At 43.0% G+C, this 288,358-nt stretch overlaps 1 protein-coding gene across 4 annotated transcripts; it reads left to right on the forward strand.

Annotated features, from left to right (window-relative positions):
- The first annotated feature begins 57,289 nt into the window (after positions 1-57,289).
- RB1CC1 (RB1 inducible coiled-coil 1) lies at positions 57,290-198,104 on the forward strand. Of its 4 annotated transcripts, none has more exons than XM_044292714.1 (24): positions 57,309-57,408; positions 60,294-60,511; positions 69,780-69,906; positions 85,971-86,097; positions 88,242-88,412; positions 89,797-89,999; positions 97,075-97,474; positions 113,035-113,205; positions 129,327-129,511; positions 130,023-130,209; positions 135,489-135,570; positions 136,149-136,210; positions 137,895-137,998; positions 151,973-152,099; positions 152,258-154,161; positions 159,742-159,892; positions 162,642-162,750; positions 163,923-164,130; positions 165,573-165,621; positions 167,717-167,764; positions 174,457-174,515; positions 182,064-182,200; positions 195,591-195,661; positions 196,910-198,104. In XM_044292714.1, exons 3-24 carry the CDS (start codon positions 69,836-69,838, stop codon positions 196,985-196,987), a joined length of 4,704 nt encoding a protein of 1,567 aa, XP_044148649.1. In that variant the 5' UTR covers positions 57,309-57,408; positions 60,294-60,511; positions 69,780-69,835; the 3' UTR covers positions 196,988-198,104. The 4 variants fall into 4 exon arrangements, with proteins under 4 accessions (XP_044148646.1, XP_044148650.1, XP_044148649.1 ...); XM_044292713.1 differs by having other exon boundaries at positions 57,324-57,408; positions 60,289-60,511; XM_044292711.1 differs by lacking the exon at positions 60,294-60,511 and having other exon boundaries at positions 57,290-57,408.
- The last annotated feature ends 90,254 nt before the right edge of the window (positions 198,105-288,358 follow it).

The raw sequence follows: 288,358 nt of genomic DNA on the forward strand, positions 1-288,358 counted from the left end.
ATGTCCCCCAAAAATTATTGTGCTAAGCTGATACTGTGGCAGGGTGCCCCCCAAAGTAACAGGGCTCCCCAAAATAGAAATAATTCTCTGCCAGAGCACACTTAGTAGTAATAATGCCCCTATAGTGCCCATACTAGTAATCATGTTCCTCATAGCCCCCCAGTATTAGCAAAGCTCCGCATAATACCTCCTAGTACTAATAATTCTCCCTACAATATGACAGTACATGAAATACCCCCGCTTAGTGCCCGCTGTTGAGCTAATGTCCCCATAATGTATGCCAGTATAAAATACCCCTATATAGTGCCCCAGTAAATGCCCTCATAGTGCTCCTCTCCCCCTTCCCCATAGTGTCCCCCATAATATTCCAGTAAAAAATGCCCCTTCTAAGTGCCACCATATGCCCCAATAGTGCTCCTCTCCCCCATAGTGCCGCTCCCCCCTATAGTGCCTCCCATAATGTGCCAGTAAAAAATGCCCCTTTAGAGCCCCCACTTCCCCTTAGTGCCCCCAAATAATGCCCCTATAGTGCCACCAGATGCCCCATAGTGCCATTCTCCCCTATAGTGCCCCCATAATGTGTCAATAAAAAAAAAGCCCCTTTAGACCCCCAAGATGCCCCCATAGTGCTCCTCTCTCCCATGGTGCCCCCCATAATGTCAAAGATAGAATATTTACAATTGTGCCTGCGCTGTCGCTTTTGGGTTTTCTCTAAGTGCACTAAGGCAGATAGAGCCGCTGCTAAGTACCTAGTTGGATGACGGCTGCTCCGGTCCAAGGTGGTAGAAACAGTAATGGGAGTGAACAAGTTAATGTTCGGTACCAGCGCTGAAATTTAATTTTACTTTAGTGATTTACCTTGTGCCTAAGTGGGGTTTTGATCCGTAGTTGTCTAGCGACTGTCGGGTATGGAAAACAGGGTACAGTGATTTGCGCAGCGCTTCTTCTTCAAAGAAATTCTTCTTGCTCAACCTCAGAGCGTGTACGCCGCCCCGGCCGGTAGCTGGCGCGCACGCGAGGGAGCTGTGATGGTGCAGGGTTCCGGGACGAGCGGCGTGACGTCACGACTGTCCTACGGAGTGAGCCAGAGACCAAAAGATCCTACGCGTTTCGAAACCAACGGGTTTCTTCGTCAGGGATGGTTGTTCTTACTATGCTCTGGGTTTATGTAGGTGCCCGGTCCCTGTGGCAGCTGCTCAAAGTTAATTGATTAATCAAATCACCATGATTAGGTATTATATCAGATCCCCTATGGATAGAATATTGCTTCTATATATTTAAAAATAAAATAAACTAAACATCAATTGGATAGATTTTAAAATGTAGATGTCTAGAATGCAAATAATTCCATCTCTTGGTTGAGACCGTTAGGTGCCAAAGAGTTTAATCTAAACATCCATTTACTTTCACATCTAGACAGTTGTTTGATAACGTCTCCACCTCTCAGATTTAATTTTATTTTTTCAATACCCCCAAAAAAAGAACCGAAAAAGCTGCCTGCATGGTATTGGGTGTAATGACGGGACAGGGGGTGACCGTCATATTTTTTCTTTATATTATTAAGATGTTCCCCCATCCTGGTTTTCAGTTCACGTTTAGTTCGACCCACATATATTTTTAAACATGGGCATTTAATGAAATAGATCACGCACCGAGTATTACATGTAATATATTGATTAATTTTGTATTTGTGATGATTATCCCCTATTTCTGTTATGGAAAATTTGGTTATGCCTTGTTTCATTTTTTTACAGTTATTACATATTTTACATGGGAAGAAACCTTTATGTGTCAGGTGATTTATTTTCTTGGTTTGGGGCAATTTCACGCTGGGCGCTACCATGGTACACAAGTTTGGTGCTTTTCTGAAAATAAATGTGGGATTTTTTGGGATCCTATCACCTATTAGTTTGTCTTGCCGCAACATTTCCCAATGTTTCTTAACGATTCTTTTAAGGATTGTAGCCCCTTCATTATAACCAGTAATTATGGGGATCTTTATGGGGGCATCAGTACATTGGTTTGTGATACGTTGTTTTGGGTCCTGTACTTTGTTCTTCAATAGTATGTTGCGATCTATCCCTCTGATCTGTTTAATGGTAGGTTCCAAGTCATCCATTTTGTATCCTTTTTCCATAAATTTGATATTAAGATCACTAGTTTCCTTGTCAAAATGGCCAATATTTGTGCAGTTCCTGCGTAGTCTGATATATTGGCTACGAGGAATATTCGTAAGCCACATGGGTAGGTGGCAACTTTTAAGGGGAATGTAGCTGTTACAGTCCGTGGGCTTACAATAGGTTTTTGTATGAATCTGCCCTTCCTCAATGAATATAGTAAGGTCTAAGAAGTTCACCTGTTCTTTACTATACATAGGTAAAAATTCCAAATAAAATTCATTTTTATTTAAATTAATTAAAAAGTGGTTCAGATCCGATTCCTCGCCCTTCCAAATAAAAACAATATCATCGATAAAACGTCTCCATAGGACCAGATTCGCACCGAGTCTGCCTTCTGGGAAGATGGCGGTATCCTCCCAGTGGCCCATATATAGATTAGCAAAACTCGGCGCGAATCTGGTCCCCATCGCGGTACCCCACGTCTGCAAATAAAAATCCTGGTTGAATTTAAAATAGTTATGAGTGAGAATAAAACTGATACAATCGCCAGTGAATTCTATTTGTTGCTTCGGCATATTCTTATCTTTCTCTAAAAAATATTCAGTCGCTGTCCTTCCTTTTGTGTTTTCGATCACAGTATATAGGGAGGTGACATCCAGGGTCCCCAAGATATAATCATCCTCCCATTTAATGTCTTCCAGTAGTTGTAGAATATGTTTAGTGTCTTTTAAATATGCCGGAAGTTTCTGAACATGGTCCTGTAATAGGGTATCCACATATTTGGAAAGATTGGCCGTCAAACTATCTATCCCTGAGATGATCGGTCGACCAGGAGGGTTAATTGGATTTTTATGTATTTTCGGCAGGTAATAAAATATGGGAATTTTAGGAAATTGGTTGTTAATAAATTGTGCCTCCTCATCTGTTAAAATACCTTTTAATTTGCCTTTTTTGATAAGGGATTCAAGTTTGTGTTTGTATGTATTGGTAGGATCAAAGCTCAATTTTTTATAGGTTTTTATATCACTAAGGAGTCGTTTAGATTCATTGAGATAGGAATCCTCATCTAAAATAACAATACCTCCCCCTTTGTCTGCGGGCCTAATCACAATTTGATTGTTAGTTTGTAGTGTCCTAATGGCCTTTTTCTCCCATGGGGACAAATTTTGAGGGCCCGTCCGTTTACTATTGGGGTTAATTTTACGTAAATCTCTCAGTACCAAGGCTTGAAATGCCTTAAATGCATCAGAATATTCACCTAGGGGGTTAAAATGAGATTTCGGTCTCAGCGTAGTATGTAAGGGAGTCCTCCTTAAAATGCCTATATTGGCAACAGTTTGTTGTCCCATATCTGTATCAAGATTATTGCTAGGTCCTATAAATGGTATTGCATCGGCTTTTGGTATCCTTTTATTGATATTGGAATATGTGTTGGTACTCATTTTTAGAAAATATTTCTTTAAGGCTAAATTTCTCAAGAATTTTTTAATACCTACAAATGCATAAAAGGGGCAAAATCTTGAGGTAGGAGCGAATTTGAGACCTTTATCCAACAGCGCCAGCTCATTATCCTTCAGGGTATAACGACTAAGGTTATATATGCCCTGTCCTCTCTTACGTTTAATTTCAAGTTTCTTGGTTAGTCCTTTCCCTCTCGTACCTCTTTTTGTTTTTTTCTTTGTGAGGGTATTTTTCTTTTATATCTTGGGGACCCTGGATGTCACCTCCCTATATACTGTGATCGAAAACACAAAAGGAAGGACAGCGACTGAATATTTTTTAGAGAAAGATAAGAATATGCCGAAGCAACAAATAGAATTCACTGGCGATTGTATCAGTTTTATTCTCACTCATAACTATTTTAAATTCAACCAGGATTTTTATTTGCAGACGTGGGGTACCGCGATGGGGACCAGATTCGCGCCGAGTTTTGCTAATCTATATATGGGCCACTGGGAGGATACCGCCATCTTCCCAGAAGGCAGACTCGGTGCGAATCTGGTCCTATGGAGACGTTTTATCGATGATATTGTTTTTATTTGGAAGGGCGAGGAATCGGATCTGAACCACTTTTTAATTAATTTAAATAAAAATGAATTTTATTTGGAATTTTTACCTATGTATAGTAAAGAACAGGTGAACTTCTTAGACCTTACTATATTCATTGAGGAAGGGCAGATTCATACAAAAACCTATTGTAAGCCCACGGACTGTAACAGCTACATTCCCCTTAAAAGTTGCCACCTACCCATGTGGCTTACGAATATTCCTCGTAGCCAATATATCAGACTACGCAGGAACTGCACAAATATTGGCCATTTTGACAAGGAAACTAGTGATCTTAATATCAAATTTATGGAAAAAGGATACAAAATGGATGACTTGGAACCTACCATTAAACAGATCAGAGGGATAGATCGCAACATACTATTGAAGAACAAAGTACAGGACCCAAAACAACGTATCACAAACCAATGTACTGATGCCCCCATAAAGATCCCCATAATTACTGGTTATAATGAAGGGGCTACAATCCTTAAAAGAATCGTTAAGAAACATTGGGAAATGTTGCGGCAAGACAAACTAATAGGTGATAGGATCCCAAAAAATCCCACATTTATTTTCAGAAAAGCACCAAACTTGTGTACCATGGTAGCGCCCAGCGTGAAATTGCCCCAAACCAAGAAAATAAATCACCTGACACATAAAGGTTTCTTCCCATGTAAAATATGTAATAACTGTAAAAAAATGAAACAAGGCATAACCAAATTTTCCATAACAGAAATAGGGGATAATCATCACAAATACAAAATTAATCAATATATTACATGTAATACTCGGTGCGTGATCTATTTCATTAAATGCCCATGTTTAAAAATATATGTGGGTCGAACTAAGCGTGAACTGAAAACCAGGATGGGGGAACATCTTAATAATATAAAGAAAAAATATGACGGTCACCCCCTGTCCCGTCATTACACCCAATACCATGCAGGCAGCTTTTTCGGTTCTTTTTTTGGGGGTATTGAAAAAATAAAATTAAATCTGAGAGGTGGAGACGTTATCAAACAACTGTCTAGATGTGAAAGTAAATGGATGTTTAGATTAAACTCTTTGGCACCTAATGGTCTCAACCAAGAGATGGAATTATTTGCATTCTAGACATCTACATTTTAAAATCTATCCAATTGATGTTTAGTTTATTTTATTTTTAAATATATAGAAGCAATATTCTATCCATAGGGGATCTGATATAATACCTAATCATGGTGATTTGATTAATCAATTAACTTTGAGCAGCTGCCACAGGGACCGGGCACCTACATAAACCCAGAGCATAGTAAGAACAACCATCCCTGACGAAGAAACCCGTTGGTTTCGAAACGCGTAGGATCTTTTGGTCTCTGGCTCACTCCGTAGGACAGTCGTGACGTCACGCCGCTCGTCCCGGAACCCTGCACCATCACAGCTCCCTCGCGTGCGCGCCAGCTACCGGCCGGGGCGGCGTACACGCTCTGAGGTTGAGCAAGAAGAATTTCTTTGAAGAAGAAGCGCTGCGCAAATCACTGTATCCTGTTTTCCATACCCGACAGTCGCTAGACAACTACGGATCAAAACCCCACTTAGGCACAAGGTAAATCACTAAAGTAAAATTAAATTTCAGCGCTGGTACCGAACATTAACTTGTTCACTCCCATTACTGCCCCCCATAATGTGCCAGTAAAAAAATGCCCCTTCAAAGTGCCACCATACGCCCCAATAGTGCTCCACTCCTCCATAGTGCCGCCCTCCCCTATAGTGCCTCCCATAATGTGCCAGTAAAAAATGCCCCCTTAGTGCCACCAGATGCCATAATGCCCCATGTGCCAATAAGAAAAAAAGGCCCCTTTAGAACCCCCACTTCCCCATAGTGCCCCCAAATAATGCCCCTATAGTGCCACCAGATGCCCCATAGTGCCGTTCTCCCCTATAGTGCCCCCCATAATTTGTAAAAAAAAAGCCCCTTTAAAGCCCCCATAGTGCTCCTCTCCCCCATGGTGCCCCCCAAATAATGCCCCTATAGTGCCACCAGATGCCCCCTAGTGCCGCTCTCCCCTATAGTGCCCCCATAGTGTGTAAAAAAGAAAAGAAAGCCCCTTTAGAGCCCCCATAGTGCTCCTCTCCCCCATGGTGCCCCCCCATAATGTGCCAGTAAGAAGTGCCACCCAAAAAAAAAGTACCACCAGATGCCCCATAGTGCCGTTCTCCCCTTTAGTGCCCCCATAGTGCCAGCTCCCCCCCTCCAAAAAAAAATACACTGATACACTCCATCAGCAGCGATGCGATGCAGGCCTCTTCCGGCCTGTGTCCTGCCCGGCTCTGGCGGCGCGATGATGACGTCATCGCGCCGCCTGAGCCGGCCTCTGATAGGCTGCAGGCATTAGTGCCTGCAGCCTATCAGAAGAACAGGGGAGGGACTCACCTCTCCCTCCCCTGCTCTGCCGCAGCACAGGTATCTGTATCGCTGTCCTAAGGACGGCGATACAGATGGATTAGATATGGAGATGAGCGCTTCCACAATGGAAGCGCTCATCTCCTACTGCCCCCCCCCCCCGGCCCCCCACCACCGCCGCAATTACATCCAGGGCTGTTCCGCCTGGGGTGATCGGCGGTGCGGCCATGAAGGATAAAAAAATTTTTTTTGTCTGGTTGTTCTAGGTGGGGCCCAGACCCGCTGGACCCCCCCTGTAGGTACGCCATTGTTAATAGTAAACCTTAAAAAATACATATATGTAAACCTTTTTCTTATAATTAATTGCACTTCTAAATAAATAATAATATTTATTTTCTGATCTACGCAGGACCAGTCAGGGATCTACCAGTATACTGTATCTCATTCTTCAGGTTGCCTATTTTGGATCTGAAGTGTACATTATGATCAGCTTTGCATTAACAAAAGAACCCTCACTTATTTAATGGCCATATTCCTTTTTAAATTTTAAATTAAATGGGTTTTCCAAGTTAAATTAACCCCTTCAGGACCCTGCCATTTTTCACTTTAAAGGGGTTATCCGAGTTATTTTTTTTGTTCTTTCTATGTTCCTAGCTAAGCAAATGTAACAGCTTTCCAATTAACTCACTTTATCTCCAGTGGCTGGTTTCTCAGATTTCACTGGACCAGGCCATTTTTAGCAAATCTGACATGTGTCACTTTATGTTGTAATAAATTAATTGCTTTTACATATCCACGCCATTCTGAGATTGTTTTCTCATCACATATTGTACTTCAAGACAGTGGTAAAATGTCAAAAAAATAATTTTTTCTTTATAAAAAAATACCAAATTTACAGAAAAAATTCAATGAGAATGAAATTTGAAAAAAAAAATGTGCGCACAGCAGGCTTCAGACTGGAAGGAGCACCATATGGCTTTTGGATAGCGGATTTAGCTGGAATGGTAATTGGGAGCTATGTCGCATATGAAGACACCCAGAGGAGGCCCTAGAGTGGAAACACCCAAAAAGTGACCCCATTCCGGAAACTACACCCCTCAAGGAATATTTCAAGGTGTGTAGTGAGCACTTTGACCCATCAGGCGTTTCACAGAATTAGGAAATGCTTGGCTGTGAAAATGAAAAATAAAAATGTTTTGCAGAAAAAGTTGCTTTACACCCACATTTTACACTTTCACAAGGGAAAACAGAACAAAATGCACCCCACATTTTGTTCCCCATTTCCCCCCGAATACGCCAACACATATGTGCTAAAAAAAAATGATGTATGGCTGCATGGCACGCTTCAGAGTGGAAGGAACACCATATGGCGGTTAGGAGAGAGGATTTAGATGAAATGGTAATTGGGAGCTATGTCGCATATGAAGACACCCTGAGGTGGCCCTAGATTCCTAGAATGGAAACCCTCAAAAAATGACCCCGTTCCGGAAAGTACACCCCTCAAGGAATATTTCAAGGAGTGTAGTGAGCACTTAGACCAATCAGACATTTCACAGAATTAGGAAACGCTTGGCTGTGAAAATAAAATATGACATTTTTTTCCAGAAAAAGTTGCTTTACACCCACATTTTTCACTTTCACAAAGGGTAACATGATAAAATGCACCCCACATTTTGTTCCCCATTTCCCCCTGAATACACCAACACCCGATATGTGCTAAAGAAATGATGGATAGGCGCATAGCAGGGCTCTAGAGTCAAACAGCTAAATATGGATTTTGCTGACCTGAATTGGCAGACATGGATTTTAGGTGCCATTTCGCATTAAATAAGTTCCTGAGGTCCCCAGAAATGAAAAACCCCAATAAGTGACCCTATTTCTTTTTAGCAAACAGATGACAGGCAGAAGGCAGAATTACTTGAGAGAAGCATTTTTCAAAGCACATATTTGTAAAAAATTACTAGCAGACCCCAATTTTTAACTTTCACAAGGGGTTAAAGGAGAAAATTCACCCCAGTTCCCTTTTTCTCCCCATTTTGCGAACACCCCCTATATGTGCTCGTAGCCTGCTGTATTGGTGCACATCAGGCCTCTAGAGGCAAAGTGCAAAATATGTTTTTTGAAGGCCTGAATTGCCAGACATGGATTTTAGGGTGCCATGTCGCATTTTAAAAATTTCCTGAGGTCCCCAGAAATTAAAAACCCCAAGAAGTGACCCCATTTCGGCAAATAAACCCCTGGACGAACATTTTAAGTGGTGGAAAGAGTACTTTTCAGCAAACAGGTGTCTCACAAAAGACAGAATTACTTTAGAGAAGCATTTCAAAGCACACATTTGTAAAAATAAAAAATTACTAGCAGACCCCAATTTTCCACTTTCACAAGGGGTTAAAGGAGAAAATGCACCCCAGTATATGTTCCCCATTTTCTCCCCACTTTTTAGCAAACAGGCGTCTCACAAATGGCAGAATTACTGTACTTGAGAGAAGCATTTCAAAGAATACATTTGTAAAAATTACTAGCAGTAAAAAGTAGGGATTCTAACCCTATAAATGTCTTTGTTAATGATTTTTCTTTCAAAATCTCTCCATGAACCTCTGCATTTGCAGCAGAACCGCATCAATACCACATTAATAACGCTTCCGGTATCCCTTTAAATGATCATATATAAGGAATATATTCAGTATGATTAACATACTGCTACTTATTAAGCAATTAAAACAAAGATGGGAGATTTGGTCCCTCACACCATATATAGAGTATGGGAAAGTACCGAAGGGACTACTTTTAACCAAAACCCCGGCGCAAGACCTCTGCAATGATGAATTTAGTAAGGAGTGGGAGGATCTGCTACATGCACAGTCCCTAACACTAGTACATCTAATTGTAAAAAGAAGGTCGCAGTTATTAGATCAGGTCACTACTCAAATAAATCTAATAAAAGAGAAATTAAATAAACTGACAAAAAATAAAGGAATATGATACTAGGCAACAGAGGATCTGTAGAAGCTTGGATAAGGTAGAACGGGAGATTATAAATAAATAAAAAATGTAAAATTCAGAACTTATAGTAGTGTAAAGGGGAATCAAGAAATTGAGGAGGACCCCAACCAACAATTGAATGAATATAGAGATGAAGAACAGGTAACTAACACAAGGATACAAAACAAATATTCAATACCAATCTCCAATAGATTTGAAACTCTAACTAATCAACATTTTTTTTACAAAACCCCACCACGTCACAGAGCACATACCCGTCAAAAAAACACACCAATCACCTATAAGGACACGTCAAACAAAATCACCAGTAACTCACCATTACAACCTGAGACATAGACACACTATCCAGAAGACATATCCCAGAACATATCAAAAACATGAGTAACCACATGTACGGAAAATGTCACATCAAATAATGAATGATTATCCACAGAGACATCAGTATGCAGCTCAGGGAAAGAAGAAAATACGAAGAGGAGGGAGAAATAAGAAGACACAACAGATAATATAAACCAGGATCACAACCAGATAGTAAATCTGAGTACAATAACACTCACAGCAGCACAAACAAGTTTATTAAATAAGGGATTGAAGTTTGCACCTACCCATAAAGTAAATACATTTGACACATATATAGGTGTGGAAAAATTCTTGAGAAAAATTTGCCTGAAAAAATATTATTTAAAAAATCCAATAATGACAGGTGAACAAATGGAAAAGATAGATAATTTCAAACACATTGATCTGAAATGTAAATCGAAAAAATACCCATGGCAATAATTAAGCCAAGAACTAGTGACGTTCCGACATTGTGTGGAACATGATATTATAAAAATGAAAGACCCACCCAGCTATAATATGAACAATCTTACTAAAGCTGAAATAGAAGCAATTAGAGAGTTACAAACACAGGAAGGAATAACCATTCGCCCTGCAGACAAAGGGGCCATTGTGATCCTTGAAACAGACAAATATAATACAGAATGTAGAAGACAACTAATGGACATAACTACTTATGTAGAATTATCTAATGATGTCACGGAAATATATTATTCAGAATTAATCCAATATTGTGATAGAGGATTAGAGAAAGAGATCCAAAGAGGAACATGCGTTTATACTAAACACACAGCAGAGACTTCTGGTCTTCTATTGCCTACCAAAACTACATAAAGACCCACTTAATCCACCTGGCCACCTAATAATCTCTGGAATTGGCTCCCTGACTTCAAATTTATTGCAATATATTGATAAACTAGTATAGCCAATAGTTTAAAAAAAATGAAGTCATATGTTAAAGATACAACACAGATAATCAAAATGGTTGAAAATTTGACAGTTGAACCACACTGGGTAATAGGTACACTTATTGACCACAAATAGGGAGTGGAAGCTATAAGAAAACAACTATTAGAAAATAAAGGGATACCTCTGGAGCAAGTTGAATATTTAGTGGAAGGGGTTCAATTGATCCTAACACATAATTATTTTTATTTTGATACTGATTTACTTTCTCCAAATACAAGGGGAATGCCATAGGCACCAGATTTGCCCCCAGTTACGCTAATTTATTCATGGCGGACTGGGAACAGGAGACCATCATTCCTAGACTGGGGGCAGATCTGGTGCTCTGGCAACGCTACATTGATGATATATTTTTTATATGGCAGAAAAGCAAAAATGAACCCCAAACCTTTTTAAAAGAGATTAATAAAAAAAACTTACATTTTGTGTCTAGGGCGAACAAATCAGCCATAGAATTTTTGGATCTTCAAATTTTGGTAGAAAACAGACATTTAATCTGTAAAACATATAAAAAAAACAGTTAGTAAAAATAGCTATATACTACACACCAGTTGTCACTTACCAAATGAAATATTCCCCTAGGACAATTTAGATGGATTAAGAGAAATTGCACAACGGAAGAAGATTTTGAAAGAAAGGCGGCAAAATTGAAACAACAATTTTTAGTGAAACAATATCCAACTAAAGCAGTAGAAAATGCACTAATTAAAGTAAGGGATATGAATAGAGAGGATTTTTTTTGAGATAAAATCAGTGCAGTAATGCCGGCAAGGGACCAATCAGAGTGGCCCCTTGCTGGCAATCGATTCGATTGGTTAGTCTGTGCAGACTAACCAATCGGATCGAGGCAGTGAAAAAATGCCAGTTTCAGGCTCTGATCTGCACTCTGCAGATCAGAGCCTGAAATCACATAGTGTCCTCGTGCCCCCCCGATCTGTCCCCCCCCCCGATCTGTGCCCCTCCTTGTGTCCGCCTGCTGCCTGCACCTGTCTCAACAGTCAATCAGCCTGCTGCCCAGTGCCCTGATGCAGTCCGCCCCCCTCCCTGCCCCATACATTCCTCCTGCCCCACCTCCCTCAATGCTGGCCATGACACCCCCCCCTTCCAGCGCTGCCCCCAATACGGCTCGGTCCCCCTGCTGTGTGTGATGGCGGCAACTCCATTCCTGAGCCGCCGCCATCAGCAGAGAGTGTCAGCTGTATGCTGACACTTTGCTGTAACCCCATAGATGCCGCGGCAGCGGCATCCATGGGGTTAATAGAGGGAGGGGGCTCCCTCTCTCCACCATCGGGGCCATGGCAACCGGACGCTTTGCAAAAGCATCCCCTGTTGCCACCTACAGGGCATCTAATTGTATTATACTTTGCAATGCAAGAGCATTGCAAAGTATAGTACAGCCATCAGCCCCACTGGATCTTCAAGATCCAAGAGGGACTCGATAAAAAAAAGTGAAAAAAATAAAAGTAAAAATAAATAAATAAAAATGTAAAATAAAAAAAATTAATTGCCTTTTCCTATAAAAAATGAAAAAAAAACCTACACATATTAGGTATCACCGCGTCCGTAACAACCGTCTCTATAAAGATATCACATGATAGACCCCGTCCGATAAACACCATAAAAAATAAAATAAAAAGTGTGTAAAAAAAGCCATTTTTGTCAACTTACATCACAAAAAGTGCAACAGCAAGCGATCAAAAAGGCGTATGACCCCCAAAATAGTACCAATCAAACCGTCACCTCATCCCGCCAAAAATGATACCCTATTTAAGACAATCGCCCAAAAAATAAAAAAGCTATGGCTCTCAGACTATGGAGCCACTAAAACATCATTTTTTTTGTTTCAGAAATGCTATTATTGTGTAAAACTTAAATAAATAAGAAAACGTATATATATTAGGTATTGCTACGTCCGTAACGATCTCCTCTATAAAACTGTCACATGACCTAACCCCTCAGATAAACGCTGTAAAAATAAATAAATAAAAACTGTTTCAAAACAGCCAATTTTTTGGTCACCTTGCCCCATAAAGTGTAATAATAAATGATCCAAAAATCCTATGTACCCAAAAATGGTACCAATAAAAACCTCAACTCTTTCTGCAAAAAACAAGCCCCTGCACAAGATGATCGGCAGAAAAATAAAAAACATATGGTGTTCAGAAAATGGACACAAAATCATTTATTTTTCAAAATTGCTTTATTATGTAAAAACTGAAACAAACAAACAAAGAAAGTAGACATATTTGATATCATTGCGTTCGTAACAACCTGCTCTATAAAAATAGCACATGATCTACCCTGTCAGATGAATCTTGTAAAAAAAAAAAATAATAATGTGCCAAAACAGCCATTTTTCAGTTACCTTGCATCATAAAAAACTTTATATAGAGCAATTAAAAATCATATGTACCCCAAAATAGTACCAATACAACTGGCACCTTATCCCCTAGTTTCCAAAATAGGGTCACTTTTTGGGAGTTTCTACTGTAAGGGTGCATCAGGGGGGCTTTAAATGGGAGATGACATCTAAAACCAGTTTAGCAAAATCTGCCTTCCAAAAACCATACGGCATTCCTTTCCTTCTGCGCCCTGCTGTGCGCCCTTACATCAGTTTACAACCACATGTGTGTTCTGTAAACCGCAGAATCTGGGTAATAAATGTTGAGTTTTGTTTGGCTGTTAACCCTCAATGTGTTAAATGGAGAATCTGCCAAAAAAGTGAAATTAAGAAATTTCATCTCCATTTTCCTTTAATTCTTGTGGAACACTTAAAGGGTTAACAAAGTTTGTAAAATCAGTTTTGAGTAACTTGATGTCATGGCTGAGGATGGGGAAAATCCTCAGCCGTGCGATGCCAGAAGATGATGGTCGCTGCTCAACCAGGACGACAGAATTAGGGAGCAGGTCACCTCCTAATCGCATCCCTAATCTGACCCTGACTCCTATCTGTATGAGCCAACCCTGATGGTAGGATGGCTCATACTCCGGAACCTTGAAGTCCCTGCTAGCCCTCAGGGTTGCCCTAAACTAGGAGCAGGGTAAGACGACCTGTTCCTCCTGGATACGGAGGAACCGGAGTCTCACTGGCCAGGCTGCAAGGAAGGGGGAACATATACAACTTATGGCAATGGCAGGTAAATGCCACAAACACAACACTCACCTGCCACAGACACTAAGCCTGGAACCCATGTGCAAGTGCTGCTGTCCAAAAACACAAACGGACACAGCACATGACACACATCACACAGGAACCCAGGACCATAAGGTGCAATAAACAAGCATACCACAGACACATCTTCATAACATCAAACAAGAGTTATGACCACAAGGGTGGCCCTCACTGGAGAGATGGTGAATAACCAGGAGGATGTCTCCAACAAACCATGGCTGAAGAACCCCTCAGCTTCAGGTCTCCACAGAGGCTTTATAGCCCAAAGTGGCCACACCCACACAGACACACTGTGGGAAGGGAGTTAACCCTTACATCACCAAACAGGGTAGTGAAGCCACTAAAAGGGGAAGTGCACAAACAACTATCACACTGCAGCTGTTACCGGCGACAACGACATGCGTGGAACCGTGTCCTGGGAGCCTTCCAGAAGGCCGAGACACTGCCAACACATGTAAACAACACGTTGCCACGGGCAGCCACAGGCGAAGGGAAGTGTCACAGTGCACACATACATAAACCCTGTGCACACCAGACATAGAAAGTGCATACAAACACACACACATAACCAAAGGCAACCGCACGCATACCTGTTGTCTGTGGCAACTGCACTAAAGGCAAACAACTAAGTGCCCCCAGCTGCGGTTGACACAACACCCAGACCGCGGGCAACTGCATGCGGCTCCCAAGGAGTCACGACTTTGAACATGGGCGTGACACTTGAGTGGTGTAGTTTCTACAATGGGGTCATTTATGGGCGGTTTCCACTATGTAAGCCTCACAAAGTGACTTCAGACCTGAACTGGTCCTTAAAAAGTGGGATTTGGAAATTTTGCTTCTAAACTTCTAAACCTTCTAACGTCTTAAAAAAAAAAAATGACATTTCCAAAATGATGCCAACATAAAGTAGACACATGGGTAATGTTAAGTAATAAATATTTGATTAGGTATGACTTTCTGTTTTAGAAGCAGAGAAATTGAAATTTTGAAAATTGTGACTTTTTCTTTTTTATAAATTTGGGATTTTTTCATAAATAAAGGTGAAATATATTGTCTAAAATTGATGAAGTACAATATGTCACGAGAAAACAATCTCAGAATGGCTTGGATAAATAAAAGTGTTCCAAAGCTATTACCACATAAAGTAACGCATGTCAGATTTGTACATTTTGACCTGGATACTGGGGCATCAATGACCCTTGGTCCTGAAAGGGTTAAATGAATCATAAAAAGCAATATGAATGATTCTACCATATAACACAAGACATAGGGAGATCTGTAAGATTATTAAAAGACACTGGCATTACAGTATGAAAGATAAAATTATAGACCCACTAATGTCTGACACCAAATTAATAACCTTTACAAAAGCCCCGAATTTGGGCCTGAAAATAGTCCCTTCTATTAAGCAAATTAAGAAAAAAGACAACCCTGTACACAAATGGGTGAAATTAACGGGCTTTTTCACATGTGGGAAATGTACAAATTGTGCGATTACAACTTTTCCTAAAAAAACATGATAGTAAAATCTACTTCAAGCACATACAGTATGTATATACAATAAAAGAATGTCTAACATGCGATTCTACTAATGTGATCAATATCGTACAATGTCCGTTTAATAAACAGTACATTAGAAGAACTAAGAGAACTCTGAAAAAGAGAATCTCAGAACATGTCACGAACATAAGAAGTGGATATGACAAACACGCATTATCTACCATTTCAAACTAATACACAATAAAGACCCAGCTGTGATAAGATACGCAGTTTTAGAGAAGGTAGAAAGGAATTGGAGGGGGGTGACCACATATATAGAATGTCAAGGCTAGAATCAAGACAAATTTTCTAATTCAATTCTCTCCTACCTGAAGGCTTAAACGCAGAATTAGAAGTGTTTGGATTTTTGTAAACTTTGGGTGGGTGCCTCTCGCCGTCGGATGACTGAGGTAGTACCTATGTATCACCCTGGTCCCCCCTTGGCGGGAGGCTCCTACCCATCCTCTCCGTAGAATTGCATTAGTTGGTTATTTCATTTATTGGTTATTTCACTTTTTAGTTATTTAATCTGGTATTCCTATTTCATCTGTAGGTATATAATTTGGTACTCCTTAATAACAAACATATAAGGGAAATTAGTATAAGAAAAATCAAACATAACTATCTTGATTGACAAACATTTACAGCAGAACCACATCAATACCGCATTAATAACGCATCCGGTATCCCTTGAAAATGACCATATATGAGGAATATATTCAGTATGATTAACATCACCATCTCGACTAATGAACATTTATACTAGTATTGCATTTATTTCATCTACATGTATATATCCAAATAGAATGTTATTCACAATTATGTGATGCTGTCACCGCCAGACATCTGAGAAGCTCTGACAGACGTTCTTTTGTTTTGCTTTCGTTTTGTCATCTCGTTTCCCTCTCTCAGCTGTCATCTAGTTGCACTGATTGCATCCCTTTAAATCCCTTCCCATAATGCATCACTTTGCGGTTTATACAACTTCCTGGAGTGTGTGCATGCTGGATGCTACAACTGATGCTTCTACAGATAAGTCTGTTCATTTATTTGTGTTTTCCTGTTTGCTTGATCCTAGGTGACCCTGACTCCCTCCGTATTAAGAGTAGGGAGCCGGTGGTCATGTCCCCTCACTATTATAGGGTGTTCAGGTGTCATACAGTCGAGGAACGAGGGTATGCAAATTTCTACCATAGAGATTTTTGCATAGGCTGAGCAGTAAGGGAGAGAGCTAGGGCTGTTACAGGGCTTACCCTTATGTTCCTTAGTTTTGGATCAAGTCAGTCGGATCTTCATTTGTGTCTTCTAGTTTTCTGTAACACCTTCTGTGACAAACTCCCCTCTTTTGAGGTTGCCACGAGTGCTTGGAGAGGACTACTTGCCAGCCTCTTACCATGTGATTATGGTCCCATGTTGTATGCACTGGTTTAATGCAATAGCGGCATAGTTATATAAGTTCATGTATTTTTCTGTCTTTGGAATTGTATTGTATGTTATGTGAGGGTACCCAGATGGCTAATTTTTGTGTATTCGTATAGTCTGAGTGCCATTCACCTAATAATATGCACTCAGACTTGAGCTATCTGGTGATATGTTAAATGTCTGTGTTTACTGTAAGGGTTGTTACATTGTATGTTTAAATGGTGATTTCTGTCCTGTTGTCTCCACATGTGTATTGGCGATTTCCCTTTGTCCTGAGAGATAATTGAATTGCTCCTCGGGTGTCTCCAGGGCAGAGAGGAGGAAACCATGATGCATTGTGGGGATGTATTGTGTCTGTGTATCCTGAATTGTTACATATCTGTCCTGTGTCACAGTCTTCATTCTGGTCCCCTAGGGGCGTGTCCACCAGATGGGGACCTGCATAAATACGGGCGGGTAGCCCTCAATAAAGGGTGGCTGCCTTATACCTTCATGACGTTTTGGCTCATGTTTGGGGAATGCGATAACTACACTCTTGGGGATTGCTATATCACAATACTCCCCTGAGTATAAGGTCTTGTAAGAGCTTGTTCATGATTCCTGCTCTCTGGATGTAGGAGAGGTTCACCCACTGGAAGCTGAAGCCCGGTCTTGGGTCCAGCGTGGGTGGAGGACGGTGAGACCCCAACCAAGCTGCGGTGGTTTGTGGGGTCTGCAATGCGTATGGTGTCTAGTGGAGTGCTTGGAGTCCTCGGAAAGCAGTAGGAGCATCTATCTATCGACGGAGGTAGCCGATCGGGGTGCCAGGAGATCCGTTACACCTTTCGTGACAGATGCCCAATGAATAGACCTCATATGGGTTAATATGCATCTATATAAGTCATAATGGAATCTATGTGAGACTGATACTATATGACTATTCACATCATCATTGGAATATATAATGAGCTAAAGTGAATTCCGGTCCATATTTTCCGGATAACCTAAAGAAACATGTGACCTAAGGTATTTAAGTCATGGACTAATACTATGGGGCTTTGACCACTGAGGAAGGGACCAGTTAAGGGTCCCGAAATGCGTTTGGAGCTGGAAGACCCCCTAATATTGCTGTAACAGTGAAGGACCTTTGAGACCACAAGTAGGGTTGAGTCAACCCGAACTGGAAAGGGACCAGTTAAGGGTCCCGAAATGCGTTTTGGATCCCAGACCCGAACCCGAACTTTTCAGTAAAAGTTTGAGTTCGGTGTTTGGCGATTTATTAATGCTTTTTGAAAGGCTGCAGAGCAGCCAATCAACAAGCGCTTGACTCTTGTGCCCTTAAAAGCCATCACAGCCATGCCTACTAATGGCATGGCTGTGATTGGCCAGTGCAGCATGTGACCCAGCCTCTATATAAGCTGGAGTCACGTAGCGCTGCACGTCACTCTGCTCTGATTAGCGTAGGGATAGGATGCTGCTGCTGTGAGGGAGAGAATAGGAATAAATCTTTAATCTGAAGTGCTTGTTAACTCAGCGATCTACATAGATTTAGTTTTGTGGGTGCAGTGCACAATCTTTTTACCCTGCCCTGTGCCCAGTGACACAGAAAAATAACTTTTATCCGTCTGTTAGTTAGGCGGGCGGCGGCGGCCATTTTATGCAAGCTCAGTGCAACAGCACAGCATATGTGCATTCGTGACATTAAAATCCAAGCTTGAAATAAATCACCCATTTTTTGCAAGACCCTACATCTGGGGCCTTTGCAGCATTTGTCAGTGTGAAATCCAAGCTTGAAATACTGCAATAATTTTCTGGGTTTAAAAAACACCCATTTTTGGCAATACCCTACAGTGTATATCTGGGGCCTATGCTGCATTTTTTTGTGAAAAACAAGTTTGAAAAACTGCAATAATAATCTGGGTTTAAAAAAACACAAATTTTTGGCAATATCCTACATCTGGGGCCTTTGCAGTATCTGTCAGTGTGAAATACACACGTTAGATACTGGTGTTCTATTCTGTTATTATAAAAACACCCATTTTGGGCAATATACTAAATTTGCAGCCTTGGCTGCATCTGTCCGTGTGAGATACAAGCTTGAAATACTGCAATAATATTCTGGGTTTAAAAAAACACCCATTTTTGGCAATACCCTACATCTGGTGCCTATGCTTCATCTGTCAGTGTGAAATACACACCTTAGATTCTGGTGTTCTATTCTGTTATTAAAAAAAACACCCATTTTGGGCAAAAAATTTATTTGACAGCCTTTGCTGCATCTGTCAGTGTGAGATACACACGTTAGATACTGGTGTTATATTCTGTTATTTTTTAAAAACACCCATTTTGGACAAAAAACTAAATTTGCAGCCTTTGCTGCATCTGTCAGTGTGAGATACACACGTTAGATACTGGTGTTATATTCTGTTATTAAATAAACCCCCATTTTGGACAATACCCTACATCTGGGCCTATGCTGCAGTTGTTAGTGTGACATACAAGGTAGAAATACTGCAATAATAATCTGGGTTTAATAAAACACCCATTTTTGGCAATATCCTACATCAGGGGCCTATGCTTCATCTGTTAGTGTGAAATACACACGTTAGATACTGGTGTTCTATTCTGTTATTTCAGATCAATCAGAACCTGAAGCGAGGCATAAACGTTCTACAACCTGCATGACCAGGCATCTAAGTGCAAAGCACGAGCTGCAGTGGAGTAGACAGTTAAAAGCCACAGTACGTCGTGCCTGGCCACCACTACTTTTCCAGGCGAGCCATCCCTTCCCTGCACAAACAAGTGGGGGCCAAAATCAAGTTTGCACTGCGCAACGCCATCTGTGCGCGCTTTCGGCGTTCTCACCCTGCTGCTGCTCGCCTGTCAGTGCTGCAGCGTAATTTCGGCCTTCCCTCTCACCACCTCATATGCGACGTGCCCACAAGGTGGAACGCCATCTTGGACATGCTTGCCAGACTGTGTGAGCAGCAGGAGGCGATAGTGGAGTTTCAGCTGCAGCACGCACGGGTGAGTCGCTCTGCGGAACAGCACCACTTCACCACCAATGACTGGGCCTCCATGCGAGACCTGTGTTCCTTGTTCCGCTGTTTCGAGTACTCCACCAACATGGCCAGTGCCGATAATGCCGTTCTCAGCATTACTATCCCACTTCTATGCCTCTTTGAAAAAACGCTTCTGGTGATGATGGGAGAGGATGTGGCACAGGAGGAAGAGGGATCATTTCATAGGGTTTCCAGCCAGTCATTCACAAGTGGCTCCGATAGTGGGTTTCTGCACCCACAAACGCCAGGTACACAATTGTCCAGCCAGGGCACAGTTCTGGAGGATGACGAGGTGAAGGATGAGGAGGAGATGATGGAGGAGGAGGAACCGTGTTCACAGCAGGGTGGCACCCAAACCAGCTCATGGCCATCACTGGTGTGTGGCTGAGGGGATACAGAGGACACAGACGATACACCTCCCACAGAGGACAGCTTGTCGTTGCCTCTAGGAAGCCTTGCACACATGAGCGATTACATGCTGCAGTGTCTCCGCAACGACCGCCGAGTTGCCCACATTCTAACTTGTGCTGATTACTGCGTGGCCACGCTGCTGGATCCCCATTACAAGGACAACGTACCATCCTTAATTCCATCACTGGAGCGTGATCGTAAGATATGCAAAGTACAAGCGCACTCTGGTAGACGCGCTGCTGGTGGCATTCCCACCTGACAGCGGGGGCACAGTGGAAGCACAAGGCAAAGGCAGAGGAGGAGGAAGAGATCGCCAACGCAGCTGGGGCACCACCAGCACCTGAGAAGGCAGGGTTAGCATGGCCAAAATGTGGAAAAGCTTTGTCAGCACGCCACAACAGCCAGCATCACCAGCTGATATGGAACGTCTTAGCAAGACGCAACATTTCAGCAACATGGTGGAGCAGTATGTGTGCACACGCCTACACATACTGAATGACGGGTCTGCCCCCTTCAACTTCTGGGTCTCCAAATTGGGCACATGGCCTGAGCTTGCCCTTTATGCCTTGAAGGTACTGGCCTGCCCTGTAGCTAGTGTATTGTCTGAACGTGTGTTTAGCACGGCAAGGGGCGTTATCACAGACAAGCGCAGCCGCCTGTCCACAGCCAATGTGGACAAGCTCACGTTCATTAAAATGAACCAGGCATGGATCCCACAGGACTATTCCGTACCTTATGCAGAATAGACATGTATACCATCTCTACTCTTTTGCAGTGTACCCTAATTTAAATAAATAAAAAATTAAAAAAAAACCAGTGTTGGCAACCTCGTCCTCCTCCACTGCCGCTTCCACCTACACCGCTATGTCCACCGCCTCCTCAAACTCCTACTCCATATGAACCTCCACCTCATAAATCAAGATTCTTTTTTTAAATTTGTACATATTTTATTTTATGTAATTTCACTAATTTGTCTGTTACATTTTCGGGTGAAATTCACCAATTTAAGTCTGTGATATACCACTGCTATACCTAGTAGACAGGTAAAAAAAAATCACTAATTTGTCTGTTAATATTCGGATGAAATTCACAAATTTTTACGTGTGATATACCCCTGCTCTACCTAGTAGACAGGCGAAAAGATTTCACTAATGTGTCTGCTACATTTTCAGGTAATATTTACCAATTTTTGGCTGTGATATACCCCTGCTATACCTAGTAGACAGGTAAACAAATTTCACTAATTTGTCTGTTACATTTTTGGTTGAAATTCACAAATTTTTGGCTGTGATATACCCCTGCTATACTAGGTAGACAGGTAAAAACATTTCACTAATTTGTCTGTTACATTTTCAGGTGAAATTCACACATTTTTGGCTGTGATATACCCCTGCTATACCTAGTAGACAGGTAAACAAATTTCACAAATTTATCTGTTACATTTTCGGTTGAAATTCACAAATTTTTGGCTGTGATATACCCCTGATATACTTAGTAGACAGGTAAAAACATTTCACTAATTTGTCTGTTACATTCTTGGGTGACATTTGACCATTTTTGCCGTGATTGAACCCCTGCTCTGCATAGGTGACAGGGACATAAATTAAAAAAATTGGCTGTTACATTGTCAGGTGACATTTTACCAATTTTGCTGTATACAAACCCCTGCTCTGCATAGGTGACAGGGAATTTAATTTAAAAAATTCTTCTTTAATTGATGCGCGCCACCTCCTTTACTTGTTAGCTTTGGCTTCAATAATTTGTCACACTTTTCAGCTCAATCAACATTTAATTTCATCCATTGACCTCCCTTGGATGTGGTATCTCTTTCTCTCCGGCGTGGAACCCTGATTCGCCGATAACCATGATCAACATGGTAGGCTCAGAAAAGAACATCGAAAGTTGATAGAGAAGATATCCAAATGGATCCTGGATGTCACAGGGACGTGCAATCATGCAGAAGTTATCTAGAGTCAACAAAGCGGCAGCAGGGCCTCTCCTGTCTAATATTTCCAAATCCAAAATACTCCAGTGACATTCCCTATAATTTTTTATTAATCATTCCAATAACAGGGCATCTTAAGAGTCCTGCATTGTTATTTATCATCACTACCTCCCCGAGTCAGGAGTGGGTAATTATTGCACGCCCCTCGTTTCCTTCGATTCTTCCATTTTAATAACTTCTCCCACATTTCCGCTCGATCACATTTAATTTCATCCATTGACCTCCCTTGGATGTGGTATCCCTTTCTCACGCTCCCTCTCCGGCGTGGAACCCTGATTCAGTGCTAACCGTGATCAACATGGTAGGCGCAGAAAAGAACATCAAAAGTTGATAGAGAAGATATTCAATTGGATCATGCACATCACGGGGATGTTCGACATGGTGGGGCAGTATGTGTGCACATGCCTACACGTACTGACTGATGGGTCTGCCCGCTTCAAATTCTGGGTTGTCGAAATTGGGCACATGGCCTGAGCTTGCCCATTACGCCTTGGAGGTGCTGGCCTGCCCTGCAGCCAGTGTATTGTCTGAAAGTGTGTTTAGCACGACTGGAGGGGGTTATCACAGGTTATATTTCCCAATGTTTTGGGGTGTACCCTAATTCAAAAAAAAATTAAAAATATTAAAACCAAAAAATAGTGTAGGCTACCTCCTTCTCCACCGCCGCTTCCATCTACACCGCCACATCCACTGCCTCCTCAACCTCCTACTCCACATGGACATCGTCCTCCTAGATCAAGATTATTTTTAATTTTTATGTATTTTATGCTATTTAAAGTAATTTCCCTATCCACATGTGTTTGCAGAGCACTTGCCATGCTCTTAACCACATTTTGTTGCTATTTGCAGCCCTCTAGCCCTTTCCATGACATTTTTAGAGCCATTTTAGTGCTCAAAAGTTCGGGTCCCCTTTGACTTCAATGATGTTTGGGTTCGGGTCCCGAACTCGAACTTTTTTGTGAAGTTCGGCCGAACCTGTCGAACCCGAAAATCCAGGTGTCCGCTCAACTCTAACCACAAGCAGTATGGAGTGCTCCGCAACTTCCGCAACTTCTCCAGCTGGAGGCAAGAGATGATTTAACCTGCCAGCACCCTGCGTTGTGCGAGCTGCAACTACTACAGCATTCAGCTGATCTCATTCCCCCCAGTGTACGCAATTGAATAGACATCACACTTGAGGTAAGATCGCTCTATGCCGAGCTACACGTGGGATGCCACGGCCAGCATGAGATCCTGATCCCTCAGCAACTAACTGTAAGTCAGCGGGTTTATACCCAAGTGCATGAGAAAGGGGAAAATTGTCGTTATACACATATGAATGATTGGAGTCACAGCACCAGCATGGATATTTTATAGGTCTCAAACAAGTGAATATTGATGAAGGAAGTTTCAGATAAGTAAGCCTTACTGTCAATGTAACCAATATATATTATATACTCTACAATATATACTTACCTTAATATATGAACAAATGAAAGGTCATAAGGACGGACATTGCCGTGTCAATTGATTGCTGTTTGTCATCAAGGGACCATTCGAAGGATACAAATTCTATCATTTGGGCACTATTACTACTATATACTGGATTATTCTCATCTATACTATATAGTGTACGATCAGATACACTATAAGTTCTATACTACTTTTATGAATTTTTTAAATAATGCTTTGTTATATATTACGTTTATATTTTATTAATGATATTTCAGCGTGTGTTACTGTTTTATTATTATCTTGGGTGGACAATTTAGAATAAAGCATATATTCTTTATCCCTATGCTCCAATGTGATTCTGGAGATAGAGTGCCAATCATCTAGTCACATTAATAAACAATTAAGTACATGAAAAGAAAAGGGAGGAAGAATGTAATTAAAAGCCGGAATACATAGTCTTCCAGCAAGTTTCCCATAAAGGAAAACATATCTCCCATATTTATCAATAGTAGATGAAGTGAAGAGATGGACCTTTTTGGAGACGGCGCTGCTGCAGAAGAAGTCAGGACTCAGTTGATAAATAAAAGAGGATCTTTATTACTCGTTTGGTCTACGCGTTTCAGGACAATAGCGGTCTATCTGTACATTGTGGGTGTGTTTCTGTTTTATTCTCTCTGTTTGGGGGCGCTATCCCCGGACTCTGGGGGGCGGGGAGAGGGAGGGGCGGGAGTGCACGAGGTCTCCGTGACCAGGGCGACGCCCACAGGAGGTGTTTTGGATAGCGCGCCCAAACAGAGAGAATAAAACAGAAACACACCCACAATGTACAGATAGACCGCTATTGTCCTGATGAAGGGGGCCGTTCGCCCCTGAAACGTGTAGACCAAACTAGTAATAAAGATCCTCTTTTATTTATCAACGGATGGTGTTGCAGAAAGCTGGAACTTATAAATGAACATCCGACTGGCTTGATCCCAAACTAAGGAGCATATGGGTGAGCCCTATAAAACCCCTAGAGCTCTCCTTGACTGCTATGCCCATGCAAAGGTCTTTATGGTAGACAATTGCATGTCCACGTACCTCATACTATGTGACACCTGAAAACCCTATAATAGTTAGGGGACACAACCACCGGCTCCCTGCACTTAATACGGATGGAGTCAGGGTCACCTAGAATCAAGCCAGCAAGGAAACACAAATAAAGGAAACAGACTTATCTGAGGAATCAGCAGAAGCAGCATCCAGCAGTGAACACAATCCAAGAAGAAGTATAAAACGCAAAGTGAGTCAGTATGGGAGGGAATATAAAGGGAGACAATTCGTGTAAATAGGTGACAGCTGGGAGAAGGAAAGGAGATGACAAAGTGAAACCAAAACAAAGAACTTCATGCAGGTAGAGAAGAACATCTAACAGACCTTCTCACAGAAGTGGCGGTGACAGTCCTGACTTCTTCTGCAGCAGCGTGGTCTCCAAAAAGGTCCATCTCTTCACTTCATCTATTATTCTCCATATCCCTGAAACTGTATCCCACGGCAACGGGTAAGGACCTAGGCAGCAACAGCAGAGACCCCCGCAAGCTGGACGGGTTTATACCAGCAAATCAGTGTATTTTTGCTTTTAACTGTTCTACACACGAGGCACTGCCTCCTGTCTCTTTTTTCTTTTACCTATATTTATCAATAGAGGATGTCTCACAGACAAAATTAATCTTTTTGTCACTAGAGTAGCTTGTAAAAGTGGAATGATATGCCTGCCATACCCATCTCCTACTGAGCCGCACCGTTGTCTCTTCAGTAAAATGGGTTTCTAATAGACAGACAACCGCCGGTAGATGTCTTGAACTAGGTCAAACACTGCCTGTCTTTTTAACTTGTCCCCAAGTCCCTGTACATTCCAGGTCAAACATCTTATAGTCATATAATCATTTAGGTAGATTCTAAAATAAACCCCCTTAAAACCCAATCCCTCCCATTATCCATCCTAAGAGACGCATCGCTACCCACCCACAAAACCTCATCCGGCCCCCTAAACCCCATGATCCGCCACTATCAAGAAGCAGACCTCTCTACTCAGACTAAACCCTGCCTCCACCAAAGAGAAAAAAAAACTATCACAAAAAGACAAAAAAGCAAGAAAAATACAACACTACTTAAACATTGCTCCGATCTAGGCCAAAGTATAAAAAAAATTAGTTGCTCCATTAAATATTATCGAAAGTTTAGCTGTATACAAAAAGGAATGCTTAATGTCTTTGGCCTGTAAACGTTTTTTTTTAACAGCCAAAAAACCACGTCTCTTTTCTCGAATCTCTTTCGAGAAGTCCAGAAAGAAGGACAGTTTACTGCCATTGTATATAATGGGAGGACACTCCCTGACCCTCTTTAAGATCATGTCTCTGTCCTGGGAAACAAGAATCTTTGCTAGGAGTACCCGAGGCTGCATTCCAGGAGTTGGTTTGCCCCCAGGGATCCGATGGGCCCTCTCTACTAAAAATAAAGACGAGAAGTGTTCCTTTTCAAAATTTTCAAGGATCAGAGACTGTATCATTCCAACAGGATTATTTTTCTCTGCACCCTCAGGAAGCCCCAGGATTCTCACGTTAGATCGTCTTGCCCTGTCTTCCAGATCCACAGCTTTTTTGTAGATTACTATATTTCGTTCTTAACATGGAGATTTCAGATTTTAATATTTTCCCTTCATGCTCCAAAGAGCCAACGGTCTTTTCTTTGGCGGTGACTCTGTCCCCTATCTTTGTTACATCGTCCCTAATTAAAGACACATCTTCAAAGTCTGTTGACCGCCGGTTTTGCTTAGGACCCATGTTTTTTTTTCTTTTTTTCCTTTTCCCTTTCTTTTCTCATTCTTCTTTCTTTTTCTTTCCTTTTTTTCTTCTTCTTTTTCTCACCTCTTGTTTTTCTTCCCCTTTTCCTTCCCCTTTTTCTCTCCCTTTTTTCTTTCTCTCTTTTTCTCCCTCCCCTTTTCTCCCTTTATTTTTTTTCTCCTTTTTCTTTCTCCTTCCTTCCTTTCTTTCTTTTTTTCTTTTTTCTTTCTCCTTTTTTCCCCTCCTTCTCTTCTCTTTTTTCCCCTTCTTTTCTTTTCCTTTCTATGTAAAACTTAAACATAAAAATGATAGACATATTAGGTATTTATGCGTCTGTAACAACCTGCTCTATAAAAATATCACATTATATGCTCCCCCAGGTGAATGCTGTAAAAAAAACTATGCCAAAACAGCAATTTTTTTCACCTTGCCTGACAAAAAGTCTTATGTACCCCAAAATTGTACCAATGGAAACATCACCTCATCCCGCAAAAAATGAGCCCCCACATAAGACAATCACTTAAAAAATAAAAACCAATGACACCCGTAAACCAATCCATCAAAATCTGCGTGCAAAAGCCATATAGCGCTCTTTCCGATCTGAGTCTTGCCATAAGCCCCCACAGCAGGTTACCACCACATATGGGGTGTTGCCGTATTCAGGAGAAAATTGGTAACCAATTATGGGGTGCTTTGTCTCCTGTTATTCCTTGTGAAAATGAAAAATTTGGGGCTAAATCAACATTTTCTTGGAAGAAATGAAACTTTTAATTTTCAATGCCAAGTGTTTCCAAATTCTGTAAAACGCTTAGGGGGTCAAAGTGCTCAGTTCCCCCCTTAATATATTCTTTAAGGGGTGTAGTTTCCAAAATGGGGTCACATTTTGAGGGTTTCCACTATAAGGGTACGTCAAGGTCTCTTCAAATACAAAATGGTGCCTAAAAACCATTCTAGCAAAATCTGCTTTAAAAATCCATATGGCACTCCATTCCTTCTGATGTCAAAACAAAAATTTTGTGGTCATGAAAAAAAAAATTATACTAAAATAAAAATTGTCTAAAAAAAAAATGCATCACTGAAAAAGCTGCAAATATACAATATACACAGTTTTAGGCGTTCCCTAAAAACACATCTTTTTAGGGTGGCCTATCACATCCCCTTATCTAACTCCTCTCCATACTGTATATAGCCCATTTATCATCATTTTTCTGAACCTGATTCTCCACTAAACTCTCCATCGCACCCAGAAGCACTTCATATATATCGGCTGGTGACTGGCTCATGCAGCTTTATATTTACTACTTTATTTTCCCAAGATGGCTGGACCATTGTACAAAACAAGCACTTTTACATTTTGTGTCACCCCTATTCACCCCTATCTCCACATAGTTTGCAAGCTCTTGCGAGCAGGGCCTTCCTCTTGTTTTAATTATTCATTTGTCTGTTGCTGTGTTATTTATGACTGTTTGTACACGAACCCCTGAATTGTAAAGCACTCTGACACATGTTGGCGCTATATAAATAAAGATTATTATTATTATTATATTATGGAATGGAAAAAAATAATTACCCAAAGGAAATAAAAGTTATTGCTTTCAAAGTCGCATGTACTAATAAAACAAACAAACAAAAAAATGTGCCTGGTTAGGGGGTTAAATGGCTTGGACTTGTTCTGGTTAAGTACAGTGACATGACTATTACTTTGATTTGCTTTGCATGTGTTTTTATATTATGTAATTAAAGAATAATGATGACTGTTTCATTCAATAGATTTATATTGTTCCCTTTCATTATTAGTACAGAGTGGAATCATTTTCATTTTATTATGTGATGGGTGTTTATTAAAATTGTGAGATGTAACTGATCAATTTTATTAAGTACTTTTTTGTCTGTAAGAAGTTGCTTACTTTCCAGTTATCCTCAAATTTAAAGGGGTTTTCTGGTGCTATTTTTTTTTTTTTATCAAGTGCCTGCAGCATGTCCCTGAAACACAAGATTCATACCTACCTGCTCCACTCCGCTATGGTTCTCGGCACTCACTATCTTTAGGTCCCTGCGCTGTTTACATCCGGATGGCTATGCGCATGGTCACATGAACTGCTCCAGCCAACGACTGGATTCAACTGTGACGTGCTGCCTGTGACCATAACACTGCTGAATTGAGTAATTGACTGGAGCTGTGCTTGTGTCCATGCCCATAGCCAGCTGGATGTAAACAGCATGGGGACTGGAAGATGGAGAGAGATCAGAGGACCGGAGCGGTCTGTAGCAGGTAAGTATCAATCTTATGTTTCAGAGCCATTCTGCAGGCACTTGATAAAAAAAAATATTTTTTTACCAGAAACCCCTTTAAGAATGCTCATGCTCATGATTTAAATGGGTTGTCCCATTAAAAAGACCAGACCCCCTCCAATCCCCCAGTTAAAATGAGATAGCAAAACATCTCCTCTTTTATAATCTGATTTTATTTTCTTATTGCAAATTTATTTATTCTGTTTCCTGAACATGATTATGGGGGCGGCCATCCTGCCTGAGCTGTTCTTAACAGCATTTACAAAGCATTAAGAAAATTGCTTTACGGCAGCCCCGTGGGCCATAGACACAATAGACAGGAGCTGACCACCTTAACTTCTATGGGAGAGTTTTCTAAGCGTGTTCTGTGACTTATGCAGAGGTCATTGTACAAGGAAAGATGAGATAAGCTTTGATAACTACCTATTGTGAATCGAGGATCCTGTGTTATCTGTACACATAGGTGATATCTGTTAGTCTAAACCTGCTTGTAATGATACTGAGATAACTGCAGTAAAGTGATCTGTACAGACCAAGAAGTGGCACCTACTAGGCTTACAATATCAATACCTCGCACTGTAGGGCATGTTTACTACATGTCATATTGCAAATTTTTTTAATGATACGCTGCTTCGTTGAGGCACTGTGACCCCTGTTCTGTTTTACCGCCCTGTATGCTAATCAATAGCATTGGTACAGGGAGGAATAGATAGCCGTGTTTCTCAGGGGGGACGTCTCCTTCTCCCTGACTGCGAGCTGTCCGATGACAATGGACTGCGTTACAGCCAGTGGGAAGGTGAGCACTTTTTTCTCAATGGCTGTGACGTGATCCGCTGTAACTGGCCAGCTCACAGCCTGTGAGAAGGAGATGCCCACTGAGAAATGTGGCCATCTCTTCCTCCCTGTACTGATGCTATTGATTAGCATAAAGAGCGGCAAAACAGAATTGGGCGCACAGTGCCCCAGTGGAGCAGCATATCAGGAAAAAAAATGTGCGATGTGACATCTAGTAAACATGCCCTACAATGCCAGGTATTGATATTGTAATGTCAGAACCCGTGAAAGGTCCTCTGTCTATGAATATTGGCATGGAAAATGAAAAATAACCAATAAAAATGCTTTCAAATGTGTTTAACTCCTTGACGACACAGGGCAAGAATACTCGTCCTAAACAGCGGGTCCTTCCAACATTAGGATGAGCAATCTCATCCTGAAGTTAGCCCTCTTTCCCACATGCGCCTTCACAATCACCTGCAGGGGCCCGGCTGCTACTGACAGGTGTAGAAAATGATGAATGAGACAGCCTTCCAGCATGTTCCCGCCCATGCCGCACCCACTTTTTTTAGAACTGGCACCTCAATCCCCGCAAGAAATACGCCTAATTTAGGCATATTTCTGTTTAATAAATGACCCCCATTGTGCTTTCCCTTCTAAATCCTGCAGTGTTCCCATACAGCAGTTTATGACCACATACGGTGTGTTGCCGTATTCATTTGAAATTGCGTAACAAATTGTGAGGTCCTTTTTTTCATCTTACCCCTTTGTGAAAATGAAAATCTGGGGCTAAGTGCTCATTCAAGTCAATGGGTCCGCATCCGCAAACAGAGTGCACATGGTCAGTGTCCATGCATTGCAGACCGCTATTTGCAGGCATGGGACACACACGCTCATGTGCATGAGGCAACATTTTATTGAAAAAAATTAAGTTTTTTTTTTTTTTTTCATAGCCAAGTGTTTCTAAATTCTATTAAACGACTGTGGGGTCAAAAAAGTCAGTACATTAAATTCTTTGAGGAGTGTAATTTCCAAAATTGGGTCTCTTCAAATGTGACATGACGCCTTAAAACCATTCCAGCAAAATCTGCCCTCCAAAAACCATATGGTATGTCTTCCCTTCTGAAACTTGCTGTGTGCCTATGCAGCAGCCTATGATCACAAATGGGGTATTTCTGTAAACTGCAGAATCAGGGTAATTAATATTGATGTTTGTTTTTATGTTAGACCCTTGCTGCCTTACAGGAAAAAATAGATTAAAATGGAAAATCTGCCCAAAAATTGAAATTTTGAAATTTCACCTCCATTTTCCAGTAATTCTTGTGAAATATGTAAAGGGTGAACAAAGTTTGTAAAACAGTTTTGACTGATTTGAGGGGTATAGCTTCTAAAATGGGGTAATTTATGGGTGGTTTCTACTATATAAGCCTCACTAAGTGACTTCAGAACTGAATTAGTCCTTAATCCTTATCTTCCTTGAGCCATAACTGTTTTATTTTTCCGTTCACATAGCTGTATGAGGGATTCATTTTTGCAGGACAAGTTGTACTTTCTAATGCCACCATTTATACGGTCCGCAAAAAAACGTAACGGACACGGAAAGAAAATACGTTTGTGTGCATGAGCCCTTACTTGGCTACCTCACCTACTTTTTGAACAAAAAAAAAGAAATTATGGAAAACAGAATATGGCAACACAAAATCACATTAAAAACATCAACAGAATTGCTATTATTTGGAATCTTCTCTCCCCAAAAAATTGGTATAAAAAGTGATCAAAATGGCTACACAAAACAAACACATTTTATGAAAAAAGTTTTATTAAGGTCCATACACACATGAATTTGTAGCTGGCATTTTATTAACCTGTAAAAAAAAGCCAGACTAGCAGATTTTTTTGCCACCTGCAGTTTTACCATGGTTTTTCTAACAATTTTTTGCAAACATTGTGTCTTACCACTAGCATTTTCTTTATGGTGTTTTTCACTATAGAAAAGTTGATTTGAAAACGCTTGAAAAAAATACCAGGCGCTACAGCATGCTGCGGTTTTGAAAAGCCAGAAAGACAAAAATGCCACCAAATTAACATAAATGCCAGTACCAACACAGCTCTTTTAAATCCTGCACTTCATATTTCCAATAGGCCTTCAGCTAACATTTGCTGGCATTTTGTTTACTGCAAAAATGCATAAAAAACCTATGGTACAAAAATAATGCAAAAAATTGAATATGCACAAAATGCCACTTAAAACGTACATTTGAATGCACTTGTGGTGCAAATGTAGTAAAACATAGTAAACTATATAAATTTGTGTATTATTGTAAGATCGGAAGTTCAGGAAAAAATTAACTTAAGACAAATTAGGTGCGTAAAGAGTTTACTGAACTATGATAAAAGATACAGTATATATACACAAAGATATACAAAGATAAAGTAAAGTAGAAATTACCACAAGTCATGAGACAGATGAGTGAGCCCCTATCAACCAGCGCCCAACATGGCACTCAGCCGATGCCCATATGGTACAAAGAAAGGTTGTGGTAGCAATCTTACCCTGATGATGTCTTCAGTGGAGCTGAGCACTCTGTTCCAAAACAAAGTGTTTTCTACTCTCCTGGCCCCTACTAAAGGTTAGTACGAATGTACAGTTACCCCATACTGTAGAAGTGTGGCCAGGTATAGACATCACTAATTAACTTCATAAAGTTAAAGGGGAAGAACCAATTAAAAACCTTGCTTTACAATTTGGTATACCCCATAAATAATTCAAATACCCTGACAGAATTGCTATTTTTTGTCCACCCTATCTCCTATGAAATGGAATAAAAAGCAATCACAAGTTATATGTATCTCCAAATGATACCAATAACAACTACTATATAAATTTGGTATAACTGTAATTGTACCGAGCTGCAAAATCAAGGTAGAATGTCATGTTTTACTGGTGAACTCTGGTTTACTGGTGAAAAAAAAAATACAATTGCTATTTTTTGTCCACCTCATATGCCAACAAATGGATTAAAAACTGATCAAAATCCATATGTATGGCAAGGTAAAAACTACAGCTTATCCTGCAAAAAATTCCTTACACAGCTCAGTCAACAAAAAACATATGGTTCTAAAAAAATCATTTAAGCTAAACTCATGCTCCAAAAGCTAAATAGTGCTCTTTCCCTTCTGAGCACTGCCGTGTGCCCACATATGGGGGTAGGGGGGGCAGTATTCAAAAGGGTACTGACCCCATGTGTGGTCACTGACAGGCATAGATGCCTATGGCAGATCTGCCTTGGCTGTCATTGTAACTTATCCCCTCCCTCTATCAAGTGCCATAGAAGATGTGGTCAATTGGGATTAACCGCTGGTATCTGTGGTTTCTCTAATTCTGGCCATTACAATAGGAGCCCTACCCAGTCATGCTTCTGCTGTTGATCACGTGGACGCAACATTAAGGCAAGGCAATCCATGTACAGTTACAAGGGGCTAATGTTTTCAGTAACATTAATCAAAGAAGAAAACATAACTTTTATAATGTAAGAATAGTAATCCTAAATACTATGTGAAAACAGATTTTCATTCTTGATCAGTTTCCCCACGAGTATAAAAATACAGATAATGTTTTAACATATGATAAGCAGTTTATCTGACAATATAATACTGTTTCTTCTCTTTTATCCCTTAATACTCTGACTCACTGAAGGATTTCTTACATTCACACGTAATCCTGAGTAAAATTCACTGTGACAAGATTGAATATCCATGCGTAATACGTCAACACACAAAAATAGGCACAAAACAAAAGCATTTGTTTATCCCTGAAATAATTTATAAGATGGGCACATTCTTAGGAGATAATTGAAACCGAAAAGGTTGTCATCTGTATATCAAAAGAAAACTGCTAGACAAAATAAGATTTCATGTGATAAATGAGCAAAGCCTGATTGTTTCTACAGTCACTCTGCTAAACATAAAGTACCTGATATTTCAACTCTCTTAAAGGGAGTCTGTCACCACTATTTCACTCAGCGAACTTACTGGTGTGAGACTTCTCCCTGGGGTGATAGAAAGCGCTCTTACATACAGTACTTGTGAGGAATATGGATTATCATTTACTGGCAGCCCTGATTTTCATTTGATTCACCTTTTGCAGGTACACAGTCAATGTACATGTAAAATATGTTCTCACCCCTCAGCCATCTGCTGTCGGATAGCAAGGGAGAAAACCCCCCAGGGGTCCAGGTTTCAAGGAGGCCCCAGGTGGATAGTCACACCTCTTCCAGCTGACAGGCACCAGGAAGATGTAGCAGGAAAACACCCGGCAGGAGGTCTCAGCCCTGGACCAGATCTATCACTTTCCCACAGACATGTTGGCACCGACATTTCATAAGAAATTATGAATCGTCCATCCATCCTAGGCATAATTTGGTTATATTTTTGCGATCCTGGGGAAAGCCAAACATCCGCATGGTCCTGGCTTGATGCTAAGATGCCCGGCAGGGGAGATATACATACAAACCGGATTCCCAAAAAGTTGGGACACTAAACAAATTGTGAATAAAATCTGAATGCAATGATGTGGAGATGGCAAATGTCAATATTTTATTTGTAATAGAACGTACATGACAGATCAAACGTTTACTCCGAGTAAATGTATCATTTTAAAGGAAAAATACGTTGATTCAAATTTTCACGGTGTCAACAAATCCCCCAAAAGTTGGGACAAGTAGCAATAAGAGGCTGGAAAAAGTAAATTTGAGCATAATGAAGAGCTGGAAGACCAATTAACACTAATTAGGTCAATTGGCAACATGATTGGGTATAAAAAGAGCTTCTCAGAGTGGCAGTGTCTCTCAGAAGCGAAGATGGGTAGAGGATCACCAATTCCCACAATGTTGCGCAGAAAGATAGTGGAGCAATATCAGAAAGGTGTTACCTAGCGAAAAATTGCAAAGACTTTGCATCTATCATCATCAACTGTGCATAACATCATCCGAAGATTTAGAGAATCTGGAACAATCTCTGTGCGTAAGGTTCAAGGCCGTAAAACCATACTGGATGCCCGTGATCTCCGGGCCCTTAAACGACACTGCACCACAAACAGGAATGCTACTGTAAAGGAAATCACAGAATGGGCTCAGGAATACTTCCAGAAACCATTGTCAGTGAACACAATCCACCGTGCCATCCGCCGTTGCCAGCTGAAACTCTACAGTGCAAAGAAGAAGCAATTTCTAAGCAAGATCCACAAGCTCAGGCGTTTTCACTGGGCCAGAGATCATTTAAATGGAGTGTGGCAAAATGGAAGACTGTTCTGTGGTCAGACGAGTCACGATTCGAAGTTCTTTTTGGAAATCTGGGACGCCATGTCATCCGGACCAAAGAGGACAAGGACAACCCAAGTTGTTATCAACACTCAATTCAGAAGCCTGCATCTCTGATGGTATGGGGTTTTCGTGAGTGCGTGTGGCATGGGCAGCTTGCATGTCTGGAAAGGCTCCATCAATTCAGAAAAATATATTCAGGTTCTAGAACAACATATGCTCCCATCCAGACGTCATCTCTTTCAGGAAAGACCCTGTATGTTTCAACAAGATAATGCCAGACCACATTCTGCATCAATCACAACATCATGGCTGCGTAGGAGAAGGATCCGGGTACTGAAATGGCCAGTCTGCAGTCCAGATCTTTCACCTATAGAGAACATTTGGCGCATCATAAAGAGGAAGGTGCAACAAAGAAGGCCCAAGACGATTGAACAGTTAGAGGCCTGTATTAGACAAGAATGGGAGAGCATTCCTATTTCTAAACTTGAGAAACTGGTCTCCTCGGTCCCCAGACGTCTGTTGAGTGTTGTAAGAAGAAGTGGAGATACCACACAGTGGTGAAAATGGCCTTGTACCCAACTTTTTGGGATTTGTTGACACCATGAAATTCTGATTCAACATATTTTTCCCTTAAAATTGTACATTTTCTCAGTTTAAACTTTTGTTCCATGATTTATGTTCTATTCTGAATAAAATATTAGAAGTTGGCACCTCCACATCATTGCATTCAGTTTTTATTCACGATTTGTATAGTGTCCCAACTTTTTGGGAATCCGGTTTGTACAAATGTACCATTTGACTCATGTACATTTATGCTACAGCGCTATGTAAGCAGTGTATAAGGTGAAATTGTGGGCTTGTATAACAGTGTAAGTTTGGTGTGTCCTCAAAATAACTGAAAACACAGTTATTAATGTCTAAACAGTTGGCAACAAAAGTTAGTACACCTCTTAGTGAAAATGGACAATTTTTGCCTAATTAGCCATTTGCCTTCCCATTGTCATGTGACTCATTAGTGTTACAATTTGGTGGTATTGCTCTCACACTCTCTCATACTGATCACTGGAAGTTCAATATGGAACATCATGCAAAGAACTCTAAGTATCTGAAAAAAATAATTGCTACTCTACATAAAGATGGCCTAGGCTATAAGAAGATTGCCAACACCCTAAAACTAAGCTACAGCACGGTGGCCAAGACCATACAGCGGTTTAACAAATAAGTTGAGTGCATGCGCTCAGCTTCATATCCAGAGGTTGTCTTTTCAAAATTGACATATGAGTGCCTCCAGCATTGCTGCAGAGGTTAAAGGGGTGGGGGGGGGGGGGTCAGCCTGTCAGTGCTCAGACCATATGCTGCACACTGCATCAAATTGGTCTCCATGGCTGTCGTTCCAGAAGGAAGCCTCTTCTAAAGATGATGCACAAGAAATCCTGCAAACAGTTTGCTAAAGACAAGCAGACTAAGGACATACCGTATTTTTCCGCTTTATTAGACACACTTTTCCCCCCAAAAGTGGGGGGAAAATGGCCGTGTGTCTTATAAAGCGGATCCCTCGCTGGCCGCTATGCTGCACAGAGCGGCCAGCGAAGTATCAGTGTGGAGGGAGGAGGCGGGGACACTCATGACGGGGCCCGGTGCAGTGACTCTACTCTAATACACCGGGCCCCGAAACTGTTAAATACATTCAATCTGATCTATATCTAAATGTATACGCTCTGTTCAGTACTTACTGTAGTACCATAAGTATAGCATTAAGACGGCGCAGACCAGCATCTAGCTCGGTAATGCGTCACTCGCCGCAGCTCCCTCCGTCATGCGCCGCCTGCCCCAGCTCCCTCGGTTATGCGCCGCATGCCTGTTAATTTATAAAGTAAGATAAGCAGGCAGGCGGCGCATGACCGAGGGAGCTGGGGCAGGCGGGCAATGAGGAGGGAACTGCGGCAGGCGGCGAATGACCTAGGGAGCTGCCGGTCTGCACCGTCTTAATGCTATACTTATGGTACTACAGTAAGTACCGAACAGAGCTTATACATTTAGATATAGATCGGGTTGAATGTACCGTATTTAACAGTTGCGGGGCCTGGTGTATTAGAGTAGAGTCACTTCACCGGGCCCTGCCATGAGTGTCTCCGCCTCCTTCCTCCACACTGATGCATCTGATGGGGGATCTGTAGATGACACTTATGGGGATCTGTGGATGACATAAGTGTCATCCACAGAGCCCCATAAGTGTCATCCACAGATCCCCATCAGTGTCATCCACAGATCCCCCATCAGTGTCATCCACAGATCCCCCATCAGTGTCATCCACAGATCCCCCATCAGTGTCATCCACAGATCCCCCCATAATAGTGCATCATCCACAGATCCCCCCATAACAGTGTGCCATCTACAGATCCCCCATAACAGTACGTCATCCACAGACCACCGTTAGTTCAAAACCTACCAAAAGCACACCTTTTGGTTCAAAATATTTTTTTCTTATTTTCCTCCTCAAAAACCTAGGTGCGTCTTATCATCAGGTGCGTCTTATAAAGCGAAAAATACGGTAGATTACTGGAACCATGTCTAGTGGTCTGATCAGACCAAGATAAACGTATTTAGTTCAGATGGTGTCAAGCGTGTATAGCGGCAACCAAGTGTGCCTTGTTTACAGTCAAGCATGGTGGTGGGAGTGCCATGGTTTTGGGGCTGCATGAGTGCTGCCTGCTGTGGGAAGATACATTGAGGGAACCATGAATGCCAACATGTACTGTGACATAATGAAGTAGAGCATGATCCCTCCCCTTTGGAAACATGGCCGCAGGGCAGTATTCTAACATAATAATGACCCCAAACACACCAAGACGACCACTGAACTCAGAATTTTTCCAGCACCCATGGAAGAGGACAGGTGGTCCATTGTGACCTCAGTTTCCCAGGAACTAGCCACAAATGCTCTTCTTCATCTTCAGAAGATTAAAAGAAAAAAGTAAGCAGTTTGAGAAAAGTCTCTCTGCTTAACAGAAATGAAGTCAGATACTCAGGTGATGTCTGACTCAGTGACCCTCCTCGTCAGACAATTTAAACAAAAAAAAAAAATGACCTCCTTCAGTTAAATCATCTCCTTTGAGCATTCATTCTAAACAAAGTATTAGAGAAGCGTTACATCCTCACAGAGAGATAGTTCTAAGGAACTTAAAATGCCTCGTGTAGGTCTGGCAGGAAGAACAGTTCCCTCAAAGTTATTCTCTCAAAGATGTTCTACGGCAAAGTCTTCTGATAGCTCCAGACATTGATCCAGTGTTGTTATCCATTACTGGTACCTCAGTGTCTAATGCTGAAGCAGACCAGAAATGTCCAGTATAAAATTGTGCATGATGCTTGATCTCTTTTATTAAAGGGGTTGTCCCATGAAAAATATTCTACCGTTTTCAAACCAGCACCTGGATCGGAATACTTTTGTAATTGCATGTAATTAAAAATTTAGCATAGCCACTGAGTTATTCAATAAAATGTATCTGTATGGCGCCTCCTACTCGTTGTTTTTTTCTTACTTCTTTGACCAGCTCACTGAGATGGTCGCACATGTTCAGTTTCATCCTTCACCTGCCTCCTGAACTGTGATAGGTAGAGCTGAGACACGCCCCCTTAGCTACAGCAGAACAGACACTCCGCTTGAGCTTTCAGCTTGATGTAAATCTAGCAGAGCAATGAATAGGGATATCTCAGGATCCATGTGAGGTACAGGGCTGGTTCTAGCTTTGTTAGAAATATATTCAGTGTTGAGCGGCATGTCCCATATTTGAATTCGCGATATTTTGCGAATATTCAAAAGAAAATTCGATAAATATTCAAATTTGAGATTATTTCGCATATATGCGATAAATCGTAATTTATAAAAAAAAAAATCGCATAATGCAAAATTCTTCAAAAAAGAACATACATATAGCATTAAATTTAGTGCAATATTTTCTTTCGAAGAATATTCGTCATATTATAAAACATTAATATATACCAATATAGTGAATAGACTATTAAAAAAAATTCTACCACTATATTAGTTAAATTACTATCAATTTTTTAAATTAATAAAATATTCTCTATAATACCTATTTATATTCTTGTTTTAGAATATTATGAATATTCAAAAAAAAAAATATATATCGTAATTAAGTGAATATATTCTTTATTTAGAATATTCGATTTTTATTTTTGTATCTATCTTTACGGTTTTTAACATAATCCTCCCCGACAAGCGTCACGTCACTCACCATGTGATCGCCTGTGTGGTTAGAATATACTATCGGATCTGCATTTTCCATGCGATCGTGAAAACTCAGATCCGAAGGTATATTCTAAGTACTGCGGCAGGGTTAATCATATTTTTCAAATATTCACTTAATCGCTGTTCGCTAATTCGTGTATACGATATTCGATAATTTGCTTATTCGCTATCACTACCTAAGTTAATATTAGTGTGGTGCGCATGTGCGTGCTCATTGTAGGCGTGGTTTAGCGTGCGCATGCATGTTAGTTAATTTTTCACAGTCTGCGAAATTGCACAGAGAAAATGGTGGGCAGCAAATTCAGAGATGAAGAGGACGAACTCGTGCTAACTGTAAGTACAACTCTTTATGTGATTACATTTTGAATGCATGTTTGAACAATATCTGTATAGTAACTAATTAGTAAGCAATAGTGTATTTAAATATTTGTGAATGTGCAAATATGCAAATATATTTGCGCACTAAATATAGCTTCATCTTTTATTAAGTCTGATTAGATATTCATCATTGTTGTAATAAGTATTGTGTTGACATCACAGCACTTTGTCTGTAGCAAGTATGTATGTATGTATGGACAGCAAAGAAATATCAAGCACATGCACATTGCATATACATTTTCCTGCCACACACTATATACCACACACTGTATACCACACGCAAACACACACATATAGTCTACAGTTTTTTTTTTCAAACCAGTATTTGCTGGTTCATTTAGCATTACCCAGGGTGCACCACGTGGAGGCGAACCAGCTGTGCACCCCATACCATACCATCACTTTACTAGACAGGTACATCTCAGCTCAGCAATACATACGATAGCTCAGACCCCATACACATACAACTGGAAAACAATTTGATCTTATAACGTGCACATTAAATCTAATATTTCTACCTTTTAACAATTAAATACTTTTTGCCATGTTTTTGATGATATTTATTAATAATCCTTGTATTTAATAAATTTGGGATTATATGTTTGCATCTTTATCCTGCACCGCATGCTGAAGAAGGGATATGATCGGACCCGGAAGCAGGCCGAGAAGCAGGCGATAGTCACGAGGGTCAAGAATATCCTAGAAAGAAAATTTGGCCGCAGCCACAGTGAAATCGCCATTGTCAAGAAATGGTCTGATCTGAAGAGGAGGCACCCGGACTGGGTAAAAGAGCTCAGTCAGATAGTCTGCCCAGGTACTTTATTTGTTTTCACCCGTTACAAATTATTACTTATTACCTGGTGTGACACATAGCAAATCATCCAATTACCTCAAACATCTCTCCCTCGCTGAGAATGTACAGTATAGACCAAAAGTTTGGACACACCTTCTCATTCAAAGAGTTTTCTTTATTTTCATGACTATGAAAATTGTAGATTCACACTGAAGGCATCAAAACTATGAATTAACACATGTGGAATTATATACATAACAAAAAAGTGTGAAACAACTGAAAATATGTCATATTCTAGGTTCTTCAAAGTAGCCACCTTTTGCTTTGATTACTGCTTTGCACACTCTTGGCATTCTCTTGATGAGCTTCAAGAGGTAGTCACCTGAAATGGTCTTCCAACAGTCTTGAAGGAGTTCCCAGAGATGCCTAGCACTTGGCCCTTTTGCCTTCACTTTGCGGTCCAGCTCACCCCAAACCATCTCGATTGGTTTGAGGTCCGGTGACTGTGGAGGCCAGGTCATCTGGCGCAGCACCCCATCACTCTCCTTCATGGTCAAATAGCCCTTACACAGCCTGGAGGTGTGTTTGGGGTCATTGTCCTGTTGAAAAATAAATTATGGTCCAACTAAACGCAAACCGGATGGAATAGCATGCTGCTGCAAGATGCTGTGGTAGCCATGCTGGTTCAGTATGCCTTCAATTTTGAATAAATCCCCAACAGTGTCACCAGCAAAGCACCCCCACACCATCACACCTCCTCATCCATGCTTCACGGTGGGAACCAAGCATGTAGAGTCCATCCGTTCACCTTCTCTGCTTCGCACAAAGACACGTGGTTGGAACCAAAGATCTCAAATTTGGACTCATCAGACCAAAGCACAGATTTCCACTGGTCTAATGTCCATTTCTTGTGTTTTCTGTTCTGCTTGTTGCCTGTCCTTAGCAGTGGTTTCCTAGCAGATATTCTACCATGAAGGCCTGATTCACACAGTCTCCTCTTAACAGTTGTTCTAGAGATGTGTCTGCTGCTAGAACTCTGTGTGGCATTGACCTGGTCTCTAATCTGAGCTGCTGTTAACCTGCGATTTCTGAGGCTGGTGACTCGGATGAACTTATCCTCCGCAGCAGAGGTGACTCTTGGTCTTCCTTTCCTGGGGCGGTCCGCATGTGAGCCAGTTTCTTTGTAGCGCTTGATTGTTTTTGTGACTGAACTTGGGGACACTTTCAAAGTTTTGCAAATTTTTCGGACTGACTGACCTTCATTTCTTAAAGTAATGATGGCCACTCGTTTTTCTTTACTTAGCTGCTTTTCTTCTTGCCATAATACAAATTCTAACAGTCTATTCAGTAGGACTATCAGCTGTGTATCCACCTGACTTCTCCACAACGCAACTGATGGTCCCAACCCCATTTATAAGGCAAGAAATCCCACTTATTAAACCTGACAGGGCACACCTGTGAAGTGAAAACCATTTCAGGTGACTACCTCTTGAAGCTCATCATGAGAATGCCAAGAGTGTGCAAAGCAGTAATCAAAGCAAAAGGTGGCTACTTTGAAGAACCTAAAATATGACATATTTTCTGTTGTTTCACACTTTTTTTGTTATGTATATAATTCCACATGTGTTAATTCATAGTTTTGATGCCTTCAGTGTGAATCTACAATTTTCATAGTCATGAAAATAAAGAAAATCTTTGAATGAGAAGGTGTGTCCAAACTTTTGGTCTGTCCTGTATATATATATATATATATATATATATATATATATATATATATCCACACGGCGCGGTAGTGATGTATGATTTAACCGGCTGTTTTTGTACTTTGCACACACACATAATAATAAATATATGTGTGTGTGTGTATATCTAGATAAACAGCAATCATCAATCTGTATTACAGTAAAAGGCCATGATTACTTTACATACATAACCCACTTAGTCTAGTTTCATAATAGCGGCATGGACGTCCGCCAGGCTGTGTCGTTGGGTGAACAGCTTGTCAGATCCGTCCTGCCGCTAGTGTACGTGTGGCCCCAGACTACAGCTCCAGCACCATTGACTATCAAGGGATCGTGGCGGAGTTCCTGGGCGGGAACTCCGCAAACCATGACGACATGTTGTAGTTTTATTCTGTCTACCACTCGGCATGGTTTATCATTGCAGCCCTGGTACGACACCCCGTTCCCACAACAGTCAATGGGTCCGGAGCGGTGTTCCTGAGCCACACGTACACTAGCGGCAGGACGGATCCGACCAGATGTTTTGGAGGTTGCATAGGTATCTGCCGCTAGTGTTAAAATAGCCTTAATTAGCATATCGTATTAGTTCTGAGTTGTTTCTCTAAGGGCCCATTCACACGTGCGCAATTTCATTATTTATTTTTCTGAACAGAATTGTGGACCCATTCATCTCTAAGTGGGCCGCACAATGTGCGTCCCGTCTACGGAAAAGCGGACCCGCACTTCTGGTTCCACATTTCAGTTCATAAAAAAATAGAACATGTCAGATTGTTGTCCTCAATTGCGGCCAAGAATAGTCATATTCTATTATTGCCGGCGATGTGCGGTCTTCAAAATGCAGAACGCACATTGCCGGTGTCCGTGTTTTTTGTATCTGTGGATATGAAAAACAAATTACGGACGTTTAAATAGAGCCTAAATCTGAACGTTGTGTGATTACAGGGCTTCCTGTGCCAACCGTCCGCCGCCGTATTACCGTAATTGGGAGCTATGTTGCATGTTAAGAGAAGACACCCTTACGTGACCCTAGAGTTGAAAACAAAACAAAGTGACTAAATTACGCAAACTACACCCCTCAATGAATATACTAAGTAATTAGATCAATCCGTCATTTAACATAATCAGGCAACGATTGTCTTTTTAAAAAACTGTTGTAATTGAATAAAAAATAAAAAAAATAAAGGATTATACACACATTTTTTTATTTCACTAGTGGTAAAAGGACTAAATGCACCCCACATTTAGTTCCACTTTTTGCCGATAATACACCTGAACACCACCTCATATGTGAATTTATGCCTTTCCCTGTGCAGCTATAGCGCTGCCATTGGCTGTAGAGTTCAAACAGCCAATATCAGCGCTTGCAGGTGAACAAAACACTTGTGTCCCCTGCCTCAACTCTCGGTCACCTCCACATTACCTCCTTCCCCCCCTTCAGCTTCGTAGCTGCAATGCTTATGTCTAAGTAATCCGGCCAATAGGAGAGATTGAGGCAGTAGGTGTTTGCCAAAAACTGCCAAAGCCGTTATTTAATATAATTGGCTACCTGTTCAGTAGATCAGCTATTGGACCACGGTTCATGAGCCATTTTGTCCAGGGCACCTTTTTTTGGGCGCACAAATAGAACTGTGTAGTTCCGAAAGTCAGGAAACGCTGCACCCTACAATTATATAGCAGGTGATGAAGAATATAAAAGTAACAACAAAAATGGGTCACCAAAAAACATGCACAATAACTCTTTAATCTACATAAACTAATATTATATAACACAACAAATTTAATTCTACACTACTAAACTGTCACTAAATAATCTAATATATAACTACATTAAATAGGACCTTTCATTGGTCCAAACATTGTGAAATAAGTATCATGACATATACAGCGGCGCCCAGGGATCTCACTGCACTTACTATTATCCCTGGGTGCCGCCCCGTTCTCCCGTTATGCCCTCTGATATGTTCGGGGACTTGGTTATAGTAGGCGGAGACTTAGGGAACTTGGTATAGTAGGCAGAGTCTGCCCTTGTTTTCTCCCAGGCTGTGAGCTCTGCAATGCGATTGGCCAGCGCTACAGCCTAGGAGAAGGAGACGCCCAGCAGAACAAGGGCAGTCTCCTCCTACTATAACCAAGTCCTCGAAAATACCGGAGGACATAACGGGAGAACGGAGCCGCACTCAGGGATAAAAGTAAGTGCAGTGAGATCCCTGTATATGTCATGATACTTAGTTCACAATGTTTGGACCGATGAAAGGTCTTTTTTAAATATGGTATACTTTAAAAATGACACTTAAATTCTCTGCACTTAACCAAATACTACACAAAATTCAATAATTGCCTCTTATTGTTAATTGATATATTTATTTTTTGTGTTTTCATAACAGTAATCAAGAAAATGGCTAATAAAATTATTAGCATGAAGGAGAGGCACCGCAAAACAGTCAGAGAATTCTGAGCCCACATTTGGAAATCACAAGCAATGCTGCAGGAGTTCAATGATAAATACACAGAGGACCTGCAAGAATTATCAGACTTGCAGGAACAACTGCAAAATTTGCCTTAAACAAAGTTATTAAACTTTTTTTTTTATTAAAAAAGTTGTTTTCAGTTATATTGTTTCCTTTCTTTTTTTTTTCAATAATGTTATGTTTTTGTCTAATTTTAACTGCGGACTTATCAGTAAGGACCCTTTACTCCAGGTTCAAAGTCAGCAGGGTTCAGACAGACAACAGCAGTAGGTACATGTTAACAGTGTAGTATAAGGCCTACACATAAATAAGCTTTTTGAGGACAGCAGCAGCAGTTAACCACTTGCCGTCTCGGTAACGCCGATAGGCGTCCGGACGGCAGCGCTCTCAGGTCTCAGTGACGCCTATTGGCGTCATCTCGTGGGACCTGGGATTTCCTGTGAACGTGCGCTCACAGGGTCACCTTAGGCTCTTCCAAACACGCAGTGTTCGCCCCGATCAGGCCTGATCTTGTGCCCACACTTGCGTTCAGTCCGCCCCACCGCAGTGACATAATTATTTTTTTTCTGATCACTGCAAAAACACAGTAAAATCGTTGCGGCTCTATAAAGATCACTTTTGAGGGGCATGGCGAGTTCATCATAGAAGATTTTTGGCACAAGTTAGCGGAATATATTTTTTTTTTCTTACAAAGTCTCATATTCTCATATTTACTTGTGACAAAAAATAAAATCTTACATGAACTCACCATACCCCTCACGGAATCCAAATGTGTGAAATCCTAAAGGTACTCATTGGAATTTGGGCCCCTTTATGCACTTAGGCTGCAAAAAAGTGTCACACATATGGTATCGCCGTACTCAGAAGAAGTAGGGCAATGTGTTTTGGGGTGTATTTTTACATATACCCATACTGTGTGTGATAAATATCTCTTTAATGACAACTTAAAAAAAAAAAATATACAAAGTTGTCAATCTACAGAGATATATCTCTCAACCAGCATGGGTATATGTAAAAATACACCCCAAAACACATTGCCCTACTTCTTCTGAGTACGGCGATACCACACGTGTGACACTTTTTTGCAGCCTAGGTGCGTAAAGGGGCCGAAAGTCCAACAAGTACCTTTAGGCTTTACAGGGTTGCTCAAAATTTAGCCCCGCCCAAAATGCCAGAACAGTAAACACACCACCCAAAAGACCCCATTTCGGAAAGTGGGGAGATTTTTATTTTTTATTTTTGCCAGAAGTTATAAGAAATGGAAACTTATTTATTTATTTTTTCCTCAGAAAGTGTCATTTTCCGCTAACTTGTGAAAAAAAAAAAAATCATACATGAACTCACCATGCCCCTCCGCGAATACTTTGGGGCGTCTTCTTTCTAAAATTGGGTCATTTGGGGGGTATTTATACTATCCTGGCATTCTAGCACCCCAAGAAACATGACAGGTGCTCCGAAAGTCAGAGCTGCTTCAAAATGCGGAAATTCACAATTTTGTACCATAGTTTGTAAACGCTATAACTTTTGCACCATAGTTTGTAAATGCTATAACTTTTGCGCAAACCAATAAATATACACTTATTGGATTTTTTTTATCAAAGACATCTAGCACAATAAATTCTGACAGAAACTTGGATAGAAATGTAATTATATTTGAACAATTTTACCAGAAAAAGTAAAAAATACACAAATTTTTATAAAATTGCGGTCTTTTTTGATTAATATCAGAAAAACAAAAAATCTCTGCAGCGATCAAATACGACCAAAAGAAAGCTGTAATTGTGAGAAGAAAAGGAGGAAAAATTTATTTGGGTGCCAAGTTGCATGACCGAGCAATAAACCGTTAAAGTTGTGAAGTGCCGATTTGTAAAAAAAGGGCCTGGTCACTAGGGGGGTATAAACCTGTGGTCCTTAAGTGGTTAAAGCTAACGGTGTATTCTGAGGCATATACAGTCCTTATCAAAAGTTTAAGACCACTTGAAAAATGACAAAAAATCATATTTAGTATGGCTGGATCTTAACAAGGTTCCAAGTAGAGCTTCAACATGCAACAAGAAGAAATGGGAGTGAGACAAAACATTTTTTGAGCATTCAATTTAATGAAAACAACGAATAAACTGAAACAGGCTGTTTTTCAGCTGATCCAAAGTCTAGGACCACACCTCCAACCTCCAAAAAAAACTTAAACCCCTCCCAAAACAGAAATCCAACATCCAAACATGAACTCAGTAATGAGTAGCTCCACCGTTATTGTTTATCACTTCAAAAATTTGTTTCGGCATGCTTGATGAAAGTGTTTCCATGAGGTGAGTGGGAACATTTCTCCAAGTGGTGAAGACGGCCACACGAAAGCCATCTATTGTCTGGAACTGTTGTCCATTTTTGTAAACTTCCCTTGCCATCTATCCCCAAAGGTTCTCAACTGGATTTAGATCAGGGGAACATGCAGGATGGGCCAAAAGAGTGATGTTATTCTCCTGGAAGAAGTCCCTTGTCCTGCTGACATTGTGTACTGTAGCGTTGTCCTGTTGAAAAACCCAGTCGTTACCACACAGACGAGGGCCCTCAGTCATGAAGAATGCTCTCTGCAACATCTGGACATAGCCAGCGGCCGTTTGACGCCCCTGCACTTCCTGAAGCTCCATTGTTCCACTGAAGGAAAAAGCACCCCAGACCATTATGGCGCCCCCTCCACTGTGGCGCATAGAAAAAAATCTCAGGTGGGATCTGCTTGTCATGCCAGTAAAGTTGGAAACCATCAGGACCATCAAGGTAAAAAAAATTCTCATTACAGAATAAAACTGTCACAGAAGGTGTTACAGAAAACTAGAAGACACAAATGAAGATCTGACTGACTTGATCCAAAACTAAGGAACCAAAGGGTAAGCCCTGTAACAGCCCTAGCTCTCTCCCTTACTGCTCAGCCTATGCAAAAATCTCAATGGTAGAAAATTGCATACCCTCGTTCCTCGACTGTATGACACCTGAACACCCTATAATAGTGAGGGGACACGACCACCGGCTCCCTACACTTAATACAGAGGGAGTCAGGGTCACCTACGATCAAGCAAACAGGAAAACAGACTTATCTGTAGAAGCATCAGTTGTAGCATCCAGCATGCACACACTCCAGGAAGTTGTATAAACCGCAAAGTGATGCAGTATGGGAGGGGATTTAAAGGGATGCAATCAGTGCAACTATGTCTGCTGAGAGAGGGAAACGAGATGACAAAACGAAAGCAAAACAAAAGAACCTCAAGCAGGAGGTTCTGAAGAACGTCTGTCAGAGCTTCTCAGATGTCTGGCGGTGACAGTACCCCTCCTTCTACGAGTGGACTCCGGACACTCAGAGCCCACCTTCTCAGGATGGGACCTATGGAAAGCCCTGATGAGACGAGTGGCCTTAATGTCCGTCACTGGGGCCCACATCCTCTCCTCAGGACCATAACCCCCCCCAATGAACGAGGTACTGGAGAGAACAGCGGACAACAGGAGAATCCACAATCCTAGAGACCTGAAATTCAAGATTACCATCAACCACAATCGGAGGAGGAGGCAAAGAGGAGGGTACAATGGGTTTGACATAAGGTTTTAATAGGGACTTATGAAAAACATTATGGATCTTCCAAGTCTGAGGAAGATCAAGACGGTAGGCAACAGGATTGATGACGGACAAGATTTTGTAAGGCCCAATAAACTTAGGACCCAACTTCCAGGAGGGAACCTTCAATTTGATATTCTTAGTAGACAACCACACCAGATCACCAAAGATCTGGTGACAAAGACGAGGAGAATCTCTCCTCATCAGGTAAACCAGAAGACCCCTCTCCAGAGAATGTCCCAAACTGCGGATAAAACCCATATGCACCAAAAAATGGTGACTTATCAGAGGACTCCTGACGACGGTTATTTAAAGCAAACTCAGCAAGGGAGAGAAAAGAACACCAATCCTCCTGATTCTCCGCCACAAAACAGCGCAGATATGTCTCCAGATTCTGATTGACGTGCTCCATCTGGCCATTCGACTGTGGGTGGAAAGCAGAAGAGAATGACAACCGAACCCCCAAGCGAGAACAGAAAGCCTTCCAGAATCTGGAAACAAACTGCGTGCTCCTATCAGAGACTATGTGTTATAGCAAATTGATTATCAATGAGATTGATAGCTGCTCCACTATCTGCAAAAATCTCACAAAAATGTTCCTGCTCTCTAGCGCCACCCTGGCAGGTAGGACAAAACGGGAACTACGAACAAAAAAAGCAAAACCTTTAATTTAAGCATCAACCTTGCCAATAGTAACAGATGGAACATCTTTAGAAGATTTTTTTCTTTTTGTTTATTACTCTCAAAAAACTGCCTGAATCTCCTAGAGGGACAAACATTTGCCAAATGATTTATACCTCCACAACAGAAACAAACCATCCTCTGAGAGCTGAATCTTCTATTGTCAGAGGCAAGCAAACCCAGCTGCATGGGTTCCTGCTCAGAGGGGATTGAGAGAGACTGAGACCCCTGTGCACTGAATGAGACCGCCGCACTGTCCTTGGACTGAGTATGACGGGAAGGAGTGATCTCTCCTCTCTCTCTAAGGCTGAGTTCACACGAGCGTGACAGATTTGGTCCGGATGCGTTCAGGGTGCGTTCAGTTAAACTCGCACCATTTTGCAAGCAAGTTCAGTCAGTTTTGGCTGCAATTGCGTTTAGTTGTTCAGTTTTTTCCGCGCGGATGCAATGCGTTTTGATGCATTTTTCACGCGCGTGATAAAAAACTGAATGTTTACAAACAACATCTCCTAGCAACCATCAGTGAAAAACGCATTGCATCCGCACTTGCTTGCAGATGCAATGCGTTATTAACGCAGCCCCATTCACTTCTATGGAGCCAGGGCTGCGTTAAAAACGCAGAATATAGAACATGCTGCGATTTTAAAGCATTGCAGAAGTGATGCATGAAAAAAAATGCTCATGTGCACAGCCCCATTGAAATGAATGGGTCAGGATTCAGTGCAGGTGCAATGCGTTCACCTACTGCATTGCACCCGCGCGGAAATCTCGCCCGTGTGAACTCAGCCTAAGACGCCTGTCAATACGAACAGCCTGAGACATAGCAGACTCCAAGGAGGCAGGTCTTTCATGAAAGGCAAATGCATCTTTCAATCCCTCTGAAAGACCATGGCAAAATCGACTTCGGAGTGCAGCATTATTCCAACCCGTATCAGCTGCCCATCTCCGAAATTCTGAACAGTATATCTCTGTGGACTGTTTACCCTGGCATAAAAGACGTAGTCGTAGGTGTTACAGAAAACTAGAAGACACAAATGAAGATCTGACTGACTTGATCCAAAACTAAGGAACCAAAGGGTAAGCCCTGTAACAGCCCTAGCTCTCTCCCTTACTGCTCAGCCTATGCAAAAATCTCAATGGTAGAAAATTGCATACCCTCGTTCCTCGACTGTATGACACCTGAACACCCTATAATAGTGAGGGGACACGACCACCGGCTCCCTACACTTAATACAGAGGGAGTCAGGGTCACCTACGATCAAGCAAACAGGAAAACAGACTTATCTGTAGAAGCATCAGTTGTAGCATCCAGCATGCACACACTCCAGGAAGTTGTATAAACTGCAAAGTGATGCAGTATGGGAGGGGATTTAAAGGGATGCAATCAGTGCAACTAGATGACAGCTGAGAGAGGAAAATGAGATGACAAAACCAAGCAAAACAAAAGAACCTCAAGCAGAAGGTTCTGAAGAACGTCTGTCAGAGCTTCTCAGATGTCTGGCGGTGACAAAAAACTTTCTTCCACCTTTGACTGTCTCATGTTTGGTGCTCTCTTGCAAAGTCCAAATGAGCAGTTCTGTGGCGTTCAAGGAGACGAGGTCTTTGAAGAAGTTTTTTGTTTTTGAAGCCCTTCAGTCTCAGATGCCGTCTGATGGTTATGGGGCTGCAGTCAGCACCAGTAAGGACCTTAATTTAGGTTGATGGATCGTCCAGTGTCTTGACGGACAGCCAATTGAATCCCCCGGCTCAGTGCTGATGAAGTTTTTTGGGGTCTTCCCCTTGACTTTTTTGTTCCATAACCCTCAGGATCATTTAAAAAATTCTAAATGACTGTCTTACTGCATCTCACCTCAGCAGCGATGGCACGCTGTGAGAGACCCTGCTTATGCAGTTCAACAACCCAACCACGTTCAAAAAGGGAGAGTTTTTTTGCCTTTGCCAACACAACGTGTGACTACCTGACAATGAATCCACATCTTTGCACAGATTTGGCCTTTTAAAGGCATGTGGTCCTAAAATTTGGATCGGCTGAAAACAGCCTGTTTCAGTTTAATCGTTATTTTCAATTAATTGAATGCTCAAAAAATGTTAAACTTAAACTTTTGATCAGGACTGTACATAGCCTACAAGTCATCTTGATATGGACAGTAGCAGCAGGTAAAGGTAGTGTTATATTATGAGGCATATACATAACAAATCAACGTGATTAGGACAGCAGCAGGTAGAGCTAACTGTGTATTCTGAGGCCTACAAGTCAGCTTGCTATGGACAGCAGCAGTAGGTAAAGTTAACATTGTAGTTTGATGACTAAATTAACAAATCACCTTTATCAGGACAGCTGACGGTGTTGGATAAGGACTTCACATAGCTACAAAGGACAAACAACTAGCTTGACCTAACTCAGCATGACAGACAGCAGCAGCAGCAGATTAACGGTTGAGTATAAGACCTAAACATATCTCGTCCTAACTCAGCAGGACAGGCAGCAGCAGGTAATGTGTATTGTCAAAAGGCCGAATGATAACTCGCCAAGATCAGGACAGACAGCAGCAGAATCAGCATCAGGTAGATATTAACAGTGGATTATGCAGCCTACACATAACGCTCAATGATCAGGATAATAGCAGCAGTCATTGGAAACAGTGGAGTATAATGACTACACAGAACTCTGAAGTATCAGGACAAGATCAGCATGCAGTTGTTAAGTTAACATTGTATTCTAAGGCCTACACAAAGTTTGAAATAACTGAAATAACTAAGCAGTAATAGAGAGCTGACAAATTTTGTCACGAATGGGGCCACGGAAGGCCGATTAAATAACTATAAAAAAAAATATACAACCCCCCAACTACAGCATGTTTATTAATCGCTTACATAAACACTGTTGTACCATTAAAATAAACCATTTATATAAAAAAAATTATAAAAGTTCATAATTTTTTTTTTTATTGAATAGGCCAATATAGCATTGAACAATATATCATTTATCTTAAAAAAATGCCCCAATAAGTTATATTAGAAAATAATTGTTTAACGCACATTAATTAACCTTTTTGTGAACAGACTATTACCTTTCTAATGTATTATTGACCAAACCTTTATATTACGAACTACAAATCTAAATTCCAAATGTGTAAACAGAAAATATATATAGTTTATCAACCAAATTTTAACATATAATTAAATGCTTATATAAAAAAAAATTATTCAACTATCCATACTGTGATCAAATTTTCAATCTCAATACCTTCTGCTAACTATCTTGTATAGTAAAATTGGCTTAAGTTATATTAGCGACAGTTTTAACAAATATGGTGAACATCAAATGTTCCGAAAAAAGTATAAAAAAAAAAAAAAAACTATTGAGAAGGCAAAGAAGTAACTAGCATGAATCAGATATAGGGTCCCGTTTGGTAAACTGGGCATGTCGGAGCATAGCTTCCTCAATAAAGACATTAACATGTAATGCAATGAGTAGAATCACTCACAAAATGGTGACATGGCTTCAAGAATATTATACTGTCAGCAGTTTATTCCGAAAGATTTAAATCTGTGTTTATATTACGTTAGCACATAAAAATAATCATTATATAATTATCAAGAAGTAAGATTACATATAAATGTATATAGCTATATATACACATGTGGCAATAACGCTCCATTCCCAAAACCGGATTACCACACGGATGACTATAACGCCAGTCACACCCAACCGTGTAGAGAGGTCAACACGGAAGCCAGGCATCCTATCCAGGACAACAGACAACCCATGTTAGAACCTAAGTCCATATTAAAACAATAAATAAATAAAATAAAAAAACTTTTATTAGGTTTATCAATCAGTCCTGTACAATGTTAAGTGCACAAAACCTTTTGACAATGGAAGCCCACATGCGTTCCCCACCTTGCTACAGTAAGAACCACAACATGGACGCCAAAAACCCAATTAAAGCAAAATTAAAACTTATAAAAGGAAATAAAAACAAAAGAAATTATTTTGGTGAACGAAGCGTAACACTGCATGAATGTATGTTACAAAAAAGTTTTATTAAATATATATAACAATCTAATTCTTGACACTATAAGATGAATAGTGCACATGCGCAAATATTAAACATAAACACCATTTTACAAGAAATATAATACTCAATACTTGTCATATTACAAGGGCTAATAAGTGGTCCATGCTGGTCGTCCTTAGCATGATCTGGACACAAAAATTCAACAGTTACATTTTAATACTTTACTATATTGCAGACACATTACTTGGCAGCATTAGGCCAGACAGTAGCAGTTAAATAGTAACGCAACAGTACAAGGCATACAAATCAAAGGCCCAAACAATAAAGGATAACGACAGAAAGTACCATGTAAATGGAAAATGTGTAGTTTAAGGGCCATACATAGCTCAACTAAACTCTGCAGGATCAGTGCAGACAAAAGCCGGTAAATGGTAACACCATAGGAAAAGGTCTACACCAAGCCCCCCTAACCCTGCAGGAAAGGCAGCATCATAATTTAATGTTAAAATTGTTGTATAAAGAGTAATCATAACTCTGCATGTTCAGGACAGACCGCTGCAGCATCAACAGGACGAAAGATGGAAAGGGTTGAGTAAAATGTCTACACATAACTCGGCATAACTCAGAAGGACAGGCAGCATCATAATTTAAAGGTAACATTGTAGTATAGAGAGTAATCATAACTCTGCATGTTCAGGACAGACAGCTGCAGCATCAACAGGATGGAAGTTGGAAATGGTTGAGTATAAGGTCTACACATAACTTGGCATAACTCAGTAGGAAAAGCATCATCAACATTTAAAGATAATGATATCGTGTAAGGACTAAACAAAAAGCAGCATGATCAGCAAATTCAATAGCAGCATCAACAGGATGGAAGATGGAAAATGTCTAGTATAAGGCCTAAACGTAGCTCTGAATAACTCATCAGGACAGGCAGCAGCAGGTTCAAAGTGGGCAGCAGGAATGTGTACCCAGGAATGGGGCACCCACCAGAACAGGGCAACACCATAAATAAAATAAGACATGTCAGACAGCAGCACATTCAAAGTTGGCAGCAGGAATGGGTACCAAAGAATGGGCACCTAACAGAACAGGGCAACACCATACATAAATTAAGACATGTCAGACAGCAGCAGGTTCAAAGTGGGCATCAGGAATGGGTACCCATGAATGGAAACCCACCAGAACAGGGCAACACCATAAATAAAATAAGACATGTCAGACAGCAGCACATTCCAAGTTGGCAGCAGGAATGGGTACCCAAGAATGGGCACCCAACAAAACAGGGCAACACCATACATAAATTAAGACATGTCAGACAGCAGCAGGTTCAAAGTGGGCATCAGGAATAGGTACCTATTAATGGGAACCCACCAGAACAGGGCAACACCATAAATAAAATAAGACATGTCAGACAGCAGCACATTCCAAGTTGGCAGCAGGAATGGGTACCCAAGAATGGGCACCCAACAAAACAGGGCAACACCATACATAAATTAAGACATGTCAGACAGCAGCAGGTTCAAAGTGGGCATCAGGAATAGGTACCCATAAATGGGAACCCACCAGAACAGGGCAACACCATAAATAAAATAAGACATGTCAGACAGCAGCAGGTTCAAAGTGGGCATCAGGAATAGGTACCCATAAATGGGAACCGACCAGAACAGGGCAACACCATACATTAAATAAGACATGTCAGACAGCAGCAGGTTCAAAGTGGGCAGCAGGAATGTGTACCCATAAATGGGAACCCACTAGACCAGGGCAACACCATAACTTAAAAAAAATACACCTCTAACAGCAGCAGGTATTCAGTGTGCTGAAGGTATTTTGCATTTTAAATTGATTATTTATATTATTGTAACATTTTGCTTCCACACCAAAAATTATTGATAAATTAAGTATACACGCCGCATGCATCGGTAGTCTATAATTTTTTATTTCAAGCATATTGTGTCCGTAGCAGAACACTGCGGCAGTAGCAGAACACTGCGGCTACACAGCCAACCTAACATTGTGATGATTCCTACAAGCCAGAGGGCACTAGTAGTGGCGGTGTTGATCAGCGGATATCTCATCCTCCTTTTGTTTGTGAGGAGTAATGGGTACCACCGCTCCCCACACCCATACACGATGTTCACCGCACACACGCTGAGCTCCAGGCCCACGACAGGACCTATCCATCCTGTACCCGTCTGAGCACAGAAGGCACTGATGAGCCAGCTGTCCTCGGCCAGGGTCTTGAAGTGTCTCATGCTCATGCCCCGAGATTAGTTCCCTTTCCCAGCGTCGAAGACTCTTCTGCGTTCCCCTGGCTGCTGTGGGTGTCCAAGGCGTTTGGGTCCAATGCACATCCTGGATAATCGATTGCACGTCATGGTGCAGAATAAGACTTTAGATGCGAGGCTTGTCTACAAACCGGGGGGCGGTTTGTAGACAAAAAGACAACTTTTCCCATTTTTTATACAAAGTTGGCATACCAGGTCAGATACTGTGATACACGGACACCCAAATTTATATCACTGATGATAATACCACCCCAACAGGGGGACTAAATAACGTGATATATAATACAATATCCTTGGCTGTCCATGGAAAACACAGCAACGTCCTAAAAGTCATGGACAACATGAGTCCGAATTTGGCGTAAACAGAATGAGAACATGTATCCATCATGCCTTGTTACCACTGTGCAGGCTGGTGGTGGTGGTGTAATGGTGTGGGGGATGTTTTCTGGGCACACTTTAGGCCCCTTAGTGCCAATTGGCCATAGTTTAAATGCCACGGGCTACCTGAGTATTGTTTCTGACCATGTCCATCCCTTCATGACCACCATGTACCCATCCTCTGATGGCTACTTCCAGCAGGATAATGCACCATGTCACAAAGCTCGAATCATTTCATTTCAAAGCTTCGTGCCCTGGATGTGCATGCCTCAAATCTCCATCAACTGCAAGATGCTATCCTATCAATATGGGCCAACATTTCTAAAGAATGCTATCAGCACCTTGTAGAATCAATGCCACAGTAGAATTAAGGCAGTTCTGAAGGCAAAAGGGGGTCCAACACCGTATTAGTATGGTGTTCCTAATAATTCCATAGGTGAGTGTATATGTATTGTCATGGACTAGGCGGTAGATATATTGTATCAAGCCTGTCAATTACATGTTGTCCATGACTTTTAGGACGTTACTGTGTTTTCTATGGACATCCAAGGATATTGGATGTCCGTGTATCACAGTATCTGACCTGGTATCCACTAAATGCTGATTAGCTTTGTGGAGATACATGAGAGTTCAGTTGTGTATACTTTGTCCTTTGCTTCTCTGTGTACTGTTTTCCATCTGCCTCTTTTTTTCTACATATTTTACTATATAATAAATTGATACTATTTTGGCTATATGATCTCCACGTGCTTTTTTGCTCTGATATTGGATGTTTTTCCAAGTGGAATGTTGTGCTGTCAAGTATAGAGAGAGGTTTTGTAGGATTACATGTACGGGTTCAGCTCTGAACCCGGACAAACCCTTTAAAAGCAGAAAAATTGAAATTTTGAAAAAATTGCTAATTTTTCAAAATTTCTGGTAAATTTGGGATTTTTTATAAATAAAAGTTAAATATATATTGACTCATTTACTACCACTGTCATGATGTACAATGTGTCACGAGAAAAGTCTCAGAACGGCTTGGATTTCATAATTTTTTTAACACAAAGTGATCTGCAAAAAAATGGCCTGGTCAAGAAGGTGAAACCTGGCTCAGGGTAGAAGGGGTTAAGCGGTGGCAACATCACGGTTTTGTTTTTCCAATGGACTGTGGAAGGCGCCACCGGCACCCGTCCGCTGTTACCAGGCGGCTGACCTATTCCCTAGAACAAAAGCAGTTTGCTGTGTTGTAACTGGGACTCACCAGCACCCAGACCGGGCACCCAGGTCCAAATGGGAGATTTCTCCCTACTACATGCTATCCATGTACCCTATTACAGCACAAGGACAGCCAATTCCCATGAGGTCCCTGTGACGCCCTGGTCCTCACAGCAGACTACAGTCTCATGTACCAGGCACCTCATGGAACCACCACCAGCACCCACATCAGTCACCCTGCCCTGCCATGGCAGCACACAGCACCTCATCCAACACTCTCACTCCGTGACGTCACGGCCTGACTGACAATCCAGCGCGCCGTCCCTCCCCTATCCCAAGTTCCCCTGTGACTCTCCCAAACACCGCGAGACTTGGCCTTATTCTCGCGATGCTAGAGCGGCCACCGGAAAAAAGCAGCCTGAGCGATGCTGAGTCGTCAACAACAACAATAACAAGGAGATCTTCCTGAGTGGCGGCCGCACTGTGCCCGGGTATGAGGGGGTGACGGCTGGTGGGTGGGCTGGTGGGGCGCCGGAGAGCCCCCATATGGCAAGCCCCTTTGTTGTGGTGTACATGTAGATGAGACAGCCAGCTGACAACTCCTCCCCCGGCCTGACACCCGGGCCCTGTCAGATGCTTCTCATTAATCCACCCTCAGCTGTAAACATGTCAGTGCCGAGTACATGTGTATACAGGAGGGGGCAGCGTCACCCCCAGCACGGAGACAGCTGCCCCCGGTGACACCTCCTGTCACTGCATGGTGTCCCACAGCCTGACCCCACACTACAGGTGTCCACATGGAGGTACATGTACACACAGAGGTACATGTATATACACAGAGCCAGTGTGAGCCTGTACACACGAAGGTACATGTATATACACACAGAGGTACATGTATATACAGAGGTACATATACACGCGCAGAGGTATATATATATATATACACACACACACACACACACACACACACAGAGGTACATGTATACACACAGGTACATATACACACGCAGAGGTACACACATATATATATATATATATATATATATATATATATACACATACACGCAGAGGTACATATATACACAGAGCCAGTGTGAGCCTGTACACACGAAGGTACATGTATATACACAGAGGTACATGTATATACACAGAGGTACATATACACGCGCAGAGGTATATATATATATATATATATATATATATACACACAGGTACATATACACACGCAGAGGTACATATATATATATATATACACACACACACAGGTACATATATACATAGAGGTATGTATATATACACACACAGAGGTGTGTGTATATATATATATATATATATATACACACACAGAGGTGTATATATATATATATATATATATACACATATATACATAGAGGTGTATATATGTACACACAGAAGTACACACATATATATATACATAGAGGTACATATATATACACACACACACACGTAGATACACATAGGTACACATACACACATAAGTACATATACACACATATAGTTACATATATACACATATAGAGGTACACATGTAGGTACATATATACACATATAGAGGTCCACTTAGGTACATATATATACACACATATAAATATACATATATACACACATAAGTACATATACACACACATAAGTACATATACACACAGGGGTATATATATATATATATATTTATACATACACATATGGGTACATATTTATACATATAGAGGTACATACACACATACAGGTACCTACTTTATTACTGATGTTGGCATGTGTGAAGAGGGGCACTGATGGTGTGCAGGTTGGGATGGTGCCCCCACCCGGTGCAGGGAATCATCCATTACTGGCTCAGCCCGTGGCGCTGATATCAGATACGCTGTGTCTGCTGATGAAGCAATGGCTTCCAGTACACGGGGCCCTTTCCCATCTGTCAGACACAGAGAGCCTATAGTAGCTCTTCTGGGTATTCGCCCTGGTCCTGTGGTAGCGGTGACCACGGCCCCTGTATCTGTAGTGACGTTCCAGTAATGACAGGTGTCACCACATGTCCGTCCCCTGAGTCTACGAGCCTGAGCCTGCTCTGCCTAGAGAATGAAGGGCCCGTACCTGCTCACTGGGGCTACGCTCTGGGGGTCCTGTCCCTGCTGCTTCTGGGCTCCAGTGTCCCCTCCATCGTCACGTGCACAGCTCAGTGGGGACACGTCCCCTATCCTATAAGATACCATACAGCAGCACAAAGCTCTTGTCGGGATTTCTCTGCTTCATGTCCCCAAGAGGCGCGTGGCCGGAGCACCGGGGAAGAGGCAGGACCCTTTCTTTTTTAGGCAGAGCAAATCAACCTCTTTAATTGTGTTCTTTTCACCACATGCTTGTCTGTGTCCTGTGCCGGACCGTGTTACATCCTCCATAGTGCCGGCATGCTCCCTGGTCACATGACATAGTCACATCTCCCAGCTTAGAGCTCATGGACACAAACACATTTTTTTCCGTGTCCGTTTTTTTGCTGCCCATATGCAGAATCATTCCCATTTTGCTGCCCATATGCAGTGTGCATTCTGTGTCCGTATATCTGCATGGCCATGTCCTATTACCTATTATTGTCCTCATTACAGACAAGGATAGGACTCGGTGCTTAAGCCCTTAGGCTGCATTAAAGGGGTTATTCAAGCCTGAAATACCCCCCCCCCCCCCCCCAATGCCTGGGCCCCTCATACAGAGAATAATTTCCTGGTCGCCGACGCCTGTGTCCTTCCACATCCCTCCACGACCATCTCTGCATCTCCCTGGAGGGGAGGGCAGCCAATAGCAGGCCACAATGGTGACCTGCCCCCCTTGCGTCATGTGTGACGCCCCTCAGCCCCGCTGATCAGCTGTTCTGCAGTAGACCCTCTCATTGTGTGTAGAGAAGGCAGCTGGTCAGTGTAGCGCTGCTCCCATTGCGGTGAGGCAGGCTATACATATAAGAGAGGACCGGAAAACCCTTTAAGGGTCCATTCACACGTCCGTATGTGTTTTGCAAAACACGGACACCGGCAATGTGCGTTCCGCATTTGGAGGACTGCACATCACCGGCACTCTTATAGAAAATGCCTTTTCTTGTCCGCAATTGCGGACAAGACTAGGACACGTTCTATTTTTTTGCGGAACGGAAGTGCGGATGCGGACAGCACATTCCGGCCCTATTGCAAATGAATGGGTCCGCACCTGGTCCGCAAAATTGCCTGACGAATGCGGACCCATTTTGCGGACGTGTGAATGGACCCTAACAGATCAATTTTCGTCACTCAACAGAATTAATAAGCTAACTTACTATATCCAGGAAACCCCTCTACAAATGACAGAACCGTTTACTTACTTCTGTTTCTCAGTGCAGCTTTGGGGACTCTTCGAGGAAGAGATTCTGGGGACCGGGGGACTACTGTATGACGTCACTCGCACACAGTGAACTGTAATGATGGGGAGGAATAGCGGTGACTGCACCATTACGGCTTGTGGCAGTGCCAAGCACACCTAGAACTGACAAAGGATTCGGAAGTCATTCTGAAGAACTCCCTAATCTTAAAAGGCATAGCCATAGCCACAGGATAGGTGGTAAGTGTCTGATTGGCAGCGGTCCAGGCATTGAATCCCTTGGCAATCACAAGAACGGGTGCCTAGTGTTCTCCTGTGTGAATGGGGCAGTTGAGACACATGTGAGCGGTCTTTCCAGTCAACTCTGGCGCTGCTGGGGATATCCGAGTCCAACCACTGCGCCTTCTCTGGCAGATCCACAGAGGTGACTGAGGCCGCCCCTGTCAGGTCCCCTGCGTTACTCTATATGAGAGAAGCATAAGATAGAGGGGGGAGACCCTCTGCTTTGTTTTTTGCGTAAAATGCTGTTTGACTGCAGCCAGAGAAAACCTCGGAGTCATGCCCGCCCTGCTCCTGGAGGATGATTGACAGCCTTCCCGGCAAGGCTGTGTATATAAGGAAAACTGTCAATCATCCTGTGTGGGCGGGGCAAGCAGGACTCCCAGGCTTTGGCCTCATGCACACGACCGTTGTGTGTTTTGTGGTCCACAAATTTCGGATCCGCAAAACATGCATGGCGTCCGTGAACTGAACGGAGTGTTGTCCGCATCTTTTGCGGCCCCATTGAAGTGAATGGGTCCGCATCGAGCCGCAAAAACTGCAGCTCAGATGCGGACCAAAACAACGGTCATGTGCATGAGGCCTTTCTCTGTGAGTCCTGGCAGCAGTCAAACTGCATTTTACACAGAAATGCTGAATAAAATTAAAGGGGCTGTAAGTGGCATTGATCATGTAGATATAGATAAAGTTAAAGTATAACTGTCGTATATATATATATATATATTTTTTTGTATTGGCTTGTGTTGATTAATATCTCCTTGGTGGCCCTATTTCAACTTTTCACTGTGTATTCAATTAACCCTTAACCCTTTACCTGTGCTTAAAATAGGGTTGCTAGGCATGGTCCGTCGCCAGGTCCTCCCCAGCAGCTGATAACAGTGCCAGGGCTGTGTGCACTTCTCCCTGTCCCTGCGCTTGGCAGACGCTCCCTCACTCAGCAGAGCTGGAGAATGCAGAGTGGAAGCAGCGCAGAGCAGGGAAGGGAGATCTGCCGTCTGCTCGGTGTATAAATGAAAGCAACATGTGGTAAGAGGACCCCCTTGTGCTGCAGGAGATTAACCCTTTAGTGGGAGGGCTGTGGTTACTGACACTTTTGGGGTGCTATTGTTACTGGCTAGTGAGGGCAGGCGGGATTAGCCTCAGGGTGAGGGCAGTGGCGGCCATCTTAACTGATTAGTGAAATTGCAGTTTTATGCAGACTGGTTGCTAAGGGCTGAATCTTATTAAATATGGGGTGAGTCAGTCTAATAGTAACTGATTCTGGAATATCATGTTATTAGTAACTACATATATGAAAATTGAAATTAGGGTCTAAATGTGACAGTTATCCTTTAATACAAGTCACTTACTAATGTATTGTTATCATACATATTCCTTCCTTTGCTGTCTGGATTCATTTTCCCATCACATTATACGCTGCTTATTTCCATGGTTACAGACCACCCTGCCATCCATCAGCGGTGATAGTGCTTGCACACTATAGGAAAAAGCACTGTCCTATGTGCGCTCCCACGGTCCCGGCCACCAGAGAGGCTGACAATTTCTCCTATATTGTGCAAGCACGACCACCACTGAGGGATTGCAGGGTGGCCTGTAACCATGGAAACGAGCAGTGTATAATGTGATGGAAAAATGAATCAAGCCAGTAAAGGAGGCAATATGGACAATCACAATACATTAGTAAGTGTCTTGTAACTTTCTCTACATGATAAATGCCACTTACTGAAGTGAGACAGCCCCTTTAAGGAAAAAGGGGAAAAGTGTCTCCTCCTCTGGTACTATAGAAGACCTGATGTATCCTCTTTCACAATATGGAAGGCTCTTCTGGGAGCAGCTCACCCTGGAAAAGTACAGAATGAAGAAAGCCATGAACATGCGTGGTCCCCTCTTTATGCAGAAACCCCTCTATCATCATGTAGGGTAGGGGCCCTGAAACATAACCATGTGCTTGGTTTCACGCAGGTAAGGTTTTCTGTGCACTGTGGATGGCGCACCGGGCTTTCCCTGCATCATCGCTACCAGTTCTGAAACGTCAGGGACTATTCATCATCACCCAGGAAGCCTGAGGCCTTACTGGTGTTACTGGCGAAGCGATGATGCACCTAAGGGGCGGCCCTGTCCACAGGACACCAAAAACCTGACTTCCATAAAAATTAAAAGCAGTTCTCAGGATTTGCGGACTGGATTTTCACAAGAAAAGTATGGCCGTGTTTCTGGACCCCACCCTACAAGGGGGTATTGAAACTGATTTTGGAGGTGACGGACTTCCTTTAAAATATGCAGGAAAGAAAACACGTCCAACAGGTTCCTATGTGGGTCAGTTCAAGTGTTTTCATGAGCGTGTTATTTCCTTTGCAGTAAAATATTTAGGTAAATTTGTTGTTTGAGAAGGAACATTTAGCTATTGAGGGGGTCATTTACTATCCAGAAATACATCTATATTAGGCGTATTTCTGACGCAGATTGCGGCACAGAGGTTATTTGCGACTTTTTCCCACCAGGTCTAAAAAAGTGGTCATGGCGTAGAAGGGGACGGGACGGAGTTATCCAAACCTGAAATACCCACTCACAATGCCCAAACCCCTCATACAGAGAATACTTTCCTGGTCGCCGACACCTATGTCCTTCTGGATCCCTCCACGGCCATTGCTGCATTTCCCCGGCGTGCAGATAACATCCATGGACCGAGGGGTGCAGCCAATAGCAGGCTGCGACGGTGGCCTACATTTAGACTGGTGCAGGAGACGCCAAAGTTATGTAGAGGCTGGCGCCTTTACATAACTTTAGCGGATCCACCACCATCTATAGGGGATATTAAGACTGGCATCTAAAACACCAGTTTTAATAGATGACCCCCTGAGTTTTCATCTGATCTGGGCTAAGTCTTTGTAGCCAGAGACTACTGCTCAGTGTAAGGCCTCATGCACAGGACCGTATGTATTCTGTGGTCCACAAAAACGGATCCGCAAAAAATACGGATGACGTCCGTGTGCATTCTGTATTTTGCGGAACGGAACAGCTGGCCCCTAATAGAAAAGTACGTAATGCGGACAATAATACAACATGTTCTATTTTTTTGCAGCACTGAAATACGGAAACGGAATGCGGACCCATTGGAATAAATGGTTCAGTATATGGTCCGCAAAAAAAATACGGTACTCCAGAAATATAATTTTTATAATATACTAATTAGCCTCTAGGTGCAGAGGGGGTGTTGCCCCTGCTCTTAGAGGATCCGTTCTCCCACCTCTGGCCACGCCCTGCTACACTAAATTGACAGGGCCAGGCAGTGTTGTTCTCCTACTGCTGGCCCTGTCTGCCGTGTAAATCTCGCGCCAGCGTCGTCCTGTTCGGTATTCGGTGCAGGCGCAGTGAGTGAAGGGCGCTCGCCGGGCGGCCGGCTTCCTCCTGCTCTGAATACTGAACATAGTAACATAGTAGTAACATAGTACATAAGGCCGAAAAAAGACATTTGTCCATCCAGTTCGGCCTGTTATCCTGCAAGTTGATCCAGAGGAAGGCAAAAAAAAAAACTGTGAGGTAGAAGCCAATTTTCTCCACTTTAGGGGACTATAAACTTCCTTCCCGACTCCAATCAGGCATCAGAATAACTCCCTGGATCAACGACCCCTCTCTAGTAGCTATAGCCTGTAATATTATTACGCTCCAGAAATACATCCAGGCCCCTCTTGAATTCCTTTATTGTACTCACCATCACCACCTCCTCAGGCAGAGGCTTCCATAGTCTCACTGCTCTTACTGTAAAGAATCCTCTTCTATGTTTGTGTACAAACCTTCTTTCCTCCAGGCGCAGAGGATGTCCCCTCGTCACAGTCACAGTCCTGGGGATAAATAGCTGATGGGATAGATCTCTGTACTGACCCCTGATATATTTATACATATTAATTAGATCTCCCCTCAGTCGTCTTTTTTCTAAAGTGAATAACCCTAATTCTGATAATCTTTCAGGGTACTGTAGTTGCCCCATTCCAGTTCCGGTGTGAGATTTCCCCAGCGCACAGGGACAGCAGTTGGAGGTGAAGGCTGCCTGGCCCTGTTAATCTAGTGTAGCATGGCGTGGCCAGAGGTGGGAGAACGGATCCTCTAGGAGCAGGAACAACGCCCCCCTGCACCTAGAGGCTAATTAGCATATTATAAAAGTTATATTTCTGGAGTAACGGGGGCACAGATAAAAGTAGGGATAGATTAGTTAGGTTTAGCTGACATTAGCACATCGCTAATGTCAGCTAGTTTAATAGGGTTAATTCTGGTGACAGAAATCCTTTAATAGTCTTTGTTATTCACAAACATGCCTGATCTTATAGGGACCCTCTGTACTGGCATACGGTGGGGACCCCTCTGCACAGGGATTGTCTTCTTGAGACTACCCCTTTAAAGAGGACCTTTCGGCTCTCTGAATATGTCTGCTTTAACTTGTATCGCCCATAAAATAACATTTCTGGAACGTTTTTTTCCGACTGCATTGTGCCATTCCCCTGTTATTCCACCTGAAAATTTAGAAGGAAGTTGACAACTGGGTGTTACCATTTCCTTTGTCAAAGGGGTGTGTCCCTACACAGTCTGGCACTGTCAACACTGATTGGACAATGTTAGCTTGTGTAGGAACATTCCCCCAACTGGTAAAAACCCAGTTGTCATTTAAAGGGAACCGGTCACCAGGAAAGTCAGTGTTATACCAGGCACAAAAACCGGTCTTGGATTTGCCCATTTTATGACGAGGCGTGTTTCTTGTCATAAATGAGGTGCACCTCTGGCAGTCCATGCGCCTGCTGTATAAACTACTCCAGCCCCTGACTGGAGTAGTCTTCACATTTACGCCCTGGCCATGACCTCTGCCCTCACCATTCCCAAGTGGGAAGGACAGCGTAAAAACACCAGTGTGACCAAATAAAAGCTCTACAAGACAGATATGGGCTGTGCGACTCACGCCACAAGCTGGTGTACAAACGTTCTTAAATGACCCCCAATGTCTTGTAGAGCTAGCTGAGATGAACTTAATGATGCCTTTTACATAGTGATTCTTGCTGTATTCTGGAGAAAAAAAGTGCTTTCATTCCATATGCAAATGAGCAGTTCCCTTCACTGAGGGCGTGTCCACGCCACTGTGTGCACGCTTGCTCCTCCTGCTTTCTCTGGTAGCCCCTCCCTCTCCTTGGTTGACGGGGTGAAGCGACATGACGATGTAGGAGCCTAGCCCCATCAATCACGAAGCAGATGGAGAGGCTGGCAGAGTTTATCTGGGATTTACATATGGATGGCCCAGGATTTCAGATCAGCAGTGATCCGAGTCTCATTAATCCCACCGATCAGCTGTTTGAGGAAGCTGCTGCGCCCACTGAAACTCTGCAGACTCCTCGCAGCTCACAAAGCACAGCGCCGTGCGTTGTATAGTGGCTGTGCTTGGTATTGCTTCTCAGTCCCGTTCAGTTTAATGAGGCTGAGCTGTGACCGATGAACGCGTCATCACATGGCTTAGGAAAAGGTCTAAGTTCTCATAGACTGCCCCAGCCTTTTCGAACCGCCAATCAGCTGGGCTCCAGGGAGTCGGGCCCCTGTCAATCTGATATTGATGTTCTATACCGGAATGGGTGAATCCTGGAAAACCCCTTTAACTGCTCATTTGCATATGGAGTACTTGGAGTATGTTTTTCTCCAGAATGAAGTGACAAATCGCTAATGGAAATGTATCATTGCATGCTGCTGAGCTAGCCCTACAAGATATTGGGGGAGATTTATCAAAAGTGGTGCAAAGGAAACCTAGCTTAGTTGCCCATTGCAACCAAGCAGATTCCACCTTTCATTTTCAAAAGGAGCTGTGAAAAATGAAAGGTGGAATCTGGTTGCTATGGGCAACTAAGCCAGTTCTACTTTACACCAGTTTGATAAATGACCCCAATGTGTCCGGTTTATACTATATCTCCTGCTGACAGACTCCTTTTAATTCATAAACTTATCAGAGGAATAAAAGAGGAATGGCACTGAACTGCGCTCGCAGAAAAGATGCTTCATAATTGTCATTTAGAATTTACTAAAATAGACATTCTCACCTTTAAACACTGTTTTTGAGTATCTATGCAGTGGCCCTTTCGCGGGGGTCGATAGAGCGGGCAGTGATTGGGGATGAGCATTTTACACGCAGCAGTGATCATTAGTACGATCATTCTTCCCCATAAAATGTCCTTGTTTGTTGTCACCACATCTCTCTTTACACAGGACAATGTGCGCTGCCGACCAAGGATTTTATGGGCCACATTACAGATGGGATCCACCCGACTAATGAACGTTCCTTGGTTATCTGACGATCAGCGTCACCTTTAGGTTCCATTCACACAACCGTATTTTTGCTCAGCAGCTGATCCGCCTTTTCTGCAGATCGGTTGCCGACTCATTCATGTCAATGGGGCTTCAAAAAATGCAGACAGCACACCGTCCCCATCCGCATGTCCGTCCCTCAGCCCCGCAAAAAAAATAGAACATGTCCTATTTTGCGGACTAGAATAGGCATTGTTACAATGGGTCCTCAAAAAAAACGGATGCAACACGGTCATGTGAATGCACCTTTACACTGCACAATTATTGGGATGCAAATAAAAAAAAAACAATAATGCGAAACAGCCCGCTCAGCGCGATATCCAGCATCATGAACCACTTTCCCAACTTTAAGACTGCGCGCGGCAGGAAACTTTGAATCACCAATGGATCCAAGCTGTCACAGACATATCCAAAATTCCATCGTGATTTTATCAAGATGTGTCCTGGAGGAGAATTTTGTATATGTTTTGTTTTTGCAATTATTGTTTTTTGATCCGCGGCCCGTGTAAAAGCGCCGTTATTCCGCACCTGTACTAATCTTTTGCAGTCCATCGTGATCCACAGCCACATTACTAGCTCTGCAGAGCTCAGAGCTCCCAGTTTCCCTGTGTCTTTAGCAGTTAGACCGCGCTTGTTAAGCTTCTTTCACATTAGTGTTTTTTGCGGATCCGTCATGGATTTGCAAAAACACTTTTGTTACCATAATAAAACCGCATGCATCCGTCATGAACGGATCCGGTTGTATTATGTCTTCTATAGCCATGATGGATCCGTTTTCTATTGTGTCAGAGAAAACGGATCCGCACCACTTTGCGGACATAAAAACGGATCCGCACCACTTTGCAGCGTTATTCTGTCCGCGATGGGAACGCAACCAAACGGAACGTGCATTCCGTTTCGTTCCATTCAGTTTTGTCCCCATTGACAATGAATCCGGAGATCCTATGGCGGATCTCAATAGCGAAATTGAAAACACTAGTGTGAAAGTAGCCTTAGTGCTCATGCACACGGCCGTTGTTTTGGTCCGCATCCGAGCCGCCGAGTTTTGGCGGCTCTGATGTGGACCTATTCACTTCAATGGGGCCGCAAAAGATGCGGACAGCACTCTGTATGCTTTCCGCATCCGTTGCTCCATTCCATGGTCCGCAAATAAAAATATAACCTGTCCTATTCTTGTCCGCGTTTGGCGGACAAGAATAGGGAGTTATATTAATGGTTGTCCGTGCCGTTCTGCAAATTGCGGACCGCAAAACGCACAATGGTCGTGTGCATGAGGCCTTACTGTGATGTCCATTCTGGAAAGTACAGTTGAAACTCAAAAAATTTAAATATCGTGCAAAAGTTTATTTATTTCAGCAATGCAACTTAAAATTTTAATTTTGTGAAAAGGTTCAATATTCCAGGCTCAAAGTGTCACACTCCATACCCCCTGAGCAAAGGGTACCCGAGATTGGGACTTTGGGGTCATTTGTAAGCCATGATCATCCAAATTAGAACAAATAAAGGCTTGAAATATCTCGCTTTGCATGTAATGAGTCTATCTCGTATGTTAGTTTCACCTTTTAAGCTGCATTACTGAAATAAATGAACTTTGCACAATATTAAAAAATTTCGAGTTTCACCTGTAGTAAAATCAGATGTAGGAAAAACTCTCCTGTAGTGAGGCAGCATGAAGCTTTAACTGGTAGGAGCTCAGCCTCCAGTAGCAACCAGCAGGGGCCTAAGGCCCCTTTCACGCGGGCGATTTTCCTGTGCGGGTGCAATGCGTTAGGTGAACGCACTGAATCCTGACCCATCCATTTCAATGGATCTGTGTACATGACTTTTCACGCATCAGTTTTGCGTTGCGTGAGAAACGCACCATGTTCTATATTCTGCGTTTTTCACGCAGCCCTGGCCCCATAGAAGTGAATGGGGCTTCAGTGAAAAACACATTGCATCTGGAAGCAATTGCGGATGCAATGACTTTTTCACTGATGGTTGTCTAGGAGATGTCGTTTGTAAACCTTCAGTTTTTATCAGGCGCGTGAAAAACGCATTGCACCCTGCGCCATATGGAAATGGTGGTCTGCTCAGCGACCCCTCTATTATGTTTTACAAGTGCCTAGAGGCGTCCTGCTTCCTCCTATGTATACGGTACAAGGACGGACACCTCAGTCTTCAAATTTACTAGGTTCAGGTGGAGATTTACTAATCCGTCTGCTCCAAAATTTTGGCGCTATTCTGGTGTAAAAATCAGTCTCAAAGTGCGCCACCCAATAGTTGGTATAGGTTCAGAGAAAAGTGCCTATCCCTGCAGCAGATTTCTCATCCGGCCTGAGTCCCAATATGGTGCAGGTCCAGTCAGCCGGTCTCCCACCATCTTTGTGATTAGTACATCTGGGCCTCTGTCTCTAATTTAGAAGAGCATTTATTTTGGGCTTCATGTGCTCTCTAAAGTGACTTTGGCCGTCCTGTGTGGCCAGATGCTGCATCTCCTGTCAGCACTTGCTTGTTCTGCTTGTTTTTTTGTACTTTGACCACTTTTTATGAATGTGGTACATACTGATGACTGACGCGCAGTTATTTATACCAAAATCATGAAAAAGAGGGTGTTAGTTGACGTTACAATTGAGATCTATGTAAGGTATGGGCAGCACGGTGGCTCATGGGTTAGCGCTGTTGCCGATCACAACTACATCCAGCTCCATAGATTTACCTGTGTAGATTTGTATAAGCATTGGCAGGTGCATGGACGATGGAGCGAAACTCGGTTGCCTGTGTAAGACTTTTAGGTCATCGCGGTGACTGTGATGACTTGGCTAGTGGGCCCAGCCCTGTGACCTTCCAGCTGTTTCAAAACTACAACTTCCAAAATGTGCAGCTTCTAAGGTTAACATTTTCCTTTTCTCCGCAGTTTCTAAATGAGCACAACAAGGTGTGAAGAAGGGAGAGGAACCTAGAGCAGTCATCATGAAGCTGTATGTGTTTCTGGTCAACACGGGAATCACCCTTACTTTTGACACCGAGCTTGCAGTTCAAACGTAAGAACAGTTTTAAAGTGTTAAGTTTTATTTTGTTAGTAATTCCTTAGGGCCCTCTTACACGGGATGAGGGTCGAGACAATTACTGTCTTTTTCACCCTATAAGACGCACAGGCCCATAAGATGCACCTAGGTTCTAGAGGAGGACAATAAGAAAAAATCAGACCGTTAATCAGACCTCACAGCCCCAATCAGACCCCCAGTGTAAATCAGACCTCAGCTCACAGTCCCAATCAGACCCCCAATGTTAATAAGACCCTCAATGTTAATAAGACCCTCAGTCAGACCCCCAATGTTAATAAGACCCTCAGTCAGACCCCCAATGTTAATAATACCCTCAGCTCAGACCTCAGATAAGAGCCCCAATATAAATAAGACCCCCTCAGAACAGTCCCCCATGCCGCAGAGCAAATAAAAAAATAAATAAATCAACTTACCTCTCCTTCAGTCACAGCATAGCTGACGGCAGAGGACCAGGAAGCAGTGAGTACAGAGCCCAGGGAGCGCTGCATTCACCACTTTTCTTACCTCCGCTGATTCCCAGATTCCCTTTCTTGCTCATGCACGGTGCGCCCTCCTTTACTTTGGTGGCTCTGGTTTAGAGATAGTTGTGGTTCCCAGAGGTGGAACCTGCACCTATCTGACATTGGTGAAATATTCTAGAGATGGGATGCGGTGAAACAACCCTTTTAAAATCCTCTTTTGTTGGCAGCAAGTTACCTGTGATTGAATCTGTATGGGGATGAACGATCACAGTAAATGCAGCTCTACTGCAGCTCAACAATCATGCAGTCTGTTCTCAATCATTGCCTTATGCATCATGTACTGTATTTTTCGCTTTATAAGACATACCTTATAAGATGCACCTAAATAAAATAAGAAAAAAATATATAATGGAAGCTCTCACTAGTATTCACTTTTAAGAAAATGAATTTTATAAAGCGGTACAGGGAGGAGGAGACGCCAGGGTTTCTCAATGGGCGTCCCCTTCTCCCTGGCTGTGCCGCGATCCAGTCACGGCGGAGAGCGTCACAGCCAGGGAGAAAAAAAAAACTCACCTTCTCTCTGGCTGTGCCGCACTCCGCTGTTATTGGATCGTGGCACAGCCAGGGAGAAGGGGACGCCCATTGAGAAACCCTGGCGTCTCCTCCTCTCTGTACTGAAGCTCGGTATTGGCATACTGAGCAGCGGACCTGGGGGGGGGGGCGCAGGAGTGAGATTTAAAAAAAACAGGCAGGGTGGCAGCATCAGCAGGGGGTACCCTGCAGGCAAAGGTATTTATCTTGAATAAAAAAAAAAAAACGTGACAGGTCCTCTTTAACAGCACTTAGAAAGCATTAAGAAAATTGCTTTATGGCAGCCACATGGGCCATAGACTCAATGGTCAGGAGGAGATCTTATTGGCTTCTATGGGAGAGTTTTCTGGGCATGTTCTATGTCCTGTGCAGAGGTCATTGTACAAGGAAAGAATAGATCAGCACCTACTGTGAATGGTGGATCCTATCTTATCTATACACAGGGGTGATATAATTACAGGCAGGATTAGAATGACAGATAAGCAGGTAACTGCAGTAAAGTGATCTGTACAGACTAAGAAGTTGCGCCTTTTATTAGGCTTAGTGGTCAGTGTAAAAACATTGGCATGGAAAAAAATCTAAATAGCATTACCAAAAATTATTTCAAAATTCTAGATACGATGCGTGTAGTGAACATATAGCATCTGGACTAAATCCTGACCCATTCATTTCAATGGCTCTGTGCACACGAGCGTAGTATTTCATGCATCATCTCTGTGTTCAGGAAAAATCGCAGCCTGTTTTATATTGTGTGTTTTTCATTCAGCTCCATAGAAGTGAATGGGGCTAGTGTGAAAAATGGAAGGCATCAATAGTGAGATGAGAGTGCTGGATTCCTCTAGACGTGGTTTATCTCTCTTGAGAAACAAGGATCAGAAATGTTGGAATCCAGCTGTCAGATCCTTCTTTCCCGTGACATCTGACCAGAAAATACGGTTATGTGCATGGTGGCCTTAAATGAATGTCTCAAAATGACCGCCACCATTTAACAGGTCAGAAGACAGAAAAGAAGGCATCTGTCACATAAAAGGTTACCACCGGCTACCATCTAGAAAACGGGAAAAACTATTCTTTTTGGGGTAAAATTTAAAAAATAAATAAATAATATTCCACCAAGGTTTTATAGGTTTTGATATTACCACATTAACTGTTCACTAAAAATGACATGACTTCCTTAGGCCTCATGCACACGATCGGCGGCTCGGATACGGACCCATTTACTTCAATGGGGCCGCAAAAGATGCGGATAGAACTCCGTGTGCTGTCCGCATCCGTGGCTCCGTTCCGCGGCCCCGCTAAAAAAATATAACATGTCCTATTCTTGTTCGCGCTTTGCGGACAAGAATAGGCATTTATATTGCCGGCGCCCGTTCCATTCCGCAAAGTTTTTGCAGATCCGCGGTTTGCGGACCGCAAAAACCGGAACGGTCGCGTGCATGAGGCCTTATTCTGTGGGTCAGTAGGATTACGGCGATACCAAATTTGTGTAGTTTTTTGTTTTTTTTTTATTCAAAAATTTATTTTCATCACCATTTACTGACAGACATAATTTTATTTTTATTTTATTTATATTTCCGTCTACCTCTAGATGTATGAGGGCTTGTTTTTTTTTTTACGGGATGAACTGTAGTTTTCATTGGTACCATTTTTGGTCTATATACAACTTTTTGATCACTGTTGTTTAGTTTGTTTGAGAGTACAAGTTGACAAAAAAAATGGGGAATTGCATGTTTTTATTTTCTTAGTTTTTTCCCGTTACCCCGTTCACTGTGCAGGAAACATATTTTAATAGTTCAGACGTTTTTTTCAGTTGTGGAGATAGCTGTTTTTGAGGAGCTTCAAGGTATACCTTCAATATCTTCACCTAAATCTCCTTGTAGCTGAAGAAGCAGGTCAATATCCAAGAGACAATTTCCCCAGTAACTGGACGACACACAGTTTGGGAGTCAACTGACTTTACTAGGCATGCGCACCTGGTTTCAAACCTCCAACAGCCTCATTTACATACAATACATAGATTACTATGGTACAAGGAAAGGTTGGGTCAGACAATAGCAAGAGCTGATGGGAGGTTGAGGGGGGACACTGCAGCTAGTTTAAACTGGTCTCCCAGTGTCCCTGAGACAACACCCTGCTGGGGAAACAATGGGACAGGAAAAGGGGGGAGGGGAAGAGGTACAGACAAGAAAGACATTCTATAAGTGGCGATGTTTGCCACACCTGTTATGTTTATTTTTTTCTTTATTGTTTATTTTTATATGTAAAAATGGGAAAGTGTGGTGATTTAGAATTTATTTGATTTTTATTTTAACCTGTGGCCCCCAGCTGTTGCAAAACTACAACTCTCAGCATACCCTAATAGCTGTAGGCTGTCCAGGCATGCCGGGAGTTGTATTTTTGCAGCAGCTGGAGGCCCGCAGGTTGTCATCCCTGCTATAGACCATAATAGAGAACTATTATGGTCTATGAGATTTTCATTGCCTATGAAGCTGTATCTCGCGCACAGCTTCACAGGCAGTGTATCCTGACAGGCCTGGGAACCTTCAGCAAGCGTCAGGCTGTCATGGTAAGTGATCGGAGCCCCCTTCCTCTGCCTAACCTCACATATGCCGCAGATTCTGAGGGGTTAAATGACCGGTTTCAGCGTAATTAAGGCTGGTTGCCTTAATATTATACAGCCGGCACCCGCTATGTATGGAGTGGGCTCAGCACAGCAGCCGGCTCCATACAAGCTCTTGTGCATCATGCCGTACATGAAGGGCATTATGTGTTAAGGGGTTAAAGAGTGTGAAAGTTTTTGGATGCCACCTGAACACACTTGATTTGGGTAGAATTTCTTTGTAGTTGGTTATTTGTGGGGAGGCAGCAGAGTTCCCTTTTAACTGCAATGTGGCAGTAGACGTGGTTACAATAAAGATATTGAGCAACTTTAGGGTACTATCACACTTGCGGCAGAGTGATCCGGCAAGCAGTTCCGTTGCCGGAACTGCCTGCCGGATCCGACAATCTGCATGCAAACAAAAAGCATTTGTAGACGGATCCGGATCAGTCTTACAAATGCATTGCAAGAACGCGCAGACCTGAAGGACGGATCCGGCATTGCGGTATTTTGAATGCCGGATCTGGCACTAATACATTCCTATGGGAAAAAATGCCGGATCCGACATTCAAGCAAGTGTTCAGTTTTTTGGGCCGGAGATAAAACCGTAGCATACTGCGGTATTATCTCCCTCCTGAACAGTCAAAAAGACTGAACTGAAGACATCCTGATTCATCCTGAACGGATTGCTCTCAATTCAGAATGCATTAGGATAAAACTGATCAGTTCTTTTCCGGTATTGAGCCCCTGTGACGGAACTCAGTGCCAGAAAAGAAAAACGCTAGAGTGAAAGTACCCTAAAGATCCCACGTCAAATTCACACTGGTCTTTTGCAAGAGGATAAGGCAGAAAGAATATACCAACCGGCAAGTCCTCCACTTCTGTAAGCTAAGGTAGTCTGTAGGTAACGAAGCTCGTAATAATGAGCAAGGTCCACTCCTTTCCCACATTTACTTGAACATTTAAGAATTCCTATCCTTGCTGTCGAGCTGGAAGTGTACTTCACTTACCTGGATGGACGCAGGTACAATATAGTAGATTTCAGGCCTTAGTGATAAAGCTGGCGTGACGTAAAAGCAAAGATAATTGGGGTCATCACTGAAGAACGGCATGATAAAACCTAGGCGTGGAGATGAAGTGATACATCCGTTACTGTCACCCAGTCTGTCTAGTTACATACGTCTATAGTTATCTCTAACCGATCCTTCACTTCCATCAGAAAATCTTTCCAAATTAATAAGTTGATCTTTTCATAAGGCTACTTTCACACTTGCGTTGTTAATTCTGGTTTTGAGATGCGGCAGAGGATCTCAATACCGGAATTAAACGTATCCGTTTAGATTTTTGCATCCGTTCCATTAGGATGCGGTTGTGTGAAATCAAAACTGAAAACAAACATGGATCCGTCACTAACTGCATTGAAAGTCAGTGGGTGACGGATCCGTTTTTTTTTTTAGGCTCTTAAACAAATGGGTCCGTCACCATTGACTTACGTTTTTTTTCAGTGCCGGATCCATTTTTTTTAGTTTTTATGACCGCCTGCAACGGTTTTGTGTCCGGTCACAAAATGGAATGCCGACGGAACGGCATGCTGAACGGATTTCTTTCCATTTAGAATGCTTGAGGACTGAACGGAAACGTTTTTTTGTTTGTTTTTTCCGGTATTGAGATCCTCTGCCGGACATCCGTATGCCATCTTTTTTTTTTTTTTGGGGGCGGATCCATTGTAACAATGCCTAAAACGGACAAGAATAGGAAATGTTCTATTTTTTTTGCGGGGCTATGGAACGGACATACTGATGCGGACAGCACATGGTGTGCTGTCCGCATATTTTGCGGACCCATTAAAATGAATGGGTCTGCATCCTATCCGCAAAAAAAAAAACCAGAACGGACACGGAAACAAACAACGTTCGTGTGCATGTAGCCTAATGCTCGTGACTCTCCAGTTCTATAACATTATCCTTACACGTTAGGAAATGATAGCGATCACCCAAGAGCCCCCATAAAAATAGGTAGCGTTCTAAATCCCTTCGATACTTTGGTGGGGATTTATCGAGACCAGCATGTGGTATGCCAGTCTTGCTGGAGGATGCGCTTAATTCATGACGAGGCACAGGTTTTGTCAAAAGCTAGGCGCTTCCTCCGGCAGTCTGTGCAGCCAAACGAAATCTACGGCAGTGGTAGATTCCAGTCTTTATTTAGGCCAGTAAACTCACGCCGTCCAATCACATCTGAGCATGTCACAGCCATGGAGAGAAAACATGGGTGCGACTGGACGGCGTCATAGGCAGAGAGAAGCAGACACCGGCATCTCCTCCTCCCTGTACCGATGCTGGAAATTAACATATGAGGCCAAAATAGCGTAGGGCACAGCTTGCATTTTGGGGAAAAGCATTTACATGTGGAGGCGTTCACCTGTCTGGTAGGCATACCAGTTTATAATAAACCGATGAAAGGTCCTCTTTAAGTACTGAAGTAGGTTTTAGTAGCAGTTATATTACATGAGGTCTTTACATAAACCGCAGCTCTTGGTATACTATCGGTATACTGTCTCTTGTATCTGTCACCAGAACGCAGAGTATAATTTGTACGGTTGACACATCTGTCAGCAGATATGTCCCTATGACACTGGCTGTCCTGTTGTATGTGCACTTGGCAGCTGAGGGCATCTGTGTTGGTCCCATGTTCATAGGTGCCCGCATCGCTGATGCTGTTTTAATATATCAAATGAGCCTCTAGGAGCAACAAGGGTGTTCCTGTTGCACCTAGAGGCTCTGCGCCCTCTGCACTGTGATTGACAGGGCCAGGTGTGATCATGTTTACGCTGCCCGGACCTGTCAATCAAAGTGCAGAGGGAGTTGGAGAGTGTAACAGGTTGTGAAACTCCAATCAGAGTTCTGAGAAGAGGAGGTATTCATGCTGGGGTGCCAGAGGTTGCCTACCCGTGTCCGAGAGGCTCACTTGCATATAATAAAACATACTATTTCTCAGCAGTATAGGCACATATGAACATGGGACCAACACAGAAGCCTTCAGCTGCCAAGTGCACATGTAACAGGTCAGACAGTGTCATAGGGACAAGTCTGCCGACAGATGGTCTTTAAAAGGAGTCTGTCAGCTCCATATGGCCATATACAGCGCTTACATTGTCCTATAGCACACCTATACATGAATGTTATGGTACCTCTGTTTTTGTCTTTACACTTGCAGAAGCTGGAAAAACGAACTTGGATTGATATGCAAATGAGCACTCGCAAGTGCCCAGGGGCGGCGTTCACTGTGTTGGTGCCCAGGCTGCCCTGCCTTTTTTCATTGTTCCCCCGCCTCAGCATATGCCTGCCTTCCTATTCCCTTGTGTCATCCTAAAGTCTGGCCGAGATCCTGCGACACTGCCCTGCTTTGCTGGGCCGGAGCATGCGCATTGCGATGCCCATTATTGGCACGGAATCGATTTAACTACTGCGCATGCTCCGGCGAACGGCGCAAAACCAGCCGTTCGCCGGAGTATGAACAGTAGTTAAAGCGATGGCGTGCCAACAATGAGCATCGCAGTGCGCATGCTACGGCCCTGCGAGGCAGTGCACAGTCGCGGGATCTCGGCCAGACCTTAGGATGACACAAGGGAATAGGAGGGCAGGCATATGCTGAGGCGGGGGAACAATGAAAAAAGGCAGGGCAGCCTGGGCACCAACACAGTGAACGCCACCCATGGGCACTTGCGAGTGCTCATTTGAATATCAATCCAAGTTTGTTTTCCAGCTTCTGCAAGTGTAAAGACAAAGGAACCATAACATTCATGTATAGGTGTGCTATAGGACAATGTAAGCGCTGTATATGACCATATGGAGGTGACAGACTCCCTTTAAGTGAATTAACCCCTTAGTGACCAAGCCTGTTTGGGCCTTTATGACCAAGCGTTTTTCTTCCTTTTTTCATGGTCTTGTTCCAAGAGCTATAACTTTTTTATTTTTTCGTCTATATAGCTTTATGAGGGCTTGTTTTTTACGGGACAAGTTGTAGTTTTTAATGGAACCATTTTGGGATACACATAACTTTCTGATTAACTTTTATTAACTCTTTCTGGGAGGGAGATGGGGGAAAATAGCAATACTGCCACTGCGTTTTTACATTATAAATTTTACGGCGTTCATTTTTCGGTACAAATAACATAATATCTTTATTCTCTGGGTCAGTACGATTACAGTGATACTAAATACTTATAATTTTTTTTACGTTTTACTACTTTTTTTCCAAGAAAACCCCTTTTATTAACCAAAAAAATGATTTTGCATTGCCACTTCACAAGACCCATAACTTTTTTTTTTCTTTTTCTATGGAGTTGTGTGAGGGCTTGATTTTTGAGGGACAACTTGTATTTTTCATTGGTATCATTTTGGAGTAAATGGCGCTTTTTGATCGCTTGTTATTAAGTTTTTTTGGTGGAAACTACGAATAAATTAGAAATTCTGTCTTTTTTTTATTTTTATTTTTTACGGCGTTCACCATAGGGGATAATTTATGTAATATTTATGTAGTCCGGGTCGTTACGGACGCGGCAATACCAAACATATGGGGGATATTTTCTTTTTGCAATTTTTTTCATTGAAAAGCGTATTTTCAATGAAAAAAAAAGCATATTTTTTTATTTTATGGAATTTTTTTTATTTAATAAATGTGTATTTATTTATTTATTTTTTTACTACTTAAAAGTCCCACAAGGGGACTATAATATACAGTATTTTGATTGCTTTTAAAATGTAATGCATTATCTTTATAAGGCATTACATTTCAATAGCATTTCAATAGCAATGCTATTCAAACCTTTACCAGCAGGTGGCGCCAGAGAGGCACAGCCTGCTGGAAATAACTGAAGACAGGCTCGGGGCCCTGAACGGAAGCAAGGTAAGCTTCCGAACACATCAGCACCCCGCGATCTTATTTTCGGGGTGCTGATGGGAGACAGAGGGAGTCCGCTCCCTCTGTCACCACTTTACATGCAGCGGGTGCCATTGCGCCCGGCATGTAAAGGGTTAAACAGCCCGGATCGGCACTCCTGCCGGTCCGGGCTGTTAGAGCAGGGTCCCGGCTCTCATGTGAGAGCCGGGTCCGTGCTCCCCGCTGCACGGGGGAGCCGTGCAGCGCTTAGACCGGGCCGCCGTAAAAACGCGGCGGCCCAGCCTAAGGCCCCTTAGTGACCGCCGTAAAAACATGTATGGGTGGTCACTAAGGGGTTAAAGAGGTTTTCTGGGCTATCCTAAGGATAGATCATCCATATCCAGTCAGCGGAGCTCCTGCACCCCCACCACTCAGCCGTGTCCTGCGGCCTCCAGTGGAAGCATATGTCCATTGAGAATGTAGTGGCTGTGCTGGGTTACCTTCGCTCAGCTCTGCAACCGTCCATATGCTACACAGTGGATGTAGTTGTCTAGTTCTGGACGCTATTAGAGCCACTGCATAACTTGTGATCGGCAGGGGTGCCGGGTGTCCGACTCCGCCGATCAGATTTTGATGACCAATTCTGAGGACAGCACTGGACAACCCCTTTAAATTCATTGTCCATTCACTCAAGTGAAAAAAAAGTGACCCTTCACCAGGCTGAGCCTTCCCAGGTGCCCATTGGCTTCTACTTCCTGCTCCCACTTGACACACAGGAAATGACTGGCCACACCGTTGACCCGCCTAGTGAGCTTGTTATTTTATGGTATTCTAAGGCTCGTTTCACACTAGCGTCAGACATCTCTGGCCGGCTGTGTCCGCAGGGGGTAGCCTACGAAAGAGAGGTCTGCATCTGTGTCTGCCATGTTTGTCAGGTTGTGGCCGGATATCCGCCGGTCCCTATTACAGTGAATGGGGCCGGACGGCGATGCAGTAGCTTCCGGCAATGCTGGAATGCAGAGAGATCCGGCAGGGAAGAGCGCTTTTAGTAAGAATGGCCAGGAGCTGGAGAATCCATTTACAGCTTTTAGTTATATCTATAAAGTTACATAAAGAATGCAGAATTTTGGACCAATTTAGATTTCAAAAATATATTTATTTCTCTCCGGCTGCAATTCTCTAATGAATGATCTGCCGTCCCTTTGTACTCTAAATAGCTCCTCTTGATTATTCCACTTTCTGCTCCAGTCCACATCATCTATGACCTAGTCCACATCATCTGTGACCTGTTAGCGGGAGCGCCATCATACGTGTCCACCCTGGTATTTTAATAAGCGGCATTCCAGATCCCGCCAGACAATGTCCGCTCTTGCTGTGTATTGCTGAAGCAATGTCCTGAGCTCATTACACAGACAATACAGAGACAACTAGAAAAGAACATTTTAGGAGGAAATGAAAAAATGCTTTGAGCTGCTTGTTCCCTAATAGCGGTTGTGTGTTTTCTTCATTTTGGCAAAAGGTACAATAGCATCTGAATTAAAGGGGTATTCGGTTTATACTGTTATCCCCCTGTTCCCAAAGGACAGGGGACAACCAGAGGGCGCACTACATTTTTTGGGGGAAAGTAAAAAAACTTATTTTACCATTTTTTTATATTTTTAGCTGAGGAGGAGTATGAAAATTTTAGATTTTCATATATATAATGCGTAGGCCTATATAACATTAAGGGGTTGCTATTTATGCAGGGAAATGATTACCCGTCTTCTCTATAATGCAGGCATCCTCAAACTGCGGCCCTTTAGCTGTTGTAAAACTACAACTCCCACAATGCCCTGCTGTAGGCTGATAGCTGTAGGCTGTTCGGGCATGCTGGGAGTTGTAGATTTGCAACAGCTGAGGGCCGCAGTTTGAGGATGCCTGCTATAATGTCTTCCATGACGAAATAGCAAAATTTGACCATTTTAGATTCTTCTCTCAGAAGACTGAATCCCTACCTTTCTCTAAGCACCAAATCTGTCACGTAGGGATCGGAGCAGTAAGTTGTGCAAAATTCAATGCAATAGGAATTGAACAGGGACGTCTGGTGGTTGTGGCAGGGAGCAGTAGTGGTCTGGGATGATTGCACAGGAGGCAGTTATAGGACAGAAAAAAGAAGAATAAAAAAAAAAAAACTGCAGTTTCTCTAGATGACCTTTATGTTGATAGTAGTGCTAATAGAATCTCAAAATTAGGGTATCTGCTTTTATAGACCCCTGATACTCCATTAACACTACTATCAACATAAGGTCATCTAGAGAAACTGCAGGTTTTTTAATGTCTTTTTTTTTTTTTTACGTTTTAACGTAAGGGTTATTTGTTTTTCCATTCATAAACCTCCACATTGAGCTCCCAGCAGCAGATAGAAGCCTGCAGGTCACATCACCTGGGCACATGGTCAGCAGAGGCTCCGTTCCCACCATTTTGTCCCTGGCACTTCATCCGCAGCCAGCAATGGCGCGGGGTGGCGCTCTCCCTGTTTTCATAATAACTGAAAAGGAATCTGCTGCTGCGTTCAGCGCGCAGAAGAATGGGGGTGTAAGAGGGGCAGCCAATGGCACGGCAGCCCGCTGATGCTGGCAAATCAGCAGCCTCCTCCCTAATAACAAAGCTCTGTACTGTACGGAGCTCTGTTAATGGAGCTTTCAGGCACCCGCAGTATTGCTGTGCTGCCTGTGCCATTCACAGCGCTCAGTGCGCTCATGAATGGCAGTGGTGGGTTACCTTCGCTCAACTTCGACAACTATTAGATCGGTGGGGGTCCTACCGCTGGGACCCTCACCAGTCATGAAAATAGGGGGCCCCTACACAGTGCCCCCAAAGTGAATGGAGAAGCCGATCAGCCTTGCGTTCTGCCAGTCTATTAATATTTATGGGAGTTTCAGAGACAGTGAAGTACAGCAGCCATCTCTGCAACTCCCATAAAATCATAGAAATTAATGGTGAAGTCCCACCATTAAAGATGAGATTGGTTAGTGTAATAAAGAGCAGGGTAACAGACATGGATAGCTGTGTGCTCCATCAGTCCAGTGGTTGCTGAGTAATGCCTCTTGCACACGATCGTATGTATTTTCCGGTCCGCAAAAAATACAGATGACAGCTGGCCCCTAATAGAACAGTACTATCCATGTCCTATTTTTTTGCAAAACAGAAATGCGAAAACGGAATGCACACGGAGTACCTTCCCGTTTGTTTTGAAGACCCATTGAAATGAATGGTTCCGTATACGGTCCGCAAAAAAAACTGAATAAAAATACGTTTGTGTGCAAGAGGCCATATGCTAAGTCTACCACCTGGAATATATTGATTTTTCTTGCAGAGATCCAGATGCTGTAAGTAGTCTTACAGGCCATGCGCCCTGGGAAAAGGTATGCAAGTTAGCTCTCCTGCAGGAGGAAGAACACTGGGGCGTTTTAGACGCTGGTCTTAATAAAGCCCTATAGCTGACAGTGGATCTACTGAAGTTATGAAGAGGCGCAGGCCTCTCCATAACTTCGGCGCATCCAGCGCCAGTTCTAACTATAAGACCGCTTCCTAAAACAGGCGTGGAAAATGGTAAATGAGACGTCCCTTTTCCCGCCACGCCCACAATTTTAACCTCACGTGAGTGGGGTGAAGACGCATATAGTGGCTCAACTAACCGCTGTGCTGCCATCTGCGTCCAAAATACGCCCAAATTAAGCGTATTTCAGGGTAATAAATGACCCCCACTGTCTCTATATTGTCATTTATAGGTGTATTAAAGCCTTAACGGGGTTATCCCATGTAATGAAGTATGAATTATTGTGTTATTTATGCCACTTACATGCAACTTACCAAATACATGTTCTTATCGATTCCTCCTCCTTTCCTCTATATCGGACCTTCTTTCTCAGCGTTATGTACTTGTTGTTGTCAATGGTTTAGGCCATCCTCCTGTGTATTTATTGTAGGCAGTCCGACCTGCGCCATCAATTTCTTGTCTCCGTCCTGTTATTTTCTCTAATGAAATCTCTGCGCATGCGTTCTTTATCCTGCGTTGTCACTCCCGTCTGTGAGGCGGCTAATGAAAAGAATTACTCCTCACACGGGATCGCACACGCACATACAGGAGACAGAGTTAGTAGATTAGCAGAGCGCTGATACGGCTGCCAATCAATAGAAAGGACAACGCCCCCTGACTGAGCAGTTTATTGAAGAGAACAGAGCAGCCACGGGGTTGGCCACCTTCTGGTTACCGTTGGCCATGGCGTTTGTGAGATGACTACATGACACTTACTAATATAGCCTTTGTTGAGATTTTGCACCATTTTCTATATTTCATAATGTATGCCCCCATGTTTACAAAGTCTTTGTGCTGTCCACACAGAGGTCCTGTCCATAAGATGGCCACTGATGGAGGGTCATGTGACCAGGGAAATCACCTCCATGTGATGCCTCCTGCCACCAGAACTTGTTCTCTGAAGATTAGTGTAGGTGCAGTGTGTCTGAATGGAGTGTGTGACCTCTCTGTGGACAGCACAAAACACTCTGAAAACAAGGAGCTAACCTTCTAAAATATAGAAAATGGCGCAGAATTTCAGTACCATATAATCATCTCGCAAACACGTTGGTCAGCAGTAACTGGAAAGTTGCCAACCCCTTTAAAGCATCACTAGTGGTATCGGCCAAATTAGATGCCCCTATCTGTAGACAGCCCTGTTACTATATGTAGGGAATTGGTGGGTGTCTGCAAGAAAAGGGGCTGCTAAACTGGGCAACATCTTTTTAAAATGATTAAAGATCCCAACATTGCTTCAGTTATCAGATGTGAACGGCTACCATGCTGTCAATAGTGCCTCTGCCTGGTTGCTTTGATGTCTATATAAGTACCATGTAGCATATATTATATCAGACTCTCGTGAATCTAGAAAGAAATGCGGCCCACCCCAGTGCAGGGAACATGGACAGCCCTGTTTTTAAATCATCAGTTTGTATCCAGCACTGGGTGGCTGGCCGCATGGTTGACTACTACATTCAGATTGCTGTAGAGGCCACTGTTGTGGAAATTGCTGTTAAGGAGATAGGGTACTGTGGAGGTCACTGTTAAAGGGGTGGCTGCTCTGGAGGTCACTGCTGAAGGGGCCAGCTGCTGTGGAGGTCACTATTAAGGAGGTGGGATTCTGTGGAGGTCACTGTTAAGGGGGCAAGATGCTGTGGAGGTCACTGTTAAAGGGGCGGGCGCTGTGGAGGTCACTGTTAAGGGGGTTGGGGATGGTGAAGATCACAGTTAAGGGGACGGTCCACTATGGAGGTCAGTGTTAAGGGACGAGGTGCTATAAAGGTTACTGTTAAGGGGGGGTGTTGTGGAGGTCACATTTTAAGGAAACGGAGCTCTGTGGAAATCACTGTTAACGAGACGGGGTCACTGTTAAAGTGGCGCGGTCCTGTAGATGTCACTGTAAGGCTACTTTCACACTAGCGTTCGGGGCTCTGCTTGTGAGTTCCGTTTGAAGGCTCTCACAAGCGGCCCCGAACGCATCCGTACTGCCCTAATGCATTCTGAGTGGATGCGGATCCGCTCAGAATGCATCAGTCTGGCAGCGTTCAGCCTCCGCTCCACTCAGCAGGCGGACAGGGTGTCCGCCTGGCCGAGCGGAGGCAAACGGATCCGTCCAGACTTACAATGTAAGTCAATGGGGACGGATCCGTTTGAAGTTGACACAATATGGCTCAATTTTCAAACGGATCCGCCCCCCATTGACTTTCAATGTAAAGTCAAAACGGATCCGTTTGCATTATTTTTTTTGTTCATGGTAATGCAAACGGATCAGTTCTGAACGGATCTAAGCGTTTGCATTATAGGTGCGGATCTGTCTGTACAGATACCAGACGGATCCACACCTAAACGCAGGTGTGAAAGTAGCCTTATAGTGGATACTGTCGATATCTTTTATCGACACACACAAACATTAAATGAAATCGATGAAATATACCCGTGCGAAGCCTGGTCCTTCTGCTAGTCTTTTATATTAGTTGTTTTTTTAACCACTGCTGAAAGATGATTTCCTCTTACTGAGAGTCCAAAACTAACAAAGGAACTTGGCACTTTTGTTAATTCTCTGTGGCCATTTTATACATTTGAGAAAGAAAGGAATATCTGCGTGTCTTTGCTTGGTCACTATAAAGGGGAACAGTGCTGCAGTAACCAGGTGGATGGAGGTCCGATACCTGATTCTGATGCTGGAGCTCCTGCAAACTGATCTGCAGGAGTGCCCCCTGATTTGCTATCCTAAGGATAGGTCATCAGTAAGAAAGTCCCAGACAGCCCATTTAATGCATGAAGCAAAGCTGTCACCAGGTTCATGCTGCCTAATTCTTGGACAGTGTGAAATCTTGAGGATGTCCCTCATTACTAAGAGCTTGTTTATTACTCTGGATGGCTTTTCAGAGAAAATGTTATTTTCAATACAATCCAGGCATGGGGAGAGGAGTCTGCTGTGCATCTTCTCTCTGCCCCGCTTGACTTGATTGACAGGTCTCCCTCCCTATACACAGATTAGGAGATAACCTGTGAATGAAGCCAATGAGGGCAGAGAGGAGCCATACTGTGGACTTTTTTTTTTTTTTTTTTTTTTTTTTTTTTTTTTTTCCTGTGCCTGGACTTTTCTCATGCCGGCCTGTTTTGAAAACTATAATTTCTTTGAAATGCTGTAGAATAGATCTTTGTGCTGCGGGGCCCAGATTAGTAGTGTGAAACTGATCACTGGTCCCCTTTAACTTTATAGTAAATATAGATTAGAACTGGGGTTTCAAATCTTTGTTGTTTTGGGGTGGTGATAGGTAGGACTTTCATATGCAATTGCTTTGCCCATCCTATATCTGCCTCCTGACAATAAGGGCTCATGCACATGACCATACATATTTTGCGGTCCGAAAAAAAAAAACGGATGGCGTCCGTGTGTATTCCGTATTTTGCGGAACAGAACAGCTGGCCCCTAATGAAACAGTACTATCCTTGTCCGTAATGCGGTTCAATAATAGGACATGTTCTATTTTTTTTGTGGAACGGACATGTGGACATACGGAATGCACAAGGAGTAACTTAATTTTTATTTTTATTTTTTTTGGGCGGACCCTTTGAAATGAATGGTTCTGCATACAGTCCGCAAAAAAATGGAACGGACTCTGAAAGAAAATATGTTCGTGTGTATGAGCCCTAAGTTGTACCAACCTCCTGTCAGAAAGCAGGCGACAAAAATGTGTTCTCAATCTTGCATCCATTTTTCATGTGTCCTTGAATCAGGGCTTTTAAACCAGTGCTCCATTAAGTGTGGGAGCCAGAATATCTCTGTAACATTGCTGTCAAGAGCACACACAGTGACTGACGAAGGGCCTCCACCACAACATTGCTCGCTGCAGCCCCCCCATGACAGAATGGTGTTTTTGTCGCCAAGGGAATGTGAATGAAATAAAACATAATATAAAATGTTTTTTTTACCTCTATTTGTACACAGGGTGACTGACCTTAAACATGCTATTCAGTCTAAGTACAAGATCTCTGTTCAGCACCAGATACTTGTCGTAAATGGGGGAGAATGTATGGCACCTGACAGAAGGGTGTGCAGCTACAGCGCTGGTACTGTAAGTATTAATGTCTCATTATATTTTATAATCTGATTTAGATTTCATTTTATGTTCATTAACCCCATAACAGTTTTACCTGAGCTTGAAAAAAAGACCTAACAGTTCAAGTTAAGCAGAGTTTTAACCCCTAATATCTTGGGATAACAGCTAGAGATATGGACCTGGAATTTTTTTTTATGAAGCTGACAGTCTAAGCTAAGCACACAGCATTATTTCCTCTACAGCTGCTTTCACTCCTGTCCCAGTTTCTAACAAGTCTCTCTCCCGATATAGATAGTAGTGGAACTATATCTCCCAATGTAGTGGAGATAATGCTTTGATTCTAGTCTTATTTTAAAAGTTAGATTGTCAGATCCATATCTCCAGCTGCCACCCAGGCCAAGATATGAAGAGTTAAAGCAGCCCTCTCCATTTCAGCTTGCTGTGACCTTAGCCAGCCTGGTGGAGGAGGGTCAGGCAATGGGGGAGCTGACTTGCTCTAGGGAGAAAAAATATGAAAATTTTTTAATTTGGCAACGTCATATTTATAGTGTCCCACAGAATAAAGTTATCATGGTGTATACACCACACAGTGAACGCTGCAAAAATAAATTCCACAAGATAAATCGTTTTTTATCTTTCCCCAATAAAAATGAAAGCAATTTAATGCAGTATATGAACTAAATATGGTTCAAATAGGTCTCGTACAACTAAGGCTACTTTCACACCTGCGTTAGGTGCGGATCCGTCTGGTATCTGCACAGACGGATCCGCACCTATAATGCAAACGCTTGCATCCGTTCAGAATGGATCCGTCCTGACTTACATTGAAAGTCAATGGGGGGGCGGATCCGTTTTCAATTGCACCATATTGTGTCAGTGAAAACAGATCCGTCCCTATTGACTTACATTGTAAGTCAGGACGGATCCGTTTGGCTCCGCATCGCCAGGCGGACACCAGGACACCAAAACGCTGCAAGCAGCATTTTGGTGTCCGCATCCAGAGCGGAATGGAGGCGGAACGGAGCCAAACTGATGCATTCTGAACGGATCCTTATCCATTCAGAATGCATTGGGGCTAAACTGATCTGTTTTGAACCGTTTGTGAGATCCCTGAAATGGATCTCACAAACGGAATTCAAAACGCCAGTGTGAAAGTAGCCTAAATTGAAGAAAAAAAATACCATTGGTTACTGGTTCTTAAAGGGATTGTCCAAGGCATGTAAAATACAAATTAAGCACTGTAAATCTAATGATCTGTTCTAGCCCTTTGTTTACATGCAGTTGCAGAGCTGTGGGGGTCTGAAACAACAATCTCTGAGGTTTTCCTCATGAATATTTTTGAGTGTCAATAAAGACTGCCTTTCCCTCCCCCTGCACTGCAAAAGGAGTGAATAAAATTGATACCTTGACTGTTGGAATCCTCATGTTGTATGTCTGGGACTACTAGTCTCAGCTGTGCAGTACAATGACATTGCTGATACACACAGGATCTTCCATCTACCTGTTCTTGTGCAGTGCTCTGCAGACACTTCCTTACAGCCAGCAGAAGAGTACAGAGGAGAGAACTCCTCCAGTCGATGAGGAGGGAGGGAAGATCCTGTGCCTGGAGAAGAGAAGACCTTGCAGCTTCTCAGTACTTGAGGCAGAGCCTCCAAACCTGAGTCTGTGCTGCTGATGGTAGAAGGGGTTAAACTTTTCTGAAGAATCCAATGGGAAGGGAAACACAGGGCAGGCAGCTCAGCCAGCAGATTGGGCAGTTCAGGGGGCACTGAAGCAGTGGAGGACTGTTTGGCGTTATTGGGATTAACTGAGAATATGGTTGGTCTCCCTTTGGCGTCTAAAAATGTTTTCTCCTTTTCTCCTCCTGGCTGGGTATGGGTGGGTGAAAGAATGCTGGGATGAAATTGGATTTATTGTAAATTGTAAATGTGGGAACTTAAATAAAGCTTAAAGGGGAAAAAAAAAAAAACCTTCCTGGGAGGCGACCATGTTTGAGGCACACTGTGCAGCAGAGTGTGTTTGCTTTATGGCAGCTTCAGCGGAAAGGAAAGACATTCCATTGCAGTCGATGGCACTACCAGATGTATCTTTCGTCATTCACAGTACAGTGGCATCTACACTTTGGTCATTCTGTATTATCGTTTGTTTTGCCAACATAGGACACCAATCCAATATTCCTCTTCAATAAAGAGATGATATTATGTGAACGGCCTCCGGTCATTCCGAGGACAACATTTTCTGCCGAGAATGAAATGGAATTAAAAGTTGAGGAGTCCCTTATGATGCCTGCTGTGTTTCACACTGTCGCCTCTAGGACACAGCTCGCGGTGGTAAGAAATGTGCTCTTTTGCTAATGGTCAGTGCTTAACCCCCACTAAACTGGACTGGACAGAGAGGTGAGCGGTGTGCATTGACAAGTTGTAAGTAGGTTTGAGTACAGTTTCTTTATTGGATTTTTTCGGAATTAAAATGAGGTGATATTTGCAGGTCATCACGTCCAGTCCAAACAAACTAAAGCTGATCACAATCTCTTCTCAAACGTGTATTAAGGGTACATTTACACAACTGTGAAAAATGGCAGTTTTCAGAACCATTGAAGACAATGGGCCTATTCACACCTATTATTTTAACAGTCAGTGAATAGCGGCCGGAAAAAAATGGGACATGTCCTATTTTGGGCCTTTTTCACAGACCCCATACTATTGAAGGGGGATGTTTTTAATGGCCGTAGAATGCACCCATATATAAAAGAAAAACCCAAAACGGGGATTAAGAACATACAGTTTTGCTGTTTTTAAGGGCCATTCCTTTAATATTCCTGTAATGTTAGTTGTGCTCCATTTAAAAGTGCTAGTTCCGATGCTACTGGCTGCGAGATACAGCTGATCCGATATTGATGTCCTGTCCTGAAGATAAGTCATCAATATTAGTTGCCCAGAAAGACCTTTAAGGCCTCACACACATGACCGTATGTATTTTGCAGCCTGCAAATTGCAGATACCTTCCCCGTTGCATCCACATTTTTTAAGGACCCGTTGACTTCAATGGGTTTGTGGTCTACATTTTCAGCAAAGTATGTGAAATGTTCCATCTCTCTGTTGAATGGACATATGGATGCGTGTCCTTTCTGCAAAAAGGTAGAATATGTCTGCAAAATGTGGACCACGGACCTATTGAAGTCAGTGGGTCAACAAAAAAATAAATGTGACCAGCACACAGACTGCATCCGTATTTTGCGGATTTATGGTTTGTATGCCGCAAAATGGACACTGTTATGTGCATGAGACCGAATGCTGCAGAAAACATATTTTTATCTCCTGGAAAGGGTACAACATCAAGGGTTAATAGACAGTCATTCTGTCACTTGGAGGAAAGAATTGCATAATACCCCTGCCCTGATATCAATTCTAGTATTTGTAATTTTGTAATCATAACTTAAATGAATCTTACACAACATAAAGTCTAGTCTTTATGTATGTCATTGAGGCAGAAGTGTTCATTTAAAGTGGTTGTCCGATCGTGGCCTTTCATGGCAGGGATGGGAATAACCACAGTAGACACTGGCTGGGGGTGTCGGAGTGCCAGCTATTTGGATGTTTCCATATCACCACTTCCAATGGTTGGCAGTCATTGCAGTTATTCCCATCTTAACCATGAAAGGACAATCCCTTGAAGAGATTATTTTTTTTTAATTATTTTTTTATCTCCTCGCAGGAAATGTATGAGGTAGCCAAGAAGCTTTGTTCCTTTTGTGAAGGTCTGGTACATGACGAGCATCTGCAGCATCAGGGCTGGGCTGCTATTATGGCCAACCTAGAAGATTGTACGCATTCATACCAAAAGCTGCTTTTCAAGTTTGAAAATGCCTACTCAAAATATATACAGTCTGTAGATGATATAAAGATGAAGTTAACCAGGTAAGTTGCCAGAATATGAGCTTCATATGATTTATTACAGGGGTATTCCCATCTTGTAAAGTGATGGCATATCCACCGGGCTGTGCAAGGCATGCAGTCGGCCCTGTTCACTTGAGTAGCTCTGTACTGTGGTTCCTTCCAAAGGGGGTGCCTGGGACACTGAATTGCAGAGAAAAACCGTGATGGGGACTCAGCGCTCCACCAGTGCTGCAACCCCTTTCATTTTCAGGGCCATTGGTGGTGGTCGCGGATATTGGACCGCCGCCAAGCAATCCTAGCTGTTGTTAGTGCTGTATTGCACATACACCTTTAGGGCTCGTGCACACCACCATGATTTTGTTGGCATCCGATCAGAATTTTTTGCAGAATGGATGCAGACCAATTCACTTCAATGTCCGCATCCATCTGTCTGTACCGTGACATCTGCAAAAACATAGAACATGTCCTGTTCTTGTCTGCATTACAGACAAGGATAGGACTGTTCTATTATGGACCGGACATTCCATTACGCAAATGCACACGGCCGATATCCGTGTTTTGCCGATCTGCTAAAACGGCTGCGGTTGTGTACACGAGCCCTTACACTGTGTCGTTTGTCTTAAGAATGCACACAAAGGATTCTCATAGATTCAGCATCCTGATATATTAAATTACCTTTTCTGCATTGCCTGTTATATGCGCTCATTATTTTTGACCTTTTTGTTTTTAATTTCTTTTTAAGTGTTTCTCATGAGGCAGACATGCTGCAGATTTTCCATCCTATTTAAGCAGAGAATCCACAGTATTTCCAGTAGAAGCAAACATTGACCTGTGGTGCGAATTGTAAATCTGCAGAGTGCTAATTTATGCTGCAGATTGTCACTTTAGATTTTTGTGCTTAGGGTTAAAGAGGACCTTTCAGTAGAATAAAACATCTAAACTAACTATACAGACATGGAGAGCGGCGCCCAGGGATCTCCCTGCACTTACTGTTATACCTTTGCGCCGCTCCGTTCTCCCGTTATTGCCTCCGGTATTTTCATAGTTAGGCTCCACCCGGGGGAACCTGCCGGCGTCTCCTTCTCCAGCTCATAGCCTGAGAGAAAAAAAAAGCTTCTCAGGCTATGAGCTGAGCGCTGCGATTGGCCAGCGCTACAGCATGGGAGAATGAGACGCCGGCAGGTTCCCCTGGGTGGAGCCTAACTATGAAGATACCGGAGGCTATACCGGGAGAACGGAGCGGCGCAAAGGTATAACAGTAAGTGCAGGGAGATCCCTGGGCGCTGCTCTCCATGTCTGTATAGTTAGTTTAGATGTTTTATTCTAGTGAAAGGTCCTCTTTAAGTCTGTGGCAAAATCCACAACAAATCTGCATGTTTTGCCACAATTTCATCTCAGATTTTTTTCTGCCCCAGTTACATCCAATGGGAAGATGACCTTATTAGTACTATGCAGGATATTTATCAATAAGGTACAGAGGGGAGGTAACCAATTGGGGGGGGGTGTCCCTGCACAGTCTGACTCTATCCAATCGGTGCTGACATTTTCAGACTGTGCAGGTACACCCCCCCAACTTGTTACCTCCCCTCTGTACCCTTACTGCAGACTGCTAGCAATTCATTCATAACTTCTAGTAGAAATAATAAAGGAATGGCACAACATAGAGACATAAGAATAGATGTTTCAGAATTATTACATGGGGAAGGCATGAAGTTATTAAAACAGGTGTGTCAGGAGAGGTGAAAGGGCCATTGAGTCCTGATATATGTGAGCTCCTAGCTTTCCACGACCACCTGCTGCTAAACTGTCAGTCAGAGGAGCCCATTATTTTGAGGACTCATCGGCATGCACTGGAAATGTTAGGACTGACGACTTAGTCCGAAAAATTGGTGACAGATCCACTTTAATGCTCATGTTTGTCACCGCTCCTTACTCCATGTCTATTTTTTCCAAGTACTTGTATTCCCACATGAAATAATACATAAATTGACAACTGGGTGTTACCCTTTGTCCATGCACATTCTGATCCGGTCAGCAGTGATTGGAGCAGCATGGTGGATTTTGCTGATATTTGTCCTGTTTTTGCAGTTTCTGGTCCCTCGTCTGTTGTAGCAAATTCTTGTATTTCATAGAATATAATAATTCTGGAGCATCTTTACTTGGAATGTAGTGTTCTCCCTCTGTTATTTCTCCTGGAAATTATGAGGGAATTGACAAGTAGTTGTCACCAGTCAGGGGGTGTTTGATGAAAGAGTCATGGGTAGTCTGGCATAGGGTTTGGGCGTGGACAGCCATGCTGAAATTTAGCTGAAAACTCACCGGTGGCTGCACCCTTTCTGCCTCCCCTTTTTTTTTCTATGGGAGCACTAAGGATTGCGGAAGGGTGGCTTAACCCCTTAAGGACACATGACGTACCGGTACGGCATGTTTCCCGAGTCCTTAAGGACACATGACGTACCGGTACGTCATGGCTTTAAATAGCGATGCCGACGCCGCGGGGGTTAATCGGAACGGGATGCCGGCTGAAATCATTCAGCCGGCATCCTGTAACAATGCAGGGGGGGGTCATTTGACCCCCCCGCATCGACGATTGCAGAAAACCGCAGGTCAATTCAGACCTGCGGTTTGCTGCGCTTTTTGCAGTTTCTGATCCCCGCGGTCCCTGACCGCGGGGATCAGAAACTTTAGAGTGCCTAAAATCAATATAGTACACCCCCCCCTGCACCCCTGCATGATTTGATGGCGGCGGGTGGTGCAGGGGGGGTGTCGCAGGCGGTGGGGGCGTTGCGGGAGGCGGGCGGTGCGGCAGGCGGGATCGCGATCCCCCGCCCGCCTCCTATTGCGTAATCGTTGGTGTACAGTGGGTATACCAGGGTGCCAGCACATTGCTGGCACCCTGGTATAAACGGCTGACATCGTTGATGCGATGTCAGCCGTTTAACCCTTTCCATACAGCGGTCCGTACGGACCGCTGTATGGAAAAGGTTAACAGTAAGAGGGAGCTCCCTCTCTCTCCGATCGGGGGGCTGCTGTGCCTTTGCAGCCCCCCGATGGAGAGGGAGAGAGCCCCCAGAGAGCCCCCCGCAGCCCCGTCCTCACCCTTCCCCGTCTGCGAAGTTCTGACCATAACTCAGCAGACGGGGAAGGTTCCCATGGCAACAGGACGCCTGCTCAGGCGTCCTGCTGTCCATGGTGCTGAACAGATCTGTGCTGAAAGCATAGATCTGTTCAGTGTAAGTAAAATACAGTGCAGTACCCTATATAGTTTCTGTACTGTATTTTACAGACATCAGACCCACTGGATCTTCAAGAACCAAGTGGGTCTGGGTCAAAAAATAAAAAGAATAAGTGAAAAAAGTTAAGATAAAAAAAAAAACATTTATCACTGAATAAAAATTAAAAAAATAAAATAAACTACACATATTAGGTATCGCCGCGTCCGTAACGACCTGATCTATAAAACGGTCATGTTACTTTCCCCGCACAGTGAACGCCATAAAAATAAAAAAATAAAAACTATGAGAAAATTGAAATTTTGCCCACCTTACTTCCCAAAAAAGGTAATAAAAGTGATCAAAAAAGTCGCATGTACGCCAAAATAGTACCAATCAAACCGTCATCTCATCCCGCAAAAAATGAGACCCTACTCAAGATAATCGCCCAAAAACTGAAAAAACTATGGCTCTTAGACTATGGAAACACTAAAACATCATTTTTTTTGTTTCAAAAATAAAATCATTGTGTAAAACCTACATAAATAAAAATAAAGTATACATATTAGGTATTGCCGCGTCCGTATCGACCGGCTCTATATAAATATCACATGACCTAACCCCTCAGGTGACCACCGTAAAAAAAAAAAAAAACGGTGTAAAAAAAGCTATTTTTTGCCATCTTACGTCACAAAAAGTGTAATAGCAAGCGATCAAAAAGTCATATGCACCCCAAAATAGTGCCAATCAAACTGTCATCTCATCCCGCAAAAAATTAGACCCTACTCAAGATAATCGCCCAAAAACTGAAAAAACTATGGCTCTCAGACTATGGAGACACTAAACAATTTTTTGGTTTTAAAAATGAAGTTATTGTATAAAACTTACATAAATAAAAAAAAATTGTATACATATTAGGTATCGCTGCGTCCGTGACAACCTGCTCTATAAAATTACCACATGATCTAACCTGTCAGATGAATGTTGTAAATAACAAAAAAAAAAACGTGCCAAAAAAGCTATTTCTTGTTACCTTGCCGCACAAAAAGTGTAATATAGAGCAACCAAAAATCATATCTACCCTGAACTAGTACCAACAATACTGCCACCCTATTCCGTACTTTCTAAAATGGGGTCACTTTTTTGGAGTTTCTACTCTAGGGGTGCATCAGGGGGGCTTCAAATGGGACATGGTGTCAAAAAACCAGTCCAGCAAAATCTGCCTTCCAAAAACCGTATGGCATTCCTTTCCTTCTGCGCCCTGCCGTGTGCCCGTACAGTGGTTTACGACCACATATGGGGTGTTTCTGTAAACTACAGAATCAGGGCCATAAATAATGAGTTTTGTTTGGCTGTTAACCCTTGCTTTGTAACTGGAAAAAAAATATTAAAATGGAAAATCTGCCAAAAAAGTGAAATTTTGAAATTGTATCTCTATTTTCCATTAAATCTTGTGCAACACCTAAAGGGTTAACAAAGTTTGTAAAATCAGTTTTGAATACCTTGAGAGGTGTAGTTTCTTAGATGGGGTCACTTTTATGGAGTTTCTACTCTAGGGGTGCATCAGGGGGGCTTCAAATGGGACATGGTGTCAAAAAAACTGTCCAGCAAAATCTGGCTTCCAAAAACCATACGGCGCACCTTTCACTCTACGCCCCGCTGTGTGGCCGTACAGTAGTTTACGGCCACATATGGGGTGTTTCTGTAAACGGCAGAGTCAGGGCAATAAAGATACAGTCTTGTTTGGCTGTTAACCCTTGCTTTGTTAGTGGAAAAAATGGGTTAAAATGGAAAATTAGGCAAAAAAATGAAATTCTCAAATTTCATCCCCATTTGCCAATAACTCTTGTGCAACACCTAAAGGGTTAACGAAGTTTGTAAAATCAGTTTTGAATACCTTGAGGGGTGTAGTTTCTTAGATGGGGTCACTTTTATGGAGTTTCTACTCTAGGGGTGCATCAGGGGGCTTCAAATGGGACATGGTGTCAAAAAAACTGTCCAGCAAAATCTGGCTTCCAAAAACCATACGGCGCACCTTTCACTCTACGCCCCGCTGTGTGGCCGTACAGTTGTTTACGGCCACATATGGGGTGTTTCTGTAAACGGCAGAGTCAGGGCAATAAAGATACAGTCTTGTTTGGCTGTTAACCCTTGCTTTGTTAGTGGAAAAAATGGGTTAAAATGGAAAATTAGGCAAAAAAATGAAATTCTCAAATTTCATCCCCATTTGCCAATAACTCTTGTGCAACACCTAAAGGGTTAACGGAGTTTGTAAAATCAGTTTTGAATACCTTGAGGGGTGTAGTTTATAGAATGGGGTCATTTTTGGGCGGTTTCTATTATGTAAGCCTCGCAAAGTGACTTCAGAGCTGTAGTGGTCCCTAAAAATTGGATTTTTGTAAATTTCTGAAAAATTTCAAGATTTGCTTCTAAACTTCTAAGCCTTGTAACATCCCCAAAAAATAAAATATCATTCCCAAAATAATTCAAACATGAAGTAGACATATGGGGAATGTTAAGTCATCACAATTTTTGGGGGTATTACTATGTATTACAGAAGTAGAGAAACTGAAACTTTGAAATTTGCAAATTTTTCAAAATTTTTGGTAAATTAGGTATTTTATTATGCAAAAAAATTAATTTTTTTGACTTTATTTTACCAGTGTCATGAAGTACAATATGTGACGAAAAAACAATCTCAGAATGGCCTGTATAAGTAAAAGCGTTTTAAAGTTATCAGCACTTAAAGTGACACTGGTCAGATTTGCAAAAAATGGCCTGGTCCTTAAGGTGAAAATGAGCCTGGTCCTTAAGGGGTTAAAGAGGACCTTTCACCGATTTTTACACTGTGAACTAAGTATACAGACATGGAGAGCGGCACCCGGGGATCTCACTGCACTTACTATTATCCCTGGGCGCCGCTCCGTTCTCCTGCTATTCCCTCCGGTATCTCCGCTCACTAAGTTATAGTAGGCAGAGATTTCAGTCCCTAAGTTATGGTAGGCGGAGTCTGCCCTTGTTCTGCTCTAGTGCTGGCCAATCGCAGTGCAGAGCTCACAGCCTGGGAGGTTATTTTCTCCCAGGCTGTGAGCTCTGCAATGCGATTGGCCAGCTCTACAGAAGAACAAGGGCAGACTCTGCCTACTATAACTTAGTGAGCGAAGATACCGGAGGGCATAGCAGGAGAACGGAGCGGCGCCCGGGGATAATAGTAAGTGCAGTGAGATCCCCGGGCGCCGCTCTACATGTCTGTATACTTAGTTCACAGTGTAAAAATCGGTGAAAGGTCCTCTTTAAAGGTAAATGTTCCTTCTTGGTGTGGCCGCTACTATAAACTGCCACTCCACAATCATTGGCGCTACTTCCCATTGAGAAAGAATGCATCCGCTGGTGGGTTTTCGGCAAATTTACGGCGTGGCTATTCATTCCAAAATTCCACTTTGATACCCCCTGTGAATGGTGCCTTAGAGCTGACCGTGTCTGACTCTATGTGGACACACCCCTGTTACTAGGAATGTTAATACCCAGTTGTCAGTTTATTCATTAATTTCCAGTAAGAATAACCGAAGAACCACACAACATAGAGTTAGAAGAAAAGAGGCTCCAGAAGTGTTATTTTGTGAGGAATACCGGTATTAACTGCACCAGACATGTCAGGAGCGGTGAAGGATCCTCTTTAAAGGGGGTTGTCCAGTATTAGTGAAACGCTATGTTTTTTCTTTAAAACGTTGTCACTGAAATCTGCCGTGCCTCACTTATAAATAAAATTGTCAGTGTTTTGGGGGGAAAAATGCTGATCTTTCTTAGGCATTCATTCATGTAACGTCAGTGAGATGGAACTCACACAGTCCTAAGTCATTAAATTCTTTGAATTCTTTTTCTAGTTTAGGAACCGCTGTTTCTGTCATGGCCAAGATCCCGCTGCTAGAGTGTCTAACTCGACATAGCTATAGGATGTGTTTAGATAGGTTGATGTCTTCTACGGATGGAGAAGGTGATGAAATGGAAGCTGAGAAGACAACTGACTTGGTGCAATATGATGAAACAAAACGGAGAAATACGGCTTTATTAGCATCTCTGTCTACATCCGGAGAACATGTGTCGCAGGATGTACATGACAATCGTACAGAGCAAGAGAACCCAGAGTTTGTGGACCCTATGGAGGAGCACATGGCTGAGGAAAGCCCACTCTTCAATGTTTCACTGCTGGACTGGATAAATGTACAGGATCGGCCCAATGATGTCGAGTCGTTGGTCAGGAAATGTTTTGACTCTATGAGCAGAGTAAGTGGATGACAAACCAGTCATGGTCATTGGATGTGATCATTTAGGGTTTCTCAAATCTGGTCCTCAGGACCCATCTACTGGTCAGGATTTCAGAATATCCCACAGTATGAATACCTGTTGTAAGTCCTGAATCATGGACACTAATTATATCACCTGCTCAATACTAAGGAAATCCTGAAAACATGACTGGTAGGTGGGTCCCAAGGATCAGAGTTGAGAAACCCTGACTTAGAATACGTGTGATATGTCTATGGATTTACAGTCATCTCACCTAGCCTGGTCTATGTTCAGCCACATAAACTACACTTTAATAGTTTCCAGTGAGTGACTGAGTTGGGTGCTGAAATCCATTTCAATTTGGGAAATTAGGTGACCTTCAGACTTGGTAAAGTTGCAGATGACTACAGGAAGGAAAAGTTTTGCGACAGTCACAAGATTTCTGGTCTTGTTGCAGTGGTTGTAATTGTCGTACAAATTCTGTCCCAGAAGGAAACATTGTGATCACAACAGCCCGCCACTTTACTTTGACTTCAGTAGGCCCAAAGACACATTGGAGTCCTAGAGAGGTGTTTGCGGGGTGGACAGCATTCACAATAAAAATCCCCAGACTTCAGTAGACTATTAGGCCAGGTGCACATGCCTAGCACATCCGTATTTTGTGTCCCAGCCTGAACGCCAGTTTACAGACCCGAAGTCACAGCATCATAGTTACCTATGATGCTGTGAGTTAGCTTCAATTAAAGAGGTGTTCTGCTTTTCCCATATTGATGATGTGTCCTTAGGATAGGACATCAATATCAGATCTGCGTGGCTCCAACTCTTGGCACCCCGGCGATCAGCTGTATGAAGAGAACACTGCGAGCACAGCATTCTCTTTAATGTTTACCTGCTCACCGTCAGTACTGCAGCGGCGAGGAGTAATTACCGCTCCTCCATCCCATTGATTTGAATTGGGACGTAGTGTAACTACAATTGCTGTGTTCAAGTGAATGGGATGGAGGAGCTCTAATTACACCTGCTTGCCACAATATTGACGGTGAGCAGGTAACCATTTAAGAGAACGCAGTGCTTGCAGGGCGCTGCATTCTCTTCATTCAACTGCTTAGCAGGGTTGCTTAGAGTAGGATAGGTCATCAATATGGGGAAAGCAGAAAACCCCTTTTTAAACCTGCAGTCGGTCTTGGTCTGTCATATATGTTCTATATAAAAAATCTTCATATAAAAGAGAGGATAAAAAAATATATATATATATTATCCTTCGGGCGGACATAAACATGCCTCTAAGTTCTTTTTATCAAGTATCTTAATTTGATTTGTGCAAGCAGTGAAACAAAGGGACAATTGTATATGCAAAAAGATATAATCGTTTATTATAAAACAAAGAATATACAAATCAATACAATTGCAAAACAAATGATAACGTTACAAAATAATACCCAAAATGTACCACACGGTGGTGTTAACACACCCCTATCTGACCAGCACAGTGTGAGTTAGTGATTTATGACAACCAGTGTCATACTTTTAACAAACAGACTCATATACCAAGAGAAACTTAGGATCTTCTGTTTATCAAACGAGCTATCGCAATAAAACCCGGATATACAGGAAAATAACTGTTATCCCTTGACTCTGTTTTCCTATGACCAATCATGACCAATCAAAAATATATGAAATTAATATGATAAAATGAATTATTGATTAACATATGTTGTAAACTAAATATAACATACAGAGATATATATAATATAATTGTGAATATATATATATATAAATTTAACCTCAGCAGGTGTGCCTCAAAGATATGAACCCTTATCACGTCATGGCTTATCCATGAAACAACCTTGTTCCCTCAAGAAGACATGTCTTAGGAAGTTAGTATACTCCCCATAGATGACCCATATCCTTAGCAATAACTTTTAAATACAATGTCCATTTATGTTCACAATTCATTTTTTATAAACTGAACTTGCCATGAACTCATCTTGGCTTCCTCAGCCACATAATAGAACTTTGGTTCAGGCTGATTTTATTCTTAAAGGCAATGAGATGAGCATTCATTTTGGTTATAATGTCATTAGATAATATTGTATACGTATGAAAATGCACAACAGGTCACACATCCTAAACATGGAGGCATAAAACGGTATTCCAGTTAGATGAAATGATTCCCTATTCACAGAAAGGATGAGCTTGTGCTGTGCCGCTCCATTCATTCTCTGAGACTGCCGGAGATAGCTGAGTACAAGGGCTTGGCTGTCTCTCCAGTTCCATAGAGATAAATGGACTGGCAGTATGTTAAGGTAAATATAAATTATTGATATTTGGGTCATCTCAATAATTAATATTCATAAATAGGTGCGAGTCGTCGGTAGATGACTCCGCCTATTTATACTAAAAATGCTAACTACCTCAGTTGCCTTACCTATTTACTGAACTAAACTACGTGCGACTTACTGCTACAATAAGAGTATACACTGTATGTTATGACTAAAGAAATATTTATTACACAATACAAATAGTCTATTGCGCTATATACAGTACATACCAAAAGTTTGGACACACCTGCTCATTCAAAGAGTTTTCTTTATTTTCATGACTATGAAAATTGTAGATTGAAACTGAAGTCATCAAAACTATGAATTAACACATGTGGAATTATATACATAACAAAAAAGTGTGAAACAACTGAAAATATGTAATATTCTAGGTTCTTCAAAGTAGCCACCTTTTGCTTTGATTACTGCTTTGCACACTCTTGGCATTCTCTTGATGAGCTTCAAGAGGTAGTCACCTGAAATGGTTTTCACTTCACAGGTGTGTCCTGTCAGGTTTAATAAGTGGGATTTCTTGCCTTATAAATGGGGTTGGGACCATTAGTTGCGTTGTGGAGAAGTCAGGTGGATACATAGCTGATAGTCCTACTGAATAGACTGTTAGCTGCTTTTTTCTTGCCATAATACAAATTCTAAGTAAAGAAAAACGAGTGGCCATCATTACTTTAAGAAATGAAGGTCAGTCAGTCCAAAAAATTGGGAAAACTTTGAAAGTGTCCCCAAGTGCAGTCACAAAAACCATCAAGCGCTACAAAGAAACTGGCTCACATGCGGACTGCCCCAGGAAAGGAAGACCAAGAGTCACCTCTGCTGCGGAGGATAAGTTCATCCGAGTCACCAGCCTCAGAAATCGCAGGTTAACAGCAGATCAGATTAGAGACCAGGTCAATGCCACACAGAGTTCTAGCAGCAGCCACATCTCTAGAACAACTGTTAAGAGTAGACTGTGTGAATCAGGCCTTCATGGTAGAATATCTGCTAGGAAACCACTGCTAAGGACAGGCAACAAGCAGAAGAGACTTGTTTGGGCTAAAGAACACAAGGAATGGACATTAGACCAGTGGAAATCTGTGCTTTGGTCTGATGAGTCCAAATTTGAGATCTTTGGTTCCAACCACTGTGTCTTTGTGCGACGCAGAAAAGGTGAACGGATGGACTCTACATGCCTGGTTCCCACCGTGAAGCATGGAGAAGGAGGTGTGATGGTGTGGGGGTGCTTTGCTGGTGACACTGTTGGGGATTTATTCAAAATTGAAGGCATACTGAACCAGCATGGCTACCACAGCATCTTGCAGCGGCATGCTATTCCATCCGGTTTGCGTTTAGTTGGACCATCATTTATTTTTCAACAGGACAATGACCCCAAACACATCTCCAGGGTGTGTAAGGGCTATTTGACCATGAAGGAGAGTGATGGGGTGCTGTGCCAGATGACCTGGCCTCCACAGTCACCGGACCTGACCGCAGAGTGAAGGCAAAAGGGCCAACAAGTGCTAAGCATCTCTGGGAACTCCTTCAAGACTGTTGGAAGACCATTTCAGGTGACTACCTCTTGAAGCTCATCAAGAGAATGCCAAGAGTGTGCAAAGCAGTAATCAAAGCAAAAGGTGGCTACTTTGAAGAACCTAGAATATGACATATTTTCAGTTGTTTCACACTTTTTGTTATGTATATAATTCCACATGTGTTAATTCATAGTTTTGATGCCTTCAGTGTGAATCTACAATTTTCATAGTCATGAAAATAAAGAAAACTCTTTGAATGAGAAGGTGTGTCCAAACTTTTGGTCTGTACTGTATATATATATATATATATATATATATATAATACATATACAGTGGATATAAAAAGTCTACACACCCCTGTTAAAATGTCAGGTTTCTGTGATTTAAAAAAAATGACAAAGATAAATCATTTCAGAACTTTTTCCACCTTTAATGTGACCTATAAACTGCACAACTCAATTGAAAAACATACTGAAATCTTTTAGGTATAGGGAAGAAAAAATATAATACTAAAATAATATGGCTGCATAAGTGTGCACACCCTTAAACTAATACTTTGTTGAAGCACCTTTTGATTTTATTACAGGACTTAGTCTTTTTGGGTATGAGTCTATCAGCATGGCACATTTTGACTTGGCAAGATTTGCCCACTCTTTGCAAAAACACTCCAAATCTGTCAGATTGCGAGGGCATCTCCTGTGCACAGCCCTCTTCAGATCACTTCACAGATTTCCAGTCGGATTCAGGTCTGGGCTCTGGCTGGGCCATTCCAAAATGTTAATCTTCTTCTGGTGAAGCCATTCCTTTGTTGATTTGGATGTATGCTTTGGGTCGTTGTCATGCTGAAAGATGAAGTTCATGTTCAGCTTTCTAGCAGAAGCCTGAAGGTTTTGTGCCAATATTGACTGGTATTTGGAACTGTTCATAATTCCCTCTAGCTTAACTTAGGCCCCAGTTCCAGCTGAAGAAAAACTGCCCCAAAGCATGATGCTGCCACCGCCATGCTTTACTGTGGGTATGGTGTTCTTTTGGTGATGTGCAGTGTTGTTTTTGCACCAAACATATCTTTTGGAATTATGGCCAAAAAGTTCAACCTTGGTTTCATCAGGCCATAACACCTTTTCCCACATGCTTTTGGGAGACGTCAGATGTGTTTGTGCAAAATGTAGCCTGGCTTGGATGTTTTTCTTCGTAAGAAAAGGCTTTCGTCTTGCCATTCTACCCCATAGCCCAGACATATGAAGAATACGGGAGATTGTTGTCACATGTACCACACAGCCAGTACTTGCCAGATATTCCTGCAGCTCCTTTAATGTTGCTGTAGGCCTCTTGGTAGCCTCCCAGACCAGTTTTCTTCTCGTCTTTTCATCAATTTTGGAGGGACGTCCAGTTCTGGGTAATGTCACTGTTGTGCCATATTTCCTCCACTTGATGATGACTATCTTCACTGTGTACCATGGTATATCTAATGCCTTGGAAATTCTTTTGTACCCTCCTCCTGACTGATACCTTGTAACAATGAGATCCCTCTGATGCTTTGGAAGCTCTCTGTGGACCATGGATTCAGAGGCAGTTTAAATGATGGTAGGTGTATGCTGACTCCTATTTAACATGATTTTGAATGTGATTGCTTAATTCTGAACACAGCTACATCCCCAGTTATAAGAGGGTGTGTACACTTATGCAGCCACATTATTTTAGTTTTCTTTTCTTTTCTTTCCTCCACCTAAAATATTTGTTTGTTTTTCAATCGATTGGTACAGTTTATAGGCCACATTAAAGGTGGAAAAAGTTCTGAAATGATTTATCTTTGTCTTATTTTTTTACATCACAGAAACCTGACATTTTAACAGGGGTGTGTAGACTTTTTTATATCCACTCTCTCTATATATACTTATATATATATAATCCACATAACCTGGGGGCACTTAGGTATACATGTGTATATACCCTTCCCTCTACAGTACGCATCCTCAATCTACTGCTCCATTCATTTCACTGGAAAGGACCCTGCTCTTGTGATCAATGTAGGTCCCAACAGTGCCCTCCCTCTCACTGATTTTACCGTTATCACCTATATGTGGATATCTTCATCTTACCGGAATATGTTTGTTATCCTGCTACCAATCAAGGCCATGTCTACCTGGCACGGAAGTACCATAGGCGGATCCACTTTTTGGTAAAATTGTGGCAGAAATCCATAGTGAAGGCCACATTCACACGACCGGATTTCTGGTCCTCATCCGATCTACATTTTTTATGGAGTGGATGCGGACTCATTCATTTCAATGGGGCCGTAAAAACTGCGGTCCGCTTTTGTATGTCCATTCCGCCGTCCCATAAAAAAGATTGAACACGTCCTATTCTTGTCCGTTTTGCAGACAAGAATATTCATTGTTAAATGGGTCCGCAAAAAAACGGATGCAAACCGGACGACACTGGGACATCATCCTTATTTTTTGTGTATCTGCATTTTGCGGACGGCAGAATGCAAACAGTTGTGTGAATGCAGCCCAAAACTCAGACAGGACCTGCAGCTCGCCAGCAGATCCCCGCACAGATTAGCCGCATTGTAATTTGCAGCGATAATGAAGTGGACAGAACTTTCAAGTGTTATGTCTATGGCCAGCCTTTGTGTTCACATGGCCAGCAGATCCGTATGATAGCCTTGAAGATCTTACACAACAGCGCTGCTTTGGCTTCTGAAACATCCTTGTGTAATCGGATGAAGTTCCTTGAAAATGGAAAAGTTTACGTTTCTTTACAGATAATATGTTTAACCTCGGCCATAAATATATCAGCACTTCTATGTTGTAGCAGATACGGCCAGATCAGAAGATGACGCAAGGGCTTTGAAACTAACTTTTTACTTCTGTTGACTATCAGGAATTAGAATTTCGCATAATGTCTGACACTTAGTATTTCAGAAAGTTTTGAAGGAATAACCTGGGGTAATATTTCACTGGCTCTTTGCGCACAAAGGCATAGTGATCTAATTGATGCAGTGTGCAGAGAAGTAATCAGTTTAATCTGCTCACGGAGATGACAACAGCTTATTTCGGACCACTGAGTTATGAGCAGCGTAGGATACTTCTTCAGCTGTACCAAGTAGGACAGAGCCAGGTATCGGATAGCATCGCACCCCATGGCATTTTGGCATTGGGCACGTAAATAAATCCTGTATCATAAGCTGTCTAAAACCTGCACGAGAAGGAGCATTTATGTTTGTATTAGTCTGGTGTGTTCCCCTCTTACCCAAATTGCTATATTTTGCCTGCCCCCTCTTCTAAAATGTCCGTTTTTGCAACTGCTTGTATTCCCCATGTTAAAGGGAGTCTGTCACCTCCATATGGCCATATATAGTGGCAGAGACTGGGAGGAGTAAAGTGAAAAGAAGGCAGAGCAGCCTGGGCACCAACACTGAACGCCGCCCCTGGGCACTTGCGAGTGCTCATTTGCATATTAATTAAACTTCATTTTTCCTGTTGGTGCAAGTCTAAAGAACAGAACAAAGGTACCGTCACAATCCTGTATACAGGGAGTGCAGAATTATTAGGCAAGTTGTATTTTTGAGGATTAATTTTTTTATTGAACAACAACCATGTGCTCAATGAACCCAAATAACTCATTAATATCAAAGCTGAATATTTTTGGAAGTAGTTTTTAGTTTGTTTTTAGTTTTAGCTATTTTAGGGGGATATCTGTGTGTGCAGGTGACTATTACTGTGCATAATTATTAGGCAACTTAACAAAAAACAAATATATACCCATTTCAATTATTTATTTTTACCAGTGAAACCAATATAACATCTCAACATTCACAAATATAAATTTCTGACATTCAAAAACAAAACAAAAACAAATCAGTGACCAATATAGCCACCTTTCTTTGCAAGGACACTCAAAAGCCTGCCATCCATGGATTCTGTCAGTGTTTTGATCTGTTCACCATCAACATTGCGTGCAGCAGCAACCACAGCCTCCTAGACACTGTTCAGAGAGGTGTACTGTTTTCCCTCCTTGTAAATCTCACATTTGATGATGGACCACAGGTTCTCAATGGGGTTCAGATCAGGTGAACAAGGAGGCCATGTCATTAGATTTCCTTCTTTTATACCCTTTCTTGCCAGCCACGCTGTGGAGTACTTGGACGCGTGTGATGGAGCATTGTCCTGCATGAAAATCATGTTTTTTTTGAAGGATGCAGACTTCTTCCTGTACCACTGCTTGAAGAAGGTGTCTTCCAGAAACTGGGAGTTGAGCTTGACTCCATCCTCAACCCGAAAAGGCCCCACAAGCTCATCTTTGATGATACCAGCCCAAACCAGTACTCCACCTCCACCTTGCTGGCGTCTGAGTCGGACTGGAGCTCTCTGCCCTTTACCAATCCAGCCACGGGCCCATCCATCTGGCCCATCAAGACTCACTCTCATTTCATCAGTCCATAAAACCTTAGAAAAATCAGTCTTGAGATATTTCTTGGCCCAGTCTTGACGTTTCAGCTTGTGTGTCTTGTTCAGTGGTGGTCGTCTTTCAGCCTTTCTTACCTTGGCCATGTCTCTGAGTATTGCACACCTTGTGCTTTTGGGCACTCCAGTGATGTTGCAGCTCTGAAATATGGCCAAACTGGTGGCAAGTGGCATCTTGGCAGCTGCACGCTTGACTTTTCTCAGTTCATGGGCAGTTATTTTGCGCCTTGGTTTTTCCACACGCTTCTTGCGACCCTGTTGACTATTTTGAATGAAACGCTTGATTGTTCGATGATCACGCTTCAGAAGCTTTGCAATTTTAAGAGTGCTGCATCCCTCTGCAAGATAGCTCACTATTTTTGACTTTTCTGAGCCTGTCAAGTCCTTCTTTTGACCCATTTTGCCAAAGGAAAGGAAGTTGCCTAATAATTATGCACACCTGATATAGGGTGTTGATGTCATTAGACCACACCCCTTCTCATTACAGAGATGCACATCACCTAATATGCTTAATTGGTAGTAGGCTTTCGAGCCTATACAGCTTGGAGTAAGACAACATGCATAAAGAGGATGATGTGGTCAAAATACTCATTTGCCTAATAATTCTGCACTCCCTGTAGGTGTGCTACAGAGCCATGTAACCACTGTATATGGCCATATAGAGGTGACAGACTCCCTTTAAGACAATTCTGGAGCATCTATGTGATGTGACATTTCTATATTATTCCTCCTAGAAGTTATGAATTGATTGCTAGCAGATTGCAATGAAGTTTCAGATGGGTGTGTGTCCCTTCACAGTCTGAACATATCCAATCAGTGCAGCCAGTGTCACGCTGTGCAGGGAAACACCCCATCTGTTAATACCCATCTGGACCTTTACCGCAAACTACTAGCCATTCATTTATATCTTCTAGCAATTCTCTGATGTGACATTCCTTTATTATTCCTCCTAAAAATTATGGATTCATTGCCAGCAGTTTGCAGTGAAGGTCTAACTGGGTGTTTCCAGGTGGGATTGTGTCTCTTCTCAGTCAGGAACATATCCAATCACTGCAGCCAGTGTCACGCTATGCAGGGACAACCCCCCCACCCCACCCCCCCAAAAAAAAAGAAAATAAAAAAAAGTTAGTAACACATCTGCCCATCTGGACCTTTATTGCAAAATGCTATTCCTTCATTCACAACTTCTAGTAGGAATAAAAAATAAATGGTACAACATAGATTCATAGGAATGGATGCTCCAGAATTGTTATTACACGGGGAATGCAGGTGGTTACGAATACAGGCATGGGGACAGGTCCTCTTTAAGCACACAGACACACACCCAATGGTCTTCTGATACTTCATAGATGCATGTGAGAAGATGCTACTGGAGAAAAATGGGATCTTGCAATGATTTCTGGAAGAAGAGGTCTCTATAGGTTGAGACCCCTTTGTCACTGCTTAGAGATTTATGTTACTGAATATCTTAACAATATTCTAAGTAAAGGGCTGTGCAAACCATTTACACTGTGTTTAGAGGGAACCTGTCAAGTCTCTGATGCTACATTTGCTGAGGGCTACATAGTGTAGTTATATACAAAATGGTTTCAGCAGTCTGTCACTTAGGGGTTAACGTGAAGTAGTTTTTGAGGACATACATATAAACTTACATAGTTCGTGGTCAGAAGGACATGGCTTCCACCTACTGATTGGCCCATTCTCGTTATGCTCAGTAATAGGGAGAAACCTGTTAATCAGCGGCCGGAGGGCAGGGAGAGCTGTGTGTCACTGGACTCCTCGCTGACCACACACTGCACGGGTCTGCCACTACACTATGTTCCCCCAGAGAGGGCAGCACCAGGGACCTGAAAGTTTCCTTATGAAATCTAGGAGCGTGCCATTGTGGTTTTAGCGCTCACTTGCGAGCCCTTGCCTGCTGAAAAATTTGTGGTGGAGTTCGAATACAGAAGGCGTCGTGATGGGCACAATTGTCCGTCACCTATATTTTTTTAGACACAGTTCAAAATTGTTCTCCTCAAAGCCTGTCTGTACCATATACCTAACCAGAATTATAAAATACATCTCAGTCCCAAACACTTTCCTTGTGATCTATGTGCTACATGAGTTGGTGGCACTTGCACACAAAAAAAACACTTCTTGAAGGAAATTTGTCACCAAATGTTTTATTTTCTGCCAGTTAAAACCAGATAGTCTTTTTTTTTTATAATGTGTTTTTATTTTCTGATTGCAGCTTTATTTATTCTGTTTCTTGAACATTGTTATGGGGGTGGCCATCTTGTCTGAGCTGTTCTTAACATCATTTAGAAATCATTAAGAAAATTGCTTTACGGCAGCCTCATGGTCCAAACACAATGGACAGGAAGGGACCTCATTTACTTCTATGGGAGAGTTTTCTAGACATGCTCTGTGACCTGTGCAGAGGTCATTGTACAAGGAAAGAATAGATAACATTTGGCAATCGCCTATTGTGAATGGTGGATCCTGTCTTATCTACACTGCCTGTCCAGAAAAAAAAGTCGCCACCTGGATTTAACTAAGCAAATAGTTATGAGCCTCCCATTGGATAATTACTGCATGGGCGATTATCTTTCAGCTGGCAACGAGTTATTTAACCCCAACTGGTGCAATGCGTTGCTTCTCATTTCTTAAACAACCTTGTCGAAAGACACATCTCGTGGTCGTGGAAAAGATGTTTGTCTGTTTGAGAGGGGTCAAATCATTGGCATGCATCAAGCAGAGAAAACATCTTAGGAGATTGCAGAAACTACTAAAATTGGGTTAAGAACTGTCCAACACATTATTAAAAACTGGAAGGATAGTGGGGACCCATCGTATTCGAGTAAGAAATGTGGCGGGAAAAAAATCCTGAATGATCGTGATCGGCGATCACTTAAATGTTTGGTGAAATCAAATCGAAGAAAAACAGTAGAACTCAGGGCTCTGTTTATTAGTGAAAGTAAGAGCATTTCCACACGCGCAATGCGAAGGGAACTCAAGGAATTGGGACTGTAAGAAAACCACTAATCAGTGAGGCAAACCAGAAAAAAAGGCTTCAATTTGCTTGTAGCATAAAGATTGGACTCTGGAGCAATGGAAGAAGGTCATGTGGTCTGATGATTCCAGAGTGATGGGCGCATCAGGGTAAGAAGAGCGGCAGAGGAAGTGATGCACCCATCATGCCTAGTGACTACTGTACAAGCCTGTGGGGGCAGTGCTATGATCTGGGGTTGCTGCAGTTGGTCAGATCTCGGTTCAGCAACAGTATGTGCTCCAAGAATGAGGTCAGCTGACTACCTGAACATACTGAATGACCAGGTTATTCCATCAATGGATTTTTTATTCCCTGATGGCACAGGCATATTCCAAGATGACAATGCCAGGATTTATCATGCTCAAATTGTGAAAGAGTGGTTCAGGGAGCATGAGACATCATTTTCACACATGGATTGGCCACCACAGAGGCCAGACCTTAACCCCATTGAGAATCTTTGGGATGTGCTGGAGAAGGTTTTGCGCAGCAGTCAGATTCTACCATCATCAATACAAGATCTTGGTGAAAAATTATTGCAACACTGGATGGAAATTTTGTGACATTGCAGAAGCTTATCGAAACAATGCCACAGCGAATGTGTGCCGTAATCAAAGCTAAGGGTGTGTGACCCTTTTTTTTTTTTTTTTTGTGGCAACTTTTTTGGGGGGGACGGGCAGTGTACATACAGAGGTGGTATCATTACAGGCAGGATTAGAATGACAGATAGGCAGATAACTGCAGTAAAGTGATCTATACAGACCAAAAAGTGGCGCCAACTATTAGGCGTAGTGGCCAGTGAGAAAACTGCATTATTTCATGTTTTTTTTTTAAATCTAGATGATGAACATGGAAAATGAAAAATAAAAAACAAATTTTTTTTTGTTTTAAATATCTTGAGCAAAAAAAAACAACGTGATTTAAACTAGGTCATTTTCTGATTCCCTTTGAATTTTTAATGCGAGTCTTACACGGCCGTATTCCTGTGCAGTTAACGAAGAGGCAGCAGCATGCTCCGTCCGATGCTGTGATCATTTTATTCTCCCCTCAACAGTCAGAGAAAAGCTGATCCTCATTTTCCATCTTTACGACATCTGTTTTACAGATCACTGTGTCAGACAATACTGAGGGACATCTGTGTAAAAAGACTGGGTGTTAACGTTTTACGGAAACTGGCTACAGAATAATTGAGGGTAGGAGCTGCTGCAGGGGCAATCCCCCTGGCACACGACCCACAAGCTTGTAGTTTTATCCTTAGTGTATACTTCTGTCTATAGTTCTGCAGAAAATCACGTGGGACTTGTAAAGCACAAAATAATCTTCACTGCAAAAATACTATTTCTAGAACTGCGTTCGAAATGTTCCATCTGGAGCCGCCTGACTAATGTGCTTAACTACTGGCACCACATGAAAGTAGCGAATATCAAAAATGAATAAGGCCACTATTGCATAATGCGGGCGCGCATGGATCAGTCTAGTGGAATCTGTTGTGTTTGAGACACCACGTAAGGTCAGAGGAGGAGGTGACAGGCCATGAAATGGATTATTCCCCTTCACTTAGAAAAGCCGGTTCTCTCGCTCCAGCGTTTATCGCTTGGTTTGATGAGCACCGTCTTCATGAGGGATTTGATTGTATTTTTCTACTGTGTACATCTAATGGCAATCTGGCCAGAACAAGTAGAAGATCCCAAATATACTCCAATGATTTGGTCATGGTGGAGACAGTTCAAAGCTGGATTACCACCAACATTTCCTCTAAGTAACCCATTAAAAATAAGTTAAAAGCTCCCAAGCGAAGCGGACAGCTTCATTTCCGCCGTTACTTCATACAGTTTGATCTTAGTTTCCCAGTGAAGTCAAGCGGTGGTTTTCCCATGATGATGTGAATTGTGGTATCAAACACTGAGGGTATGGGTGTTATTCTTCATAATGACTTCCGTCTTAGGTTGAGTTCACATGAGCGTTCAGCCTTTCCGTTCTCCTGCTCCATTATAGGGACGGATTCGGCACTTAACTGAGCGGGACAGAGTCCACAGGCCCCATAGACTGTAATGGGGTCCGTTAGGTTTACGCTCAGAAGATGATTTTGGAGCGGAGACAAAAGTTGTGCATGCAGGCCCTTTGTCTCCACTCCAAAATCATCTGAGTGTAAACCTAACGGACCCCATTATAGTCTATGGGGCCCGTGGGCTCCGTTCGGCTCAGTTATGTGCCGGATCCATCCTTTCCGTTATCCTGCTCCTATGACGGAGCAGGAGAACGGAAAGGCTAAACGCTGATGTGAACTCAGCCTTAGTGTGTTGACCTTTAATATCATGTTACGGTCTCAACTTGCGTAAGATGATGGTTTACTCTAAGGCCTCATGCACATGACCGTATTTTTGGACCTATTGATTCTTATGGGGCCTCAAAAAATGCGGACAGCGCACGACTGTCATCTGTGTGCTGTCCGCATCAGTGCAGCCGTTAAGCTGGCCACAGTATATGTCCTCTTCTTGCCCATTTTGCTCACCAGAAGAGCCATTTCTATAATAGGACTGAGGAAAGAGCGACACACCCACAGCTAGTATCCTTATATTGCAGATTTGCGGTTTGCCATAGTGAGATGAAAGTACCGGCAGCACATTTTATGGTATCTTTTTAGTGCCCTGTAGGTGTTTTGTGTGTGATAGACATGAAAGCTGTGTAGTTGGCACATTCTGACAGAATTTAGCAGTGCAGGTTTATAATTCTGCAACATGTCAACTTCTTTTTCCACTTTTCACTCCGGTTTTTACCCCTTTCAGGATAGAGCGGTGAAGTTGGGAGCAAAATCACATGCAGAATGTTCAGCAGTTTTTTGGACAAAGAATCAGCAACATGACCCTGCTTTAAAGGGGTTTGTCAGCCTCATGGGCATTTTAACCAGCCCGAGGAAGATTAAATCTGTCAGGAAGATTACAGTCCGGGGGCCAAAAGATTGTGCACAGTGACCTGTTACATGTGCACTTGGCAGCTGAAGATATGTGTTGGTCCCATGTTCATATGTGCCTGCATTACTGAGTAAAATTAAGTTTTAATATATGCAATTGAGCCTCTAGGAGCAACAAGGGCGTTGCTATTACACCTAGAGGCTCAGCTCTCACTGCAACTACCGCAAAACATCATTTTTCTCAGCAATGTGGACACATATGGACATGGGACTAACACAGATGTTTTCAGCTGCCAAGTGCACATGTAACAGGTCAGCCAGTGTCATAGGGACAAAACTGCTGACAGATGCCTTTTAGATTCCAGGGGGCTGGATTTCTACATCAAATCTGCAACAATAGCGCTAGATTGTGGATTTCTGCAGATTTTCTTTTGGGAAAATCTGCAATAAATCTGTTCACTTTTTATGCAACAGAAGTTCACACACTGCAGGTCATCTTCCATGCAGACATTTTCTGCTGCACGTGTATGAGATTCATTGAAATCTCATCCACTCGCCTTGTGCTGTATTTTGATGAGGATTTTTCCAGACCACAGTATACCTGTCTCCATAAAGGTACCAGTCTTGGCACTTGGTATGGAACTCGTTGTTTATGCTATCCTCTTTTAGTCAGCTATAATATAATACAAAATGCCGTATACTGTTGGTGGAGAGCGACAAATACTGGTGTTCCTACCGTACACCTGGGAGTTTATTTTGTATATTAGGCAGTGGCTATAAGAAAATGTGGGATGCAAACATTACTAGGGATGTGCAAAAATTTATGTTATGAAATTCGTTTGGTCTCCGTTTGGTGGTAAAAGCAGAATTGCGTTATGGATTCTGTTACCAATTCTATGATTTAGAGGCATTCCGTTATTTACTCCGTCATAATAGAAGGCTATGGCCTGCATAACCTATCAGTCCCGTTTCTATTATGCAGGAAAGGACTCCCCTGCATAACGAAAATGGGATGGATACGTTATGCAGGCCATAGCCTTCTATTATGACTGAATGCCTCTAAAGGCTTTCCATTTTTCATTCTGTCATAGAATTGCCTTATGGTCCGTGGTAACGGAATCCATAATGCAATTCTGCTTTTACCACCAAACGAAGCGCAAGCAAATTTCAAAATACGAAATTCTCTCATCTCTAAGCATTACCTATGATTGTGTATATTCCTTGTCGTGTGATCAGTTAATTATCTGAAACATCTTTATTTTATTCTCTGAAACTTTATCTTTTTTTTTGCTTTTAAATTTGTAGCTGGATCCACGAATAATTCAATCATTCATGGCTGAGTGCAGACAAAATGTTGCCAAATTGGATAATCAGAATATGAAAGCCATCAAGGGGCTTGAAGATAGACTTTATGCACTGGATCAAATGATTGCTAGCTGCAGTAGGTTGGTTAATGAACAAAAAGAACTTGCTCAGGTAAGTGTGCACAGACTCGACTTTCTTGTTATGTGCCTAGGTCTGTTCAGGGGAATGTGTTCATTTACCTCTTAGTCAGTACCTTTATATTGAAGTCCAAAAAACGTAAAATTCCTAAAGAAAACTCTTTCTTGCAATGTATGAGACCGTCAAAGTCATTTATTGCGGTATCTTCCGTTTCTTTTCTCCATCGTGGTTGTAAGTACGAAAGCCTATCAACTGGTGGCATCACTGGTCGAACTGTGAAGACCACCATTACCATAAGAGAAAAGTCATCTGAATCATTTTTGGCGAGACTAGACAACTATCTTGTATGTATTGGGGCCTCGACTGTTTCTGTAGCTCTAGCCATCCTGGTGGCTACATAAGATGGGGTTTCCCATCTTAGGCTACTTTCACACTAGCGTTCGGGCGGATCCGTTCTGAACGGATCCGCTCATAATAATGCAGACGGAGGCTCCGTTCAGAACGGATCCGTCTGCATTATATTAGCAAAAAAAAGCTAAAGTGTGAAAATAGCCTGGGACGGATCCGTCCAGACTTTCAATGTAAAGTCAATGGGGGACGGATCCGCTTGAAGATTGAGCCACATTGTGGCATCTTCAAACGGATCCGTCCCCATTGACTTACATTGTAAGTCTGGACGGATCCGCACGGATCCGCACGCCTCCGCACGGCCAGGCGGACACCCGAACGCTGCAAGCAGCGTTCAGCTGTCCGCCTGTCCGTGCGGAGGCGAGCGGAGCGGAGGCTGAACGCCGCCAGACTGATGCAGTCTGAGCGGATCCGCTCCATTCAGACTGCATCAGGGCTGGACGGCTGCGTTCGGGTCCGCTCGTGAGCCCCTTCAAACGGAGCTCACGAGCGGACACCCGAACGCTAGTGTGAAAGCAGCCTTAGCTATGAATGGCTGAAATAATAATACTCTCTCAAGTGATGCGTTTAAATCTTAGGACAACCCTATTTAGCCTCCCTGTCTTTGAACTAGAGTCTGTCTTGCTCTGATGGACTTGGGATGTCCTTGCAAAACATTGATACTTCTTCACCAGAATTTCTGACAAGTAATACTACATTTCTCCTGCAGAAGCCTTTTTAAGATAAAATAGGCACCCAGCTGCATCTTTCCCTGGAACATTTAGCGGTTTTCCTGTTGTTATTGTAGTCACCCCCATATTAAAGGGAATATGTCTGGTGAGATGCTTAGGCTATTTTCTTGATTTATGTTTTTGGACAGCAGATGAGTAATTTTATTTCTGTTTGTAGAAACTTGCCTTTTGTCCTAGTGATTTGTGAATCGTCTTTTTGTATCAAAAATATCTACCGTGTTGTATTTTTCACTCTATAAGACGCTCCTAGGTTTTAGAGGAGAAAAATAAGAAAAAAAAAATATATCTTTCATTAGACCCCTAATCTTCATCAGACCTCAGATCAGACCCCGAATCTTCATGAGATCAGACCCGAATCTTCATCAGACCTCAGATCAGACCCGAATCTTCATCAGACCTCAGATCAGACCCCGAATCTTCATCAGATCAGACCCGAATCTTCATCAGACCTCAGATCAGACCCGAATCTTCATCAGACCTCAGATCGGACCCCCAATCTTTATCAGACCTCAGATCAGACCCTCAAGCTTCATCAGACCTCAGATCACACAAAAAAATAAAAATAAAACAACTTTCCACCCCATTGAAGTGAATTGCAGTTTGCACATAGCACCTTATCATAAGCGCCATTATGTGTAGAGAAAAAAAATCCAAAGTGACCGCTGTGCTTTATTATCACTGTGTTCTTTACTAGACTACAATCCAAGGGTCCATAGGAGATCTACACCCTCTATTAAGTAAATTATAACTTATCCTAGGCACTAGCTGTCATCCTTTAGCCAAAAAACATAGTCGGGGCAGGCACACAAAATCATCAGGGATTATCATATGCTTGGTGTGCGTTCACTGTAAAAACTGTATAAGTACATTCTTATCTGTATCACTGTCCTCTCTGTGGGGAAAGATCATTTCACCCAGTAAATTAGCGTTTTGCTCATTCATTGGGTGATCGGCAGCACATTTACACAGGCAGATTATCGTGAATGAGCATTCGTATTAACATTCATTCCCAATAATCTGCTCAACAATTGTTCGGTCTAAATCTGCCATTTCTTTGGTTGTCTCTGTCCTTTTCATGGTTGTGTCTTTCTGTTGCGTTCTCTGTGTTTCTGTTTTCTCTGTGGGTTTCTTTCATTGCCCCTCACTTTCTCCTTTGTAGTTTACTGGCCACTTTTTTACCGCAGGCTTTGTCGACCTATGCAGGTTGCAAGCACTCCTAGGTGCCCTGTTCTATTATCAGATCCCTTCTTCTCACCTTGGAGTCATTCCAGTACTAGACTAATAGTAGTGAATAACTGAAGGATACTTGACATATTAAGGACTCATGCACACGAACATATTTTGTTTCTGTGTCTGTTCCGTTTTTTTTGAGGATAGGATGTGGACCCATTAATTTCAATGGGTCCACAAAAAGTGCGGACAGCACACCGTGTGCTGTCCGCATCCGTATGTTCATTCCTTAGCCCCGCAAAAAATTTAGAGCATGCCCTATTCTTGTCCGTTTTGTGGACAAGTATAGGCATTGTTTCAATGGGTCTGCAAAAAAAAAATGGATGCAACATGGATGTCACATGAACGTCTTCCATATATTTTGCGGATCTCAAAATACATATGGTCGTGTGCATGTAGCCAAAAGGTGTTTTCCTGAGACTTTTCTACTGATGACCTGTCCTCTGAATAGGTCATCAGTATCTGATCGGTGGGAGTGCTACACCCGGGACCCCTGCTGATCAGCTGTATGAGAAAGCATTGGTCCTCGCAGTAGCGTTTTGGCCTTTTCTCAGATTACCAAGCACTGTGCCCTACATCGTACAGCGGCTGTGCTTGGTATCACAGATCGGCCCCAATCACAGTGGGGCTGAGCTGCACCTAGGACTAATGAACCTGAAGTGACAAATTTCCTAGTCTAAGCTGTGAGAAAGCCGCAGCACTACCGCGAGCGCTGGTGTCTTCTCAAAAAGCGGATAGGTCCCCAGTCTCGGACCCCTCGACCATCAGATACTGATGACTTATCCAGAGGATAGCTCATCCACTATAAAAGTCTCAGAAAACCCTTTAATAGCCTTGTTAATATGTTTTTTTTATTGTAAAGTGTAAAAAAAAAAACTCCAGAATCTATAGCTTTGTTGCCATTAAATCCTACATGAAAGGTGTTACCTACCACTGTCTTTTGACGCTACGTGACTGTTGTACAATTAGCATTACATATTGTAAATGAAGTGTGCATTTTATCAGAAAGGTCAGCCAAGGACTTGATTTGCTATAAATACCATTAAAAAAAAAATAGCAGCTTGTGTAACTTTCCTGGGATTGGTCCCATTCCCATGTAATATCAGGAGATTGAGTAATCCTATTCCACAGCCTTGTACATGAACAGTGCCAAACCATTGCCCTCCCTGTGTACTGCTGGGGCATTGATTTGTGTGGTGGATGACGACGTCCTTCTCTTCTCTTCTTGAACTTCCAGTAAACACATTAGTCAGATGCAAGTTTCATAGCTTTGAGTCACCGCTGAATAATGGCATTACACATGTAGGTGAATACCTGCCAGGTTTACATATTGTTTGTTTCACTGCCTTTCTTCTCATTTGCCACTTTCCGCTTCTCCTTCCATTGTTTTTGAAGGGAGACTATCATGTCGTACGTGCAGCATGTTATAGAGTTGCTGAGCAGCACTGTGGAAAACAGGCAACAAATGGGAGCGGGATCCAACTAAAAAAATTCCAGCTCCCCCCCCCCCTCCTCAAAAAAAAAAAAAAGCAGCACTCCAATAAAAGGTATATTATTTATTCACCATATGTCCACAATGCAATGTTTTAGCTGCTCCATGCAGCTATTTTCAAGCCTTTTTTTTATCAGGGGGAGATTTATCAAATTGGTGTAAAGTAGAACTAGCTTAGATGCCCATAGCAACCAATCAGATTCCACCTCACATCTCCTTTGGAATATGAAAGGTGGATGCTCCTCTGCCTATCTTCTGAGTGCTAATCTGACACACACGTCAAACATACTCCTGTGTACCTACTGCCAGTGCTAATTGTTGCCTCTCCTCTTTTCCCTGTGCTTACTATTTAACAGAGAAGGTAGAAATAAGCATAACTGCCAGTGATGAGCACCGGCTGCAAGTCAGATAGGCAGGAACAGATCAGAAATATCATAGGGCAAATGTAGGGGGAGAAGAGGTAGGTTGAGAATCCTGCCTCTGTATGTCACACATAATAGTCTTCAGTAATCGGTATATATACGCATACACTCACTCAGATAACATAAAAGTGTATTACAAAAAATATCAAACTGGTGTAAAGTAGAACTGGCTTAGTTGCCCAATCTGATTCCACCTTTCATTTTTGACATCCTCATTTGGAAATTGAAAGGTGGAACCTGGTTGGTTGCTATGGGCCAGTTCTACTTTTCACCAGTTTGATAAATGACCCCCAAAAGCGTATTACAAAAATGCTTAAAATCACTGTACCTTATACAGTATTACAAATAAAATGACAGATAATTTAAGTGAATAAATTACACCTCCAGCTTGTGAACGTCGAAGAGCCCTCCTTTTGGTTCCCCTACTCGTATCTGTTGAGCGGGTAACTGTGGACGGCTACTTTGGAAAGAATTTTGTACTTGCTGAACAATCCCTTTATAGAAAAACTATTATAAAAATACCCTATTAGAGAATTGTATCCTAATAAAAGGGGCAACTACTTTCACGACCCTGAGTTCTCGGATTATAGAGCTGCTACAAAGAGCTTTACACATTTCCCTTGTAGTGACTGGGTTCACCAGAGATTGCAGAACATTACTAAGGTCCTACCAAACTGTGATCCGTATATTGTAGGTCGACCCTTAACCGAAAATGGACAACCCCCTTTACTGGTATTATGATGGCAGTGCTCTTGAAGGCCTTTATTCGGGGTGGGTCTCAGCAAATGGATACACACCAATACACACTTTTGGCATTTCTCTGTAAGCATGTAGGTATGAAGACATTTGCATATGCTTTATGTCGTAATAATAGACCACAATGCCTTCAGTCAACAACGGTAGCAAAAAATAGTGGAATTTCTGAGAAATCCCTGGCTTGCTGATGAAGTAGGAGGCTAATACTGTGCGGCATTTAAATGATTACAGGCAAACGTAGCACAAAGTTTAGACATGATTCATCGTCCGGTCAAGACGTTGGCTGCATAAACCATTCTGAGAATTTGTCTTTGCTGTTTTATAGGAATGGCTATACTACTTAATATAGTAATGGTACATGGGTTCGAATTGTGATCATGCGATTTCCGTGCATGTCTAAGTAGGTAGTAAGAGTCTATACATTAGTCATTGTGGCCCAGAACTGTCTACCCATGTTTATCACTCTTTCTCTTTCCATCATCCACCTATTAAAGGTACTATGAACTAAAATGTTTTTCTTATGTTTGTTTTCTTCTAGCTTTCTAAAGATGATGTAACTAGGAGCCTATGTTTAGCTTGTGAAAGTAGTGTTTTTTTTAGCAGGCTTTCAAGTGGGGAAAACAAATCTCATTCTGGTTGGTAAGCCAAGCTTCCAACAACTTCTGTATGATAATTAGTAATACATTTACTAAACTGGTAATATCGGGCTTTTTATCACCAACATCAACATAAAATGTATTTATTGGAATATTTTCCAGGCAAACAAACCTATACAATATATTGTTATTTTGAAGTCCGGGTTGGAGTCTGTACGTTTCTTCCAATTCTGAATCCATCCGAGATTGGCTCCTGCTTCGTAATGCTGTTGGGGTATCATTATGCCACATTCAGACAACCATAATGGTCGCATTTTAGTCTCTGTATGACATGCTAAACCTTAAAGGGGTTTTCCAGGATTTGATCCCTTTTGAATTAGTCCTGGTAGCATGGTAGCTAATGAAAGAATCATATGCAGCACTTACAGATGGGGCCACGTGCTCAGTTGCACATAATGACGTGCCGCTTGTCACCACTGAGGCAACTTTTGGCCACATTACCTAAGAATTCAGTTATGGATTCCGCTACCATGGACCTTAAGTTATGGTCCGTGGTAGTGAAATCCATAACAGAATTCTTAGATAACCTACCCGAACCCAAACCTTGTACGCCAAACTTGAAAACACTCAAGTTCACTCATCTCTAATGATGGAGCCAGGTCGCAAGAGCAGAGCGGAGGGGAGCGGGTGAGTACGATTCGTTAGGTGCCACACTCTCAGAAATCCCAGTGCCACAAGCATCAGTAGAGAGACAGCTGGAGCTTAGAGAGTTAAGTAAGTGGCTCAGAAGGTGCAAGAAGGAAGGGTTTGGGTTCATGGAGAACTGGACTGACTTCTCTGTCAGCTACAGGCTCTACAGTAGGGACGGGCTGGTCCTTAATAGGGAGGGTATTACCGATTTAAAATAGCACACTGAATGATGTATTAAAAATAATTGAAACAACATTATGCAAAAAACACATATAAGCAAAGAACACATCATCCACAAGTTGGGTCAGAATCCCAAATTGCAAGGAATGGACACAAAATACTAAGTTATATACATAAAAAATAACCAGGTCCAACCACTAAATAGACATAATACAGACCCAAATGCTGCACACACCTGTTCAGTCCAAGCCTGTTGCTTACTTGAGTATCTTGAGCATAGGTCATCAATATGAAAAAGCAGACAACCCCCTTTAAATCCGAGTAATTTACGGCAATCTAAACATTTTTTGACTCAAGCCAATGTGGTGCTACATGTATATCATCCCAGCTAAGCTGCAAGCTTCCAACGACTTTATCAATTAGATGCCTTTAACTAGTCTGTGAGCAGTAAATTAAAGAGCAAATCCTTATGTGCAAATACCTGAGCAGCTTTTCTGATTTATAAAAAATACACCATCAAAGTGACCTTCTAATTATTGGCATGTTTTCTTGCCCCATGTACAGTCCTTTATAGAAGCACTCCAACAAAAAAAGTTATTCTCTGACCTATTAGAAAAGTGCATGATGTAAACTGTAGGGAAGGTAATCCTCTTATCAGAGACTGTATTTGTGAGTTATCCCCTCCCATCTGGTCCTCAGCTGTGTCATGTGACCAGCATTCTGACTTTCCAAACAATACAGCATCTTATATGTGGACTGGAAGTCAGTTTCTCTGTGTATTCCTATGGGAGCCTCAATGTTAGTCTGTTAGGAAAGAATAGAGAAGTAACGAACTTCCTGCCCTGTGTAAGTCAGAAATCAGAGTGCTGGTCACGTGACACAGCAGAGGATCAGAAGAGAGGTTTTAACTCACAATACAGCATTGCTAAGAAGATTACCTTTACTACAGATTACTTCATGCACCTTCCTATGAGGTCAGAGAAGGAGTGCTACTTTAGGTGCTGCATGTTGGCAGGCTTTTGTCTGCTGTACTACCACGGACGTGTGCTGTTCGTGTTCTCCACGGACAGCACACTTCCCCATTCATTTCAATTGGTCTGCGCACATGAGCGTTGTTTTTCACGCATCAGTTCTGCGTTGCGTGAGAATCACAGCATGTTCTATATTCAGCGTTTTTCACCCAACCCTGACCCAATAGAAGTGAATGGGGCTTTCATTGAAAAACGCATTGCATCCGCAAGCAATGCTTTTTTGACTGCTGGTTGCTAGGAGATGTTGTTTGTAAACCTTCATTTTTTTATTTTTTTTTCACGCTCGTGACAAACGCATCAAAACTGATTGCACCCGCGCAGAAAAAAAACTGAAACGCAGAACACAATTGCAGACAAAACTGACTGAACTTGTTTGCGAAATGGTGCGAGTTTCACTAAAACGCATCCGTATCATTCATATGAAAGGGACCTTATAGTTAGCTTCTGAATTATACCTGGGTCTCTTTGTCTCCCCCTGCTCCTCCCCAGTGCCCTCTCCGTAGACTTCTGTGAGATGATTTTGTCGGATCCTCCAATTAGCTAGCAGCCAGTCTTGGTCTTACAAGATAAGGATTATCACATGAGAGAGAATGTTGGTATAGGAAAGGGGAGTGTGGTAGCTGACAATTGGAAAAGAAGGCATATTACGTTTCTTATATTCTCTTGTACTATGGATTTATGCAAGGTTGTGTGAAAGTACAGTGACCATTGAAATCTGAAAGAATTCACTGAAGGTGAGCTGCAGAACAGCCTGTGAAATGTCATCTCTGTCCTTCATTCTTCATCCACTTCTCCTGATGTTACATTTTATTTATCTAACGCTGGTCATATTTGCGGCATTCTAAGCCTAGTCATTGAGCAGATCCAATTGAAATTTGCGAGAGAAGTACGCTGTATGTCCTGTATCAAAGTTACTCAGTGAAGTTTATGAATTAATTAAAGTCTGCATTGAAGGTACATCTGGGTCTTAGTTGCGGTGTGTCCGTGTACAATCTGACACTATCCAGTCAGTACTGACAGTGACAGACCCCCTTCTGGTAGCATCCAACTTTTGTGCAGGATACAAGAACGCATGGTATGCTGCATTTTTATATCTTTTTTTCTAGCATATACATCAAACGGAGACCTAAAACGTGATGTTAACCCAGCCTAAGATATACATACGTGGACAAAATTGTTGGTACCCTTCTGTTAAAAAATAAAAATCACAATAGTCACTGAAATACTGTATTTTTTGGATTAGAAGACTCACTTTTTCCCCCAAAAGTGAAGGAAAAATGTTGGTGCGTCTTACAGTTTGAATACTAATGACCACTCTACTTACTCTCCGTGGTCTCGACACTGTGTCCAGACTGCGTACAGCGTCAGAACACAGTGCAGAGCGGGCCGCAAAAAGACCAGGGAGCAGTGAGTGAGTGGCAGCGCCGTCCAGAGCAAGTAAGGTAAGTTTATTTATTTATCATCTAACGCTGATGGGGGTCTGATCTGAGGCTGATGGAGCTTGGAGGTCTGATCTGAGGTTGATGGAGCTTGGGGTTCTGATTAGGGTTTGATCTGAGGTGTGAAGAAGCTTGTGGATCTGATTTTGGGGTCTGATCTGAGGTCTGATGAAGAATGGGGGACTGGTTTTCCTACTCCAAATCCTAGGTGCGTCTTATAGTCTGAAAAATACAGTAACTTGAAACTGACAAAAGTAATAAGTAATTTACTGAAAACCAATTAATGAAAATCAGACATTGCTTTTGAATTGTAGTTCAACAGAATCATTTATAAAACAAACTAATGAAACTGGCCTGGACAAAAATTACGGTACCCGTAACTTAATATTTTGTTGCACAACCTTTTGAGGCCATCACTGCAATCAAGTGATTTCTGTACCTCAATGAGGCTTCTGCACCTGTCCACAGGTATTTGGCCCACTCCTCGTGAGCAAACTGCTCCAGCTGTCTCAGGATTGAAGGGGTGCCTTGTCTGATCTGTGTCTGCTCCTTACACAAATATTCAATAGAATTTAGATCAGGGTTCATAGAAGGCCACTTCAGAATAGACCAGTGCTTTGCTCTTAGCCATTCTTGGATGTTTTTAGCTGTGTGTTTTGGGTGATTATCCCATTGAAGGACCCATGACCTGCAAATGAAACCAAGCTTTCTGACACTGGGCAGCGCAGTTCGCTCCATAATGCTTTGATAGACTTGAGACATCATTGTACCCTGCACAGATCTGTGCCAGATCCAGCAGCCCAGCCCTAAAACAAAACTGAGCCTCCTCCATGTTTCCCAGTAAGTACAATGGGGGTCATTTGTTAAGACCGGTGTTATAGACTGATTTTCCTCATCTGTTCAAAGGACATTCTCCCAGAAGCTTTGTGGCTTGTCAATATGCATTTTGGCAAATTCCAGCCTCACTTTTTTATGATTTACTTTTAACAGTGGCTTCCTCCTCAGTTGTCTTCCATTAAGTCCACTTTGGCTAAGTCAGCAGTGGATGAAGCTATGACACTGATGTACTTTAACCTTGTAGTTCATCTTTAATCTCTTTTGAATTTGTTGTGGGCTCTTTGGTTACCATTCGTATTATCTGTCTCTTCAATTTATCATCAATTTTCCTCTTGGCTACAGTCCCTTAGAGGTTGGCTACAGTCCCTTAGACCAGGGGTAGACAACCTCCGGCTCCCAGCTGTTGTGAAACTACAACTCCCAGTATGCATACTTGCTCTGCTCTTCTAAGAACTCTCATAGAAATGAATAGAGCATGCTGGGAATTGTAGTTTCACAACAGCTGGGAGCCGGAGGTTGCCTACCCCTGCCTTAGACCTTAAACTTCTAAGTAATCTGTGCCACTGTAGTAACAGGAACATCGAGCTGTTTGTAGATGGTCTTTAAATGGGTTCTACAGTTTGTTTTAACTGCTGATCTATCCTCTGGATAGATCATCAGCATCTGATCGGTGGATCATCAGCTTCTGATCGGTGGGGGTCCGACACCCGGGACCCCTGCCGATCAGCTGTTTGAGAAGGCAGCGGCCCTCCAGCAGCACAGCGGCCTTCTCACTGTTTACCGCTAGCCCAGTGACATCACGACTGGTATCAACTGGCCTGGGCGCGGTTAAACTACGTTCACTTGAATGGAGCTTAGCCCCGCCCAGGCCAGTTGATATTAGTCGTGATGTCACTAGGCCAGCGTTAAACAGTGAGAAGGCTGCGGTGCTGCTGGAGCGCTGCTGCCTTCTCAAACAGCTGATCGGTGGGGGTCCCGGGTGTCGGACCCCCGCCGATCAGGTGCTGATGATCTATCCTGAGGATAGATCATCAGTTAAAACAAACTGTAGAACCCATTTAACATTTTTTTTCTATAATTTTCTTTCTAATCTCCTGTGAACTCTCTGCTTAGCTTTTGTTGGTTCATTTTCAGTGCGGTACCCACTATTGTACCAAACAGCTTAGTGACTACTTTTTGCTCACCTCTTAGATCAGTTGCTCCTGTGCCCAGCAGATATCATTAATAATCATTAAGAACAGCATGGATATTTATACATATAGTTGCAAGGTACAAGAAGTCTGTCATTAAGTGGATGCATTTTCTATTACAGTCACCATCCTGGGACAGGCTATCTACTAGCCAGAATAGATGCTCCAGAATTGCTATTACATGGTCAATGCAAGTAGTTACATGTCAGGAGAAGTGACACGTCCACTATAAAGATTAACTAAACATTTTAGTAATTTTATTAAAAAATTCCCTAAAAATATTTTTTAGAATATACTTTATTAATTAATTTTTTACTTTTTTAAATTTTTTATAAAGAATACGTAATGTCCTTTTTTTCTGCAGTTCTATAAATTCACTCTTCTGGCACATCGCTGATTTCTCGGACTCTGCATTGTAGCAATGGAGCCTCAGCGAACAGTGTACGGGCAGGAGCACACATCACTGCTCCTGCCTGTGCGCTTTTGAGTTTGGCTAAAGGCTGGCATAGTCCATGCATAACATTAGCTGAGCAGAGCGTAAGAGGAAACGCTTTTTTTTTTTTTCTGACAGATAACCATTTAAAGAGGAACTTTCAACAGTTTAGCCCTAGTCTAATAATGGTATTATGGTCTTACCTTATAGGGCGGCCCCCACTGATGCCATGGCACTCCCCCCCCCCCCCCCGTCTGTCCTTGGCCGTTGATTTTGGCGCCTCCGTTGATTTCGGCGCCTTATATTATAATGAGCCGACTCGGTTATACTAGGCGTAGACTCTTACTTTCGCTTCGGGCGGTTCTCTTCTCCCTGGCTGTGAGCGCATCTAATCAGAGCGGGGTTCTTTGGAAAAAAAATGTGCCATGGCATCAGTGGGGGCCGCCCTATAAGGTAAGACCATAATTAGACTATGGCCAAACTGATGAAAGGTCCTCTTTAAGGTTGATTTTACATGAGCACAGATCGGCGGCCCTTAAATGAGCACAGATCGGTGGTATAGCAAGTAGTACATTTAATTGTAGCAATGGTCATACTATATGGGGTAATTAATCATTACTATGGTGCAGAGACACTGTCCTTTTTATGCCCCATAAACCTGAGATCAGGGAAACAACATTTGTGCCGTCGATCGTTGGCCCATGTAAAAATGCCTTGAAGGGAATTTTGTCATCTGAAATGAGGAATGTAATCTGCAGTCCTACTAAATTAGGACTACAGATTGGGAGTTTGGATCACAAGGGGTGCTCACATGTGCTTTGTTCCATTAAGATGTGTGGCATATACTGTAAATTGAAAAAACTTTGCAAAATCTGCTGTGTGAACTAGCTCTTAGAAAGAAGTAAATAATACTTTATGACCTGTGTAGTTCTGACCTCTGGGTCTCCCACAGATCCAAAGAATAAAATCATTGCAGCACTGGTTTAGCCCCTGCATCCCCAGCCTCTTGACATCAACACTACTTTACTTTTATTCTCAGTAGCAGTAGGGGTCCCAGTCAGATGGAAATAACACTTTAAGCCCTTATTACTTGGAAGTTTGCCAACATTTATGATGATGCCCAAATAGAGGGTTTTAATTGCAAAAAATAAAATAAAAAACCGAATTAAAATAAGTTTTTTGGTTTACAGTTCTTTGTAATGTGTTTGGTCATCAGACTGACAGCAACATTTCTCATTCCCTAAGAGAGATGCACAGTAAGACGGTTAGTGCGCACAGGTCATGTAGCAGTATTAAACTTTACTAAAGATTGTCATCATTTTATAGAAGCAAATAACATTTTAGTGCATGGCAAGAGCTGAGAAGAAGCAGTAGCTGTTTTGGCATGACTCCACTGTAAAATACAGCTATATGATCTTTTGGCTTTGCTGAGGTAGATATATCTTGGGTGGAAAGTATTTTAATTATTTTCCATTAAAGGATGAAGTTACATGATTATTTTTACACTGGGTATTGGGAAAATCTAAACATTTAAGCCTGTCACAAACTTTTAGGATTATATTTTGTGTATGGCTCTGTTAACATAACGCACGTCAGCAAATATGTCTGTGTACCAGAAAAAATGTACACAGACATAATTGTCGGTTTCAATATAGCAGTTAAAATGGTTTCTTTTGTCAATGAAAAAGTGTTTGCCCCTCATCGAATTTCTTCTTTTTCTAAAATAAAAACTACATATTGTCCCGCAAAAAATGAGTCAGACCGCCACAAATGTGATATTGATGACCTATCCTGAGGATTGATCATCGGTAGTCTGAAACCACAATACCCCTTTTAAACCCTAACGTTCTAGTTTTGTCTCATCCATCCACAAAACATTATTCCAATAGCCGTCTGACTTATACAGGGTGATCTTTTATCATACTGCAGATGGTCATCAATGTTCTTCTTTGTTGGTCGACCACTCATGTGGAGGGTAATAAAATTGAATTTCCTCCATTTGTACACAATCTGACTGGGGTTGGTGGAGTCCAAACTCTTCAGAGAAGGTTTTGCTACTTTTCCAGCCTGATGAGCATCAACAACTCTTCTTTGAAGTCCTCAGACATCTCCTTCGTTTGTGCCATCATCCACTTCCACGAACATGTGTTGTGAATATCAGACTTTTATAGATCCCTGTTCTTTTAATAAAACACATTACCCATACACACCTGATTGACATCCTATTGATTGAAAACACCTGTCTTTGATTTCATCTTAAAATTATCTGGTAATCCTAAAGGTTTACATACCCTTGCCACTCTCAAACTTGATATTGGATCATTTTTCTGAATAGTTATATGACCAAGTCTAATATTTGTATCGGACAGTGTGTGTGGACCCACTGTGACCACTAACCAGTTTGACATAGACTAAACCCAAGGGTGTTGTCCTGGAGATTCCCCGGTATTCATCCTTTAACCCCTGTACAGGGATCTGAACTTAGCTGCAGGGAACCGGTCAGGCTGCTTCCTCCTGGAGTAGTCCTGGTGTAGTTGTCAGCTGATCCATGGAGGGCAGAGACAATGTTGCAAAGCACCAAGGTATCTGAGAAAAGGCGTAGTCTGAATACAGTCCAAGGGCAAGGCAGGCTGAGTATGTGCGTATTCCATATAGCAGATCCAAGGTTAGGGCAGGTGGCAAGGAGCAAAACGAGACATAGGCCAAGGTCAGGACAGGAGACGTGAGAGCAGAATCACTAATCAAGCTGGGTACAGTAGATGTTTAGTCAGACGTGAGAGTACACTTTCGCTGGTTGCTAGATACTAAAACAACTTGAGGAGGAGGGAATAGAGAGTGCGGCAGCAGGCGGGGACCTTCAGGATAAGAGATGCGGTGGGCGTGAACTGCAGGTGTAGCAATATTCTTTTATCATTTGTTTGATTTGGTTATCTTTATTTTTAGCACTTGTGTGAAAATCTAATGTCATTTAAATCAAATTTATGCAGAAATATAGAACATTCTGAAAGGTTCACAAATTCTCAAGCACCACTGTAAATATGAAACATTCTTCTAGCCTAGAGGCTTATAAGTCTGTGGTCACACATTCAAAATATGACAAGGATGTAGACAAAGATTTCACGCCTAAATCCTCATCAAAGCCATTAACATTCTGAATCCCATTCACATGCTCCAACGAAAAAGCAACACATTTTGCCTGTGCCGCAAAAAAAAAAAATCCAATAGAACAACGAACATGCACATTATTTCTGCAGATTTCGAATGGAAAAGCTGTGGATTAATCTCCTTCAAATGGGTTTAGACCTCAGGAGAATTGGACGGCATCTCCACAGCAGATATCCGAGTGTCGGATTTCTGCCACGGATCCTCTTGTAAATATATGTTGGATTTGTCATAAGCAGATCCTCTACATGTGAACTATGCCTGTTTGTAGTATGTTGGTAAAAAAAAAATTAAAACTGCCAATTTGAAATTTTTGTCATTTCAACTTCCCTAAAAAAATCCCTCAAAAATGGTATCACTGAAAAGTTTAGATCGCCCCACAAAAAATGAGCCCTCACACAGCTCCGCTCGCATACAAAAAGGTTATATTTTGTTCAGTATTAAAACGCAAGAAAAACTATAAAAGTGTGGTATCGTTGTGATTGTACTGACCTGGAGAATGAAGGTAACATTTTAGGTCAATTTTACCCTATAGTGAAAACTGAAAAAAAAAAAAACTGACAGAATGAATTATTTTTTCTCCGATTCACCCCATTAGAATTTTTTTCTTCCCACTATATTGTATGTAAGTGTAAATCGTGCCATTAGAAAGTAAAATTTGTCCTGCAAAAAATTAGCCATCATAAGGCTATGTGAACTGAAAAAAAAAAAAAAGTTATGACACTGGGAAGGCGGGGAGTGAAAAACAAAAACGGAAAATCGCCCGCTTCTCTAGAGGTTAATGAAAAAATGCATTGGGAATATATATTCAAATGAGCTGTTAAGTTCCCCAATGGTGGATCTGAGCCCCCTTGGTGCACCCTAGTTTCGCTCCTTTCTGTTGACAGCAATTTTCTCTTGTGAATGATTGACAGAGCCAGTCTTCTAAATTGTCTTCACATCTGACCCAGAAATCTGAAAACCGTGAGCGCCTGCGCCATATATTACAACCTTGGTGCAAATACAGTACAGCACATTGCCTTTACTCAGCCCAAAAGAACTTTACTGCTCAAGCTCTACCAGGCATTGTGCCTAGTGTCACACTCCCTTTCCTGCTGACAGATTCCGTTTAAAAGGGAATCTGTCAAGTTTTTTTTTTATTTGCTTTCCTAAAAGCAGCATGGATCTCTTTCAGAAGACTAGACGATAGCGGAGTGGCTCCCTTATGGGAGTAGTGCCGTGCTGCTGCGCTGGACGCCAGAGAAGGATCACTTGGAGAAGAATACATTACAGTGTAAATAAAAAGCATGCTGCATCGGAGGACTCCAATCAGATACTTGTTTATTAAAAATAAATAAAAATACACAGAGCTACGCGTTTCAGTGTTGGTCCATCACCATGATCGGCCTGTTGTCAGACCTCCACTGAACAGATACTGATGACCTATTTAGAGGATAGGTCATCAGTATTAAAATGTCTGAAATCCTCTATAAAACGGTGCACAACTGTTGTTTGTATAATGAACAGTTATAGAAATCTTTCCGATGTTCTTTCTAAAGAGCGTTCTGTTCCTTTCAGGGATTTTTAGCCAATCAGAAGCGGGCTGAAAACTTGAAGGACCCCTCTGTGTTACCTGATCTGTGTTTGAGCCATGCAAATCAACTAATGATCATGTTAACAAACCACAGAAAGCTGTTGGATATCAAACAGAAATGTACCACTGCCAAACAGGAGCTTGCCAATAATTTACAAGTTCGATTAAAGTAAGATTGTGTCTTCTGCAGATACTTTGATGTTTTAGCTTTTTATGTTTTATTAAAATTTAGTTATTCATATTTTTAAAGGGTAATCAAACTTTTAGAGAACTCGTGACTTGTCAAAGGTTTTGATTGTTTTGGGTCTGGTTGCAGAAACCCCATCTAGTCGCTAGGGGCAAGAGTGCTCCTCTGAGCTCTGCTCTGCACCGCTTAAGCTTTTATCAGCTCTGTTGAAAGCCGAGTGTCTGGTGTACGACTCCATGGAAGGTGTATGGGGTCCGTATACTACACACTCGGCCCCTGACTAGATAGGTGACAGGGAAAGCAGTTAAAGCGTACCCATATGCTGCTCAACACAACGTCGGGCTCAGGTTCTCTCCATCGTGCACTCCCAAACTCATATTGCTACATAACTGAGCATCAGAAATGCACTACCTGTGCTGTATGTAGTTTGTTTACTCCCTTCAAATAGTGCAATTCACTGATTTGGTTTGTTTGTTTTTTGTTTTTAATTTAGGTGGTGCTGCTTCGTAATGCTGCATGCTGATCAAGATGGGGAAAAACTCCAGGCTTTATTCAGACTTTTAACAGAGTTACTTGAAAGGATCAAAATAGTGGAGGCACTTAGCACAGTTCCTCAAATGTATTGCTTAGCAGTAGTTGAAGTTGTAAGAAGAAAGATGTTCACAAAACACTACAGAGAGGTAAGTCCGATTAATTTACTCGTGTGTTTGTACTGTAAATGTGAAGTGGACACACACAATTCAAGGAGAACATACAGACTCCATTCGCATGTTGTTTTTGGTCAGATTTAAACCCAGGATGACTACCTCTGTCCATTAACCTTAATAAGACATAGTGACATCAAAGAGATGGAGTCCTCTGCTGAAGACACCCATCTATGTGTTCTGTTGGACCAGGCACATCCATGCATTTCATGAGAATGGCTACTGTGCTTGTTTGGACCCGGCACATTTATCTTCACTTATGCCAGTGGTCTGGTGTAAGCGAAGACAGAAATCTTAGGACACCGAATAACAACAACCATAAACCTAAGCATGTATGTTATGGGTGGAACCATATTAACTTCATATACCCACCCAATTAAACCACACATGTAATATATAAAAAAAATATACTTTATTGCACATAATCATATCAAACAATATATCACAGAAGCACATCAAAATCCGCGGGTGAAAACTGAAGAGCCAAAATTCCCCCCCACACACAGATACTGTCAGCCTATATTGCATGTACAACATCACATATACATGAAGTTAATCATATATGCACACCAACAAGGCAACGTATAACAAAGTGCAAGTGATATATGATATGGCACAGTTATCTATAGCAGGTCAGTAATAAAGATCCGATACTCGTCTCACAGATAGCCAAAACACATGCTGGGTCTCCACCAAGTATGGTCCAAACAATGTGGCTCCAACAACAGCAATCAGAGTGGTATAAACAGATATTACCCAATACAAACATACAGTATACTAACTCTAGTATCCTTGGGGAGGGAGAAAGAGGACGACTCCCTGACGTACGTTTCGCCTTAGATAAAGGATAAAGCTATCATATTTCACTAGCACTTTATGTGCTGCCTTGTTTGTGTGCATATATGATTACCTTCATGTACATTTGATGTTGTACATGCAATATAGGCTGACAGTATCTGTGTGTGGGGGGGATTTTGGCTCTACAGTTTCACCCGCGGATTTTGATGTGCCTCTGTGATATATTGTTTTGATATGATTATGTGCAATAAAGTCTATTTTTTTAAATATTACATGTGTGGTTTAATTGGGTGGGTATATGAAGACAGAAATCTATGGCAGCTCTCAAATGCTGCAGGTTTCAGTTCAGGTGCGCGGACTGCTGGAGGATGCACCTGATTTGTTAAGAGGCCTGCGCCTCCTGCGGCAGTTTACAATGGGCAAATGCCTTAGTAAAAGCACACGCCGGTCCTAATAAATCTCCCACAGTTTCCATTTGCCTTAGACAATCAATCCAAGAGCTGCATTAAAGAGGCCCTTTCACCGATCCTGACATGCCTGTTTTAATAGCTCCATGCATTCCCCATGTAATAACAATTCTGGAGCATCTATTCATTATGGCTCTATGTTGTGCCATTCCTTTATTATTTCTACTAGAAGTTATGAATGAATTGCTAGCAGTCTGCAGTAAGGGTACAGAGGGGAGGTAACCAGTTGGGGGGGTGTACCTGCACAGTCTGAAAATGGCAGAACTGATTGGGTAGAGTGATTCTGTGCAGGTACACCCCCAAAACTTGTTACTACCTCTTTGTACCCTTACTGAAGGCTAATATCAATCTATTCATAACGTCTAGTACAAATAATAAAGGAATGGCACAACATAGAGCCATAAGAATAGATGCTCCAGAATTGTTATTTCATGGGGAATGCATGGAGCTATTAAAACAGCCATGTCAGGAGAGGTGACACGTCACATCCTATTTAAAGGGGTTTTACCATCACATACAATGGGGGCATATCGCTAGGATATGCCCGCATTGTCTGATAGGTGCGGGTCCCACCTCTGAGCGCTGGATTAGCTTTTTCCGTCTGCCCCATAGAAATGAACGGGAGCAGACGCTCTCCCCGCTCCGTTCTCCTTGTAGGTGTGTGTCCCAGAGGTGGGACATGTACCTATCAGATGGGAATACTCCTTTAATCCTTAAGGCTCTGTTTGTGATACATATTTGATGTACAGTACAGACCCAAAGTTTGGACACCTTCTCATTCAAAGAGTTTTCTTTATTTTCATGACTATAAAATTGTATATTCACACTGAAGGCATCAAAACTATGAATTAACACATGTGGAATTATATACATAACAAAAAAGTGTGAAACAACTGAAAATATGTCATATTCTAGGTTCTTCAAAGTAGCCACCTTTTGCTTTGATTACTGCTTTGCACACTCTTGGCATTCTCTTGATGAGCTTCAAGAGGTAGTCATCCTGCAATGGTTTTCACTTCACAGGTGTGCCCTGTCAGATTTAATAAGTGGGATTTCTTGTCTTATAAATGGGGTTGGGACCATCAGTTGCGTTGTGGAGAAGTCAGGTGGATACACAGCTGATAGTCCTACTGAATAGACTGTAAGAATTTGTATTATGGCAAGAAAAAAGCAGCTAAGTAAAGAAAAACGAGTGGCCATCATTACTTTAAGAAATGAAGGTCAGTCAGTCTGAAAAATTGGGAAAACTTTGAAAGTGACCCCAAGTGCAGTAACAAAAACTATCAAGCGCTACAAAGAAACTGGCTCATATGCAGACCGCCCCAGGAAGGGAAGACCAAGAGTCACCTCTGCTGCGGAGGATAAGTTCATCCGAGTCACCAGCCTCAGAAATCGCAGGTTAACAGCAGCTCATATTAGAGACCAGGTCAATGCCACACAGAGTTCTAGCAGCAGACACATCTCTAGAACAACTGTTAAGAGGAGACTGTGTGTGAATCAGGCCTTCATGGTAGAATATCTTCTAGGAAACCACTGCTAAGGACAGGCAACAAGCAGAAGAGACTTGTTTGGGCTAAAGAACACAAAGGATGGACATTAGACCAGTGGAAATCTGTGCTTTGGTCTGATGAGTCCAAATTTGAGATCTTTGGTTCCAACCACTGTATCTTTGTGCGACGCAGAAAAGATGAACGGATGGACTCTACATGCCTGGCTCCCACCGTGAAGCATGGAGGAGGAGGTGTGATGGTGTGGGGGTGCTTTGCTGGTGACACTGTTGGGGATTTATTCAAAATTGAAGGCATACTGAACCAGCATGGCTACCACAGCATCTTGCAGCGGCATGCTATTCCATCCGGTTTGCGTTTAGTTGGACCATCATTTATTTTTCAACAGGACAATGTTACAGGCTGTGTAAGGGCTATTTGACCATGAAGGAGAGTGATGGGGTGCTGCGCCAGATGACCTGGTCCTCCACAGTCACCGGACCTGAACCCAATCGAGATGGTTTGGGGTGAGCTGGACAGCAGAGTGAAGGCAAAAGGGCCAATAAGTGCTAAGCATCTCTGGGAACTCCTTCAAGACTGTTGGAAGACCATTTCAGGTGACTACCTCTTGAAGCTCATCAAGCGAATGCCAAGAGTGTGCAAAGCAGTAATCAAAGCAAAAGGTGGCTACTTTGAAGAACCTAGAATATGACATATTTTCAGTTGTTTAACACTTTTTTGTTATGTATATAATTCCACATGTGTTAATTCATAGTTTTGATGCCTTCAGTGTGAATCTACAATTTTCATAGTCATGAAAATAAAGAAAACTCTTTGAATGAGAAGGTGTGTCCAAACTTTTGGTCTGTACTGAATGTACATTGATGTATACTATGAACACATATTCTTAAAAGGGTTGTCCGGTTTCCTCAGTATAGTTCAGGGGTAGGCAACCTCCGGCACTCCAGCTGTTGTGAAACTACAAATCCCAGCATGCATACTTGCTTTTCTTATCTCAGAACTCCTATTGAAATAAATGGAGCATGCTGGGAATTGTAGTTTCACAACAGCTGGGGCGCCGGAGGTTGCTGAACCCTGGTATAGGTCATCAATATCAGATCCGCAGGGGTCCAACTCCCAAGCAGCGGTTTGAAGGCAACGCAGCTCTCCTGTGAGCACTGCATTCTCTTCCTTGTTTACCTGCCTGCTGTCGTCATTGCAGTGGCGAGCAGTTATAATTACAGCTCCTATGTTCCGCTCACTTGAATGAGAAGAATCAGTTGTAGTTCGAGTGAACGGGATGGAAGAGCTCGCCACTGAATTGTCACCAGTGAGTGGGTAAACAGTGGAGGGAATTCATACATTCGGGTGTCAGACCCCGAGCCATCGGATGTCGATGATGTATCTTGAGGATAGGTCATCATTATAGGAAACCGGACAACCCCTTTTAATGTACTCAATCGCTAGAATGAATTGGCAGTATCGCTCTTTTGTATCACTGCAGTCAGTTTGAATATAGAGATCAAGTTATTCAGGGATAATAAAACTTGAGAATTGACTACAAGCATTGCTTTAAAGGGGTATTCCGGTAGGTATTCTCCTTTTCACAGATCGGCTCCCCTATCCAGCGGAAGGACCCCCGCCGATCACGAGAACAGGGGCATGTACTCCTCTGCAGGTACTCTACTCGGCTATCTTCTGCACTCCTATAGAAATGAAAGAAGTGACAGTGTACATGTGTGACCAACCGCTCCGGTCATTTCAGGGATGCTGAAGGATGTACGGGACCCCCGTTCTCATGATCAGTGGGGGTCCCAGTGGTAGGCCTCCCTCCATTCTGATAGTTATGCTCTATCCTGTGGATAGGGGATAACTTTTACCTACCGTAATACCCCTTTAATGTGTATCTGACAATTTATCAGTATAATATTGTGCACATCGTAGTAGTTAAAGGGAACCTGTCATGTGGGTATTTGATTATAATCTAACTAATTATATTCAATCATTAACTACTAAAAAGTGCCTTAGATGTATTCACTTACTGGTGTGACAGATGGTTACCTCATAATATACACACAAAGATGCCGCATGCTAATGAGCTGATTTGAGTACTGTGTGAGGTCATCGAGTCCAGCGTATATTTAATTAACAGCTATAGCCACTCCCCTGCCCACCTGCTGCTGAGTCATATGGAAACAAACTGTCATTCAGCAGCAGTTGGGCGGGGAGAGTCAGGAGCTCATGAATATTCATAACTCATCATTATCAGCTGGAGCTTTTCAATACAAGATGTTGGCAGATTGACTGGGTCAATTAAAGAAAGTGACCCAGCATTTTGCCAAAAGAATCAGTCACTTATTTATGTTGCCCTTGGTTAGGACACCATAAAACTGGTGACAGGTTCCCTTTAATACAGTCCATAACGTGGCCCTTGTTCTGAACAAATAAACACGTTTTCAATTGAGGTTCTTAACTTTTAACTTCAGCCTTTCTTTCATTACAGTGGGCAAATGCCTTGGTAAAAGATGGAAAATCTCTTTATGAAAATGAGAAGGCAAAAAGGGAAACTTTTGGGAAAATATTTAGTAAGTCTTGTGATTTGTAAGCCTGAGCTCAAATCTGTGCCATTAATTCATTTGGAACATAATAAAAACGGCGGCATTATTTTACAGTGCTTTACGGAGTTTCTTCTGTCTAGGACAAACTTTTAGTGGAACATGGGAAACACATAATTGACAACATAAATCTGAAGTATTGTGCCCTTGGTCACAGAACAGTTGTACAGACATCACGTCTTTTCTTCTATACCTACATTAATAATTCAAAAATTCATTTTTTGTAGTTATGGATAGGATGAACTAGTATGGTGTCAAATATAGTGTACAGTACAGACCAAAAGTTTGGACACACCTTCTCATTCAAAGAGTTTTCTTTATTTTCATGACTATGAAAATTGTAGATTCACACTGAAGGCATCAAAACTATGAATTAACACATATGGAATTATATACATAACAAAAAAGTGTGAAACAATTGAAAATATGTCATATTCTAGGTTTTTCAAAATAGCCACCTTTTGCTTTGATTACTGCTTTGCACATTATAGCCATTTCTTCTGTTTTACGTGGTGCTTTGTCGACTAATCCCATTTTTTTTTTAACAGGGAAATCCTATTTACGAAATCGTCTCTTTAGAGGACTTGACTCTTGGCCTTCATCTTTCTGTGTATGTATAATGTAATTACGTCTTCATTTCTTCTTTTGCTTGGCATTATATTTTATTGCTTCTCTCAGTCCTTATAGTTACCGGCAGGATTTGTAGTACAAAATGCTGAGTTTACATTAGGCATTTTCTCTGTTTTTCCTCATTTTTTACTGAAATTGTAGAGAAACATTTCAATTGACGTCACCATTGATTGCTTTAGGATTCTTCTGTAGGCCAAATGCCATTAATTGGTTTCAGTTAGTCTTTGTTCCATCAGGTCTTCATTGATGATTAGATATGAAACAACTCCCACCCCAACATGAACTCCAATTGAAGTTGTTTGCAAAAAGATTTTGTGAGCTTTAATAAAGCCTGGAGTTCTTAGTGCTGGATAAAGATGTTTTTTTTTTCCATTCCATTGCTTTTTGTGGTTTGGATAGCTTGATCTACTATGATAATCTACCCAGTAAAAAGCAGAAACCTGATGGATACCATTACAGTCAATAAGAAAGGTCACGCTCCAGTGGTTTTATGCTCAAGGAAAGTAGTTTGCAACGTTACAGTGGACATGAATGGTTCTACTTGTAAAATGACGTTACGTTATTGTAAGAAATTATGGGACAGATTCATCATAGCCTGGCGGCATACGTCGGTCTATGATAACCAGGCACACTACCGGATACTGCACCCGATTTAGGACGAGGTGTATAGCTCTTCATAAATTAGTCACAGCAGCCGGCAGTCTGTGTGCCTACGCTGATATCTGCGCCAACCACTGTTCTTTTATGTCAGAGAGCTGGCATAAAAGATAAACGCTTCTCCCCACCCTAACCGCACCACCTTTTTGGGAAAGTGGCGAGGCCAGTGGAGAAAAGCCACTTGTGCAAAAAACGTTGCACAAGTGGCATTTAAAGAGTTGCAAATGCGCAGTTTGTGAGTCACAAACTCCACATTTACAACTCTTTAATTGCCACTTGCGCAACATTCTTTGCACAAGTGGCGTTTCTCCGTCGGCCTTGCCACTTTCACTTTTTCACTCCAAAAAAGTGGGATATTTAAAAGATAAATCTGCCTCTATGCATTTTCGGTAGCAGTCTTAAAGGAAACCTGCCTGGAGATTCATGCTGCCCAAATCGTATGCATGATGAAGTCCCGCAAAGCTTGCTGGTTACAAACAGCTAAGTAACCCAGATCAGAGAAAAGATGGAGTCAGGAGCAGGTAGAACAGTGACGGGGTGGATCACCATTCGTTTCACCCAGCTCAGCTAGATTTGTAGAAATAGGAGGGCATCTGTCAATCTGGTCCAGCCTGGCAGGGAGTTGTTCCTCTGGCTGGTTCTCCCCATTTTTTTTTTTTTTTTTATGTTTTCTATAGAAACTCGTATCCTTTCAGAGCAGAATATAGTTGTAACTAGGGAGCCTGCCAGGATTTCATGATGCCCGTGGTTCTGGCAGCTTGAAGCTCCTAACAGGTCCCCTTTAATGCTTTCAGCGATCTGTCTTTGTGTTCTTATTCCAAGCTATTCCTCATACATTAGACTGATGTAAATTGTAGCACAATGCACAGTATTTTATATTTGGTATTCCTCCCTATCTTTGGATTATTCTAATGTATATTTTAAAAGTGAATCTCAGAAATGTGGCATTACAATGTGTAGCAGGTTTTATTATTTCATTCTTTTTTTTTGTTACTTTTGTAATTCAGACACGAAAGCCACGAAGGTTCGATAGTGAGCTTCCTGATATCTCTTTAAACGACCTGCAGTTCTTACAGACGCTCTGTCCTCCAGAAGTCCAACTTTTCCTCAGGTATCGACTCTCATTTGGTTTTATTCCCAAAAGGGGACTTTTTTTTGATGTTTGCGACTTATTAAGTTCAACTGAGACTAAATGTAAATGCTTAAAAGTTTATACGCAGTCATTTTCTGTAAGGGGGCTTATTGAGGGCAAAAGGGGTCATCGCCAGTGGGCTTAGCACATTTATCTTTTTACGCCAGTTTTTGTGCATGAATGAAGACTGAAACCTACAGCAGCTATGAACTGCCATAGGACTGCCAGAGGAAGCGCCTAATTCATGATGTGGCCTGTGCCATGCCATAAATTATACTCATCCTCCAGCAGCACAACGGATATCAAGACAGGTGTACCATAAGCCTCCTTCAGAAGTTCTGGCTTTAGGCTGGAAATGCACTTGCAGATTTTCAGTTAGAGCTTTGAGCCAAAGCCAGAAGTGGATCCAGCTGGAAGAAGTACAACTCTTTCCTTTATTTCTGATTCCTCTTGAATCCACTCAAGACTTTGGCATAAAGCTGCTATTCTCTGTGGGAAAATAATATGAAAAGAGGTATCTCCTGGAGAAAAAGAGCCAACTATTGGACAGCAATCCCTATGAGCCAGGTTTCAACTTTTTAACAAGCCTTGGAACATGGCAAGGGAAAATAGCCAAGCCAAGTATCCATCTGCAGACAGCTGTTTTGGGTGCCCTTTTCGGTAGGTGGCAAACTGGGCGATACCTCTGCATGTATTCCACATGAAATGACAATTCTGGAGCACTTATGACTCTGTTATTGCTACTAGAAGTTAATTAAAGGGGTTCTTTACCTGGGCGCAGATCAGCCCCATCCAATGACACAAAGCTGAGCTGCGCCTAGGCCACATGGCATAATTATGACGTCCCTGGTAGAGATGAGCTTTGTTCATAACTTCAGATTAATACTGTACAGAGATCTGTCTTTGTACAGTATTATTATGTATGGGCTCCGATGAGACGAAGTTAGTTATTCGTGAAGTCACGCATGCCTTTGTTTAATAACTTCGATAATTGATTGGAAAACCACTTTAAAACTTGAAACCAGACTCTGCTTCGGTTCCAAGGTACCAGTCGGAACAGAAGCAGAGTTTCCCTCTTTAAAAATGAATTACTGACACAACAACATGAGATATAATACTGCCAGGTAGACGTATATGCCAGAGCTGTACACTGGGCATGCCCCTATGAACGGGAATAAATTCATGGCAGTTGCGTTATACTGGATAAAATTTACATGTACGTGGTCTAATCAGAGCTATTAAGAAAAGTGCTCCAGTAAACCAAGCTATGGGAGCCATCAGTTTGTGTTACTAATGTCCCAGGAAGTGTGATGGCTTAAAGGGGTTGTCTCAATTCAGTAAGTGGCATTTATCATGTAGAGAACATTAATACAAGGCACTTACTAATATATTGTGATTATCCATATTGCATCCTTTGCTGGCTGGATTCATTTTCCCATCACATTATACACTGCTCATTTCCATGGTTACAGACCACCCTGCAATCCATCAGTGGTGGTCGTGCTTGCACAATATAGGAAAAAGCATCACCCAATATGGACAATCACAATACATTAGTATGTGACTTGTATTAACTTTCTGTACAAGGTAAATGCCACTTACTGAAGTGAGACAACCCTTTAACAAGGTAATCGGACTGGTTTTATGCCTAACAAAATGCTGATAAAAGTGGCTATATAGAGCTACCGGTGCCAGGGTAGCTGGGTCAGTAAGGAGTACACACTAAGGGTACTTTCACACTTGCGTTAAAGTTTTCCTGTATTGAGTTCCATCCTAGGGGCTCAATACCGGAAAAGAACTGATCAGTTTTATCCTAATGCATTCTGAATGGAGAGCAATCCGTTCAGGATTCATCAGGATGTCTTCAGTTCAGTCACTCTTACGGTATTTATGGTATTTTCTCCATCCAAAATTCCAGGACACTTGCTGGAATTCCAGATCCGGCATTATTTTCCATTGAAATGCATTAATGCCGATTCCAGCACAACAAATCCGGTTTTCCAGTATGCGCAGACGTTTAAAAATGCAAAAAAAAAAATACCGGATCCGTCTTTACGGATGACACCGGAGAGACGGATCCAGTGTTTCAATGCATTTGTTAGACGGATCCGCATCCAGATCCGTCTACAAATGCTATCCATTTGCACACAGATTTCCGGATCCGGCAGGCAGTTCCGGCACTAGTTATATTTCCATCTGGTATTATAGGTCTTTAGTGGCACATGCACAAAATTTGGGCATATGAATAATAGCAGAAAAGAGTAGGGACACACCGAGGCAGATTCACCTTGGTGATTGGAAATTTTTAAAACAAAACTGTTAAAGTGTAGCTGCCATTTCATTTAGTATACCCTAATGGTATAGTGCACCCTGCTGTATAAGTGCTTTAGGGCTCATGCACTTGAACTTATTTTCTTTCAGTGTCCGTCCCGTTTTTTTTTTTGCGGACCGTATGCAGAACCATTTACTTCAACGGGTCCGCAAAATAAACAGAAGTTACTCCGTGTGCATCCCGTTTCCGTATGTCCGCATGTCCATTCCACAAAAAAATAGAACATGTCCTATTATTGTCCGCATTATGGACAAGGATAGTACTCATCTATTAGGGGCCAACTGTTCCGTTCCACAAAATACGGAATGCAAGCGGATGTCATCCATATTTTTTGCGAACCGCAAAATACATACGGTCGTGTGCATGAGCCCGTAAAAGTTAATCATTTTCAGTTTTACCTGATAGCTCCCACAAATGTGTGCTACTTTCCTATTCTGCAGCCTCTTCGCACAGCGTTGTCATGTGCAGCCATCTCCTCTGTATTATAAAGAATAGACAGGGGGAGCACCGACCTGAGTGGACGGGGGAGGGCTGCTTCAGATGGTAATATCTCCTGAGTGGTATCACTTTCTGTTTTAAAAGCAGAGAAATTAGAAAATTGTCAATTTAAAAAAAAAAAATTGGTCAATTTAATTTTTTTTTGTTTTTTATAAATAAAGGTGAAATATATTGACCCAAATTTATGACTGTCATGAAGTACAATGTCTCTGAACGGCTTGGATAAGTAAAAGCGTTCCAAAGTTATTATCACATAAAGTGACACATGTCAGATTTGCAAAAAAATGGCCTGGGCAGGAGGGCAAAAACTGGCCCGGGGGAGAAGAGGTTAAAAAGATCTCTAAAGTTATACTGCATGCTGCTTTTTGAAATACTGTGTAGCCCATTTTTCATGTTCCCATTCCTATTGACATTTCATATCGCTACAATGGTGAGTCATAAGAGCAAGCAGGTGGTGACCTGGATGAAAATAAATCTTATTAAATTATGGTTGCATTCAAAAGCCGCACATATGATATCTGACATTTGAAATATTGTGCAAAACAAAATGAATCCCATTTCACTTTAGAGGGTGGAAAAAGATTTACGGTTTGCATGATTGTACATCTCTATTTCTACTTTAATAGTTTCATCAAGCAGAAGCCCTTGGGGATCATTGCAGTTGTCTATTATTTATGAAGCAGAAAAGTGATCTTTAAAGTGGATCCATCTGGGAAACAAACTATTTTTTTTGTATATTAGGCCATCGTTTAGATACCATAATAATGGTTATGGTAGGATAATGGGGCTGCTGAGTGGGCTGTGGGGAGCGTCACAGGGACTTGCAGATTAGGCTACTTTCACACTGGCGTTTTGGATTCCGTTTGTGAGATCCGTTTCAGGGCTCTCACAAGTGGTCCAAAACGGATCAGTTTTGCCCTAATGCATTCTGAATGCAAAAGGATCCGCTCAGAATGCATCGGTTTGCCAGAGTTCAGTCACCATTCCGCTCTGGAGGCGGACACCAAAACGCTGCCTGCAGCGTTTTGGTGTCTGCTTGACGAAACTGAGCCAAATGGATCAGTTTTTTCTGCCACAATAGAAAAACGGATCCGTCTCCCATTGACTTTCAAAGGAGTTCATGACGGATTGGCTATGTTACAGATAAGGCTACTTTCACACTAGCGTTTTGGGCTCCGCTTGTGAGTTCCTTTTGAAGGCTCTCACAAGCGGCCCCGAACGCATCCGTACTGCCCTAATGCATTCTGAGTGGATGCGGATCCGCTCAGAATGCATCAGTCTGGCAGCGTTCAGCCTCCGTTCCACTACGCAGGCGGACACCCGAACGCTGCTTGCAGCGTCCGGGTGTCCAGCTGGCCGTGCGGAGGCAAACGGATCCGTCCAGACTTACAATGTAAGTCGACGGGGACGGATCCGTTTGAAGTTGACACAATATGGCTCAATTTCAAACGGATCCGCCCCCCATTGACTTTCAATGTAAAGTCTGGACGGATCCGTCTGACTAACTTTCACACTTAGAATTTTTTTTAAAATATAATGCAGATGGATCCGTTCTGAATGGATCCCATCGTCTGCATTATAGGAGTGGATCCGTCTGTGCAGACACCAGACGGATCCGCTCTGAACGCAAGTGTGAAAGTAGCCTAATACAAACTGATCCGTTCATGACGGATGCATGACTGATCGACCCAAAACGCGAGTGTGAAAGTAGCCTTAGAATACAGAGCAAGTCCCCTTTATGGGTTTTTGGAAGCCATACCACATGTAGCAGGGTTAGCACTCAAACTCTTAACTCAAATTTCTTAAAACATTGTGTTATCTTGAAACAAAAAGTAATTGAAGGTGTTTGCTTAGTTTAGATCAGGCATGCTCAACCTGCGGCCCTACAGCTGTTGCAAAACTACAACTCCCATCATTCCCTGACAGTCTACAGCTATCATCCTACAGAAGGGCATCGTGGGAGTTGTAGTTTTACAACAGCTGGAGGGCCGCAGGTTGAGCATGCCTGGTTTAGAGACCACATCTCAGAAAGCATGTGTTAACTCTACTACATCGGATACTTTGGGTGAAATTTTTACTGAATCTTTTCCCACCAATCTGAGTTGAGCTTCTGCTGCTCTAGAATGTGCTGCCTGTAGATTGATCTGCATTTTAGGGTGATAGGTCCTCTTTAAGGCGGTTGTCCCAAATCGGCCTTTTATGGCCAATGCGGCAGTAAAATAAGTGCAGACCAGAAGAGGCAGAGGTACAGAAATGGATGAGCTTCTGGTACTCCACTGTTTCCATAACTTCAATAGCAGTTAATGGGAGCTACTCGGAGAGTGCTATGCTGTTTCCGTGACTCCAGAGCCAACTGTGGTTATTCCCATCTTGGCAATGAAAGACCGAAATGGGACAACCCCTGTAAGGACCACACCAATTTTGGTAGCAACATTTTAGTTTTTTCCCTAGAATGTATTTGTATATTTAACGTTAATTATAATTGGTGGCGCAGTTCGCCCTCCCCGCCACAGTATAAAAAATATTGGTGGCAGTGCGCCCCCCCCCCCCACCACAGTATTAAAAACATTGGTGGCAGTGGCCACAGAGTCCCCTCACCTCCTCTCATTGGTGGCAGTGGCAGCTTCTGATCAGAGCCCCAGCAGTGTAATCCTGGGGCCATGGTAAGCTCCCTACTGCTGTGTGTACTATGCACAGGGCAGCAGGGAGAGTTTAAGATCCTATTCACCCTAATAGAGATCTATCAGGGTGAATAGACAAGGGTTTAAAAGATCCCAGGTTCTAGCCCCTAAGGGGAGAAATAGTAATGAAATAAACTGTAAAAAAAAAAAAAAACACACCAAAATATTAAGTATAAAATATATTACATATAAAATATATAAACAATAAATAAAATATTACATATTGCCACGTCCAAAAAGTCCAAACTATTAAAATATTAAAAAATCTATCCTATGCGGTGAACGCCGTAAAAGGAACATCTGTTTTCTTATTTATCTTAAAGGGGTTGTCTCACTTCAGCAAATAGCATTTATCATGTAGACAAAGTTAATACAAGACACTTAATGTATTGTGATTATCCATATTGCCTCCTTTTTCCATCACATTATACACTGCTTATTTCCATGGTTGCAGACCACCCTGTAATACAGCAGCAGTGGCCGTGCTTGCACACTATAGGAAAAAGCACTAGCCTATGTGCGGTCCTGGCCACCAGATAGGCCACTGCGTTTTCCAGTAGTGTGCAAGCACAACCACCACTGATGGATTTGGAATCTTGTGGATTACTAGTCATAGAGATTGTACCGTACCTATCATTGCACACTACTTGTGTGTGGTTGACACAGTTCATGTGTTTTGAATGTCTGCTCAATTATTTTTGTATAATAAAAGTACATTATTTTGCTAATTGTTGAGGAATGCTTCCATTTGATACCTCCTCCCCTGTTCTTTTTTTCTTTAATTTTTACTTGATCGCCATCACCGGGTTCGGGCTCCATTGCTGCCCAACCAGCCTTGCAGGTCCCAAGTCTCCCTGAGTCAACATGCAGTTTGACGCGTATTTAACCACTTCAGCCCTGCTAGCTGAAACCCTCTTCATGACCAGGCCACTTTTTACACTTCGGCACTACACTACTTTCACCGTTTATCGCTCGGTCATGCAACTTACCACCCAAATGAATTTTACCTCCTTTTCTTCTCACTAATAGAGCTTTCATTTGGTGGTATTTTATTGCTGCTGACATTTTAACTTTTTTTGTTATTAATCAAAATGTAACTATTTTTTTGTAAAAAAAATGACATTTTTCACTTTCAGCTGTAATATTTTGCAAAAAAAACGACATCCATATATACATTTTTCGACAAATTTATTGTTCTACATGTCTTTGATAAAAAAAAAATGTTTGGGCAAAAAAAAAAAATGGTTTGGGTAAAAGTTATAGCGTTTACACACTATGGTACAAAAATGTGAATTTCTGCTTTTTGAAACAGCTCTGACTTTCTGAGCATCTGTCATGATTCCTGAGGTTCTACAATGCCCAGACAGTAGAAAAACCCCACAAATGACCCCATTTCGGAAAGTAGACACCCTAAGGTATTCACTGATGGGCATAGTGAGTTCATAGAACTTTTTATTTTTTGTCACAAGTTAGCGGAAAATGATGATTTATTTTATTTTTTTCCTTACAAAGTCTCATATTCCACTAACTTGCGACAAAAAATAAAAAATTCTAGGAACTCGCCATGCCCCTCACGGAATACCTTGGGGTGTCTTCTTTCCAAAATGGGGTCACTTGTGACGTAGTTATACTGCCCTGGCAATTTAGGGGCCCATATGCGTTAGAAGTAGTTTGCAATCAAAATCCGTAAAAAATGACCGGTGAAATCCGAAAGGTGCACTTTGGAATGTGGGTCCCTTTGCCCACCTTGGCTGCAAAAAAGTGTCACACATCTGGTATCGCTGTACTCAGGAGAAGTTGGGGAATGTGTTTTGGGGTGTCATTTTACATATAACCATGCTGGGTGAGAGAAATGTCTTGGCAAAAGACAACTTTTCCCATTTTTTTTTATACAAAGTTGGCATTTGACCAAGATATTTTTCACATCCAGCATGGGTATATGTAAAATGACACCCCAAAACACATTCCCCAACTTCTCCTGAGTACGGCGATACCAGATGTGTGACACTTTTTTGCAGCCAAGGTGGGCAAAGGGGCACATATTCCAAAGTGCACCTTTCGGATTTTGCAGGCCATTTTTTACACATTTTGATTGCAATGTACTTCTCACACATTTGGGCCCCTAAATTGCCAGGGCAGTATAACTACCCCACAAGTGACCCCATTTTGGAAAGAAGACACCCCAAGGTATTCCGTGAGGGGCATGGCGAGTTCCTAGAATTTTTAATTTTTTGTCACAAGTTAGCGGAAAATGATGATTTTTATTTATTTATTTATTTTCCTTACAAAGTCTCATATTCCACTAACTTGTGACAAAAAAGAAAAAATTCTAGGAACTCGCCATGCCCCTCACGGAATACCTTGTGGTGTCTTCTTTCCAAAATGGGGTTACTTGTGGCGTAGTTATACTGCCCTGGCAATTTAGGGGCCCAAATGTGTGAGAAGTACTTTGCAATCAAAATGTGTAAAAAATGGCCTGCGAAATCCGAAAGGTGAACTTTGGAATATGTGCCCCTTTGCCCACCTTGGCTGCAAAAAAGTGTCACACATCTGGTATCGCTGTACTCAGGAGAAGTTGGGGAATGTGTTTTGGGGTGTCATTTTACATATACCCATGCTGGGTGAGAGAAATATCTTGGCAAAAGACAACTTTTCCCATTTTTTTATACAAAGTTGGCATTTGACCAAGATATTTATCTCACCCAGCATGGGTATATGTAAAATGACAACCCAAAACACATTCCCCAGCTTCTCCTGAGTACGGCGATACCAGATGTGTCACACTTTTGCGCATCTAGGCTGCAAAAGTGCCCAAATTCCTTTTAGGAGGGCATTTTTAGACATTTGGATCCCAGACTTCTTCTCAAGCTTTAGGGCCCCTAAAAAGCCAGGGCAGTATAAATACCCCACATGTGACCCCACTTTGGAAAGAAGACACCCCAAGGTATTCAATGAGGGGCATGGCGAGTTCATAGAAATGTATTTTTTGGGCATAAGTTAGCGGAAATTGATTTTTTTTTTTGTTTTTTTCTCACAAAGTCTCACTTTCTGCTAACTTAGGACAAAAATTTAAATCTTTCATGGACTCAATATGCCCCTCAGCGAATACCTTGGGGTGTCTTCTTTCCAAAATGGGGTCAGTTGTGGGGTGTTTGTACTGCCCTGGCATTTGAGAGTCTCCGCAATCATTACATGTATGGCCAGCATTAGGAGTTTCTGCTATTCTCCTTATATTGAGCATACAGGTAATGAGATTTATTTTTTTCCGTTCAGCCTCTGGGCTGAAAGAAAAAAATGAACGGCAAAGATTTCTTCATTCGCATCGATCAATGTGGATGAAAAAATCTGTGCCCCAAAAAAAAAAGGAGGGGAAAGGCGTCTGCCAGGACATAGGAGCTCCGCCCAACATCCATACCCACTTAGCTCGTATGCTCTGGCAAACCAGATTTCTCCATTCACATCAATCGATGTGGATGAATAAATCATTGCCGGGATTTTATTTTTATTTTTTTACATACAAAGTGTTTGCCAAAGCATAGGAACGCCGCCTCCTCCTCAGCTCGTATGCCTCGGCAAACGTATCTGTTACTGCAGAGTAGAAATCTCGTCCGCATACACCGACTTGCGTGTAATCTGACAGCAGCGCAATGCTTCTGTCAGAATGCACATCAGTGCTGCAGCTAGTCGATCGGTTGGTCCACCTGGAAGGTAAAAAAAGAAAAAAACAGGCCGCAACGCAATAATTTTTTTAACTTTGGAACAGAACATATAAACTTTAACTTTTTGAACTAAATATTAACCTTTTTGCTTACTGGTGTTTTTTTTTTTTTTTTTACCTTTATAGAACAAACCTCTCCTTCCCCATGGGTCAATGTGCAAAGCGCAAATCGCCCAAAGATGTGGCGAAGTGCGTTATGCACTTTGTCCCAGGTGAAAGGAGACGTTTGCAGCAGCTGTGTGAGTGAATGGGCCCTAATAGCCCTGTGTGCCTGTCCTGGTGAGATGATCCCTATGCTAGGTGTACCTGTCTGTGGTACTTCCGGAAACACTCCCCTAAGCATAGGGCAGGGTGGTCAGGACAGTCAGGACAGAAATAGCGGGTGTCACGCCTTATTCCACTCCTGCTACAGACACAACATCTTTTTCGGGGTGACGGTTGGGTTGAGGTACCAGCAACGACATTGGGGAAATGTCGCTCATGTAGACGGCTAACTACACTGGTGGATGGGGCCACGGGACCTCCTGGGTACAGGAGGTTCTCAATGATCTCTTCCTGAAATTTGAGGAAGGATCCAGTTCTCCCAGCCTTACTGTAGAGAACAAAACTATTATACAGAGCCAATTGAATTAAATATACAGACACCTTCTTATACCAGCGTCTGGTTCTGCGGGAAACTAAATACGGAGACAACATCTGGTCATTGAAGTCCACCCCTCCCATGTGAAGGTTATAGTCGTGGACTGAGAGGGGCTTTTCAATGACACGGGTTGCTCGCTCAATTTGTATTGTCGTGTCTGCGTGAATGGAGGAGAGCATGTAAACGTCACGCTTGTCTCTCCATTTCACCGCGAGCAGTTCTTCGTTACACAGTGCGGCCCTCTGCCCCCTTGCAAGACAGGTGCTAACGGGCCGTTGGAGGAAGCCCGCGCGACTAGTTCGCGCGGTACCACAGGCGCCAATCCGTTCTAGAAACAAATGCCTAAAGAGGGCCACACTTGTGTAGAAATTGTCCACATAAAGATGGTACCCCTTGCCGAATAAGGGTGACACCAAGTCCCAGACTATCTTCCCACTGCTCCCCAGGTAGTCAGGGCAACCGACCGGCTCCAGGGTCTGATCTTTTCCCTCATAGACACGAAATTTGTGGGTATAGCCTGTGGCCCTTTCACAGAGCTTATACAATTTGACCCCATACCGGGCGCGCTTGCTTGGGATGTATTGTTTGAAGCCAAGGCGCCCGGTAAAATGTATCAGGGACTCGTCTACGCAGATGTTTTGCTCTGGGGTATACATATCTGCAAATTTCAGTTTGAAATGGTCTATGAGGGGCCGAATTTTGTGGAGCCGGTCAAAAGCAGGGTGGCCTCTAGGACGGCAGGTGCTGTTATCACTAAAGTGCAGGAAACGCAGGATGGTCTCAAATCGTGTCCTGGACATAGCAGCAGAGAACATGGGCATGTGATGAATTGGGTTCATGGACCAATATGACCGCAATTCATGCTTTTTAGTTAGACCCATGTTGAGGAGAAGGCCCAAAAAAGTTTTAATTTCGGAAACTTGGACTGGTTTCCACCGGAAAGGCTGGGTATAAAAGCTTCCCGGGTTAGCGGTTATAAATTGTGTGGCATACCGGTTTGTCTCTGCCACAACTAAGTATAAGAGCTCCGCAGTCAAGAACAGCTCAAAAAATCCCAGGGCCGAACCGATCTGAGCTGTCTCAACCCGAACTCCAGACTGGGCAGTGAAAGGGAAAACTACAGGTGCGGCTGAAGTTGGGGACTGCCAATCAGGGTTTGCCAGCACCTCAGGGATTCTAGAGCTCTACGGGCACGTCTTTGCGGTGGCTGCGACGGGGTCACTACTGCACGTGCCACCGTACCAGCTTCAACTGCCCTTCTGGTGCTCGCTACTTCACCATGTTCTACGGCAGTGCTGGTACTAGGTCCAGGAAGGGCTGGGCTGCTGGTGTATGCCTCACCACATAATCCGACAGCACCAGCCCCACTCTGCTGCTCTTGAAGCGGATCCTGCGCAACCTGCGGTCTAGCGACACGGGGCCGGGTACGCCTGGTGCTATCAGGGACCTCAGCCTCCTCGTCCGAACTTTGGGTCAGAGAGCCACTGCTTTCTACAGGTTCGTATTCTGACCCGCTAGATTCATCAGATGAGGGTTCCCATTCCTCATCCGACTGGGTCAGAAGCCTGTAGGCCTCTTCAGAAGAATACCCCCTGTTTGACATGTGGGCAACTAAATTTAGGGGTATTCTCTGAGACTACCCAAGAAAAAAAAGCAAGCCTGTCTTACAAATGGGAGGCTAGCGAAGTACCGTAGGCCGCTGCGGTTGATAAAAAAATATCAAAACTGATTTTTTTTATCGCCGCAGCGCGTGTAAAGTGAATGTGCAGTGATCAAAAAAAAAAATGTTGTCACTGAGGTGGGGCGGGCGTGGGTGAACGCACGTGTGGGCGCCCGATCAGGCCTGATCGGGCAAACACTGCGTTTTGGGTGGAGGGTGAACCTAAAGTGACACTAATACAATTATAGATCTGACCGTGATCAGTTTTGATCACTTCCAGATACTATAAAAGTACAAATGCTGATTAGCGATACGCTAATCAGCGAATCAGTGACTGCGGTGCGGTGGGCTGGGCGCTAACTGATCCCTAAACTACCTAACCAAGGGGCCTAAACTATACCTAAAACGGTCAATACCAGTGAAAAAAAAAGTGACAGTTTGCACTGATCACTTTTTTCCTTTCACTAGTGATTGACAGGGGTGATCAAAGGGTTAATAGGGGTTCAGGGGGGTGATCTGGGGATAGTATGTAGTGTTGGTGCTACTCTCTGTGTAGCCTAGTCTCGCGAGATTACGCGCCGATGCGTCCAGGAGGAGTAAATCAACCACCTCCCGGACGCATCGGTGCGTTAGGCGGTCGGGAGGTGGTTAAAGGCTATGTACATCTTTGGAGGCAATTTTTGTTTATGATTGCATTTTAAAATTTTTGGGCTAAAAATCATATTTTGAATTGTCCTTTATTAAAAATATTGAGCCATTCTGTCACAAAGGGTTAACTGTTTTTCTAACTGTGTGACTGGTACTTTCACTTTCCTCCTCTAATAACCCTTATCTCCAAACTACTAAGAGGTCATATACACTTATTTAAGCCACATTCTTATCAGTAAGATAAGGATTCAGCTTTAATGAGTGTTTATGAGAGCAGAGATAAGGAGTCTGTCTGCTCCCCAGATGAAGGAAAAGACAGAAAATCCACAGGCTGCTACTACAGCATCTCAGCTCTGTACACACACACAAAAAAAAAAGGATTCCATATTTTTAATAAAGACCAATTGAAAAAAACATTTTTAGCTCAAAAGAAGTACAATGCAATAATAAAAAAAAGTCCCCCAAAGGTGTACCTAACCTTTAAGTTACTGCCGCAGCAGTCACATGGCACCCATGTAGAATATGAACCAATGATGTGCCTCATGGATGACATGTGACTGCTGCAGCCAATGTTTGGCTGCATCATTCGTGTGACCCTGCGTTAAACCAGATGTTAATGTGGGGACGCCTGGAACCTGCCGAGCCCGCGGGTCAGCAGTGGAACCAATACCCAGCAGTGGGGCTCAAGTATGATTACCCCCATAAGTCCAGCTTCACTGGCTAGGGGATCTGAAGAAACACTTACCAAAGGTGAATAACCCCTTTAAAGGGAATCTGTCACCTGCTTTTACCATTTTAAGCTGGCACCATCGCTATGTTCACTAAAGTACCTTATTTCCAGGACTCTTCTTTTTACTTTATTTTGTTTTGTAGTTTTGATATAAAAGTGCTTTTTAGGTTATGCTAATGAGGCTCCAAGGTGCCATGAGGGGCGTGTTTTTCACTCTCCAGTGCCCAGTGACACCCCCCTGCAGTGCCCAAGAACGCCTCCTGATCCTCAAATAACCTCCCACAGCCCGGCAAACGGTTCCACCCCCTCCCCACGTCATAGTCTGCCTTATAGAAATGCCCTGTCCTCCTTCCTGTCTGCGGCCAGAAAACTCGCGCAGGCGCAGTACCGCCTGCAGCCTGCGCGATCATCAACGTCCTGAGGGCAACAGCGCTGAGGTTACATCACTGGGCTCGGCGCATGCCCAGTGAGACTTTTGAGGATGTTGCCCTCAGGAGGTCGATGATTGCGCAGGCGGTACTGCGCCTGCGCAAGTTTTCTGGCCACAGACCGGAAGAAGGACGGGGCATTTCTATAAGGTAGACTATGACGTGAGGAGGGGGCAGAACCGTTTGCCGGGCTGTGGGAGGTTATTTGAGGATCAGGAGGTGTTCTTGGGCACTGCAGGGGGGCGTCACTGGGCACCGGAGAGTGAAAAAAATGCCCCTCTGGGCACCTTGGAGCCTCATTCACATAACATAAAAAGCACTTTTATATCAAAACTACAAAACGAAATAAAGTAAAAAGAGTAGTCCTGGAAATAAGGTACTTTAGTGAACATAGCGATGGTGCCAGCTTAAAATGGTATGAGATTCAGAACTATGTCGCATTGTGCAAAAACAAAAAGGGGCAAGTTGCCTTTTGATCAGAATATCAATTCAAAAAGAATCCTCTATTCTTAGGTGACTTTCTGTTGTACGAAGTGAATTGTCCGGTCTCTCATTGTATAGATTCTTCTTTGGAAATAAGCACTATTTCATTAAGCGCTTTGTCTTTTCCCCCTTTAGGGTGCCCTTACTTTGTGATTTTGAGCCTCTTCACCAGCATGTACGTGCTCTTCATAACCTGGTAAAAGCTGCACAAAGTTTGGATGAAATGTCACAGACCATTACAGATCTTCTGAATGAACAAAAGGTATAGCATTTCAAAAATTGTATTCCTTACTGGCAAAAGGAAACATTTATGTAAAACACTGTCTGAATAGCATCACATTCATATTTTTGTAACCTCAGCAATAATATTTCTTTGTCGAATACTGTCACCTTACCTCATATCTCTGCTTTTATTTTTAGGCTTCTAATGGCCAGCTTTCCCCCCAGTCTACAACGACACCAAGGATTGAAAATGCAACCGAAACTACAGCTACTACCTCATCCAAGTCTCCTCCATCACTCAGTCTTCAGGGTCCCATTTGTCCTTCTGTTGCCATTCCAGGACCTTTAGAAGAACTGTCTCCAGACAGCATTGACGCTCATACATTTGACTTTGAAACAATTCCCCATCCAAATATTGAACAGGCTATTAAACAGGGTTCTTTGGATTTGGACTCATTAGCAGATAGTCCAGAATCAGATTTTATGTCTGCCGTGAATGAGTTTGTTATAGAGGAGAATCTGGTCTCTCCCAATATTAGCGATACGCAGAGTCCAGAAATGATGGTGGAGTCCCTGTATTCTTCTGTTATAAATGCAATAGACAACAGGCGTATGCAGGATACAAAAAGTAAAGCAAAAGATGACAGTGTTGAAAATGCTTCTTTAAAAATTTGTCTGGAGAAATGTAAAATGGTTGCCCAGGAATCACAAGCTAACTTGAGGAATTTCAAGGAAGAGCTTTGCCATTTGAGGAAGCATGTACAAAGAGAGCAGAGTGAATTTGCAAATGCTGTTAAGACTGTTTCTGCTGAAGTTCTCGATATGATTGAACGCGCCAAGGTTTCTCTTGAAACCGCCTTAAAAGCAAAACATTTGGAGGAATTGCAGCTTTTGGAGGAATCATATGAGAAGCAACTTCACGTATCAAAACAAGATCGTGAAGTGAATGAGGAAACCATTGCCAAGTTGAAACATGACATTGCTGCCCTAAAAGAGGATTTGCAGAGTAAGGATAATGAATTTGCTGCAATCAGAAGGGAAAATGAAACCTTCCTTTGTTTACAGAGTGAAAAGGATGAAAAAGTTATCCGCCTTGAAAGTGCCATGAGGGAGCAGACGTGTGAAGTTCAGAAGCTGAAACAGTCTCGAGAAGCGGCGCTTGAGGATTTTAAGAAGATTCATGCCGAGAATGAAGAAAAACTCTGGCTACTTAAGGAGGAGTTCGCGATTTTGGAACAAACACATTTGAAAGAGTTAGAAGAAAATTTAAAGCTCCAGCATGCACAAGAACTTGAAGGTATAAAAGCAGAACATAAATGTGGGTTAGAAAAGTTAAAGAACGATACTAAGCTCACGATTGACCAATTGCAGGAGTCTTCAGCAGCCTCGGCTCAGGAGAAGGAATCTCAGCTGCAAGAATTAAATTGTAGACTTTCAGAACTGTCCACAGTTCGATGTAAATTGGAGGTTGAGTTAGCAATTAAAGAAGGAGAAATAGAAGAAATGAAGTTAATCCTGAAGGAAAGTAAAATGCAACAACAGGATGACCTAAAATGTCAACTTGATGAGAAGACAGAAACCCTGAAGAAAGAGATTGAAAAACTGAATAGCTTGATCCAAATTCAGAAAGAGGAGCATGAGCTAGGGCTTGCCCAACTTAAAACACTATTGACAGCTGAAAAAAATCAGTGCATTTCAGAGCTTTTAGAAAGGCATGGCGTCGAAGCCAGCTCATTGCAAAGAGACATTAGCCATTTAACGTCTGTCCATCAAAAAGCTCTAGAAACAGAGAGCAGGCTCCAGGAAGAGATAAGTGTCCTACGTCGCCAACTGGATAGTAGTTTGAAAGCACTTGAAGATCATGAGAGGTCTTTGAAGGAGCAGAAAGACAGTTATGAATCATCCATTCGGAAACTTGAGGAAGAGCGAGATCAAATTTTCAGCTCACAAAAGCTAGAAAGAGAATCGCCTGCACAGAAGTGTGCGTCTGATAAAGAGGAATGTGCGCGCCCTGCCCTTAAAGACTTTGACATAAACAGGCAATCTGCTGAAAAAGAACTTTTAGAAAAAATTCAACTCCTTGAGCAGGAGTTAAGCAAGAGGTAGGACGAGGTCTTCATTTCTTTTTCCATGCTTGGTAAAAGAAAAAGAAAATCTATGTTTAATAAATTTTCTGTCATAATCCAATACTTTTACTAATTATTTACATTACTTGGATAAAATTTGTGAACATTATTTTTTTGGACACAAATGGCTAATAGGCCTGGGCCCTATATTTGGTGAATGGTTTGCTGCGGAATACTGCCTTAGAAGTTGGCACCAGAGCAGAATTTTTTTAATTACTTGAAAGGTTACTCCATTAGGCCTTATGCACACGACCGTATGTATTTTGCGGTCCGCAAAAAACGGATCCACAAAAAATACGGATGACGTCCGTCTGCATTCCGTATTTTGCGGAACGGAACAGCTGGCCCCTAATAGAACAGTCCTATCCTTGTAATGCGGACAATAATAGGACATGTTCTTTATTTTTATTTTTTGTGGAACGGAAATGGAATGCACACGGAGTAACTTCCACTTTTTTAGCAGACCCATTGAAATGAATGTTTCCGGAAAAAAAAAAAAAACAACGGAACGGACACGGAATGAAAATACGTTCGTGTGCACAAGGCCTTATTTGTCTAGTTTATGTCGGCAGCTATTTCTTTCTGGATCTGTACCAGATTTTTGACAGCCTTTGACAAGTAGCAGGCTTTCCTTTGAATTAATGTAAGAAAACTTTTTAACCCAGAGGAAACATTGAGGAGTCCATTCACTTCACCACCCACTTAGTTTTAAATTATTTCCTTATTTTCCCACCCTGATCTTTGGTTTTATCCTCCCAAGTTACCACCATCCGTTTTCTATTTCTTCTCATTTCTTGACATGCTGTTATAATTGCTGTCATGCATGCTGTTATAATTCACCCAACAAACCTTAAAGGGGTTTTCCCATCTCAGACAATGGGGGCATATCGCTAGGGCACCTATGGAACCCGCACCTATCTTGTAAACACAGCTGATAAAGTGAAGGAGGGCATGTCGCACATGCGTGGCCGCCCTCCATTCATTTCAATGGGGCCACTGAAAATAGCTGAGCGCTGACTCTATTTTCGGCGGCTCCATAGAAGTGAGTGGAAGCAGTGGCTGTGCAAGCACAGTTCCCTCCCGTTCATTTCTATAGGGACTCTGAAAATAGCTGAGCGCGCCGCTCGTCTATTTTCAGCAGGCAAATAGGTGGCCGGACCCAGCACTGCTGGCCACCACTTTTCAGGCTTCGTTTTAGAGATAGGTGTGGGTCTCAGAGGTGAGAGCTGCACCTATCGGACAATGGGGGCATATCCTGTGATTGTCCATATTACACTGCACATTTCCATGGTTACAACCACCCTGTAAATCCATCAGTGGCGGTCGTGCTTGCACACTATAGGAAAGAGCGCCGGCCGGGATCACAGGAGTGCACCTAGGCCAGCACCGTTTCCTATAGTGTGCAAACACGGCCACTGCTGCTGGATTGCAGGGTGTTGGTAACCCCTGGATATGAGCAGTGTATAATGTGATGGAAAAATGAATCCAGCCAGGAAAGGAGGCAACATGGACAATCACAATACATTAGTAAGTGTCTTGTATTAACTTTCTCTACATGATGAATGCCATTTGTTGAAGTGAGACAACCCTTTAATATAATAATATGTTTCTGTTACCTTACTTGCTTCTTTTTTCAAGCCAAAGCAGTTTCAGTGGCTCCATTGGAAAAGCCACAAGGTGTCCGACTACCCTTCTGCTAGCTAATACAAGGCATAGTGGACGAACTCTCTCCTACTTTATTAAGAAGTATTCTGGTTTCAGCAGTTAAAGTTTGTTTGTTGTGCGTTGAAAAGCTATGTAACTTTCTAATGGTGTGTCAGTTCACCAAGTGTTTTCTAGAGCTCATGTTCTGGTCACATGACGGACCATTCTGCTTGCCATGGGCATAGCTTGTGATCATGACATGGCCAGGGCAGAAGTAAACAGCATTACATAATATGGCTACTCTTTGAAGAGAATCTGTCACTATGGAACTCCCGAACCACTAGAATAGCTGGATAGCACAAAATAATAAGTATGTAATTTTTATCTTTCTACTCTTTAAAATTGAGGGCATCAACTCTGCGCTTTGGAAAAGGGATTATCAGGGATATTCTGCACTTGCTCATTGGAGGAGGAGATTCTGAAATTAGAACGGCCCAAGATATACCGGTCCTGGCCTTCTCCCACTGTTCATATTCAGACTGCAGGTGTATGACATGTGACCACTGCAGCCAATCACTGTCCTCAGCTGTATTTGAGATGAGACCTCTGAGGACAGTGTTTGGCTGCAGCAGTCACACGTGGTATAGCTGAACGTCACCGTGCACATCACAATCATGTAAGGTACATGGCATGTGACCACTGCAGCTAATCAGTACATCTGAGGACAGTGATTGGCTGCAGCAGTCACATGTCGTATGTAGGCACTGTCACTGTGAACATCACTTGACTGCTGCAGCCAATCACAGTGCTCAGCAATCTCACACCATACGCCTCTGAGGATAGTGATTGGCTGCAGCGGTCATGTATTCTGCTCATCAACACCTCAGTCTCTAAACAACCAGCGGGAGATGGATCGGACTGGTGGTGCTGAGAACTGAGGCAGGGAAAGAGGAGTATGTAATAACTTATAATTTTACAGTAATTGGCTACATTGTTCAGATTTTTCATTATTATGTACAACCCCTTAAAGAAATATCTCCTATGACATTCACACCGCGCTTAAAGGGAACCAGTCACCTGGATTTTGGGCATAGAGCTGAGGACATGGGTTGCTAGATGGCCGCTAGCACATCCGCAATACCCAGTCCCCATAGCTCTGTGTGCTTTTATTGTGTAAAAAAACCTATTTGATACATATGCAAATTAACCTGAGATGAGTCCTGTCCCTGACTCTTCTCACGTACAGGACTCCTCTCAGGTTAATTTGCATATGTATCAAATCGTTTTTTTTACACAATAAAAGCACACAGAGCTATGGAGACTGGGTATTGCGGATGTGCTAGCAGCCATCTAGCAACCCATGTCCTCAGCTCTATACACAAAATCCCGGTGACAGGTTCCCTTTAATGAGGCATGGCTTTTATTGCCAAATAAGAGAGCGTTACTCAACTTACTAATGTTTTCAGATGATTTTCACAGCAACCTCCGTTTTGCACTCTGCAGTGCTGTTTTGTGAATTGGTTTCTTAATGGGGTTATCCGAGTTATTTTTTTATTCTTTCTATGTTCCTAACTAGGCAAATGTAACAGCTTTCCAATTAACTCACTTTATCTCTAGTGCCTGGTTTATCAGATTTGACTGAGGGTCACATGACATGTGATGTCAGCTTCTCTCCCTGCTCTGATAAAGTTGCAGGGGGAGGGGCAGAGATTGTTTTTATTGCAGGTAAACAAAGGGCCAAAAGAGAACCAGGCAAATGAGGAAATATATTTTTTTTTCATAAAACTTGCTTAGCTTAGTTATATATTGCTGCCCATCAGATTTTCAGTGCTATATATGTTTTTTTTTCATAACTCTGATAACCCCTTTAACATCCAAGGTTCTGTCATCCATGAAGTCCTTCTTTAAAGGGGTTCTCCGGGAATTAAGAAAATGAAAATACTTAAATATTACTTCATAATAAATATATTTCCATATACCTTTCATTAGTTATAATGGCTCATTTTGGGGAGCAATCATCAGGGGAAACAAAATGGCCGCTGTCCTACCAGTACACACAGAACCTGTCCTAATCACACAGCAGGGCAAGTTACTTCACAACACTGAGGTAAACGGCTCCCTCATCCTCCTCCTCCTCTCTACTTGGCAGGGATTATGATCCTGAATACAGCTGATAAGAACTTTGGCTGAATCTGTAGGACATTTAGTTCAGAGGAGACATGAAGTACAGAGAGGACGGACAGACTGTGGTGATATGGGGCTGTGGTAATGGAGACTGCATACAAGTGCTGCTGCTCATTACCCCCACCATCCTCTTTGTACTTCATGTCTCCTGATTTCCATTCCCGCAGAGCAGAGAGGAGGATGAGGCAGCTCTTCAGCTCAGTGTTGTGAAGTTTCTTGTCCTCCTGTGTGATTAGGACTGGTTCTGTGTGTACTGGCAGGACAGCGGCCATTTTATTTCTCCTAGTGATTGCTCCACAGACAAAACTAGCCATTCTAAGTAATGAAAGGTATTTGGGAATATATTTATTATAAAGTAATACTTAAGTACTTTTAATTTTCTTAATTCCCAGAGAACCCCTTTAACCCCCCCCCCCCCCCCCCAACAGCTCATTATATCACATCCAGACTCTTTCTAGTCAGTGCACATGTGCCAGAGCATATGTGATACTGTACAATACAATTCCACACTTGTGGCATTGCACGGTCTCTGTACCTTATAGTACTTCTGCAGTGACTGACAGAAAGTGGAGGGCACAGCTAATAGGACATGTCTGGAGAAGCACTGAATTCTGGGATCATGCACGCTACAGGGACCAAGGCACCCTGAAAGTACAGTGGTTCCTCAAGTTACAATATTAATTGGCTCTGGAATGACCATTGTTCAAACCATTGTAACTTGAGTCCATTACTCTACTGCAAATCAGTAATTGGTTCCAAAGCCCCAAAAGGTCATCTCAAAACAAGAAAAAGTGAAGTATTAAGAAAAATAAGCAGATAACTAAGACAGATAAAGCAAGTCATTCTGTAAAACAGGAATAGATGCTGGAAGCTGTAAAACAGGTTCTTTGGTGAGGGCAGGTATACGTACAGTGTACATACAGTACACGTAACAGAAAAGTAAAGTCGCAGCTCACCTAGTGTCCAAAGGAGCAGCTTATCCGACACAGACAGGGGGCAGTGCAGAACATTTAATACTACAGAGGAGCTAATAGACAACCAGTAAAGGTGTTTTGCTAATAAAATGGCCGTGTTGATTGGTTCGCTCTGAGTCTGAGGCATTGTATGTTGAGTCTAGTTTCCACTTATGATGGCCCAAAAAAGACTATTGTATGTTGAAAATATTGTATCCTGAGAGATGACTGTATATGAATACCAGAAAAGCAAGTGTTAACTAGAAATTTGGCATTATAGGCATATTACATTTTGGACATGACCGAATCAGATCTTTTATTGCAATTTTGATACCTCAGAAAGCTTGTAGAAAGAGGACCTGCCACCATGAAATGCAGTGAATTCTGCAAGCAGCATGTTATAGAGCAGATTGATAGATCTCAGTTCATCTCTGTCATTTTAGTCTGTATACACATAGTCATCGCTATCTTACCCCGTGTACAAGGAAGTCAGAAATAGCAGAGATATAATTGTATAAATTACAAGTTTTACAGATTTATTTTTCCCCCCCATAAAACTACACATCAATCTGCTCAGCTCCTCCCGCTCTATAACATGCTGCCTGCAGATTGCACTGCATTCTGTGGTGACAGGTTCCCTTAAATGGTTGTGTTAAGAGACTAAGTAAAAGATGTAATTACTGAAAAACAATTCTTTTAACAAAGTAATGTAATGATATTGTTAACATTAATGTTGTTTCATTGGTTTGTTATTAATTCTCTCTTCTCCGTTAAGTTCTTCTGGGTTTGCACATAGTCTGGTTTGTGAGCTTCAGGAAAAGCTTCAGCAGGAGAAACAGCTAATTTCTGAGCAACTTGACCAGCTGGATAGGGAAAAAACTGAAGAATTGCAGAACCTCAGGATCTCCCTTATAGCAGAACAACAGGTCTGTAGCAACAGAGTGTCTTGTTTTAGGATACATTTAGACCTCATTCACACATTGCAGATTTGAACAATATTTTACATCAGCATTTTATTTTGAAGCCAAAAGTCAAGATTGAATTAGGGTACATTCATTTCAATGGATCCGCAAAAATTGCGGGCAGCACACAGTGTGCTGTTTGCTTCCGTATGCCCGTTCCGATGCTCCGCATAAAAATAGAACAGGTCCTCATCTAGTCCATTAAATGCGCTCCGTTGTCTCATTGATTTCTATGGTTCCTCAAAAAAAACGGATGTCACGCGGATGCTATCCGTATGTCACCCGTTTTTGAGGATCCGTTGCTATAGTTCCGGTATAAACCATTAGATAAACCATTACAACTTTATTAGCATTTTTATATTGCATCATGTTATCCGATTTTGCGGATCCGCAAAAACGGATGAAATACGGAAACATTTTTGCGGAACAACGGATCCGCAAAAAACGGACCACAATTCCGGATAAAAAAATGCGGACGTGTGAATGGACCCTTAAAGAAGAGAAAATTGATTATTCTTTCCATTATATTTGCCCTGTGCTTAGGATCCAGTCTTGGCGATTGCTTACAAGTACTGATGAAAAATACTGCCCATATCTGCAGTGTGTGAATGTCTTAAAGAGAGCCTGCCACAACAAAATGCATTGCAACCTGCAAGCAGCACATTATATAGCAGGAGAAGGTGAGCAGATCGATACATAGTTTTATTGTTCAAGATTCAGTAACACTTGTAATTTATACATTTAAACCTCTGCTCTTTTTGAGCTACATTGTACACAGGGGCGGACTAAAATTCTGTAAGAGCAGAGGTTTAAATGTATAAATTTCAAGTTTTGCTGAATTTTTTTCCTACAAAACTATATATCAATTTGTTCAGCTACTCCTACGCTATAATATGTTGCCTGCAGATTGCAATGTGTTTTGTGGTAGCAGGTTCTCTTTAAAGGGATTTTCCATTGTTGAAATGATAGATATTTTTATGATATTTCTTCTGTTTACTTCTATTTTGGGGTCTCTACTTGTAGTCTTTGAATGGAAACTTCTGTTTAAAGGGGTTCTCGTGGACCTAAAGGGGTTGTCCAAGTTCTATAATGCCCTCCCCCATGCCTGGACCTCTCACAAAAGTTGTACTTACCTCGCTCCCCGGCAAAACCGACGCTGCATCTTCCCTTCGCCCGGATTAAAACATCCGGCGTGGGGACGGGGGCTGCCAATAGCAGACCACAACTGAAACAAGCCTCCCTAGCATCGCCTCCCTAGCATCGCCTCCCTAGCATCGCCTCCCTAGCATCGCTGTAGTGGTGGGGATGCCAGGCCTGTCCACTGCCAATCTGATATTGATGTCTTGGGCTACATGCATACGACCATTGTGTGTTCTGCAGTCTGCAAATCCGCAAAACACGGATGGCGTCCGTGTGCATTCCGCAATTTGCGGAACGGCACTGACAGCCTTTAATATAACTGCCTATTCTTGTCCGCAAAGCACAGACAAGAATAGGACATGTTATAAATTTTTTTGCGGGGCCACGGAACGGAGCAACGGATGCGGACAGCACACGGAGTGCTCTCCGCATCATTGGAGTGAATGGGTCCGCAACCGAGCCGCCAAAACTGCGGCTCGGATGCTGACCAAAACAACGGCTGTGTGCGTGAAGCCTTATCCTAAGGATAGGTCATCAGTACTAGGTCAATGTCATTTTAACAGACTTTGCATTAATCAATTGAACAGATGAATATAAGAAACTTAGTAGTATATCATCAATGAAAAATGCCTCTTTCTCCATCTAGTAGCATTCTTTCTCCTCTCTCCATAGACTTTTTTTGTGTCGTCTTTTGTCTTCCTCACCCTTCCCTTTACTTCTATGGGCAGCATGTAATCTGATACTTCAGTGATTGGCCATCTTGCCTCTCAAAGCAAGGCAGAGAATGTTAGTTTTCGTAGAGGCAATGGAGGGTGAAAAGAAGCACTGATACGATATATGATCAGATATATTGCAAATTTTCTTACAATGATTTATACTATCAATTTATGCAACATTTGTTGAAATGACATTGACCATTTAAGGTTCGGGAGAATCACTGTAAAGGAACTCTGCCATCACGATCCTGAACTGTTACCTTCAGTAATACATGAGTAGTACTGCAGATAAGAAGTCCAGATCACTCTTTTTTATTTTGCTACTGCTCCTCGTTCCTCAAAGCTGCACTGAAATACATTGTCAGGACTGCCATGCATGCGCACGAGTCCTCTCCTGTGTATTTCAGTGCAGCTTTGGGTGCTGACAGGAAGGGGGGGACAGGGAGCAGTAGGGAAAAAAAAATGTCAATTTGGACTTATGTTCAGTACTGCTCATGTATTACTCTAGGTAATAGTTCAGAATCGTGGTGAAAGTTTACTTGAACCAGAACCAGAAGTTTAAGATGAGTATAAAATGTACAATGTACGGAATATGAATCTCCTGAGCACCATGAGACAAAGAAGAAATATCGTCTTGTTGCATCACCTATTAGCACATAGTCCTACAGTGCCTCTCGGGGGCTGGTTGATCAGGAGTGCTCATGACTTTAGTGCGCTTGGTATGGTTGCAGGATTTGTTATGTATTCTTATGTTTCCCTTTATTTCGCATAAATCACAATAAAACAAGACTAATCAGTGTCCACGGGGAGTATTCTATGAATAATTAGTTTCATTACTGGACTTCTCTTTCCCACAGACAAACTTTAACACTGTTTTAACAAGAGAGAGACTTAAAAAAGAAAATATAATTAGTGAACTGAGTGAGAAGCTGAAGAGTGTCACACAGCAGCAGGAAAGAGATAAAGGTAAGTGTCATGCTCACCCTCTTAATCCTTGCACATTTGGTAGGACATTTCAGCTTTACATACATAATGCACAGAAGGTTTTTGTCTGGCCACCTCTGTGACCAGTCCCCATTATAGGGAATAGCTAGCGTTAGTACGGATGCCGGACAATCCTAACGCTAATGTGAAAGAAGCCTTGGTAATCTATCACGGGGCCATGTACACGGAGAATGCTTCCCCATCCTAATCACAGCAGCTGCCATTGGGTAACCTTTTCCTGCCTGTGCACAGCTTCATATATGACCGTGCCTTCTCTGACCTAGAGTGTACATTAGCTGTCAAGGAGTACGTTGATCCACCAAAATGAGCATTTCACTAGAAAATACTATCAACCAGCACACTTAACCCTTTCAGCCCTGGAAGGTTTTTTGTTTTTGCTTATTAGTTTTTCACTTCCTGCCTTTGCGGGGCAATGTCATTTTTTTATTTTTCCGTTCAGCTGACTGTATGAGGGTTTGTTTTCAAATTGCACCATCTAATATTGCATACGATGTACTGGGGCGCTGGAAAAAATATTCCTAATGGGCTGAAATTGAAAAAAAAAAAAAAAACACACAATTCTACAACAGTTTTATGGGTTTTGTTTTTACGGCGTTCCCCATATGGTAAAACTGAACTGTTATTTTCATTCTCCAGATCAGTATGATTATAACAATAACACATATGTATAGTTTTTGTTGCATTTTAATACTGAAAAAAAGAAAAATAAAAGCCTTGAAAAATTATATTTTTTTCTTTTCATCCCCATATTCTGACCCCTATAACTGTTTTTGTAGTTATGTTTACAGAGCTGTGTGAAGACTTATTTTTGCAGGGCGATCTTTACTATTAATTGATACTATTTGGGGGGGGGGGGTGACTATTTGATCACTTTTTATTTAAAAAATTGTGGGAGGTGAAGCGAATCGGCCATTTTGACTTTTTTTTTGTTTGTTTCTTCATTTGCCACATGGGATAAATATTTTTACATTTTAATAGTATATGATTTTTCACATACCCATGATATATATTTTTTTGTTTTCATATTTAGGGTCATGTATTATTTTTTTTCATTTGTATAGCAGCCTGGAATTAATGACACTTTAAACCATGTAATAATTTTTCTCACCTATGTTTGCGGTGTTACTGTGCAGATCTAATTGAAACACTATCTGAAGACCGAGCGCGTTTGCTCGAGGAGAAGAAGAGACTTGATGATGAACTCGGCAAGCTAAGGAGTTTTGTGTCTTCAGCTCACACAGTTCCTGCCTCTGAGCCTAGTGGAGCTTTTGTGCCTGAACCTCCTTCTGAAGATGAAGACAGGATGGAGCACGCTTTAGAAATCAGCATGACAGCTGTTCAGTAAGTGCAGTCACTCGTTTTGGGTTAACTGTTTAAGTGGTTTAACCCTTTCGACCCCTCAGGTTTTTTCGCCTTTGCATTTTCTTTTTGCGCTCCCTGCTTTCCCAGAGCCATAACTTTTTTATTTTTCCATTATTGCCCTTTGAGGCTTGTTTTTTGTGGGACAAGTTGTAATTTCCAACACCACCGTTTAATATTGCATAGGATGTAGTGGGAGGTGGAAATAAAATTCCAAATGGGGTGGAATTGGAAAAAAAAAAACATACCAGAGTTTTACAGGTATTTTTTTATTTATTTTTTATGTCATTCACTATGTTGTAAAACTGACTTGTAATTTTCATTCTTCAGCTCCGTACGAATCTGGCCATACCACATGGGGGAGCCGGAGCATTACCGGAAGTACGCGCTTCCGGCAATACAGGCTCTCAGATGTGGTAGATTTGACCACGTCATCTGAGAGGTTAAATGTCCACGATTGGCATTACCGCCGGTCGCGGACATTAGCTGTGGGTGCCTGCTTTATGAAACAGCAGGCACCTGGTTGCTATGGCGCTCGTTCCGGAGCGGGCGCCATCTTTAATGACCCGACATGTGACATACTATTACGTCACATGTTGGGAAAGAGTTAAACCTTTTAAGTCTCTCTCACACTTCAGTGTTTTGGTCAGTGATTTCCATCAGTGATTGTGAGCGAAAGCAAGTAGTGTAGCTACACAGACATGAGGTATAATGGAATGTGTTTAGGCTCAAAATCACTGATGGAAATCACTGACCGAACACTGACTGTGTGAATGAGGCTTTACTCTTTTTATTAGTAGTAAGCTGCTGAGTTGCATGTTGAAGAACATACAGAGAAGATATGTGTCTCAAGTTGTGTGAAATTGCCCTTTTCCCCCTCGCCATTCTAGTTTAACTGCTGAGTAAATGGGCCTGTAATATATATTGTTATCTAGGCATAGTTTTTTTTAAAGCTTTCTATTTTATAAGCCAGATCTATTTTGAGTGCAAATTCATAAAAACTATTTTACATTTGTTATCCCATGATTGATGTAAAAAATGAAAATTAGACCTAATATAATAAAATGACAATCTCTTTCTAACAACGCTAGGACCAGCCCTGCACCTCACCTCTCTGCTGGGGCGCTCTCCCTGTAACTGTCACAGCTTCTTACAGTAGATGGTGGCATTTGAAGGAAGGAACTGAGCATGTGCAACCACCTCAGTAGGTGGACATGTGCATCATCACGCAGGGCAGTCAGCTAGTGGAAGATCCATCACCTCTCATTGCTGACAGTCCTGTGTGATGACACAGTGTCCATAATAACATCAAGTGACTGCTGGTCGGTCACAGCCATCCTTGTGATAATACTATCTGCTATGATATGAAACATTTCGCATTGTGTGATTGGATCAGTGCACACTTTCTTTTCTTTTTCTTTCAGTGATATTACATTGTCAGAGGAGAAACAAAAGATTATTCTGCTGGAGAGAGTAAGTATCAGGCGTCTCTCTGTACTATTGTCTTCTTGTGCAGGAAACGGTATTAGCATTTGTATTGTACACTAACATTTATAGTTTTATGACATTTGAACCACCGCCCAAGGTCCAATATTGTTACCATAGTTGTGCAGTACTAGAGGTGGGCATACAGCCATGATGGTTGAGCAGTCTCTGAGTGAATATTAGGGCTTGTAATGGATCTCCTGGCACCCCGACCGGGTACCTCCGTCGATGGATGCTCCTAGCGCTTCCCGAGGACTCCAAGCACTCCACTCGACACCGTAAGCACTGCAGACCCCACGAACCGCCGAAGCTTGGTTGAGGTCTCGCCATCTCCTACCCACCCTGGACCTAAGACAAGGCTCCAGGCTCCAGTGGGTGAACCTCTCCTAAATCCAGAGAGCAGGAACAGCTTTTACAAGAGCTAATAGTATAGCCCGGGGAGTATAGCAAATCTTCAGGGTATAGCAATCCCCAGTTTCGATCAGTTACCCAAACACCAGCCTCAACATGATGAAGGGTAAAACAGGAACTCTTTATTGAACACACAAGCATTGACCTATACACATTTTCCAACACAAGGTTACCACCCACAGGGTTTTGTAAAAACAACCAATAAACACGTACAATACACTCAGACACTCCCACACAAAATTCTCCCCTCTGCCTGTGATACAAATACCCCACACAATGGGTTGATGCAATTTTATCACAGGCAGGAGAATACACAGTGTCTTCTGTCCTGGAGACAACTAAGGAGTAAGTCGATTATCTCTCAGGACAAAGGGGAATCGCCAATACACACGTGGGGACAATAGGACAGACATCACTACTGAAATATACAATGTCCCACCATTTACAGTGCACATAGACATTTAACATATCCCAAAATGGCACGAATTGGACCAGGGGTTCAAAAGTTAGTAAAAGTCCTTTGTGAACAAAGGAAGCCTGGCTGATGAGAGGGCCCATAATCCTGGGGCAAGAGGCTGGTAGCCAGGCTTCTCCACCACCCAGTGGCGAGGTTGGTTTCGTCAAAGGGCTCGTTCACACGACCGTATATCTTTTTCAGTGTTTTGCGGGCCGTTTTTTCCAGATCCGTTTTTCCGGGGTTTTTTTCAGTTGTGTTTCCGGTTAAGTAATTACATAGAAAAAATTGGGCTGGGCAAAAAAATTTTAATAGATGGTTCCGCAAAAACAGAATGGATATGGAAGACATACGGAGTACATTCCGTATGTGTTCCTTTTTTTTGTGAACCCATTGACTCGATTGGAGCCACGGAACATGATTTGCGGGCAATAATAGGCCATGTTCTATCTTTCAACAGAACGGAAATACGGAAACAGAATGCATACGGAGTAAAAAAAAAAAATTTGTGGAACCATTGAAATGAATGGTTCCGTATACGGAATGCAAAAAACTTTGTGTGGACGAGCCCTTACATTGAGGCATGAGGACAAGGGTCTCTCTGGGAACATTCTGGCAAGTTTGTTTTGTGGACATGCAACTATTAGATGAAGCTTTTGCATGCACAATTGACTTCTTTCCAGACAGTGAGTGTCTGATAAAACGGTTGTTGGTAAATTTCACCTAACCAGTGATCATTTTAATTAAAATAATCTGTTTGAGCATCTTTAGACTAATTTCAAGGGCAGCACTTCTAGGAGTGTCCCCTCCTGCTCAGCTTCAGTCAGGCTTGCCTTGAAACCAACCTGAACTGGATCCACACATTTTCAAAAAAGAGAGAGGTAGCCGCATGCCAACAAATTCAAGCAGTAATCAGGCATGTCCTTTCCTCACGTAGTCTGCTGCCATATGGATCCCATTGAGAACAATGTGGGCGGTTTGTTTTCATTAGTAAATTCACGCACAGAATCCGCATTGTGAACGAGCCCTAATACTACATTGAAAATCACCAGGTGATCCCATATGAGCCCTAATTGAAAATCAGTAGGGGAGCCCCTCGTGTGGCAATATTCTAGTGGTTGAGGGGCGATAAATGTGTTCTCCTGATTTGTACTGTTACATATTCACATATTGGTAGGTAACGACTGCGATGGTTATTCTCTCTTTTCCTATTTTCAGACATTGCAGCAAAAAGAAGAGGAAAATAAGCGACTAAACCAGAGATTGGTAAGAAGTTACCTTTGCCTTTAGCAGTTTTTAAGCATGCACTCTCAAAGATAATGCAGTTGGGGAATAAAGCCAGAATCTCAATACGAATAAAGTTTGGTGCGCACAACTTTTGCAACTTTTGGGGGCTTTTTCTGTCTACTTGTCAGTTTTTCAAAAAAGTGGGTGCTGCGAGGCCAGACATAGCTGACCCTACACGTTTCTTCTAATCTACGCCAGGAAGCTGATGTAGATTATACCTCAAATCTACACCGGCTCCCTGCACAGATATACTGGTGTGTAAAACGCCAGCCACGGACCCGTCTCATAACCCACACTACTTCTCGACGTGTTTTCCTAAGTTAATTACATAATCTGTTTTCAATCTTGAATCCCTCTCTCTCTTTTTTTGCTAAAGCCTGTTTTTAGTACCAGCAGCATCTCCAATTCAGCTTCCACTGACATCGCATCAGCCTTGTGTTTCCCGTATTTGTGCCCTATCAGAGTAACATTAAAATGGGGGGATTATATGCTTTATCCCTGTTTGTTTTAATAGCTAATTTTGAGCATCAGTTTTGGGTTAGGTTTCACTTATTTTTGAGTGGAGAAAAAGTCTGGCGTGTTTTTTCTTCTGCCAAAAATAATGGAAACTTGACTGAGAGGAGCATTTTAAGTTTTCTTTTGTAATATTGTAGTCCACGAATGATGGATAGAAATGGAAGATTTTCCATTTGTATCCGTTATTTAATCCTTCCTCAGATGAAGCAGAATAACACAAAAGTAATTGCACATGTGAACGCAGCCTGACTTGTGCTGTCTACAAAATGGAATCTGAAACATTTCCAATTTGGTCCATAAGACATTAGGGGAGGTTTATCCAACTGGTGTAAAGTAGAACTGACTTAGTTGCCCATAGCAACCAATCAGTTTCCACTTTTCATTTTTCACAGCTCCTTTGGAAAATGAAAGACGGAATCTGATTGGTTTGCTACCGCAACTAAGCCAGTCCTACTTTACACCAGTTTGATAAATCTCCCCCACTTTGTAAAGGCAATTAATACTAGCGCAGTTTTCACCCTGTTAGCAATTTCTACAACGTAAATAACATAAGTGCCGGATTGCCACACTGAACTCAAGGGAGCCAAACAGGACCCCATTGAATAAAATAATTGGGACATCACTTTTTTAACGGACAATAAATTTGCACTATTTTTGATGGAATCTGCAACAGCGACCTCAAACAGATTCACCGGCACAGATGTGAACAAGCCCTAAGAATATTTATTGTGTGTGAGAAATATGCTTTGTATATTCTATGGTAGTGGATTTATCTGTTCCAGAATTTACCAGTGAACCCGTTACTACAGCAGGCTTAGAAAAACCTAAATATCAGGTCTGTAAAACCTGTCAGTGATTCTAAACTAATTATATGTGCTACGAAAACCTTCAGTCCTATCTGGTGAAGGGGTCAAGGTATGGCCCATAATTCACTTTGCTGACTGCTAGCTTTTGCCATCTTGATGGATACATTAAAGAAGTGCAACAATGTAGCGAAGACAAAAAGAATATGCGGCACTCACCGAAGCGTTCAAAAGTGTTTTTTTCATTCAATCCTTCATATAGGACCAACAGGTGGGGTTCTGGGGCGGATGGGCTCCTGCAGATGAATGGCGGTTACTGCCGTTTCGCGCAGTATATCGCGCTTCTTCTGGCCGCTCTGATCGTCAAGGGCGCAATACTGCGCCATATATAAGCGCCGCCCCTCAGCCGGCATCATGTGCAGCAGCTGTGCGCCGCCAGTAAGTGACGTAAAAACATATCCATATGACAGAGGGAGAAAAAAGAGACAAATACAACATACCAAAATATAAATAAGCAAACAAAGGTTGGATTAATAAAGCTGGCAGTAGCAGCTACTCAAACATGAAGAAACTATTTTTATAAATAGCTGTTTTAATTGGAGCAACGCAGGTATAGGGAGGACAGGATGTGGAAAGGTTAATCTCTTAAAGGGACCTAAGGCCTATTAATGATATGGCAGGCCAACACCTTTGACTATATTCCTTGATATCCCACTCTTAAAGGAACACGGACATGTCGTTCCTATCGTTCAGTCCTGCTGCGCCGGTGGCTTTAGTACGAAGAATCTACCTTGCTTCCCTCTGCAGGAGCAGCCGGTGACGGTCCCCTCCCCTAGGGGTGGATGGGACCTGTTCCACTCCCGCAAAGGAAAGACAGCGCGGACGGCCACCATGCGCATCCCTGACGTGATCAATCAGGCGGGGACATCCTCTACCTGAACGGATGGAATTCACATGTTCCCGTATTCGTTCAAAGAGTGGGCGGATTGTTTATGCCGATGTAATACCTATTGCATGGACAAAACACGGCATACACAATATAAGGCGCCCGACATGTTATAAAATCCCGCACCGCATGTTGAACCCCTCCTATCTGCAGCCATTTACTGCACATATTCAATGCGCAAAAAGAGCAGTGCCCACATTTATGATTACCCTCAGGTTTCCTGCTGGTGAGCCACGTCTCCACCTGGGATGTGCGGAATACGCTGCTCACCAATTTATCTTTGAGGGTTGCGCATTTTCTGAAAGTGACTAATGGTCGCTGACTGGAGAGGTTACTTAAGGCTGGATCACCCTTAAGAAGATCCCAATTCTCATGTATTACACGCCTAATGATATCTGCAGCCGGACTGTACTTGACTGCAAAAGCAAAACGGTGTGGTTCAATATTTCTGTTTCTTTCCACCAGCAATGTGTTACGGTCAAGTACGGCAGCCTTCCGTAGGGCTGCCGAGACTATTCCTGGTGGGTAACCCCGATCCACGAGTCGGTTGCTGAGCTCCTTAGCTTGCCTGTGGAAACCATCCTCAGTGTCGTTAATCCTCCTCAGACGGACGAATTGTCCGTATGGGACGGCTTTCTTAACCGAAGGCGGGTAAAAACTGGTCTGGGCGTGCCCATTGCGGTGCCTAGTACCTGGCGGTACCATTGACCGTCAAACTGGAACACATTGCTGGTGAGGATGAGGTCAAGCGCATCTATAATGAAGCCATTAAACATGGGATCTTTATCACTTCTGCTCAATACTGTATTTACGGCCCGGAGTCCAAGATCATGGGGAATTCTGGTATAGAGACTCTCGACGTCCAAGGACACCAGGCGGAACTCCCTCCGCTACTCGAAATGTTGGAGTGTTCGGAGGAAGTCCCCGGTGTCCTTGAGATACGTCGGAGTCCCCAATAGGAGTGGCCTGAGGAGCCAATCTACGTAGCCGGACAGTGGTTCTGTCGCTGACCCAATCCCGGCTACTATAGGGCAGCCAGGGGGCCGGGTCAGCGATTTGTGGATTTTGGGGTGGGCAGGGATGAGCCGATTAGCCATGCCTTTGGGCAAAAAAACGGCTGCTATGTACTTCTCAACAAGTACATGAAGTCTACCAAGTATTCCCTGTACGGGATCTCCCTTCAGTCTGAGATATACTACGCTGTCTCCCAATTGTCTGGCTGCCTCCTCCATATAGTATTCCCTGGTCATCAGGACCACATTCCCTCCCTTGTCGGCCGGCTTAATTATGATGCCATCCTGTTGTTTTAACCACAAAAGGGCTCGATATTCTTCCCCGGTAACATTCGGGGGTGCTACTGGGTAAATCAGCGCACGTATATCTCTTAACACCCGTTTGTGGAACAGGTCTATCGCTGAGCCGGCCGGCATGGGAGGAAGGAAGGTGGACCCGATACCACCGGTATACTTATCTACCTTGTAACCACCACTGTCTAACGTGTCTGCCTCCATATTGGCTAGAAACTGGATGCACTGTATCTCCTCCTCATTGAAACGACCCTTAAGATGGAAGTCAGTCCCTGTGATTGTCGTGGGATTTCTCCTGGCAATGGTGTAACATTTCTAGGGGGGGGATTCGGCAAACATTTTTTTCAAAAACAATTTGCGGATCGATAGAAACAAGTCAGTCTCAAAGTCCACAGGGCTGAACTGCTCAGCTAGGCTGAATCCCAGCCCTCGATTGAGGAGTGGGATGCAGCCCGGGGGCAGTTCTAAGCCCGTGAGGTTCACCACTATGTCGACAGTGCTGGTGTTAATCTTATCTTCTACTGTCACCACGAGACCTGGCGTCTCCGCCTCATCGACTTGCGTGGTACTTTTGGTTCTTCGCTGCATTGCCGCTATCTCAGCCAGTACCCAGGACCGGATTCATTACCTGTTGTTTGCAGTGCCGCTGTATTCCACTTCTGTTTGTGCATTACATTAAAGAAGTGCCAATATGCAACATGTAACCAGTGAGATGCAGAATTAGATTAGGATTTTCTGTATTTTAAAACATCGTGTATGGTAATTCCATTCACATTTGGGAATTTCTTTGGTAGGCATAGGCCAGTTTTTGCATTGTGGATTGTGACCTGAATCCGCTCCCTTTTTTTCCATAAACTATAATCATGCAGATTAAGTCTTCTTTTAGTTCTACAAACATTCAGAATTTTGGCCCCAAGGAGAAGTAGATATGTGACTGTTATATCAATACATCTAAGTGGTCTTGGACTCTTGAAGGAATGTTATTTCTGTTCCATTGATCTTTCTTTTAAAAACATCCTTCTGGTCACATTAGTTCATAACCTTTTATAAAACAATAAGCAGCATGTAGTGATGGAAGAATTAGTTTGTGGGCTTAAAGGGGTATTCTAGAATTTTGCTATTGATGCCTATCGTTAGGATAGGCCATCAATTGGTTTGGCAGTGAGTAAGGAACCTTTGTGTCAACCAATAGATTTGGCTGTGGGCTATTTCTAAGAGCATTATATTAGAAGTCCCCTGTTTTCATCCTTTAACCCCTGGATCTGGACTTCGCTGCAGGTGAACCACCAGACAACTACCTCCTGGAATAGTCACTGTGTGATGGACAGCAGACACATGGGGGTTAGAGACATCAGTGCAGGGCACGGCACTGGTCAAAACAAATCATAGTCAGAGACTGACCGAGGTCAGGGCAGGTAAAGTAGAAGCAATTCAATAAACAGTCCGAGGTTAGGGCAGGCATCTAAAGGTCTATGGAGGTCAGGTAGCGGAGAGTCAGTATCCAGCAAACAGGCAAAAGTCTGTACACGGGCAGACAAACTAATATAGAACTCCTTAGCAGGGAACTAGCAAGCTAGACAAACCTATTACTTGGGTACCTTCCCTCAGGGAAGTACCCAAAGGTGTCCAGCCGCTGGCTTGTATAAACTATAGTGTGCAGGCTGGCCTTTTAAGAACTGGTAAAGTGTGCAATTGCCCTACAGTCTGAGAAGGAGGGGCTGAGCCAGCAAGCAGGCCTCAGCGAGGTTCACTGGTAAATTCGGGAAAAGATAAATCCACTACCATAGAGGCCTATCACAGAGGGACAGACCTACCCCTGCAGCCAGGCCCACTGGGAAGAATAGAAGGCAGTACCAATCTCTCAGAAGCCAGTGGACTGGGGGAGGTGAGTGAAACAGCGGCGGTCTCAGATCAATATTTGACCAGCAGGTTTCCAGCACCCCACCCTCCCGCCTGTGGCGCAGGCACTACACTGCTCCATCCATTGGGTGGAGCTAGTAACTGCAGTGCTACTACCATTTATTTCAGTGGATGAAGCTGTGTAGTTCCCAAGCTACTTGGGAACAGCTGAAAGGCGGGGATGCGGGGTGTCAGACCCCCACCGATCTGATATTGATGTCCTATGCTTGTTTTCACTTCATTTTAATTGTACATACATTGTATTGATAAAATCCAGTCATTTCTATTGTAAGAAGTCGTTTTACTGGGTTATCTGAAATTTAATGTAGATTTGGGAAAAAGAGGCTTTCTTGCAACCCATAGATGATTCTTCTAGAATTTCAATATACCTGAGGCACCATGGGATGTGACAAAAATTAGTAGTTTGTTTTACTTAGCAGTATCTTAAATATTGAGGTATATAAGTACTCCAACCATATTCCTGCACCCCTGTACAAAAAAAGAATACTGTCATACTATGACTTAATACGATGGTACTGTGGCAAATACCTTCACACTGTGACTTTGCAGTGTACAGACAGTTGGCACGGTGCTTGCACTAGATCCTGCCTAAAGACATGTATTCTGTATAAGGACATGACACAAGTGTGAACAGAGCCTTACCAAGTAGCATTGTTATAATCCAGTTGTAAACCTAGTGCAGCATATGCACCTCATAAGTGACCAGAGAAGAAATGGGATTTCTTCTAGCGACTACTACTTTGATTTGTTGACCATGTTAATAACTGTAGGAAATGACAGAGTGAAGATAGGAGTTAGACTTCCAGCAGTACACGTGTACAAACGTTAGTACGGATCCGGCAGGCTGTACCCCTGTCGGAACAGAACAGCTTCCTGGGCAATCCTAATGCCAGTGTGAAAGAAGCCTTGGTGAAAATGTAAGACAATTCAAAAACCTATACCTGCATCAATCCTCTAGAAATAATAACCGCAGGCGTATTTCAGAGTTGTAAGGCTCAGCATTATGTATCACCTGCGTATGTGGTATTGTATAGGCCGCCTTGTATAATAATACTAACCTTTGCACTACCTGCGAGCAGTGTAAACAGTTCTTCCAACACCAAATTGTTCATTAAAATGTAATGTATATGGTTTTGGTGCAAATTCAAAGCTAATATTTGACTGTTTATTCTGTTTTAGATGTCACAGAGCATGTCATCCGTTTCTGCTAGACATTCTGAGAAAATAGCAATTCGAGAGTAAGTTATATATTTTTTTTTTTTATTGCATTAAATATCAATTAAAAGAAAAAAGAATCCATGTCTTTCACCTTTGATTTTTCTGTATATGTTCTTACATTCTAGAGCATTGTGTCTCTGCTGCCTGCTTACCTACAGATGTAGCAGGGTTAACACACATGCTTTATGAGACATGTCATCTAAACTAAATGCGTTAAGCAATAGCTTTTCAATGGTTTTTGTTTCAAGATAATGTGAGGAGTTAAGAAATTTGAGTTAATAGTGTGAGTGTTGCTACATCTGTAGTGAGTCCCCTGCTACATCTGTACCTTCAATGAAAGGGAATCCGTCTGCTAAACTAGAGTAAGGGTCCATTCACACGTCCGTATGTGTTTTGCGGATCCGTTCCGCATTTTGCGGTCCGCACATCGCCTGCACTCTCATAGAAAATGCCTTTTCTTGTCCGCAACTGCGGACAAGAATAGGACATGTTCTGTTTTATGGCGGAACGGAAGTGCGGATCCGGAAGTGCGGATCCGCAAATGCGGATGCGGACAGCACATTCCGGCCCCATTGAAAATGAATGGGTCCACACCTGTTCCGCAAAATTGCAGAATGTATATGGACCCATTTTGCGAGCATCTGAACGGACCCTTAGCCATTTACAGTGTAAGTGGTGCTGAGTCCAGTGATGTAATGTTTATCTTCATACTCAAGCTGAGTTCACATCAGTGTTCAGCCTTTCCATTCAACTGCCCCATTATAGGAGCAGAAGAACAGAAAGGATGGATTCGGCACATGCACGACTTTTGTCTCCGCTTCAAAAATCTTCCTCTGAGCGGAAACGGACCCCATTATAGCAGTAAATGCATTGAGAGGACTCCCATGCTAATGCACATAATGGAGAGGACTTAAAGAGGAGTCCTCTCAATGCATTTTACTGTGGGTGTGAGCACAGTGTCTGAATGCAAGTGAATATGAAGATAAAAATGACATAATCGGACATAGGACCACTTGATCTATATACTGCTTATTCTTATTTGGGGGGGGAGGGGTGTTTTGGAGCTTTAAAGGGAACCTGTCACCAGGATTTTGTGTATAGAGCTGAGGACATGGGTTGCTAGATGGCCGCTAGTACATCCGCAATACCCAGTCCCCATAGCTCTGTGTGCTTTTATTGTGTAAAAAACAGTTTTGAGCCATATGCAAATTACCCTGAGATAAGTCCAGCGTGAAGGAGCCCAGCACCGCCCCGCATCCTCAGAATCTCCTCCTTGCTCCCCAACATCAGAAATCCAGAGCGCCGTAATCTCGCAATGTGCGAGCTAGCGCATGCGCATTGTTGTCACAGTGTTCCTTCCCTGTGCTGGCATCAGCCTCAGGAGTAGATTCTGAGGATGCGGAGCGGTGCTGGGCTCCTTCACTCATCTCACATACGGGACTCATATTGGGGTCATTTGCATATGGATCAAAACGTTTTTTTTACACAATTAAAGGGAGTCTGTCACCTCTATATGGCCATATGCAGTTTAATTCATATGCAAATGAGCACTCGCAAGTGCCCAGGGGCGGCGTTCAGTTTGTAGGTGCCCAGGCTGCTCTGCCTTCTTTTCACTTTACTCCTCCCCAGCCTCTTCCTTTGCCCTATCAATGAGGCAAGAGATTTGGAGGGCGGGGAAAGGCAGAGACTGGGGAGGAGTAAGGTGGAAAGAAGGCAGAGCAGCCTGGGCACCTACACTCTGAACGCCGCCCCTGGGCACTTGCGAGTGCTCATTTGCATATGAATTAAACTTTGTTTTTCCTGCTGATGCAAGTCTAAAGAAAAGAACAAAGGTACCGTTACAATCCTGTATAGGTGTGCTATAGAGCCATGTAAGCACTGTATATGGCCATATGGAGGTGACAGACTCCCTTTAAAGCACACAGAGCTATGGGGACTGGGTATTGCGGATGTACTAGCGGCCATCTAGCAACCCATGTCCTCAGCTCTATACATCAAATCCCGGTAACAGGTTCCCTTTAACTTCACACATATAGGCAAATCTATGCATGTTATATTTAGTGGCTGTTTACCTTTTAGTTACATAATCACTGGGCATGCTGTGCAGAGCAGCACTCAGCCCGCTTGGCTTCTTCTCTAGTGTACTAGTGATTACAGCCAAGAAAGTAACACATCTTTGATTAGAGGGAGATTTCCCTTGGATTGTCAATGACCCCTAGTTTGTACTCCATGCTATAACTCGGGAGCAGCGGATAATTGGTTGTGTAGTTATACAACTTACTACATTTACCGGGAGAACCTTATTAGCTTTCCAGGATGTTTGTCAGTGGTGAAAATAACTGCTTCAGAAAGTATTTCTAGGTCAAACCTATGACATCAGTGTCCACTGTTTGATGTTCCTCATTTCAAGGAGCTTAGAGTCCGTTTTAGAGAACCCCTTCGTAATCGGTGGGGGTCTGACACTCAGAAGACTCGCTCATCAGTTGCTCACAGTAGCCGCCAGCATTGAACTGAACTGGAAGTACAGCACAGTTCTCTGTGGCTGGGTTACTCCAGCTCAGCTCCCATTCGGATGAGGCCACCAGAGCGAGAGTCAACATCCGTATGTCCTAATAGGCATTAAAGGTATTCAACTATAAAGGGGTTGTCCGGGTTCAGAGCTGAATAATTTCACCCACGCAGCCTCCCTGATGTTAGCATTGGAGCATCTTATGCTCCGAGGCGCTCCCTTGCCCTGCGCTAGAGCGCGCAGGGCATGGGCTCTTTTGTTTACAATAACACACTGCCAGGTGGAAGCTTCTGCCCAACAGTGTGTTCGGTGATAACACCGTCTCTGATGGGCGTGCTTTAGCGCTGCCCTAGCCGTTTTACAGGCTAGGGAAGTGCTAAAGCCCGCCCATCAGTGGCGGTAACGTCACCGGGCTTCCTGGCAGCCCCATGGAGGCCCTGGTACGTCACCGGAACTTCCGGAAATGCCTTTTCCCTGCGCAATTTGGCACACAGCAAAGGAGAGCATCGGAGCAGGAAGTCAGGGGGGCTGCCTGGGTGAAAATGGAGGTATGTCCGGGTTCAACTCTGAACCCGGACAACCCCTTTAAATAGGGGGCAACATTCTGGTTGTATTATGAGTTAGTTTGATGAAATTCTGTATTCTCTTTCCTCATCAGATTCTCCATGTTTTTGGCCTTGGCTCATTTAGAAACATCTCATTTCATTTCTTGCACAGTACATATATGTATAGTACAAGACTGGATGTCCTCATTTGCTATCAATATTGTTATGACTTTCATTTTCAGACTCTATTTTTATAATGGCTGAGATGAGTGTATTTTCTGGCTGGACCTCTTTGGAGTATGTCTTCATTTATTAAACCGTATCTGACTGGCCAGTTTACATGTTATTGTACTCTATATTATGTTGCCAGATTTTTCCTGCAAGGAAGGATTATCATGTAGATGTATATCTTCTCCCATATATTCTCTGCCCCAGGTTTTAATAAAACATTTTGTAAACAGATCAGTTCAGCGCTGTCTTTTTCTCAACGAGAACTGAATGTCAATTAGTTGTACAGTTTTCCTGATAAAGAGAGTATTAAGTAGGACCCTCACCCCTTTTTTATTGGGTTCTTCATAGGCTGAAAGCTTATTAAAACCCATCTCAGAGAACCATTTTATATATAATCTGCATAAAATGTTGATCCAGTCACAATTCTTTTGATTATTATTGGAAGCGGTTGACAAGCGCCCTATAATGATGCAGCAGAATTTGTTTTTCTTACCTGAAATTATGTGTGTCTATAGCACTGGACAGCTCTGGACTATGATTACATTTTTTTAAGATAAGATCAGTAGTGCAGTGACCATATTTGCAAATATTTGACATTATTGTATAGATTAACCCCTTCCCAACTGTCCACTGTGTATCTACGTCCTATCTGCACATGCCCCGTGCAGATAGCACGTACATACACAAGCAGGCAGCGCTTTAGGCCGAATGCACACGGCCGTGAGCGGTCCATGGTAACACGGCCTGGATTCCTGCTGAGAGCAGGAGTGCACAGCGTCATTGGTTGCTCATACGAGTGTATTACTGTAGTGCAGCGGCGGCATGAAGCGCACGGGCGTCATAGCAACCAATTAAGCCGTGCGCTCCTGCTCTCAGCAGGAATCCAGACTGTGTTACCACAAACCGCTCACGGCCGTGAAACGATCAGCACTGGGATTAAAGCTCCTGCTCCTGCAATCTAGCAGGAGCAGGTTGGGTCCCAGCGGACAGACACAGCAGGGACCCTGAGGAGAAGACAGGAGAGGTTTATTACCGCTTCTGCCTTCTCCTGTGCCATCAGGAGAGCGCTGAACGAGCTTCCTCTTTTAGTCCCGACGGTCACGTCACCTTCGGGGGTGTCCTGGAGCAGAGCTTCAGGGTCTAAGGAGACCATGATCAGCTCTGCCTGTGTGTTATGCCCCCACAGGGAACTGTTTTCCCCTGTAACTGAGGCTCCTATGGATACCCCAGTTACAGAGGAAACAGTGAAAAAAGTTAGTGTCCTCCAGAGGTCTTTTATTGACCTCCTGGGGGACATATTATGTGCCAAAAAGAAATTAAAATATAAGTAAAAAATAATAAAAGAAATGTAATTTTTTTTTTTTATTAAAAATGCAATTGCTAATAGAAACCATAGTCGCCCCGATTTCTCTAACCTATACATGTTATATATGAAAACGATCGTCACAAAATAGGGAACCCATTGCAATAATTATTTTTTGTGTCAATTTTTATATTTAAGAAATAAAAAGCTATAATTAAAGAAAAAAAGCCTAAGTGTCAAGTAAAAAAAATTGCTAAAATTATTTTGGTAGTCAAACAAATAAAAAAGCTACGGTAACGAAGGCACCACATGCACAAAATCACAAAAAGTTAACTGGACAGTCAGGTCTTTTTGGGCTTGGTCAGTGAAAGGGTTAAAGGGGGGGGGTTATATTTTTGTAAAAGAAAACTTTTCTCTTAACCCCTTGAATATTGGAGTTTTTTTGTTTCTGCTTTTTATTTTTATTTTATTTTTTACCGGAGCCATAACCTTTTTATTTTTCCGTTCGCATAGCTATCTGAGCACTTGTTTTTTGCTGGTCAAGTTGTACTTTCTAAAGCCACCATTTAATGTGGCATACAATGTAGTGGGAAGCATGAAAAAAATTGCAAATGTACAAAAAACAAAAACAAATAAATAAAAAGAAGTTATGACTGGCAGAATAATGAGACGCAAAAAGGAAGAAATCATTTGTGGCCTGAAGTATGGTACATATAAAATTTGTTACATCCTTAAAGGGGTTAGCCTAGAAAAGATATTTATGATTTATCCTGAGGATAGGTGATCATTGTCATGTCAGTGGGGGTCCAAGTCCCAGCATCCCCGCTGATCAGCTGTTTCAGGGAGCTGCTGCACTTACAGGAGGTCTGGTGAGTGATGCAAGCTCTCCAAGGACAGCGCCTTATATTGTATAGTGGTAGTGCTTGGCATTGCAGCTCAACCCCATTGACGCGTATGGGACTGAGCTGCAACTAGGCCATGTGACTGATGTACGGTGATGTCACTGGCTTAGGAAGAGGCTGCGGTGCTCAAGGCCTCTTCTGACAGCATTTTGGCGGGGGTCCCGGGTGCCACACCCCCCGCAGATCCGATACCGATCACCTATCCTGAGGATGAGTCATAAATATCTCCTCCTGGATAACCCCTTTAAGGGGTTAAGATCATAAATGTCTTTATAAAACATGTCTATGTCATCTCCATTAAGCCATAATAGACAATTAATCTCCGCTCCTGCTGGTTTCCTCTTTTTGTGGTGGATTTTTTCACGTGTATTCTTAGCTGGACCCACTGCTCTTTGTTGAGATAGCTGGTGCATTAGCCGTATAATAGGATGACAGCGTACCATTAAATGCAAGTATATACAGTTATGTCTTAAATTTTCTTTTTATAAATAAGCCATTAAACTGCATGCAGGAGCTGAAGTTTTTATTAGGAGAAATCATAGCATTTACAATCAAATCCTAAAATATGTGCACATGAGATATTTAAGGGACTGTATCTTAAAATTTTATGTTGTTTCCATGTTAGAAAAAGCATGACTTTAAAATGGGATGTGACCACTGTAGCTTCTACTTCTGTAGTTCACATCATAGTGATCGCTTTGTTTTGCTGCATTGTACAACTTACACCCGTGTTATATACACCTTATGTAATGTGTGTGTTTTTTTATGTGGCTAGAAAGTATATTTGGTTCTTCAGGTCCATCTAATGAGTTTCTGAGCAGCTGTCTTCTCCAGGATAATCAGACATGAGCTCACCTATACACTGAGAGCTCTGTCCAACCATAAAGAACATATATCGGGAGAACACCATAGTCATACTTGTGTGTGCCTACCTCTTGTGACCCGGCCTTCACTGAATGTCCTATGATAGTCGTGGGCAACAGTTTAGAGCTCCACAAAATGTCAGATTGACCACCACGACTGTTTTCTGTCATGGCTTACATTCTGGTGACATCAGTGTACTGTTAACCATCCAGAAGTTTCCTTAATCAGATGAGACAGTCATTTATCACCTATTACCGTACTATTCACATGGAGGACTTGGGGACTCACATTGTCAGTCTCTTCTATATGTGGCTTTCATACAATTGTCACATATCTTTGTGCATAGGTGATAAATGATCTTTATTGTGAACCCCTTTAATGGTAGTGGTCCAGTTCCAACAGCCTCTAGCCATATGTACAGTTGGGATTTATGACTAAAAGGGGTTGCTCCATCTTGACATTTATGGCAATGTACATGCCCAGTATATGCAGGTCCCAACTCTGGAACCCACTACTATTTCAAGAACAGGGACCCACTGCGAACGAAGGGCACACCATGCTGGCTCGGCATCCTTTACATACCATGCCATGGGACTTCAGAAAATAGCCAAGTGAAGTCCCATAACAGTGAATGAAGATTAAGCTGTGAATGTACAGCCACCACTCTATTTGCCATTAAATAGCCAAGCCAAAGCTCAGCTTTCTCTCCATTCTCTTCAGGGCCCGATGTTTAGATAAGAGCGTATCCCAGAGTTGGGACCAGCACACATTGGTCCTATGTCCAGATGGGAATACCCCTTTATCAAGGGAAGTCTTCTGTTCAGAACCTAGTTTTTCAGGGGATACCAGTTAATCAGGGGGTATCCTAGAAGCACTTCCAGCAATTAGCTCAATCTGGGCCTCTTGTATCTGAACTTGACACCCCCTTAAGTATGCAAAAACTGAAATTATCTTGTTCTCCTAACCCCAAAACCTTTGCCGAATGTTTTATGTCCTAGTCTACTAAGTGGTTATTTGTTGTCCTCAAGCCTCTTGGAAATCTGTGTCTGCTGCTCCTGTTCCATTTTACTAATCAGATGATTTTCCAATGTCATATTAATGAATTGAACAACTGTTAAATGCATTTTCCAAAAGTAATTCAAAGCACTTATCCAGTCAGGAATAGCACCGCCACATTCTTACATATTCTACTTTGTGTTCTCATGTCTTAACAGCTTCCAGGTTGGGGACTTGGTACTTATTATCTTGGATGAGCGTCATGACAATTATGTGCTATTTACTGTCAGCCCAACGTTGTATTTCTTGCATTCAGAATCACTTTCAGCATTAGATCTTAAGCCAGGTGAGTGTGGTAAGTGTCACCCATAAGCAATTCAGTGCAATTGAAACCATTAATAAATTGCCATTTTATGTTATGGAAATTCTGTATGTCAGAGCAGAAATAGGCCTGAATGTGACAAGAGACACTATTTGGAGTTGATGCATACATTTTTGGCCACATTATTCACTCTGATAGTGTTTCCTTATGTGTCTTTTGCTGGAGCAAGCATATCACACGATTTATAATTTGTATTATATATGACACTTTGTAAAGCATTGTACGACGACTGTACAGGGTATACAGAGAACGTCAAGACATATAAATTTCATCTGTTGTGTTACTGTAAAAGGAGATTTAAATTATCTTGTAATTATTAAAAATCATCTTTTAATATGCAATACCTGGAGGAAGCCCCGGTCAGGGTATAATGACTGCCCTAAAAATGTAGTCCTCTGCGTAAGGCAGGGGTGAGGAACCTTTTTGCTGCCGAGGGCCATTTGGATATTTTTGTAAAATCGTTTGTGGGCCATATAAAAATCTCAACTTAAATATTTGAGTGCTGTATTTGGTCAAACATATAACTGACTTATGGGTAAGTTACAGAAATTGCACTTCAATAAAAATATAATCTAGAGTGCTGTATTTTTGCAGCACAAGATGGCGCCTGCACTATATATATTACATATAATACAGGAGCCATTTTTATTTTAAAAATGTTTTTTATTGTTTCATAGACATATGAGTATACACCGATAGGCATGACAGAATTAACAATTTCCAAAGCAAAAATGCCTCGGCAAGCCTTTACATCAATCGATATATTGGAGAAACAAATATAGATACAATCTGTAGATTACAATAACTAGTGATAACCATGTTTTGGAGAACAACTCCAAAAAGAGGGGGAGGAAGGAATAGAAAAAGGAAACAAGGGGGGAGGGGGGGGAGGTCTGAGGGGATGAGGGTAAAGGGTACTTTCATTCCATACTCTTACACTCTATCGCAGCAAGTATAAGGTCTCAATCTTCTCCAAGGGACTACTAGATCATTCAGCGAACCCTCTAAACTGTTTCCACGTACCCCATATATCATTGAAACGTTGAGGTGACCTAGAATCCCAATGTGCAATTTGTTCCAATCTATATATCTGGACACTTTTCATAAACCAGTGTTGCAATGGAGGGGGATCTGTCTTCCGCCAGTATACTGCCACTAGTAGGCGGGCCGCCGCTAACAATATTCTACATAAAGTAGAAGTTACTTTCGATTTCAAATTTGTTGACTCTCCCACCAAACCAAATAAACTCAATTTTGGTGATGCTTGTATTGTCACCTTACACACCTTGGATAAAATTTCACAAATTCCTTGCCAATACAGTTGGATTTTAGGACATAACCACCAGATATGGCTCTGAGTCCCTAAATTGTTCTCACACCTCCAACAGACGGAGCTAACCTCCGGATACATAATGTGTAATCGTTGTGGCGTATAATACCAGTGGGTGAGCACTTTGTAACTATTCTCCTGTAATTTTACACACCTAGAAACCTTCACTGGAGCTGTTAATAGTTTCGGTAATTCCCTGTTATCGAATTTAATGTCTACCGTATTTTTCGCCCTATAAGACGCACCGGCCCTTAAGACGCACCTAGGTTTTTGAGGAGGAAAATAAGAAAAAAAATATTTTGAACCAATAGGTGCGCTTTTGAACTAATTGTGGTCTGTGGGTGACGCACTGTTATGAAGGATCTGTGGATGACACACTGTTATGGGGGATCTGTGGGTGACGCACTGTTATGGGGGATCTGTGGGTGACGCACTGTTATGGGGGATCTGTGGGTGACACTTATGGGGGATCCTCTCTGGATGGCACTGTTATGAGGATCTGTGTATGACAGTTATGGGGGGGATCTGTGGATGACACATATATAGCATCTTATGCTATGTGTCATCCACAGATCCCCTCCATAAGTGTGGGGGTCGCATTTGCTTTTATAATGGGGGTGGGGGTCGCATCTGCATTTATAATGACAGCGGGGCCCGTGCAGTGACTGTATTCTACTACACGGGCCCCGCTTACTGTATAATCATATCCCTAATAGTTAATTGTTGTGTGCATGTAAAAGCATAATGAGCGATAATGATGAGCGCTGTCTATTACTTACAATTAGAAGCGCTCGCTGTTCGGAGCAGAGAGGAGGGAGGAGGCAGGCCGGGAGGACGGGCGCTGGCAGTGTGAGTCATCCGTCATGCGCCAACGCCGACTGCTTCATTCATAAAGTGGGCGGCGCAGGCGCGTGACGTAGTGACTCACGTTGCCAGCGCCCGTCCTCCCGGCCTGCCTCCTCCCTCCTCTCTGCTCCGAACGGCGAGCGCTTCTAATTGTAAGTAATACACAGCGCTCATCATTATCGCTCATTATGCTTTTACATGCACACAACAATTAACTATTAGGGATATGATTATACAGTAAGCGGGGCCCGTGTAGTAGAATACAGTCACTGCACGGGCCCCGCTGTCATTATAAATGCAGATGCCGCCCCCAGCCCCTCCTCCCTCACAGCTGATACACCCGCCGCACGGCATCGCGGCGGGTGTATCATTGAAAACTAGGCAAAATCGGCTACATTCGCCGTATAAGACTCACTGCTATTTTCCCCCCACTTTTGGGGGGGAAAAAGTGCGTCTTATACGGCGAAAAATACGGTAGTTCCTCTTCCCATTTATCTATAAATTTGCATCTACTTGGATCGCTGGAGGAATTAATCAAGGAATAAAGTAGGGAGATCTTCTTTTTAGGTTCATGCCTTTGCAAGGCCATCTTCTCAAACATCGTGTGATCAGTGCCCCATATTGGAGCTCTAGTTAATTTTTTTAAGTATATGGTATACAGGAGCCATTTTGACCAAACATAGAATTCAAATTTTTAAGTTCAGAATGTTCTTTATTTAGCATTAATGACAGCCAAGCAGAGACGGGTTCATCCAGCTTTCACACTGCCGCTGGCTCTTCCTTGGCAAGTTTCTCTGCCTTTGTCCCTTTCTCAGTCTCAGATCTGCCCCCCCCCCCTCCATCAGCCTCTTATCAGACCCCCCCAACCTACATCAGACCCCCCAGCATCAGATTGGACCCTCCCCAGCCTTAGATCAGAGCCCCTCAGCCTTGGATCACACCCCCATCAGACCTCCCAGCCTCAGATCACACCCCCATCAGACCCTGCCTAGCCTGATCAGACCCTCCGTAGCCTCAGATCAGCGCCCATCAGAATCCCCACCCTCAAATCAGATCCAACAGCCTTAGATCAGACCCCCAGCCTCAGATCAGACCTTATGCACCCTCAATCAACCTTAGATCAGCCCCTATCAGACCCCCCCAGCATACAATCAGACCTCAGATCAGACTATTAAAAAAATATTTAAACGTACCTCTCCAGATTCACTTACGCTCCCTGGTTTTCTTCCCACCGTGCTGTACTGTGACCTGACAGGTCAGATCGCGTCAGGACACCTCCCTTGCCTCCCGCATGCTAATGACTGCTTCCATAATGAAAGCGGTCATTAGCATTTTCACTATATGTTATGGCATGGGGCCGGGGGCCACATAAATTGATCCCGGGGGCTGTATGTGGAGGTTCCCCACCCCTGGCGTAAGGTCTCGTCACCATGTTTGCAGTAGACATTGGACATTTAGGGGCACATTTATTAAGACAGGCGTTTAGAATTGCTCCTTTCCATACTGTGGAGGAGATCACAGCATGTAAATGCAGAGGTCTGCTCCATTGACGAGCAGGTGATTGTCAGGAAGGAACGCTTCCCTGCCGACAATCATCTGCTCCATCTGGCCATGTAAAGGGCCCTTCTGTGCCCCACTCCAAAATGGTTTACTGGACAGAGAACAGATAAGGAGAAGGACAGTATTACACAGTGATGTGTGAGAAATGCTTCTGGCCTCCCCCAGAGATAGACATGATTAAGTCTTGTAATTGGTGATGAAAAGCGGTGAACAATGGCTAGCTTTGTCTTCACGCTAACAGCTAAATTGCTCTGCTGACTCTCTCCTCATCTGGTTTTGTTCCTAAACTGGAACCGTCCAGAACATTTTGAGTTGAAATGGTTTTATGTCACAAGACAGAACTTGTTTTGGCATGAAAAAAGGAAAGATAAAGTTATGTGTTGTTGTGTACAGAAGTCCTTGCTGATTATGAGATAGGGAATCTGGGAACTATATGGGTCATTTATCAATAGATATACGCCAATATCTGCCGCAGATTTGGTCGCAAAAGGGATTTGCGACCTAATCCGCAAGTTCTTCTACACCACATACGCCAGTTCTAAAAGAGGGGATGGGGAAGGGGTCTGACCGGCCCATCTCATTTATCATTTTCTACGCCTGTTTTAGGTGTAGAAAATCATCTAAATCTGCACCCGCAAGGGAGCTGGCATAGATTTAGGCTGGCAGTGGATGTGCCTAAGTTATGTAGATGCCGGCGCCTTACAGATCTTAGGCGCATCAAGCGCCAGCACAAGGGTATTAAGACCTGCGTTTAAAACGGCGGTCATAATAAATCACTCCGTATGTGTCATTCTAGGCAGAATCGTTATCCGTAACCGTATGGCAGCTAATACTACAATATGTCAATGTCAAAACGTATTTTTCATTCTCACTTTTAAGTACTGAAGTCAAATCCAAGGCAGATAGTTTGGTTTTCACCTTCAGGAATGTGCTTTATAGGCCAAATGTTTTTTTTATTTTTTTTATAAAATCATGCTAATAGTGGCAGCATATTACACAATAGTGTTTAAAGACGTTGTCCGGGTTCAGAGCTGAACCCGGACATATCCCCATTTTCACCCAGGCAGCCCCCCTGACTTGAGCATCGAAGCAGTTCATGCTCTGATGTTCTCCTTTGCCCTGCGCCAAATCGCGCAGGGCAAAGGCATTTTCTGGAGTTTCGGTGACGAACCGGGCTCTCCATAGGGCTGCCAGGCGGAGGCTTCCGCCCAGCAGTGAGCCCAGTGACGTCACCGGCACTGATGGGCAGGCTTTAGCGCTGCCCTAGCCTGTAAAAAGGCTAGAGCAGTGCTAAAGCCCACCCATCCGAGCCGGTGACGTCACCAAACACACTGCTGGGCGGAAGCCTCCGCCCAGCAGTGTGTTATTGTAAATAAAAGAGCCCTTGCCCTGCACGATCCAGTGCAGGGCAAAGGAGAACATTGGAGCATGAAATGCTCCGATGCTAACATCAGGGGGCTGCCTGGGTGAAATTATGGGTATGTCCGGGTTCAGCTCTGAACCTGGACAACCCCTTTAATGTCAAATGTCACCTTTTGGGGTCAATTTACAAATATATTAGGTAACTGCATTATGAATTATTTCTTAGGTCCTACTATTAAATTATCTTTAGAGCCCATTTAGGGTCGCATGGAATCTACTGCCGTTCATGTACCTGAAGTTTATAGACATGTCCTTTCTTGGCACAGTTGTGGCCGTAAACTACGGCCACCCCACGGAAAACAGTGATAGGCGCAGCTGACTGCAGATTTTTAGCACCAAATTTCAACTGTCAAGATATACAGCATGGACATTCTTATTGGTTAAAGCAACTGGTGATAATGAAATAAAAATTCACTACAACTGCTCTCACTGCAACATCTTTTGGTAGTCCCCACACCAGAGAAGCAAATATCTGCTAGCTATAAGCTGGTGTAGGTTTGCTCTATAACTTGTGCCTGTTTCTGGCATGTTATAATAAATCTGTCGGGTCGAGGGCCCCTCCACTGAGCCACGCACACTTTTTTAACAGTAGCAAGTGCAGCATAAAACTGAAAAAAGTTATTTTTTTCCCCAATTTTTTTTTCTACACCAGGAAACTGATGCAAGTCACTTAATAAATGTCAATAAAAACAAAAAAATTACTGTTTAGAAGCACTGATTAAAGGAAAGGTGTCATCAGAAAATGACCTATTGTTTAATTCACATTTTTACCTAAAACATAATTTTTTAAGAATTTTTGGTGATATTTTTACTTTTTCATGTCACTATCTATATGTAAATTTTTTTAAAAAAAAACATAATATCCTGCAGTTTTTGCACTGGCCACTAAGCCTAATAATAGGAGCCACGTCTTGGTTTGTACAGGTCACTTTACTGCAGTTATCAGCTCATCATTACAATGCAGAAATAGAATGGCACGTATCACCTCTGTGCATAGATAACAGGATCCTCCATTCACAATAGGTGATATCATAGCTTATCTCCTCCCTTTTGAACTCTGCACATCATAGAGCATGCCACAGAAATCAATGAGGTCCTCTCCTGTCCATTGTGTCTGTGGCCCATGGGGCTGCCGTAAAGCAGTTCTCTAAAGGCTCTGAATAATAGCTTAGGCAAGATGGCCTCCCCTTTAATCATGTTCAGGGAATAGAATTTACAATTGGAAAGTAAAAACAGATTGGAGAAAAAGAATATGTGCTGCTATTTGGTTTTAACTGGTAGAAAAAAAAATTGACGACACACATTCTCTTTAACTACTAAATATATATTTTATCGTAGTCAGCGCGCCATTCTTCTGATTTAAAGTTCCCAATCCCCTCTATATACACTTAGCTTTAAAGGGGTGGCTGCCCCTATGTCCCACCTAATCTGACATTGGGCTTGGAGAGACCCTGATGTATGCAAGATGGGACAGTTGTCCGATGCCCGGCACGTATCGTGCACATGTGCTATTAATTACAGTTGGAAATATGCATGATATTTGCTCCGATTTTTGCCTTGCTAACTTTCCCTCCTGGCGTGCAGCAGTGCGTCTCCATACCTAGTGTCAGATGGGGCGGGTCAGAGGGCCGAACAACCCCTTAAAAAAAATATAACATCCTGGCTGGCTGTAGTTATGTGAGGTCGTATATAGATAAGAAATACTGATTCAGAATCCATGTCCTATACACTGGTTACTCCCTACTTTAGCTTCCAAGATGACATATGCCATTTAATAAGTGCACGGTATTCAGTAAGCGTCTAATCTCCCTCTAGTGTTAATATCATTTAAATGAATGTCCATACCAGGAATCCGAAAATAGAGCTCGGACTCACAATTAAAAAGTGTTAAGAAACACAAATTCTGGACCTTAAAATGAAATTATTATAAAGGTTAGATATTTTGATGCCATTTTTGATTAGTAGTGCAACACGACTTAGGCTACTTTCACACTAGCGTTCGGGGCTCAGCTTGTGAGCTCCGTTTGAAGGGGCTCACAAGCGGCCCCGAACGCATCCGTACTGCCCTAATGCATTCTGAGTGGATGCGGATCCGCTCAGACTGCATCAGTCTGGCACCGTTTGTCCTCCGCTCCGCTCAGCAGACGGACACCTGAACGCTGCTTGCAGCGTTCGGGTGTCCGCCTGGCCGTGCGGAGGCATGCGGATCCGTCCAGACTTACAATGTAAGTCAATGGGGACGGATCCGTTTGAGCCATATTGTGTCATCTTCAATCTTCAAACGGATCCGTCCCCCATTGACTTTCAATGTAAAGTCTGGACGGATCCGTTCAGGCTACTTTCACACTTAGAATTTTTTTTAACAATTTAATGCAGACGGATCCGTTCTGAACGGAGCCACCGTCTGCATTATATGAGCGGATCCGTCTCAGACGGATCCGCTCTGAACGCAAGTGTGAAAGTAGCCTTAGGCTGTCACTCCTACGAAATCCAGGCTTAAAGGATAACTAGCCTTTTAGGCAACTATATTTAAAAATGTTCTAAATGCTCAGAAACTTATTTTTGTAATATATGTATTGATTTTACTGAAAAAGTAGGCACCTTAAAGGGAACCTGTCACCATCAAAGTGCTGTGAAATGTGCAGGCAGCATGCTACTATACAGCAGGAGAAGCTGCGCAGATTGACATCGAGCTTTAGCAGAAAAAATTATAGTATAACTTTATTTTTCATTGGAATTTTCTGTTCATCCTAGGCTTTGGAGTCAAGGAGATGGTCCTATCAGTGTATACACAGTCATAGAGGGCAGGCTGTCAATCACTGACTTCAAAGCCCAGAATGAGCAGGAATTTAAAAGAATGAAATACAGGCTAGGCTGAATCATTTCCCACGAATCTATATATCAATCTGCTCAGCTCCTCCTGCTCTATACGATTTTGCCTGTGGCTCAGACAGCATGTTCAATGTACAAGGTGTCTATATCTCGTTGGAATCTGTACTTTTGTACACCACTGACTTGTATGGTGTACAGATTCCACAGTACTGGGGCCACAATGAGCTCAGTATTAGCAGGAGAACACGTTGCTGCTCCTGCCTGTGTAGGGTCTCCTGTACCAATATGCTTTTCCTGGATTTAGCTGAGCAGAGCATTTACAGACAAGAGCTCTGCATGACACATTGTTGCTCCGCTCAGCTAAGTCGTGGCATAGCACATCAGTACAAGAAACCCTGCGACGATGTGCTATGCCAGGATTTGGCGAATGTGTGCAGTTTGTTTGTCTTATAAAGCGAATACTAGTCAGCGCTTCCATTATGGAAGCGCTCACTAGTATGCAGTAGGTGCGGAGAGTCAGGAGTGAGGTGCTGCCGGTATTCACCCTCCCTGGTCTTCCTCCCTGGCGCTGCGCTGCACTGTCCTGACTGCGTGCAGTGTCAGGACCTAATGCACGCTTTATGACCTGACGCTGCATGTTGACAGTGCAGTGCAGGCCCAGAGAAGATTAGGGAGAGAATAATGCAGGGGAGTTCAGAGGTAAGTGAAATCATTTATTTTAAGATCTGATACGGGGGTCTGGGGTCTGACATGGAGATCTGATATGGGGGTGAGATCTGAAGTCTGATATGGGGGTCTGATCTGAGATCCTGATATGAGGTCTGATGAAAAATATATATTTTTTCTTACTTTTCTCATCTAAAACCTGGGGTGCGTCTTATCATCTGGTGCGTCTTATCATCTGGTGCGTCTTATCGTCTGGTGCGTCTTATCATCTGGTGCGTCTTATAAGCGAAAATACGAGTATTTAACAAAAATGAGTTTCAGAGCATTATTTTAAAATAAAGTTACCCTTTAAATGCTGCAAGGAGATCAGCGCCCATGCACAGTTACTCTTTTGTTGCCTCCCTTTATCCCAGTTCAAATAATAGATGACCATCATGAAAGCATACACTCTGGAATTCCCCACTTTTCATTCGGCAGTGCATAAAATTGCACATTTTCACCTGTCAATTATAATTCCAATTTCTTCCAAGCAGAGAAGTAATTTTACTCTGCATCAACTGCTTTGAGGTGCACCTATGCCATACCGCACAGCGCTTCGCTGATGAGGCTCTTGCCCAAAAGACATATGGCTTGTTAATATTCTGATGACATAGTATTAGCTGCTGATAGTTGTTTGCCAGTTCTCAAACATTTTAACTGTCCAGACGGGAGATTGAAGCTAATATTTAGAATATAAACTCATGTATTTATGGTTGGACATTAACCTGCAGAGTTTATGTTTAAGCCGGGTTAGAATAAATAACATAAAGCAGCAGCGCTAAGTAAGGCAATTGGTAGAGGAACCTTACAGGGTCGCTGTTCTAATACAGCTTGATTTTATTTGAAAGATTATTACATAATATATAATGATCCCTCAAGAACTCCTGCTGTGCCTTAAGTCGTCATGAAATGATGGAGTCATCTGAGGCTAAAGTCATAACTGTAAAAATTGCTGCTTCTGTGTTCAATAAAGAACTTTTCTCACTAAAATTTAAATTCTTCATGTTGCCCTCATTTCCTATATATGCCTAATCATCAGAAAGCTGGGTGATGACCAGAAGCTCACACTTACTAAGACTGGTGTATTTTACTGGAAAGGATAGCTGAAGTGACTTGGAACAAATTTGTTTAAAAAAAAAAGCACATCTCATTGAGGCTGAAAAGTGAAATCTGTGCCTGTTCTACTTCATTTGTACCATTACTTTTAGTTAATGAATGAGGCCTAATAAATGCCTCCTTGGAGACCACGTCCACTTTCTCGTCCCTTTTTTGAAAAAATTTGACAAATGAGCATATAACCTCATCCACACAACCATATCTTTGGTTCGTGTCCGATCCGCATTTTTTGCGGATTGTACAGAGACCCATTTGTTTATAGGTTCAGAACACAGGTGTCATTCGTGTGCTGTCCACATCGATGCGCCTGGGCCACAAATTATGAAACCTGTCCTATTCTTGTTTGTTTTTGCAGAGTCCTGTGAAAATTGTAGGATGCACATGGACCACATCCGTATTTTGTGGATCAGCAATTTGCATACCGCAAAACGGATACGAGGCCTAAAAGTGCACGTTTGTGTTAATCTGTTGCACATCTATGAAATGTTTTACATTTTTAGAGCAGTGATGTAGGGATTATTAGACTGCCTCTGCAGGAGCTGTAATGGCTGCTATTATCTCTCTCATCTTTGGAAATCAAGAGCAAATGGTTATAAGAGCCGTGCTGTCATGCTCATCAACATGGAGGGTGGCCATGATTGACACCTACATTCCTGCACCTAAAAACTCTAATCCCAGTGGTTTTATTGCTCTGACAATTGGAGGGAACAAGGAACAGTAAAACTCTAAATATATTTGGTCTTCCCATAGTCATAATGATGCATAAAGGTATACACTTGAAATGGGAAAACAATCCCATAGAAAACAGGGTCATTGATACACTGCATGACCAAATGTAAGTGGACACTTATAGGAATTGGTTGGACATCCCATTCCAAATCCATCGTTGTTCATACAATATGGACCTTGTCCTCCTTTTGTGGCTGTAACAGCCTCCACCCTTCTGGAAAGGCTTTTCACAAAATTTTGGAGTTTGCCTGTAGAAATTTGTGCCCACTCAACCAAAAGAGCATTCAGTCAGGTACTGGTGTTGGATGGAAATGTCTGGAGCGTAATCAATGTTCCAATTTATCCCATTGGGGTTTTTGGACGTTGCTTTGTGCACAGAAGCACAATCATGCTGGAACAGGAAATCCCCATGTTTTTAAAGGAGTTCTCCATTTAGAAAAAGCAAATACCTAAATATTACTTTATTATAAATATATTCCCAAATACCTTTCATTAGTGATAATGGCTTGTTTTGTCTAGGGAGCAATCATTAGGAGAAATAAATTGTCCACCGTCCGATGAGTATACACACAACCTGTCCTGATCACACAAGAGGGCAAGTTACTTCACAACACTGAACTAAAGAGATGCCTCAGCCTCCTCTCTGCTCTACTTGTCAGGGATTTTGATCCTGAATACAGTTTAATATGATCTTCAGCTTAATCTCTGTAGGAATGGAGTTCATGATGAGACATGAAGTACAAAGAGGAGATGAGGATGTGGCTGGTGAACAGCAGCACTTGTATGCAGTCTCCATTACCACAATCTGTCCTATCCATCCTCTTTGTACTTCATATCTTCTCATGAACTCCATTCTCGCAGAGATTCCACTGAAGATCTTATCATATATATTCAGGATCATAATTCTTGTAGGAGAGGAGAATGAGGCAGCTCTTAAACTCAGTGCTCTGAAGTAACTTGTCTTCTTGTGTGATTAGGACAAGTTTTGCATGTAGTAATAGGACGGCGGCCATTTTATTTCCCCTGATTGCTCCCCAGACAAAATGAGCTATAACTAATGAAAGTTATTTGGGAATATATTAATAATAAAGTAATATTTAAGTGTTTTCAATATGATTGATTCCTGGAGAACCTCTTCAGTACACATGACGTACTGGTACGTCATGTGTATTTCCGATCACCGCCGCCCGGTGTGCGATGATCGGAACCCGGTGCCTGCTCAAATCATGCTCAGACTATGGAGACATTAAAACATGATATTATTGTGTAAAACGTACATAACTAAATAAATGTATACATATTAGGTATCGCCGCGTCCGTATCGACCGGCTCTATAAAAATATCACATAATCTAACCCCTCAGATGAACACCGTAAAAAATTTAAAATAAAAACTGTGCTAAATAAACCATTTTTTGTCAACTTACATCACAAACAGTGTAATAGCAAGCAATCAAAAAGTCACACGCGTCCCCAAAATAGTGCCAATAAAACCGTCATCTCATCCCGCAAAAATTATACCCTACCCAAGGTAATCGCCCAAAAACGTAAAAAAATATGGCTCTCAGACTATGGAAACACTAAAACATATTTTTTTTTGTTTCAAAAAAGAAATCATTGTGTAAAACTTACATAAATAAATAAAAAGTATACATATTAGGTATCGCCGCATCTGTGACAACCTGGTCTATAAAATTATCACATGACCTAATACCTCAGATAAATACCGTAAAAAACTAAAACTAAAAACTGTAAAAAAGCCATTTTTTGTCACCTTACACCACAAAAAGTGTAATAGCAGGCGATCAAAAAGTCACACGCACCCCAAAATAGTGCCAATAAAACCATCATCTCATCCCCCAAAAATCATACCCTACCCAAGGTAATCGCCCAAAAACTGAAAAAATTATGGCTCTCAGACTATGGAAACACTAAAACATAATTTTTTTTGTTTCAAAAAAGAAATCATTGTGTAAAACTTACATAAATAAATAAAAGGTATACATATTAGGTATCGCCGCATCCGTGACAACCTGGTCTATAAAAATATCACATGATCTAACCTGTCAGATGAATGTTGTAAATAACAAAAAATAAAAACTGTGCCAAAACAGCTATTTCTTGTTACCTTGCCTCACAAAAAGTGTAATATAGAGCAACCAAAAATCATATGTACCCTAAATTAGTACCAACACTACTGCCACCATGTCCCGTAGTTTCTAAAATGGGGTCACTTTTTTGGAGTTTCTACTCTAGGGGTGCATCTGGGGTGGCTTTAAATGGGATATGGGGTAAAAAAAAAAACAGTCCAGAAAAATCTGCCTTCCAAAAACCGTATGGCATTCCTTTCCTTCTGCGCCCTACCGTGTGCCCGTACAGCAGTTTACGACCACATATAGGGTGTTTCTGTAAACTACAGAATCCGGGCAATAAATATTGAGTTTTGTTTGACTGTTCACCCTTGCTTTGTTACTGGGAAAAATGGATTAAAATGGAAAATTTTACAAAAAATTTAAATTCTGAAACTTCATCTCCATTTGCCAATAACTTTTGTGGAACACCTATACGTTCTTGTTCCCGAACTGCACCCGAAGAGTTGATCTGTGGGGGTGCAGAATCCCACTAATTTGATATTGATGACCTCTTCTGAGGATCGGTTATCAGTATAAAAATCTCATCAATACATTTTTACAAGGTTTTGATTCCAGATTTTGTACACTGTATGCCAGTTGTGGCTTTGTTCTTAGATCATCACTCAACGTTACTATTATTCTTAAAATGTAATGCTTACTATGCTTTCTATGTGCTTCCTTGTTTTATGTAGCTTCTGGTTCCTCTAGAAGACCCTGGGTACTTGGTAAAGTGATGGAAAAGGAATATTGCCAAGCAAAAAAGGTAAGCAGCGCAGTTGGTTTTTAGGTCTCACTTACTTGGGAATGGAGGGTTCTGGTATTAATCAAATCCGTGCAGATATTGTCCATAACCGGGTGTAGGATATGGCTTGTAGCTGCCATTTCTTTTTAGTATTTTGACAGAACAGGTCAACTGTAAGTAAATATCCTAGAGTTAAAGTACATGTACAATCCTAAGTTTAAATACCTGAGATTTTCTTGCATTTTCTTGCATTTAATAATAGAATTTTACAGGTGTGTACATGCCATAAAAAAAAAAATCATCTTGTATGTTGCAGTGGAGCATGTGTGCTTTCCTGTGGGACTGTCGAAGAGAAGCGAAGTACAGCACTCAGCCATCTTCGACAGTCCCATAGAGATGAATGGAGCATCACATGCTTGACTGCTGCTGCATTCATACAGGGCAACACTAGACTTCCTTGTGATCGGTAGTGGGACGGCAGTAAGACCCCTGCTGACCAGACCCTTATTGCCTGTCTTGTGGATTGTTAAGTTTAAATCTTGGAACAGCACCTATATCTTTCTAGGTTCTGTTCAGATTATGATCACAGCTTCTATTCTTTACTAGGTCACGATCATGTCCATCGAGTTTCTTTTTGATGGCAAAGTCTTGGCTGTAGACTGGTAAATTCTAACAATTACATTTGTAAGAATTCTGACAGATATGTTGTATTTCTTGTGTGACATACCACCTCTATTTGTGACAATTTCACACGCCGACCATGCTGCAGACAGCCCTTCGGTCCCCATTTGTGGGCTGCACAAACATCAATACTTGGCCCATGCTATGTCCAAGATGGTGGCGATTGACCAGATTTACCCTGGTCATTGCTGTCTGAGCTGCTCTGGGCAAAACCTCTTCTTACGCATGAACAGTAAATAAACTGTTACGCCCAAGCGCAGAAAAGCAGTCAACACCATCTTGCACCCTATGGACACAGCGCTATCAAGTACTGATGTTATGAAACCCACAATTTGGAACCCAAGGTCTTTCTACAGTGCAGCTAGTGTAAGATATTGTGTGATATACAGCTGTATTTCACACAAGAAATACATCACAACATATCCACAACACTACTGAAACCCTATAGCGTCTAAATAAGGAAATATTTGATGATACAAACCAAATTGTATCTTATGGTAATGCCGTAGCACTCACACTTTGTAGTATTTGAGCTGACTGGTGTTCTTTTCTAATGTTGGCTCTGTCTTCCTTGTGTCTTTATTTCAGGCTCAAAATCGATTTAAGGTTCCCCTGGGTACAAAATTTTATCGCGTGAAAGCAGTGCCATGGAACAAGAAGGTTTAAACTGCCCCCCTATATTACTGTCACACATTTATACCCTGTTTTACTCATATCTATCCATAACATAAACATCTACTCGCCCGTTTTCTACGAAGATTGGAATTCAGGACCTTAATGGTGTTGTATAATGATTTCATTTTCAGGTTTTAGGTTTAAGAAATGTAAATCTTACATGAGAGGGTTCATTATATCTTGCCAGTTTTTTTTTTTTTTGTTTTGTTTGTTTTTTAATCCAAACTCCATAGAAATGCGGACCAAGACGTGTTTGTTCTTTCAAAGGGCAGGTGATATGGATATTTTTTTTTTTTACATTTTTATTTTAGCCATACTTTCGGCCTGATAAATATAAATGAGCTTGTACTTAGATGTTAAATGTTAGTTATACCATTATTACCAGCATTTGTCTCTTTGTGAAACACATTTATCTAAAGTACTGGCACTCTTCAACACGTCCTTTATAACCCTTGTAATTTTTCCAACAAAAGGGAAGTGTGTATGGCATGCAGATAATCACCATTTTATTTACTATGAGTTTGCCTCCGTAAAAAAATAAAATAAAATAAAAATAATAATAATAATAAAAAAATGGGGAAAAAAAAGTATGATATATATTGGAATTTGACTATTTACCTAAAATGTGGCTTGGTAATATCATAAGGAAATTAAAAAAAGAAAGAAAAAAAATATATATTGCCTGGTTAACGCAGCTTTCCAATGCACTTTTGGTTGATTTTTTTAGGACATTTTGAAGGGAAGAATGTATACAGCACTACACAGCATAAACCATACTAAAGCAACCCCGGCCATATGGAAATCCTTTGTTATGTTAAATAGATCATATTGATAAAATTTTATTTTATGGTTGAGTTTCAGGCAAAAGAACTTCATTGTACATTAACCATACTCAAGTAACAAAATTATTGTATTGCAAAGACATGTAGAGTTTTAAAACAATAAAGATTTGAAACTGTAAATGTTTGAAAATCTGTCTTTTAAAAAAAAATGTATACTGTACATATAATAATACACAATATTATTGTGCATAATTTTATTCATGCATCTAAGTTATGTGAAATGTTATGCTCTAGTAATGTTTTCCAATAAAACAAGGGAAAAATTGTGTATTTTGGTTTACTAATTGAAGATTTATATTTCTGGGAAGATAAATACTCCCAGGGGTTATAATAGTTGTTCTTTATGTCTAGCCGTTTATGATTAAACTCATATTGTATATTATATTTTCATTGCCTTAAGAAACGCTCTTATACTTTCACATATGATATTAACTCCAGGAGTTATAGTTTATAGTTAATATTATGTAATATTTTATTTAAACCAGCATGTTTATCAGGAATTTATGCAAAAGCCAAGCAATAGTATGAGAATCCTAAGAAGGAGATTTATCAGATATCTGATATATTGATATCTCCTGCACTGCTGGAGGATGCTCTTACTTTATGGCTAGGAACAGGTCTCATCACAAATGAGGCGCATCCTCTGGCAGTACATGCCGCATAGCTGCCATAGATTTTTGCCTTACATTTATGCCAGAAAATAGGTGTAAAAGTTGATAAATTAGCTAGGACTGCTGGTCTTGCCCCTGCCATGCCCCCTTTTCTGAACATTGATCTACAAATGCCAATTGAGACTACATTTTGGAGCACTGGAGTTTAAAACATTGCAACCACAGACAGGGAGACGATAAATCTCCCATTTTGAGTTTTTCTGAGTTGTAAGATGGTACCATATCCACGTACCTGTTGCAACCACAGACGTAGGGAGACGATAAATTTCCCATTTTGAGTTTTTCTGAGTTGTAAGATGGTACCATATCCACGTCCTGATTTCATGCATACATTTTTCTGTCCGTTTTCCATATAAATTTAGAAATGGTAAATTTGTACGTGCTCCATCTAATGCGGTATTATTTTGATATTCTCACCTTGAAGCTTGGTGCTGCACTGAGGCACCATACAGTGGCATACCGAATGTCAACTGCTCCATACATCTCTTTATTCCACCATACAGACCACATTCACACAGCTCCAAGATATGCAAAGAGACTAGGGCTCACCAAACTAATAAAAAATATAATCTAAATGAAGCAGTGTGACTTCTGTAAGCCATGGACTTGCAATTTCAATTTTGAAAATGAATAGCATATCAGGTAAAATGGCAGTATAGAGCAACATAAATAACACTGCTTGTGTAACAAAAGCCATAAACTGTTTGCAATGCCGGTTTATCTAATAACTAGCACAGTAGTTTAGAAGTGAGAATAAGTAGGCCAGGCAAAAAATAAGGCTATGTTTGTGATTTCCGTGTCGGGAGGGGTTGCATCTGATGTTTTTAAAGACAAGAATAGCATAGTTTGCAGCACTGTTATTACGGTTAAAATTTTGAAACCCAGAAGGAAACCTAATAGACTCCTTTATGAGAAAGTGAGACCCATTTAAAAATGGATTGGACACAACTGTCATTACTCCAACAGGAACAGAAGCCATGACCGTGGTGCAAACAGAGCTTTAGACGTTATCAGATTTTTATTTATAAAGGCAGTTTATCTTGTGTAGGGGATTAGCTCTTTCCCAGGGGTTGCAAACACACACTTCTTCACAGAAACCAGGATTTAGGGGCCAAACTGTGCTTTATTGTAGCACACGGCATAAAGCAAAAACACACAAAGCCAAAATAAAATACCTTGCCCGTCTGGGCCCTCTCTAAACACATAGGTTTCCCTGACTCACCTAAAGCGTACCACAGTTCACGCCCGTGATGAGATGCGGCTTTCCCAGCCCAACCTCCAGCAGCCTCCAGGCTGCTCCCACACCAGGGTCTCTTGGGGGATAGTGGTCTCTCAGCCTTCCTGGCTCAGACCACACAGAGCCACTCCAGCCTTCTGTGTGCAAGTCCCCACCCCCTCTCACTCTGAGGATTCCTTTATCCCCAGGTGATTACTGCACCTGGTCTTTCTTCAGACCTGGTGATTCTGGGGAAGACACAGCAAATCCTGCCATATATCTCCCCTAACAACCATGAGGCCTGTCACTTCCTCACATATCCCCCCCCCCCCTTTGTTCAAGCCCGTGAGGGTGAACACCTGCATAACCAGGGGAGGCTGGTGAGAGGGCATCCACCTGGCCTGGACGTGGGGAACAGCCACCCACCCTGCTCTTTGGCTGCTCCCAATAAGAACCGGCCCAGATTGGCTTTACAGCCACACTAAGTAACCCAGTGTCAGCGAGCACTAGCTGCCACTGACACAGAAAATTACTGGTTCTTATTTCACAGAGGCCAGTAACCTCGGTGACACGTACCTTCCCTTTGTTCTGCCAGACCCAGGACAACAGCGCTTGGTTTGTCACCCTCATGAGTTTATTACAGAGCTGACAAGGCCTTTGGGATTTTCTTGCCCATCTCATGAGCAGGTACTGTCTTTTTATATTTCCTGGCTTCTGCACAGGCCCCTCACGTCCTTTTTTGGACTGCGGCAACTCTTGACTGAACTGGTCCCAGTCATGGTCGTGTCCCAACCCTTTCTCTTTTGCCTTGCAGGGCTCCTTCAGCAGAGCAGGTTTCTTATGCCTTGCTCCTTTTCCACACATCTGGACCCCTTTACCATTATTCTCAGTAGGGGTTTCTTCGGGTTTGGAGCCAACTTCAGAGTCTTCTGCATCTTCAGTGGCTTTTCCCACTTCAGCAGTCGCTCTTTTCGCCCTAACCTTGGTCTCTGGGGCATCCAAGGTTTTCTCCCATTTTAAGACCTCTGCCTTAGCTTCTTTGTAGTCTCCATTTACATTATCCTTTTTATCCGTCACGGACTTGGCCTCATATCCTTGCATTCTTAACGCCTCCTCCTTCTCATCAAGGTTGGAGGCACTGGGGACATCAGGATCTTCACCAGACTCGTTGCCTTCTGGCAAAGCCTCTAGAGGTTCACTCAGGATATTGTTCCCCAATCGCTTAAGCTCTAGTGGAGCCATATCACAGTAGTAGACACCATCTGTATGCTGATCATCTGTTTCCTGGTATTTCTTCTCCAGCAGACCGCTGGCTTTCTGTAAGGCACTGACGGCAGAGGGAACATCTTTCATGACCAAGTCCTGGCTACTTATTGCCATGAGTCTCTTGGCCTCTGCATTCACATCAGCACCATCAGTTGGGTGAGCAGAAAGATCTTCCATCTTCTCCACCTCGGTCGGCACCACGGCGCCACCATCTCCAGACCCATTCTTAACAGGCTCTGGCTTAGACTTCTTCAACTCATAGACGTTCTTCCTGACATCATACTTTGAGCTCATAAGATCTTCCATCCCTACTCTGAGTTGTCTGTTCAGCCTCTCACATTTATCTCACTCCTCAAGCGCTTCTTCAAGGGATCGAGCCAAGGAGAGTGTCTCCTGTTCCAGATGCTCTTCACTTGGCTCTGCTGCAGCCGATGTAGGAGTATCACCATTCTCTTTTGGCCACCCTGTGGGGGTTCCACGCAGGGTCTCTTTAAGCACTTTGTTTGTATCTACTGCAGTCTTCTTCGGTGACTCTGTGAAGACATCTAGTCCCTTCTCTATCATATCTAGGGACCGTGTGGAGAGAGAAAAATCTTCAGGATTGCAGCTGTACTGACGTGTCAGGTCATCTACCCCTGCCTGGGTATGGGTCTCAGACACTAGGCTGCCATCTCCCCACTCAGCTCTCGTCACGTCAGGTATAACTGTCGTCTGATCGCTTCTAGTGACCACCTGATTTTTGCAATACCTTGACTTTGTAGCTTCCTTCTCAGAGTTGCTAATGGTCACAGCGCATATATCGCCTATGTCACTGGTGTCATTATTAACTGTGACCTCTAGGGGCACTGCCGAGTTAATCCCTACCTGGGACATTACTTTATGGTCCATAAAACACTGTGGAGACTGCATGTCCACCTCTGGTACTTGTGATACTCCCTCTAGGACTGATACCCTTTCTTGCTCATTCACCAGAGTAGGATTGCTCCACTCAGTGCTCACAACATTTATCTGCACTTCTGCATCATTGTTTTCAATAGGCAATATTCTTTCCTTATGGCAGTCAATGTGCAGCTCCCTTAGACCTTCATTTACACAGGCAAGTACAGGTTCTGCAGGAGTTTCGTCACTATCTGCAGAAGTGTCTACCTTGCCCCATAACAACGAAACGTTATCACAACCCAACATCACATCATATAAGAACATATTTGTAACATCAGGTCCATAAGACCCAGTTCTTACTGGAGACTTCCCCTCAGTGAGAACCACCTGCACTTGCTCAGGCTCTCTTTCAGGTGCCTGGTTCACATTACTTATATGCAATTCTTCAAACCTCCTGATCAAGTCGTAAAGTTCTTCATGAAAAATAGCAGATGAAGAAAATAAAGATTCATCATCATTTACATTTTTACCACCTGTGGGTGCTTCTCTCCTGATCACATCCTGAAAGGGAAAAGGCATGTCATCATCATCATATACTTCACATGACCTCACATTTTCATTTTTCACTTCAACTACATCACTGTTTTCAATGGTCCTTTCCCTTACACGTTCACTTAAAGGGACAGGTACAAGTTCTGCAGGAGTTTTTGCACTCTCTGCAGAAGTGTCTCCATTACTCCACAACTCCCAGCATAAGGGAAAATTACACCCCAACACTCCCTTCTGCATGAGCGTATCTGTAACATCAAGTTCATCAGTCTCTGTTCTCATTGGAGTCTCACGCTCAGTGAAAATCAGCGGATAGTCCTTATCCACACGACTGTCCAGCACCTTTATTATTTTACCAGTCTCAGGTTTCAATATTGTGCTACCTCTTACCCGGGCTAGCATGGGATCCCTGATCCTTGTCATCCCAAAACTAGCTTTGGTCATGGGCAACTGAGGTAACACAGAAACCTTCTCCCCTGCAGGTTTCTGCGAGGGAGCAATCACAGCAGGCTTATCCGCCTGTCCAGACACAGTTTTTTCTCTGTGTGACTTATCACCTACCGGCCCAGCAGATATCCCCTGCCGTCGGCTCCCTGTCACTGGGTCTGCCACATAGTTAATAACAGGAACAGTCTTACCCTTTGTAATCAACCATTCTGGTAAAGCAGTGACATTCTCTCCCGCGGGCTCATCAAGGTTGTGGTTGCTCCTAGCAACAGCTTTACTTCACCTCCGCACTTCCTCTCTAGGACTCCGGGCACAGTCGCAGGGAAGATATGCACTCCCGAGAACCGCACCGCTCTTCACCTCCTTTTCTTCCCGACGGTTGCCCTTGGCAATGGCAGATCTTTGCTTTTTATCAGGAACTCCGCTCCACAACTGCCCAAACAATGGAAAGTCCTTGCCCAGTACAAACTCCACTTCCAGGGTCTCACATTTTAAGAGCTCCCATTGCACAGGGCCATAGTCTGTTATAAAGGTCAGAGACACGGTGACATCTGTCTCTGGCCCTCTCTCCAGAAAGTCCAGGACTTCAGGCCTGACACGAGACACCTGCTGGTGGGCATCTAGAGTGACCCCCAGCGGGATTCCCCCAATCACTAGCTCGCAGGATTTCTCCCATGGATGATACCAAGCTGCAGCCATTTTGACCAGAAATGCCACCAGTCAGTCTCTTTTACTCGGCTACTGGCCCTTTAAGTCCTGCACTGTTTGCACCACAGAAAAAAAAATGTTCAGACTAACACCAGCAGTCTCTGCTCCTGCAAACTAGCAGGCTTCCGGCCCTTTAAATCACTACACAGCAATTCCTTGGCAACATTCAGCAGAACCTGCTCTTTTCAGTGATGTTGTTACCCCTAGCAACCACGTTGTTTTTTTACTTTTCAGCACGGACATGTGCCCGCATCTGACACCAAATGTAGGGGATTAGCTCTTTCCCAGGGGTTGCAAACACACACTTCTTCACAGAAACCAGGATTTAGGGGCCAAACTGTGCTTTATTGTGGCACACGGCATAAAGCAAAAACACACAAAGCCAAAATAAAATACCTTGCCCGTCTGGGCCCTCTCTAAACACATAGGTTTCCCTGACTCACCTAAAGCGTACCACAGTTCACACCCGTGATGAGATGCGGCTTTCCCAGCCCAACCTCCAGCAGCCTCCAGGCTGCTCCCACACCAGGGTCTCTTGGGGGATAGTGGTCTCTCAGCCTTCCTGGCTCAGACCACACAGAGCCACTCCAGCCTTCTGTGTGCAAGTCCCCACCCACTCTCACTCTGAGGATTCCTTTATCCCCAGGTGATTACTGCACCTGGCCTTTCTTCAGACCTGGTGATTCTGGGGAAGACACAGCAAATCCTGCCATATATCTCCCCTAACAACCATGAGGCCTGTCACTTCCTCACACTTGGCAAATGGAAATGGAAGAGTGGTGTTTCCCTACAAGGACAAAGAAATTGATGGATTATTAGTACCCTAGTCTTTGTATGCTTTTAACCATTATTATTAATAGGAATGGGATTAGGTGCCCCCCAGATTTTTTTTTTTTTAAATGAATGGGTTCCCCATGATAAGATTTGAAATCACTGTTCTAGTTGGAAAAATGTTTTCATGTAACTTCAGTATCTTTTAAGAGCTCTGTAGAAAGGAAGTAACATTTAATGTTTCCTAGAAGAAGCCTATAAATTGTTTTTATAGCTAAATGTAAAGCAAATTTGGCATAAAAGGTTTGCATATTTCTAAACTAATCTATGGGTAGAGCTTGTACATTTGTTCGACAAAGATCTTTGACCTGTCTTGTTGGTCAGCAATAGCATACTTTCTGAGACTTTCTAACTGATTACATATCTTCTGGGCCTTGTGACCAATGTACATGACGTCTGACTCCTCCAATCAGATAATATTGCAGACGTACCGAGACATATGGATGTTCCCGCAACAGGTGGCAGGAGATCTGTGAGACTGGAAACACGTGGTTTGATCTGACATGTTTTCCTTTTTGGATCAAATGATATCTGTGTTGTTTCTGGTGCTTGCCACACCTTCTTTCCCCAGGATTGGCTATTGTGATCATTTAACCTTTTCTATTTATTGTTGTTTCTCCCGCTATGCGGTTTTTAGCTTCTGTTGGACTTGTGGTTAGCTTGTGTTTGGTTCTAGGCTGATTTCCTGGTTTTACCAAAGCTTCATTGAAGATAAGTGTTTCCGTTCCCTTTTTGTATTTTGTTTATATATGTGTGTGTGTTGGCTTTCCCTGTTGTTTGTCATTAGGCCTGAGGGAGGATCCTTTTCGTCCTTCTCTTTGGAGGAAGAGGTAGACTCAGTCCTGACATTAGTTCCAGGGTCCCATAGGGTGAGATAGGATTCTAGGTATCTGGTGTATGAACTTGCCTACCTTTGGGGCCTGTTCATACTGGTAGTCTGTCAGGACTTTAGTTAGGGTTTTCTCTAGACGGTGTCCATCTTCCTTCCCTAGTTTCCAGGCCTTATTCCAATATCCCCTTTCCCTCTTATGCTCGGTGTGGTGTTTTCCTCCCACACACAAACGTGACAGATACCGATGACCTACCGAGAGGATAGGTCATTAGTTAAAAAGTCTCGGAAAACCTCTTTTTAATTAAATTATTTGTAAAGTTCATTATAATGCATTACAAAGGTTTATATTTACTTGCAATTTAATTATTTATTTATTTCTTTTTTTACTTCATTTTCTCCCATTATTAATGACAGCTAATATAAGTAAATGTCTAATGGAAAAAAAAAAAAATATTTCAACTCAGAGGAAAATAATGAAACAATTGTCTAAAATATCCTAACCTCTGAAGAACAATACAAAGGAGTAATAACCAAAAGCAAATACATTAACACAGCCTAAAGTGGTATGGCAGTGATAGATATGTTTCGATATCAATTTCATGAGAATGGAAGCCCAGGGATTCCCATTTTGCATAAAAATTCTGGAACCCAGAAGGAAACCTAATAGACTCCCTTATGAGAAAGTGAGACCCATTTAAAAAGGGATTGGACACAACTGTCATTACTCCAACAGGAACCGAAGCCATGACTGTGGTGCGAACAGAGTTTTAGATGTTATCAGATTTTTATTTATAAAGTCAGTTTATCTTGGCAACTGGAAATGGAAGAGTGGTGTTTCCCTACAAGGACAAAGAAATTGATGGATTATTAGTACCCTAGTCTTTGTATGCTTTTAACCATTATTATTAATAGGAATGGGATTAGGTGCCCCCCAGATTTTTATTTTTTTTAAATGAATAGGTTCCCCATGATAAGATTTCAAATCACTCTTCTAGTTGGAAAAATGTTTTCATGTAACTCCAGTATCTTTTAAGAGTTTTGTAGAAAGGAAGTAACATTTAATGTTTCCTAGAAGAAGCCTATAAATTGTTTTTATAGCTAAATGCAAAGCAAATTTGGCATAAAAGGTTTGCATATTTCTAAACTAATCTATGGGTAGAGCTTGTACATTTGTTCGACAAAGATCTTTGACCTGTCTTGTTGGTCAGCAATAGCATACTTTCTGAGACTTTCTAACTGATTACATATCTTCTGGGCCTTGTGACCAATGTACATGACGTCTGACTCCACCAATCAGATAATGTTGCGGACGTACCGAGACATATGGATGTTCCCGCAGCAGGTGGCAGGAGATCTGTGAGACTGGAAACACGTGGTTTGATCTGACATGTTTTCCTTTTGGATCAAATGACATCTGTGTTGTTTCTGGTGCTTGCCACGCCTTCTTTCCCCAGGATTGGCTATTGTGATCATTTAACCTTTTCTATTCATTGTTGTTTCTCCCGCTATGCGGTTTTTAGCTTCTGTTGGACTTGTGGTTAGCTTGTGTTTGGTTCTCGGCTGATTTCCTGGTTTTACCAAAGCTTCATTGAAGATAAGTGTTTCCGTTCCCTTTTTGTATTTTGTTTATATATGTGTGTGTGTTGGCTTTCCCTGTTGTTTGTCATTAGGCCTGAGGGAGGATCCTATTCGTCCTTCTCTTTGGAGGAAGAGGTAGACTCAGTCCTGACATTAGTTCCAGGGTCCCATAGGGTGAGATAGGATTCTAGGTATCTGGTGTATGAACTTGCCTACCTTTTGGGGCCTGTTCATACTGGTAGTCTGTCAGGACTTTAGTTAGGGTTTTCTCTAGACGGTGTCCATCTTCCTTCCCTAGTTTCCAGGCCTTATTCCAGTATCCCCTTTCCCTCCTATGCTCGGTGTGGTGTTTTCCTCCCACACACAAACGTGACAGATGCTGATGACCTACCGAGAGGATAGGTCATTAGTTAAAAAGTCTCGGAAAACCTCTTTAATAACATTATTTGTAAAGTTCATTATAATGCATTACAAAGGTTTATATGTACTTGCAATTTAATTATTTATTTATTTTTTACTTCATTTTCTCCCATTATTAATGACAGCTAATATAAGTAAATGTCTAATGGAATTTTTTTATTTTTTTTCAACTCAGAGGAAAATAATGAAACAATTGTCTAAAATATCCTAACCTCTGAAGAACAATACAAAGGAGTAATAACCAAAAGCAAATACATTAACACAGCCTAAAGTGGTATGGCAGTGATAGATATGTTTGGATATCAATTTTATGAGAATGGAAGCCCAGGGATTCCCATTTTGCATAAAAAGTTGTGAGTACCTTGCCTTGCTTTAACTCCCATGAGCTTTAATGCTTCTGTTCATTACTATGCTCTTCATTTATATAGCACTTATGTTATCACCATATTTTTGAGTGTCAGAGGAAACCCACACAAACATGGTGAAAATAAACTCTGTGCAGATGTTGTCTTTGTTCGGATTCAGAACCAGGACCCCAGTGCTAACCATTGATCCACCAGCTACAACTTTCAAAATACAACTCACACGAATACATTCTTTTGATGCCTGCCGCATGTCAGAGGTTAGCCACAGTGTAACTGGAATTGATAGAAAACACATTTAACTGAGGCGTTGTATGTACTTTATGATTTAACTGTTGTTCTCTCCATTTCTAGCAGTATAATCGGTCAATTTAGCTATGAACAAAAAACAATTGATGTGGAACATTGGCTCATAGATCATATCATGATATCAACACCAGCTAAATAGTGATATCAAGACCTTATGTAAAGTGAAATGTTTAATTTTACACAACTGTTAAATTAATTTAACACTTATGGACACCTTTGTGCTAATGTTATTTGCTTATTAATTGCAACATTTAAGTGTTTTTAATCATTTTGCTGCTGCAGAGTGTAGCTTCACCTAGCTGACTGCCCTGCTGAATCTGATACAGATCTGACAGAGCATTCCTTCTAGCTGTGTGGTCTTTCTGTATCCTCTTTTTAAGCACTCGGGCCATTCATTTTTTGTTTTGCATTTTCATTTTTTTCTCCCCACATTCCAATAGCTATAACTTTTTTTACATTTTCCATTCATATAGCCATATGAGGGCTTATTTTTGGCAGGATAAGTTGTATTTTTTAAGGGCACCATTTTATTTACCATGTCTGTTACTGGAAAACAGGGGAGAAAATTATTTGTGGTGTTCACTGTGCACTAAAAATGACATGACATACTTATTCTGCGGCTCAGTATGAATACAGCGATACCAAGCTTGTATATATATATTTTTTTTATATACTACTTTTGAAAAAAAAAAAAAAAAACTTATTTTTATTAAATTAAAATTTTCTTTGCATCGCCATTTTCTGACAGACGTTACTTTTAAATATTTTTACATTTCGGTCTAGAGAGTTGTATGAGAGCTTGTTTTTTGTGGAATAAACTGTAGTTTTTATTGGTACAATTTTTTGGGTTACATACAATGTTTTGATCACTGTAATTCAAATTTTTGGAGGTGGAAAATGTGACAAAAAAATTGTGAATTGTGTGGTTACTTTTTTTTTTCCGTTACGGCGTTCACCGCACAGGAATTAAAAACTTTTTTTAATAGTTCAGACATTTTTGGACGCTACAATAACTGATGTTTTTTTTATTGTTAATATATTTTTATTTGTAAAATAACTTCAACTTCAACTTTAAAACTATAAAATTTATATTAAAACTTTAATATTTTAATGTTAGAATTTTTTTCTAACTTTAAATACATTTTAATCCCCTTAGGGTGCTAGAACTTGAGATATGTTGATCCCTTGTCCTTTTCACCCTAATAGAGATCTATTATAGTGAATAGGATTTTTACACGCTTCCTGCTGAGCTGTGCTTACCATAGCAGGCCTGGAAAGCTTCAGAAGTGTCCTGGCTGCCAGGGTAACCAATTGAAGCTCCATAATTTCATTGCAGCGGCTACGATCTGAAAGCAGAGAGAGACGTATCCCTTTGCCTGACTCCACAGATGCCGCAGTCAGTGGTGTTCGTGGGATCTGAGGGTTTAAATGACTGTGTTCAGCGCGATTGCCCTTACCTGTCATTGAGGCCGGGTGCCTACTGTATTATACAGCTGGCATCCTCTTTCTATGGAGCGAGCTCTCTGCAGAAGCCCACTCCATACATCACCTCAGCCACAGTCACTTAGGCTACTTTCACACTAGCATTCGGTGCGGATCCGTCTTGTATTTGCACAGACGGATCCGCACAGATAATGCAAACGCTTGTATCCGTTCATAACGGATCTGTTTGCATTATTCATTTTAAAAAAAGTCTTAATTCAAAACGTCTGTCTTGACTTATATTGAAAGTCATTGGGGGACAGATCTGTTTTTTTTATTGCACCATATTGTGTCAGGACGGATCCGTTTGGCTCCGCATCGTCAACTCTGCAAGCTGCGTTTTAGTGACCGCCTAACAAACGCAACAGAGACCAAACGCAGCCAAATTGCTGCATTCTGAACGGTCCTTATCCTTTCCGAATGCATTGGGGCTGAACTGATCCATTTTGCGCCACTTGTGAGAGCCCTGAAACGGATCTCACAAGCGGACCCAGAAACGCCAGTGTGAAAGTAGCCTTACCTGTATGTCAAAGTGATTTAAGTGGTTGTGTAAGTTTGGTGTTGTTGGGGAGACCGGAAAAGGGAAGCATCTGCTTCCCGATGCTGGCTCCTGGCCCATGCGCTCTCCAGCCTCCGCTGCTTTGCTCGGGTCCCTGGATGTAAACTTCAGTTTTGACACCCCCTGTAGCCAATTGCTGGCCACGGCAGTGACCCGCCCCTCTTGCTTCATGACAAATGATCACATGACACATGGGGAGAGGTCACAGCATGCAAGGGTGGAAAGAAAGCCAGTGGCAGATTCCGTAGGAGAAATCACACACTTCTCAGCATCACAGAATTATTATGCAAATTCTATTTTTCTCTGATTTTCCTAAATGGTCAATGCAAATGACAGTCAGTATAATTTTTAAGTCATCAACCATTAGTGTATAAATCAAATTTTATTGAACAAACTTCCCAATGATAGCAGAGTTTCAAAAAAAAAAAACATTTTATAGCTTGCAAAGAACTGAAAAAGGTCATTTGTTGAATTTGCAGCATTAGAGGACCTTTCATGCAGTTTTATTAAGGGAGCTATATACCTGTACTTGGGTACACCACGCTGATGCTGCCATCCTGCTTGATTTTTTATAATATGCCCTGACGGATTTCTCCCGCTCAGTATGCTAATACTGAGCATCGGAGCAATGAGAAGCAGACTGAGTCTTTCTCCGTGGGCGTCTCCTTCTCCCTGGCTGTAGCGCTGTCCAATCGCAGAGCATCACAGCCAGGGAGAAAAAACCTCCCTGGCTGTGACGCTCTGTGCTGCGATTGGACAGCCCTACAGCCAGGGAGAAGGAGACGCCCACGGAGAAAGACTCAGTCTGCTTCTCATTGCTCCGATGCTCAGTATTAGCATACTGAGCGGGAGAAATCCGGCAGGGCATATTATAAAAAATCAAGCAGGATGGCAGCATCAGCGTGGGGTACCCCACAAGTACAGGTATATATCTCCCTTAATAAAATCGCATGAAAGGTCCTCTTTAAAAAATTTACTGAAATCAAAAGCTATTTCAATCAAAAACATCTTAAGAGGCCAAGTTACATGTTAACATAGGACCACATCTTTAATATCGCCTTCCCAATTCTTGCATCCTTTGAACTTGTGAGTTTTAGGAGAGTTTCTGCTTGGATTTCAGGATGTCAGAATAGCCTCCCAGAGCTGCTGTTTTGGTGTGAACTGCCTACCACCCTCAGATGTTTTGCTTGAGGATAGTCCAAAGGTTCTCAATAGGGTTGAGATCAGGGGAGGATGGTGGCCACACCATGAGTTTCTCTCCTTTTATGCCCATAGCAGCTAATGACTCAAAGGTATTCTTTGCATTTGTACATTGTCATGCATAAAGATAAAAGCACAGTTCTTTTTGTACCATGGAGGAAAGTGGTTGGTCAGAAACACTGTATACGGATGTAGCAGGGTTAACACACATGCTTTATGAGACGTTATCTAAACTAAATGCAACTAAATGCGTTAAGCAATTGCTTTTCAATGGCTTTTGTTATGGCTTTTGTTTCAAGATAACGCGATGAGTTAAGAAATTTGAGTTAAAAGTGTGTGTGTTACCTCTGCTACATCTGTACTTTGCCAAAATCATTTTCACACCTTTAGGGACCCTAAACCATCCACTACTCTATGCATCTGGACCATCTAGAATTACACGGCATTCAACATTAAACAAAACGGTTTGAAAATTAGTCTTCATTGATGTCTGGGCCCACTACAACCATTTCTGCTTGTGAGTACTGGTCAATGGTGGCTGAATAGTATGTTTATGCACAACTGCAAGCCTCTGGGGAATCGTACACCTTGAGGTTTGTGGTACTCCAGAGGCACCAGCAGCTTCAAATACTTGTTTGCTGCTTTGTAATGATATTTTAGCAGCTGCTCACTTAGGCCTCATGCACACGACCGTTGTTCTGGTCCGCATCTAAACCGCAGTTTTTTTGCGGCTCGGGTGTGGACCCATTCACTTCAATAGGCCGCAAAAGATGAGGACAGCACTTTGTGTGCTGTACACATCCGTTGCTCCGTTCCGTGGCCCCGCAAAACAAATATAACCTGTCCTATTCTTGTCCGTTTTGCGGACAAGAATAGGTATTTCTACAATGGGCCGCCTGTTCCGTTCCGCAAATTGCGGAAGGCACACGAGCGGCTTCCGTGTTGTGCAGATACGCAATTTGCGGACCGCAAAAAAAAGGTTTGTACACAAACATGGAGGCCTTAATCCAATGAATCCAATGAATTTGGCAGGATCCTTGCTCGTTATTCCTTTATCTGCACTAACAAATCTCTTCTTAGTACGATAATCACACTTAAAGGGGTTGTCCGGGTTCAGAGCTGAACCCGGACATACAGATATTTTCACCCAGGCAGCCCCCTTGATGTTAGCATCGGAGCATCTCATGCTCCGATGCGCTCCCTTGCCCTGTGCTAGATCACGCAGGGCAGGAGCTCTTTTGTTTACAATAACCCACTGCCAGGTGGAGGCTTCCGCCCGACTGTGTTCAGTGACGTCACCAGCTCTAATGGGCGTGCTTTAGCGCTGCCCTAGCTGTTTTACTGGCTAGGATGGCGCTAAAGCCCGCCCTCTCAGTGCTGGTGACATCACCCGGATTCCTGGCAGCCACATGGAGAGCCCGGTTAGTCAACGGAACTCCTGAAAATGCCTTTTCAATGCATGATTTAGCGCAGGGCAAAGGAGAGCATCGGAGCATGAACTGCTCCGATGCACATGTCCATTATGGAAGCACTCATTAGTACCAGAGGACCGCTTTCTGGTCCTTGGCTGTGCACAGCATGAGTGCGCTCTGTGACCTCACGCTGTGCACGCCGGTTCACAGCACGGCCCACGGCATGATGAAGAAGATCACGCTGTAGGTGAGGAGTGGCGGCGTCTGAAGCAGGAGAGGTAAGTGGATTTTTTTTATTTTATAGGCTGAGAGGCAAGGGGGCTAAGGAGAGGCATGATGCTTATATCTGAGGTCTGATTAGGGGTCATTCACATTGGGGTCTGATCTGAGGTCTTATTAACATTGGGGCTGTCTGATTAACATTGCGGGTCTGATTGGTGATCTGACCTGAGGTCTAATGAAAAATATTTTTTTCTTATTGGCTGGTGCATCTTATAGGGTGAACAATGCAGTACATCTTTATGACACTTAAATCCAATTTGCATAATAATTTGGAATGAGGTGTAGGAGCTAGTGAAGATATTGGCATCTTGACCACATTCTCACACACAGCATATATGTAGCATTTATTACTCGGACAGACACACCAACATGAAGTCTGAAACTGGGAGTAAACTGCATATCAGAGTCTGAAAAAAATGGAATTGAGAGTTCAGCTTGAAACTTTATGCAACTGTTTTTTACATATGTAGAAATAATTTTTGCTGTCAAATATGTTCTTAGCCATAGATGTTAATTATAGCTATCTACCTATTTATACAGCATATGTATATTGTGAAATCCTTTTTTGTCCAATAGGTATGCTTTTTTTCTTTAGCTCCCAGCCCCTTTTAAAAGTAGATTTCTTCAACATTGGGTGACTTGCAAAATTGAGCTATATATAAATCAAATGAATGATTACTCTGTAGTTCATAAGTAGGTTGAATTCTTTTCAATGAGAGAATTGAGCAATATATAAATCTAATGAATGATTGCTCTGTAGTTCACAAGTGGGTTGAATTCTTTTTAATGAGAAGAAGTGTATACGGTAATACATAAGGAATCTATTTGTATTGTATCAGACAAAAATAGCTTTTATAATCCTGGGATTTATAAAGTCTGGTGTATCCTATCAACCGGATCTATCACGGAAATGGCATCACAAAATATATCTACTGCAATTAATCATTAACTTTATTAAGTGTTTTCCAACATTAAAATTGATGGCAGATCAACATTGACTATGGAGTCTCACAGAAACAGCAGCCCACATTTACTAATATGATTGTGCCTAGAATTTGGTGTAAAATGTGCCAGAATTTAGTTAATTTCTAGCGACACATTTTAGACATGCATATATGAAAGAAATGTGCTAAAAATAATAACCCACTGTGTCTTGCTTAAACCCGGAGTTTTCAACAACAAAAAAAGTTTCGATCATGACTGTGCTTCTCTGTACAATAATAACTATAAAGAAACTAGTGTTTTTTGGGCTTCCCTAAAGCCTCTTTCAGCCATATTTTCTCTGTTTCAGCTACACAGCTAGATGCATTTCACTCATAAGCATGGGGGGGTGTACCTTCTGTGAAAATCTACTAGCACTGTACTGCTGTGACATCCTTTCCATTACTTCCCACTGTTTGATTTCAGCTCTTGAGCTCACAAAACAGATAAGGAGGGGGAAATCAAAAGCGGTGTAGATGCAATTCTTTTATCAGGCTCAGGTCGCTCTGACATGCCCCCATTTCCTGTGAACCATCTTGTGAGTCTCTGGTACTAGGGATGGATCTTGCCTGACAACAAGCAGTGGGTTGCAAATTAGATGGAGGTGAGACCCCTAGTGGTCATGACAGCTTTTGTCAGGTGGATGCAGGCATATTTCTTTAAAAAAAAGAATTTAGAAATTTGCCAGTTACACCATTCTCTATAAAGAGAAATTAAATTATGTGAAAGTACAGTGAATCTTTAACGGGGCATGGCTTATCTGAAAATGGGCATACATGTGACAAATTGATGTAACATTTTGGTACAATATTTCATTGCAAATAAGACAACTAAATAGATGGTAAAAAGTTTGACAAAAGTGTCTAGTCCTAGCGTAGCCCTGGCCTAACAGATTTGTTTTCCTTTTTTAGCACTGAGCAATTCACAACTGTATTTAGGGGGTCAAAGCCGTTTGGGGCAAATATACATATAATTTTCTCAAAAATTGTTCAGACTGACTGGTACAATTTTAAAATACTGTTACATTTTTATTCTCTGTAATAATAAGACCCCATTCTCAATAAGCTGTCCGGTATGTGTATAGGGAATGTAAAAATAAATCAAGTGGTAACATTTATTGCAGTGTTAGGGCTGTTTCACACGAGCAAGTCCTTTGCGGGAATCACGCTCCGTGTGTGAGTGTGATCCTCCGCTCTGGACTTACACGGCATTATCATGATTTATAATGCTGTGTGCCTCTGCATGGCCTTTTTTCCACAGAATCATAGTGACATAAAGCTGTCAGTATGATTCTGTAGAAATAAGGTCAAGCAGAGGCTCACAGCATTATAAATCATGATAATGGCGTGCGCTCCTGTAAGTCCAGAGCAGAGGATCACACACACACACACGGAGCGTGATTCCCGCAATTGACTCGCTCCTGTGAAACAGCCCTTAGGTTTTGATTTTTACCATATTTTTAAAAATCAACCTTTCATCATAGTAAAGAATAAATAAGGGCGTTGTTTTACACCGTAATTATTGTATTGTGATTAGAGTTGAGCGAACACCTGGATGTTCGGGTTCGAGAAGTTCGGCCGAACATCCCGGAAATGTTCGGGTTCGGGATCCGAACCCGATCCGAACTTCGTCCCGAACCCGAACCCCATTGAAGTCAATGGGGACCCGAACTTTTCGGCACTAAAAAGGCTGTAAAACAGCCCAGGAAAGAGCTAGAGGGCTGCAAAAGGCAGCAACATGTAGGTAAATCCCCTGCAAACAAATGTGGATAGGGAAATGAATTAAATTAAAAATTAAATAAATAAAAATTAACCAAAATCAATTGGAGAGAGGTTCCATAGCAGAGAATCTGGCTTCCCGTCACCCACCACTGGAACAGTCCATTCTCAGATATTTAGGCCCCGGCACCCAGGCAGAGGAGAGAGGTCCCGTAACAGAGAATCTGTCTTCATGTCAGCAGAGAATTAGTCTGCATGTCATAGCAGAGAATGAGGCTTCACGTCAGCCACCACTGCAACAGTCCATTGGCATATATTTAGGCCCAGCACCCAGGCAGAGGAGGGAGGTCCCGTAACAGAGAATCTGTCTTCATGTCAGCAGAGAATTAGTCTGCATGTCATAGCAGAGAATGAGGCTTCACGTCAGCCACCACTGCAACAGTCCATTGGCATATATTTAGGCCCAGCACACACACAGGCAGAGGAGAGAGGTCCCGTAACAGAGAATCTGTCTTCATGTCAGCAGAGAATTAGTCTGCATGTCATAGCAGAGAATGAGGCTTCACGTCAGCCACCACTGCAACAGTCCATTGGCATATATTTAGGCCCAGCACACACACAGGCAGAGGAGAGAGGTCCCGTAACAGACAATCTGGCTTCATGTCAGCAGAGAATTAGTCTGCATGTCATAGCAGAGAATGAGGCTTCACGTCACCCACCACTGCAACAGTCCATTGGCATATATTTAGGCCCAGCACCCAGGCAGAGGAGGGAGGTCCCGTAACAGAGAATCTGTCTTCATGTCAGCAGAGAATTAGTCTGCATGTCATAGCAGAGAATGAGGCTTCACGTCAGCCACCACTGCAACAGTCCATTGGCATATATTTAGGCCCAGCACACACACAGGCAGAGGAGAGAGGTCCCGTAACAGAGGATCTGGCTTCATGTCAGCAGAGAATCAGTCTGCATGTCATAGCAGAGAATCAGGCTTCACGTCAGCCACCACTGCAACAGTCCATTGGCATATATTTAGGCCTAGCACACAGGCAGAGGAGAGAGGTCCCGTAACAGACAATCTGGCTTCATGTCAGCAGAGAATCAGTCTGCATGTCATAGCAGAGAATGAGGCTTCACGTCAGCCACCACTGCAACAGTCCATTGTCATAAATTTAGGCCCAGCACCCAGGCAGAGGAGGGAGGTCCCGTAACAGACAATCTGGCTTCATGTCAGCAGAGAATTAGTCTGCATGTCATAGCAGAGAATCAGGCTTCATGTCAGCCACCACTGCAACAGTCCATTGGCATATATTTAGGCCTAGCACACAGGCAGAGGAGAGGTTCATTCAACTTTGGGTAGCATCGCAATATAATGGTAAAATGAAAATAAAAATAGGATTGAATGAGGAAGTGCCCTGGAGTCCAATAATATATGGTTATGGGGAGGTAGTTAATGTCTAATCTGGACAAGGGACGGACAGGTCCTGTGGGATCCATGCCTGGTTCATTTTTATGAACGTCAGCTTGTCCACATTGGCTGTAGACAGGCGGCTGCGTTTGTCTGTAATGACGCCCCCTGCCGTGCTGAATACACGTTCAGACAAAACGCTGGCTGCCGGGCAGGCCAGCACCTCCAAGGCATAAAAGGCTAGCTCTGGCCACGTGGACAATTTAGAGACCCAGAAGTTGAATGGGGCCGAACCATCAGTCAGTACGTGGAGGGGTGTGCACACGTACTGTTCCACCATGTTAGTGAAATGTTGCCTCCTGCTAACACGTTGCGTATCAGGTGGTGGTGCAGTTAGCTGTGGCGTGTTGACAAAAGTTTTCCACATCTCTGCCATGCTAACCCTGCCCTCAGAGGAGCTGGCCGTGACACAGCTGCCTTGGCGACCTCTTGCTCCTCCTCTGCCTTGGCCTTGGGCTTCCACTTGTTCCCCTGTGACATTTGGGAATGCTCTCAGTAGCGCGTCTACCAACGTGCGCTTGTACTCGCGCATCTTCCTATCACGCTCCAGTGCAGGAAGTAAGGTGGGCACATTGTCTTTGTAGCGTGGATCCAGCAGGGTGGCAACCCAGTAGTCCGCACAGGTTAAAATGTGGGCAACTCTGCTGTCGTTGCGCAGGCACTGCAGCATGTAGTCGCTCATGTGTGCCAGGCTGCCCAGGGATAAGGACAAGCTGTCCTCTGTGGGAGGCGTATCGTCATCGTCCTGCCTTTCCCCCCAGCCACGCACCAGTGATGGACCCGAGCTGCGTTGGGTGCCACCCCGCTGTGACCATGCTTCATCCTCATCCTCCTCCACCTCCTCCTCATCCTCGTCCTCCAGTAGTGGGCCCTGGCTGGCCACATTTGTACCTGGCCTCTGCTGTTGCCAAAAACCTCCCTCTGAGTCACTTCGAAGAGACTGGCCTGAAAGTGCTAAAAATGACCCCTCTTCCTCCTCCTCCTCCTCCTCCTCCTGGGCCACCTCCTCTTCCATCATCGCCCTAAGTGTTTTCTCAAGGAGACATAGAAGTGGTATTGTAACGCTGATAACGGTGTCATCGCCACTGGCCATGTTGGTGGAGTACTCGAAACAGCGCAACAGGGCACACAGGTCTCGCATGGAGGCCCAGTCATTGGTGGTGAAGTGGTGCTGTTCTGTAGTGCGACTGACCCGTGCGTGCTGCAGCTGAAACTCCACTATGGCCTGCTGCTGCTCGCACAGTCTGTCCAGCATGTGCAAGGTGGAGTTCCACCTGGTGGGCACGTCGCATATGAGGCGGTGAGCGGGAAGGCCGAAGTTACGCTGTAGCGCAGACAGGCGAGCAGCAGCAGGATGTGAACGCCGGAAGCGCGAACAGACGGCCCGCACTTTATGCAGCAGCTCTGACATGTCGGGGTAGTTGTGAATGAACTTCTGCACCACCAAATTCAGCACATGCGCCAAGCAAGGGATGTGCGTCAAATTGGCTAGTCCCAGAGCTGCAACGAGATTTCGCCCATTATCACACACCACCAGGCCGGGCTTGAGGCTCACCGGCAGCAACCACTCGTCGGTCTGTTGTTCTATACCCCGCCACAACTCCTGTGCGGTGTTGGGCCTGTCCCCCAAACATATGAGTTTCAGAATGGCCTGCTGACGTTTACCCCGGGCTGTGCTGAAGTTGGTGGTGAAGGTGTGTGGCTGACTGGATGAGCAGGTGGAAGAAGAGGAGGAGGAAGCCGAGAAGGAGGAGGTGGCAACAGGAGGCAAAGAATGTTGCCCTGCGATCCTTGGCGGCGGAAGGACGTGCGCCAAACAGCTCTCCGCCTGGGGCCCAGCTGCCACTACATTTACCCAGTGTGCAGTTAGGGAGATATAGCGTCCCTGGCCGTGCTTACTGGTCCACGTATCTGTGGTTAGGTGGACCTTGCCACAGATGGCGTTGCGCAGTGCACACTTGATTTTATCGGATACTTGGTTGTGCAGGGAAGGCACGGCTCTCTTGGAGAAGTAGTGCCGGCTGGGAACAACATACTGTGGGACAGCAAGCGACATGAGCTGTTTGAAGCTGTCTGTGTCCACCAGCCTAAATGACAGCATTTCATAGGCCAGTAGTTTAGAAATGCTGGCATTCAGGGCCAGGGATCGAGGGTGGCTAGGTGGGAATTTACGCTTTCTATCAAATGTTTGTGAGATGGAGAGCTGAACGCTGGCGTGTGACATGGTTGAGACGCTTGGTGACGGAGGTGGTGGTGGTGGTGTTGGTGGTACATCCCCTGTTTGCTGGGCGGCAGGTGCCAACGTTCCTCCAGAGGCGGAGGAAGAGGCCGAGGCGGCAGCAGCAGAATAGGCCGAGGCGGCAGCAGCAGAAGAGGTAGCAGGGGGAGCCTGAGTGACTTCCTTGGTTTTAAGGTGTTTACTCCACTGCAGTTCATGCTTTGCATGCAGGTGCCTGGTCATGCAGGTTGTGCTCAGGTTCAGAACGTTAATGCCTCGCTTCAGGCTCTGATGGCACAGCGTGCAAACCACTCGGGTCTTGTCGTCAGCACATTGTTTGAAGAAGTGCCATGCCAGGGAACTCCTTGAAGCTGCCTTTGGGGTGCTCGGTCCCAGATGGCGGCGGTCAGTAGCAGGCGGAGTCTCTTGGCGGCGGGTGTTCTGCTTTTGCCCACTGCTCCCTCTTTTGCTACGCTGTTGGCTCGGTCTCACCACTGCCTCTTCCTCCGAACTGTGAAAGTCAGTGGCACGACCTTCATTCCATGTGGGGTCTAGGACCTCATCGTCCCCTGCATCGTCTTCCACCCAGTCTTGATCCCTGACCTCCTGTTCAGTCTGCACACTGCAGAAAGACGCAGCAGTTGGCACCTGTGTTTCGTCATCATCAGAGACATGCTGAGGTGGTATTCCCATGTCCTCATCATCAGGAAACATAAGTGGTTGTGCGTCAGTGCATTCTATGTCTTTCACCGCTGGGGAAGGGCTAGGTGGATGCCCTTGGGAAACCCTGCCAGCGGAGTCTTCAAACAGCATAAGAGACTGCTGCATAACTTGAGGCTGAGACAGTTTCCCTGGTATGCATGGGGGTGATGTGACAGACTGATGGGGTTGGTTTTCAGGCGCCATCTGTGCGCTTTCTGCAGAAGACTGGGTGGGAGATAATGTGAACGTGCTGGATCCACTGTCGGCCACCCAATTGACTAATGCCTGTACCTGCTCAGGCCTTACCATCCTTAGAACGGCATTGGGCCCCACCATATATCGCTGTAAATTCTGGCGGCTACTGGGACCTGAGGTAGTTGGTACACTAGGACGTGTGGATGTGGCAGAACGGCCACGTCCTCTCCCAGGACCAGAGGGTCCACTAACACCACCACGACCATGTCCACGTCCGCGTCCCTTACTAGATGTTTTTCTCATTGTTATGGTTCACCACAACAACAAATATATTATTTGGCCCAATGTATTGTATTCAAATTCAGCGGGATATAAATTTGAGGCCTAGTATTTAGGCGCTGGGTGACCGGTATGGATTTAGTGACAGAATTAGACTTGGAAATGCACAGAAGCGTGTGTGTGAAGTTATTCTGAATGACCCTATGTGCACCTTCAATATGATCTACCCTTTTAGGGATAGATTTCAAATAGCTCTGATATAGCAGAAACGACTAAATTATGAAATTGCTAAATTGGGAATTGTATTTCAACCCAGAACAAGAAATGTGCTTGAACGGACACTAAATAACTCGCCCAGCTACAGCACTAGGGACAGATTTAGCGGGATATAAATTTGAGGCCTAGTATTTAGGCGCTGGGTGACAGGTATGGGTTTAGTGCCAGAATTAGACTTGGAAATACACAGTAGCGGGTGTGTGTGAAGTTATTCTGAATGACCCAATGTGCACCTTGAATATTATATACCCTTTTAGGGATAGATTTCAAATAGCTCTGATATAGCAGAAACCACTAAATTATGAAATTGCTAAATTGGGAATTGTATTTCAACCCAGAACAAGAAATGTGCTTGAACGGACACTAAATAACTCGCCCAGCTACAGCACTAAGGACAGATTTAGCGGGATATAAATTTGAGGCCTAGTATTTAGGCGCTGGGTGACCGGTATGGATTTAGTGACAGAATTAGACTGGGATATGGCCAAAAAATAAACAGACTATTGCTGGTTAAATGCACTTGGTGTGACAGCTTCACCCTGATGTAGGCTTTAGCCAAAAAACAACCACACCATTGAGGGTTAAATGCACTTGGTGACAGGCGCAGCTTGCCCCTGATTTAGTATATGGCCAAAAAATGAACAGACTATTGCTGGTTAAATGCACTTGGTGTGACAGCTTCACCCTGATGTAGGCTTTAGCCAAAAAACAACCACACCATTGAGGGTTAAATGCACTTGGTGACAGGCGCAGCTTGCCCCTGATTTTGTATATGGCCAAAAAATGAACAGACTATTGCTGGTTAAATGCACTTGGTGTGACAGCTTCACCCTGATGTAGGCTTTAGCCAAAAAACAACCACACCATTGAGGGTTAAATGCACTTGGTCGCAGGTTGTGCTGGCGCACCACAAGACACAAAATGGCCGCCGATCACCCCAGAAAAATGTGACTGACAAACGGTCTGTGCAGCCTAAAAACAGTGAGCAATTGAGGATCAGCAGCTCAATGATCCACAGCTGCAGATCGATCAGTTAATCAAGTCCTTTGGAGGAGTTAATCTGCCTAATCTCGCCCTACTGTCGCAGCCGCAACCTCTCCCTACGCTAATCAGAGCAGAGTGACGGGCGGCGCTATGTGACTCCAGCTTAAATAGAGGCTGGGTCACATGGTGCTCTGGCCAATCACAGCCATGCCAATAGTAGGCATGGCTGTGATGGCCTCTTGGGGCAAGTAGTATGACGCTTGTTGATTGGCTGCTTTGCAGCCTTTCAAAAAGCGCCAAGAAAGCGTCACAAAAGCGCGAAGAAAGCGACGAACCCCGAACCCGGACTTTTACGAAAATGTCCGGGTTCGGGTCCGTGTCACGGACACCCCAAAATTCGGTACGAACCCGAACTATACAGTTCGAGTTCGCTCATCCCTAATTGTGATTTGTAAAGAACCGTAAAAAATTTCTAGGGTTTACAATCGCACGTCATCTATTTCCAAGAATTATACTCTGTAAAACTATGCTGCTGTTAAATTCTAAAGTAGAGAATACAAGCTAGGAAACTCTCACTATTAATAGCTCCACACTATAAAATATTGTGTTCAATATTTAGTCTACCAGTACAGTAGGTTCTTAGAATAAATTTTAAAAAAATCCTAAAAAAGGAAACAGAGAAAAAAAAGTTCCACAGAAGCAAAATAGAGTGACAAGATTTGTCCATTAACCAACCAAAATTGTTTACAGGGTTTCTGTGATGAGAAATAACGTTATGTAGCTGGCTGACAGCGATGTGCTAATGTCAGCAGAACATAACAGTATGCTTTATAACTCCCTGCCTGCCGTCGTTCTCTTAAAATAAAGACCTTTAAAATATGCTAATGAGCCTCTAGGTGCTATGAGGGCGTTGCTTCAGCACCTAGAGGCTCGTCCACTCACCCTTTGGCACGCCCAGGTCCCATTGATTGACTTGCAATTTCTCTTCTTCGTCCAGTAAATCCCGCGCCTGCGCCTTTCCGTTTACTATTCGGCGCAGGCGCAGTGAGTGAAAGATGTGCTCCTTTGCCTCAAGCAAGTCTTCAGTTTTTTTGGCCGGAGATAAAACCGTAGCATGCTGCGGTTTTATCTCCATCCTGATCAGTCAAAATGACTGAACTGAAGACATCCTGATTAGGGATGAGCGAACCCGAACTGTATAGTTCGGGTTCGTACCGTATTTTGGGGTGTCCGTGACACGAACCCGAACATTTTCGTAAAAGTCCGGTTTTGGGTTCAGTGTTCGGCGCTTTCTTGGCGCTTTTTGAAAGGCTGCAAAGCAGCCAATCAACAAGCGTCATACTACTTGCCCCAAGAGGCCATCACAGCCATGCCTACTCTGTGATTGGCCAGTGCAGCATGTGACCCAGCCTCTATTTAAGCTGGAGTCACGTAGCGCCGCATGTCACTCTGCTCTGATCAGTGTAGGGAAAGGATGCAGCTGCTGCTGTTAGGGCGAGATTAGGCAGGGCAGGGATTTACTCAGCAAAAGCACTTAATGAAGTGATCGATTTACAGCTGTGGATAATTCAACTGCTGCTATTTAATTGCTCACTGTTTTTAGCCTGCCCAGAGCGTTTTTCTGTCACTTTTTTTCTGGGGTGATCGGCGGCACAAGCTGCCACCAAATACATTTAACCATCAATAGTGTGTTGTTTTTTTTGCTATATCCTACATCAGGTGCTTGGCTGTGCTTGCTATTTTATTGAGAGGTGAAATGCAATTGTCAAAATAGCAGTACCCTAAATCTGGTGTTTCAGCTGTGGCTAGCCAATTGTAATACTGTCTGCTGTCTGGCAAAGGATATATTTTTGTTCTGGGTTGAAATACAATTCCCAACTTAGCAATTCCCTAAATCAGTGGTTTCTGCTGTATCAGGCCAACTTTAGATCTATCCATAAAAGGGTATATTAGATTGAAGGTGCGGATAGGGTCATCCTCAATAACTTCACACGCTACCATGCATTTCCAAGTCTAATTCTGTCTGTAAACGTATACCTGTCATCCAGGGCCTAAATAATAGGCCTACAATTTATATTCAGCTAAATCTGTTGTTACTGCTGTGGCTTGTCAATTTATTTAGTGTCCGCCAAAGCACAGTTTTTGTTCTGGGTTGAAATACAATTCCCAACTTAGCAATTCCCTAAATCAGTGGTTTCTGCTGTATCAGGCTAACTTTAAATCTATCCATAAAAGGGTATATTAGATTGAAGGTGCGGATAGGGTCATCCTCAATAACTTCAAACGCTACCGTGCATTTCCAAGTCTAATTCTGTCCGTAAAAGGGATACCTGTCATCCAGGGCCTAAATACTAGGCCTACAATTTATATTCAGCTAAATCTGTCGTTACTGCTGTGCCTGTATTAGTGTAATACGGTACCTAAATAGATAGCCAGATAGTGTTAGGTGTCTGTAAAAAAAAAGGCCAGAATTTGAATTCAATACATTGGGCCAAATATTTTTTTTCTTATTGTGGTGAACGGTAACAATGAGGAAAACATCTAGTAAGGGACGCGGACATGGTCGTGGTGGTGTTAGTGGACCCTCTGGTGCTGGGAGAGGACGTGGCCATTCTGCCACAGCCACACGTCCTAGTGAACCAACTACCTCAGGTCCCAGTAGCCGCCAGAATTTACAGCGATATTTGGTGGGGCCCAATGCCGTTCTAAGGATGGTAAGGCCTCAGCAGGTACAGGCATTAGTCAATTGGGTGGCCGACAGTGGATCCAGCACGTTCACATTATCTCCCACCCAGTCTTCTGCAGAAAGCGCACAGATGGCGCCTGAAAACCAAGCCCATCAGTCTGTCACATCACCCCCATGCATATCAGGGAAACTGTCTGAGCCTCAAGTTATGCAGCAGTCTCTTATGCTGTTTGAAGACTCTGCTGGCAGGGTTTCCAAAGGGCATCCACCTAGCCCTTCCCCAGAGGTGGAAGACATAGAATGCACTGACGCACAACCACTTATGTTTCCTGATGATGAGGACATGGGAATACCACCTCAGCACGTCTCTGATGATGACGAAACACAAGTGCCAACTGCTGCGTCTTTCTGCAGTGTGCAGACTGAACAGGAGGTCAGGGAGGAAGACTCGGTGGAAGACGATGCAGGGGACGATGAGGTCCTAGACCCCACATAGAATGAAGGTCGTGCCACTGACTTTCACAGTTCGGAGGAAGAGGCAGTGGTGAGACCGAGAAAACAGCGTAGCAAAAGAGGGAGCAGTGGGCAAAAGCAGAACACCCGCCACCAAGAGACTCTGCCTGCTACTGACCGCTGCCATCTGGGACCGAGCACCCCAAAGGCAGCTTCAAGGAGTTCCCTGGCATGGCACTTCTTTAAACAATGTGCTGACGACAAGACCCGAGTGGTTTGCACGCTGTGCCATCAGAGCCTGAAGCGAGGCATTAACGTTCTGAACCTTAGCACAACCTGCATGACCAGGCACCTGCATGCAAAGCATGAACTGCAGTGGAGTAAACACCTTAAAAACAAGCAAGTCACTCAGGCTCCCCCTGCTACCTCTTCTCCTGCTGCCGCCTCGGCCTCTTCTGCTGCTGCCACCTCGGCCTCTTCCTCCGCCTCTGGAGGAACGTTGGCACCTGCCGTCCAGCAAACAGAGGATGTACCACCAACACCATCACCTCCGTCACCAAGCATTTCAACCATGTCATACGCCAGCGTTCAGCTCTCCATCTCACAAACATTTGAGAGAAAGCGTAAATTCCCACCTAGCCACCCTCAATCCCTGGCCCTGAATGCCAGCATTTCTAAACTACTGGCCTATGAAATGCTGTCATTCAGGCTGGTGGACACAGACAGCTTCAAACAGCTCATGTCGCTTGCTGTCCCACAGTATGTTGTTCCCAGCCGCCACTACAACATACTTCTCCAAGAGAGCCGTGCCTTCCCTGCACAACCAAGTATCCGATAAAATCAAGTGTTCACTGCGCAACGCTATATGTGGCAAGGTCCACCTAACCACAGATATGTGGACCAGTAAGCACGGCCAGGGACGCTATATCTCCCTAACTGCACACTGGGTAAATGTAGTGGCGGCTGGGCCCCAGGCGGAGAGCTGTTTGGCGCACGTCCTTCCGCCGCCAAGGATCGCAGGGCAACATTCTTTGCCTCCTCCTCCTACTCGGCTTCCCCCTCCTCTTCTTCCACCTGCTCATCCCGTCAGCCACACACCTTCAGCACAGCCCGGGGTAAACGTCAGCAGGCCATTCTGAAACTCATATGTTTGGGGGACAGGTCCCACACCGCACAGGAGTTGTGGCGGGGTATAGAACAACAGACCGACGAGTGGTTGCTGCCGGTGAGCCTCAAGCCTGGCCTGATGGTGTGCGATAATGGGCGAAATCTCGTTGCAGCTCTGGGACTAGCCGGTTTGACGCACATCCCTTGCCTGGCACATGTGCTGAATTTGGTGGTGCAGAAGTTCATTCACAACTACCCCGACATGTCAGAGCTGCTGCATAAGGTGCGGGCCGTCTGTTCGCGCTTCCGGCGTTCACATCCTGCCGCTGCTCGCCTGTCTGCGCTACAGCGTAACTTCGGCCTTCCCGCTCACCGCCTCATATGCGACGTGCCCACCAGGTGGAACTCCACCTTACACATGCTGGACAGACTGTGCGAGCAGCAGCAGGCCATAGTGGAGTTTCAGCTGCAGCACGCACGGGTCAGTCGCACTGCGGAACAGCACCACTTCACCACCAATGACTGGGCCTCCATGCGAGACCTGTGTGCCCTGTTGCGCTGTTTCGAGTACTCCACCAACATGGCCAGTGGTGATGACGCCGTTATCAGCGTTACAATACCACTTCTATGTCTCCTTGAGAAAACACTTAGGGCGATGATGGAAAAGGAGGTGGCCCAGGAGGAAGAGGAAGAGGGGTCATTTTTAGCACTTTCAGGCCAGTCTCTTCGAAGTGACTCAGAGGGAGGTTTTTTGCAACAGCAGAGGCCAGGTACAAATGTGCCCAGCCAGGGCCAGCTACTGGAGGACGAGGATGAGGAGGATGAGGATGAAGCATGTTCACAGCGGGGTGGCACCCAACGCAGCTCGGGCCCATCACTGGTGCGTGGCTGGGGGGAAACGCAGGACGATGATGATACGCCTCCCACAGAGGACAGCTTGTCCTTACCTCTGGGCAGCCTGGCACACATGAGCGACTACATGCTGCAGTGCCTGCGCAACGACAGCAGAGTTGCCCACATTTTAACGTGTGCGGACTACTGGGTTGCCACCCTGCTGGATCCACAGTACAAAGACAATGTGCCCACCTTACTTCCTGCACTGGAGCGTGATAGGAAGATGCGCGAGCACAAGCGCACATTGGTAGACGCGCTACTGAGAGCATTCCCAAATGGAAGTGGAAGCCCAAGGCGAAGGCAGAAGAGGAGCAAGAGGTCGCCAACTTTGCTGTGTCACGGCCAGCTCCTCTGAGGGCAGGGTTAGCATGGCAAAGATGTGGAAAAGTTTTGTCAACACACCACAGCTAACTGCACCACCACCTGATACGTAACATGTTAGAAGGAGGCAACATTTCACTAACATGGTGGAACAGTACATGTGCACACCCCTCCACGTACTGACTGATGGTTCGGCCCCATTCAACTTCTGGGTCTACAAATTGTCCACGTGGCCAAAGCTAGCCTTTTATGCCTTGGAGGTGCTGGCCTGCCCGGCGGCCAGCGTTTTGTCTGAACGTGTATTCAGCACGGCAGGGGGCGTCATTACAGACAAACGCAGCTGCCTGTCTACAGCCAATGTGGACAAGCTGACGTTCATAAAAATGAACCAGGCATGGATCTCACAGGGCCTGTCCATCCCTTGTGCAGATTAGACATTTATAACTACCTCCCCTTAACCATATATTATTGTACTCCAGGGCACTTCCTCATTCAATCCTCTTTTTATTTTCATTTTACCATTATATTGTCGGACACTCCAAAGTTGAATGAACCTCTCCTCTGTCTGGGTGCCGGGGCCTAAAAATATCTGACAGTGGCATGTTCCAGTGTTGGGTGACATGAAGCATGATTCTCTGCTATGACATGAAGCCTGAATCTCTGCTATGGGACCTCTCTCCTCTGTCTGGGTGCCGGGGCCTAAAAATTTCTGACAGTGGCCTGTTCCAGTGCTGGGTGACAGGAAGCCTGATCCCCTACTATGCCATGAAGCCTGAATCTCTGCTATGGGACCTCTCTGCTCTGTCTGGGTGCCGGGGCCTAAAAATATCTAATAGTGGCCTGTTCCAGTGTTGGGTGACATGAAGCATGATTCTCTGCTATGACATGAAGCCTGAATCTCTGCTATGGGACCTCTCTCCTCTGTCTGGGTGCCGGGGCCTAAAAATATCTGACAGTGGCCTGTTCCAGTGTTGGGTGACATGAAGCCTGATTCTCTGCTATGACATGAAGCCTGAATCTCTGCTATGGGACCTCTCTCCTCTGTCTGGGTGCCGGGGCCTAAATATCTGACAATGGCCTGTTCCAGTGGTGGGTGACGTGAAGCCTGATTCTTTGCTATGACATGAAGCCTGATTCTCTGCTATGGGACCTCTCTCCTCTGTCTGGGTGCCGGGGCCTAAATATCTGACAATGGCCTGTTCCAGTGGTGGGTGATGTGAATCCTGATTCTCTGCTATGATATGAAGCCTGATTCTCTGCTGACATGAAGCCTGATTCTCTGCTATGACATGAAGCCTGATTCTCTGCTATGGGACCTCTCTCCTCTGTCTGGGTGCCGGGGCCTAAAAATATCTGACAGTGGCCTGTTCCAGTGTTGGGTTACAGGAAGCCTGATTCTCTGCTATGATTGAAGCCTGAATCTCTGCTATGGGACCTCTCTCCTCTGTCTGGGTGCCGGGGCCTAAATATCTGACAATGGCCTGTTCCAGTGGTGGGTGACATGAAGCCTGATTCTCTGCTATGACATGAAGCCTGATTCTCTGCTATGGGACCTCTCTTCTCTGTCTGGGTGCCGGGGCCTAAATATCTGACAATGGCCTGTACCAGTGGTAGGTGACGTGAAGCCTGATTCTCTGCTATGACATGAAGCCCGATTCTCCCTTTATGACATGAAGCCTGATTCTCTGCTATGGGATCTCTCTCCTCTGTCTGGGTGCCAGGGCCTAAATATCTGACAATGGCATGTTCCAGTGGTTGGTGACGTGAAGCCTGATTCTCTGCTATGACATGAAGCCTGATTCTCTGCTATGACATGAAGCCTGATTCTCTGCTATGGGACCTCTCTCCTCTGTCTGGGTGCCGGGGCCTAAATATCTGACAGTGGCCTGTTCCAGTGGTGGGTGACATGAAGCCTGATTCTCTGCCATGAGACCTCTCTCCAATTGATATTGGTTCATTTTAATTTATTTTATTTTTATTTTAATTCATTTCCCTATCCACATTTGTTTGCAGGGGATTTACCTACATTTTGCTGCCTTTTGCAGCCCTCTAGCCCTTTCCTGGGCTATTTTACAGCCTTTTTAGTGCCGAAAAGTTCGGGTCCTCATTGACTTCAATGGGGTTCGGGGCGAAGTTCGGGTCGAGTTCGGATCCCGAACCCAAACATTTCCGGGAGGTTTAGCCGAACTTCTCGAACCCGAACATCCAGGTGTACGCTCAACTCTAATCCTGATGCATCCTGAACGGATTTCTCTCCATTTAGAATGCATGGGGATAAAACTGATCAGTTCTTTTCCGGCATTGAGCCCTTTTGACGGAACTCAGCGCCGGAAAAGAAAAACATAAGTGTGAAAGTGCCCTAAAATGCCACCTATAGTGTTCCAGTGTGGAAAGTGTAAGGGCTGTTTCACAAGAGCGGATGCCGTGTGTGACATCCGCTGCGTGAATGACAGCCAAGACCCGATGCGGACAGCAGAAGCACAGAGCATTAACATGATTGATAATGCTCCGTGCCTCTCTGTGATCTCTTTACTAAGAAATCACAGTGAGATAAAGTTGTCACCGTTGTCACTTGTATTGTGGATCATGATGGATCTATTTTGCTCAGCACCCCATGAGAGAAAGAAAACCACAGCTTACTGCGGTTTGCTCTCCGGTATGGGGACTCAACCAAACGGAATGGGATGCATTCCGGTGCACTCCGTTCCATTCCGTTTCGTCCCCATTGACATTGAATGGGGACAAAAAATAAGCGTTTTTCTCCGGTATTGAGACCCTATGACGGATCTCAATACCAGAAAAGATAGACGCTAGTGTGAAAGTAGCCTAATAGAGCACCAAGTCATGGACCTATCAGGTTCTGATCCTGAGACTCGGTGCTCTATTTAAATCCCTTGCTGGTAATTCACCCTTGCTAGTTATAGGTTTACTCCCTTGTTGTGCTCCTGGTTCTGTCTGTGAGTGTTTTGGTTTGTTTAGTATATTGACCTCGGTTTGCCTCTGACCTTCCTCTGTCTTGTGATTTTGTACCGTGATACCCATCTGGTTTCTGACTTGGGCTTGGCTATTTTGACTACTCTATCTTTTATCCTAACAGCTCTCATGTGTAATGATATAGCAGTCTGATTCAAAGCTAATCAAACCGGCTCTCACATGTATATCTTTAACGGCCTGATTTGGAATCTCAGGCCCCACTTTCACAGTCTATGCAATGTGATCAGCCGTATTTATTATCAGTGATTTTCAGTATTGTTTATTGTTTTTTATATAGTTTGGCACCCTGGTTCTGGTAGATAAAAGATAACCATATCAAACAAATGGGTCCAAATATTAGAATTGCTCATTTATTTATTGAGGAAAATGATCCAATATTACATGTCTGGTGTAAAAGGATGTGAACCTTTTCTTTCAGTATGTGGTGTGACTCCCTTGTGAAGCAATAACTGCAACTAAATGTTGATTAGTTTTGCACGACAGCTTGGAGGAATTTTAGCCACAAAACAGCTTCAACTCTGTTATGCTGGTGGGTTTCATCCTATGAACTGTTCACTTCAGGTCCTTCCACAACATGTCTAATGGATTATGGTCAGGGCTTTGACTTGGTAATTCCAAAACCTCAACTTTATTCTTCTTTAACTATTCTTTGATAGAACGACATCTGTGTTTAGGGTGATTGTCTTACTGCATAGCCCACATTCTCTTGAGATTCAGCTCAAGTACAGCTGTCCTGATAGTGTCCTTTAGAATTTGCTGGTATCATTCAGAATTCATTATTCCATCAATGATTGTAGGCTGTCCTGGCCCAGGTGCAGCAAAACAGGCCCATATAATTATGCTACCACCACTGTGTTTCACAGATGAGTTGAGGTTGCTGAAACGTTCTATTTTTGTCTCATCCAAAGCATTGTTCCAATAGCCTTCTGTCTTGTCCAGGTGATCTTTAGAAGAATGTAGACAGGCTGCAATGTTCTTTTTTTAGAGCAACACACCGTTGTTGTTCAGTGTCTTCCTCATGATGGATTAGTGAATGGTGATGGACGAACATCGGCCGGGACGTTTTGCGAACACGCATTCACGATCAAATGTTTGCAAACCTTAAAAACCTTTAGGTCATATTTGCAGCCACCAAATACTTACTGGAAGTGCACAACATGGACAGTGACATACCAGAGGGGGATCATTGGCAAAAATTCCCACTAAAAATATGTATTTTAATCAGGGGCCATTTTTATGCGTCTTAAAGGGAAACTCTCAAAAATGTGCCCTGCTGGAGCCTAGAAAATTTTATTTTAGGCCACGGGAGTACAGGCCCCAAAAATTAGGCATTGACCTGACAGAAAAGAACTTGTGTCTCTCCCGATGCGGTTCGCTGTGACGTGGTTTGTGCCCCCTCTCAGTATCGTCTCCCTTTGGGTATTCAGGTCTGTTGTGCCCATGCACTCTGGCTGCGGCATTCTGTGCTTGCTGGTTGCTAGGGGCAATGTCCTGTATCGCAGCTTTTCTTTTGCTGTGGTTTCTTCTGGTTTATCCCTGACCTGATTAGGTACCTCCCTGCTTGGTTCTGATGGGCTTAATCTCCCTCTTTGGTTTCTGGGTGTGTCCTTTCAGGTGCGCTCGTTAAGCTGCGACTTCTGTCTTTGGGCGTGGAGGTTCAGGGATCAATTTGCATAGCTTGTGGTCAGTTTTGTTAATTCAGTCTGTTCCTGTTCTTGTGTGCATTCTGGGGGTTAGTACTGTTAATTCAGGCTGTCCAGTACATTGCTATGTTTTTGCTCTTCCTGTTAATGCCACGCCATGCCATTCCTTGAGGGTGTCTGTACCCTGCTATGTCTTTGTTCATGTCTGTCCTTGTCCATGCCCGGGTGGAGTCATGCCCTTTTGTCTCTGTCATGTCTGTCTATGTTTTGCTTTTCCAGGTTTTGCCTTTGTCCTGCCATCTAGGTCACGGTATGGGCCACCTGGTTCTGCATTGTTTTCTTCTGTTTCGTTCCATGTCTTGTACCTCGCTTTGCCTGTTCATGTTTCTATGCTATGTTCATGTCATGATGGCTGCGCTCCTAGTCGGCTCCAGGTTCATCTTCGAAAGAGGGTTCCAGGTGTTCCCCGAAGGGAAATGCCCTTTCTTTGCGATGCCTTGTCCCCGCCTTGCTAGAAAAGTGTCCTGGAGGTACCCCGGGACCTCCGGCACGTGACATTGTGATTATTTGCCTGGAGGTACATTAGGCGGTCACTGGATAAATATTTTACTGTAGGCCACTTGAGTACAGACCCCAACAATTAGGCATTCACCAGACAGAAAAGAACTTGTGATTACCGTATTTGGCTGCAGGTACATTAGGCGATGCTGGTTAAAAATTGTACTGTAAGCCAGTACAAATACATGTCAAATACATATGTTTAAAAGAACTGAAAATATAAAATTGTATTAAAAACATGGCCAATGAAATCCCCCCTCTTGAATAAACCCCAAATGATAATAGGTGAAATTCAATTACATGTGGTCGTCATATCTTATCTTTAAAAAATATAAATGGATCACAGAACGACCAAAAATGAATTTTTGATAAAAACAGGCTCCTAAGCCTTATGGCAATAATCCAGCAGTCTTCTTTGATCCATCCAACACGTTTAGCCCATTTAACGTTTGGTTGAACCCTAATAATTTTGAAAGCTAAATACCATTAGGTTCATAGTAAGAAGAGATCCCCATGGATTAAAATATTATTGTACTGAACACTGACGTAGAATTAGTTAAAAATTTGTTGTGGCTGTCAGAGTGATGCAGAAGAAATTTTTCACTAACAGAAAGTGTTATCTAGGTATATTGAATTTGAGTCCAGTTGGTGGAGTACATTTGTGTGGTTCATTCCGATAACCAATGCGACTCCTCTGTGCTAGGCAGTTATTTGACCCCAGACGGTCCTTGTTCAACATCTACAAAGGGCAAGTGGTGTTCAGTAATAATAGCTCTGTTATGCCCTCAGAGGTCCGGGGCTTCAAGCGCGCTACCTACACTGAAAGAATTGCCGTATGTCTACCCTTTACCAACAGGTGCATCATAGGGATCAGGGATTATGAATTTGGGTCCACTCCACACTGGTACAGGATGAAACATTTAACTGTATCATAAAGATAATGAACTAACGCTATATGTCAGCATAAAACTTTTATTTTTAGGCAACGGGAGTACAGGACCCAAAAATTAGGCATTCACCTGCCAGAAACGAACTTGTGGTTATGTGGCTTGAGGTACATTAGGCGGCCACAGGATAAAAAATGTACTGTAGGCCAGTAAAAATAAATTTAATTTGGGGGGGAGGATAAAGGTCAGCCTTCGCTTACTTGGGTAATGTTTCTCCTACTAGTTTCATAATTATGATTATCACACACAAATCTTTAAAAGCACACCAAGTGGTGATGCAATCAGTCCTATACTTGAATAAAAAACGCACACATCGACCCCGAAGTGGGGGCGGACCTGGTCCTATGGCGGCGATACATAGACGATATTATTTTTATTTGGGGCGGAACAAGGGAAAACCTTGATAAATTTGTCAATAAAATCAACGACAATATGAATAATTTGAAATTCACTTCCAATATTGGTAACGAAAGGTTTGAATTTCTGGATATTGAAATTACACGAAAATAAAATAGATACGTGTGTAACACATTATATAAACCTACGGCAAAAAATGGGTATATCCCTTTTACAAGCTGCCACCTGCCTAGGTGGCTAACAAATATTCCCTTCGACAGTTCCACCGACTTAAGCGGAACTGCATGGAGGACGAAAAATTCGAAGAGGAGGCTAATACTATGAAAAATCAATTTAAAGAAAAAGACTACCCAGAATCTATCATAAATGAAGCCCTTGTGAAGGTAAAAAATCTAGACAGGAAGACCTTTTTTGAACCAATACAAAAAACAAAACAGGAAGAAAATTTGGGTTTTCTAATTATTCTGAGATTTAACACCCAGGCAAGACAGATTGAGCATATTATAAAATCCCATTGGCACCACCTGAATAATGATAAAAACATAGGGACGGTCCTGCCCCCAACTCCTAGAATAACATATTCAAGGGCCCCAATTTTAGGAATTCAAGTAGCTCCTTCAGTGAAAGAGACTTAAAAAAGGCCCAACAACAAACTGGCTCCAACCAAAAGGCTTTTTTAGATGTGGGAAATGCATCGGCTGTAAGAAAACCAAGTTCCCAAGAAAAACAACATCAGTAACCTCCACACAAAACTCTCACTCTATGACCATCAAACATTTCCTTACCTGTAATTCCGTCAATGTTATATACCTGATCCAGTGTCCATGTCGGAGACAGTACATAGGCAGAACCAAACGCACCTTGAAAGTCAGGATAGCAGAACACTTAAACAATATCACTAAGGGTTATGACAAACACTAACTGTCCAGACATTTCAAGGATGTACATAATCAAGACCCTAAGGGTCTCCTTCATGGCGCTGGAGAAGGTGGAAAAACATTGGCGGGGAGGAAATCAAATTGAGAGATTATCAAGGGCAGAATCCAGGAAAATTTATGAATTTGGCAGTCTGCTACCGAGAGGTTTAAATGCAGAACTAGAAATATTCGGTTTCATATGAAAACTCGGTGGTCCGTGTGGGTGTCGATGCAGAGTTGCATGTCAGGCTGTGTATTCCAGCACTGCAACTCTCCCTCTACCCCACATGCCCCCCCCCCCTTCTACATCGCCTAATCATCAATGATAAATGAAAATTATAAGCTTTTTCTATGTTAAAAACATTACCCCACATGTAAAATATCCAAGATGGATCCTATAAACTATAAAAATGTGAATGAGAGATAAAACGCATTGTGCTTAAAGAAAACGCAACTAAACCGCAGATGCGTTTCTAGCTAGAATAGACTCTGAAGAGACCCATTAGTAGAGGGAAGAAATATCCTCCCTACATAAGAACTGTGGAAGCCTGCAATAGGCAAGCATATATATATTTTTATATATATATATATTTTTTAATCACCTTTTTATATACTTTTTATTTATTATATATATATATTTTACATATTATCTACAGTTTGATTTACATCTGATATTTAGTAAAGTGTACTGTTTTTATTGAAGAAATGGCAGCAATAATAATATATATTGAAGAAAAAAACACAATGGATCTCCTATATTAAGGACTATAATACAAGAACGGAACGTCCTAAATAAATAATTGTAAATGGACTAAATTATAGACATAAAACTGCAAATGCAGCAGAAAAAACGCACCTTTATGAAAAATACCGCAGTAAAACCGCAAATAAACCGCAGGGATGTAAAATGATATCCAGCAATCAGATCCAGACCGGTTTTCTGGATACAATCCAGATCCAGATCGGATCTTGAGAGAGACCGATAATCAGTATAAATCACACTGATCTACAGAATCGGGGTATGCCACTGAGGAAGGGGAAAGCGTCTCCCCGAAACGCATCTGGCGTGGAATGTTGAACAAATATCCTCTTTTTTATGGACATGAGTGCACTAAAAAGAAAAAGGAATTTCCCTATTCTATAAGAAAAGACCTCAAGACGTCATTTACCAGTGCCGGAAATCGTAAGTACGCGATCCTCACGCTGTGAGAGACACGTGGGACGCAACTAACTCCATAGCCGGGACGCCGGCCTATATCACGGAGTAAAATGTCACCCGCAAGCCCCGGCAAGCTAAGAACACAGACAGGCAAAGGTAAGCCCACATAGGTGGGTAAAAAAAATTTTATGAGGCATCGCATCAAGACAGTAGAAGGGGAAGTAACGAACTGTACCTAGTCACATACTAAAGATATCCTTAGTTAGTAATTAAACCTTGATGAATTGCAACAGTATACTGCGGATATAAAAGAGACTGGATACATTTTGTAAAGAGTGCCGAGCACAGAGGAAATATTATACATGTGGAGCGATACTTGTATACTGACCCTCGGATATACTTTGCATTGTCACAGGACATTCAGCGGCATTTAAGCACATGTGTGCATTTTTTATTCAAGTATAGGACTGATTGCTTCACCACTTGGTGTGCTTTTAAAGATTGGTGTGTGATAATCATATTTATGAAATTTGTAGGAAAAACATTACCCAAGTAAGCGAAGGCTGACCACGTCATTTATCCTCCCCCCAAGTCAAATTTAACCTTGGATCCATGTTGGGGAAACTAGAGTGAGGATTCCTTGAACCATCAGCTTCTGCCCAAACGGTACATTCATTAATCTCCCCAATTGTTTTTCACTCCAGTGTTTTTTAGTATACTGCTGTTTTATTATATTGTGTTTTTGCTGTGATTTTATTATAAGTTTTATGAATAAATCGTGTCCTATATTTTTCATATACGAGTGCCCATTCATATTTTTTCACATTTAATTCCAATTTTGAGGGGTGTCTCAAATTTTGGCTGGTGCACCTACCCTGAGAGAACAGAGGTGAGCGGATCTCTTAATTTTCTTTACAGTACAAATAAATGTCAAATACATATGTTTAAAAGAACTAAAAATATAAAATTGGATTAAAAACATGGCTAATGAAATCCCCCCTCTTGAATAAACCCCAAATGCTAATTGGTGAAATTTGATTACATGTGGTCGTTGCAGGTGTTGAATTCTTTGAAGATCCATGCCTCATTCATTTTTAGAAATGTAAGGTAGTCCACACTGTTGTGAGCTAGGCGAGTGTGCTTATCGGTCACGATCCCCCCTCCTGCGCTGAACATCCTTTCAGACAGGACACTTGACAAGTGGCAAGCCAAGAGTTCCATGGCAAATTGTGTCAGCTCTGGCCACAAGTCAAGCCTGCACACCCAGTAGTCCAGGAGTTCCTCGCTTCTCAGAGCATCCACATCAGCCGTTAACCCAATGTAGTCGGACACCTGGCGGTCTAGGCGTTCCCTGAGGCTGGATCCATAGGGTGGCTGTCGATGGGTTGGCTGCAAGAATGATCTCATATCCGAAGTGACCAACACATCTTCAAACCACCCTCTTCTTGCAGGCGCTATAGGATTGGTAACCGCACCTGTTTAGCTGTGGGACGAAATTCCTCTGCCAGTGCCCGCAACAGCAGAATGCAGCATCTCTCGCAGCAAGGCCTGGAAATGCTGCATTCTGACAGCCCTATGTGATGCTGGTAACATGTCCGCCATTTTGTGTTTGTACAAGGCAGACTAAGTACAATTCCACCCAGTACTGGTCCTTGCCCTTTATGCTTTTTATACGGGGGTCCCTCTTCAAACACTGGAGCATGAAGGCCCCCATTTGCACTAAATTGGAAGCGGTGGAGCGCCCTGGCTCCTGCTCATCTCCCAGGAGAATGTTGTCCTCGGTCTCTTCCCCCCCACCCATGGAAAAGTTTAAAGTCCCCCTCAAAGCCTGCTCTTCTTGCTCCTCCTCCGCCCCACCCCAGCCACCATCCTCCTCTGACTCCTCTTCAGACTCCTGATAGAGTAGCCCCCCTGGGAATTCATTCAACATTGCGACTTTCTCATCTTCCAGCTCCTGCTCTTCGACGACTTGATCAATGACACGATGCAATGCACTTTCCAGAAAGAAGGCGTAAGGTATGATGTCACTGATGGTGACCTGGCTGCGACTGACCAGTTTGGTGATCTCATCAAATGGCCGCAAAGGTCTGCATGCGTCGCGCATGAGCAGCCACAGACACAGTGAAAAAAAAATAATAAGCTCCCCAGAACCTGTCCTGCCGCACAGTTTGTACAGGTAGTCATTAACTGCATGTTTCTGCTCGAGCAGCCAATCAAGCATATACAAGGTGGAGTTCCATCGCTTCGGGCAGTCACAAATCAGACATCTGATGGGCAAGTGGTGTCGCCGCTGAACGTCAGCAAGGCGAGCCATGTCCGTGTAAGATCTTCTAAGATTTTCCTGGCCTGCTGGACCCCGGGGTATTTGGCAATGAATCGCTGCACGACTATGTTCAGTACGTGTGCCATTTTGGCCTGTTCCAGCGCGCTCAGCAGATTGGCACTGTTGTCGCACACCACTTTGCCAACTGTCAAATTGAGCAGAGTTAGCCACTGATCGACCTGTGACCGCACAGCTGAAAGCAGTACAGGACCGGTGTGACTCGGCTTCCAGGCACAACAGCCGCAGCACAGCATGGCGATGTCTCATCTGGCATGTCAAATAGTTCTGGGGAGCTTGGAGGGTGCAGTGGAAGAGGCGGTAGCAGTGGAAAAGGAGGAGTCAGCAAAAGAGGAGACGGAGGATGGAGTAGGAGGAGGAGAAGAGGAGGCAGGCCTGAATTCAATCCGTGGCGGTAACACCAAATCCACACGGGTGCCATGGGTTACATGCTTGACGGACGTCAAAAGGTTCACCCAGTAGGCAGTTAAAGTTATGTACCTTCCCTGCCCTTGTTTGCTAGACCACATGTCTGTGCTCAGATGTATCTTCGCACCGAGACTGTGTGCCAGAGATATGTTCTCTGGCACACACGCCATTACCTGAAAAGCGCAGCACAGACTGGCGCACTACTTAACAGCGGCAGTGGTTTGATAAAGGCCATCCGGGCCGAAACGTCACATTTTGACGCCGCACCTCAAATAAACAGAATATCAGTTGAAAAAAAGCACAGAGCTGGAGTTTTTTTCTATTTCATTACTATACGGGGTGGGAACCCGACTCCAAGCAACAACTTCCAGAGTGCCAGGAGGTTGACATCTCTACAATATTTTCAGTTTCACACTTTGTTGTTATGTATATAATTCCACATGTGTTAATTCATAGTTTTGATGCCTTCAGTGTGAATCTACAATTTTCATAGTCATGAAAATAAAGAAAACTCTTTGAATGTGAAGGTTTGTCCAAACTTTTGGTCTGTACTGTATATATATATATATATATATATATATACATACACTCACCTAAAGAATTATTAGGAACACCATACTAATACGGTGTTAGACCCCCTTTTGCCTTCAGAACTGCCTTAATTCTACGTGGCATTGATTCAACAAGGTGCTGATAGCATTCTTTAGAAATGTTGGCCCATATTGATAGGATAGCATCTTGCAGTTGATGGAGATTTGAGGGATGCACATCCCGTTCCACCACATCCCAAAGATGCTCTATTGGGTTGAGATCTGGTGACTGTGGGAGCCATTTTAGTACAGTGAACTCATTGTCATGTTCAAGAAACCAATTTGAAATGATTTGAGCTTTGTGACATGGTGCATTATCCTGCTGGAAGTAGCCATCAGAGGATGGGTACATGGTGGTCATGAAGGAATGGACATGGTCAGAAACAATGCTCAGGTAGCCTGTGGCATTTAAACGATGGCCAATTGGCACTAAGGGGCCTAAAGTGTGCCCAGAAAACATCCCCCACACCATTACACCACCACCACCAGCCTGCACAGTGGTAACAAGGCATGATGGATACATGTTCTCATTCTGTTTACGCCAAATTCGGACTCTATCATTTGAATGTCTCAACAGAAATCGAGACTCATCAGACCAGGCAATATTTTTCCAGTCTTCAACAGTCCACTTTTGGGGAGCTCGTGCAAATTGTAGCCTCTTTTTCCTATTTGTAGTAGAGATGAGTGGTACCCGGTGGGGTCTTCTGCTGTTGTAGCCCATCCGCCTCAAGGTTGTGCTTGTTGTGGCTTCACAAATGCTTTGCTGCATACCTCGGTTGTAACGAGTGGTTATTTCAGTCAACGTTGCTCTTCTATCAGCTTGAATCAGTCGGCCCATTCTCCTCTGACCTCTAGCATCAACAAGGCATTTTCGCCCACAGGACTGCCGCATACTGGATGTTTTTCCCTTTTCACACCATTCTTTGTAAACCCTAGAAATGGTTGTGCGTGAAAATCCCAGTAACTGATCAGATTGTGAAATACTCAGACTGGCCCGTCTGGCACCAACAACCATGCCACGCTCAAAATTGCTTAAATCACCTTTCTTTCCCATTCTGACAGTTTGGAGTTCAGGAGATTGTCTTGACCAGGACCACAACCCTACATGCATTGAAGCAACTGCCATGTGATTGTTGACTAGATAATCGCATTAATGAGAAATAGAACACGTGTTCCTAATAATTCTTTAGGTGAGTGTATATATACGGTATATATGTATATACAGTATATTCCAGTGTGTCAATTTGCTTTCCTCAGTGGAAAATCAGATTAGACCTACAAGTACCCACAGGACTCTATGTGAGGCTGGTCTATCATTATGCATGCACACACAGAGGTGTTACTGCCACCTTTACCATACACATTCCACACATTACACAATAACCATTGCATGAATATACACATTCACATACATATAACACACAGAGTACACCCATTACACAGTACACTCACAATTTCTGTAAGTGGCTGGATGTTATATGAGCTTTCAATCATGGGGTGGTTTAAGACTGTTTACAGACTCCATGACCCTCCTGTCTGCACCGACTACTAGCTGAAAGCTGCAAAGACAGGTGGAGGGTTAGGCAGGGTCTGCTGGGTAATGCTGCTGGGCAGGTTGAGTGTTCACTGTGTAGGGGACATATTTATGAGCGCAGGCAGGGACACTGGCACTTCAAAAGGGAGGCTCTCCAAGAGTGGAGAAGCTGCCATTCTGATCTATAGGAGATTCGTGGCTGGTGGGCGGGGCCTCTATTCAGAGCAGGACAAGCCACTGATTCCTGCTCTGAAGCTGTATACATTCGGTCAGGTGGGGCCCAATCATAAATACAATGAACACCCACCTGGCAGAGGAGCTCAGCACTGATGATTGTGGGATTCTTCCTGATGCTGCAGGACTCCTGGATGCCCTGGTTACAGGTCTTTGCTCAGCACTGGAAGTCTGCACTCCTGACACTCCCAGCCTGATTACTGCCACGTGTGCTGAGTGAGATGTATGTTCCACAGTGTGGAATGTGGAACATTCATCTCACTGTAACTTTTGCTGGCTTGCAGGGCTGGCACTTTCACTGCTCATGACCCTCACACACTCACCCAGTTATCTACAGTTGATGGAGGCCTCTTCAATTAGTTTAGTGGTGGAGGCCCCCGTGTTCCTTGCTTTTAATCCTGCACTGCACATTGATGCCACCGCCCCCCCACATTCCACTGGATGGTGCCGCCTGAGGCAACTGCCTCAAATGGCCTCGTTGACCATGTGCCCCTGCCTGGAGGACTATTGCACTGCTTGCTCTTGGTGTGATCTTTGTGGGTTGACTACTCCTGGGGAGGATACATGATTTGTATACAATCTGTCTGACTGTGGATTGGTCGTCCAAAGTCTTTAGAGATGGTTTTGTAACCTTTTCCAGCCTGATGAGCATCAACAACTCTTTGTCACCACCACATATCTGAGAAGCTCTGACAGACGTTCTTCAGAACCTCCTGCTTGAGGTTCTTTTGTTTTGCTTTCGTTTTGTCATCTCATTTCCCTCTCTCAGCTGTCATCTAGTTGCACTGATTGCACCCCTTTAAATCCTCTCCCATACTGCATCACTTTGCGGTTTATACAACTTCCTGGAGTGTGCTCATGCTGGTTGCTGCAACTGATGCCTCTACAGATAAGTCTGTTCCTTTATTTGTGTTTTCCTGTTGGCTTGATCCCTCCGTATTAAGTGTAGGGAGCCAGTGGTCGTGTCCCCTCACTATTATAGGGTGTTCAGGTGTCATACAGTCGAGGCACGAGGGCATGCAATTATCTATCATAGAGATCTTTGCATGGGCTGAGAAGTCAGGGAGAGTGCTAGGGCTTTTACAGGGCTCACCCTTATGTTCCTTAGTTTGGGATCAAGTCAGTCGGATCTTCATTTGTTGTCTTCTAGTTTTCTGCAACACCATCCGTGACACTCTTCTTCTGATGTCATCAGAAATATCCTTTGTTCTTGCCATGATTAGAGATGACCTTGCGGTTCACCCGACGGTCGTTTCGCTGTGAACTTTGCTCGTTTACGGTTCGCCGAACAGGCGAACATATGGTGATGTCAGCCGGCGTCATATTCTTTTACATTGTGAAGAACTTTGACCCATGACACATCCATTAGGTGGTACAGGACAGCCAATTGAGATGTTTCAGCACATGGACATACCCCCTACCTTATAAATAAACCTGATCTGGCTGCCATTTTACATTCAGACTTTTGCCAGTGTAGGGAGAGGTTGCTGTGTGGAGCAGGGATGGACTGTTAGTGACACCAAACGCTAGCTAATAGGGCCACAAAAGTCCTTTTAAGGACTGGTATAGGTGTGCTATTGATAGGTGTGACTTACTGAGGGGTGTAATATACTTTTTAACATAGAAAGTATATTATAGAGCAATTGTATTGTGCAGCAGTTGTGTGCGGTTCTGCAGCTACACAGAGTGCCAAACGCTATTGGAACAAATAATTTCTACTGGTGTGATATACCAGTTGCCCCCCCAAAAACCGTATTGAAGTAGGGGTGTTATATACCAATAATATACTTTCTATATAGTGCATTTAGGTAGTGCAGCACTTGTTTGCGGTTTTGCTGCGTTACCGCAGCTACAGATAGTGACAAACGCCATTGGAACAAATAAATAATTTCTACTGGTGTGATATACCAGTTGCCCCACAAAAAAAGTAATTGAAGCAGGGGTGTTATATACCAATTATATACTTTCTATATAGTGCATTTGGGTAGTGCAGCATTGGTTTGCGGTTTTGCTGTGTTACCTCAGCTACTGATAGTGACAAACGACATTGCAACAAATAATTTCTATTGGTGTGATATACCAGTTGCCCCCCCCCCCAAAAAACTGATTGAAGCATGGGTGTTATATACAAATTATATACTCTCTATATAGTGCATTAGGATAGTGCAGCATTTGTTTGTGGTTTAGCTGCGTTACCTCAGCTACACAGAGTGACAAATGCCATTGGAACAAATAATTTCTACTGTTGTGATATACCAGTTGCCCCCCCAAAAAAGTGATTGAAGCAGGAGTGTTATATACCAATTATATACTTTCTTTATAGTGCATTTGGGTAATGCGGCATTTGTTTGAGTTTGCGAACCGTCCCGGCTGATGTTTGTCCATCACTAGCCATGATACACTTCCACAAACATGTTGTGATGATCAGATTTGGATAGATCCTTATTCTTTAACTAACACAGATTGCTCACTCACACCTGATTGTCATCCCATTAATTGAAAACACTTGTCTTTGATTTCACCTTCAAACGATCACATTCACTATTCCTAAAGGTTCACATACTTTTGCATCTCATAGACTAGGGCTGAAACGATTACTCGACTGAATCGAGTAATCAGACACAAAAAAATCCTTAATGCAAATTTTTGGCATCGAGGATTCGTTTGTGTCATGTGACCATGAAGCAGGAGTGAAACGCTTGCTATTAATCACCACTCCGTGGTGACCCGCCGGCCCGCACTGCACTGCACTGCACTTTCCTCCTGACATATCGTGTATGACTAGAGATGAGCAAATTTTTAAAAAATTCAATTTGGTCGGTTCGCAGAATTTTAAATTTTTTGGGGGCTCGAACCGAATTTATTTGCGGCGAATCACGTAAAAAAAAAAAAGGCTATTTCCTGGTTGCAGAGAGCCTTTAAAGTTGTGTAGAACACTGTGCCTTGCAGTAACATGCATAGGGAGTCTGCTGTGGTACTGAAAAAATACTGTGAGTCAGTATGACATGCAGATGACAGGCGTCGCTCTAAGATTAACTACACATTTCACTTATTTGGGCAGTCACGGGGCCAAAACTGACCAAATAACTCAAGTATGAACTCAGCCTTACAGGTTGATGTTAGAGCCAAGAAGAAGCACACTCCTATTACACCGTCGTCAGCTGATTCCACATAGATGTATACAGAATCTGTTCTATTAAACGCTTATACAAGTAGAGCCCCCCCGACAGAGTGGAGAGGGTATCAGCAGTAATTTTGTGTTGATGTCATTTTACCCTTCCTCTGATCCGTCAGAACAATAACCCCCCAAAAATGGATCCTGTCTGTTGAGCATTCGCCTTCACTCGGTCAGCATTTGGTCAGTAATCCATCAGTATTGCTAATGCAAAAAAAAACAGGAGTGGATCCAAAACATAGATGACACGTGAATGGAATATTTTCATGCCTTCTGTGTTTTGTACCACTACTGCTTTTGGCTACCAAATCATAAGCTTATTCTGATGGGACCATACAGGCCTTACAGCTGCTACACAGACAGGATCCGTTGTTCGTGTTATTTTACCTTCCTTCTGACAGATCAGAAGAAGGGTCAAATACATTATAATGTCAGCCAGGCCAAAAGGCAAAATAGTGGCCCAGTCATGAAGTGGGGAGGGTGTGAAGTCGACAGAGTGGCCCTGTGACATAGTGGTGAGGTGAAAGCAGCATGAGGAGGCCACAGAGAGGCTCAATGACAGTGTGAAGGTGGCAGCAGCATCAGGAGACCACAGAATGACCCGGTGACAGAGTGGGGAGATGGCAGCAGCATCAGGAGACCACAGAATGGCAAGGTGACAGTGAGGAGGTGGCAGCAGCGGCATCAGGAGACCACAGAGTGACCCATTGACAGTGTGGGGACGTGGGTGGCAATACGAGTAACAGCTGAAGATGGTGGGTGAAAGAAGGAGCACTTGGCATCAGATGTGTGGCGTCAGGCGGGTGGCAGCATCAAAACAGTAGCTAAGGCAGGTAGCCAGAAGAAACCGGTCACCATTTTCATAGTGTTGGGGTGGCACCATGAAGGATCTAGTCTGATGCATCAGGCACTGGTGGGTGAAAATACTGGCTGATCCACGCCTGATTCATCTTGACAAAGGCCAGTCTCTCAACATTTTGGGTGGACAGGCGAGTTCTTGGGGTAACTATTGCCCCCGCTGCACTAAACTCTCGCTCTGATGCCACACTACTGGCCGGACAGGATAGCTTTTCCAGGGCAAACTCTGCCAGTTGTGGCCACAAATCTAGTTTGGCTGCCCAGTAGTCCAGTGGATCTTCAATGTGGGATGTCAGGGTACTGTCCAAGTATGCCACCCCCTGCTGGTTCAGATCCTGTTCCAGGTCTAGCTGCCGCTGGTGAGTAGTTTCTTCACTAGGCAGGTGAAGAAAGCTGCTCATCAGCGGCTCTAGACTCAGTTTGCTGCTGATGGAGCTGGAACTGATCCTACCACCCCTCCCCCTCCACCCACCCTGCCATAGCAGCCATTGCAGAGAAACGTGAGCGCAGAGGGCCCCCAGGTCAGACCTGCGAGAGGATGGATGATGGCGCAGATAGGCAGCAGCCAACTGACTACATAGGATGTCTCTATAGTAGTTCAGTTTGTCCTCTCTATAAGCAGGTGTAAAAAAGACCCCCATTTTGGACCGGTAGCCAGGGTCTAGCAAGGTGGAGAGCTAGAAGTTATCCCCGTGCTGAATGGTGACAATTCGGCTGTCACTACACAAGCAAGTGAGAATGCATTGGGCTATTTGTGCAAGTGACTCAGAGGGACTCCCTGCCTCCATCTCCACTGCATACTGCCACGGTGTGTCTGGGTCTTCTGCCTCGTCTTCCTCATCACCCTGTAGCTCCTCTGGCTGTTCCTGCTCCTCATTTCCTGTCACCTGTGTAGAAAAACCACCCATTTCGCTACACATTGCTTGTGCTTCAATGTCCTCCTCCTCCTCCAGTTCAGCCCCCACAGGGCTCATGTGGCCGTCAGATCTAGGCGCCATGTCTCCAGTCCCCTGACCAGCCAGATTTACCAGCATCTGTTCCAGGACATGTTCCAGGACATGAAGCAGGGGAATGACATTCATCCCATAGTCCTGGCGACTGAGAAATAACATGTCAGTCCTCAAAGGGCCTGAGCAAATGGCAGGTGTCACGCATGAGCTTCTACTGGCTGACATTGAAGTTACACAGAGGAGTACTCCTGTCCGCTTGGATCATCAAGAAATTGCTTATATGGAAAGTGAAATTCCAACGGGTGGAAACGTTGCATATCAGCCTATGTTGGGGGATGCTGTTCTGCCTCTGCAGCTCAAGGAGGGTGTGCTTTGCGGTGTATGAGTGGCTTAAGTGCATTCAAAGTTTCCTGCCCATTTTTAGGGTGTCTTGCAGATAGGTGGAAGACCTTATGAACCGCTTGACATACAGATTAAACACATGTACCATGAAGAGCACATGGCTCAGCCCTCCTTGGCACAGTGCTGACACAATGTTTTTCCCGTTGTCGGTCATCATGGTTCTGATTTTGAGTTGTCACGGAGAAAGCCAGGATTCGATTTCTTGATGAAGGACACGGAGCAGTTCCTCCCCTGTGTGACTTTGTTCACTCAGGCAAACGAGGTGCAGAACAGCGTGACACTGCCGTGCCCTGCACATGTGGTATACTGGAGGGACATATTTGTGCAGGACTGGTACTGCCTTTTTGGCAAAGAAATGACGGCTTGGGACTCTCCACCTTGGCTTGGCACATGCCATCAGTTCTCTCAAAAGTGCTGAGTTCACCACTTGGAAAGGGAAGGGGAGGTCTGAAGGAACTCTTATTGCCAATTTATTTATATTTTTTTAGCACTAGGGATCAGGTCCTAGATAGGGACAGGTATCCAGACGGGGTCGCCCTTTTCGGGGCAGGTGCTCTGTGTAGATAGGCAGAATGGAAACAGTCCCCTTCCCCCATTCATAGGGTCAGATAGGGCACAGCTCCAAACTGCCTCTACAGACACTACTCCCCCACGGGACATCCTCCTGTCTGGCATCACCCAATTTAAGCGGACAACTCCTCCGTGTTGATCCTAGTCGTCTGGTTCGTCTGGTAAGACTGCTTGCACCCTCACAGGTGGAGCAGATTTTCTTTATTTAACTACCAGCATTGGGGTACCAGGCTTGGACCCTTCCTTTATGTTTGTCATGTCGATGCATCTTTGTGGTGTATTTTAATTGCATACTTCATTGAAAGTTATATTTTAACAAGCATATTCCCCCCCCCTTCTCAGTGGGCCCTTTGGTGTTGAATCTTGGAATATTGGTGAGGCACTTATAATTCTGAGCCTCATCTGCATTTGTGAAAGGGAAGGACTGCAGCACCAGCAACTTGGACAGGAGCACATTTAGCTTCTGCACCATTGGATGAGTGCACGCTTACGGTTGTCTCTTGGCAATCGCTTCAGTGATCAATTGCTAACGGAATGACCGATGAGGAGGAGCAGGAGCATCAGGACCAGCAGATGGTGGGAAGGACAGACAGCTCCCTTTGGCTGAGGTGGTAGAGCCTTCACTGTCTGAAACCGGGTGCGTGACACTGGGTGATGCAATGGTTGCTACGGCAGGCTGGACCACCACATCGGAGCCACGGTTCTCCCAGGCCACTTTATGGTGACGCTGCATATGTTGACGCAGGGCCGTGGTGCCAACATTGGCACCCTGGTCACACTTCACCTTCTGCCCACAGATTCTACATATTACCATGTTCAGCTCCTCCAGTGGCTTAACAAAAAAACTGCCACATAGCCAAGTAAGTGATTTTACCCCCAACACTACACATTGACTGACTGCTAGTGCAGCTGCTTCCGTGAACCCATGCACCACTACTTTCTGGGCAGGTAGGCTTCTGCGAAGCAGGTGGTCTACCCAGGGATTGTTTGGCTACCGACCTTCCACTGCTGCCACCCTGCTGACTCACAGCCATGCTAGCGACTTGCTGGCTCCGCGACTTCCTCACGGACAAGCTGCCACCCTCTTCTCCCGATAACGATGAAGCCCTTAATTCACCTGACTCCCAAGTGCAATCAGCTACATCATCATCATTGAGTACTGTCTGCACGTCACTGATGTCCTCCTCAACGGTCTCTGGGTCAGGAGCCTCACCGCTCGCAACACCAGCTCCTATGCCACTCTCCTCATCACTACTTGCCTGCCTAGCGGAGGAAGCAGCGGATGTCTCCTCCACATCTTGGCTGGCCAGTAGCTGCTAACTGTCCTCTAGTAGCTCGTCCTCGCTGTATAGTAGGGGGGACGGGACAGAAAAGGACAGAGGCAGGCTGAGGACAGTTGACGGCACAGGGCCTGCTTCTGGGCCATGCCACTGAACGGCAAATGTATTTTTCTTTTGCCACTAATACACAACAAAAAGGGCTTTAGAACATATAACTTCACTGATGAATGACAAATAGGCCCTTATTTTTTTCCACTTATACACAACACAAAAGGCTTTAGAACATATAACTGCACCGCTGAACAGCAAATAGTCCCTTATTTTTTTCCACTTATACATGACACAAAAAGCTTTAGAACATATAACTGCACCGCTGAAAGGCAAATATATTTTTCTTTTTTCCACTTATATGTTCTAAAGCATTTTTTGGAGTGTATAACTGCACCGCTGAACGGCAAATAGTCCCTTATTTTTTTCCACTTATACATGACACAAAAAGCTTTAGAACATATAACTGCACCGCTGAACGGCAAATATATTTTTATTTTTTCCACTTATACACTCCACAAAATGCTTTAGAACATATAACTGCACAGATGAATGGCAAATATTTTTTTCTTTTTTCCACTTATACAGTTCACAAAAGGCTTTAGAACATATAACTGCACCACTGAACGGCAAATATAGATATTTTTTTTCCACTTATACACTCCAAAAAAAGGGTTTAGAACATATAACTGCAGCCCTGAACTGTAAATAGTCCCTTATTTTTTTTTCCACCTATACACGACACAAAAGGCTTTAGAACATATAACTGCACCGCTGAACGGCAAATATATTTTTCTTTGCACTAATACATGACAAAAAGGGCTTTAAAACATATAACTGCACCGCTGAACGGCAAATAGGTCCTTATTTCTTTCCACTAATACACTCCACAAAAGGCTTTAGAACATATAACTGCACCGCTGAACGGCAAATATATTTTCCTTTTGCCACTAATACACACCAAAAAGGGCTGCAATTTTCGCACTTTACCACACAACAGCTAATAAGCCCTTTTTTCCCCCACTAATACAAGCCAAAATATGCTTTAGAACATATATTTGCACCGCACAAGGGCAAATAAGGTGTAGAAATATTTCCTTGTAATAATGGCTGTATCAAATAGCTCTTGCACTCCAATAACAAGAACAGTTTGCTGGAATTACAGAGCTGTATAATGGCAATTTGGATCCCCAGTCTGTGCAGCAAGGCAGTCGCATAGCTTGGGTTACCAGCACCCGGGGCAATCTGTGGACACACCCCTTTTTATAGAACCACACCCCAAATTATACAAAGATCAACATTACCAATAGCAATATATAAAGTCCAAATAATAGTAATACCACCTGGTCACACATGATCAGAATATTACCACCATACTGATACTGAATAATAATACAACTCTATACCAAAACCAGCATTACCAAAACGAAACACTATAGGCTACCTACCGCTTGTTTTTTGTGCACATGTATTACTTGTGGTTTTTGTTTCAGATTTCATGCAGATTTTTAACAGATCTCACCCTTCTATTGAAAAGGGTGAAATCCACATTAAAAAAATGCAAACACAATTAACATGCTGCAGATTTCAAAATCCGCACAGCAGGTTAATTTCCACACAGATAAAATCTGCAAAGTGTACATGAGATTTGTCTAATCCCATGCACTTTGCTGTTTCTGTACTACACTGCAGTTTTCCACTGCAAGTAAAAAACGCACGCAATTGGCAACATATGAATGCAGCCTAATATACAAATAATACTGCTAAACCATGAACCCTTATTACCACCTCATAGTGATTGAATACTACACCAGACTGGGAGTTCCTTTCCCCCAATCCGATGAAGTGGCCGCTTCATTCATTCTCTATGGGACTGCCGGAGATAGCCCAGTGCAGCACTCGACCATTTCTGGCAGTCCCATAGAGAATGACTGGAGTGGCAGAGAGCATGCCTGACCTGTCACTCCATCAGATTGAGGGAACAGGATTCTGTTTTTTGGGATCAGTGGGGTCCCTGTAGTCAGTCCCCCACTAATCAGTTACTTATCCCCCATCCTATGGATAGGAGATAACTTCCAAAATTGGCACAACTACTTGAATTCATTCTCAATCCCTATATATATATATATATATATATACACAAACCGGATTCCCAAAAAGTTGGGACACTAAACAAATTGTGAATAAAAACTGAAAGCAATGATGTGGAGATGGCAAATGTCAATATTTTATTTGTAATTGAACGTAGATGACAGCTCAAACATTTAATCCAAGTAAATGTATCATTTTAAAGGAAAAATACGTTGATTCAAATTTTCACGGTGTCAACAAATCCCCAAAAAGTTGGGACAAGTAGCAATAAGAAGCTGGAAAAAGTAAATTTGAGCATAACGAAGAGCTGGAAGACCAATTAACACTAATTAGGTCAATTGGCAACATGATTGGGTATAAAAAGAGCTTCTCAGAGTGGCAGTGTCTCTCAGAAGCCAAGATGGGTACAGGATCACCAATTCCCACAATGTTGCGCAGAAAGATAGTGGAGCAATATCAGAAAGGTGTTACCCAGCGAAAAATTGCAAAGACTTTGCATCTATCATCATCAACTGTGCATAACATCATCCGAAGATTCAGAGAATCTGGAACAATCTCTGTGCGTAAGGGTCAAGGCCGTAAAACCATACTGGATGCCCGTGATCTCCGGGCCCTTAAATGACACTGCACCACAAACAGGAATGCTACTGCAAAGGAAATCACAGAATGGGCTCAGGAATACTTCCAGAAACCATTGTCAGTGAACACAATCCACCGTGCCATCCGCCGTTGCCAGCTGAAACTCTACAGTGCAAAGAAGAAGCAATTTCTAAGCAAGAACCACAAGCTCAGACATTTTCACTGGGCCAGGGATCATTTAAAATGGAGTGTGGCAAAATGGAAGACTGTTCTGTGGTCAGACGAGTCACGATTCAAAGTTCTTTTTGGAAATCTGGGATGCCATGTCATCCAGACCAAAGAGGACAAGGACAACCCAAGTTGTTATCAACGCTCAGTTTAGAAGCCTGCATCTCTGATGGTATGGGGTTGCATGAGTGCGTGTGGCATGGGCAGCTTGCATGTCTGGAAAGGCACCATCAATGCAGAAAAATATACTCAGGTTCTAGAACAACATATGCTCCCATCCAGACGTCATCTCTTTCAGGGAAGACCCTGCATTTTTCAACAAGATAATGCCAGACCACATTCTGCATCAATCACAACATCATGGCTGCGTAGGAGAAGGATCCTGGTACTGAAATGGCCAGTCTGCAGTCCAGATCTTTCACCTATAGAGAACATTTGGCGCATCATAAAGAGGAAGGTGCAACAAAGAAGGCCCAAGACGATTGAACAGTTAGAGGCCTGTATTAGACAAGAATGGGAGAGCATTCCTATTTCTAAACTTGAGAAACTGGTCTCCTCGGTCCCCAGATGTCTGTTGAGTGTTGTAAGAAGAAGGGGAGATGCCACACAGTGGTGAAAATGGCCTTGTCCCAACTTTTGGGGGATTTGTTGACACCATGAAATTCTGATTCAACATATTTTCCCCTTAAAATTGTACATTTTCTCAGTTTAAACTTTTGTTCCGTGATTTATGTTCTATTCTGAATAAAATATTAGAAGTTGGCACCTCCACATCATTGCATTCAGTTTTTATTCACGATTTGTAAAGTGTCCCAACTTTTTTGGAATCCGGTTTGTGTGTATATATATATATATATATATATATATATATATATATACACATTTGTGTGTGTGTGTACATGTGTGTGTGTATATATATGTACATGTGTGACAGATAGATAATAGAAAATAACTTATACAAGCAACAAGCAGCAACTTACATGCTGGATACCACTGGGGCCAGGATGGAGGGGGTTAACCTGCAGTCTGGAAGAAGCTGATGGCTAATGGGGAAGTAGAAGACCTGAGCCCCTCAGCGGCTGTCCGCTGCTGTCAGAAGGTCTGAGGGCACAGTGAGGTCATTAGGAACAGAAGCTTTGGTTGTGGGGAAAAGCGTAAAACGTGTGTGCCCTAGCTGCCTGTCTCCACCATCCCCCACCCCTATGAACTGCAGTGCTAGAAGGTGCTGTGTGACTGTGCAGCCAAACGGGGACTGAGTCGGGAACAACATCCAGTCAGCAGAGTACTGGGAGTGCTCTACTCTCTGCCAAATTTTCCGCTCTGCGTGTGTCTGCCTCAGAGGATCTGCAGCCACCACTTCCGGATCCTGGATACAGGGAGAGGGGCGGGCATCAGAAGCCACTGCAGCTAGGAAACAGCAAGTACCTGCTTGGAGTGAGGAGGAGGAGGAGGCTGTCAGGAGATGCAATCTCTCTCCTTAGCTCCCAGATTGTAGGGAAAACTACTAGTGCTGCTTCCCGCCATAGCGCAGCTGTTGTGGGTGGTAGGCGGAGTGACTGCCCAAAACATTCACTGATAAAGGCAGTGAGCTGTATATTGTCTGTGCTGCTGGGCGCCCCCTTGCAGTTTGGCGCCCGGGGCAATGGCCCCCTGCCCCCCCACGCTACGCCACTGCAACAAGGTGTAATAGGAACTGAACCCTGTTCTACATAAATGTTGTGGAATGATTCCTCCCTATCCTTTCCCTGAATAATCTTTTCCTGAACTTGTTTTTTCAGCACAATGAAGTCTCTCCTACCACTGTCCCTAGTGCCTGCTAACATCTCTCCCTGCACTAAGTACACAGGAAAATGGCAGAATCCAAGATGGCTGAAGCTATTTATAGGGCTATTACATCACAGGGCTGGCTGGCTGCTGATTGGCTGCATGCATGGCATTGTGGGTGATCCCGCCTTACCAGAGTTCCTTGCTCCATGTCATCACACCTGCAGCAGCCATTTTAGGAAAAAATGCGATTTGTTACCACGAAGAGTGAGGAAATTAAGATTTGGTATGAATCGAATAAAACCTGAAATTCGGATCGAATTCCATGTTGTCAACTTTGCTCATCTCTAAGGCTACTTTCACACTGGCGTTTCTGGGTCCGCCTGTGAGATCTGTTTCAGGGCTCTCACAAGCGGCCCAAAACGGATCAGTTCAGCCCCAATGCATTCTGAATGGATAATGATCTGTTCAGAATGCATCACTTTGGCTGTGTTTGGTCTCCGTTACGTTTTTTAGACGGTCACTAAAATGCAGCTTGCAGCGTTTTAGTGACCGTCTGACTATGCGGAGCCAAACGGATCTGTCCTGACTTATAATGAAAGTTAATGAGGACGGATCCATTTTTTAACTGACACAATAAGGTGCAATTGAAAACGGATCCGTCCCCCATTGACTTTTAATGTAAGTCAAGACGGATCAAAGCTGATGTCACTGGGGGAAGCTGATAGCACTGAGGGTCACCTGGTGGAACTGAGTGGGCAGCTGATGGCACTGGGGAGGAGCCTGATGCTATAGGGGAGCCTGATAGCATGGGGGCGGGGGCCGCTGGTGGCACAGGGGCAGGGGGTGGTTGATGAGTTTTTATAAAGATAAAACGTTCTTTTAATTCGTTTTTTGTTATTAGAGTACTCAATTAATCTTTGGATTAATTGATAGAATACTAGATTACAAAATAGTCGATAGCTGCAGCCCTATCATACACATGTAATATGGGGTCATTTTCCTCAAATAAATGACCAGGTTTTTGCATTTGATTAATTTGGTTATCTTTATCTCCTTTTTAACTTGTGTGAAAATTTGATATAGCTTTAGGTGAAATTCATGCAGAAATATAGAAAATCCTGAAGGGTTCACAAACGTTTTAGCACCGCTGTATGTCCTGACAATTCTTTACCATTATTTCAATTGTTAGGTGTGGTTTTCACACATGTTTTTTGGTGCAGTCTTAGAAGACAAAGCCAAGAGGATAAAAAAAAAAATAAAAAAAAGGGGGGGGGGGGGGGGAATACATTTCCCTTACCCATAATATCCATGTATGATCAGTTCCAGGCTTCATAAACTCCATAAAATATATGAACATGTAAACTCAGCTTAAATGAATTCTCATTGTGACTACATAAATGCATTTACTGCAGAAATAAAGGTGGAACAATAGCCAGCAGTCTAACACAAAGGGAGACTTAATATTGGTAATAACAACCATAACTTATTAGTAGCTGTGATTAGCAAATATAAGCTTTCAGTAAAAAAAAAATTATACGGTATCTTATATGTATTTTTTTTTAATGTTTTCTATTGCTGAAATATACAAAGGTATTGATTCTCCATATAGAGATCCAGCTGGTAGAGATAATTTAGGGTTTAGTGTCTAGGGAAAAAAGTATGTAAAATAGCTCTTCTCCAAAAGTAATTAAATTGTCTCTATAGGTGGCTACTAGAGATGAGTGAAGTTTTGGAAAATTCGATTCGGCTGCTTTGCTGAATTTTACCCAAAAATTCGCTTTGTGACAAATTACTTTGTCACGAAGCACTTTTTTTGTAAGTAGCGGATGCAATGACAGGGAGCTGCGATAGCATTCCCCATCATTGAACCCCTCAGATGCCGCATTCATGTATGATAGCGGCATCTGAGATTAGAAACGGTGTAAACTTAACATTAAAAAAATTCAATCATACTTACCGCCTCCATTTGCTCACGACGGGCCGGCCACCGCCATCTTGCTTGAAGATCTGGCGCGAATTCTCGCTTGGCCTGAGATGACGTTGTTACGGCGGGCAGCGTTGTGACGTCATACGTCACAACGCACAGGGTTTCAGCCAAGATATTCAATCAAGATGGCGGCGGCTGCCCGACGCAAGCAAATGAGGAAGGTATGGATATACTGTATATTTTTTTTTACACACTATTTCAGGTTAAATCAACTTGCTACTACAAAGCACGAGGAAATTCGGCTTCAAAGTGAATCGAATTTATCTTGAAATCTGGATTGAATTCTGGATTCGATTCACTCATCTCTAGTGGCTGCCCTGTGATTCAATGTCTGACTCTTTAAAGTGTCCCTTAAGTTTTAAAGGGGTTGTCCACTTTTTATTAAGTGATGGCCTATCTTCAGGGTAAGCCATCACTAGATGATTGGGGGAGGGGAGTTTGACACTGACATTAACTCCAGCGCCATAAGTATATAGAAATCTCTGCCTATTTTTTTGTGGACTGAGCTCATGGACGTGGCCAAAGAGGCGTGGGACCAACAACCCACTCCACATAAAAGTGTCATTGAGTACGTTACCCAGATTCAAGATCTGATAGAGACAGTGTTGCCTCTTGTTAGGAAGCATATGGAGGCAGCTCAGCGAGCCCAGAGTCGGGTCTATAATGGGCAGGCTCGGGTCTTGAGCTTTAACCCGGGTGATCGGGTTTTGTTTTCTGTGCTGACCGTGGACAGTAAGTTCCTGGCTAGGTGGCAGGGGCCCTACAAGGTACTCGAGAAAATTGGAGATGTAAACTACAATGTACACCAGCCAGGGCAGCGAAAGCCAGAGCAGATTTACCGCTTGAATTTACTCAAACCGTGGAAAGATAGGGAAACCTGTACAGAAGACGGCTCGCAGCGGGGTTTTCTAGGAGAAAAGGTACCGTCCCCTCTGTCTGATGCAAGAGAATCGTCTGCCACAGTAAAAGTTACTGACAGCCTCTCCTGTAAACAGACTCAGGAGGCCAGGGAGTTCGTTTTTGCGGTTTTGTAATGACTTTCGAAAACTTAACGAGGTTTCCAAATTCAATGCATATCACATGCCCCGGGTGGATGAGCTCATCGAGAGGTTAGGACAAGCCCGGTATTTTCCTGTTTTGGACCCCACGAAAGGGTACTGGCAGGTGCCCTTAACGGAGGCTGCCAAAGAGAAAACTGCTTTCATCACTCCTAAGGGGCTGCATCAATATAAGGTCTTACCCTATCGCCCGCCACTTTTCAGCGACTAATGGACATTCTGCTTCGTCCACATTGTCGTACGCTTCAGCTTACCTGGACGATATTGTTATCCACAGTACCGACTGGGAAAGTCACCTACCCAAAATGGTGGGCTATTACATGAGGTTTGTTCCCCACATTGCTACTCTAGCCGTGCCCTTGACAGGACTCTTGAAGGGACATAAGACAATGATGGTTCGCTGGGATGATCGGGCGGAAGAGGCTTTCTCTGCTTTGAAGTCGGTCCTGTGCGGGTCCCTGGTTTTGGTTAAGCCTGACTTCAAAAGGGAGTTTATAGTACAGACCGATGCCCTTGAAGTAGGCCTCGGTGCTGTACTGTTTTAGGAAGTCAACGGGGAGGAGCATCCCAAAGTCTTCCTCAGCCGTAAGCTCAACCTAGCCGAGACCCGGTATAGTATAGTGGAGAGAGAGTGCTTGGCTATCAAGTGGGCACTAGAATCTCTCCGCTATTATTTATTGGGGAGAAAATTCCGCCGAGTGACTGACCACTCCCCTCTCAAGTGAATGAGCCAGGCCAATGACAGAAATGCCCGGGTCACCCAATGGTTTCTCTCTCTACAAAACTTTAAAGGACTTCTGTCACCCCCCAAAAGTGATTTTTCATTTTTGGGCTAATTAAAATCCTTACAGTGCGATTATTCAATATATAGTGCTCTTACCTTTTTCTGTTAGTTTCTTTAAAAACTGCACTTTTATAAGATGTTAATTACCTGGCTACCAGCAAGTAGCGCTCGGCCGCTCTTTCCTCAGTGCGCCTGCGCTGGGTGTATATGTGACGTCATCGGCGCAGGCGCACTGAGGAAGGAGCAGCCGAAGCGAGGTCCTCCTCTCAGTGCGCCTGCACCGACTGAAGACCGATACGGCGCAGGCTCGAGATTTGGAACACAGACAGGGCCAGCCGAAGGAGGAGAGCGCTCGCTGGCCCTGTCAATCAACAGGAGGAGGGGGCGGCTACCAGCAAGCAAGCACCCTACTTGCTGGTAGCCAGGTAATTAACATATTATAAAAGTACCGTTTTAAAGAAACTAAAGCACAGAAAAAGGTAAGAGCACTATATATTGAATAATCGCACTGTAAGGATTTTAATTAGCCCAAAAATGAAAAAATCACTTTTGGGGGGTGACAGAAGCCCTTTAAGTTTTCGGTAGAACACAGGGCAGGCCGGTTACAGGAAAACGCGGATGCCCTGTCCCAGGTACACTGTCTGGTGTGTGTTCAAGGGGGGGGGGGGGGCATGTGACACAGTGAGAGGTTTGGTCTGGGAAAACAGGTATTTTCCTCCCAGCGTGTGCTGCTGGGCTGATTTCCAGCAAGGTGAGGTCAAATTTTAAATGCTGGTCTGGGTTTTGGCAGCACCTGGCTGTCTTTTTAAACCTGTGCTCAGAAGCCAGGTCTCTGTGTTGGGATCTGGAAGCCTTGTGTCTTGATTAAGGCTTGCTACCTGTTTGGCGTGAAAACAGGTTGGTGCTGCTATCGGCAAGGACTCTTTGAGGCAGAATTGCCGCATGGTGTGAATTACCACCAGCAACGCAAGGTGACTTTTTGTTTGAATATGACTGCTTGTTTTGTCATTTGACTAAAGTGTGAATAAAACACTGAACTGTTTGATCCAAAGAACTTGTTGTTGCCTCTATACTGCGTCCGCTAATCCTGTCTACCAGAGCGAGTCCCCATAATATATATCTCATGAAACAGTTGTGGATGTGCACTGCCATACCGACACATGGCCTTAGATACACACCCACACATATGCGACAATCAGCACACATAGCTTACAATAAAACACGTATATATTGTAACAATATGTAAAATGACCCCCAGTTGTGCTCTCATACAGGGAGTGCAGAATTATTAGGCAAATGAGTATTTTGACCACATCATCCTCTTTATGCATGTTGTCTTACTCCAAGCTGTATAGGCTCGAAAGCCTACTACCAATTAAGCATATTAGGTGATGTGCATCTCTGTAATGAGAAGGGGTGTGGTCTAATGACATCAACACCCTATATCAGGTGTGCATAATTATGGACATCAACACCCTATATCAGGTGTGCATAATTATTAGGCAACTTCCTTTCCTTTGGCAAAATGGGTCAAAAGAAGGACTTGACAGGCTCAGAAAAGTCAAAAATAGTGAGATATCTTGCAGAGGGATGCAGCACTCTTAAAATTGCAAAGCTTCTGAAGCGTGATCATCGAACAATCAAGCGTTTCATTCAAAATAGTCAACAGGGTCGCAAGAAGCGTGTGGAAAAACCAAGGCGCAAAATAACTGCCCATGAACTGAGAAAAGTCAAGCGTGCAGCTGCCAAGATGCCACTTGCCACCAGTTTGGCCATATTTCAGAGCTGCAACATCACTGGAGTGCCCAAAAGTACAAGGTGTGCAATACTCAGAGACATGGCCAAGGTAAGAAAGGCTGAAAGACGACCACCACTGAACAAGACACACAAGCTGAAACGTCAAGACTGGGCCAAGAAATATCTCAAGACTGATTTTTCTAAGGTTTTATGGACTGATGAAATGAGAGTGAGTCTTGATGGGCCCGTGGCTGGATTGGTAAAGGGCAGAGAGCTCCAGTCCGACTCAGACGCCAGCAAGGTGGAGGTGGAGTACTGGTTTGGGCTGGTATCATCAAAGATGAGCTTGTGGGGCCTTTTCGGGTTGAGGATGGAGTCAAGCTCAACTCCCAGTCCTACTGCCAGTTTCTGGAAGACACCTTCTTCAAGCAGTGGTACAGGAAGAAGTCTGCATCCTTCAAGAAAAACATGATTTTCATGCAGGACAATGCTCCATCACACGCGTCCAAGTACTCCACAGCGTGGCTGGCAAGAAAGGGTATAAAAGAAGGAAATCTAATGACATGGCCTCCTTGTTCACCTGATCTGAACCCCATTGAGAACCTGTGGTCCATCATCAAATGTGAGATTTACAAGGAGGGAAAACAGTACACCTCTCTGAACAGTGTCTGGGAGGCTGTGGTTGCTGCTGTACGCAATGTTGATGGTGAACAGATCAAAACACTAACAGAATCCATGGATGGCAGGCTTTTGAGTGTCCTTGCAAAGAAAGGTGGCTATATTGGTCACTGATTTGTTTTTGTTTTGTTTTTGAATGTCAGAAATTTATATTTGTGAATGTTGAGATGTTATATTGGTTTCACTGGTAAAAATAAATAATTGAAATGGGTATATATTTGTTTTTTGTTAAGTTGCCTAATAATTATGCACAGTAATAGTCACCTGCACACACAGATATCCCCCTTAAATAGCTAAAACTAAAAACAAACTAAAAACTACTTCCAAAAATATTCAGCTTTGATATTAATGAGTTTTTTGGGTTCATTGAGAACATGGTTGTTGTTCAATAATAAAATTAATCCTCAAAAATACAACTTGCCTAATAATTCTGCACTCCCTGTATATAATGCCCCTGCTTTCTCCCATCCCCACTAGTGCTGACAGTGAAAGAAAAATGTAATAAAATATCTTATCTACCTGAACACCTGGGGACGCTCACTCCTCGAGCCCTTGCTATTTTCTGTATGCAGCAGTACCTGATGTTCCCAGTGTCGTGATGTCATGTGTTATGTCACAATGCTGGGAAGTGCAGGTCCTGTTGCATTCAATGAATATCAAGAGTACGAAGAGTGAGTATCCCTGCTTGTTCACAATCAGGTGCAGCTCTAAATACAGAACAGGCACAGATATTTCCCTTAGGCCTCATGCACACGACCGTTGTTTTATTCCGTGTCCTTTGCACCGTTTTTCGTGATTTTCTTCGGACCGATTGATTTTCAATGGGTCCGTTGAAAACTCGGCTAATGCACCGTTTGCCATCCGCGTCTGTGATCCATGGTTCCAGTCCGTCCAAAAAATATAACCTGTCCTATTATTTTCGTGGAAAACTATTCGCGGACCCATTCAAGTCAATGCGACCGCTAAAAAACGCGGAGGCACACAAGATTGTCATCCGCGTCCACGTGTCTGCGTCCGTTTTTTTCCTATCATTTGCATGGCAAACCTGTTTTAGACTTTTTTTTACATTCCTTTATGTGTGGTGGTCCTCCAAAAATAAAGGAAGACACGGAAACAAAAACGGATCCCGGAACAACGGAACCCCATTTTGCGGAACGGAACACAACAACGGTCGTGTGCATGAGGCCTTATACCTTATCTCTGTTTAGCCTCCATCACTGGTTTTGGCAGCACACGTCAGTGATTTCTATCAGTGATTGTGAGCCAAAACCAGGACTGGAGCATCCACAGACATAAGGTATAAAGGAAAGATCTGCACCTGATCTGCACCTGGTTTTTGCTCACTGAACGAAACACTGACTGTGTGAATAAGGCCTCTTTCACACGATCCGTAATACACGGGCGGCCTTCCGTGGGCATTCCATATCATGGATGCGGACCCATTCACTTGAATAGGCAAAAAGAAGGAGGTAGGTGTGCACTGAGCACGGACCATGCTGGGAACCACAGCGTAACTTGAGTAAAGACAAAGAGGAAAAGTCCAACTCTATTAAATGTTACCTTTATTTTTCAGTGCGGATTAAAAGCCAGTTACACTCCAGTCAACATGTTTCGGATCAAAGACAATAGCGATCCTTCCTCATGACACACACATACTAAGGAGGAGGTTGGATATATAGCGCCTCCACCTGGAACAGGTGGACACACTAACTGCAGGCCCCTCCTTACAATGAAATTGACAGCACATGCTAAAAAGCATGGTGAGTAAAAACAAAGGAACACACATGGCTTATGGATCAAAAAATTCAGTAGTGTAGTATCAAGTCGTGTTTCCGGTTAAGTCCATTTGGTATGGTGGACCCCATTTTGAAGATCTAGAACGACTCACGGTTCAAAAGCTTCTTCTTGTAATTACCACCCCTAGATGGTGGAGTAACCCTGCACAATTAGACCCTCTGTGTCACCGCCATGCACCGCTGAGTAATGCAGGCTGACCGCAGACACATTTCTGGCATGTGAATGAGGAATGTCAGAGATGTGCCTGCACAGTCTAACCTTGAGGCCATTAGTGGTGCAGCCAATGTACTGGAGGGAACAGAGGGTACATGAAATACAATACACCACATGAGTGGTGTTACAGTTGATGTATTGTTTGATGGAAAAACATTGATTCATAGCATAGGAAAAGACTTCCTTGCCAGGTCGCATACAGGAGCAACATCTGCAAATTTTGTGCCCACATTTATAACTGCCAAGAAACCGCAACCATACTGGAGAGGCTCGTGCCCCCTCAGTAAATAGAGAGGGGCAGAGTTTATTACCCAGCGTGGGCGCTCTGCGGGCTGAGCACAGGATGCCACCTTTCAAGACATTAAACCATTGATCATCTGTTGACAGTATAGGTAAGTGCTTTCTTACTATGTTGCAAATCTGCGAATATTGTTTTATAAGCCGTAACAAAAACAGGCAGACGAGAATGTCGTGACTGATTTGTATTTTCAGGGCGACGTGTGCGACTGTGGTGGGTAAATAATAATGTCTGTCTAGGTATAGACAGGGCCTGCTTCTGGGCATGTTCCAGACCATGCTGAGAATATTGTCTGGTGGAGAGGCGAGAGGCCGCATAGTGCATCTCCATGCGGCATGTTGCGTCCTGAGTGTAGTTTCGTCTAATGCGAATAAACTCACCCTTAGGAATATTTTTAGCAACATGGGGAGGATGGCAAGAAGCCGCATGGAGAATTGTGTTACCCGCAGTTTCCTTGCGAAAAGTGCGGGTATGAATTGAATTAGTGTGGGCATCGCCCTCAAGAGACAAATCCAGAAAATAAATACAAGTGGCATGGAAATACAAAGTGAATCTCAGGCTGCAATCATTGCAGTTCAGAAAATCCCCAAAGAGTGGTATGGCCGCCACATCACCCGACCATATGAACAGCAGTTTGTCGATGTAACGGCCATACCGCTCCAGGGAGGATGCCCCACCAGGCAATGTATACATTGGCCAGGGAAGGGGAGAATTTAGCTCCCATGGAAACTCCCGATAATTGCAGAAAAAAAATTTCATTGAACATAAAAAAAATTATGTTTTAATAAAAAATGAACCACGTCGCACACGTAGCCCCGAAAAGAAGTAGAAAAATCTGAATACACAGCGAGACACTAACTGAGAGCCTTGATGGCCAAATCATGTGGAATGACGGTGTAGAGGGAGGTCACGTCTGCAAAAATCCAAAACGTGACTCCCATTTCAGGCTGTGAAAGGCCTGTAGAACACTCTTTGTGTTCTGCAGAAAACCGGGTATCTCCTGCACCAGGGGCTGAAGCAGAGAGTCAACCCAGGCTGAAAGGTGTTCCGAAAATGAGCCAATGCCCGACACAATGGGACGCATTGAAGGAGGAAAGCCTCCCTTGTGTATCTTGGGAAGAGAGTGGAAAATGGGGATCACTGGAAATTGGACAAAAATATAAAAATTTTGTTACGGCTTATAGTACACAATATTCGCAGATTTGTAACATAGTAAGAAAGCACTTACCTATACTGTCAACAGATGATCAATGGTGTAATGTCTTGAAAGGTGGCATCCTGTGCTCAGCCCGCAGAGCGCCCACGCTGGGTAATAAACTCTGCCCCTCTCTATTTACTGAGGGGGCACGAGCCTCTCCAGTATGGTTGCGGTTTCTTGGCAGTTATAAATGTGGGCACAAAATTTGCAGATGTTGCTCCTATATGCGACCTGGCAAGGAAGTCTTTTCCATGCCATGAATCAATGTTTTTCCATCAAACAATACATCAACTGTAACACCGCTCATGTGGTGTATTGTATTTCATGTACCCTCTGTTCCCTCCAGTACATTGGCGGCACCACTAATGGCCTCAAGGTTAGACTGTGCCGGCACATCTCTGACATTCCTCATTCACATGCCAGAAATGTGTCTGCGGTCAGCCTGCGTTTCTCAGCGGTGCATGGCGGTGACACAGAGGGTCTAATTGTGCAGGGTTACTCCACCATCTAGGGGTGGTAATTACAAGAAGAAGCTTTTGAACCGTGAGTCGTTCTAGATCTTCAAAATGGGTTCCACCATACCAAATGGACTTAACCGGAAACACGACTTGATGCTACACTACAGAATTTTTTGATCCATAAGCCATGTGTGTTCCTTTGTTTTTACTCACCATGCTTTTTAGCATGTGCTGTCAATTTCATTGTAAGGAGGGGCCTGCAGTTAGTGTGTCCACCTGTTCCAGGTGGAGGCGCTATATATGCAACCTCCCCCTTAGTATGTGTGTGTCATGAGGAAGGATCGCAATTGTCTTTGATCCGAAACATGTTGACTGGAGTGTAACTGGCTTTTAATCTGCCCTGAAAAATAAAAGTAACATTTAATCAAGCTGGACTTTTCCTCTTTTTCATTCACTTGAATAGGTCCGCAAATCCGGAGATGCGGCATGGTGCGAAACGGAAGCACTACAGAGTGCTTCTGTGGGGTTTCGTCCCGTACTTCCGTTCCGCAAAAAAGATAGAACATGTCCTATCTTTTTGCAGAATGGGCGGATCGCGGGCCCATTTAAGTGAATGGGTCAGCGATCCGCTGCGGCTGCCCCACGCACTGGCATACCGCTCATAGCGGCAGACCACGCAGTTGCTATGGGGCCCGGGAGGTTGAGGGGCCCGGGCAGACTGATTGGCTCTGCCCCCTTTCCAATCGAAGTACGTCTCCCTTCCTCCTTGGCCCTGCAGGCAGCCACCAAATCCTTTCGTCTGCTGTGCTCTGCTGCTTCCCCTGCCTAGTATCACTACAGCAGCAGAGCAGTGTGTGAGAGAAAGGGCCCGGCAAGGTGCTGCACTGCTCTACCCTCCTGACCACTCCTGGCCTGCAAGGTAGTACAATCTCCATGAGCTGTTGGGATTTCCATATCCCTCAGGGACACAAGCAGCAGACTGCACACTCTATATGACCGTTATCTTATCGCTCATACGCAGAGTTGCAGATGGTGAGGAGACACACTAGGGTGCTGACGGCTGGTTCAACCTATGTGTGTTATATAGGTGTAGCAGGGAGCTAGGCTGGGTTCACATGAGTGTCACGTTGTGGCTCAGGGTGCATTCCGGGTGCATTGCGGCAAACCTGTAGGCACACAATTTCAGCCAGTTTTGACTGCGATTGCACTCTGTTGTTCAGTTTTTATTGCGCGGGTGCAATGCATTTAGCACGCGCATGATAAAACACTGAATGTGGTACCCAGACCCGAATTTCTTCACCGAAGTTCAGGTTTGGGTTTAAGGTTCAAGGATGTAACATGGTTATAAGGGAAGATAATAGCATTCTTTAATACAGAATTCTTAGTAGAAGGTCAATTGAGGGTTAAAAACTAAATTAACTCACCTCCTCCAATTGATCGCATAGCTACCGGTCTCCTGATCTTTCTTTAGGACCTGTCAAAGGAACTCTAGTGACGTCACTGAGCTCATCACATGGTCCATCACCACAGTGATGAACCATGTGATGTGACGTCACCACAGGTCCTTTAGCCAGCAGCTCATAATTAAAGAAGTAAGAAGAGAACGGCAACTACGCGATCAAGAGGAGGAGGTGAGTTAATTTTTATTTTATTTTTTAACCCTCAATTGACTACTAAGCATTCTTATTAAACTATGCTATTATTTTCCCTTATAACCATGTTATAAGGGAAAATAATACAGTGAATAGACTTTCATTTTAGCAACCATGCGTGAAAATCGCACTGCATCCGCACTTGCTTGCGGATGCTTGAGATTTTCACGCAGCCCCATTCACTTCTATGGGGCCTGCGTTGCGTGAAAAACGCACAGTATAGAGCATGCTGCGATTTTCACGCAACGCACAAGTGATGCGTGAAAATCACCGCTCATGTGCACAGCTCCATAGAAATGAATGGGTCCGGATGCGTTCACCTCACACATTGCACCCGCGTGGAAATCTTGCCCGTGTGAACCCAGCCTTAGTGGTTGTGCTGGTCTGTGTGAATCTATATATATATATATATATACACACAGACCTGTTCACAGCTTATTCACCTCACAGCAGATTCCCATAGACATATGCTTGAAATTCTGCAGGGGGTTCATTCCCTGCCCCTCATTGCCTTATTACTATTTCTAATAGGGCAATGAGGAGCAGGGACTGGATTTCCCTCAGAATTTGAAGTATATGTCTATGTATTCTTATTAGTGTTGAGCGGACTTGTGTTTTGAAGTTCGGCGTACAAGGTTCGTGTTATCTAAGAATTCCGTGATGGAATCCGCTACCACAGACCTTAGGTTCGCTCATCCCTAATTATTATGTGTGTATATATATCTATATATATTATTTTTTTATTTTTTTTACACACACATACTACTAATAACAACATCTGCATGTATTTTTTATGGGGGGGGGGGGGCAATTCTCAGTTTTGCTATAGGGCCCCATGATTTCTATGTACGCCCCGGGCACCACAGTTGGTGTTCGTGCATGGCGCAGCACGGCCACAGAGCACAAACGTTCGTGTGCAAGAGGCCTAAGGCATAAAGCATTACACAGCACATTAAAGATCCTGAGTATTTCTGAGCTGTGAAATAAATATTTACTTTTGCTGAAGTGTTTATCAGAAATGTTAAAACATATCACATTATAAAAGTGTTTCATCTAAGTGATATTTGCAAAAGCAAGGAGACGAGTGCTTAGCATGTCCACAAAAAGTGCCGTCAGTAAGTGTGAAATTGCCAGCATTATGCTCATCCCTTAAGAATGAAAACATACTACAATTACGAAGAATTTAAAATATATCTATCCTGTCATATGTCTCATTTTACAACCTCTGTATATTTAAAATGGAAATTCTGTCAAACAAAACTGGGACATGCTCTGTACGGAGTCACAAGAAGAAAATGCAGTTTACATATTTGTTTGATGGCTCACATTTCCCAAACGTTTGATTAGAGGAGGCTCCACCTTTCTTACCCCCTTTTCAGGCTATATTGTGTTTAAATAAAATGTATTATGGAAGTGACATTTATACAAGTTAACTTTCTCTCCAAAAGGGCGTATTGTAGATATACATAATGAGAACATAGTCCTACCACTTTACAAATCATTAGTCAGACCTCACAGTGAGTACTGTGTACTGTATTGGTCACCACTGCACAAGACAGACATAGCAGAGCTGGAGAGGGTTCAGAGGAGGGCATCTAAAGTAATAACAGGAATTGGTGGACTACAGGACCCAGAAAGATTATCAAAATTAGGGTTATTTAGTTAAGAAAAAAGACAACTGAGGGGAGATCTAATTACTATGTATAAATATATCAGGGGTCAGTACAGAGATCTCTCCCATCATCTATTTATCCCCAGGACTGTGACTGTGATGAGGGGACATCCTCTGCGTCTGGAGGAGAGAGGGTTTGTACACAAACATAGAAAAGGATTCTTTACGGTAAGAGCAGTGAGACTATGGAGCTCTCTGCCTGAGGAGGTGGTGATGGTGAGTACAATAAAGGAATTCAAGAGGGGCCTGGATGTATTTCTGGAGGGTAATAATATTACAGGTTAGGCTACTTTCACATCAGGGTTTTTGCAGGATCCGTCATGGATCAGCAAAAATGCTTCCATTATTATAATACAAACGCATCCAAGGCGGATCCAGAACTGAAACGATTGTAAGTCAAAGGGGCGCCGGGTCCATTTTCTTTTGTGTCCGAGAAAACGGATCTGGCACCATTGACTTGCATTTTGTTTCATGCCAGATCAGTCTTGAATCTTGATCAGTGTCCCATGACGCACACAAAAACGCTGCGTGCAGCATGGGAACGCAACTTAACTGCATGGAATGCAGTTTTGTCTCAATTGAAAAAGAATGGGGACAAAACAGAAGTGTTTTCCTCCAGTTTTGAGATCCTATGATGGATCTCAATACTGGAAAAGAAAAAACAGATGCCAAAGTAGACTTATAGTTATTACATTTCTGAAGTAGGGTCGTTGATCCAGGGAATTGTTCTGATTTCAAGATTTATTTTTCTCAAAATGAGGAAAATTGGTTTTCCTGGAATGGATCAACTTTCCAGGATGATCGGCTGAACTGCATGGATGGATGTCTGTTTTCAGCCTCACAAACTGTTACTATATTACGATATATGTCACATGCGGAGGCAGAGGTGCAAACAAAAGATATTCAGATCTCAACCATAACAGACATGTCGATAAACACCTCAATCCCCACAGTCTTTGACTCTAGCGTCACCTCGGCAGTGTCGTGGAAATTTTTATTAGCATAGGATGACTATAGTGGACTTTGTCTTTAGCTTAGGAATGTTATGTAGGTTTATTTTGTATATACCTCCCTGTGTTAGGTCTGACCGGATTACGGTTATAAGAGCGTGATCGGGTCAGGACGGTACAAGGGAAATTCTATAGATCAGCACTCGGGTTCCTACTCCCCCATGTGAAAGCCGCCACCGTTGATTTGAGGGGGACCTAATGGCTGCTGGCTCTGAGAGCAATGTTCTTAGTGAACGCTACTAGCGGGTCCTCATCAGTAACGGTGGGGTATAGCACACTGATGCCGGTCTCACTGAACCATGGGGGCCCCAACATGAAACATTGGTTGGTGGGACTGGTTTCCATGTGAATGCTATATCACCTTTCTTGGTCGACCCTGTTTTAAAAGACCTTCCTCAGGGACTGATCCCCACTTTCGGAACCATGTCTAACAGAGGTTCACTTTGGGTCAGTAGGAGATTTGTACCAGATTAAATGGATGTTGTCCGATTAGGGCCATATCTGCTTAAGTAAAAGGCTGATTCATTTGGAAGCATTTGCACATGTTCTGGGTGTGGTAGTGGATTGTGAGCATGTTTGAGCACCACCCACCGGCACACTCAGGTGGTGTCCAAATGTGTACCTTCCAGTTCTGAAATATATTTCTATTGGTCAAGGGATGAGGTGGATTGTACCTGCCTATCTGTAATATTACTGGGCGGCCATGTGCCATAGAGGGCGGGGTTAGACCAGTAAAAGGTCTGAGTCGGGTTAAGTGATGGTGGTTTCTCATCTTCCTGTATCATCACTTCCTGTATATCATCACTTCATGTATGTTTGTTACATGAAGGAAGTGGTCTGGTGATGGGCCTGCCCCTTTCTATTGTTACACCCTTTTGTGACTAAGAAATAAAAGTGAAGAGACTAGGCAGGAGCATGAGGCAATGCTCAGCAGAAACTCAACATGAAAACACATTTGTCTGAGTCTTGAAGAGATTTACCTTTCCTTACACAAAGTCTGATGCAAGCAAATTTCTACTACAGCAGTCAGGAAAAATCGGGTACTACCAGTCAAAGACAAATGCACGTTCTCTGACTCTACTCTCACCCCTGCAGGAGTCAGATGTGAATTAGACATCCCCTTTTTTTTTCTTTTTTTTTTTTGACGCTGAATGCATGGACATACATCGATAAAATGTCCCTTTTGTCCCACCTCCTTAAAAGCAGATCCAGGTCTAGCTCCCCCTAATTGCATGGGTTCTTCCCCAGACATAAATCCAGAAGTATCTTCACTAAAACTGTCAGAGGAGGACAATACATCATGTGATAGAACATCCTGAGAGTGGGGGGCCCCTAGATCTCTCTCTCTCTCTCTCTCTCTCTCTCTCTCAGGCATCTATCCATGCATATGGCAAGAGACATAGCAGTTTCCAGAGACACAGGAGTTTCATGAAAGGCCAAAGCGTCCTTCAGCCTCTCAGATAGCCCCTGACAAAACTGGCTACTGAGAGACAGAGCGTTCCACTCACTATCCGTAGCCCACCTCCTAAATTCCGAGCAATAAATTTCCGCAGAACGATCTCCCTGACGAAGGCCACACAGCTTGGTTTCAGCCAGGGAGGTCCGATCCGGGTCATCATAGATCAGACCCAAGGCTTTGAAAAATTTGTCCACCGACAGGAGAGACTGCGATCCAGTCAGCAGAGAAAAAGCCCATGACTGCACATCCCCCATAAGCAAAGAAATCACCACACCGACTCACTGTTCCTCATCACCAGATGAGTGTGAACGTAGCCTAAAATATAGTTTACGCGCCTCTCTAAATAAAATGAAATTATCACGTCCTCCAGAGAATCTGTCCGGGAGAGCAACTTTAGGCTCCAGACAGGTCTGGTAACCACCACCGCCAGGACCAACAGCCTGTGGTCTCTGGATCTGAGAGACATTCATGCGGAGATCAGCTGCTTCCAAAGATAGACCCTGTAGCTGTTCTGCCAGTGAAGCAATCGGGTCCATGGCTGCACTCGAATTGGTTTATAATGTCACTCCCATGTGTGGGAGAGAGACACCACACCGGATGAAGAAGGAGAGGGAACAAGGCCTGAAAGCAAGGAAAGAAAGAAGGACACCTAGTCAAATCCCTAGTCACAGTCCTGAGTGGCTATCAGTATGAACAGACCACAAAGGTAGATGAATTCATACGCAGGATTACCTAGAGTCCTAACTCACCCTATAAGACCCTGACGATAATGACAGGACTGAGACTACCTGTTCCTCCAGAAAGCAAGGACCACCAGGAGTCTCCCTCAGGGTACAACAACGGGCAGGGGAAAAACACACAGATAAACCAAAACAAAATGCAAAAGGGAAAGGAAACACTTAACTTTCCAGTAGCTATGGCAGCAACAGGAACTCAGCAGAGAACCAAACACCAGCAGACCACAGATACCACTGAAGCTATAAACCGCACAACATTGTGGGAGGAGCAACTATAAATAAGGAAAGTTAAATGACCACAGTAGCAACACCTGGAGGTTAGAGGTGTGGCCAGTATCAGAAACAACATCTATTGATCCACAAGGAAACCTGTAGATTAAAGCACGTGTTGCCAGTCTCACAGATCTTCTGTCACCCATTGTCATGGGGACATCCGTATGTCTCGGTACGTCCGTCACACACACTTGCTTGGCTGTTCTCACTTCTTCCGTGTCAATGAATAGAGCATGCTGGGAGTTGTAGATCTACAATAGCTGGAGTTCCGGAGGTTGCCGACCTGTCGCCTAGAGCAGACTAATACGTGCCCCCTGAATTGTTTACATTAAAATAATAAATGGAAAAGAAATGCCCAATCCTTGGTGGGAACCGAGTCTAAGAGGATGGTTTTGATCTCAGTGATATTAAATGTAAGAAATGTATTGTTGTTTTCTACATTATTACTTATGTAGTAAATGAATACTAGTCATAAAACAATGAATTGCCAGTTTATTCTCGCAAACTTTTTTCTCTCTCGAAAGCAAATTGATTGACTAGACAATTGTTTTAACATCGACAAGAGAAATGTAATATGATATTTGTAGAGACTTCAGCAATGTTGATGACTGATAGCAAAATTCGCTTTGTAGAAATCATGATAGCTTTATCCATTTCGGGAACAGATTTTTTGTTGATGCCTGTTTGCTTAAAAGTTCTCTGCAAAATTCAATTGTGGCCAATGAAAAGGCAGAAAAATTTGGCACATTTCTGGCACATAAAAGAATAATCCACTGCACCTAGCACACCTGTTTTGGTTTCTCAGCTCAACAAGGGGGTATGGTGTAAGATGCAGTAATGTGTACCAAAATTGTGCCAAAATTCAAGCACAAAATGCTGACGGAAATGAGCCAACTAATAGGTGCTATAAAGTTAGATAACAGTATCTAGCCACGCAGCCAATTTATTATCCCGCCTGAGCTGCCTTAATACATTTGGCGCATCGTTATACTGTATAAAGTCATGTTGTCTACATTTTAGATAGAAACTGACCCAATGTGTTTCTAAAATAAAAGGGTAAGGTAAATGGATTAACTAAATACTGTGAAAAATTTCGAGGAATGTCTGGTGGCTGGTGTACTCAAGTTTGGTGAAGTATCTGTAATAAACTTACCTGTCCGGGCTCCAGCGGCGTGATCCTCAGCCTTGACATGGCCATGTTGGGAGAGACGGGCTGCTGAGCCACGCTTCCTGTAGATGAGACCACATTCTTAGTAAAAGGATGTAATGCTCCATTTCTTCCTGCAGCGTCCATGTGCTGGGGGAGATTAGAAGTGGGCTGATTAGCTCAAATGCTCCATTATAGTGTACTATTGTTTCTGACTGATGGAGCCCCAAGTCATGGATCTATCAAGTTCTCATCCAGGGACTCAGTGGTATATTTAAATCCCTTCCTGACCATACACCATTGTCAGTGATGGTCTTGTTTGGCTCACTAACAAGGTTTCTTGTTCCCTGTTCCTGCATTTGCATACTGATTCCTCTCTGCTTCTGACCCCAGCTTGTCTTCTGACCACTCTCTGTGTCATGTGTTTTAATACTGTGCAGCCTGTCTGCTTCTGATCCTGGCTTGTCTTCTGAGCACTCTCTTTCTCTTGTTTGGTACTGTGTACCTGTCTGGTTCTGACACATTTTCGTTTAAATCTGCTTTTGTGTTAGTTGTCTATTGGTGTTTGTCCATCTCTGCACTTATTTAGATTAGGGACAGTCGTCCAGTTGTGGTTCTGCTTATACTGCAAGTAAGTAAGGAAAACGGACTGGGTTCTAAGTTAGGGCTCACTGTCCCTGTCTGTCCCTACCTACAGGTATTAAAATACATTCTACATTCTAGGAGCTGTTACTGAACTTTCTTGTGAAAACTAGACATGAGCAAAGTTTTGAAAAATTTTATTACATACATGCACATACTACACATCACACATGTTATTACATACAGGCACATGCTACACATCACACATGTTATTACATACAGGCACATACTACACATCACACGTTATTACATAAAGGCACATATTACACATCACACATGTTATTACATACTACACATCATACATGTTATTACATACAGGCACAAACTACACATCACACATGTTATTACATACAGACACATAGTATACATCCCACAAGTTATTACATACAGGCACATAGTACACATCACACATGTTATTACATACAGGTACATACTACACATCACATATGTTATTACATACAGGCACATACTGCACATCACACATTTTATTACATACAGGCACATACTGAACATCACACATGTTATTGCATACAGACACATATTACACATCACACATGTTATTACATACAGGTACATACTACACATCACATATGTTATTACATACAGGCACATACTGCACATCACACATGTTTTTACATACAGGCACATATTACACATCACACATGTTATTACATACAGGAACATACTACACATCACACGTTATTACATACAGGCACATACTGCACATCACACATGTTATTGCATACATATAAACATCACATATGCACTCACCTTTAGGGCTTATTCACACAACCGTGTGAAGCCAGTGCCCGTATTGTGGACCGCATTTGCAGATCTGCAATACACGGGTCCCGTTCTGTGGCCATTCCGCATCACGGATGCGGACCCATTAATTTCAATGGGTCTGCAAATCTGGAGATATGGAATGTTGCGGAAAGGAACCACGGAACGGAACACTACGGAAGCACTACAGAGTGCTTTCTGAGGTTCCGTTCCGTGTGTAGTACAGTCGATATGGAGCACATGAAGTTTCACCAAATATCCAGTCTGCAGGTTTGCAATAGGGTCATACCAATACACAGGAGCCGCAGCAATGAGCACTTGTTAAATGTAGTTCCATATATTTATAAGCTGTTAACAGAGAGTCAGGACATGCTAAATAAACCTCTTCAAATGTGCTATTAGATAACTGAGGAAAGTTTTAACAGACAGAGTCTTTACAGTGGACTCTTCCAGGAAGTCCCCTGTTTATTCTGCTACTTGGTTTAGTCTCCTCAGTGCAGACATTTGCTGTGGAGGAGGTAGGATCTCTGTCTAAGTTCTCTAAAGCTAAAGTTCATTTATCTGGTGTAAAAAGTTATGATATACAGTACAGACCAAAAGTTTGGACACACCTTCTCGTCCAAAGAGTTTTCTTTATTTTCATGACTATGGAAATTGTAGAATCACACTGAAGGCATCAAAACTATGAATTAACACATGTGGAATTATATACATAACAAAAAAGTGTGAAACAACTGAAAATATGTCATATTCTAGGTTCTTCAAAGTAGCCACCTTTTGCTTTGATTACTGCTTTGCACACTCTTGGCATTCTCTTGGTGAGCTTCAAGAGGTAGTCACCTGAAATGGTCTTCCAACAGTCTTGAAGGAGTTCCCAGAGATGCTTAGCACTTGTTGGCCCTTTTGCATTCACTCTGCGGTCCAGCTCACCCCAAACCATCTCGATTGGGTTCAGGTCCGGTGACTGTGGAGGCCAGGTCATCTGGCGCAGCACCCCATCACTCTCCTTCATGGTCAAATAGCCCTTACACAGCCTGGAGGTGTGTTTGGGGTCATTGTCCTGTTGAAAAATAAATGATGGTCCATCTAAACGCAAACTGGATGGAATAGCATGCGGCTGCAAGATGCTGTGGTAGCCATGCTGGTTCAGTATGCCTTCAATTTTGAATAAATCCCCAACAGTGTCACCAGCAAAGCACCCCCACACCATCACACCTCCTCCTCCATGCTTCACGGTGGGAACCAGGCATGTAGAGTCCATCCTTTCACCTTTTCTGCGTCGCACAAAGACACAGTGGTTGGAACCAAAGATCAAATTTGGACTCATCAGACCAAAGCACAGATTTCCACTGGTCTAATGTCCATTCCTTGTGTTCTGTAACAAGTCTCTTCTGCTTGTTGCCTGTCCTTATCAGTGATTTCCTAGCAAATATTCTACCATGAAGGCCTGATTCACAGTCTCCTCTTAACTGTTGTTCTAGAGATGTGTCTGCTGCTAGAACTCTGTGTGGCATTGACCTGGTCTCTAATCTGAGCTGCTGTCAACCTGCGATTTCTGAGGCTGGTGACTCGGATGAACTTATCCTCCGCAGCAGAGGTGACTCTTGGTCTTCCTTTCCTGGGGTGGTCCGCATGTGAGCCAGTTTCTTTGTAGCGCTTGATGGTTTTTGTGACTGCACTTGGGGACACTTTCAAAGTTTTCCCAATTTTTCGGACTGACTGACCTTCATTTCTTAAAGTAATGATGGCCACTCGTTTTTCTTTACTTAGCTGCTTTTTTCTTGCCATAATACAAATTCTAGCAGTCTATTCAGTAGGACTATCAGCTGTGTATCCACCTGACTTCTCCACAACGCAACTGGTGGTCCCAACCCCATTTATGAGGCAAGAAATCCCACTTATTAAACCTGACAGGGCACACCTGTGAAGTGAAAACCATTTCAGGTGACTACCTCTTGAAGCTCATCAAGAGAATGCCAAGAGTGTGCAAAGCAGTAATCAAAGCAAAAGGTGGCTACTTTGAAGAACCTAGAATATGACATATTTTCAGTTGTTTCACACTTTTTTGTTATGTATATAATTCCACATGTGTTAATTCATAGTTTTGATGCCTTCAGAGTGAATCTAAATTTTTCATAGTCATGAAAATAAAGAAAACTCTTTGAATGAGAAGGTGTGTCCAAACTTTTGGTCTGTACTGTATACCCATGATAGTTCTGTAGAATTTAAAGAGGTGACTGTATGTTTTTCAGCAGCCTTTATGTCCCGCAGCACATGCTAGGCTGAGTAGATGATGTAGGGTTAGAGAGCTATGTGCTCTTCCTAAAATGGCTGTAAGACATGCTGTATTCCAGGTCACCCTGTTGCAATATCTTTGTAAATGATTTTCTCTTGTTCATTTCTCTGTATGCTTTGTTATATTCTGTAACACGTATGTGGGAATGTAATATAATGATATAGGTGGGCTGGTGACCTGGCTGTATACCAGATAGTGGCAGTGTTTCCCTGTTGTATTACAGGTATGTTGCTGTTATCCTCATTTACTTGTTCAATGTAAGATCCACTATACGATCACTGTTTTATAATATATTTTGAGTGCAGACATTTGCTGTGAAGGAAGTGGGCTGGTGACCTTGCTGTATACCAGGTAGTGGCAGTGTTTCCCTGTTGTATTACAGACATTTGCTGTGAAGGAGGCCCCAGCCAAGTGCACTCCACCTCAATAAAGCTTTAAACCATAGAAGACCTGAGTGTCGTTCCTTAGAGTCCACATAGAGTTAATGCCTGGAGGAGCTGGTGACCGAGTGAGTGCGAAAGCTGGAGGTGTCGCAGATGGTGTAAGGAAAAGAGGGTTACACGTGCTTCAGCACCGCAAAAAGATAGAGAGGGATCGTGGACCCATTCAAGTGAATGGGGCTGTGATCCCTATGCGGCTGCCACACGACAGGTGCCTGGTCCACAGCACGGCCACGGGCTTCACACGGTCATGAGAATAAGCCTTATGCAGGATTTCTGGGGCTCCATCATGCAGTGGGAGGGAATCCTGCAGCTAGAGGGGTGGGCACAAGGCAGAACTGAGCACCCTGTACTCCTCCAGATCTAACACTGCAGGCCTGACAACCCCCCCCCCCCTTCCCTGGCCTAGACTACAGAGCTGCATCATTTAGTTAAGGGTTAAGGTACTTTCACATTAGCGTTTTTCTTTTCCGGTGTTGAGTTCCGTCACAGGAGCTCAATACCGGAAAGAAACTGATCAGTTTCATCCTAATGCATTCTGAATGGAGAGCATTCTGTTCAGGATGCATCAGTTCAGTCCCTCTTACGTGTTTTCTGGCCGGAGAAAATACCGCAGCATGCTGCAGTTTTCTCTCCGGCCAAAAATCCTGAACACTTGCTGGAATGTCGGATCCGGAATTAAAATCTTCTTGCGAGTCTTGACTCCGTGCAGAGGGAGTACTGTCAACCACCCTAGCGCCTCCTCTGGTCACATGTCTCGTCTTCCCTCCTCTCGATTACCCCAGCACTTAGTTCAGAGGGCCAGAGCAGCAAAACAGTGTCTGTGTGCAGGGCATGTCCTGAGATGGCAGGTCTTGCTGCTCTATGACTTTTCTGTTTTGGATTGCCGCCCCCTGCAATTCTTTTTTCTTTTTGGGCCGATTGTCTTAGGTAGGGTCTCATGTTTTGCAGATTGAGATGACGGTTTGATTGGTACCATATTGGGCTAAAAAAAATTATAATTCTATTTTGGGAAAAGGATGCTTTTTTTTTTACTTGAAACTTTTCATTTTTCATTTTCTAAAACTTTATTTTTGTAACTTACATAGAAACATAGAATGTGTCGGCAGATAAGATCCATTTGGCCCATCTAGTCTGCCCAATATACTAAATACTATGGATAGCCCCTGGCCCTATCTTATATGAAGGATGGCCTTATGCCTATCCCATGCATGCTTAAACTCCTCCACTGTATTTGCAGCTACCACTTCTGCAGGAAGGCTATTCCATGCATCCACTACTCTCTCAGTAAAGTAATACTTCCTGATATTACTTTTAAACCTTTGCCCCTCTAAATTAAAACTATGTCCTCTTGTAGCAGTTTTTCTTCTTTTAAATATTCTCTCTTCTTTTACCTTATTGATTCCCTTTATGTATTTAACAGTTTCATATCCCCTCTGTCTCGTCTTTCTTCCAAGCTATACATGTTAAGGTCCTTTAATCTTTCCTGGTAAGTTTTATCCTGCAATCCATGTACCAGTTTAGTAGCTCTTCTCTGAACTCTCTCCAAAGTATCAATATCCTTCTGGAGATATGGTCTCCAGTACTGAGCACAATACTCCAAATGAGGTCTCACTAGTGCTCTGTAGAGCGGCATGAGCACCTCCCTATTTCTACTGGTAATTCCTCTCCCTATACACCCAAGCATTCTGCTAGCATTTCCTGCTGCTCTATGACATTGTCTGCCTACCTTTAAGTCTTCTGAAATAATGATCCCTAAATCCCTTTCCTCAGATACTGAGGTTAGGACTGTATCACTGATTTTATATTCTGCTCTTGGGTTTTTATGTCCCAGGTGCATTATCTTGCACTTATCAACATAAAATTTTAGTTGCCAGATTTTTGACCATTCCTCTTGTTTTCCTAAGTCCTTTTCCATTTGGTGTATCCCTCCAGGAACATCAACCCTGTTAAAAATCTTTGTGTCATCAGCAAAAAGACACACCTTACCATTGAGGCCTTCTGCAATTTCGCTGATAAAGATATTAAACAATATGGGTCCCAGAACAGATCCCTGAGGTACCCCACTGGTAACAAGACCTTGGTCTGAATATACTCCATTGACTACAACCCTCTGTTGCCTGTCCCTCAGCCACTGCCTATTCAACAATATGGGAGTCCAAGCCCAAAGACTGCACTTTATTGATAAGCCTTCTATGTGGGACAGTATCAAAAGCCTTACTAAAGTCTAGATAAGCGATGTCTACTGCACCTCCTACATCTATTATTTTAGTCACCCAATCAAAAAAATCAATAAGATTAGTTTGACATGATCTCCCTGAAGTAAACCCATGCTGTTTTTCATCTTTCAATCCATGGGATTTTAGATGTTCAACAATCCTCTCCCTAAGTATGGTTTCCATTAATTTCCCCACTATTGATGTCAGGCTTACTGGCCTATAGTTGCCCGATTCCTCCCTATTACCTTTCTTGTGAATGGGCACAACATTTGCTAATTTTCAATCATCTGGGACGACTGCTGTTGCCAGTGATTGGTTAAATAAATCTGTTAATGGTTTTGCTAGTTCACCGCTGAGCTCTTTTAATAGCTTTGGGTGTATCCCATCAGGCCCCTGTGACTTATTTGTATTAATTTTAGACAGTTGACTTAGAACCTCTTCCTCTGTAAAGACACATGCATCAAAAGATTCATTAGTCTTCTTTCCTAACTGAGGTCCTTCTCCTTCATTTTCCTTTGTAAAAACTGAACAGAAGTATTAATTGAGGCAATCAGCTAGTTCTTTATCCTCTTCCATATACCTTCCTTCTTTTGTTTTTAATTTGGTAATTCCTTGTTTTAGTTTCCTTTTTTCATTTATGTATCTGAAGAATGTCTTATCGCCTTTTTTCCCTGACTGAGCTAATTTCTCCTCTGCCTGTGCTTTAGAAGCTCTTATAACATGTTTGGCCTCTCTCTGCCTAAACTTATAAATTTGTCTGTCATCCTCGTTTTTTTTTTATAATTCCTAAATGCTATCTTTTTGTTTTTAATGATTTTGGCCACTTCTGAGTACCACAGTGGTCTCCCTTTTTTTGCTTTTACTGACAAGCCTAATGCAATTTTCTGTTGCCTTCAATAGTGCCACTTTTAAGTAGTCCCATTTCTCCTGGACTCCAATGAAACTGTTCCAGTCTGATAGGGACTTGTATACCACTAATCTAATTTTAGAAAAGTCAGTTTTTCTAAAATCTAAAACTTTTGTTTTTGTGTGGTGTGACTCAGTCACTGTACTTATAGTAAACCACACTGACTGGTGATCACTAGATCCCAAGCTTTCCCCTACAGTAATATCAGATACCAAATTCCCATTTGTGAATACTAAATCTAAAATGGCCTCCTTCCGGGTTGGCTCCTCCACTACTTGCTGTAGAGATAATCCCAGTAGGGAATTTTGAATATCTGTACTCCTGGCAGAACTAGCTATTTTGGTTTTCCAGTTTACATCTGGAAGATTGAAGTCTCCCATAATGATAACTTCCCCCTTCAATGTCATTTTAGCTATTTCCTCAACTAGTAGATCGTCTAATTCTTTGACTTGGCTAGGTGGTCTATATATCACACCTGCACGAGTTACCTTATGATTATCAAGCTGCAAGGTAACCCAAACTGACTCTAAATTGTTTTCGTTAACTTGTATCAAATTAGATTTTATGCTATCTTTCACATACAGGGCCACCCCTCCCCCTTCTTGCCTTCTCTGTCTTTCCTGTATAGAGAGAACCCTGGTATTGATATATCCCAGTCATTACTCTCCTTGAACCATGTCTCAGTAACAGCCACTACATCTATATTCTCAGATGCCATTATAGCCTCAAGTTCATTGATCTTATTCCCTAGACTGCGAGCATTTGTAGGCAAGACTCTGAGCTTGTCATTTCTTAACCTTTGTGCTTATGGCCTCTTCTGGCATTGTTCCGGGGGGCAGTTGGACTGCTGGATAATCACTCTTTTGCCCCCCTTTCCTAGTTTAAATGCTTCTTAGCAAATACTTAGGAACTGTTCACCAAGGACATTCGTTCCCTTGAGAGAAAGATGCAAACCATCTTTCTTGTACAGTTCTTTTCCATTCCAACAAGCGCTAACATGAGACACAAAGCCAAACCCTTGGTTCAGACACCATTCACGAAGCCATACATTGAATTCCTTAATGCGCATCTTCCTGTCATGCTGAAGTTTATGCACAGGCAAAACTGCAGAGAATGAAACAGTTGATGCAACCTCCCGTATATCCTTTCCAAGTGTGTGAAAAGCTTCTTTCACCTTTGAAACCTCATTGCAAGCCAGATTGTTTGTCCCAAGATGGAGAATAACATCCACTTCCCTTTCCTGCTTTGCTTGCCTAACAATATTAAGGATCCGTCGTCTATCCCTGCTAGCGGTAGCACTAGGGAGACATCTCACAACACCATTCTCCTCAAACTTCACACCTCTTTTGATGGAATCGCCCACCAACAGCTGCTTACTATCACTCCTCACCTTCTCCTTTTTGTCTTTGGCTGAAGTCTTACATACTTTAGGCATGGGAGATGATTGTTTCTCACCCACTGTGCTTGAGCCATCCTCCATGTTGCTCTTGCACTCTGAAAGTGCTGCAAATGAATTATGGAGAGCCACAGACTGTGGGACATGCCTTCTATCCACAACTCTCAGTCTACCAGAACCTACAGTAACCCATCTTCCATTTCTAGGGGGCGTCTGTGGCAGTGGCATTGCAATGTTCTCAGCCTGAGTTTGTTTAGTGGTTAATTAAAAAATCTCATATTTCAAAAAGGTAATTTCCTGCTGCATTATGGAGAGCTGTTTACAGATCAGACAGTATCCAAACCTCTGAAGAGTGGAACCTGAAATAAAAGCTTAACAATTCCTGCACAGAACCAGGTCTGCCATTTTAAAGAGGGGAAAGATTTTAAACAAACAAATCTTACTTGTTTAGATTGTATCCACCTCCAGATTACCTACTGAGTATCTCCTGAATATCTCCAATGCTCTTGTAGATCAGCTCTTGGTAAAGCAGTCTTGGAAAAGCAAACTTTTTTTTTTACTTTATTTTTTTTTCCCAGTCTGTGGACTTTTGGGGGTCTGATCCCCTTTACAATGCATTACAATAAATTTGTATTGTAGTAAATCGCCTGTAAGTGTATTAAACAGTGTAATACACTTACAGTCTGCTTGACTGTGAGATCCAGGGGGTTGGATCACACAGGGTTGGCAGCCATGATGCCTAAGGAAAGCATCAGGCTGCTGTCCAAGCCATAGGGTTCCAATCACAGCAGCATGGGGACCCAATAGACATCAGGACCCGTCAGTATACTGCACGTGCCGCGGTCAGTGCTGACCGTGGCAGTGCGAGGGTTAGTGCATCGTGTTTTTTTACGCCCGGACCCCTGCAGCTGACGGGCGGGAACAGCTCATACATGTACAGCGTTGGTATCCTACAGGTTAATAACCTCTTTTCATATGGAATACATATGTATATATTTAAAGTTGCAAGCATTAATTGTTGTTTGTCAGCACTTTGCAATTCGTTTTTTTTTTATTGCCTTCAATTTTAAAATTTTTGATGTACAATGAATATTTGTTAGTCTTCTTTTGAAATGGAAATAAATGGTGCTACTCTTAAAATGCTTGGTCTTTCGTAACTGCTTGGAGTACTACAGCAACATAAAAACAAGAATGCACATAAAGTATTTTTGGTAGACTATGAATAAATTCCAAACAACTGTTCTCAATATACAAGTATTATGTTGCAAGATTTAATTTATTTCATGTTAAAGTAGATCAGCTCATGCATAATTGAAGGAATTATACGAATAACATGGAATAACATGGAATTACAATGTTAATGTCATTTATTTACAATTTATATCTAATTTATATGTAAGTTAACACCTTCCCGGCGCAGCAGGACGTGACTTTTGGCCCATCACCATACTATTACGATGGCCTCTTCTGGCATTGTCCCGGGGGGCAGTTGGACTGCTGGATAATCACTCTTTTGCCCCCCTTTCCTAGTTTAAATGCTTCTTAGCAAATACTTAGGAAATACTTATCCAGCAGTCCAACTGCCCCCCGGAACAATGCCAGAAGAGGCCATCGTAATAGTATGGTGATGGGCCAAAAGTCACAGCCTGATGCTTTCCTAAGGTGAATTTTTATCGCAAATGTTTCAATTGGCGAGCAAAAACATAATTCCTCCCTGCTTCTTGCTTGTGGGCCAATGAGTCATAGCACTATATCGAATATATTAGTTTTTTCGTAATATTCTAAAACAAGAATATATAGCAATACAGCGAATATTCAAAAAAAATGAATGTACAGCAATTTAGCTAATATAGTGCTATAATCTTTTTTTTCAATTACAATTATTAGACAAAGAAGATTATAACACTATATTAGCTAAATTGCTCTATATTCGTTTTTTTTTTTCCAAATATTCGCTATATTGCTATATATTCTGGTTTTAGAATATTACGAATATTCGAAAAACGAATACATTTGTTTTTTCGAATATACGTAATATTCTAAAACAAGAATATATAGCAAAATATGGTTATTTGTGATGGCTCACCTGACTATTGCATATGGAGTGGGTGCCCCAACCAATATAGACACACCCAGTCTATAGAATAAAAGATCAATATAAAATATAGAGTGGTTGTGCACACCCCATTTGGAGGTGTTCATCTAATGTTTTTGTATAAAACAGATTCCTAGTGTAGAATAATAACAGTTTTATTTTGAATATGCTAAAAACGGGAGTGTAACAATATCCAATGTGTAGGGAATTTCAAAGATATTCAACGACAGGGACCAAGGTCAGGAGGACCATAAAATATTAGGGTCTCCGTAATGAATACCTTGGATAGTCCTCAAGTGGCTGTATAGCCCTCTGACAGTTCAGGAATAATAAAACCATTTGTCAATGCTCATCAGATAGATACAGACATTAGCCAGAATTCATCAATGTGGTAATGATACAGATGTCTATCTATTAGATGCAGTTCAATAGAAATCAATAATTCATCCACAATGGGACCAAAAAGAATAATAGTAAAAAATCAGTAATGCATCCACAATGGGATCACAAAGATAAAAACAAATGTAGATATAAAATACAAAAATAAATAAATAAATAGTTGACATTTTTTTCCAATCTGAACTTCAGATGAGAAAAAAATTACAACTATTATACAAAGAAGTTTATAGCACTATATTAGCTAAATTGCTCTAAATTCGTTTTTTTTTCAAATATTCGCTATATTGCTATATATTTTTGTTTTAGAATATTACGAATATTCGAAAAAACAAATACTTTTGATATAGTGCTATATATTTGTTTTTTAGAATATTTATAATTTTTCCCATTTAAAGTCATGATTCCTCCCTGCTTCTTGCTTGTGGGCCAATGAGTCATTGGCCCACAATCAAGAAGCAGGGAGGAATCATGTTTTTACTCGGCAATTGAAAAATTTGCATTACAAAAATTAGCAATAAAAAAAATCTCGAATATTTGAAATTACGAATATATATCACTATATTCTAAATCGCGAATTTCCGAAGTACCTATATTTGCGATAAAAATTTGTAATTCGAATATTGGTGATCAACACTATTTACGACCACATATGGGGTTTCTGTAAACTAAAGAATCAGGGCAATAGATATTGAGTTTTGTTTGACTGTTAACCCTTGCTTTGTTAGTGAATTTTTTTTTAATTAAAATGGAAAATCTGCTAAAAAAGTTACATTCTGAAATTTCATCTCCAAATTACATTAATTCCTGTGGAACACCTAAAGGGTTAAGAAAGTTTGTAAAATCAGTTTTGAATACCTTGATGGGTGTAATTTCTAAAATGGGATCATTTGTGGGTGGTTTCTATTATGTAAGCCTCCCAAAGTGACTTCAGACCTGAACTGGTCCTTAAAAAGTGGGTTTTGACAAGGCTGCAAATTAAGTATTTTGCCCAAAATGGGTGTATATTTCATACCAGAATAGCACAGTAGTATGTAAAGGGTGTATCTCACAATGACAGATGCAGCAAAGGCTGCAAAATTAAGTTTTTTGCCCTAAATGGGTGTTTTTTTTACTAACAGAATATGACAGCAGTATATAACGCTTGAATTTCACTCGTACAGATGCAACAAGGGCTGTAAAATTGAGCATTTTACCCAAAAAGGGTGTTTTTTTTAAAACCCAGAAAATTATATCTGTATTTCTAGCTTAAATTGCACACTGACTAATGCGGCAGAGGCCCAAGATGGAGGTTATTGCCAAAAATGGGTGTTTTTTCAAAGCCAGAAGTATTTCAAGTTTGTTTTAACAATAACAGATGAGGCAAAGGCTGCAATATTAAGTACTTTGCCCAAAATGGGTGTTTTTTTAATAAAAGAATATGATGTCACGGCCTTTGATTTTCGCTGTGACACTGTTGCCACACTTGCGGTTGCCCGTGGCAACATGTTTCTGTGAGAGCATGCGGTGGCAGTGTCTCGGCCTTCTGGGTGATTGCCGGGACATAGTTGCCACGCATGCTGTTGCCGGTGGTAACATGTGGATTGGTATGCTTGTGTGTGCACTTCCCCTTTAAATGGCTTCCTTCCCTTGTCTGGTGTTGGAAGGGTTAACTCCCTTCCTAGTGTTTTGCTAACACTGGGTTTATGTGTGTGTGTGTGTGTGTGTGTGGCTGCTTGGGCTATTTAGCCTCTGCTGGATGCCTGAAGCTGGGGGGTACTCCAGCCATGGTGTATGCTGGAGCTATCCTCCTGGTCTTCATATTCCATCTGTCCAGTGAGGGCCACCCTTGTGGTCATAGATGTTTTTATGGTGTCTTATGTTTATTGCAGCTATGGGTGTCCTGGGTCCCTGTGTGGTTTGTATGTATGTGTTCCCCTCTCCTTGCAGCCTGGCCTCAGATAGAGACTCCTGTTCCTCCATTACTGGGATGAACAGGTTGTCTCTCCTCTGCTCCTAACTGAGGGATTACCAGGGCGACTTAGGGTTTCTAGGTATCCTGAGTATGAGTCGTCCTACCATCGGGGTCCGCTCATACAGTGAGGAGTCAGGGAGAGGATTAGGGACGCTGTAGGAGGTGACCTGCTCCGTTGTTACTCCTTTTTGGCCAGGCTGATCCCCTTTACCCTTTGACGCCGCACGGTGGAGGGTTTCCCCCACTACTGCAGCGACAGTATGACCACAATGGCTCCTTGCTTGGTGCCTTTTGAAGAGGGCCCAGCATGTGTCGCCTGCCAGTTTCTGGTGCACATGCTTATCCTCCGGAGGGAGGGTGAAAGGCGAGGTGCGGTTATCAGTGCGGTTCCCTGTTACAGTTGGTCGCAGTTGGTGTGAACCGTCACTGGTGTTTGCGTCCCTCCTCGTCCATTCCTCAGTGGATCAGGTGCTGGTGTTGTGTGCTGGCTGCATTCCTAGGTGTGCTGGTTGGGGATGCATGCCAGCAGCGACCTGCTGTGAACCGTGTCTGAGGTGGACGCAGCGTTCAGTGAGATTTCTCTGGGCTGTTTGGTGGCTGGTGCCCTGGTTCCTGTTTGTTGTTCCAGGGGCTGGCGGCAGTCTTAGAGAGACATCCTTGCTCTGACGCTGATATTGTTACTTTCCCCAACACCCCACATCCTGTTGTTTTTTGGGTGTTCTGTTTAGTTCCCCTTTTATTTTGGTGGGGGTGCTTTGAGGGGTGGGAGTGTAGTGGCCTTTGGTTTTCGCTGTGACACTGTTGCCACACTTGCGGTTGCCCGTGGCAACGTGTTTCTCTGAGAGCATATGGTGGCAGAGTCTCGGCCTTCTGGGTGATTGCCGGGACATGGTTGCCACACATGCTGTTGCCGGTGGTAACATGTGGATTGGTATGCTTGTGTGTGCACTTCCCCTTTAAGTGGCTTTCTTCCCTTGTCTGGTGTTGGAAGGGTTAACTCCCTTCCTAGTGTTTTGTTAATACTGGGTTTATGTGTGTGTGTGTGTGTGGCTGCTTGGGCTATTTAGCCTCTGCTGGATGCCTGAAGCTGGGCGGTACTCCAGCCATGGTGTATGCTGGAGCTATCCTCCTGGTCTTCATATTCCACCTGTCCAGTGAGGGCAACCCTTGTGGCCATAGATGTTCTTATGGTGTCTCACGTTTATTGCAGCTATGGGTGTCCTGAGTTCCTGTTTGATTTGTGGTGTGTGCTGTGTCCTTTTAATGTTGGTGTGGACACCAGCACGGGTTCCAGTCAGTGTGTCTGTGGCAGGTAAGTGTGTTATAGGTCTCGCTTACCTGCCATTTCTATAGCTGTATGTGTTCCCCTCTCCTTGCAGCCTGGCCTCAGATAGACTCCTGTTCCTCCATGACTGGGATGAACAGGTTGTCTCTCCCTGCTTCTAAGTGAGGGATTACCAGGGCGACTTAGGGTTTCTAGGAATCCTGAGTATGAGTGGTCCTACCATCGGGGGTCCGCTCATACAGTGAGGAGTCAGGGAGAGGATTAGGGCCAGGCTGATCCACTTTATCCTTTGACAACGCACGGTGAGGGGTTTCCCCCACTCCCCGCTGTGACATATGACAGCAGTATATAACGCTTGAATTTCACACTGACAGATGCAGACAAGGCCGCAAATTAAGTATTTTGCCCAAAATTTGTGTTTTTTGAATAACAGAATATGACAGCAGTATATAATACTTGAATTTCACACATACAGACGCAGCAAGGGCTGTAAATTTGTGTATTTTGCCCAAAAAAGGTGTTTTTTTAAAACCCAGAAAAATAAAACGGTATTTCTACCTTAAATTGCACACTGACTAATGCGGCAGAGGCCCAAGATGTAGAGTATTACAAAAATGGGTGTTTCTTAAAACCCAGAAAATGATAGCTGTATTTATAGCTTAAATTGCACACTGACTAATGTTGCAAAGGCACCAGATGTAGGATATTGCCAAAAATGGGTGTTTTTTTTTTAACCCAGATTATTAATGCAGTATTTCAAGCTTGGATTTCAATGTCACAAAAGCACATATGCAGTGCTGGTGCACTGAGCTTGCATAAAATGGCCGCCGCTGCACACCTAACTAACAGATGAACTTCAGATGAGAAAAAAATTACAACTATTATACAAAGAAGTTTATAGCACTATATTAGCTAAATTGCTCTAAATTCGTTTTTTTTTCAAATATTCGCTATATTGCTATATATTTTTGTTTTAGAATATTACGAATATTCGAAAAAACAAATACTTTTGATATAGTGCTATATATTTGTTTTTTAGAATATTTATAATTTTTCCCATTTAAAGTCATGATTCCTCCCTGCTTCTTGCTTGTGGGCCAATGAGTCATTGGCCCACAATCAAGAAGCAGGGAGGAATCATGTTTTTACTCGGCAATTGAAAAATTTGCATTACAAAAATTAGCAATAAAAAAAAATCTCGAATATTTGAAATTACGAATATATATCACTATATTCTAAATCGCGAATTTCCGAAGTACCTATATTTGCGATAAAAATTTGTAATTCGAATATTGGTGATCAACACTATTTACGACCACATATGGGGTTTCTGTAAACTAAAGAATCAGGGCAATAGATATTGAGTTTTGTTTGACTGTTAACCCTTGCTTTGTTAGTGAATTTTTTTTTAATTAAAATGGAAAATCTGCTAAAAAAGTTACATTCTGAAATTTCATCTCCAAATTACATTAATTCCTGTGGAACACCTAAAGGGTTAAGAAAGTTTGTAAAATCAGTTTTGAATACCTTGATGGGTGTAATTTCTAAAATGGGATCATTTGTGGGTGGTTTCTATTATGTAAGCCTCCCAAAGTGACTTCAGACCTGAACTGGTCCTTAAAAAGTGGGTTTTGACAAGGCTGCAAATTAAGTATTTTGCCCAAAATGGGTGTATATTTCATACCAGAATAGCACAGTAGTATGTAAAGGGTGTATCTCACAATGACAGATGCAGCAAAGGCTGCAAAATTAAGTTTTTTGCCCTAAATGGGTGTTTTTTTTACTAACAGAATATGACAGCAGTATATAACGCTTGAATTTCACTCGTACAGATGCAACAAGGGCTGTAAAATTGAGCATTTTACCCAAAAAGGGTGTTTTTTTTAAAACCCAGAAAATTATATCTGTATTTCTAGCTTAAATTGCACACTGACTAATGCGGCAGAGGCCCAAGATGGAGGTTATTGCCAAAAATGGGTGTTTTTTCAAAGCCAGAAGTATTTCAAGCTTGTTTTAACAATAACAGATGAGGCAAAGGCTGCAATATTAAGTACTTTGCCCAAAATGGGTGTTTTTTTAATAAAAGAATATGATGTCACGGCCTTTGATTTTCGCTGTGACACTGTTGCCACACTTGCGGTTGCCCGTGGCAACATGTTTCTGTGAGAGCATGCGGTGGCAGTGTCTCGGCCTTCTGGGTGATTGCCGGGACATAGTTGCCACGCATGCTGTTGCCGGTGGTAACATGTGGATTGGTATGCTTGTGTGTGCACTTCCCCTTTAAATGGCTTCCTTCCCTTGTCTGGTGTTGGAAGGGTTAACTCCCTTCCTAGTGTTTTGCTAACACTGGGTTTATGTGTGTGTGTGTGTGTGTGTGTGTGTGGCTGCTTGGGCTATTTAGCCTCTGCTGGATGCCTGAAGCTGGGGGGTACTCCAGCCATGGTGTATGCTGGAGCTATCCTCCTGGTCTTCATATTCCATCTGTCCAGTGAGGGCCACCCTTGTGGTCATAGATGTTTTTATGGTGTCTTATGTTTATTGCAGCTATGGGTGTCCTGGGTCCCTGTGTGGTTTGTATGTATGTGTTCCCCTCTCCTTGCAGCCTGGCCTCAGATAGAGACTCCTGTTCCTCCATTACTGGGATGAACAGGTTGTCTCTCCTCTGCTCCTAACTGAGGGATTACCAGGGCGACTTAGGGTTTCTAGGTATCCTGAGTATGAGTCGTCCTACCATCGGGGTCCGCTCATACAGTGAGGAGTCAGGGAGAGGATTAGGGACGCTGTAGGAGGTGACCTGCTCCGTTGTTACTCCTTTTTGGCCAGGCTGATCCCCTTTACCCTTTGACGCCGCACGGTGGAGGGTTTCCCCCACTACTGCAGCGACAGTATGACCACAATGGCTCCTTGCTTGGTGCCTTTTGAAGAGGGCCCAGCATGTGTCGCCTGCCAGTTTCTGGTGCACATGCTTATCCTCCGGAGGGAGGGTGAAAGGCGAGGTGCGGTTATCAGTGCGGTTCCCTGTTACAGTTGGTCGCAG

Source organism: Bufo gargarizans, chromosome 5 (genome assembly GCF_014858855.1).
Source record: "Bufo gargarizans isolate SCDJY-AF-19 chromosome 5, ASM1485885v1, whole genome shotgun sequence".
NCBI classification, from domain to species: Eukaryota; Metazoa; Chordata; class Amphibia; order Anura; family Bufonidae; genus Bufo; species Bufo gargarizans.

What these genes read in the sequence shown, in the direction of transcription:
- RB1CC1 (XM_044292711.1), top strand. Translation starts at nt 69,836, where the DNA reads ATGAAGCTGTATGTGTTTCTGGTCAACACGGGAATCACCCTTACTTTT. An exon ending in GAAGTCCAACTTTTCCTCAG is followed by an intron (nt 137,999 to 151,972) that starts GTATCGACTCTC and finishes TTCCCCCTTTAG; the next exon opens with GGTGCCCTTACTTTGTGATT. An exon ending in ATCTTCTGAATGAACAAAAG is followed by an intron (nt 152,100 to 152,257) that starts GTATAGCATTTC and finishes TTTTATTTTTAG; the next exon opens with GCTTCTAATGGCCAGCTTTC.